The sequence below is a fragment of the Gopherus flavomarginatus genome, chromosome 4 (genome assembly GCF_025201925.1).
Source record: "Gopherus flavomarginatus isolate rGopFla2 chromosome 4, rGopFla2.mat.asm, whole genome shotgun sequence".
Lineage (NCBI taxonomy): Eukaryota > Metazoa > Chordata > Testudines > Testudinidae > Gopherus > Gopherus flavomarginatus.
In genome coordinates, this window is record NC_066620.1 from 138,268,580 (window position 1) to 138,556,937 (window position 288,358).

Sequence of the window (288,358 nt, forward strand, 5' to 3'; positions counted from 1 at the left end):
TTCAGTAAGATTGGAGAAATCTAGTTACATATCTGGCTTCTCTTAATCCCAAGAGAGAATAACAAACAGGACAAAAAGCACAAAACAAAGACTTCCCTCCACCAAGATTTGAAAGTATCTTGTCTCCCGATTGGTCCTTTGGTCAGGTGTCAGCCAGGTTCACTGAGCTTGTTAACCCTTTACAGGTAAAAGAGACATTAACCCTTAACTATCTGTTTATGACAGGTGCACAGTACAGGTACAGTATATCCGAATCCCTATACATTTTTCCACTTAAAACTTACATACATGGAGAAAAGTAAACAGGATGGCAGTCATTTTAAACTTGATTCTCACTAAGAGAAAGGAATTGGTGGCAAATCTGAAAGTAGAAGGCAATTTGGGTGAAAGTGACCAGGAAATGCAGATTCTAAGGAAAAGGAGGGATGAGAGCAGCAGAATAAGGATGGTAGACTTCAACAAAGCAGACTTTACCAAAGTCAGATAATCTGTAGGTAAAGTCCCATGGAAATAAAATTTAAGGGAAAAACAAGTTTAGGAAAGCTGCCAGTTTTTCAGAGACAAAATTAAAGAAGTAACAGCAAAGAAAAGATAGGAAGAACAGTAAGAGGCCAATATGACTCCACTAGGAGCTCTTTAATTACCTGAAAATCAAAAAGGAATCATATGAAAATTGGGAACATGGACTGAGTGCCAAGGATGAGTACAGAAGTAGAGCACAAACACGTAGGAACAAAATCAGAAAGGCTAAGACACAAAATGCATTACATCTTGTAAGAGATATAAGAGGCAATAAAAAAGGTTCTGTAAATACTTTAGGAACAGGAGAATGATGAAGGTCCTTTAGTTAGTAGGGAAGGAGAACTAATAACAGACAACATCAAGAAGGCTGAAGTATCGAATGCCTATTCAGCTTCAATCTTCACTAAAAAAGTAATTGGAACCACAATTATTACAATTGCTTAACACAATTAATATTAACAACAAGGGGGAAGGACTGTAATCTAGAATAGGGAACAACAGGTTAAAGAATATTTAGATAAGTTAGATGTATTCAAGTGAAAGGGCCTGATGAAACTGACCCTGGGGCCCTTAAGGAACTAGCTGAAGCAATCTTGGACTCATTAACAATTATCTTTGAGAACTCATAGAGGATGGGTGAGGTCCCAGAGGACTGCAGAAAGGCCAGCATATTACCAATCTTTAAAAAGGGGAACAAAGAGGTCTCAGAGAATTATAGACCAATCATCCTACCTTTAATGCCTGGAAAGATATTAGAACAAATTCTTAAGCAATCAATTTGTAAGCACCTTCACAATAATAGGATGATATGTAATAGTCACCGTGTATTCATCAAGAAAAAAAATCATGCCAAGCCAATCTTATTTCTTTCTTTGACAGGGTTACTGGCCTACCAGATAGAGTGCAGCAGTAAAAATTACATAGCTTGACTTTTGGTAAGATTTTTAACATAGTCACATATGACATTCTTATAAGTAAAGTAGGGAAATTTGGTCTAGATGAAATTACTATAAAGTGGGTGCATAACTGGTTGCAAGACAAAACTCATGGTTTGCTGTCAAACTAGGGGGACGTAGCTAGTTGGGTCTGCAGGTGTCTGTCTTTGAACTAGTACTGTTCATTATTTTCATTAATGACTTGGATAAGGGAGTAGAGAGTAAGTTCATAAAATGTGTGGTTGATGTCAAGCTAAAAAGGTGTTCCAAATAATCTGAAGGACAGGGTTAGCATTCAAAAGGAACTTTACAGATTGGAGAATTGGTCTGAAATAATGAAAATGAAATTCAGTGAAGACAAGTGTAAAGTAGTAGATGTCAGAAGGAAAAATCAAATGCACAAAAATACAAACTGGGGAATAACTGGCTAGGTGGTAGCATTGCTGGAAAGGATATGGCGGTCCTAATAGATCACAAATTGAATATGAGCCATCAATGTGATGGAGTTACAAAAAAAGTGTATGCGTGGGGCCGAGGAGCAAGAGATAGAGATTTGAATGGGAAGTAAGAGGTTACTCTGCAGGGAGATGAAGCGACAGAGTTCCTGTCTCAGCATAGTTGGAGAAGAAATGACATCCAATCTCCTGACCACTGCTTCTCCCTGCAGGGCAGATGCTTGGTCACTGCTCTGCTTTCTGGCCCCCCTACCCTCCTTGGGATCGCGTGTGCAGAGGTACCCAGGTAGCATGTATTGTCAGAGTAGGGAGTGGGAACCAGCCCCAAAAGTTCTCTGAATCCTCCCACAGTGGCAGCTCCAGCTCCTCCTTGTTGCTGTGCAGAGATTGCCTGGAGCAGGGAGCAAAGCTCCCAGGTGGGAGGCAGTTTCAGGCTGCCAGGTTGTTGGGGGTCATCCCTCCCCCAGCTGCACTGATCCAGGAGCTCTGCAACTCCCCCTCGCTGCAGGGTAGCCATTTGGTCTCTCTCCACTCTCTGTCCATTGCTCCCGGGCTCCTGTTGCCCTTCTTGGGGCTGCATGCGTAGAGGCAGCACTCACTGTGAAGTCGGTGCGTGGGAGTCAGCCCCAAAATTTCCCCACAGCCTCCAGAGGATCCTTTATCCCTGCCTCCTCGGGTCAGGGATGAGAGAGCCACAGGGGGTGCTGGAGCACTTCAGTGTTCCATAGCTGGCAGTAGCCAGACTGGGGTGTGTGTTTTTCCTCCGAAACCTACATTTTATGTCAAATTTGAAAACAAACAGACAAAAATTAATAAACAAACAAAAAAACCTTCATTGAACAGCCTATTAAAAAAAAAAGAATTCTGATGTTTCATTTTCCTAGTTTGACAGCCCTGGAATCTGATGACCTAATTATCCTCAGAACAGGTCCACTTAGGCATTTTCCTGCCAATGTGACTCAGTCTAGAGGTGGAGAGCCTGCTTCCCAGATTAGATGGCAGTTCAGTTTAAAGCCTTCTCAAACTGCAGTCTTTCTACTGAGACAGTCACCAGAGGAGCTAATTATGCAGTTTAGCACTCAAGTCCCATCTCTTTCATAGTCACAGTTAGTAAACAGAGTGGGTAGTAGAGTTTTCCCACAGTGCAACACATTCATTGGGCTCGAGTGTCGACACAGGGGGCGGAGGGTGCTAGACACTCTGGGCTAGGGCTACTTTGACTCAGGTCTGGGTTAAAATGCAATGTAGATGCTCAAGGCCAGGCTTTCCTGACACATCAGCTCATTCAAGTCCCGCTACCCCAGGCTTACATTGCTATCTAGACATACTGCTAGAGGCTCAGTCCAGCATTTCAGAAGCTGATAGACTCGCATGGGGGATTTCACACACTGTGGTGATATATGTTAAAGATTTTTTTTAGAAATATTTCAGAGATAAAAATATGTGTATCTTGCTCTTATTTTCATAGCCTTCCCCATATAAAGCCAGGCTTCTCTTGTAAATCCAAATTCTGTTGTCAAAGACACAAAGGGCACTGCTTTCATAGCAATATGAAACAATTTTGCTATACATGTGACATTTTGTTTTGTAACTAAACTGCAGATTCTTGTGATACATTTAGCTGCCATGCAAATGATCATTAAATTAACACTCCTGCTTTGCTCAACATCTATGGCAGAGGCAGGGTATGATAAGATAGTTCATTCTGTGCTTCCATGCATCACGTGGGGTGAAACTGTCCCAATGGAGCTGTATTTTAATACGTACATAGTCTGAAATCAGGGTTTATTTTAGTCTTTTGAGGGTATTGGTTCTGATTGTCTGATAATCCCATTAATTAGCTATAGCATGGTGGAGCTGTAAACAAAAAAGAAAAAAGATCAGGATTAACAGCTATTTAAAACTCCAAAAAGGTCAAAATTGTATTGTATTGTATTAGAATTGTTAGACTGTAATCTTCCTTTGTTCCTCAAGTGCTGTAGCAACTGTAACCTTATAGATGGATTGGTGATTCATTGATTAATTAATATTGATTGATTGATTACTCTTTTAGATCATAATGGAACGGTCAATACAGGTTTGGTCTCCTGAGGGTACAGCATCAGGAATATTTTCCTCAGTTTCACTAGAATAAGAGACCCTAGAATCACACAAGAAACAATTGCAATTTATCACAAATCCTTTTAATTAATAAATCCACCAAGCAGATAAACAACCCCACAAACACTGAAATACAATAGCATATAGAGAGATAAGACTAAATGCTTTGCACTATGACTGGCATCATTCATATTTCGCATCTCCTGCTGGGGGACCTCGAAGTGTCAGTCATTATCTTCCTCATCATTATCTTCCTCATCATCATCTTCACCATCACCCATGGTTATCATTATGGTATCTCCCTGTGTGCGTGTCCCTAAGCCATACACACATGCAGACCGAACAACACTTTTTTATCCTGAGTTATGCTTATGCCTCCTAAAGTTCACACATATCCAAAAGGCCCATAAAACTTCTTTTTCTTTATCCATCCTTCCACACGCACTAATTTAGGCTGTCTATCACATTATCTCACTGGCTGTCCCCTGAGTTTCCCTTATTCTCACTAACGTCTACATCAATAAGTTACCATAGTTATTACAGAATCCCCTGAATTATTCTATTGGGCATCGTGTATTAGTTGTTGGTATATTGTGGCATATTTTCCAATGTATTATTGCACAGTTTCCAGAGCAACAGCATGTAACCCATCTTTTATTGTAATTTTACACTTTACTAGAACAAGATTTTCTTTTGGTCAGCTAGTCATGCTAGTCTATTTCAGGCCTAAAGCAGTGTGTGCCGAAACAGAATATCTTACAGGCCTGAAGAATGTAGACCCTGTGTTACTACATCAATTAATACTAATATTTCACCTCTATATTCTAAATAAAGAACCTAATATTGTTTGTGCTTTGCTTCTAGGGGGATGTCATAAACAGATAAGGAAGAGTTAATAGAACAGAAGTAATTCATATCTCTTTTGCCTGTGAAGGGTTAACAAGATCAGTGAGCCTGGCTGTCACCTGACCAGAGGACCAATCAGGGGACAGGATACTTTCAAATCTTGAGGGAGGGAAGTTTTTGTGTGTGCTGTTAGTTTTTGGTTGTTGTTCTCTCTAGGTTCTGAGAGTGACCAGACGTGCAACCAGGTTTCTCTCCAATCTCCCTGATACAGATTCTTATAGATTCAAAATAGTAAGTACTAGGTGATAAGGTGAGTTAGGCTTATGTTTGTTTTCTTTATTTGCAAATGTGTATTTGGCAGGGAGGAGTTCAAATGTGTATTTGGCTGGAAGGAATTCAAATTTGTATTTTGCTGAAAGGATTTTAATTTGTACTTGTATACTTAGGCTGGGAGGCTAAAAAGACCCTGTACCTATTCCATTTTAAATTTACAAAGATAATTTTTACTGTTTTTTCTTTTTTTAATTAAAAGCTTTTCTTGTTTAAGAACCTGATTGTTTTTTTTTTCTGGTGTGAGACCCCAGGGGACGGGGTCTGGATTCACCAGGGAATAGGTGGGGAGAAAGGAGGGAAGGGGGAGAGAAAGGTTAATTTCTCTCTGTGTTAGGATTACTGTCTGTCTCAGGGATAGTCTGGGAGGGGGATTGAGAAGGAGGGGGGAAGGTGAATTTTCTTCTCTGTTTAAGATTCAAGGAGTTTGAATCACAGTAATCTTTCAGGGTAACCCGGGGAGGGGAAACCTGGGAGAGGCAACGAGGGAAAGGGTTTACTTTCCTTGTGTTAAGATCCAGAGGGTCTGGGTCTTGGGTGTCCCCGGGCAAGGTTTTGAGGGGACCAGAGTTTACCAGGCACTGGAATTCCTGGTTGGTGGCAGCGCTACAAGTACTAAGCTGGCAATTGAGCTTAGAGGAATTCATGCTGGTACCCCATCTTTTGGACTCTAAGGTTCAGAGTGGGGAATTATACCATGACAGAGGAAATAAAGTTATATTGCGTAGTTACATTTATCTTAACTGACCTATGTACCCTACTTTGTCAGTATATTTTTGGTTGATATATTAACTGGTATGGAAACATCTCAAAATGACAACAATATTATACAGTTATAGTACGCACAAAAAGCTATGTTAACTGAATAGAATTAATGTTACAAAGTCAAGCACTCAAAAGTTGCCTGTGCAACTTTAATTCAGCCCCCTGGTGCTTATGCATTATTATATAGTCTTCAATTATATGATCACTTATTTCCACAGGACTGCTGCTTCATTCTGTGCACAGAATGGATGATGCTCACTCAATGAGCAGCCAATTCAATATTTTCCCTCCTTATTGTTCAATATATGGCCTCCTGCTTTATTTATAACACACTATTCATCTTTGCTCTGAAGACAGAATTATTAATTTCCTTATGAACATCACTACTGTATTTGAGTGCTTCACACTGCACAGAGGAGAGTATATTCTAGTGGAAACAGATTTTTCTGGTTATTCCCCACTTGATCCCTCCTATCCTGTCCCGTCCAACCTGTCTCTATCCCAGTCCTGACTCATGCCCACCCATGCCTCTTTGTCCATCCTAGTCTTATTCTTTTTACCTACCCAGTCTCTGTCTCCACTCTTCAGGCTTATCATACCAGTCCCAGTCTTCTTGCCCAGCCAGTACTTTTCTCTCCCTCCAAGCCCCAATGTCTCCTTCCCTCCAGTCTCTCACCCTCTCCATGCCCCATCCCAGTCTTTTTGCCCATATAGTTCTAGTTCCCCCATCTAATCTGCTCTGTCTCTTCCTTCCCCCTCACTGGCTCTCAGTTCTAATCTCCCTCCCCAGGCATCTCATGCAGTCTCAGTCTGTCTTTCACACCTGCCTGGCTCATTGCCCTAATCTCTTTTCCCATCCAGTCCCATTCTCCCGCCTCCCCACAAATCCTTCTCAGATCCTCCATCCCCAGCCATCCTGCACATTTCCGTGTCTGATCTCAGTGTTCACTCTTCCCAGCCAACTGTTTTTCAGTCCTGTCCCATCACCATTTCCCTCCATGGTCCCCAATCCCAGTCTCCTGCCCCAACTAGTCTCAAACTCTCGTTCACTCTGCTAGGAATCCTACTATCCCTGCCCAACCAGGCTCAACCAGTCATCCCACAACAGCTCCCAGTATTAGCCTCCCCTCCCCTCCCTCTACTCCAGTGCTCTCTAGACTGCTTAATCTAATCTACTCCTGTTCCTCCCCTCTGGTCTAGCTTTTTGTCAGGCTGCTTCCTCCACATTGCCTGAGTGCCAACCAGTGTGTTTGTCTGGAGGAGAGGGGTGTCACTGAGAGTACAGAAGATAGAGGTTCCCTATTCTCAGTTCTGATGCTCAGTCACACACCACCCTACAGCAGCTGGAAGGAAGCTAAAACGGTCATCTAGTTCATATCATAGAAATGTCTACAACTATGTTACGGACTGTTACAAAGAGGACAATGTTCGATTGTTCTCCATGTCCACTGAAGATATGACAAGAAGTAATAGGTTAAATCTGCAGCAATGAAGATTTAGGTTAAATATTAGGAAACGCTTTCTAACTGTAAGGATAATTAAGTACTGGAATATATCTCCAAAGGAGGTTGAGGAATCCCCATCATTGATAGTTTTTAAGAATAGGTTAGACAAGCACCTGCTAGGGATGGTTTAGGTATACTTGGTCCTGGCTCAGTGCAGATGGCTGAACTAGATGACTGTTTTAGCTCCCTTCCAGATATATATTTATATGATTTGATGTTCCATAAAGGATACATTTTTCTGGAACTATCCTCTTGTATTCCATCAAAGTCCAATTTGTTGATGCTCAGGGCACAGTACAAGCCTCATTCTGGGGTGGACTGACTTTAAAAACATGTACATGGATCTAAAGCTGATAAGAACAGGTGAGACTGGGATTACATTACTATGTAGACATCATAGGAGTCCTACCCTATTAATGTAAAGGATGTTGGCTCCCGAGTTATCATTCCCCAGTTTGCTTAGAGTCCAGGGAGGGAACATCAAAGACTGGAAATTCCCACAAAAGCTGATAGAGAGGTTTCTGATGTGGTAATTTATACAAACAGTTTTCTGGGCCAATAAGGATCCAGGACTGTTCAGTTCCTCAGTGGGTGGGGACAACCTGTTTCAGAGACAAAGAGCCTAGTTTTAGTTTCATTTTGGGGCTTTAGAGTTGGGAACAGAACGGAAAGAGAATCAGAACCGCTCAGGGAGTCTCTGATTAATGCCCTCTTCCCTCTCCACAAAGGGAGTCTTTGAAGTTCAAAGTAATGCATATTGGAAAAAAATCATAAATATATATACCAAATGATGGGGTCTAAATTAGCTGTTATCACTCAGGAAAGAAATTTTGGAGTCATCATGGATAGTTCTCTGAGAATATCTGCTCAATGTGCAGCAGCAGGCAAAAAAGCTAACAGAATGTTAGGTACCATTAGTAAAGTGAAGATAATAAGATAGAAAATTATCCTAATGTCACTATATACACCTATGGTATGCCCACACCTTGAATACTACATGCAGTTCTGGTTGCACCATCTAAATACACACATTAGATTGGAAAGCTTACAGAGAAGGGCAACAACAATGATTTGGGGTATGGAACACCTTCTGCATGTGGAGAGATTAAAAAGACTGGGACTGTTCAGCTAAGAAGAGAAACTAGTAAGGGGAGATATGATAGATGTTTATAAAATCATGACTGGTATGGAGAAAATGAATAAAGAAGTGTTATTTACTCCCTTCAAAATTACACTAAAAGCGGGGCTTACCCAAAGAAATTAATAGACCGCAAGTTTAAAACAAACATAAGGAAGTACTTATGCACACATCACACAGTCAAACTCGCTGCCACAAAATGTTGTGAAGGCCAAAAGTTTAACTGGTTTCAGAAAATAATTAGATATATTCATGGAGGATAGGTCCATCAATGGCTATTAGTCAAGATGGTCAGGGAGTCAACCTCATGCTCTGGATGTCTCTAAACCTATCAGAAGCTGGGACTGGATGACAAGGGATGAATTATTCAATAATTGACCTGTTCTGTTCACTCCTTCTGAAGCATCTGGCACTGGGTGCTGTCAGAAGACAGTATGCTGGGCTAGATGGACCATTGGTCTGACCCAGTATGGCCATCTGTATATTCTTAACTGCTGTTGGATCTAGGTTGTGGTTGAACTGTTCCAACCCTGCAGAGACCAGAGAACTAACGTGGTGCCAGCTACCTAGAGCCAGCCAAGGCCTCCATAAGACTCCAGACCAGGGAGCCAGGAGAAGACCCTGGCCCACCTGGGATTGAAAAAACTGTAATAGGGCCTTGTTTGTTTTTCTGAACCTGCCAACATTTGCAGTGCTGCTACTCTTGTCTCTGGACTCATCCTAGGTATTCCATGTGCCCAGAAAGATGTCAGGGAGGGAACACAGTGCTGCAGTACAATTGTGAATGGTGAGAGGTGGGGAATTTTATGTGCTATTAATGTTTAAGTATGTATTATTTAACCTTAACCTTTTACTTCCCTACAGCCTCTATTTCCTACTCCAAGAAAGTCCTGTCTATCCCCCCATGTTTACATTGCTATTTTCAGTAGTGGCATTTAATTGGTTGGAATTTGTAATAGTGCATTTTGTTTCTTGTGTACTGGATCAAACAGCCTGTTCAGGCTAGCAATATTGATTACTTTTCCAACGGACAGCACTCCTTGTGTCCCACACACAGAGTGGAAGGAGGAACTAGGCATCATAGCAAAGAACTCAGGATCCAACCCATGTGGGAAAGGGAAGAAACCACTCCAGTTAGCAAGGACTAGGGAGAAGGCTTGAGCGACACCTTGGGAGAGGGGCTACATGTTTATTTCTTCTGTCACCTTCATTTTGCCTCCCATTCCTTCTTAGGTAATTTAATCTATATAGTTGCAAATATGAGGACAAAACTTTCTTTGGTGTCAGTGGAGCTTTGTGAATTTAGCCTGCTTGATGTTCAAGACCCAAATATACATTGCAAATTTGCATAGTGTTTGGCCTATGTGCTTAGTCAAACTGGCCCCAGTTCAGGGTAGCTACAAATTTATGAATTGCTTGGCTAATCTATGATCTCGTTGCCTGGAAAATAAAACCAAATACTTATTATGAAGGCAAAATATACTAGAAAGTGTGCTTTCTGAGATATGGAAGGAATGAAAAGAAAAATCATTTCTATTTAATCTATTCAGAATCAGTTTTTGTTCTACTATGTTATTAAAATTGCCTTTTCTGCCTTAGAATCTAAGCCACTAGAGCTATGAACAGCATAACTATGGTATAAATGGATACCAATAAACTATGTGCTTTCCAAATTCAGTACCATGGCTAAAAACAACAGACCACCTACTGTATTGTCCTTACTGTTGTAATGACAGCATATGAATTTATGCAGCTACTTAAGAAATCTACTTCAGGGCATTCTATCTCTCTTCCTTTACTAATCAAAAGAAGCTTGTATCGTTTCAAACAAATGATTGAAAAATAGTAGCAACCTCGTCTTTGTTGCTGAAGGAATCAAATCTTGTAGGGACAGTAAAATTTCAACATGATCAAATATCTAAATGAAGAAATATTGATGACCTAAAATATAGTATAGATGAAGTATCCCTTCATGTACCATTGTTTCTGAGCTCTCTCTCTCTCTGTCATTCTGTAATTTCTCATCTCTGTCAGATCTATAAAACCATGATCTTAGGCTAACCTTCTGTTCCAGTTTACAAGAATATGAAACTGGGTTTGATTTGATGGTTTGGTTTGATGTCACTGCCTTTATTTATAGTTAAAAAGGTTTACAAAGAGTTCATGCCACTGAAACAGATTATTGCATAGAATCATAGAATATCAGGGTTGGAAGGGACCTCAGAAGGTCATCTAGTCCAACCCCCTGCTCAAAGCAGGACCAGCCCCAACTAAATCATCCCAGACAGGGCTTTGTCAAGCCTGACCTTAAAAACCTCTAAGGAAGGAGATTCTACCACATCCCCAGGTAACTCATTCCAGTGCTTCACCATCCTCCTAGTGAAAAAGTATTTCCTAATATCCAACCTAAACCTCCCCCACTGTAACTTTAGACCATTACTCCATGTTCTGTCATCCAGTACCACTGAGAACAGTCTAGATCCATCCTCTTTGGAAACCCCTTTCAAGTAGTTGAAAGCAGCTACCAAATCCCCCCTCATTCTTCTCTTCTGCAGACTAAACAATCCTAGTTCCCACAGTATCTCCTCATAAGTCATGTGCTCCAGCTCGTTAATCATTTTTGTGGTCCTCCGCTGGACTCATTCCAATTTTTCTACATTCTTCTTGTACTGTGGGGGCCAAAACTGGACACAGTACTCCAGATGAGGCCTCACCAATGCTGAATAGAGGGGAAAGATCACGTCCCTCAAACTGTTGGCAATGCCACTACCTATACAGCCCCAAATACTGTTAGACTTCTTGGCAACAAGGGCACACTGTTGACTCATATCCAGCTTCTCATCCACTGTAACCCCTAGGTCCTTTTCTGCAGAACTGCTGCCTAGCCATTCGGTCCCTAGTGTAGCTGTGCATGGGATTCTTCTGTACTAAGTGCAGGACTCTGCACTTGTCCTTGTTGAACCTCATCAGATTTCTTTTGGCCCAATCCTCTAATTTGTCTAGGTCCCTCTGTATCACAGGTCCCTCCAGTGTATCTACCTCTCCTCCCAGTTTAATGTCATCTGCAAACTTGCTGAGAGTGCAGTCCACGCCATCCTCCAGATCATTAATGAAGATATTGAACACAGCTGGCCTCAGGACCAACCCTTGGGGCACTCCGCTTGATACTGGCTGCCAAATAGACATGGAGCCATCGATCACTACCCATTGAGCCTGACGATCTAGCCAGATTTCTGTCCATCTTATAGTCCATACATCCAGCTCATACTTCTTCAACTTGCTGGCAAGAATACTGTGGGAGACCATATCAAAAGCTTTGCTAAAGTCAAAAAATAACACATACACTGCTTTCCCGTCATCTACAGACCCAGTTATCTCATCATTGAAGGCAATTTGGTTAGTCAGGCATGATTTGCCCTTGGTGAATTAATGCTGACTGTTCCTGATCACTTTCCTCTCCTCGAAGTGCTTCAAAATTGATTCCTTGAGGACCTGCTCCATGATTTTTCCAGGGACTGAGGTGAGGCTGACTGGCCTGTAGTTCACCAGATCCTCTTTCTTCCCTTTTTTAAAGATGGGCACTACATTAGCCTTTTTCCAGTCATCCAGGACCTCCTCTGATCACCATGAGTTTTCAAAGATAATGGCCAATGGCTTTGCAATTACATACACCAACTCCTTTAGCACCCTCGGATGCAGCGCCATGGACTTCTGCTCATCCAGCTTTTCTAATTAGCCCTGAACTACTTCTTTCTCCACAGAGGGCTGGTCACCTCCTCCCCATGCTGTTCTGCCCAGTTCAGTAGTCTGGGAGCTGACCTTGTTTGTGAAGATAGAGGCAAGAAAAGCATTGAGTACATTAGCTTTTTGCACATCCTCTGTCATTAGGTTGCCTCCCTCATTCAGTAAGGGGCCCACACTTTCCTTGACTTTCTTCTTGTTGCTAACATACCTGAAGAAACCCGTCTTGTTTCTCTTAACATCCCTTGCTAGCTGCAACTCCAAGTGTGATTTGGCCTTTCTGATTTCATTCCGGCATGTGTGAGCAATATTTTTAAACTCCCTGGTCATTTGTCCATACTTCCACTTCTTGTAAGCTTCCTTTTTTGGATTTAAGTTCAGCAAGGATTGCACTCTTAAGCCAAGCTGGTTGCCTGCCATATTTACTATTCTTTCTGCACATCGGGATAGTTTTTTCCTGCAACCTCAATAAGGATTCTTTAAAATACAGCCAGCTCTTCTGGACTCCTTTCCCGCTCATGTTATTGTCCCAGTGGATTCTGCCCATTAGTTCTCTGAGGGAGTGAAAGTCTGCTTTTCTGAAGTCCAGGGTCCGTATTCTGCTATTCTCCTTTCTTTCTTGCATCAGGATCCTGAACTCGACCATCTCATGGTCACTGTCTCCCAGGTTCCCTTCCACTTTTGCTTCTCCTACTATTTCTTCACTATTTGTGAGCAGCAGGTCAAGAAGAGCTCTGCCCCTATTTGGTTCCTCCAGCACTTGCACTAGGAAATTGTCCCCTACACTTTCCAAAATCTTCCTGGATTGTCTGTGCACTGCTATATTGCTCTCCCAGCAGATATCAGGATGACTGAAAACTCCCATGAGAACCAGGGCTGGTGATCTAGTAACTTCTGTTAGTAGCCTGAAGAAAGCCTTGTCCTCCTCATCTCCCTGGTCTGGTGGTCTATAGCAGACTCCTACCACGACATCACTCTTGTTGCTCACACTTTTAAACTTAATCCAGAGACACTCATGTTTTTCTGCAGTTTCACATTGGAGCTCTGAGCAGTCATATTGCTCTCTTACATACAGTGCAACTCCCCCACCTTTTCTGCCCTGCCTGTCCTTCCTGAACAGCTTATATCCATCCATGACAGTACTCCAGTCATGTGAGTTATCCCACCAAGTCTCTGTTATTCCAATCACATCATAATTCCCTGATTGTGCCAGGACTTCTATTTCTCCCTGCTTGTTTCCCAGGCTTCTTGCATTTGTGTATAAGCACTTAAGATAACTTGCTGATCATCCTGCTTTCTCAGTATGAGGCAGGAGTTCTCCCCTCTAGTGCTCTCCTGCTCATGCTTCCCCTCTGTATCCCACTTCCCCACTTACCTCAGGGCTTTGGTCTCCTTCCCCCGGTGAACCTAGTTTAAAGCCATCCTCAGTAGGTTAGCCAGCCTGCTTGTAAAAATGCTCTTCCCTCTCTTTTTTAGGTGGACTCCATCTCTGCCTAGCACTCCTCCTTCTTGGAACACCATCCCATGGTCAAAGAATCCAAAGCCGCCTCTCCTACACCACCTGTGTATTCATTCATTGACTTCCACGATACAACGGTCTCTACCCGGGGCTTTTCCTTCCACAGGGAGGAAGGACGAGAATATGACTTGTGCCTCAAACTCCTTTATCTTTCTTCCCAGAGCCACATAGTCTGCAGTGATCCACTCAACATCATTCTCGGAGGTATCATTGGTTCCCACTTGGAGAAGCAGGAAGAGGTAACGATCCAAGGGCTTGATGAGTCTCAGCAGTCTCTCCATCATATTGTGAATCTTAGCTCCTCGCAAGCAGCACAATTCTCCGTTTTTCTAGTTGAGATGGAAGATAGATGACTCCAGGGGTGGCTCTATGTATTTTGCCGCCCCTTTGGCAGCTTGCCTGCAGGAGATCTCCTGTCCCACATATTCAGTGGCAAGCCTGCGGGAGGTCCGCCGAAGCCACAGGACCAGCGGACCCTCCACAGGCATGCCACCAAAGGCAACCTGCCTGCTACCCTAGTGGCAACCAGCAGATTGCCCCCCGTGGCTTCCCGCCCCCAGCACACGCTTGGTGTGCTGGTGCCTGGAGCCGCCCCTGGATGACTCGGCCCCCCTGAAAAGGGAGTCCTTGACCACCACCACCCACTTCCTTCTCTTGGGAGTGGTGGTCGTGGAACCTCCATCCCTAGGACAGTGCATCTCATGCCTTCCAATCTGTGGAGTCTCCTTCTGCTCCCTTTCCTCGGATGTATCATCTAGTCCACTCTCCTCATTAGTACCTGTGGAAACAACATGAAAACAGTTGCTCACCTGTATCTGCATTGCTGGTACATGGATGCTCCTATTTCTTCTTCTGCAGAACACATGCTGCCAAATTTCTTCATCGTCCTTCTGACCCTGCTGCACAGCCTGCTCTGATTCTTCAGAATGTTGTGCCCGTAGAAGCATATCCTTTCGTCTGTCCAGGAAATCTTCATTTTCTCTTATGCAACGCAGGACTGATATTTGTTTCTTCAGACCCTGAACCTTCTCTTCCAATATGGAGACCAGCTTGCACTTCGTACAAAGTCGCTTCTGTCCTGTGGGAGAAAGACAAACATGGCACATCCTGTGCAGGTCACAACAGCTGATCACTCATCATCCATATTACCTTCCTTCTGAGAGCTTCCTCAGCAACTACTCAGAGAAGTCTGCAAGATGAAAGCCTCAGTGGGCTTTCCCCAGGTAAACTGTCAGTCAAACTCCCTCTGTTAGCCTCTCCGCTGTTTACTCTTCTCTACAAGTATAGTGAGGTATACATTTGCTGAGGATTTTAAAAGATGACTACAACCATGGGGTGTATTTGCCAAAGTTTACAAATGGCTGGAGTAGGAAAGTGGCTTGGAAAATGTAGCCACTACAAACTTTCTAAATGACTGCATGTGAGCAGAAGTGGGAATCAAACTGTCTGTGCTATTACTTTAACCTACAGAAGTCAGACAGGGTGAGCACCTCTAGTCTATCCAGATTCTTATACTATGACCATCTCTATAGTATCAGATTTTCACCCTACCCACCTCCTGCCACCAGCTGTGGTGATGAAAAGGGGATTTTCCAGGATAGGAGAGAATTCCCCCTGAGGGCAGGAGCAGCATAGATCAGATGTAAGTGGGCCTATGCTTCCACCCTTCACATTCCCTGCTCTGACCTATGCCTGGGCCTGGACAGGTAGAATCCACATGGTTTAAAATTGGCAAAATACCTTTGTCCTCTTTCCTTTTGAGCTATACCTTCTGTACAACATGTATCAGGAGATGCAGCACTGAATCTGTCCCACAAAATATAATTTATCTCTTGGGCACAATGATTTTTTGCCTCCTGAAGCCTTTTTTCCATGAGTCTTGTGTAACTGAAATATGACAGGTGGGGATGGGCCCACAAGACCTCCCCTGTTACTTTGTAGAAGCCACAAGCAGTATGGATGGCCATACTAATGAGGGGATTAGATAGGCTTTTTTTTTGGCCTATTCTGCAGAGAACTGTGCTGCTTACAGATGAAAATGATGACACCTTTTACACTTGTTGGAACGAGCATATAGTTTGCTTACACCCAGTTTACCTAATGATATAGAGTGCTCTGAATCACACTTTCAATTTTTGTGTCATCTGCAGACTTCATCAGTGGTGAATATATGTTTTCCTCCAGGTCACTGCTAAAAATGCTAAATAGCTTAGTTCTAAGAAGTGATTTCTGCATGGTCTCACTGAAAACATGTAAGCTTGGTGATAAGCTGTTTGTAACTACATTTTGAGACTTATTAGCTAGCCAGTTTTTAATCCATTTAATGTGTGCCATGTTATTTTTTATATTGTTCTGTTTTTTTGTAACGAAATTGTCTTGTGGTTCCAAGTCAAATGCCTTAGAGAAGTCTAAGTATATTACATCAACGCTATTACCTTTATCAACCAAACCTGTAATCTCAAAAAAAGATGCCAAGTTAATTTGACAGCATCTATTTTCCATAAAATTATGTTGATTTGTATTAATTACATTACCCTCCTCTAATGCTTTATTAATTGAGTCCTGTATCAGCAGCTCCATTATCTTGCCAGGGATCAATGTCAAGCTGACAAGCCTATAATTATCCAGGTCATCCTGTTTACCCTTTTTAAATATTGGCACACCATTATTTTTCTTCCAGTCTTCTGGAACTTCCCCACTGCTCCAAGACTTATTGAAAATGAACATTAACAGGCCAGCATGCTCCACAGCCAGCTCTTTTAAAACTCTTGATTCAAGTTATCTGGAACTGCTGATTTAAAATGTCTAATTTTAGTACCTTCTGTTTACCATTCTCCAAAGATACTAGTAGAATGGAAAGAGTGTTATCACCATATGATGAAAATTATCATCTGTTTTCCCCCAAATACAGAACAGAAATATTTTTAAACACTTCTGCCTATTCTGCATTATTAATGATAATTCTACAACTTCCATCTAGTAATGGATCAATACTGTTGTCAAGATTCTCTTCCTATTATTCAGAAAGCAAACAAACAAACAAACAAAAAACACTCCTTCTTATAGTACTTAACCCTGCCAGCCATACTTTTCATTTAGTGTTCCTTTGCATCCCTTATCAATTTTCTACAAATTCTAACTTCTGATTTTTATTCCTTGCTGTCAAAGTCACCTTTATTCCCTGTATATAATATCCCCTTATATAATATTTGTGTGTGTTTGTCTGTGTCTGTGTCTAGACCTGCCTTCACTTCCCATCTAAACCAGGTCAGATTTTAACCAACATAGCCTTCTTCCTCAGTTTTGGGTATCTATTAAGATGTCCATAAATGATTTCCCCGTGGATTTGGCTCATAGTTGTTCTAAGTTTTGTTAAATTGGCTCTATTAAGGCACCAAGTGTATATATTTATTCTGCTTGCACATTATAAATGTGATAAAGTCATGATTACTTGAACTCAGGTTAAACAACACCTTTTTGAAAACAGCAGTGTAGATAATACTGGGGAAAAAAAGCCTGTCCTTGACATTAACAAAGTAGCAAACTCAGACATTTTTCAACTATGAGAAAATTTGTGCTCACTAAACTGCTCTGCGCATCTACAGAGCAGAAACATAGTAATCATGACATATATGTACTCAAACTCTTGACATTAAATGTCTATCTTAGGTACTTCTACAGCCCCCCTCCATGGGTGTGACACAATCTTTAATGTATTTATTCCCATATCAGCAAGGACTTGAACCCAGATCTTAGTTCCATGTTTAGAGTAGAAAACTATCCTTCCACTCTGGCCAATAGGAGAGGTGACACTGTCAATGTAGATTAATGTTTGTGTATAGTTTACAGTAAAACTGGGGTGAATCTGTTGAAACACTAGGGCATCCTTCAGATGTAGTGGGGATCAACATCCACTATGAGATGTGCACATGTCCACAGCTGAACCTGTTCTTGAAGAATTTGCTTCATTAGGCAATAGAATAACCGCAGTGATCAAAATCCCCTGTACTACTCATAAGCAGGTGCCAGGAACAGTGCCATTCTGTTCACAGCTGTCATCTAAGAACATAACTCTTGAGGATGATGTTATTGGACTGTCACACAGAAGAATTTACAGCTCCTGTTTATCACAGATTCCTTTGAAGGCTACTCCTTTCCTTGGTGGTAAAAGAGCAGTTACACCTGGTCTACATTAAATAGGTTCTGAAAAACACACACAAGCAAGTTTTGAGTCTAACTCACAGAAGGCTCATGATACCAGAAGGCACTTCTCTTGTTGGAATCCTGAGAAGTATTTCATTTTTCTCTAATGACACAGAGGTTAGGTTTCAGCACTTATAGGAACTAAGTCAATTTTGGATTACTCTTTTTCCAGTCAGTGTCTGCTAGATAAGTACAGTTTTCTCAAACCCACGTCTCAAACAGTGCTACTATGTTTCTATGTAGAGCTGGGTTTTAGACAGTTCCATGGCTGGAGTTTAGGCAGAGCATAGCATTCATCAACCCACTTTAAACAAAGGCTTATCTAGTCTACCCACTGTTGCACCTTTCTTTTTCTTAATTCACCATATGTGTGTGGCCTTCCTCCTGACTATGAACAGGAGGATATGAGCCAGATTATCTGATTTGTCCTGCCCTCATACAAAATCCCATATATTTGAAATCCCTTTTGGTTATCTTAAAATTAAAAAAAAGGACCATCAGTATACACACAAATGTTAGCCTACGCATACCTGTCTCCAAATGCAGTTTGGGATTTCTGAAATTTGAGCTCAGCTAATTGCTACCTTTAATGCCTCAACAATGAAGTACAAGATATGCAACACGTGTTTTTCATCTTGGTCTTCATCACAGACCCATTAAAGAAACTCATTCGACTGATGGTAAAGAGCCAGTACGCTCACAAAGGATGTTGTCAAAGGGGGCAGATGGTTTGCTGTACTTCAAATTATGACCCTTATCACTAAATACAAGAAGTCTGACTTTGTTCTCTGAAGTGGGACATAAGATCTAGGCTAATGAAAAATGCATTAAAGGAATCAAAAGTAGATAAACACATCATTTCAGTTATAGTTATCAATTTCCCTAACTATTCACGTCTCTGAGGTAATGATTATGTATAGAATAAGAAAGTTTCAAACTAGTAATCACCACAACTTATTATCTAAGGAACCCATAAACATAAATGACAAGCAAACGTAGTTTTTAATCACTTAAATGTCTTTAAATTGCAAATAATTTATGATTCCTGAAACAAAGTTATCCTGAGAAGAAAAAATTACTGAACTTGACTATGCACAACTTGTCTCCTCAAGGCATTTTTGCTTAAACACTCTCCTACTGAATGCATTGAAATATGCAACTTTAATAAACAGAAATGTGACATTTATTTAAAATGTAGTTACTGAGGATAAATAGCCATCAGACTTGCAGAAAATTATACATTTAGGGTGAAATACAAATGTGATGTAGAACAGTGTAATTCATATAACTTACATGCTATGGGGTTAGTAGGACCAAAGTATCAATTAACACTCACACTTTATACTATGCCTTCTTTACCTCCTTCTCTGATTATTTTTTCCTGTCTACTGCTTTCTATCATATTGTCATCTCAATGCAAGATCCTTAAACCCTTCCTCACATTGCGTAGTGCCTTAGTCCCCAAAAGGTCCCAGTGAAACAAGCGAGACTTCTCATGGAGTGAGTTTCTACTCAGTGTGACCATGGGTATCAGAATCCAGTGCTCTTTGTGCAAGTTACACTTGAGTAAGTGGGTTTTCATATCAATTCTGAATTTAGCCCTTAGCCTCTCTTCTAGTCCTCATTATTATCCTCTGCTGTGGCTTGGAGTTGTGATCTTCCCATGAGAGGAAACCATACCAAACCATTTCCTTTATAATTATCTATATCCATCAAGGTCATACATGGTTGGAAACATGAGAAACGATGGGACTTTATGTTGTCCTGGTTCCTGAGGTGCATGAAATCCTAACATTACAGATATGGGAGTCATCATGTGCTACCTCATTACAGGAAATATAGTAAAAACAGCAGATATATCAACTACAGGTGAATAAAATCTGAATGGACATTCTAGGTCATTCCTCATTTCCCACTAGGCAACTAGAATGAGAAGAAATATTTAAGGAAGATCTCAATAATGTTTTTTTTTTAATAATTCTACTGTGTGCGTCAAATGTCAGTGAAAGACTCCTCACTCGATGACTTTTTTTTTTTAGAAGGCAAATGGGAGATTCTAATTTTTTAGACCCATTAAGAACTGTCAGAAGTCTCTGAAAATGAGCTTGACCTTATGGGTAGTAAGGTCAGTTTCAATACCTGCTATCAGAGTATTTAAAAAAGGAGGTACAATGTCAGAAGCCCTTGGTAGATAGCATATCTTTAAGGAAAATAACTGATTGATGACTTATTCAGCATTGAAATATAAAATTGCAGCCGTACAGTACATACAGGGAAAAGACTGATTAAAATATGCCCCACCAAGCTTTATTTTTTTTATGCTGATGAAAGGTAGCTTCATCTTCCTAACCACTGATTGCTGAATTTTAAGATCTAATGATTTATTCTCCACCAGCTGAGTAAATAATTTAGTCCTGGAAGGGTGGGGAGTATACGACACAAACTCATTGACCCTTTTACCCTGGTCCTCCACTGCACCTGCTGTGTTACCAGAGTCCTGTTAACATTTTAAAAAATCAATTATATGTTAAAATGTATCAGTCACATGCAGCAGAGGCAGCAGAGACTTTTTACTTGGACATACTTCAAAGGTTTGGAACAGTAAGTCTATCCATTAGTGCTTGTTATAATATAGTTGTGATGAGGTGTTCACCCTACACTTGCCCTGAAAGGGTTAATGCAGACTGAGAAGGGGGCTAATTAACCTAACAGGTCACAGATAAGGTAAATCAGGAAACCAAGTAATCATCTGACTGAATGAGGGGGCCCAACTGAGAAGGAAAGAGCTAGGCTGGTAGGGTTGCTAACCCTCCAGGATTGTCCTGGAGTCTCCAGGAATATGTCCAACCAAAACTGGCAACCCTATTGGCTGGGTCTATAAAGACAGGAAATTGGAAGCAGAAGGAGGTTTCTGGGAATGTCTGCAGTAACTCCCTGGGAGAAGGGAGGTGCGTTTCAGCTGGCAAACCCAGAGCAGGGAAGCCAGAAAGATAGGACAAGACTCAGGGAAAGGCAGTAAAGTCTAGAAGGGAACAGGGCTTGACTGCTGGCTAGAAGGTCCCTGAACTGGAACCTGGAGTAGAGGGTAGCTTGGATTCCCCTGGTTGCCACTGAGGGAGTGGCACTACAAAGCAGTGAATGGGAAGACTGCCTAGGACTGCAGAAGACTTTGGCGTAGTGACCTGGTTGGAGAGCTGAGTCATGAAGAGACAGCAGCCGCTCACGGAGCAAGAGAGGAACCCTAGACCTAGAGAGAGTGTTGGAATATATCGAGCAGCCATGGGAAAGAGCATTGACCTCATGAGCTACTTCCTAGAACAAGCAGGAGGAGATGCCATGTCACGGTAAGTGAAGCACCCTGTCACAATCGTATAGACACAGATTATGCATGGTTTTTGCATGAGAGGTGACAGATATGCAGAGGAATCTTCTTGTTCATTGAGTCCCCACAAACAAATACAAATGAAAATTGCAACCTATGCACTTTCCTGAATGCAGGTGCTTTTCCTTGCTAGCATCCCCAAGATGCCCTAGGGGGCTCATGCTGTACTTTCCTATGGGGTGGGGTTGTGCATCTATTGTGGCAAAGAGCTCTGGAGGGAAGCTGTAGAAGGCATGATGCCTTCTTCAGGGCCAGCTCCAGGGTTTTTGCTGCCCCAAGCGGTGATGGGGGGGCAGCTTTCTTCTTCGGCGGCATTTCGGCAGCAGGTCCTTCCCTCCTAGAGAGACCGAGGGACCCGCCGCTGAATTGCCGCCGAAGAGGCCGACCTGCCGCCCCTTTTCCTTGGCCGCCCCAAGCACCTTCTTGCTGAGCTGTCACCTTCAGCCAGCCCTGCTCTTGGGACTGAGGGGCTATTGTGCCAACCCAGTTGCAGGCCTTTGCCATAAAGGCAAAACATGACCCATACAATGCCACTCAGGGTGATTTCAATCACAGACTTTAATGTAGCAGCTATGAACTTGTGAACGGCTCATCAGTTAATGCAAATGACCCTTGAAATCAATGGAACTATGACTACTTGCACCTATGTTTCTAGTTAGAGTTTCTTGGTATGGCAACACCCTCCCTGCTGCAACTGTAGTGGCAATCTTTATCCATTCAATATCTTCTCAATAGTAAAAAATGTAGAACTCCATGAAGAATGATGTTTTTAAAGAATGCTTAGCATACCTGCACCTTCCTTAAATACAATCAAAACTTCCCCTCACATTTGTTGCTTTTTGTTTCCTCTCATTATATTGTATACTGTAGGTTAAAATACACTTACCATAAAATGCTGGCCTTGTGCACTAAGGCCTAGATTGTTATCGTATTTAGGTCTTGGTGTGCAGTGCCTAACTGATTTAGGATCCTAAATCTAACTTTCAAAAGGGATTTAGGCTCTTAGGAGCTACAATCTCATTGACAGTTATTGGTATTTAGACTAAGCCTTTTTGAAAATTAAAATTAGGCTCCAAATCAGTTAAGCATTGCAAGGCTTAGCACAGTCAATCCTAAATACCTTAACAAAGTGGGCCAAATTATGTTAACTTTAATTTCTCTGAGCACTTCAGCTTCATCATATTTCTGGTAAATAATTTCATTCTTAGCTAACCTGTCTGTTTATATTATTTATTTTAACTTTCAATTTTTTTCAAAGTGAATTTAGCACTTGTGAGAGCTACCACTGCACAGCTTCTGTCCCCAGAATAGGGGGAGGCAGAAATGCAAGCTTCTTCAAACTGACCTGCCGTTAATGTCAGCCATGACTAGGAGGGACCTCCTAGAAGAGTACCAGAACTATATCACCATTTGGCCTGCTGAGATTGCTGGCAAAGGTGCCATTTCTGAGAGTGATTTGGCATGTGGATGCTAAGCCCACCAACAAATTTTATGTTGCCCACAGTACATTCTTCAGCCAACTGACTTTCAGTCACTTGGTATTTGAACAAGTGATATAGATGGTATCACCTTAATCAACAATTTTCCTCCTGGCTCTGCATCGATATATTTTAAAATAGCACAATCATTACTCAGATCTTGTGTGTGTCCTTGCTAGATAGTCATTCTGCAGATATCTTATTCCTAACCTGCTGCTTTCAAATTCATTATGCAGCTGAGAGTCTCCACAGCTTGGAACTTTCCAATCAGAATTACAACACAGACAATACTTTGTAAAACAGGATATAATTTGCCATAAGGCTTTATTAATGTAACTAGTCAGCTGATGTAGCTCATCTTCTTGCTGTTAACCATGGTTTTATATTTGATGCTGTAAAACTTGTGCTCCAGCTATCTGTGAATAAGCCTAGTATATCCAGCAGATATCCATTCCCAATTGCTTTAAATTATTAGTCTCAATGGGTTTCTTTTGGTTTGTTTTCCCAAATTTTAAGCTGTCTCTTACTTCGACCCTTTTAAGCTGACTCTTACTTCTTTTTTGACAAAGGGACAGATGGGGCACAGAAGAGCTCTGGCTGCTCCCCTTTCCATTAGTATTCTTGTCCTGAAGGAGGGGCTAGGGGAATGAGCTGCTATTCCAGCTCCATATCGTTTGGAGTTGGCATAAGGGGAATTTCTTGGCAGTTAGGCCCAGAACCACAAAGGTATTTAGGCACCTAAGTTCCAGTTTTAAACACCACTGCAATCCACAAAAGTCCCCCTCAATTGCTGCCTAACCCCAGAGATGCCTACACTCACTGGTCACCTATATTTCCTTGGTAAAAACTCCCTTGGTGCCTAAGTTTTTCCTGTGGGAATGCATTCTGCAGCCTCATTCTAGGCATCTGGATGACTAGGCATCTCCTGCTTAAGCTCCAGTGTGATTCATGAACTAGGGGAAGACAGGCTAAGCCGCATCTATGTCACCTCTTGGGACTGATCTAGTAGGTGTGCTCAGAGCCCATCTCTCAGGTCAGTTCCCATTCAAAACCTGGCTGGAGGATGATAAGATGATGGTAGCGGCTCCCTCCTGTTGAAGTTGTTACACTTTGGATAATAATTAAAAATAGTCACTGGCTCTGGGTCTCTCACTTGCTAAGTGGGTGTCTTAACCATCCACACTCTCTCTTTCTCTCTCTCTCTCTCTATGGCCCAATGACTCTTTAAGTATTTCAAGAGAGACTATATCCCTATCAAAATATCCCATAGCTCAGTGGTTAGAGCACCCTCCTGAGAGGGGTGAGAGAGCCCTGTTCCAATTCTTTTGCACCATCAGGCAAAAGGAGAAGTGGAACCAATGTCTCCCATGTCCCAGGTGAATGCTGTAATCACTTGGCTAAAAATTATAAGATGAGCACCTCTATCTGCCCTTGCCATTTTGTGTGAAGAAAGGCAGGCACCTGATTCACAAGAATCAGCCTTGGCACTTAAGTCTAAGAAAGGGGCTCCTGCTGGAAGATTGCTAGCAGAGATAGGCACTTCATTGCAGCTTGGATTTAGATGACTATCTTCATGAGAGGGCTGAGCCTAGGACACAGCTCTCTGGTAGGCATCTCCTATTGGCTAGTTAGGCAGTTTTCCTCCTAGTATGCTAGCTTTGTGGACCTTATTCTTAGGTTCCTACTTCTCCTCATCCATTGTATAGAGAGCTTAGACACCTATTCAGGCTTTGTGGATTGTATTGTTATTGTGATTTTTTTTCTTTTAAAGGCACAAACATTTAGTTCAGGGATCGTCAACCTTTGCCCCACGGTCTGCCAGGGTAAGTACCCTGGCAGGCTGGGCCGGTTTGTTTACCTGCTGCATCCACAGGTTTGTCCGATCGTGGCTCTCACTGGCCACAGTTCTCTGCTCCAGGCCAATGGGGGCTGCAGGAAGCAGCAGCCAGCATATCCCTCGGCCTGCACCGCTTCCTGCAGCCTGGAGCAGCGAACTGCAGCCAGTGGGAGCTATGATCAGCCAAACCTGCGGATGCTGCAGGTAAACAAACCAGCCCGGCTCACCAGGGGCTTACCCTGGCCGGCCACGTGACAAAGGTTGCCTACCCCTGATTTAGTTCAATGCTTAAGTTTTTTGTGAATCTGGGCCTTAATTAAGAAATACGGCTTTCTGGCTGTCTGGTGCTGCTGTATCAGGAGAATGAATATCAGCTTTATAGTGAAGCCCAGTAACCCTAACTATGGAGACAATATGGGTTGAGTTTCCAAAGCCTAGTAGTGGACTCTGTTACACAATTGCCATTGGGAATTCTGTAGCAAAATCATCCATTTAGATTTAAAAAAAACCTCTAGTCCTTGATATCTCAATAATATTGACTAATTATGATCTAAACTGGGTAAAATGCAACCCACTGCGGTGATGAGCACATTTGTAAAAGCTTGTGGTAATAATAACATACACTTGTTCAGGCAAGTTTTTTGATGACTTTCAATGGCACTATTGAGATACTCATCAATTGGTGATCAGGTGAAATCCTATTTTATGGTACTTTGTTTCATATAATGTACTCTATTTTGATGCTGTGGGTGCAATATTTGAATATACATCTTTAAAATTGTCATTATTTATATCCCTTGAGTAAGAGAGAAGAGAAAAAATTTGATATCAACTTTTTTTAAAAATCTAGAACAAGATTTCAGTAAATGGTAAGTAGGCATAGACAACATCTAAAATAAAAACCTCTCCCAATCTAAAGTCAACTATGTTGCCGACAGGGAAATAATAAAAGATGTACAGGAACAGTTTGTACTTTGTACTATCAAACAGTCCTATCACAAAACCATGCTGTTAGCTGTAGACTGCCTGAAATGCCCTCCAGCATAACACAAAAAGACAAGAAGAATAGAAAATATAACTTGGTCCACTATTAGACTTAATGGGAAGTCTTCCTCTTTTATATTTAGTGGAAAAATGAAGCTGAAAGGAGCAGACATACAAAGTAAGTGTCTAAGAAGAGTAGTGCCCAAGAAAGGTCCTGTGGTGCTAAAGAAACTTAACGTCTGAATCTCTCTAGAGGACATTGTTCTGAATAAGCAGCCATGGAGGAAAGATAACCTCAAAATGTAAAGAGTCTGACCATTTGCTCTACAAGTAGATGTTTTCTTGTGAGTAAGAATGTCCCATTTATGTCATCAGAATGTTTTTCAGACACTAAATCCCATATTTTCTAAAAGTATGTGCACAACTTTGTTGCAATTGATTATATAAAACGTGATTACCCCCCTCCCATCCGGGATTAAAAAGAGGTAAAAGCATGAGCAGCTACAATTTGAGCTAGCGAGCCAAGGCTTTATAGCTGGGAACTGTAATAACTCATAGCCCCTATGGATAAGCTCGAGATATCTGTGGGGGAAGATTTGTAACACATCTCGCCAATGGGTTACATAAACTCGGTGGGGGAGGGGTGTCTTCAGGCTTGCATGTGTGCATAGAAATATGGAGGCTGGTTTGAGACCCTTTTGAAAATTCAGCACTAATTGTCTTCAGTAAAAAGCTTTTATAAAATCTCTCTTCCTTTGAATGTAGCTGATGGTTGTCTCTATAGAGAGAAGTAAAAATATCATCAGGTGGCCTGATCCAGTATTTGACATTGATTTGATGGATGCACGGTCAGATCCAAGGTGGTGTCAGAGAAGCAACTTCTAATTCAGCATGTAAAAGATAACCTTCAGTCTTTTTGGTTTGGTTTGGGTTTTCTATTCTGAGTGGAATGTTGTGAAAAGGACACACAAACTACACAATTCTGTTTCTATTACACCAGACAAGCATTTCTTTACTGATTGTTTACAACTTGCTGCCTTGATTCAAAAGTCCTAATACATTAACCTTGTCCAATAATCCATGAACATAAACACAGGGCTTGAATCTTTTTGATTGGCTACTTGTACTGTTTTGCATACCCAACTGAGTTCCTACTGTACCTGTGCACTCTTGGATGTGTATGCACAAAGCAAGTATTTTTAAACGTGTCTAAATATATATCTGTCCATGTGTTAACACAAGCACTTGATTTCCACATGTACATCCAGCACTGAGTATGATAGATCTCAAAATTTTCCATGCCTCGGATCATGATTTAATACATGGTGAATGAAGGAACAGGTGGTTCACCGATGTGCACATACATCTCTGTGATAACCATAGCAATTTCTTCCATGGAAATGTAATGCTGGGAAACTATTTAGGTTGACAGGTTTCAGAAGGGTAGCCATGTTAGTCTGTATCAACAAAAAGGAGTACTTGTGGCACCTTAGAAACTAACAAATTTATTTGGGCATAAGCTTTTGTTGGCTAAAACCCACTTCATCGGATGCATGCTTTATTTAGGCATAAGCTTTCATGGGCTGAAACCACAAGTACTCCTCTTTCTTTTTATTTAGGTTGAGATTTTCAATACTGCTAGAATATGGAGGCCAAAATTCCCATTAAAATCAATGCAAATTGAGCATCCAAATACATAAGCACCTTTGAAAATCTTAATCTTGCTTTATTTCAGATTGTTTGTAATGCAATTTAGCATCTGAAAATGAGGAGGAGGCACCAATACCATGTAATTTATTAGCTATCTGCAAACCATTAAAGCTGCTTTACAGACCTCAATTTATGAACCTCTGTTTATGTGAATGGAGAACTGAGAGTATTCTGAACTTTAGACCTATAATTCAAAAAGTTTAAAATGCTGGATGATTTCTTTTCTTATTTATCAGAACCAAATGATTTATATTTTTAAATGTTGTAATTTAACATTTTTAAAGGAAAATATTTGCACTCCATGGAGTTAACCATTTTCAGGAACTGGTTACAATTAGACAGACACTTATTGTGCCTAGAAAACAATGAGAGAAGCAGGCAGATTTGTATGGTACATTTAGGTTCCATTATCCAATTTAATTTACACTTCTCATGTGGTGGAGGTAAATGTGGTTTTGTTTATAACTTGCTTACTTTATATGTGGTTTGGGAGTTGTATATTAAATTAGATAATCTGCAGCTGCTGGAAACATGTTTCTCTGAACTTCTCTGTCCTTGAATGCTTTACTCTGGATTCTGTGCTGGCTTTGCTGTGAATTTATAGATCTTGGTAAAATATTCCTTACTCATAGTGTCAAACCTTGAAGGCACTTTCAATGATTTTCACATTTAGTTAATTTTAACTATGATGTTTTTGTTTTGGAATGGTAAGGTTCAAAATTTATATATATACACACACACACAGATTACACAAACTAGTTAGAAACAAAACAAGTATTAGAAACTATAGAAATGAACTGCTGTTAAAGATACAATTCTCAATCCAATCTTAAGATACCCACACATGGAAACATTTTTCTGCAATCTTAATTCTGGTCTTTGTAATTATGCCAGTTTCCAATCTTCACATCTTTGTTCCTTTCATATCTAAAGTGATCCTGACAGCTCTTACCCTGAATACCGAGGGGTGATATTGTAAGATGTCTCTTCTGAATCAGTCTCTTTGAATTCATACTTGCACATATTTTTCTGACTCACTGAGTTCTGACTGTGCATATGCATTCTTGGATGAGTATGCACAAAGCACATGTGGCTAAATATATAACCGTGTATCCATGTGGATACACAAATATTTGATTTGCACAATAATTTAAAACTAGAACTGGATGAAAAATTTCAGCTGGAACTTTTGCTAAGAGCTTTAAGAGTTTAAGGTTGGAGCAATTCATATCTTGTAGTGATGAAAACTGCTGGCATTTTGACCACATGGCCATCTTTTAGTCTTTTCTTCACATTTTGTTGAATAACAGGTTTAAGAAATTTGCAGCCAGTGGCTACAGAATTCTTACATTTGGACAAGACACTGCATTTGTTTAGCTAGATGTAAAAACTTAATACATATGTAAATGTATGATTTGTCAGCACACTAACAATGGCTATCCATGTCAAAGGAACAGTATAATTGTCTGGGCCTAAGAGGCTTTTTATAATTATCTCTTAATATTTGGGGTAACAGCTATTCTATCGGCACTTAGATCCAGTACTACAGTGATAAATGACTTATAAAACCCTAAGATAACTGAACACGTTGTCTTAATAGAAGAATAGAGAAATATGGCCTTCAGTATGTTGTTTAATTAGTATTATGTGTAATATTTCTTTTCATGTGGATTGTTTGTACTATAAATCAGGGATTGACAACCTTTGGCATGTGGCCTGCCAGGTTAAGCCCCCTGGTGGGCCGGGCCGGTTTGTTTACCTGTCGCATCCAAAGGTTTGGCCAATCGCGACTCCCACTGGCCATGGTTCGCCGCTCCAGGCCAATGGGGGCTGAGAAAAGCAGTGTGGGCCAAGGGATATGCTGGTCGCTGCAGATGTGGCAGGTAAATGCGGATGCAGCAGGTAAACAAACTAATCCGGCCTGCCAGAGGACTTACCCTGGCAGGCCGCAAGCCAAAGTTTGCCAATCCCTGCTGTAAATACTTCTGGACTTTGCACAGCAACTGAACGACACAGATGAGGGAATTCTAGTGATGTTGGCAATGATGGGATCAGAATATTATAGGAATAATCATACTGAAAAAGGCAAATGGTTCATGTAGTCCATTATCCTGCTTCTGACAGTGGTCCATACCAGTTGTGTCTGAAGACGAAACCTTACAGTGAGCAGTTACAAGATAACCTACCCATAAAGTTGCTGTTTAACTCCCAATAGTTGGAACAGGGTTTATGCTCCAAAAACTGAAGGATTATGTTCCTTTGAAAGCTCTTGTGTTTTGTAATATTGACTAATATAACACTGCATATACTTACCTATATTCCCTTCTCAATCCCCCTAAGCTCTTGACTGAAATGATTTTCTTCCTGATGAGTTCCACGTGCTCTAATGAAATGAGATGAAACAGTTATGGATGGATAAAGTTTCTGCACTTCCCCTCACCCCCGCTTTAAATCTTTGAAGGAGCTCCCAGTAAACCTCTTGTCCCACCCTGAGAAGTTTCTGAGGCCTTGTCTGTAGGGGCGATGAACATTGTTTTTAAGCACAGACAGCTAATATAGAACTCAAACTTTTGAATGTCTGTTAGTGTAAATGTAGTTTACTTTGTTATTGTGAGAACTGGATGGAATGTCAGGACTCTATTTTTCAGTGTCCTGTCTCTTTAAGGCAGGTGTTCTCAAACTGAGAGTCAGGATCTTCAGGGGGTTGTGAGGTTTTTACATGGGGGGGTTGTGAGCTATCAGCCTCCACCCCAAACCCTGTTTGCATCCAGCATTTATAATAGTGTTAAATATATTTAAAAGTGTTCTTAATTTATAAGGGGGGGGTCACACTCAGAGGCTTGCTGTGTGAAAGCGGTCACTAGTTCAAACATTTGAGAACCGCTGCTTTAAGGTGTGGACCTCTATTGGGGAGGGCAGAAGGACACAGCTCTAGTGCTCAGAGTGTGCTTGAAGCAAAGTGAGGTACTCCTGGAAGGTGTTCAAGTTGTGGGTTTTTGCATGCTGTGTTTGTTTGTTTGGATTCTTGCCAAAAAACAAAATAACTCCGCACCAACCCCCCCCACCCCCCGCAAAACCTACTATACTCCAGTGAGACACTTCCCTGGTCTGATTACACATTAACATTAACACATTTTTAAATGCAACCGCCCTTGTCCTCCCAAAGGGAAAAATCATGTTTAACATCACGTTAGCTAATGTACTTTTTTAATACAATGCTTTTCCCAGTATAGAGAGACCTTGTAGCATAGGAGGGCTCCTGTCTTCCAGCAATAAGGACAAGACAGCTTCCTGTTGCTACCAACTCTTGACCTGTGCTGGCTTGAGGCAGCCCAGGGTCCACTACGCACAGTAACTAGGAAAGCACTGTATTTTCCTTAGATCCTGCTCAAGGCTTCAGAGCAGTGGCTAGTAGAATTTTTCCCGGAACAGCATGCAAAGGAGAGAGGGGAAGCTTAAAGCCCCAGCCACAAAATGGAATGATTAGTTGGGAAATATTTTGATTTTTCCAAATAGCAAATATATATATATGTTATTCAGCAACTCTACTACTCAGTTTATCCATCACCATAGCAAGAAGGGAGAGCAGGAAAACAACTTGACATAGTCTGTCTATATAACTGCCCACTACTTAGGGGAAACAGAGGCAGTAACATGACACAAATTGCCCTTGTCTTTGTTCAGTAGTGATTCCTTACAAAACACCTTACTGCCAAATGACTACTAAGCTCAAAGCCCTGTGCCTTAAAGTCCTTTATTTGATCTAGAAGTTTATTTGCAGAAGATGAGTCCCAGAATATGTAAGCTTGCATCACTCAGTTCCCTTAGTATAATACTATTTTCCCCTTTGCCAGATTCAAGGCATTGCACAAGCTCATTTTCCAGCTTCCAAAGAAACTAATGACAGACTCAAGGTATTTTCTTTTAACCTGTTTAAACAAGATGGACTCAAGTTCAGAACAGATATGTACACGTTATTAATCCCATTAGCAGAAGCCCAGATAAAGATGACTTTGTCTAGTTCCTGTAGCTAGAAAGCAATCCACTTTCTGATTGTTGGTCTCTCTATTTTACTCTAACCATAATATTTCTGTGTCCTAAGAAAACACTTAGCCCAAAGTTGAATGGCATAAATACATGGGCTATTGCATGTGGACCTAAGCATTAACTCCTTTTACCCTCTCTTTTTTTAGCTAACTGCTTTGCCAACCAACTGCTTTGCTTAACTGGCCTAATACCCTTAGCAACAGCTCATGTATTGTTCCTATAGCCACCCTTTGGGATAAGTTCATCTATACTTACCTCCTCCTATATAGTTTTATATTAAGTATTAATTATATTAAGCATTTCATTATCATCTTTGCCATCAAAGTACAATGACTTTTCTTCCAAGGTATATGAACATTTCCTACATCATTATGGCTGGCTGTATGAAAACCTGAAAGGGCAGGATAATGTATCTTTCAAATATAACATCCCTGATTATCAAAGATATAGTCAAATATTCTAGTCCTGATTTACCTCTTGCTTACACTAGAATAAACCTGGATTAACTCCACTGAAAGCCAGGGAATTCCATGTAAAAAAAACTGGTGTAAGTGAGATAAGTATCAGATCCTTAATAGTCTAATGATTAGTATTTTACTCTCCTGTTTTCCTGTGCTTTGGGGTTTCCTGACCAGGGTTCTGAATGCTTTATCTATCTGAAACAAAGACTGAGCACTTTGGGAATCATGGTATACATATAATAATATATAATACAGGGTTACTAGAGTCTTCTGAGACCCCAGGACTCAAGTTTTATATCTATGTTGTTTTGATAAATTTTCAATATGCCAGGCTGCCCTTAATAAACTTTTGTAAGCAAACACTCAGCAGTTCATTTCTTCACAGTTCAAGTGCATCTCCCTTATATTTAGAAAGGTTTTTTTTCCCTTCATTTATATTCCAGTTTATTGCATCATGAAGAAACCTTCATTCTTGTTTTCCATCAAGGAAAGTGTCTCCTGAACTTGATTTGATTTTTCTACAATACTGCTTCAAACACTTTTTCCCTCAACCATCTCTTGCTGTGATAAGAGAATATAGGACAGAGAAGTGCATGCTTCAACATCAAAGAATCCTGTGGCACCTTATAGACTAACAGACATTTTGGAGCATGAACTTTCGTGGGTGAATACCCACTTCGTCAGATGCATGTAGTGGAAATTTCCAGGGGCAGGTATATATATGCAGGCAAGCTAGAGATAATGAGGTTAGTTCAATCAGGGAGGATGAGGCCCTGTTCTAGCAGTTGAGGTGTGAAAACCAAGGGAGGAGAAACTGGTTTTGTAGTTGGCAAGCCATTCACAGGATTAAACAAAGATTAAACCAAAGGCTGAAGGAACTAGGTATGCTTAGTCTGGAAAAGAGGACATTGGGGGGGAGATGATAGGGGTCGTCAAATACTTGAAAAGCTGCCATAAATAAAATGGAGAAATATGCTCTCTCATGCCACAGAGGGCAGGACAACAGGCAGTGGGTACAAACTATGGCAGAGCAGATTTAGATTAAATCTGAGGAAAAACTTCCTATCTGTGAGAATAGTAGGACAATGGAACAGACTGCCTTGGGAGGTTGTGGAAGGTCCTTCACTGACGGTTTTCAATAGTAGGCTGGATCGCCATCTGTCTTGGATGGCTAGAAACAACAAATCTTGCATCTTGGCAGGGGGTTAGACTTAGAGCTTTCGGTCCCTTCTAACCCTATGCTTCTATGAAGTTCAATGTTATCTGACTGAGCAGAACTCCTGACAGGACTGGGACCTATCACAGGGCTAGAGTTCTTTCATAAATTATATGGTCTTCCATGCAGACCATCTCTATCTCTTGTTTGGTGTTTTGTTTCTTAAAAAGGTAATTATTTGCAATCCTCTAGGAAAACTGGGTAAGAGTTTACTACAGATATTTTAGTGTTTGCTGTTAATTAGTTTTGAATCTAAATAAGACATAGGAATAATCTGTAAATACTGTCAGTGCATCTGAAAATATGAAGAATAAAACTCTTAAAAATACTACTTTTAGATAGCAACTGACATGCCATCATCATAAATAATCATCTCCTCAAAGTAATGTGACATGTTCTCCAGCTCATTTTAAATGCAGATGAGCAAAACCAGTGGTGAACAGTCATTCTTAAAGATGATGCTTGAATTAATGGGACTGTTTGGTTGGGAGATGGCATCTGAGATATAGTCTTTGACCAGAAAAAGCACACAGAGAAGCAATAATAAGACACACAAAGGTCAGTGGTTAGCGTTCTGAAAAATGGTTTTCCTTACTTGGATTATGACAGTGATATTTCCAGACCCTTGTTTAAAATGCAGCAGTAGAAGACGAGGGGAAATATTTGTGATGTCAGAGAAACGTAAATAATGTGTGTGTGTGTGTAAGGAGGGGGAACCATTGAAAATGTTTTATAATATCCTCTATAATCCTACAAAACATATATTAGCTTTCTGAAAATCCAAAGAGCACTTCTAGCTAGTGATACTTGCTAACTTTTGATTTATAAACCGTGACATATTTATGGTTTATTCTTTGAAAGATACTGTAATTAAAGCAGATTTAATATAAAACGTACCAAAATGGCTTTAAATTTTATAGCCCTTTTGTGAAGTCAAAGAGCACTTTTAAATCCTGCTTTTATCTTTTTTACAATGTCTTTCAAATGTAGTGGAAAGGTTTCTCTGTCTTCCACAAAACTTTCTTTCTGAAGCTAGAGTGATAAGAATTAAAAATGAACAGAAGCCATCGTGAAACAAGGCTCTGGAGACATAGAAGCCAGAAGGAATCAATGGCAGATAATAAGCATATACAATTATACATGATTTGTTTTGGGTAAGGAATAGTGTCCCTAGCGTCTGTTTGTCAGAGGGTGGAGATGGATGGCAGGAGAGAGATCATTTGATCATTACCTGTTAAGTGCCCCAGAGGGAGTGAACCTGGCATTGGCCACTGTCTGTAGACAGGATACTTGGCTAGATGGACCTTTGGTCTGATCCAGTACGGCCGTTCTTATGTTGTTTGTTGAAGTAAATTGTTGCATTCCCAAAACAGAATCAAAATGAAATATAACAGGAAAAGTTCAAGAAATAAATAAACAGAGCTTCAGATTTCACTGCTACAGTAAGTCAGTGCAGCTCAAATAACTACTTTCACATGCTTAATCAGACACAAATGATGTCAGAATCTTTACTAAAATATTAGGTCAGTTAGCTCATTGATTTTAACAAGTTCTTATTGGTTTAGCCTCCACCATTTGCCTTCCCCTCCCCCCCCTTTTTTTTTTGCTGTCTCTGTTGTCTGAATTATGGTTTTCTGTTTTTATTTCTATATTTTAATCTTAATGTTATTTGTATTACACTTGTGTCTAGCAACCCCATCTGATATCATGGCCCCTTGTGCTATGCACTGTACAAATGCAGAGTGCAGTACAATCCTTCTCCCTGTGAGTTTACAATCTGACTAAATACACACATTGTTGGAAGAGAAACAGAGACACTGAAAGATGAAGGGACTTGCTCAACATCTCACAATAGTCAGTGGCAGAGTTGAGAATAGAAACCAGGATGCTAGAGTCCCAGTCCAGTTCCCTATCCACTGTACCCTACTGCTTCTCTTAGGAACTGTAAGAAATTTCAGTCTGCATTTATAATAGCTTGTGACTTGTCTGCACTGTGAAAGGTGTTAAGTGCATCATTGTTTATGGAGGATGGGGAGAAGATTGTATAAATCACAGCATGTGAAATTGTTTTGAAGATAATTTAAGTTTGATATGCTAATTTTTATTTCCAATTCAAATAACTTGTAGTTAAAGTTTTGTCAATTTTTTCTGATATTTGATATCCTTCCATTCTTAACAGCCTTCCCCTCCTCACACCCCTGAGTTCTTCCCTGTGTATTTCTGAGATTGTTTGTTTGCTAGGACAGTCTGACTAAACATACACAATTTTTTGAAGAGTATATGAAATAGATAAGCCAAAAAAGAATGTTGTTGTTACTTTTCAGTCCATTTTTTTTCCTGTTATGGCTGTAAAGCTTTAACCCTCACATTTTATATATATTTTATTTAACTCCACTTCATATACATAGTCAGTTTCACTTATTTTTCAACAAAAATCATGCCACAAAAGAGAACACTCCTGCTGACAATGAGAGCGCCACTCTTTGGGGGTAAAAGTTTTTTTTTTTTCAGCAGGAGAGCTGACTTTTAGCAGCACAGCTGTGGCAACCCAGCCATGTCACTAAAAGCTGTGTAGCGTATACAGAGCCTTAGACTAGTTTTCTCCCCACACACTCTCATTTTTTCTTTATGAGGAAAAACATTCAATGCATTAGAAACTGGTGGAGCAGGGATAGTTTATAACCTGCTACTGGGTCAACCTTATGCCACAGTGTACTCTAAGACAACAGCTATCCTGAGCTGTTCACCAGAGAAGGTTCTCTTAATTATTGAGTTGTATCATTATTATACAGATAACTGTGAGGGTGATTGAGGCATTTATCATGGATTTTCAGTGGGCAGAAAAGATCTGCTATAACTATTCATTTTGTAATACAAAGAAAAGTACAGTACATTAGATCACAAGCACTTATAAAAGATGAGAAAAAAAACACCTCACAAAACCTAGTAACTGAAAGTGACAGTTTATTCCTTCCTGTTGTAAACATGTGAGCACTTATACTTTTTCTTGGTAATATGGTAGATTTGTGACTATAAACAAGCCTTCCTATTTCTGAAATCAAATTCAGTACTGCATTGTTTATAGGTCACTCTTTAAAAACTCAATTGTATGACTATTACAAAAGAGAACTGATTCTAAAACTTTGTTATATATTTTAAAAATCTACAGAAGTCCGGGGGGGGGGGGGAGAAGCCTTATTTGCACTTAATTTTTTACACCTCTAATAATTTACAGCATAACAGGTAAAATAAACTGTGCACCTTTCAGTTAATATTAAGTACTTACATGGTTGCCAGTTTTTAGACAGCAGCAGTGAGAAAATAACCTATTCTAGCACTCTTACAAATTGTGGGAGAACTAACCTGAATGGGCTAGAACAGTATTGTCAGGAGATGCCTAATTATTCTTTTTTTTTTTTTTTTTTAGGCCTCGACCCTAGAGTGTTCTGACATGTATGTACTCCTGATATTTTACCTACACTAAATCTGCCTTGGTGAGCACAGAAATACAACAACAGTATCTTTTGTGATAAGACTTCAGCAGTGAGGGGAGGATTCTTTTCATATTGAGCTGGAGGGATGGTTTGCAATGTCCAGCTTTGCTGCTCTTTGGAGCAGGAGTGAAGTATGACACACCCACGCAGCTAGTACTTACTGCTCAGGATGCATTAGTCAGCGTGTGGAGAGCTAGACATTGTCTTTGCACCATCACCAATAGACCACTTAAGGTATGTCTACACTACAGTAAAACACCCACAGCTGACCCAGGTCAGCTGACTCAGGCTGGGGATGTGGGACTATAAAATCACAGTATAGACATTCAGGCAGGAGCCTGGGCTCTGGGACCCATCCCACCTAGTGGGGTCTCAGAGCCCAGGCTCCAGACCGAGCCTAAATGTCTACATTGCAATTTTATAGCCCTACATCCTGAGCTCTGAGTGTGAGTCAGCTGACCTGGGACAGCCACAGGTGTTTCACTGCAGTGTAGACATACTCTCTTATGACGTGGGACAGTATTATGCTACCTTTCTGTCTCCAGAGTTCTCATGAGTATACAGAGAAATCCTTCTCTTTTCAAGATTGTGGGTGTAGGAGGGAAGAATGGGAAAGTCGCTCTCTTTTTATCCTTCAACACAAGCAGATTAAAGCTATGTAGCATTAGTCAAAGCAGTGGGTTATTGGTAAGACTGACAGTTCATATAGTGCTGTGTAGCATTAGTCATGGGAGTAGGTTATTGCTAGTAAATCTGCTACTGCCATTTATTCTGTTTGGCTTCAAGTTCAGCTATGTCTGAACAATTCTTTTTTTCTGGAAGAAAAGTTGTGGGTCTTAGTTGACAATTTTCTTCACTCATCTTTCACTGGACCATTATTTTTCTTTCTTCCTTTGCTCTCAGCCACGACTTAGTTCGGAAAATTTATCTCCAAAAGCAGCAAAGACAATTTGTAGAATCGTACGTATTTGGGATAGAAAAGACTTCTTGCTCTAGACATAGTTGTACCATATTTTTGTTCTGAACCTTCCTTGTTTAGGGTTTGTATGCAGTAACTAAACCTAGTGCATTTGATAGCAGCTTTCAGGCCTATGAGCCCTCCCTGTGAAAGGGGAGGTGCATTTTTTTTTGCATCAGCTAGATAAGCATAAATATTTGAATCTGAATTTTTAGTTTTGTTTTGAGTTCTCTGAAAAACAATCTCATGGTATAAGTCACAGGATTGCTCTAATGATATGTCTACACTACAATTAAATACCCACAGCTGGCCGATGTCAGTGGACTCTGGTTCGCATGGCTTGGGCAGCGGGGCAGTGTAACTGCAGTGTAGATGTTACAGATTGGGCTGCAGTCTGAGCTCTGGGACCCTCCCACCTGACATGGTCCAAAAGCCCATTCCAGTCTAAGTCCAGAAATCTCCACTGCAAATAACCTGATCCGCCCCCCAGCCCCGCAGTCTGAGTCAGCTATCACAGTCCAGTCATCGGTTTTTAATTGCAGTGTAAACATACCCTAAATTGCTGATTAGATGACCCCTTCCCAGGTGAACAAGCAAACCAACCACATGCTATTTCTGGTCAGGTGTTCACAGAGGAAAGCTGTGCCTAACTGAATTCTGCAAGTACAGTTTCCGATAGTATAACAGGTAAAGTAGTATTTACTTTTTGCATTTTCATACACATACTTACTAGGAATGCAAGATTGCAAACACTTACTACTGTATTGTAGACCAGGAACCTCTGTTCTCACATATCATAAAACAAGAATAAAGGGACAGACAAGAAAATCAAAAGGTGGAAAATTCAAAACAGATAAAAGGAATATATGCTGTGTAATTAGACTGTGGAGCTCCTTTCCACAGGCCATAGCTGAAGCCAAGAATTAAGCAAGATTCAAAGCAGGACTGCACACATATAATAGGAAGACTATCCAGAATTAGAATTGTGTTGCCCCTTTTTGATCCTAGTAGCTAGTCAAAATTTGGGGGTCTGTGCATGTTCTAGCTGGGAGTAGAAACTCGTGGTGGCCAGGTTTTTCTTTGCTGAAATCTTGTTTGTTTACAAGGAACCAAGAACAAAAGGGGAACAGGTTCTTAGCTTGCCAGTTCTTCAAACTCCTTTTAGCCAACACCAGACCCACCTGTGCTTTCTTTACCTGTTTCCAGGGTGCCACTGTGCTTGCAACCTGCCGCTTGATTTTTCTTGCTTTCCCCAACATCCATACACACGTAGTTACAATACCCAGTTGAAGTGTATGCCCCCATGGTGCTAGTTTATGGGCAGACTATATTAGGCTTTGTTGTAGGTGTGGCCCTTAACTGTCTCTTACCACTATCTTAAATGGACAACGCATTCATGAATTAGCTTGAACAAAGTTTTAACTCAGCCCGTAATAAGGTGTCATCCAGCTTGTTACAATAGTTGTTACTGACAAAAGGATATTAAACCTCATTTTCCAGGGTTTAAGTCAATCTCTGTAAGTAGGCTGGCAAGGATTACATTTTTATTAAGTGTCAGTAAACATTAATTTCACTGTACACACAACAGAAAAATTTCCATTGATGGAAATTTAGAGATATAAAGAAAAGTACTGGTTGAGAACTTGTTAGTTTGATTTAAGGAAATTTACTTTGTCAGCATCACATCAAAATATGTTTTAAAGTTTTAATTTTTTGAAATTCAACTGTCATGAAAAAACTATTGACTGATCCCTCACCCCTCATTACATTACCCCCATAATTTCCAGTAACTGGCACAATTTAAATTGATAAAAATAAAGCTTAAAAATAATCAATTATCCTTTAAAATTTATTTAAAAAAATTAAATTCTAACAAGCCTAACTAAATAAGGGATTAGAATGAGACCTTTCTGGAAAATGGATTATACCACAGCTGTTTTCTGCAGGATTTTCTGAACCTCATGTTGGCTACTGTCAAAGCTAAAATGCTGGGCTGCATGGACCATTTGATTGTTTTGAGGGTTTTTAGTTGAACATTAATGTTTCTCTGATATTAATACGTAGAAGGGTCTTCTGATCAGGGGTTGGACTCCTTCTCCTCCTCCCCCATCTCTTTTAACTCTGTGCACACTCCTGCCTCCTTCTTTGATTTCAATTTTATCTTTGCTGCTACTGTCACTAGTAAATACCCTCTTGGACAGTTGTGTTCTATTAACAGAAGAGTGAAACTCACTATGCACAGTGTCAAATATACAATTAGATATACAATATAAATTTAGAGAATGTTTATACATTTCAAATCTTGTTTTATATTAAATATTAGGAATTGTTTGTAACAGTAGGTACAAAATTTTCAGGTGGAAATGTGTCTTTGAAAAATGGCATTGATTCTTTAAGAAATTTTGTAGTGTAACCTTATACAAAACAAACTATACTCAGAAGGATTAAAGAAAACACTTTGTAATATATCACTCTTTTTTGAATACATGGAACAATTACAGCTGGTCAATGAAAACTAAGTCATCCTAGCAAATTAGTACAATACCACTTCATGGAAATTTTTAAAATCAAGTACCATCACATCTATAAGACATCTCATTGAGGATCTTCCTGTATAGTCCCATCTCCAAATTAGATTAACTTCAGAGAACAATCTCACTCTTTTCTATGCCATATGAACCTCTAACACTTGTTCCATCTTTATTAAAGAAACAGACAAACAAAAAACAGGAAACATGAATTGTCAGAAAAGAAATACCCTTATTACAAGGTGACAACTTTATACAAGCAAGAGTATGCACAAAGAATAACAAAAAAGATTTTTAAAAAATGTCAGATCCTTCTGTATTAATCTATATTTCTAATATCCATATTCTATTTTTATTCCTAAAATTAAAATTTTTCTTCAACCAAAAATTTCCACTTATTCTAGATACAAGTTGTACCTCAGTTTTGACAGATGAATAAAATTAATGCACCAATTCCATACACAAGCAAAATAAACAGGACAAATAGATACTTAGATATTTGGATACCATTTATTCAATACTCAAAGTACATTCCCCTGTGAGAATGCCAGCCCACCAGTCCAATTTTTTGAATAATAATATTTAATGGACATGCCTGATCTGTTAAATGTATAATCAGAATTTACTCACTAGAAATTACATTATGGATATACTAATGATGGTAACTCTGTAATATGGTAATATCCCATTAAATAGAGATATCTGATAACTATATTGTATGATGTCTCTTGCTAAACAAAAGCTCATTGTTGTAATGATTGTTTCATTTTTAATAATTACATGAAATGGATCTTAAAAACTTCGTAAAATTTCCTAAATAAATAAGTAAAGATTTTCTAATAAAATCATTTTCAAAAGGTTTTATTCTAAGGTCTATACCATGAATACTAGCAGAGTCAAACTGGAAGGCATATCAAGTGAGGTCCTTCATGGATCAGTTCTGAGTCCAGTTCTGTTCTATATCTTCATGGATGATTTACATACCAACATAGAAAGTACAGTCATAAAGCTTGTGGATGATACCAGGCCGGGAGGAGCTGCAAGTGCTTTGGAGGATACAATCTGGACAAATTGTAGGAATGGTCTGAAGTAAATAGGATGATATTCAGTAAGGATAAATAGAAAGTGTTCCACTTAAGAAGGCACAATCAGTTGCACCCATACAAAATGGGAAATGACTGCCTAGGAAGGAGTACTGCAGAAAGGTATCTGAGGATCATAGTGGATCATAAGCTAAATGAGTCAACAGTGTAACAGTACAGGAGTGTCATAAACAAGACACGAGAAGTAATTCTACTCCACTCCTTACTGATTATGTCTCAACTGGAGTATTGTCCAGTTCTGGGCACAACATTTCAGGAAAGATGTGGACAAACTGGAGAAAGTCCAGAGAAGAGCAACAGAAATGATTAAAAGTCTAGAAAACGCGAAGATTGAAAAAAAACTGGGTTTGTTTAGTCTGGAGAAGAGAAGACTGAAAGGGGACATGACAACAGTTTTCAAGTACACGTTACAAGGAGGAGGGAGAAAAATTGTTATTCTTAACCTCTGAGGATAGGACAGGAAGCAATGGGCTTACATTGCAGCAAAGGCAGTTTAGATTGGATATTAGGTAAAAATTCCTAATTGTCAGGGTAGTTAAGAACTGGAATAAATTGTCTAAGGAAGTTGTGTAATCTCCATCATTGGAGATTTAAGAGCAGTTTAGAGACACACCTGTGAGGGACAGTCTAGACCAGTGATGGGCAACCTGCGGCCTGCAGGCCACATGCGGCCCATCAGGGTAATCTGATTGCAGGCTCTGAGACATTTTGCTGACCTTGTGGTCGCGATTTGCCACACCTATTGGGTTTTTAGTCCCACAATTCTATTTTCCCTTGAGTTTCTTATTTAGCTGTGTTCAGTTTTCTTATTTTAGAGCTTTCATTTTATCTAATTATTGTCCACTGTTTATTTTCCTTTATCTTATCTGTTCTCTTCTTCCTCTGTTCCGCTAAGCCTCTTTCTTCATCCACACAGGAGGGAAAGAGTTCTGGATGAACTCCTGCTTAAAAATACTTCTCTCCTTTAGTTTGGAATACTAAAAACATTTAGTTTTGCCTTGTTCATGCATTTTCCATATTGAGTTGAGCACTATTTTAATGAAGGACTTGGTTAAAATGCTTTATTTATAATGTGGATGTACACTTTTCTTCTCCTTTCCCTTTGTCCTTCCCACTTCCCTCTTCTCTTTTCCTATGTTCCCTCTTATCTCTAGAGATAACTAGAAAACTTTTTTCTCCCACAGATCTAATCTTCAATTTTCCTCCAAGAATTATTTGGTTGCCTCTGGATCCTCTAACCTCACTTCCCTTTTACCACACACAAAGAAATGTAGTGTTCTCTAAATTTGCCCATGATGTTACCATATTCCCCTTCCCAAGGCATTTCCCCCAGCCTCAGAATTGGCATTGTTTAGATTTCCCCCTCAATAAGGCTTACCACACTAACCCAGAATTACTCTATCCTTTTGCTACTGGCATTGAGGCGTTGCTCCACCAATTCTTCAGACCAACTGCACATTGCTTCTGTAGACCATACTGTGTAGCACCTAAGGGCTGATTGGACTGGAAGCAGCAATGTGCTTGGTCCTAGGCAGGCAGAAGCAGCCAGTTAAGCTGCTGGCTGCATGCACCTGCAAAAGAGAATCTGATAATGACAGCTCCCATGCAGAAATCAAGAATTGCCTGGGGAAGGGTGGGGGGAGCGAAACAAAAAACCTCAAATACATAAAACTAGAAGGCAGAACTTGCTTCCCAAGGATTTTATGTAGGGTAGGGACATGCAGGTAAAGATAAGAAAATAAGTCTGAGTGATTATTCTAAATTTAGCCTTTCAGCTAATGCTTTTTTCTGCTCACTGCTTGACTTGCTTGAATTTATTGGTTAGACCAAACTTCATAAATTATTTTATTTTAAATTTTCTCACAGCAACCCATTCACAGTAGTGTTTGATACTTAGCGTTCAAAATTAGAATTGTGCTGTTTTCGTTATGCTCAGTCACATAGTGATTATTTCTGTTCCCAGATGGAAGGCTTGAAGAAGCCATGGGGCTTTGAATGTCTCATGGAGAGGCAGCATGTACACAGGATTAGGGAATTTCACATTTAGGAAGGTTTAAAATTTCTTCATCCTTTTACTTTCTGGACTACACATGACTTGATTTGTGCAAAGCATCCTTCCTAGAAAAAACTAGGTCACCATAAAATGTATTGGCTGTGTGCAATGTTTAAATTTAATTCTTTCATCATATTCATTCATAATCACTGTATGTCTCTCCATGGTCCTCAGTCATGAAGTATATGCTGAGATTCTTGTCTGTCTTGTTTAAATGGCTCTGTATGTCTATTGATCCAACTTCAGTGATGAGCAGGGCACCATTCCATATATAATATGACTTAGGGTTCAGACAGCAAAGGAAAGTTGAGTCATGGGACTTGCTGGAGGACTGAATATGGTGGAAGTTAAGTGCCAAAAATATCAAGAAGCTTCTCTTACAGACACAAGGATTTCAGATAACATAGTTAAAGCCCAGATAAATTTTACTATCCAAACAAGAGCTGGTTTTGGGGGGAAATGGGACCTCAAAGAAAAAATTGTGAAAAACTTTGATTTTGTAGGAAACTTTTCAATTTACTAATGAAACATCAAAACAGAGTATTTACTTTCAAATACAATGTTTTACAGTTCATCTCAGTTTTTCGTTTTTCTTGTTTTTTTTTCTCACTAGGAAAAAAAAATTCCCTGGAGAAATCTTACATTTTTGACCAGCCCTGACCAGACCAAATGCTTGCCCAGACCAAGCTTTTTGTTCATCACTACTCAGAAATCTATAGGACATTGCTACTGTTCTAAAGTCTTGTTTCTTCCTAATGACTAACTTCCAGCATCAGCGTTCTATAATATCTCTCCATACCTGTACATGAAATAAAACATTGCAATGGTCAGTTTCAAGATGTCTGAACTAGTGGGACACAACACGAAGCAATGTTCTTGCTTTAATTAGATCAAGAATGATTCCCAGCATGTTTCTGAGAAAAGATAATAAAGATAAATACAGTAGCAAGTCATAGTATGTGAACAAATACATATAGGGTTTTTTAATGCTTTTGCCCCAAGGTTTCACTGGACTGCACATACCCATCTGAAACACAAACTAAATAGTTCCCTTTGCTTCTTTGATTTTCATGACACATGTTTCTGCACATTGTTCAAATAATGTAAACTGCACAACTGTCCTTAGGAATGTTTTTCTTAGGTTAGCAGATGATTACTTTTTGTTCTGAGTTTTATTTCACAAAGAACATTGGAGTACCAGAGTACAGCTAGACTTAGCAGTGATCTGATGTTTGAGGAACTAAAGGTAAACACAAAAGTGACCTCCAATATCAATTCCTTATTTGAATGCTACTACTAGAAGGTGGGAGGTTCTGTGTTCAAAACAAAACAAACAAACAAAAAACAATGACATCACAGAGTACGGTGAAATCAATTACATCAGATTTGACAATAGCTACTTTTAACTAAAGGATAAGACAGATATATGAGCAATTGTATGTGGCACGGTATCTCTTTTCCTTTTTTGTAAAGTGCAGTTGAGTACCTTATATAACACAGTATACACTACAGGACATAGTACAATACTATCCGTGAAACAACCATTTTATTTCTATTTTATATATTAAAGCTTAATATAGTTGACATTGAAATTCAATACATGTGCGAGCACAGTATATAAATTTCAAAAACAATGTTTCCTAATTACCCAAGAGTGCAAAGTGGACTGCTTACTTAATTTACTTTCTGTCTCTTTATTTTGTATTTTGTCTGTCATCTATGCAAATGACACAAGACACACAATGTCACCTCTACTATAGAAGTGTGTGAAAGAAGGAAAACAATTAATTGATCTTTAGGCAGAAATGAATTCCCCAAAGCAGCAGGCATTAATTTGAGTTTATAAGGGGAAATAAAAAATAAAATGCATCTGAGCCTCTAACACTGAGGAGTCGCAAATGCAGATGAGAGTAGTAAAAGATAATTGCATCCTCTAGACTATAGCAATAAAAACTGTGTAATAGATGGGAAACCTGAAGACACATTTTAGTATTAAAGGTGAAATATAAATAAACATAATGAATTGAAACAAGGTCTAAAGAAAGATCTACTAAGTTTTGGTGAGGCTATCTAATGAAAATATGGCTTGTAGCACCAAATAAATATGATCATGTCAAAGTATGGATCCATCTTTCATGTAGGAAGAGAAGAAAGATCCTGTCTAACAAAATAAAAAAAAGCTACCATACTTGAATTTTTGACAGGGTTACATGTTGAATGCACATGACTGTACCCATTTGTTTTCAAGAAGAAATATTTTATTTAAGGATAATAGGTTCCCCCACATCCACTTTTACCTTTGTGTGTTCTGCAGATTAGGAAAATACTAAATTTCTTCTTTGAGTGCTGGTCCTGATATGTAGTTTCTGTGTAAGTACACATCTGCTTTATGCACTTGAGGCTGGTAAATCTTGCAAATAATGTCCTGTGGTGCAGGTGCACCATAAGTTTCCTCTTTCTCCGGTTTCTTCTTACCACCGCATGGCCTGAGTAGGAATCCCCTGTGGCTGGAGCTATCCTCACATCATTTTCATCTCTGTAATTATAATTATATATACTCTGATAGTGTTTTTTATAGATAGTGTTAGTCTAACTTACTTTTCCCCACCCTTTGAGCTCTCTATGTCCTTCCTTTCAGGCGTAGACTATACCCAGAGCTGTGGGATTTAAAAACTCCATGTTCTGTCCTCACTCCTTCGCAGTCAGCTTCTATCACCAGTGCTGCCTTTACTGCCTTGGGAAGCCACATAAGTTCACCAAGGGCAGTATCTGTCACTCCTTCCCACCTGGGATCTGAGAGGGACAAGAGCTCTGACTGAGGAAGTACCTCATGGAGTGAGTGATGAGACACCCTCCCCCCACCTGCCCCACACACACTGGCCTCAGTCCTTGAGCAGCACACCTCTGAGCAAGAGCTCCAGAACAAAGATTGAATCAGATAACTGTGAAGACCCATTATCTTGAGCTTCTTATAACAGTAAGGGGCACTCTCACAGACATAAAAACAGAGCCACCTCTAAGTCCACTTCCGGGAGAAGGGATCCTTCTCTTACCCCTTCAATGTTGGGTGAGTCTCCACGTGCAGGTCCCTAGCACAGCTCCAATGGTACTGAGCCCAATACTGACACCAGTGCAGACTGTGACCACTAGCAAGCCAAAGGACCAACATCCTCCATAGCTCAAGACAGGAGTATATTGGTACCAGCCCAGCCTCATAAGAATCCACTTACCACTAAGTTTGTCATTGCACCAAAGCTAGTGGAACCAATACCTGAGACCCCTCATGCTCTGGGACTGATACATATATATAACATACACACACTACCCCAAAGGATATCTTCACCCATGCAGATTCACAATCACTTCTACTTTCAGTCTTAGTCCTTCTGAGGGACATTTTGATCCCAGAAGAGAATGCCACCTCGAGGAGAAGTTCTTCCCCTAGTCTAAGAGCTTCCTCCCCCTGGCATCAATGGTATCACTGACGGAGCCAGATCCAGCATTCTTATTGGGTGAATCTGATGTCCAGGATATACCATCACTTCCCCTACCCAGGGAGGTTAGCTCAGATATGGCTTTGAATGTGTCTTGGACCCATCTCCACTCAAGGGTTACCTTCCAAGAGAGCACTAGTACCTAATGCCTTGTCCCCCTGTGCTCCCTAAACCACTGGAGATTTTTAAGAGAAGGTTAGAAAAAACACCTGTCAGAGAGTGTCTAGATAATACTTAGTCCTGCCATGAGTGCAAGGGACTAGACTAGATGACCTCTCAGGGTTCCTTCCAGGTAAGTAGCCTACATTTTTGGCAGGGCTTTGTCTGCTTTGCCAGCATCCTGGTCAGCTACAACTGTTGCTCTTGTATGAGGAATTTCTGCCTTTTTTTTTAAAGATACACTGAAAGTGGCCTTCTATTATGAGTTTTTTTTAAAAACTTACTACAGTTTATTAAGTGTGCCTATATGTCTTTTAAGCCACATTCAAAAGATATTCTATCTTGACTGCAGCAATGTCAAGACCACTTGGTTGAGCCCATGATAACGTGTTATAGTTCACCTAGTCTGCCAATCAGTAAGCAAGTGCAGAGACTTGCCATTAATCTAAATCTGCATTCTTCCATCATTGCTATCATCTTCTGCTGTGAAACACTAACACTCATTGTATGATATTAACTTCCCTCCCTGGTTCTATCGTTTGGAGGTCTTTGGCTACTCATCTTTAGTCTTATGTTTACTAACCGCTATAAAATGTCCAGTTCTCTTACATTGCTGCACTCTTGAGCATTGTGCCCCCCTTTTCCCCATTCTGATAAAGTGATGGTGTTTGTCTGTTCCCCTATGTGATGATCTAACTTCACTTTTAGTTTATATTAATAATCATGCTGCTGTTTCAGGGGATGGACAGCACCAGATATTGTTCTTGTTGCAGATTTCGTCTAGGCCTCAATTTTAGATTTTCTTGCAATCATCTACACTTTCCATCATGACGATGACAAATTATCTACAACCTCATCTCTGTTTATATCAGTTGTGACATCTCCATATTCACACATTTGTACAAGGCCAGTTTCAGTGCATTGCATTCCATTGAAGCAATAACTATGAAAAAAAACAATTTTTCCCCATGTGTCTTAGACTAGTCTGAACCCTGAAACTACAAAGGTTTCCATTGATAGTAAATTAACTGACAAACATCTTCAGGGCCAAAATGATACTATTCCTCTAATACTGTAGTTAGCACAAACACAGGAATCCACACACCCTTTCCGTCTACATCAAACTAGTTTCCAATCTTCTTGTTTACTAGTAAAGTATGTCTTTCTAAGTGTTGTTCATACAATTCACTGCATAGTGCAGATATTTGTTTCTGACAAACAAAATACTTTGTTTTTTTCTTCCTTTGTAAATTGTGGCTGTGTTGGCACGCTAACCAATTATCCTGGTTTTTTCCCACTATCCTGGTGCCTTTCAAAAGAATGCTAAATACATTTCACAAATTGTTGTGCATAGCACCATCCAGTAAATAACCCACATTTAAAATTGTAGATCTAGCTCTTTGTTCCATAAGATTCGCTTTGGATGCAGTACACAGCCTACAACTGCACTGGTCTCTTCTGCAGCAGTATTGCACTGTTCAAACTCAGATTGTCTAATTTGCCATCCATTTTCACCACTGGATCTAGTTCAGCATAGCTATTTCCAAGTTTCTCCTTACCCTTGATAATGGTTATTTCAGATTACTTTCCCCCACATATATGTTTGCATGTTTTGAGGATGAATGTTACTGATATTTTCATTGCTGTACTCTGTAAATGGTAACTTATTCCACTGCTTCTCAGAACATTTGAAATGTGAGGTTTTGTAAATCTGGCCAAGTTGGAGGCTGCCCAAAACTCTTGTTTTGGAAGTGTCTTGATACTTTCACAATATTTCCCTACTGTTCAGATGTGTGCTTAGTATCATAAGAAATTAGTGATTTTTGATTGCTTATGCATAGGTGTAAAATTCTATCTGCAATGAGGTACAGAATTCCCAAGATTGGTCCATCTAAAGCTATGAAGGATTCACTGCAGTTTATTTATTTATATTGGCTTTTGTTAAATCTTCATTATATTTGTTCAGGCTATTTACCTTCAGGCATTCAACTGACCCTTTAAGGGTCTGGGGCAAGAGATCCAATCAAATATAAATGATTTGCATAAATATTTATATTTGCAAAACTTATAACATTTATATTGTAAATGAGCATAACTTTATCTGATACACAGTCTAATAATCATTAATTGGCTGATTTTTTGGGGGAATCATGATGACAAAGTGGTGTGGCACTGTATAAAGGAATGATAACCAGGTATATACTAATTTATCATCACCACTGTATCACTCCTATTACAATCATAATGTATTACCAGTGTTACACAATTGCACTAAATTGGATACAAAGTAGGTCATGTAAGGTATTGATGTAAAAGTTTTAATCTGCTAAATATGGCAATCCTGTTTATATGCATGTATCAATTTTGTATCTACAGCTATGAAGATTGACTGTATATTTGTATATCAAACATGTTTTCTTGGATGATGCCCCAAGAAAGATTTACATCTAGATGAGTTATCCCATTGATTGGCCATCTGAGATCTTTAGCACTGACTCATAAAATTCCCATTATAAAATGGAATTAGGATGTCACAGGATGACTGGCCCCTTTAAGAGAATTGGGTTCCAATTCCTCTGTGATGGAATAGATGATGCTTCCCAGCTGATGAGGGATACCTAATACTAATAAAATCAGGAAGAGTGGTTAAGAGAGGTTCCAAAACCATTCCAAAATGGACCAGTGAAGAGACTCACTTCACCCAGTGGGCCCCTCTTGGGGATGTTTCAGAAAGAACTGAGAGGCAATGGCTGCCTTGAGAGTCAGCATAGCATGTAAGTACATGTGATAAGGACATGTGACTAAAAACTCTATTTTTCACCAGTAACTTTCCATGCTCATGTGACCCTGCATTTCATGTTGGCCAGTAACTTTCCATGCACATGGGCTGAGCTATTAATTGCAAGCTGTGCCATCACTGCTTTGTCTTCCATTCTGCTCCACATCTCCGGATATCATTTCTAACTAACAGCTTTAAACAAGTAACTGAATGAACTCCAATCTGCTTGTGTAAACCTGCGGGCTCTCTGGGATGATCACTTCACACAAGCACATTCTACCACCATTCTGCACTTGCTCAGCCTATAGTTGAACTGCTCCTTACTACTGTCCAGAGTCCCTGTGTACAGCTTCATGAGCCATGGCATTAAGGGATAGGCTGGGTCCACGAGGATAACTATAGGCATTTCAACATCCCGAATAGTAACTTTCTGGTCTGGGAAGTAAGTCCCTTCCTACAGCTGTTCAAACAGACCAGAGTTGAAGATGCGAGCATCATGCACCTTTCCTGGCCATCCCACATTGATGTCAGTGAAATGTTCTTGTGATCCACCAGTGCTTGCAGCACCATGGAAAAGTACCCCTTGCGGTTTATGTACTGGCCACCCCGGTGTGCTGGGGCCAAGATAGGGATATGCGTGCCATTTATCACCCAGCCGCAGTTAGGGAACCCCAGTGCATTAAAACCATCCACAATAGTCTGCACATTTCCCAGAGTCACTACCCTTGATAACAGCTGGTCAATGATTGCGTTGGCTACTTGCTGCACAGTAGCCCCTATAGTAGATTTTCCCATTCAAACTGATTTGCGACTGGCAGGTAGCTTTCGGGCATTGCAAGCTTCCACAGTGCTATGGCCTTCATTTCACAACTGTGAGGGTTGCTCTCATTTTGGAGTCTTTGCGCTTCAGTCTGTGTCCATGTCCTCATCAGTGTAGTAATTGCATTGTAGTTGCTTCCTCACCCGGTTTTGCAAGTACTGCACATACTGCTGGATAATGTGCGAGGTATTTACAATGGTCAAAACTGCAGCAGAGATCTGAGCAGGCTCCATGCTTGCTGCGCTATGGCACCTGGAAAAAGGGCACGAAACAAGATGTTTGGTTCAAGATGGCCTATAAAAGGCGATAAATGGTTGTCTTCTGTAGCTTTCATGGAGTTGGGAAGCTCATTAGAGCTGCAAAAGCGGGATAGCAGAGTTTGCGGCTGAAGCTGTATGACTCTGTTCACAATGGCCAAGAAACGGAGGGGAATTTTTGCCTTCTGTAGCTTCCACGGGAGCCCAGGAGAGACAACATAGAAAAAGCAGCGGAAGCTGTGCAGCTCTATTCATGGTAGCTGAAAACAGGTGGGAAATGGTTAGATGAGAGAGTAGATAGAAAGATGAGAGGACATGCTAGGTGGATTCACAGTGCCAGCAGACAGGCGGTGCACTGTGCTGCACTGTCTACTGGTAGTATAGCATCTGTCATAGCTTTCATGGAGGGAAGAGTGAGTGACGGCACACACCCAGAAACACCAGTGAGAATAGAATGTTTTTGCCCCATCATGCGCAGGAAGCTTAACCCACAATTCCAATTGTTGCTTATAGGACTAACCTGCTTGCATATGTATATGTATATGTATGTGTATATATATGTATATGTGTATATCTTTTTATTTGATGTATTGTATTAATTTTATAAATTTATATTAAAGTAAGTTTGGCTGTAATGCAAGAGACCTACAGGCCATATCCTGCATGTTAAGCTAAAGCAAACTTATCATATCTATATTAAGACCTTTTACTCAAAAAAACAAAGTTGACCTATATCTTGTTACCTAAATAGATGAGTAGCCACACCTATGTCTATGAACTTTAATTTAGACCAATAGACAGTGACAAATGGCATAGGGGTTTTTCCCACAGGCTTAACAAGTACACCACAAGAAACTGATGTGCATACATACCTGTCATCAATACGCACATACATATTAGCCTATGGGGTAAGTGTACCCTAACATTTCTGTGGGTGAGGATTAAAATTTGGGCATAAGAGGAAGGAGGTCCGGCAATTGCCCTATAAAAGAAGTAACCCACATCAGTAGAGTATGTCCATTTATCATCTTCTTCATTCTCTCCATTTCTCTCTATCTCCATTTCTCACTTACTTCTTCCACTCTATGTATCTATGATGACTGCTACTATTTGTAGGCTACACTTGTTCTTCTTAAACTTTTTAAGTTTCAAGGGAACTAGGTTAAGCTTGGTTTCCCTAAGTTTTATTCTTAGTTTGTTTATTAGGTTTTGATTTAAGTTTAAGATATTCAAATAAAACCTAGTCAGCTTTAACAGCTCTTAGCATTTTCTAAGCACTGCATCCCTCACTCAAGAATTGAGAAATTTGAACTGCAAGGCTGGTCCTGTGTCTCTTACCACCAAGTTATCAAGGAAGGGTGTAAGTATATTAACCAAAGCTTCATTGCATATAATACTTTATTCTCATATATATCTTTTGAATAGCATTAATACAATTGTAACTTTGTAACTCTTGAGTATTTTACCATTTACTTACTATTATTGATTTTAATAAAAAATCTTTAATGCTATATCTGTCTCAGTGTGAGCTTCCTGTCATACCCCAAAGGGTCCTTTATAAATTCTGTGGAGCCTGATTCAGGACAAGAACTTTTATCTTCTGATCATGGAGCCTAAACCCATACTAATTAATATTAATAATAATAATAATTATTATTAAAAACAAAATTACATTAATAAACTAAATTCCCGTATTATCCACATTAATATTATCAGTACACCCTAAATCAGGCTACACAATGGGCTGCAGAGACTGCGGGAACTGTGGGATAGCTACCACAGTGCAAAGCTCCGCCATTCGATGCTAGCCTCAGTACTGCGGACACACTCTGCCAAATTCACGTGCTTTAGTGGGAACATACAACACTGAATGTATAAAATCGCATCAGAAATTTTGAATAAAATAAGTTCGAATTAATTTCATACTGTAGACAAACCCAAAAGGTCAATAGAAGTAATAATGATTTGGAAAGCTTTATAAGAGAAAAAAATTCTAAAACCAGTCCAACATTTATTTAAAAACTTAAGAACTAATTCCAGAATGGAAAATGTCATACTCTTGGGAATATGATGGAAATTATGCCCAGGAGGCTTATATGTCTCGAACAGGGGTTCACAAACTTCATTGCAACAATGACAACAAAAATTGCTACACAACCCCAGGAGGGGTACCAAAGCCTGAGCCCACCCAAGCCCCACCACCCTGGGCAGTGGTTGGGGGCAAAGCCAAAGCCCAAGGGCTCCTTTAGCTCCAGGCAAGGGGCCTGTAACCTGAGCCCCACCATCCAGGTCTGAAGCCCTCAGGCTTTACCTTTGGCCCCAGGTGGTGGGGCTCAGGCTGCTGCTTCCACCCCAGACCTCAGCAAGTCTAAGCTAGCTCTGGCAACCCCACTTCGGGGTCCCAACCCACAGTTTTAGAACCATTGGTCTAGAAGGAGACAGATCCCTAATCATGTTTCTTAAATATGGGACTTGGGGGACAAATATCTTTCCAATTTGAGGAATTATATATACTAAAATTAACTTTTAATGAGAATTGTTGCCCACTAAACTAGAAAGGAACTATGTCCCTACAGGAATTAAATAAAAACTACAAGCTGTATTGTTCTTTTGTGTCCAATCCACTTCAATAATATCATTTCACTAATGGAGTCCCATGAACTAATATATGTAAGGGAGAGGGACCTTGGAAAAATCACAGGTTTAGAGATATGCCTTTCAAAAGGAGCTCTTTAATCGGAGATTCACCTACAAGCAAAAAAATGTGAATCTGCAAGCTGATGGTGCTAGGAGGGTAATAAAGAGCCAATGATATTTGGAGTCTTAGGCTTTCATTCATTTCAATCACTCTTCAATTGATTAAATGAATTATTGGGTTTTTAGCCTGTCTTTTGAACCATTAGGTATTGGCTATTGTTGAAAGCAGAATGCCAGACTCAATGGACAAATGGTCTCATCAGGTATGAGAAATCTTATGCTACTAATTATATTGATCTTCACAGTTCTTCTGTGTGAGTTCTTTTCTTTGTATTAATATGCCTTTTTAAAACTGTAGTATTTGTGAGGCAAGTTCGTGCTTGGTGAAATGCACCAAGAGCTTTTCTTGATCAAACCTAGTCTACACGGTTTGAAAATTAGAACAAATGGTACAAGAAGAAAGAGAAACTCTCCATCACTTTTTAAAATGAAAAAAGCATAGTTGGAAGGAAAACTAATACTTTAACTATATTACTTAAAATAGCTGGATCAGATTCCATCATAACCTTTATTTCCACTATTGAAAGGAACTCAACAGAGGGTTTGATGTTTTCTACAAAAAGACAAACATTTTTAGGACACTAAACTCAAATATATGGCCTTGTGGCTAGATGATTGACAGATAACAGGAGATTAGTAAATTCAGCAAAAACATTTGGGAATTTACAGGCATAAAAATGGCTAAATGAAAATAATAAATTGTTTACAACAAATAATTTGACCAAGGGTAGGAAGAGCCTCAGGAGTTGACCCTTTAAGAGAAAAATAACCTCTGCCGAACGCCTGTAACTGGTTCCAGCTGAGAAGCAAACTGACTAGTCAACATTCATATTTGGGGATATGTAAAGGAAGCAGGGGAATCCAGTGAGGATTTCACACTTTTCATAGAGCCGGATCCTCAATTAGTGCAAATATACTCAGGTCCATTGAAATTTGCCCATGATTTTTAAGGTTTATTTCCAACAAAAAATGTTGTAATTATGTTACCTTTATCATTTTTTGTTTAAGAAAAAAAAACTACTAATCATCTTTGGATCTCAAAAGCATCACTGTGTTCAACTTGTCTATATTTGCAGCAGTACCTAGTCTAATAATCAGGCCACATATGAATAGAACTGAGGAGCTTTATTGCCCCCATGCTTTGGAGCAAGGGCTTCAAATTTCTTAGAGGGTGACATTTTGTCAGAGATAAACCTTCTACTGTACTGTGAAAAAGATTGCAAATTTGGCCTAGTTATGTGCCTTTGAAAAAAATCTCAGCTCACATACATAGAATCATAGAACCATAGAATATTAGGTTTGGAAGGGACCTCAGGAGGACCTCAGGGGGTCATCTAGTCCAACCCCCTGTGCAAGGGAGGACCAGTTCCCAACTACATCATCCCAGACAGGGCTTTGTAAAGCCTGATCTTAAAAACCTCTAAAGAAGGAGATTCCACCACCTACCTAGGTAACCTCACCACCCTCCTAATGAAAAAGTTGGCCCACTCATGTGTACATGTTAGGATACACTCATTAATTACATGATTATATATTTGTCCAAACCATGGAGGTGCTAGTGCTTCTCAATGAAACAAGTGTAAGTTTTTTTGTTTTTTTTTTTAAACATGGGCAAAATAATGTGTTCCTTGAAAATTTCCTTCTCAGAAACGTCTGAATTGGCTCCAATGAGCCTGAGGCAGACACTCAGCATGGAAAATTTCAGCCTAAAGAATAAACATTTGGCATATTTATAAGGAGCTGAAATCAGGTTTTTATAATGGAAAATATCAGGGCGTAGCTGTGTTAGTCTGTATCCACAAAAACAACAAGGAGTCCTCTGGCACCTTAAAGGCTAACAGATTTGGGCATAAGCTTTCATGGGTAAAAAACCTCACTTCTTCAAATGCAATGCATGAAAGCTTATGCCCAAATAAATCTGTCAGTCTTTAAGGTGCCATCGGACTCCTTGTTGTTATAATGGAATATGTAAATCATCCTAGACTAGAAGCAGTGTTAACAGCTCTACCTTTAATAATCAAAATAGCAATATGGTCAAAATCTGAGATCTTTACCTCTGACTCATAAAATTCCCATTATAAAATGGAATTAGGATGTCACTGGATGACTGGCCCTTTTAAGAGAATTGGGTTCCAATTCCTCTGTGATGGAATAGATGCTTCCCAGCTGATGAGGGACACCTGATACTAATAAAATAGGGAAGGGTGGTTAAGAAAGGTTCCAAAACCATTCCAAAAAGGATCTCTGTTTGTTTATATGTGGGATTTAGATTTAGTTGGAGACAATAGCACAGTGGGGTCATCATTTCTGCTGTGCACTGTATAAAAGGCTTTCAAAGCCTCTTTAGCTGCTTATTACATTTTTTTTCACATGTTGACATTCGCTCAGATGTGCTTTGAAATGTTTAGGTCAGATGTGTGCTAGAGAAGGAAGGAGCTACAGAAGGCACAAAGCTGTACAGGCCCTGTCTGAAAATAGAGAGGGAGTTGCCCAGTACAATGAGATTCAGGCAAGAGCCCTACAACGGGCTGGTGCAAGGAGACTGCAGGAAGGCCACAGACTCTTGTGGGGATCCCTAAATCTAGTGATAGAACATGAAAGGAACTTTAATCAGTCTGGACAAAGTTATGGTATGTGTCGACAAAGAGAAATAACCTACGGACAAAGGAAGTCCTGGCTTAAGGCCCTGGATAAAAGGGGAATAGTTCAGAAAGGTCTGTATCTCGGAGCGTGAGCTGACAAGGTATGCTGAATAACCAGTTTTACCGCAGGCCCTGAATGGAAGGGAACTTCAGGGTTAAGATAAAAAGTCTATGGAAGACAGCAGAACTTTGAGTATTATTGCTAATAACAAATAAAATGATAGCCTGATTTCTAATAGTCACACTCAATTTGAGGCTGTTGTCTGTCCTGTGTCTGTGGTAAGAATAGAAACTGTTGCAGGATGAACTTGTAGCATCTTGACCAGCAAGGAGCATGCCCCATCCTCGCTCCTCCTAGTTCCTCCCACAGCCTCCTGCACACTACAAAACAGCTGATTGTGGCAGGTGGTAGGCTCTGGGAGGGAGGAGGAGGAGTTGATTGGCAGGGCCACTGGCTGGAGGCGCTAGGAAGAGCTGGCTGCCATTGGGTGCTAAGCACCCGCTATTTTTTTTTCCGTGGCTGCTCCAGAGCTGGAGCACTCATGGAGTTGGCGCCTATGTTCAGCCCATCAGTGGAGATATCTAACTGCCAGCACAGCAGAGGCATGTAAGATCCTGCATTGCTTTCCCTTCCCCTGTTGTGTGCTTTTCTGCCCCCCTCCACCAATTTTCTTTTCTTCTGTCATATCTCTTACACTCTTGGCTTTTTACTGAATCCTGATGTCAGTTGTGCTGTATTGATCCAAGCCTGCCTTGTCTAAGAAAAAAAGATCCAACCAGATGATGTCTTTGACCAGATTGTAGACTAGTGTCCAAGCAGCAGGTGTCATGCTCAACTTGCCAGCAAAAAGCATCCACTCATAACTAACCAGTGGTCCACAATCATCAACAAAAGCTGTGTTTCACCAGCTTTTCTGTCCTGATTCTCCTCCACCTTGTGTCTGACGGTTTGCTAAGAATAGAATAAGTAAATGCTCTTTACTCATCCTGATAGGAAAATTAACCTATTCCTTTTCAGCAAAGAAAGGTTCCTCTGAAAATAACAGACTCCAAAAGGCTTTTAAAGTTTTGACTCTGTTTTGCACAATCGCTCAATCATAGTTTCATAAAAATGACGTTTTAATTTCTTGGTCCTTCTTGTGTTTCAGTCAATATGTTTTTAATTTACAAGAATGCTTTTGGGTGTTTGCAAAGTAACAGAGTCCCGAACCTACCTATCACTGCTTAACAAAAGAGTTTATAAACACTTTTAACTCTGTGGGCCCTTGAGGTCAATATCTATACACTAGAGATGAGTGGGCACAAGTTGGGGAACCTGTATGCTGGCCGCAGGACCTTTGTGTGCCATGGAGCCTAGCTGTATAACTCTGTACATTCTCAAAATAGCCATCAGATATTTTGTTTAGCCTGATCAACAGAATCATGGTTAATCTGTGCATTTGCTTAAGATAGTAAATAAATAATGTGACCTAATTCCCAGGGTTAGCCACGTTCCACTCCAGGAAGAACACTGGTGGGGGCAAAAGTGTCTCAGGGAAGTGGAAGGTGCTGATTCAGACTCTGGCATTAATTAGAGCAGCTTTATGGATTCTAATATAGCTCTCAAATGCTCTTACACTGAGAATTGGGAGGGACTGACTAGAGCCAGCTATGCTAGAGCTACACCAGCCAAGAATCTCCCTGTAACCAGAGAATCCCCGACTGCCTGGTTTAAGGCTGCTTTGTACCTCCAGAGCATTTCCAAGTAGCGTTATCTGTGACCAGGACCTCACCCCAAAACACTACTGATGGAGTAAGGTACTACCCAGTGTGAATAAAGCTGGCAGAAGTGGATCTCTTGTTACAGAAACTTCTTTGCTAGGAGAACCTGACTCTTGGCATTGTTCATCCATTCTACTGCCTTGCAGCTACAGAGATACCGTATTTAAATACCCCACATGGCAACATGATGCCTTCAGTTATGCTAAAAACAAATCACAGTTTCATGTCAAGAGAAGCTCTAAAAGCATTGCTGCTAAAACATGCTGCCAACTGCGAACACTTTGGGATTAAAACAGTTCCAAAAAGAATCTTGCTTTATTTGTTTGTTTACATGTGGGATTTAGATTTAGTTGGTGACAGTAGCAGAGTGGGGTCATCATTTCTGCTGTGTACTCTATAAGAGACCTTCCAAGCCTCTTAAAACTTCCTTCCCCTGCCCCCACATGTTGACATTAGCTGAGATGTCTTAGCCTTGTCTTAAAGAAACACTTTTAAAATTCATAAGGATTTTCCCCAGGGTTCAAAGTAACAGTTATATTTGTATGTGTTATATTTCATATTATATCTAATTTGCATAATCATCCATTAATTTTAAAATGGCTAAAGAAAATAATCATAATACTCCATAAACAGGGAAAATATGTTCTGCTTCACATTTCTTCACTATATGGATGTCATGGAGGGCAGGAGAACTAATTAGCTTGAGGTTAGTTCAGGTTTCCACAAGAAAGCTTTACTTTAATCTCCTGCAAATGCTCAATATGCAGTCAGATTATTCAATGAAAAGAGTAAAAATGGGTTGTCTTCAAATTCTAGTAGTCTAGGTTCTTGAGATAATTGTTATGATAATAAGCATGTTATTAATCACTATATGGTCCTCATTGTATCATTGTTTATAGAACCAAACTGTTTGAAGATTAATGAAAAAATATATAATTTAAAATGGTTAAAGACACTAATTTATCAAGGATGATTTCATGGGGACATTCCAGGAGCTGAAGTTGAGAATAAAAGCTTAAACATGCCATTGGAGATCTATTATCAAAGTTTGTAAATTGTTATATAGTTCTTCTCATTTTGAAGTATTAAGGCTTTTAAATACCTTCAAGAAAGGTGAAAGGCTCAATCAAATTTGATGGACCTAGAGAAGCAATTTCTTTAATTTAATATTTCCATGCTTTTGAGAAAAAGGCAAAGAGAAATTGTACACTGTCATTTCTTAAATTCATTTTTTTAAATAGTTGTGTGCCACCTTTATGTTTTATTAGGAATTGGCTTAACTCTGCATAGATTGAAAGTAGCATAAATGAGATTATATAGTTGTCACAATATTTCTGCTGTCTTTGCAGTATATTTAGGGCAAAATTGTATAGCCAAGTTGACCACCACTTTTGCATCAAATCTTGCACTCCTTTATCAGTGTATAGTTCCAACTAAGCAACTGACCTCCAAATTACACTTATTCTTCTATAAAACAGGATTCACTTTAGTGAGATGTATGTAGCTATGTAATCACTCCTTCAGCATGTCCTTAGCAGAATATTCCTCATCCCGCTTCTAACTTTCTATGGGAGTTCCATAGGTCTCTGTCCTTTGTCTCTTTTTTTTTCTCCTCTACACCTTATCTTTGGGTAGTCTCATCCAGAAACACAAATTCAGCCACCATCTCTATGCTGAGGACTCACAGATCCCCTCTTCTCTAGAACTGTCTTTCTCTTCAAACTAAAATCTTGCCTTGTCTCTAATATCTCCTCATGGATGTTGAGCTGTCAGCTCAAGCTCAACATGGCTAAAACAGAGCTCTTTATCTTCCCCTCCAAGTCTCCCAATAACTTTTTCGATCATTGTGGACAACACCACTATCCTAGCCTGCCTGTCACTCAGCCCTATAACTTAGGCATGATTTTTTTACTTGGACCTCTGTGATGTTATCTGATTAAAATATGACCATATATTTCCTCGTTGCAACAACTGTTATATATTTGCAACAAATCTTGTACAAAATGTGGCATATAAGATGTCTATAGAAAGATTATGATTTGCTGAATATGATTATGCTATTTGTATGCATGTATCATATTTTTGTATTTGAAGTTATGAATATTGGCTCCATACCTAGGGGGAACGAACACAAGGTAGTTAGCTAGCACATCTTGGAGACACTATTCAAACTGACATGCATCCGACGAATTGGGTATTCACCCATGAAAGCTCAAACTCCAATACATCTGTTAGTCTATAGGGTGCCACAGGACTCTGCTGCTTTTACAGATCCAGACTAACATGGCTACCCTTCTGTTACTATTCAAACTGAATGGCTGATCAAAAGAACATTTAACTCACAATGGGAGATGACCACCTACCCTGAAGGGACTTTCCTGTGAACATGCTGTTTGAGGTATAGGTAACGATTTCCTGCTGTGACAGGGCAAAATCATGCATGGCATGTGACTTGTCCATGTGACCCCAAACACCATCTTATTACTGTAATTTTCCACAGTAAGAACAATGGGATTCCCTCCATATAGCAGAAGATATAAAAAGCCCTTGAATCACTTCCGTTTTGCCTCTTTCCTGCTCAAACCCCTGGACTATGGATTTATACTAATGGGAGCATTGTAACCAAGGGACTGAGGTCCTTCCAATGATTTGGAAGCAGCCAGAGACTTACCAAGCCAGCAATTTATTCCATCACTGCTACAAGCATGAACCAAAAACTTTGCAATTACTGTATGTATTTGATTTCTTTAACCAATTTTCTCTTACCACCTTTCTTTCTTTCTTTGAACAAAACTTTAGATTTTAGATACCAAAGCATTGGCAACAGTGTGATTTTTTTGTTAAAATCTGAGTTGTATATTGACCTGGGTGTGTGGCTGGTCCTTTGGGATCAGAAGAACCTTTTATTTGAGGAGATTGGTTTTAAAGAATTATTCATTTGTAAGTCTAGTGTTTTTGGTGGTGATACAAGGACTGGAATGCCTAAGGAAACTGCTTTAATGACTTCTTGTTAGCCAGTGTGATGAGACCAGGAGAATAACCACTAGTTTTGGAGTGTGTCCGCCCTACTTCTCAGCAGTTTGTCCTGAGATTGGTATTCTCAGTTATGACCCACAGAGGCATGGTTACAACATCTCTCTAGTTTCTTGCAGCCAGGCTATGTCTAAGTTTTGGCAATTCTTCTACATAAAGCCTCTAAGATACGGCCTTTCTTAGAGAGACAGCTAAAACACTTTTCTAGTCTCTCTTCATATCACATTTAAGTTACTGCAACATCCTTTTCTCTGGGGCTGACAATTGCAAACTTGTCCCAGTCATTCCATTCAGAATACTGTTGCAAAGATCATTTGCCTCACCCATCACTCTGACCAAATCACCTCCTCTCTTTGCATCCCTTCACTGGCTCCCCCTCCTCTACTCAATCAAACATAAACTACTTATAGACTCATAGACTCATAGACTCTAGGACTGGAAGAGACCTCGAGAGGTCATAGAGTCCAGTCCCCTGCCCTCATGGCAGGACCAAATACTATCTAGACCATCCCTAATAGACATTTATCTAACCTACTCTTAAATATCTCCAGAGATGGAGATTCCACAACTTCCCTAGGCAATCTATTCCAGTGTTTAACTACCCTGACAGTTAGGAACTTTTTCCTAATGTCCAACCTAAATCTCCCTTGCTGCAGTTTAAGCCCATTGCTTCTTGTTCTATCATTGGAGGCTAAGGTGAACAAGTTTTCTCCCTCCTCCTGATGACACCCTTTTAGATACCTGAAAACTGCTATCATGTCCCCTCTCAGTCTTCTCTTTTCCAAACTAAACAAACCCAGTTGTTTCAGCCTTCCTTCATAGGTCATGTTCTCAAGACCTTTAATCATTCTTGTTGCTCTTCTCTGGACCCTCTCCAACTTGTATTCATATTCAAGGCTCTTCACAGCGTATCCCCATCTTACTAATCATCTTTAGTTCACTATTGACTCCCATCTCCTATTGACCAATGATCCCAGCCTCCATTGCCCACTTGTTCAAAATTTCAAAGAAGCATCTTCATGATTTATCCTATGCTTTCCCTCATGCTTGGGAGAAACTCCCCATAAACATATCTAAAGCTATCTTATCCTCCTTAAAAATTCTTCTTTGCCATGATCCATACAAAAAAATTGACAGTAGGTTGGTCTTAGCATACCAACGGCCTATGTCTATTGTTATGACCAACAGTGTCTCTTATTTTTTTGTACTCCACCCTCTCTGTCTGTGCCCACCTATTGTTGCTTGTCTTACACTTAGATTCTAAGCTCTTAGATGTAATGTGATGCTAGGGAGGTATTTCGTACTCTGGTGCATCCCCTTTGGGCCAGATGTGGCATCACAGGTAAACCCTCCCTCGGTTTCCCTTCATTTGGGTTATATGAAAGCACCCCTTTCTAAGAGTCTGACTTATTAATACTACTCAGCAGATACAGCCAAGGCATTTGTCCTCTCTGGCTCAGTCCAACTAGCAATCTCTGGCTGCTTCCTTCAGGATACTTTACTTTCCCGCATCTTGAAACAGTCTCTCTTTCTGAAACGCTCCTGTTTGGAACTGGGCTGTACTAATTAGTCTCTCATTTTTAGTCCTTACACAAGAGCCCTTTTGATCACGTTCCATTAGTTAATTTGTGAAGTCAGATTCTGGATGGGTCCTATTTACATCCAGATTTTTCAAATTCTTCAATCACTGCCACTAAAATGTTAACCTTTGTGGTGATGGACTCTGAATTCAGGCATCAATCAACATCAGTGGCAATTGGTTTTAGTGCTTGGATGACCTCTCAAAGTGCCTTCCAGACGTACATTTATATGATTCAATATAACTTGATGGATATGGATGACTGATTATTTTTCATTATCCAGCACTTACAATAAAATCTTTAGCATTAGGACTTCTTTTGAATCTTAGTTGAGGAGTGAGAAATTTTGTTCCAGGTATAAACTACCATAAATAGACATATTCCTAAGCCATTCTGTGAAATTTTATCTTGAAACTGTCTCCTTTCATAAACTCTTTGTCCAACAGTTGTTTTCAACTTCTTATTCTCAACAACATGCTTCCAAATTTCTGCTTAAATTCAAGAGGAAAAATCTCACATTATATAATCCCTCATGACATTTTTCATTGTGCTCTTTATTTGCCATAGCAAACAATCCATTCAAGTAAGTGTAAGAAAAGAGGTAGAGAAAAGAAGGTACACAAAGACTAATATAACCCTTTATCTCTGATTATAGTCCAAGAGTGGCCAAACTCTGGCTCCTGAGCCACATGCAGCTCTTTTATAGTTAAATTGCAGTTCTCAGAGCCCTCCCAGGCTCCTCCCTGTGGTGGGGTGGTGGGGTTAGCGGCTTCTGCCCTGCAGGGAAGGAGGTCTCAGGTTTTCAGCAGTGAGCCCCGGCAGGCATACCCTGTGGGACTGAAGCCCCGACTTCTCCTGACCCTGCAGGGTAGAAGCCCTTAGCCCCACCACCCTTCTGCAGGTCTGAAGCCCTGAGTCCTGGCAGGCTTGTCCTGGCTCTCAAACTTTTGAAGATTGTCATATGCTGCTTGGAGGGTTAGTAAATTTGGCCATCTGTGCGATAGCCCATTTCATCCTGGGATTAATTGGCATTATCCCAGTGGATCACAACTATTTTAACATCTTGTGGATGTTGAGGTGGTTGTTAGCTTGGGCCTGATCTTGTGATGACTTTGGAGATTGGGGTAAAGGCCTTGAACTGGGCACCGGGGCGAGGGGGAGGGATTAGTAGATGGTGGAAAGGGAAAAACCCAGAATTGATGTGCCTGAACCCTTGAGAATGAGCACCACCATATTTTGCACAAGATGAAGGCAGCACCTCTGTATTGTTTCCAGGCTCAAACCCAGGTAGAGAGAATCACAAATGAATTACAGTAGCTAGATCCTTGCTCAAGAGAGACATGCAAAATTTCCTAACCAGCTAAGGTCTGCGTTTTCTGCTATCTGGTCATCTAGAATTAGTGCTATTGCCAGAAGGACTTACAGGCTTCAGCTGCTTTGACATGGAAGGAAGATACTACTGAGAGAAGAAGAGATGGGTGTCTCAGATAGTTCTTGAAATGCTTCTACCTTCCCACTAATTTTTCCACAATCTAACCTTGTCATAGGCTGGTTGGCCTTTTAAGGGGTGTCACATTCAGTCTTGCCTACCAAGGAAACCTTATCCTGACCCTAGCTAATTTTGGTTGGCTAATTATCCTAGCTAATTTTGGTTGGCTAGGGATCAGATGGAATGGATCAGTTAGTAGACCCAACTGCAAAGGAGTCAGATGATTTTCATATCAGGCTGGGAGAGCTAAACTGGGGAGGAAGGGTGCAGGAGTGAGGTAGTCTCATGTGACTAGCCCTGAGAGAAGAAGAAGGTGGTTGGAGAGGAGAATCCTGTAGTGGGCCCTGGAGAAGACCAATCTTCAAACAGTGAGCCTGCAGATAAACTGGGAATAACAATCCAACCTGTGGAGAACGAGATTGAGGGAAGGACTCAGACAGGAAGCCCTGAGGGTAAGCAGCTTGGGTAGGAGCTGGATCTCTGGGGAGAAACTCCAGAGAGTCAGTGATCTATGAGCCATTAAGCTGTAAACGTTGCTCAGGTAGAAGGAAACCACTTTTATTTTGTTTCTTTTGGGACTATCGTTTAAATTCATTTTCAGCACCTTGCCTGACAACTCCTCTCTTTTGGAACAATGGAATTGCTACCTGCAAAGGTGAAGTTCAACTTTTCATGAGACAGGATTCTTGGAACTCCCATTCTTCAGTCCCAGATAGTTTGCTTTTTTTTTGTGAAGGAAAAGTCAAAGAATGGTGCTATTTGGGCTGGACAGTGGAGAGATTTGAGATAGTTATATAAGTGGGAGTGAATTTACCAGTCCAGGACACAATCAAATAGCACATCAACTTTAAAAAACAACCAAAAAAACCCTCTTACTATCCCCTCCCTTCCAACTCCCTACACACACACCAAATTTCTCTATTCCTCTGACCAGCGAGAATAAACTATATGTGACTGCTGCTAATTACTTTCTTTTATTTAGTCTTTGGAAGGAGATCAGACGTTACATTTCAGGCATGGATAAAATCTGAACTGAATAAAGCATCAACGAGAGCAGCTGTGAGCTGATATCCTGCTCCTCAGAGTGAGCAATGCCCTGCTCTCCCCTCTAGTCATTGCTGTGCAGGTGCTTGGATGGGGTATGGAAAAAGCCTAGGGCATCCTGAGAAGATGATTTCTTAACTACTGTGTAGATCAGAAGAACCTGATGGCTACTCTGCAACTGGGTTGTCAGTTTGACTCATGAAGAGACAGCTCTTCATGTTGATCTAACAGAGGGACAGGGATTCCAACATTCTGGAACCTTCTAAACACTGGTTGTCTCAAGATTTCTGAGGCAAAGGACTCAAAGCATCATCCATGAGGCCAGTGCCTCAGAAGCAGGTAGAGAAAGCTTTCGAGAAGCAGGAATGGACATCAGCGGAACATAACCTGGAAGGCACTTTGATCTAATTCTACTGTTATTGAGTTCAGCAAAACAAAAACCAAAAATATATTAGCTATAAGTTCTTTTTGCTACTGAGTGCAATACAATTTGTGAGTTGAGTTACTCTGGAGGGAGAGGAGGGCTTAAGTGTTAGATGATTTATCTTCAATCAAATCAGGTAACTGTTTGACATAAGATCTTCACTTTTGTGCCTATGAAATCAAAAGGGGTTTGTTCAAAAAAGCTTCTTGAATTCCAAGTACTTTAATTTGATACCAAGCTGTCACACAACTCTCAACAAAACTGGATTAAATGATTTTCTGGGGCAATTGGGGCAGAGGTGCCTTTCTTCACTAGCTGTCTTTTCTCTTGTACATGTATTGAAAATATGGATGTTGAAAGATATTTTTTATCTCTTAAAAAAGAAATCCATTTAGACTAATGAAATAAAAAGAGGCCTATTATTGGAAAAAGGTAAATTATTAAACAATTACAGAGGGAATGTGTAGGTTGACAAGTAAATAGCAGTTTAAAAGACTAAAAGATCTTTTCCAACAGGGCATTTTTAACTATTTAGCACCATGTTTTTATTATTAAGTTATGGTAAAAATGTTACACTGTACATTAGAATGCAGATGAAAATGCTTTTCATTTTTAGAGGGGAAAAAGAAAATTTATGAGGTTAAAAATTAAAGAGCTCTTTCTGCAATTTTCCCTAAAGTAATTATTGTGTCTGTTCTCCCATTGACAGAATGCATGCATTATTCCTTTAACATTAATGGAGTTAGATGCACACATCAAGGGAGAATAGGTCCTGTCAGTTACCAACATAACATGGGTTTCATATGGTATAAGTCAATTTTGTTCAAAGAAGAATAAAAAAAAGTGAGCAGGCCGTTATTTGACAGAGGGGTTATTTCTTTTTAAATTTAAAACAACATATTTTAAAAACACTTATTTAGATTTAAACTATAACTAAAAAGTGCCTATACAAAGAGCTCTAGGTCCTGTGACTGATTAACTTTGGAGCAATATAATAGTGATTCTCCCAGCAGCATTTAGAAATGGATTCATTTTTTTTACATAACTTCAGATAACAAAAGCCAGGTAGCATTACTGAGAATTGTTACCCATTCCTAAGGATCTCATTTTAGTGGAGTAGTTTGGCCTGAATTTATGAACTAAAGACCAATTTTATAGGACTTTTTGGCTTCACCTTCCAGTTCTGGTTTTAAACTGTTCCACGCTCAACTCACCTATGCCTTCCCACAAAGCTATTAATGTATAATTTGTTTAACAATTAAAATAAAAATAAAAATCCCAGGTTCATTTGTCTAAGGAGAAATAAAGGCAACCAACACCAACTATCCAGCAACATACAGAAAAATAAATTAAAACAGATGAGCCACCCAAAAAACCCTTTGGCATTCCCCATGGACCATAGAAGGAACTCATTCTGCCAAGATAGCTTTTTCCTGAGCATGCCTCAGCACGGATCAGGACAATGACTGCCTGTGTGAGTCATCAGGTTATGTAAGGACATGTGATATGCTCATGTGACACTGGACTCCATCTTGTGCTAGTAACTTTCCACAAATTTAGCTGTGAGCTCATTTTGAAACAGTAAATTTCCAGGCACATGGCAAAGGATATAAAAGACCCCTGAGATGACTCAATCTTGCCTCTTTCCTGTTCTTGCTCTTTGAACTGTGATTTACAACTAAAAGGAGCATATTGAATTATGGACCGAGGACCTTCCAATCTGTTGGAATTTGTGAGAGAGACTTTATAAACCAGCAGTCTGTTCCATCACTGCTGCAACCTTGATATAAGGACTTTGCCACTATTTGACTGTGTATGCTTTTTTAACCATTATTAACTCTCTTCTTCCTTTATTTTAACAATAAATGTTTAATTTTAGTCACTAAAGGATTGGTATTAGCATAATTATTGGGTAAGATCTGAGTTATATATTGACCTGGCTATGTGGCTGATATCTTGGGATTAGAAGGACTCTATATGTCAGTGATGGGCAACCTGTGGGCCACAAACGGTCCATCAGTTTAATCCACTGGCAGGCTGCCAGACATTTTGCTTATATTTTCATGGCTGCCTGCAGCTCCCAGTGACCACGGTTCACCATTCCCAGCAAATGGGAGCTGTGGAAAGTGGTGCGGGTCTCAGGGCCGTGCTGGCCGCTACTTCCCGCAGCTCCCATTGGCTGAGAATGGTGAACCATGGCCACTGGGAGCTGTGGGCAACTGTACAAATGTAAATAAACTGTCTGGTGGCCTGCCAGTGGATTACCCTGATGGGCCACATGTGGCCCGCAGGCTGCAGGTTGCCCACTACTGCTATATGTGATGAAACTAGTTTTCAGAAGCCACTCATCGTACAGTTCAGTGTCTGGGTGGTGGTGAAATAAGGGCTGGAATGCCTAGGAGACTGCCTCTTTGACTTCTTGTTAACTAATGTGGTAAGACAGAAGTTTAGATTATACCAAGCCAGGAACAAAATAAATGATAGAATAATCACCAGTTTGTGGTAAGTCTGCCTTCCTTCTTAGCAGTATGTCTTGAATCTGGCATTTTCAGCAGTGACCCACTGAAACACGCTGACAAGTACATATAAAAAATTAAAGGTAAAATTAGAGTTGGTTTGAAGAACTTCAATTGAATAATAACAATAGTCCTGCCTTGAGTGCAGGTGACTGATTAGTTGACCTCTTGAGGTACCTTTCAGTTTTATGTGTGCATGAACCATTTGGTGTTTGGAGAATGCAGTTTTGTCAAAGTGTTTTGCAAAATCATGTCTATTTTGCCAAAAAATCATTTCATTTTCACAAAATCTGAGGGAAAAAAAAAACAAAAACACGTCCAACAATATCCATACATCCCATTTCAACAATTTTGGAACAAAAACTTTGATTTTTGTTTTGAAATGAATGTTTCAAAGTTTTAAATTCTGTAATTTAAAATCTTAAAGGGCACAATCAAAATGAAACTTGTCAATGCTGTTGAAACAAAACTGTTTGACTGAAAACATTTTTTTTCAATATGTTTTTGTGGATAATTTTAAAATATAGAGGTTTCAGTCCTCTTTTAACAAATATTAAAATCCTTCATGAAACAGAATTTCCATCATCACTACAGCTCTGAGTAAATCTATATTATAGGGCTATTGTCATTATCTCTGAAAATTAGATGTATAAACTCAGGAAATTCACAGTTAACATTACATTTAAAAGAAATCCACACAATTTAGGAATTAATGCACAGTAGGGCACCCAAGCCAACTTAATGTTGACCCATAGTGACAGTATTAAAGCATATGATTGTTAAAACATTTTAATATTTTTGATCCCAGATTATAGTAAATTGACTTTTAAAGGCACTTCCTTTTTTTCTTCTTCTTTTCCCTTTCTACTGATATCGCTAAAGGGCAGAGTTAAGGTTATTTGGATGCCGTAGCAGTGCATTTCTCATACCTTTACATGTCTGGATTTCTTTGAAGAGTTTGTCTTAACAGCTTCTCTGAACCATTTTTCTTAGATAAAATAATTATAGGGAGTAATATTAGCTGACTATATATTGACCTCAGTCTGTCTGTGGATTTTATTTTGCTGCTTGTCTGATAATTGTCTGGTTTACTTGTGAAAAATAAATTTTGGTCAGTTTACATACTTTCCATAAACAGCTAGTGATCTTGAGGTTGGTGGAGAAGGGAAAGCCACACTCTGGGCCAAATACCTCTGCAAAGGTTGAATAAATGACCATTGACTGGAGAGTCTGTGTGGAGCCTGGGGGATTTTAATCTTCCCAGAAACTTTGGGACACATGGTAGAATGCCCATACAGCCTCTTCCATGGTTGCTAGTAGCATCTGCAGCCTTTATGAGCACCTTGGAATTGATCTCTTTGCTAGTGGTGAGCTGAGCATAGAGACAGAGAGGAAAGACAATCACCAATCCTGAAGCAGCCTTAGCTGTAACTTGCACCAGGCATTCCTGCAACTGGGCATATCTGTGCCACAGGAATACCTGAAGGTGATTGTCCTTCAGCCCACTTCCTGCACTGAGACTCCTGCAGAAAGTTGTGCAGAGCCTTGAGGCAGGATCAACACTGGTTTGAATGTTTATGCTCCTCAGGTTTTCAAGCACATTATTCTAAACTATCTGTTCTCACTCCATGACATTCATACCAATCTCTCGTCACTGCTATATTAATACAGCACCCACTCTTGCACCTTCCAGAAAGTGCTGCCTTCCACTACTGCCCCATCTCCAGCTAGAAATGGAGCACAACAGAAAAGAGTAAAGCAAATTTAAGCACCTTAACAATCAGTGTTATATCCTCACTTCAAAACTTCATGAAAGAATAACACTGAGATCATGTCTTACACAATCCTTAGGCAGACGTTTATTGGGGAAATATATTTTTCCCCTAGTTTAGAGGAAAATGATTGTTGTAATTTGTAGTATAAAGCCAACACAGAATCAACTGAGTTCCAAAATAATGGAAAATATTAAGGGAACATTTTGTCTTTCTAAGTGCTTTTTTATTTCAGTGGAACCATAGAGAGGTCAGATGAAGGCAAATGCAAGGTAATTTTCAGTTTACTAAGATGAATAAGATTTGCTTGATCATAAAACCATGTGAGTGATTATCAGTGTTTTGCACTCAATACATTTTTCGTTGACCAATGAAAGGCTGAAATGATTTGCATTTTTATACAAGTAATCAGTCTTAAGTTAGCAGTTTGAACACCTGAAAATAATATTCCTACAGCAACATAGAATTATAGAACTGGAAGGGACCTCGAGAGGTCATCTAGTCCAGTCCCCTGCACTAATGGCAGGACTAAGTATTATCTAGACCATCCCTGAGAGGAGTTTGTCTAACTTGCTCTTAAAAATCTTCAGTGATGGAGATTTCACAACTTCCCTAGGCAATTTATTCCAGTGCTTAACCACCCTAACAGGTAGGAAGTTTTTCCTAATGTCCAACCTAAACCTCCCTTGCTGCAATTTAAACATGTAGCAGGCTAATTGTTAAAGGCATCCGAGTGCCAATTCATAACAATGATAAGCTTTGATACGTGTCTTGATTTTGCAGGACAAACGTGAATGATATGAATATAATTGTTTTTTTTCATGTTGACTTGACTTGCAGTGGGCTTCGAAAGATAATACGGTTTATCAAACCTGACTTGTAAATTTCATATAAAACGGCAAAGATGTTATGTAGTCAAACTAATTTAGAGATTAGATTACCTGTACTGCCTTTTTTTTAATGATACTGAAGGAACAAACTTCAAAATGAACAAATTTTATAGGTTGAAAGACATGACATGTCATGAATCTTGAATATTAAAGTGGAAGGACCCATGTTAAGTAATAAATGTTCATTTATATAAAAGTACATATACAGTGAGAAATGTGTATTATACATGCATATTATGGTATGGAATGAAATCTCTACAGCGGAAAATTGGCTGTATGTATTCAGTGAAGTATTTGCATTTAGGGACTTGAATGAAATGTGTGTCTGCAAATATCTTTATTCTGGCTATCCAATGGTGTAAGTGTGTCCTAATGTTTATTAACTAGATATAACATAATCCGCCATAGAGGGTGTGCATATTATACAAAAAGTTAATATTCTGGCAAAACAGTACAGAACAAGTATATTTTCTTCTATCTGTATGAACAAGAAAATACTACACTGTAAAATAATAGCTGATGGATATAGCAAGAGCTCTGCCTAAGACTTCTTGGGTGTTTCCAATTTAAATTGCCTCTTTCAGTTACTACAAACTGTTGAGAACATTTCTCTTTGGAGTGAAATTTGAAAGCAATGGTTTGTGGAAGCTTGAATCACGTGCAGTAAATAAATCTGAGCGAGCCCTCTTAAGCCTATATTTGGCCTATCTGTTCTTTACCTGATTAGGGTACCCATCTCCTTAGACAATAACTATATACAGGTTGGTCTGGGTTGGCTCATTCTCCTTCTGTGAACCTATCACAGGTAGGGTGGGTGCCTGACCCTTCAGAGGGCAAGTCCTTGTGACATCCAGTCCTGCCCCCGCCCATCCCTTCACCAACACACATTCACAGCTCCCAGTTCCAGGCTGGCTCCTTGTCCTCATATATTTCTTTTCTTCCTCTCCCGTCTGGCCCTTTTATTCACTGTATTTGGGTCAAGTGGCTTCCTCTTCCATGCTGCCTGGGTGACAGCAAAGGGGTCAGAGAGACAACGTGACCTGAAGAAGAGCTTTGAGTGGCTCAAAAGCTTGTCTCTCTCATCAACAGAAGTTGGTCCAATAAAAATATATTACCTCACCCAGCTTGTGTTGCTAATATCCTTTGGCTGACATGGCTACAACAACACTGCTTCCAGTAGAGAGGTCAGTGAGAATGCAGGAGAGCCAGGTTCCTGCTCTCAGTGATAGTAGCTGGCCCTACCTTGGCCTGCAGCAGCCAGGAAATACAGTCTTGGTCAAGAGCATGCAGTCACTGCGTGGGGATGGCAACTGTGCAGTCCAGTCTCATCTAAGAGCTGAGAGGGGGATGGGAGTAAGCTCAGTGCTCTGGGGATGGTGCATGTGGGCTGTCTGGTGGGCCCTAGAAGCTGTGAGAGGCTTGAGCATACTCTGCAACACTGGAATCTTCAGAGACTTTAGCTATTAAAATCTCTCTCTCTCTACGGAGTATGTGTGAAATGGGATTTTTTGTAGGTTTACAACATGGCCAAATTTGGGCATATTTTCAAAGGAACAGCAAAAGGCATATCCCTAACAAAAAGGCTACTCCCTGGCAAATTCCAGTTCCCTGCTCCAAAGCACTGGGGCACTGAAGCATCTCAAAAGTTCATCAGAGTGGTTTGTTTGTTTTTTGAATGACAAAAGTAATTATTTTTTTCCATACCCTAATTTTCAGAAATGGCTGAACTGTTTTGGCTGTAATTCTCTCAACAAATATTTAGCCTGAGGCAGTCAGCATAGAAAATTTCATCCCAAATGGTTAAATTATTGGAAAATATCAACTAGTTTTGGAAAATAAGCAACTGAACAAATGTTTTATAATAAACGGTGAACAATCTTAATAGTGCTACCACGCCTGCCTAAAGTAAGCATTTGTTCCCAGTTGTAATATCCTTATAATAGTGGCAATCACAAAATATACATAATGTCTCCTTTCTATTTAATTTCTTTCACAAATCCCAGGAATAACACTCAGGTTTTCCCTTGCAAAGACCATCACAATCAAAATCAAATCCAAGAAGGGTGATAAAGCATGTGGTTGGGGAAACTCATCACTAATAGTAAAAAGTCAAACGTTCATTTGGACGAATTGGGTGGAAAATGGTTTTCTAAAGCCTTCAAACCTGCACCATAAGGGGATGTCCAAAAGTTTTGGAAACTTAATAGACTAAGCAAATTGATGTTGGACTGAAAACTGTCAATATTTAGTGCTGATACAATGCCAATAAAAATTGTGGAAATTTTATTTAAAATAATTAATCAACAGTTAACAAATGAACACAAATAAAAGATCCAAAATAATGTATACAAATTAGGTGACATCTAATATTTTTTAAATATGTGAAAAAATATTTATTCTTTCCAGGTCAAAGTTTCAGAATGTGACGTCTCTGTATGCGTTGTTTTGGGGGCTGTCCCTTGCATACACAAATAAGTTTTATTTGCACATGCAGTTTTGGTAACTGAATGCACAAAGAAAGCCCAAGTGCATTTGCAAAACTGGCCCAGGTCTAGGGCCTCAACATTCCAAAAATCAGGGCTTTAAAAAGGGTAAGAAAAAAATATACCTAAAATGTCATTAAAGAATGAAGTATAACTATTTAACAATGACAAAATAAATATTTCCACATAATAGAATTTCCACATAATATACAATGAGACTGTGGAACTCATTGCCATAGAATATCATTAAGACAATGCATTTAGCAGGATTAAAAATGAGATTAGACAGTAATATGAATAACAAAAATGTTATGGAGTTATAATAGTAAAGGTATAAACACTATTTTTAGAAGAGATATTATCTCTTTCAGGGTTTAAAGCAACATGTAACTGTTGAAGATTAAGAAAAAAATATTCCCTACAGGCAGGTTATCCCATAATTGCCAACCACGGGGTTACTTGCACCTTCCTCTGAAGCATGTGGTGCTGAACCCTGTTGGTGAGAGTGTACTGAACCCGATGTGGAAATTTTGTGACTTACTGAACTTTCTCCTGCCCCCTATTAATTAACTATGGGGGGGGGTGTGGAGGAAATCTCAGGGGCAGACTGTATTTGCATAAACACACTTACTTTGTCTAGGTGATCAGCAAACATATCTGCTTTACCAAAGTGACCAATTTTGGCTGTTTGGGGCTAAAATTCACTTATGTCTTTGATGCAGGGGTAATAAAATATCATCCTTATTGTATAAGTAAAAGCCAGCACATTGTAATTAATATGCCGTAATTGACGGACTCACCCTAAATTGAACCTCCCTCACAAATTAATTAATGCTGTGTGCATTCACCTCTTAAAATAAATTTTCTTTTGTTATATACAGACTCAGTGCTTGTTAGTATTGTGTCTCAGAGGCACGTAGGGTTGGTGTTTAGTTTTCACAGATTTCTGGGGAAGCACTCAAGCAGGTTCTATTTAATAATGCTAAGAAAAACCTATAGATCTGTTCTAGTACAGGATGGAAAATACTGGCAAGTCATATATGATGTGCAGGAGTTGCTATCAGTCATTCCATTGCCTAACAGAGACTCACAGTGTGCACCAGAATCGAATTTGGTTCTTGATGATCTACTCTCCAAGACATGCTCATGTTTTTTTTCCCCTTTGCTAATAATAAGAATTATGTATAAAATAATTATTCAGAATTTTCTTGTGAAAGAATTTTTCAACATACAAGTTCAATGGCCTACTTTCCTTCATCTCATCAAATAAATACATCAGCCCCTTTGTTCTCTTCACTTCTAAATCTATGGCCATTGGGTCTGATTTTTGTAAGATGCCAAATGCCGTCAATTCCTATTGTCTTTAAATTGAGCATCAACTTGGACCTATTCCTAGAATCATAGAAGATTAGGGTTGGAAAAGACCTCAGAAGGTCATCTAGTCCAACCTCCTGCTCAAGGCAAGACCAACACCAACAAAATCATCCCAGCCAGGGCTCTGACAAGCCCAGCCTTAAAAACCTCTAAGAATGGAGATTCCAGCACCTACCTAGGTAATCCATTCCAGTGCTTTACTATCCTCCTAGTGAAATAATGTTTCCTAATATTCAACCTAGATCCCCTCCACTGCAACTTGAGACCATTTCTCATTGTTCTGTCTTTTACTACAGTGTATTCAGCATTTTGTCAGTAACGTATTGTAGGATTAATTAACATTAAGCTCCAATAGTGGCTCTATGCAATAATTGCCTTTCTCTTCTGGGTAATACTTGTTCATTTTTAAAAACAAATACAGAGCAATCTGTTGAAAGTAAAGTAGGGTTTTTTATTTAAAAAAAAATCAAATTCTAGAACAATTGGCAACAAATTATTGCTTTCCAATTTTAAGATCATCCCACTGATTACATGTTTCAGATAGTTCCATTAGGATTCTGATTCTTTCATACAGCTGAAGCTGCTGTGGTTAAAATTGGCAGCAATCTACCTCTCACTTTAGATTATTGCTAACCATAATTGCTTTTGATTTTGGATCTCACAACAATACTAACCATAATTGACACTACGAGTCCTTCAGATCACCGTGAACACTTTCTGTTGACCTACCTGATACAGTAGTTTACTAGCACAAATCTTCTTTTCCCATGAGCACAATCAATTGGTTACAAACAGAGGCACTCAATCCCTCCTCATATTAATTAAATGTTAGGTCTATCCTTGTCCAATCTTAAATCACAAAGTTATCTCCTGTCTGTACGTTGCCTTTGGGTAAGCAGTGTTTGAAGGTTAGTGTGTGTGCATGAGTGCAGTTTTCTTCATACAAAAATAACATTCTATAATGTTATCAACAGATGGGTAAATCTGATAATTATTTCAGAAAGTTTTGTTGTTGTTTCACTTGAGTGCTTGTTGATGGGGACTATTAATACATCAGTCCATGAGGGCAACATGGTGATCAATTCAATGACTCTCTAAAGATGCATATCCCTCCACATATTTAGAAGTTCAATTAGTGCCTACTATTATTGCTGCTTACAATTTGTAATCTATTAGCACCTAGTGGCCCCAATCAGGATTGTGAACCCACTGGGCTGGCTGCTGCACAAATGGATAAAAGAAAACAGCCCCAATCTGAAAAGCTTGCAATCAGAATAAACATAGCAGACTCATGGTAGCAGTCAACAAATAAATCATGGAAAAGCATCTAAGGGGGCTAATCAGGAGCTTGGCAGGTATGAATGGTCTACTCCCTCAGCAGCCTCAGCTGCTACTGGCCAAGTCTGACTCTTCTCAAGGCAGCTGGGACCCTCTTGCAAGGAAAGGCGATGGGTCCTAACCCTAAATTCTGGAGGGTGGTGGTGTCATTTTTCCTTTCTTATCTTCAATAGATAGATGTTTTTACTAATCTGTATAAAAAATAAATAAAAAACACCAAAAAACTACAACCAAACACCCACTTACTTTTGGACATGCAGCAGGTTTTGCACTGAGAAATTGCTCATGTTAGCACTGCACAAATTTGCCTGTGTTGTGCTCACAACTGTAGTTTGCACAAAGACTTTATGCTGATCATTTTACTGTTGCTGCCACAAAATCATAAACCTGCTGCCAATCTTTGATTTCAAGGACAATAGAAGCATTGCTTGTCCTCTTTAATTTAAAATGCTGCTTTTTAGGGCGGGTGAGAGGAGAGACTAGAAAATTATATCTATATATAGTTAGTCAGCATTAGCTTTGGGGTATTGGTAAGTGTTTAACCATTAGTAGACGAATCCAGCTGTTTTTAACATGCTGTACAATTGTGCAACTACCTGCTTATTTTGTCTGAAAATCTGAATGCACTCATCATTCAATGCACCTTTACTTACATGTTAATATGAAAATGAGAAGTCATTTAAAATGGAAATCTCATTCATGATTATATATCTCTCTTCCGCATGTCCACAGAGACCTGCACTCCTGCTGATACAGTCACACTCATGGTCACAGATTTCACGCAAACACTCAAAGTCTCTTACACTGATTGAAAAAAAATGCTGGTTTTGTTCATTGATGTACTGCAAAACTGTATTGGAGGTTTTCTGTGATCATAAGTTCATATATTTGATCATTTTAAATAAGAGTTCAGGGAATAGCCAGCAAGCAGTCTAATTTGTGCTGTTTGGAAAGAATCTGAACAGCAGAAAGAAGTGTTTCTAATTCTACCTTTTGATTCAGTGTAGCAACAGAACTTTAAAAGTATCTGCTCAGGCTTCTGCATCATTTTGATTATGGAGACGTCTCTGTTCATATTATGATCTAACAAAGTTATTTCTTGTGTTACTATAATGATAACCTGAGGATGCTTTCTGCTCACAAGGTAATAACCATAACCTGGAATGAATAATCACTGAGGCTGAAGGCAAAGGATTTTATTAGCCAAGGATATGGCTGTTACCAAGTTTACATGAAGGATCCTCAAGTTATTATCTTACTGAATTTTTAAATAAAAGTTAACTAAAAGAAGAGAGACACTAAAAGAAAAAAATGTCAAATTGCTGAAAAGTAAATTATTACAGAAAAAGTTGAAACATTACTGTACCATTGTATTTCCTCTTCCAACTCCTGCAATTGTCTGCCTCTTCTCTTTTATTTTCCTTTCTTCTCTCTAATTTCCACTCTCCACCTGCCCTTGCTTCCTGAAGACCATAATGGAACAGTAGCCTTCTGACAGCAACACAGGTCTGGAACTCAAGAGCTCTGATTTCAATTCCCAGCCTTACTGCAGATTTCCTGTGTGATCTTGGACATGTCACTTAATTTTACTTAAATTCAATGTCTGTAAAAGGGGACAATATTTCCTTTCCTTCTCCCCTTACAATCTATCTTGTCTGTTTAGATAGTCAAACAGTTCTGCCCCTAAGGTTTTATAATGTGTTTGTACAATGCTTGTGGAGACTAGATCTTATTTGCAGCCTATAGGTGCTACTGTCATCCTAGTAATAATAATAATTAATATAATAAAGTTCTTGCTCACATAATTACTGTAATATACTTTTGCATTGTATTCCAGACTGAATTTACGGGAATTGGTTGTGATTCTCCAAATGTGAACACAAATATATAACAGTTACTGTGAGGACAAAAGCCTTAATAATTTGTAAGGAATTATAATGCATGGTTGAAGGAAGGGATGCAGAAAATGAGTCCATGTGCTTAACTCTTTTTAAATTCTCTCTTTACTGTCATCTTTGCTTGGCAGGATTTCCCCTCTTCTCCTTCACATAAAGATTTAATTTTTCCTATTCCTCAAACAGGATTGAAAAGCTGAAGTAGGGGTTTGGTGATTGGCAAAGAGCTTGAAAAATTCAAATGTAGAAACCAGAGTAGAGTTATTTGTATATTTGGCATACAGTTATCAAGAGGTGACCATGCAGATAATGCAAATCCTTGCACTCAGACTAGCTAATAATGGCCATCGGCAAAACAAGATATAGAAATTCACGTCCGATATAGTTACTAAGATATAGCCATATGTAAATTGGTCACAGAGTGAAGTAAATCCATAACTAGGGGAACATATTTCCTTATGTATCACAGACTGCGTAGCCTCCTTGCAGTTTGATTGGGTGAGACAATTTCATGTTCATCTTAATGTGAAGCGATGAAGACTTTCTAGACTTTGTAGATTCCTAATCCATGTATCCCTTCTTTATAATGTTTGTCACTTTTATTTTGCGGTGAGTATGTTTTCCTGTCTTTGTGTTGCCTTCTAATATTTCTTGCCCAAAGCAGTTTTTTATTTTTAAGGAGACCATAAAAGAGATATCACACTGTAAACAAAATGTAGCTGCAGCTTGAACAATAGAATCCACACTGGGCATTTTATAAATGTCATCCTAGAACTATATTATATACAAATATGTGGGCTATATGACACAATTGCTCCAATAATGCAAAGCAGCAATAAACCCAGTTTAATTAACTGGCTAAGAGAGGTTTGCAATTGCTCTGTGTCACGGGCATAACACAAAGAAGCTAAGCATACGGATGAATCTGGCCCGTGTGTGTCCCTCTTAAAATGCAAACAATTATACTAATTTGTTTTCACTATATGTGTAATATATTACTTTAAACTCTGTTAACATATGGCATATTGAAATATCATGTTTAAATTGATATGGACAATGTAGATTTAAATCCATTCACACTTTAAAACAATGTCAGGGCTTTACAGTGCCATATTTATTTTCTGATTGCTCTATTGCCAACTCCAGATCAGGAGATTATTTTAAAAATCAAGAAATTTTAAAACTAATAAATGCTAGCCTGATTATTAAATGCCTTCTGGTGAGGTTTTTGTTTGGTTGGTTTTGTTTTTTTTGTTTGTTTTGTAGTCTCTAGGGTTCACCTTTTCAAGCTTTTCTCTGAAACCAAGAGAGCTAGATTCTCCCTGCCCCCCAAAAAATTAAAATGGAGCGTCTCATGTGATCACATTACTCCAGGAGGCAAGGACTTTCAGAAAATCACCACATATCATGCGTCTCATGATAAAATTGAAAGTGTTGGCAACATTACATTTGTTCTAAGACTGTGTTGGGAATACTTCTGCTGTAGCTGCAGATGTTTGAGGAAAAGCAAAACATAATATCGTACCTCTTTAAAGCTCTTGTATCAATTTTTGAAAGAGATGCGGAAATAGTCTCATTGTTGGACAAAGGCCAATTGAGGCGATTGTGTAACAATGACAGACCTCAGTCATCAGCAGGCAGAATCGAACTGGGGCTCTCTGGAGCTTAGTTCATGAGTCTCTACCACATAAAGCCAAAAGCCAGCTGACTATATACTTTAACTTTAAGTGGTCTCAGTGCCACTAGATGGGAAAGAACACCACACCTGGAAGGTGTGTTGGTTACAATTGCAGTACATTGTATCTTTTCAAATTCACCTTTATTCCAATTGATCATGGAACAGTGCAATATATTCTTGTCATAACATTTCTTCCCAGATCTGGATCTTAGCGTCCAAAATATGGGTGTTAGCATGAAAACCTCCAAGCTTAGTTACCAGCTTGGACCTGGTAATTGCTGCCACCAGCCAGGAATTATACAGTGCCTAGCTCACTGTGGTCCCCCAAAACCTTCCCAGGGGACCCCAAGACCCAGATTCCTTGAGTCTCACCACAAAGGGAAATAACCCACTTCCCTTCTCCCTCTTTCCCTCCAGGTGTTCCCTCCCTGGGTTCCTGGAGAGATATACAGATTCAAGCTCCGTGAATCTAAACAAAGGGATTCCACCTTGCCTGCTTCAAGTCCTTGAAACACAAGTACCGAGAGATCTAACCTCTCTCCCCCCTCACCCAGAGGGTATGCAAAGTCAGGCTTAATAAATCTAACACAAAGAGACTTTCCCCCTCCCTTCGTTTCTTAGCCTTAACCAGTGAAAAACACTCAAACAGGTCTTAAAAAGAAAGCTTCATATAAAAAGAAAGAAAAAGGACATAAAATGGTCTCTGTATTAAGGTGACAATATACAGGGTCAATTGCTTAAAGGAAAAAAAATGAATAAACAGCCTTATCCAAAAAGAATACAATTTAACACATTCCAGCAACTACACACATGTAAATACAAAAAAACAATATAAACCTATGGTCTTACTATCCTTGTACTTACAACTTGGAAACAGAAGATTAGAAAGACTGGAGATAGAAAAATCACTCTCAGAGCCGAGAGGGCACAGACACAAGACAAAGAACAACGAACTCACACCCAAAACTTCCCTCCACCCAGATTTGAAAAAGTCTTGTTTCCTGATTGGTCCTCTGGTCAGGTGTTTCAGGTTACTGTTTGTTAACCCTTTTATAGGTGAAAGAGACGTTAACCTTTAGCTATCTGTTTCTGACAATTCTTCATTTCCTTTCCTAACTTGTCATGATGTCTTTATTTATTCCTAGAAAATGTTAAATTGTTTCTGCATTCTATCTCAGAACAGTTGCATTTCACTGGTGGTTGAAGTGATTGCTTGATTCCTGTTTCCATGTACATGTGCGCATGCACATATATGCTTAGGAGATATTTAGGATAAAGCAGTGTTATATGAAGACTCAGTCTTCTGCCATTAAAATCAATGGGAGCAGGAATAGGCACTGACTATAATTGTGTTATAAATTATCACAATTTTAATAGATATTGTTATTAGCATCACTTCAGCTATTATGGAGCAGTAAAAACCCTCAAAGGACACTCACTACTTGTGATTTCATATATTCCCCTGTGGTCATAAAGATTGGCCTTTACTGAATCTATCACTACCACTCCTTAGCCACAAAGAGAATCCAAAACAAAAAGATCTTCACAGGTTCAGTTAGGAAGATATATACAGCAGTACATGAAAAGATGGGAGTTGCCTTACCAAGTGGGGGATTGAGACAATTCAATTTAAGTGGGCTATTATCAACAGGATGAAAAATCACTTTTGTAGTGGTAATCAGGGTGGCTCATTTCAAACAATTAACGAGGAGGTATGAGTAACAGTAAGGACAAATTAGCATGGGGATTTTTTTTTAATTTTATTTCTTGTAGTAACCCATCCACTCCCAGTCTTTATTCAGGCCTAATTTGATGGTGTCCACTTTGCAAATTAATTCCAGTTCTGCAGTTTTCTCATTGCAGTCTGTTTTTGAAGCGTTTTTTTTTGTTGAGTGTTTATTGGGTGTCCAGGGAGGTTGAAGTGTTCTACGACTGGTTTTGAATGTTATAATTCTTGACATCTGGTTTGTGTCCATTTACTCTTTTGCATGGAGACTGTCTGGTTTGGCCAATGTGCATGGCAGATGGGCATTGCTGGCACATGATGGCATATACCACACTGGTAGATGTGCAAATGAACGAGCCCCTGATGGTGTGGCTGATGTGGTTAGGGCGTATGAAGGTGTCACTTGAATAGATATGTGGACAGAGTTGGCAACAGGGTTTGTTGCAGGGATAGGTTCTTGGGTTAGTGTTTTTTTGTGTGTGGTGTGTAGTTGCTGGTGAGTATTTGCTTGCGGTTGGGGGGCTGTCTCCCAAGGTCTGTGACAGTAAGGGATTATCCCTAAGGATAGGTTGTAGATCCTTGATGATGAGCTGGACAGGTTTTAGTTGGTGGTTGAAGGTGACGGCTAGTGGCATTTTGTTACTTTCTTTGTTGGGCCTGCCCTGTAGTAGGTGACTACTGGGTACCCTTCTGGCTTTGTTAATATGTTTCATCATTTCAGCAGGAGGATACTGTAGTTTTAAGAATGCTGGATAGAGATCCTGTAGGTGTTTGTCTCTGTCTGAGGAATTGGAGCAAATGCAGTTGTTTCTTAGAGCTTGGCTGTAGACAATGGATCGTGTGATGTGGTCTGGGTGAAAGCTGGAGGCATGTAGGTAAGTATAGTGGTCAGCAGGTTTCCGGTATAGGGTCGTGTTTATGTGACCATCGCTTATTTGCACTGTAGTGTCTAGGAAGTGGATCTCTTGTGTGGACTGGTCGAGGCTGAAGTTGATGGTGAGGTGGAAATTGTCGAAATCCTGGTGGAATTCCTCAAGGGCCTCTTTCCCATGGGTCCAGATGAAGATGTCATCAACGTAGCTCAAGTAGGATAGGGGTGTGAGGGGACAAGAGCTGAGGAAGTGTTGTTCTAAGTCAGCCATAAAAGTGTTGGCATGCTGTGGGGCCAAGCGGGTACCCATAGCAGCGCCACTGACTTGAAGGTAGACATTGTCCCCAAATGTGAAATAATTGTGGGTGAGGACAAAGTCACCAGGACCGGCTCCAGGCCCCAGAGCGCAAAGCGCGTGCTTGGGGCGGCAAGCGGGGGGGGGGTGCTGTGCTGGTTGCTGGGAGGGCGGCAGGCGGCTCCGGTGGACCTCCAGCAGGCGTGCCTGTGGAGGGTTCGCTGCTCCCGTGGCTCTGGTGGAGCTTCCGCAGGCACGCTTGCAGGAGGTCCACCGAAGCAGCAGGACCAGCGGATCCTCCGCACAGACTCCTGCAGGAGATCCGGAGCCGCGGGACCGGCAAGCGGCAAAGTGCCCCCCGCAGCGTGCCGCTGTGCTTGGGGTGGCGAAATGGCTAGAGCAGGCCCTGAAAGTCACACAGTTCAACCACAAGATTTGCCATGACATTATCGGGGATACTGTTTCTGACAGCTTGTAGTCCATCTTTGTGTGGAATGTTCATGTGGAGAGCTTCAACATCCATGGTGGCTAAGATGGTGTTTTCTGGAAGGTCACCAATTGATTGTAAAAAGAAAAGTAGTACTTGTGGCACCTTAGAGAGTAACAAATAAGGTGACACATGTACTCCTGTTCTTTTTGCGGATACAGACTAACACGACTGCTACTCTGAAACTTGTCATTATGCAAAGCAATTGATTGTAGTTTCCTCAGGAAGTCAATAGTGTCTCAAAGATAGCTGGGAGTGTAGGGTCTGAGGAGAGAGTCTATACAGCCAGACAATCTTGCTGCCAGGTTGCCAATGCCTGAGATGATGGGATGTTCAGGATTCCCAGGTTTATGGATCTTGAGTAGCAGATAGAATACCCCTGCTCAGAGTTCTAGGGGTATGTCTGTGTAGATTTGTTCCTATGCTTTTTCATGAAGTTTCTTGAGCAGATGGTGTAGTTTCTTTTGGTAACCCTCAGTGGGATCAGAGGACAATGGCCTGTAGAATGTGGTGTCAGAGAGTTGCCTAGCATGCAACTGCATAACCTCTGCTCCCTTTCTCTCTCGATATTTATATGAAGGACCTCGTGTGTTATGTGGTTGCATAATTTGCTGTAGTATCCACCCAAGGGTGCAAAATTGTGCTCCAGAATCCAAACTTCCATTTAATAACATATTAGGTTCTTTATGGCAGTATGGAAAACCTTGAAAATATTAGTTTAATTGTAAACCATTGTAAATTGTTGTCTTACTGAGTTAAGAATCAGAGAGGTAGCCATGTTAGTCTGGATCTGTAAAAGCAGCAAAGAATCCTGTGGCACCTAACAGACGTTTTGGAGCATGAGTTTTCGTGGGTGAAAGCTCATGTTCCAAAAAGTCTGTTAGTCTGTAAGGTGCCACAGGATTCTTTGCTGCTTTTACTGAGTTAATATTCTATCTTCATAAAATATCTCCTAAAAGTGCATGATTCTAGTAATTGAAGGTTAGCATGAGACTTTTTTCCTAGCTTAATTTTTTTTGCTTAAACAACAGAGGTTAGACAATAGGTGGTATCTGAAAAAGTAATCAGCACTGAGCAATGGTTTCTTTAATGCTGGTCAGACACTTTGTGTTCTGGTCTACATGGGGATCTAGCTCAACTATTGCAGCACTGAGATCAGTGTGCTGCAGTAAATGAATTTTCTGACTCTGGCTGTAAACACACCAGGTACTGTGACTCTCTAATCCCAGATGTTTGGGTAGCATACTTTTAATTGGCACTTACTCTGTTTTTTTTTCCTGATAAAAATGATTTTGTTATTTCTCTTATGGCATTTTACCTGACAGTCACTTCCTGTCTAGTCTCTACTCATGGTAATATTTTTTTGAATAAATACTCCTTTGTTTAAATAACTTTGAATTACATATATATATATATATATATATATATATATATATATATATATATATATATATAAATTTCCGTTCAGGATGTGCATGCACTATTGTTTACCGTTATACTCTTGATAAATGGTCTGATATTAAAAAAGTAATCTGCCTACTTATTCAGGGCACACATGCATCTCCACGCATCTTGTCCTTTCCTTCTGCAAATAAACATAAACCATTGGGTATTCTTTGTATTTAGAGTCAGTGGATAATCTCTTGGTGCAGTTCTTATCACAAACATTCATGAACTGCTGTAAATGGCTTGAGGGGAGGGGAGAATTTCATTTCCACCCCATCAGTGAAGTGGAAATGCATGCTAACAGTAGTGGGCTGACACATCTTTCCTTCAGTTGTAATGGCACTAGCAAGAGCAAATCACCTGAAGATGATTGTCTCCATCTCTGAGTGCAGCTTGCAGAGCTGACTTTATTTTAACAAAGAGGTTTTCAGCTATTGGACTGTCAATTCATGAAATAAGAGGAATGTGCATGTGTGTATAAGCAGTATTTTGATTTATAAAGCACTCATCCAGTAATAAAGGTGCTGCAGAGTAAATTAAAGATATATATGATATATATATCTTAGGAAAAAATCCCAATTATCGTTAAATACAAACTGCTCATTCAGGATTTACCAAAGTCATAATCACTCAAGGAAAGGGGTTTCGTATGCATGCCTGAAGATTTAGGATTTATTGATGAAAATTAATTTTAACTTTACAAGAACTGCTCCAATCCCTGGCATATTATTAGAACTTATGGGCTTTTCAAAAGCAGCCTGTAAAGTCAAAGTTCTCCTGAGATAATGGCTCATTGGGCTAATATGATTAAGGAATGTCAGTTTCATTGCTAATAGTACACAAGGGAGTGATGTGGCCATCATCACGTGTGACTGCCTTGGGCTGCCCTAACCCAATGCATCAGATACACATTTTGCAGCAGAGAGAACTGGAGAGGGCCTTTCAGCATATATACCTCTACCCCAATATAACACCGTCCTCGGAAGCCCAAAAATCTTACCGTGTTATAAGTGAAACCACGTTATATCGAACTTGCTTTGATCTGCCAGAGTGAACAGCTCCCCCAGAACACTTCTTCACTGTATTATATCCAAATTAGTGTTATATTGGGTTGCGTTATATCAGAGTAGAGGTATAATTGAACAAGACTCGAAAGCATAATCTTCAGTAATATAGTTGACCTTATTAACCACTCAGTCACCACACCTGGTTCTAGGGGGAATAGCCAACCTCCTGGATTATTAATCCAGTGATGTGAGTTGAAATAGCCTCCAGAACGTTGCCTGTAATATTGCAAAGCTTAGGAGTGAAATCATGCCCCATTGAAGTCAAGGACAAAAGTTAATGGGATCAGGATTTCATCCTATGGGTTTTCAATGCAGAGGACAGAGAGAGGAGCAGGACTTCTGTGTTTTAAATTGCATTGCATATGTGGATCAGGTGGTTACAATTAGTTTGACCAGAAGTCCCAATTTTATCGGGATTGTCTTGATATTTACTTCTTTGTCCCACATCCCAATCCATGTTTGGTTGGGATGCAAATTGTCCCAATATTTTGCCCTCCGGTGCACAGATGGAGGGGCTCGCACCCCGCTGCCTCTCCACCCTGGCCCCACCTCGATTCCGTCCCTCTCTCATTGGATTCCTCCCCCAATCCCCGGGTTGGCCCTGCCTCTTCCCCAAGCACGCCCATTCCTCCTCTTCACCCCTCCCTCCCAGGCTTGCATTAATCAGATGTATGGCGGTGCAAGCGCTGGAGAAAGGGGGGAGAAGCAGGATGTAGCAGCCAGCTCAGGGGAGTGGAGGCAGAGTGAAGGCAAGCTGGTGTGGGGGGTGAGGCATGGAGCTGACGGTATGTGCTCAGCCCCACCGATTTTTCCTATGTTCCGAGGGCTCTTTTTTTTCTCCCCTCCGCCGCCTGCTCTTGGGTTTGTTTTTTTTGTTGTTGATGCTCCGTCGGCACCCTCCCTTCCCCTTCACTGCATCCCGATATTTCACGTCTCTCATCTGGTCACCCTAGTTACAATTCCCTGAAATGTATTCATGTGTGAATTTGAGTTTTGCATGTCAAAATCATTGGTATGAAACATTGCAGGTACAGTTTTAGAGGCCACATTGAAGTCTCTTTACAAACTGGGCTTTGTAGATTAATTCAATTCATATCTAATCTAAAATTTCTCGCAACATGCATTGCTGTTCTCTTCTCTGCAGTGTACATCTTATTGGCTATGCTTGTATCAAATGGTTAGCATCAGTAAAAGATTATTTTGTGGAGCACATATAGAATACATACGGCAATGTGAGTCAGGAAGAAGAATTTGGTCCATTAAGTGTGGGTAAGGCATACATTTTAGACAATAAATCAAAAATATCTTAAAATGAAGGAAAATAATTGGAAGACTAAACATAATTGAATTGCCAATATTGCAAGAAATCATAAATAGGGTAATATTGAGGGCCCTTTTCTCACTAGGCAAATTATATTCAGGGAAATTATTTTCTTCTATCATATCTTTCAGGAATAAAATTCCTAAGTAATGTAAAATTAAGTGCATCATCATAAATTCAGAGATTGTAGTACAAATGGAAGGTCTGATATAGGAAAGATGTTTAGAGAATGAGAATAAGAAGGATGTTTCTAGGTGAATGTTTGAATATTTGTGAGCTCAGAAAGGCTTCTTTACCCCTGTAGTGAAAATAATTTGGGTCTCAGTCCAGCAAGGTACTTAAGCATATGCCTAATTCTAAGACCATGAGTAGTTCCTTAGATTCACTGATGTCACTTACATGTTAAAGTGCCTCACTGAACTGGTGCCTAAATCTCATGAGTCTGATTTAGCAAATGTGAAAACCTTATGGGTACTCCTTATGAATGTTAGTATCCAGAGTATACTGACAACTATGACCTATGGCTTCAATCTTGCAATGAGAGGAAGGTTTATCCAGTTAGGATTCCTTGCTCTGCTACAGACTTCCTATATGACTTTTGACAAGTCACTCCATATATCAGTTTCTCCATTTGTATAATGGGGACAATAGTACTTCCCTACCTCCCAAAGATGCGAGGATAAATGTGTTGTTCAGATACTATGGTAATGGGGGCTATATAAGTATAGCGGAGGGCAACAAAAAAAAGTCCAGCAGAGAACAACAAAAATGATTAGGGGGCTGCAGCACATGACTTATGAGGAGAGCCTGAGTCAATTGGGATTGTTTAGTCTGCAGAAGAGAAGAATGAGGGGTGATTTGATAGCTGCTTTCAACTACCTGAAAGAGTATGGATCTAGACTGTTCTCAATGGTACCAGATGACAGAACAAGGAATAATGGTCTCAAGTTGCAGTGGGGGAGGTCTAGGTTGAATATTAGGAAACACTTTTTCAGTAGGAGGGTGGCAAAGCACTGGAATGGGTTACCTAGGGAGGTGGTGGAATCTCCTTCCTTGGAGGTTTTTATGGTCAGGCTTGACAAAGCCCAGTCTGGGATGATTTAATTGGGAATTGGTCCTGCTTTGAGCAAGGGGTTGGACCAGATGACCTCCTGAGGTCCCTTCCAACCCTGATATTCTATGATTCTATGATAGCTCTCTGCAGGCAGCTATCCATGCACATATTAATTCTTTCAGTATATTCCATGCTGATTAGGCCTCAACTGGAGCATTGTGTCCAGTTCTAGACAACACATTTCAGGAAAGTTGTGGACAAATTGGAAAGAGTCCAGAGAAGAGCAACAAACATGATTTAATGTCTAAAAAACATGACCTATGAAAGAAGAATGAAAAAAATAGGGTTTTTTTTAGTCTGGAGAAGAGAAGACTCAGAGGGGACATAACAGTTTTCAAGTACATAAAAAATTGGTACAAACAGGAGAGAGAAAAATTGTTTTCCTCAACCACTGAGGACAGGACAAGAAGCAATGGGCTGAAATTGCAGCAAGGGCAGTTTAGGTTGGATATTAGGAAAAACTTTCTAACTGTCAGGGTGGTTAAGCACTGGAATAAATTGTCTAGGGAGGTTGTGGAATCTCAGTCATTGGAGATTTTTAAGAGCGATGGTCTAGATCAGTGCTTTTCAAAGCCAGTCTGCCGCTTGTTCAGGGAAAGCCCCTGGCGGTCCAGGCCAGTTTGTTTACCTGCCGTGTCCACAGGCTTGGCTGATGGCGGCTCACACTGGCTGTGGTTCTCCGCTCCAGGCCAATGGGGACTTCAGAAAGGATGGCCAGTACATTTCTTGGCCCGCGCCACTTCCTGCAGCCCCCATTGTCCTGTAGTGGTGAACTACAGCCAGCAGGAGCCGCAATCAGCCAATCCTGCAGACGCGGCAGGTAAACAAACCGGCCTGGTCCACCAGGGGCTTTCCCTGAACAAGTGGCAGACCGGTTTTGAGAAGCACTGGCCTAGGTAATACTTAGTCCTGCCATGAGTGGCATGAGATGACCTTCCAGTCGTATGATTCTATCTGTAGATCCATTCACTTCCGTGGGGCTGTGCTCAGATGAAGTATTCTCCTGGGATGGAACTTATAGCAATATAGTAAATCACTGTTTCCAGCATGTTTACTCCTAAAAAAACATCCTTGATCCTTAGAGATTTACTAGAAAAGGGCCATATTTATTTGTTGGACTAAATATGTGTTCATCATAATAGAAGTTTTAGGTCAACATTACATTGAAAGATCATTTTCATCAACCCAACCTCTCTTTTCACAACAAAGTGCAAAATAACAGAAAAACACCTTGCAACCATATGCTCATAATTTGGCCATAATGATCCATTTAATGCTAATCTAATTTACATTCTCTAAAGAATGCATATGGCACCAATCATTTATAATGAGATTGATTTAATTAATATTAAATTAGCTTTTGTATATCTGAATTCAAATAAACAATGTTCTTTGTAAATTACCATCAAGATGATTGAGGTCAAAATAGAGCCCACTGGTTTCTCTGGCACAGGTAATGTTCCAGTATTATTAATCAAGAAGATGGTCTAGGGAATGTTCTTTTTCTCTGCTTTTCTGGTAGCTGATCTAGTAGCTGTTTAATGAAAGGTACAATTTCACTGTAAACTGAGGAAACACTTCACATTCCATTCAAATGTTAAGTTCCTTTGTGACAGATGTGTCATGTTGCAGGGAAAAATAATACTTAGTCATTAATTTCCCCTCTAATTAAGCAAAAGGGGTGTAATATGTGCATTAAGAAGATGCCATGTGCAAAAGTGCCTGCCTCAGTTGTGTTATGCTACTCCCAAGCACATGTTAAATTTTTTGTGAACCATATGGAATGATTTCAGGTTCACTGCTCAAAAACAAGGGGTCACGAAAGAGTAATAAATGGTACTTAAACTATGAATATGAATAATTAGGTAGAAATCAAATTAACTGGAGTGATTTGCCTGAAAGGCTTATGTACCCATTAGAAATATTGAAAACTTTTAAGATTATTTACTACTGAACATTATCTCCTACACTACAATTTCTTTAATACTTGGAAAAATATGCCTCTTGAATTTCTCTCTTTCCTCTTCTGATAAGTGTCTGGGTTTAGGAGCCAAATACTGGGCCCATTTAAGTCAAAATCCAGTAAGAAGCTAGCTAAATGTAAGATATCCTGTAAGGTAAATGTGAAATTGTTTTTGATCTGATTCTGCAGCCAGCTACATAGAATCCTCCCTGAGAATGTTGGGAGCTTTTTATGTGGAATAACTGCAGAATTAGTCCTCTAAAGTAGAAATCTCTTGATCCAAAGATAGGCAGCTAGGAAAAGCCAGCTCTCAGATCAACTATATTTTATAGTTTCATAATTTCTACTGAGGCACTCACACAGGACTTTCCCTTCTGATCTTCTCCCCACAGAGCAGGAATGGCTAAATGGAGTTCTTGTGGGTGAGCCTGGACAATCTGCTGAATTCCTGCACCGTGTGGCTCACTGAACCCCTAGGATGTCCTTCTCTGTGTCTGAAGTTAGAGCCCAGCAACACATTCATTTTGAAGTGTTGTGTACTCCATGTCTGCAGCACCCTCGCATCCAATAAAAGATGAAGTGCTGAGCATGGACACATCACAGACCCAGCTGGGATCAAAGTTCAAATTTTAAGGTAGGTAGATATTTCTAGGGCATTGCTGCAGGGAAAATAACTTCTTGGTGAGCAAGAGATACAAGAAACTCTTGGAAAACTAGGCATGAACCTCCCTTTGACAAACACTCCAGCTCTACTTTGCTGTCAGAAGCCTCTTTCATCGTTTTAAGAATCTTATTTAACTTAATGTTGGCCTTTGACTGGAGCTGGTAAAATTTTTCTGAATATTAATTTTTTTCAATGAAAGCTAAAGACGGATCTTGGCAATATTTATTGTGAAAAACATTCCCATTTATCAATCTGCTCCTCCATTGATGATATTATAACAGAGACATTTGGCTCCTCAATAGGACGCTACTGGTATTCTTGCTGCAGACAATCTGAATACTGCTAGAAACACATGGGTAATCTTCAGTTCATAAAAAGCCTCATCATAAAGAAGGGGGAGACTGGTTTTGTCATTTTAAATGTTGATAAAATGCCTGATTCTATCTAACATTTTCCCCTTACTCCCTTGTTTTCAAAACATTTTAACCGATTGTATAAAAGAGAGAATTTTAACTGCACTACATATACATACTCTGTGCGTGTGTGTGTGTATAAACTTATCCATGGTTCAATATTTGTACTTGCAATGAATTTGAGCAGCAAAAACTCTCTTTGGGCCTGATCTTGCACAATTAACTTTGCCCACTTGAGTAATTCCATTTCCCTGTGATATTTCATATGTGAAAGGGGGCTTAGCATATAAAGACATAGTGTATTTATCAACCGAAGAACTTCAGCTGGTGTCACCTGGTGCCATCTGGGACAGAATGTGCTGTGCCCTCAGGCTTCTGGGATGGTTGGCAGCATGGACAAGATAGAAAGCTATTGATGTTTAAAGCTGAAGAAGAAAGGGTTAAAGAGATATGAGTCAGCTGAGGCTCATTAGCAATCTGGAAATCCAGCCTGAAGCAATTATAAATTAAAGGAAAGAGGCTGGTAGGAGTGTATCAACATCCAAGCCGCTATCCGAGGGAAAGGAGTACCTTTATGAGTTGTGTTCTCTTCAAGGATTGTTTGGGTTTTTTTTTCCCTTCTAGAGGAAAAGAAAACAATTTAACACCTATATTTTCTTGCCTTTTTGGATCAAGCAGGCTGATTTGCAGATTATATTTTGATTCTCTTCTGATTTTTAATCTCACTTGAGAGACAAGATGATCATGGTTCCTCTTGGCTTTCACTCAAAGGAAGAGATCCAGAGATTGTGTCTACTTTCCACTCCATGAATCGCTCATGGATGAATTGAATCCCTTCTAAAGGGAAAGAAACCAGGAGTCATGGTTATGAAGAACTATTGAAAATGTAGCTGTACTCTGGGTTTTTTCTAGAGGAAAAATGATGATTCTGGGAGTTAGGAGGTGAAGCAATCTCTGGAGGAAAGGAGCATGTACTATTGTCTTAGTACAGGGCATGATATTGGAACTGAAAGGTTAGGAGCAGACTTAGCCTTTTTTGTCCTGTACTGAAGAATGGAATGTTTGTATTAGCAGCAGAGAGTGCCTGTATCCTCATTGCATTAACTCAAGCATTATCAGCACACAAGCATCAACCCTGACAGACCAGGTAACTCGAGTTTAAAGCACCACTTAACTCCAGCTAGAGACTTGGTTATGAACAGGAGTCTGGGGAGGTGCAGCACTTGAGTTATACCTCTACCTAACATGACAGCGAAGACCAGACCTTAATATAAAAGATAGCACCGGATTTGGGGCTTGCTGCATACCAGATGGTTAACTTTGATTAATGGTAACCATGGAGTAAACTATGCAGATTCCCCCTACATGGTGATGCTAGATTAATCAATTTGCATTCTTAGTTTAGTACGCACTTAAAAAGAGAACAGCAATTTTTTTCTGCATTTTCTTTTCTCAAATAGGGGATGAAGTGTGAACAAATAAAACAGGGCTAGAGGAAGAGATTAAAGTGATTGATTCAGTAGCATATCCCCAGTAATTCTCTAGAAAGGTCCAAAACATTGTGGTAGATAAAGCTTAAGTAACCTTTAGTGGCACAGGATCTGGCTGTCCTCTGTGTGATATAATTTTCAACTGCCATTACTAGTACGTTAAGGTCCAAAATAAGAGCTTCATTAAATCTGAATCACTGGACACATTCATTACAAATCATTACAAATTATTGATCTTGCTGTCATTTCTAGAAATAGAAGAAACTGGAAAATACATATAATAATTTCACAAGCCCTGAAAGCCCGAGACATGTTTTCAAGATATTGTAATTTAGTCATTTGAATCACAAAATGTTAAAATTTGAAAAGCACAGCAGATTGAACACTTTTAAAACATAAATAGATTATTGTGAAATTCAAGAAGATGTAAATATACTGCCAAAGTGTTTTGCAAAGTATCATATAGCATTTTTTTAAGGAATAGAGTTTAAAATATTGTAAATTTTTAATGAAGACATTAACCATGGTAAAAGCCACAATAATTGTATATGTATTTTCAATATATTTACTAGAGTCCTTGATATTTTTTTCATCAAAATATTTTAACAATAAAAAATGGCTTTTGACCACAGGGATGATCTTCATATAATTTTCCTTCTGGTTAAAATTTTCCAATTTTTTTTTAACTCAAAACACAGAAACTGAAAAATGTTCAGCTTTGGACATATATATGTGAAAAATTGATATTTTTACAAATAAAGATTTTAAAAAATCCTTATCAAATGTAACAGTCAACACTACAATAGGGTGTGTGTGTGTGTTTGTGTACAAAATTTGTCAAACACTATTTTAAAAAATATAAAATCAAAACTATTTTTAAAATATTTTGGTTTTAAATTTCTCACAAAATTATTTGATATTTTTCTACCATCTATAACATTTGAGGTCCCTTGTTAATGTATCTCTATAACTCAGGGATCAGCAACCTTTGGCCCACGGCCTGCCAGGTTTGTTTACCTGCCGCATCCGCAGGTTCTGCCAATCGCAGCTCCCACTGGCCGCAGTTCATCATCACAGGCCAATGGGGCCAGTGGGAAGTGGCAGCCAGCACATCTCTCAGCCCAGGCCACTTCCCATAGCCCCTATTGGCCCGGAACAGCTAACCGTGGCCAGTGGGAGCCATGATCAGCCAAACCTGCGGATGCTGTAGGTAACAAATCGGCCCAGCCCACCAGAGGGCTCACCCTGGTGAGCCACATGCCAAAGGTTGCCGATCCCTGCTATAACTCATCTTTCCACTATAAAATATCCTGCATTATATTTTCTTGTGATTAATGAGAAAATCCAAGTTTATCAAAGATAGGAGACTTATTATTACTATCAAGACAAATTTTATGCAGCTTTAGAGAGTCATTCCCGAGTCTGTGTGACCTACAGTACTCATGTGCCATTGCTATCCTAAAACCACATCCTGAGAACTGTGAGTATTGACACAGAGGTCAAAAGGGACCATTCTGTGATCATCTAGTCTGACCTCCTGCATATTGCAGGCCACAGAACTTTACCTACTCCTGAAACTTCCCCCTAACCTCTGGCTGAGTTACCAAAGTCATCAAATCATGGTGCAAAGACTTCAACTTACAGAAAATACACCATTTATGCTAGTTTAAACTTGCAAGTGACCTGTGTCCCATGCTACTGAGGAAGGCAACCCCCCCACCCCCCAAGTTTCCTGCCTATCTGATTCTAGGGGAAATTCCTTGCTGACCCCAAATATGGTGATCAGTTAGACCCTATGCAGGTGGGCAAGATCCACTAGGCACATACCTGGGAAAGAACTATCTGTAGTAACTCAGGGTTTGGCTACACTTGCAGCTGTACAGTGCTGGGAGTTAAAGCTGTCTTCCTACAGCTGTGTAGGGAAAGCGCTGCAGTGTGGCCACACTGACAGCTACCAGCTCTGTAGTGTGGCCATATTTACAGCATTTGCAGTGGTGTTGGGAGTGGTGCATTATGGGCAGCTATCCCAGCGTTCAAGTGGCTGCAATGTGCTTTTCAAAAGAGGGGGTAGGGTGGAGTGTGACAGGGAGCCTGGGGGAGAGAGAGAGAGTGGATTTTTGGAGCCCACACTGTTTCAGCAGCTGCCTTGCAAATTCCGACCACTTCCCCCACCACTCTCTCATTCACTCTTAAATGCAAATAGCCTTCAGACCAGATAAGCAGCTGCTCTGAGGGACTCCCTCTCCCCCCAGCCCCCCGTGCTGTTTCTCTCCTCAAGCAAACACTAGCTGTGGACATTCCCTGCCTGCCTCTGCTCAAGCAAACAATTGCTGTGTTTGTTTTTTAGATAAGCAGCTCCAGGAGCCCAGAGTTCACAACAAAACAAAGAGAGATATCATAATAAAACAAAGAGAGTTCTTTAGTTAAAAGCATTATGGGAAAATTCCAGAGCTCAGTTACCGCGTAGTAAGATTAATCACTGTTTACACTGGCACTCCAGCGCTCCAGCACCAGCACTGTTCTCTTTATTCCTCTTGTCCGTGTGGAGTACAACCAGCGCTGTAGACAGGGAGATACAGCACTGTTTGTGCCTTACCAGTGTGGACGGGGAGTAAGTTGCAGGGCTGTAAAGCCACTACCAGCGCTGCAACTTTCCAGTGTAGCCAAGGCCTCAGAGCCCTCCCCATCTAGTGTCCCGTCTCCAGCAGTTGGCAGTAGCCAATGGGCCACATGCCATTGTAGGCAAACTCACCATACCATCCCCTCCATAAACATATCAAGGTCAGTCTTGAAGCCAGTAAGGATTTTTGCACCTACTGTTCCCCTTGGAAGGCTGTTCCAGAACTTCATTCTTCTGATAGTTAGAAACCTTGGTCTAATGTCAAGCCTAAACTTGTTGATGGCCAGTTTACACATATTTGTTCTTATGTCCACATTGGCACTTAACTTAAATAACTCTTCTTCCCTGGTATTTATCCCTGTGATCCATTTATGGAAAGCAATCATATCTTCCCCTCCACCTTCTTTTGGTTAGGCTAAACAAGCCAATCTCTGAGTGTCCTCTCATACGGTAGCTTTTCCGTTCCTGAGCTCATTTTAGTAACCCCTCTCTGCACCAGTTTCAGATTGAATTCTTCTTACTTAAACATGGGAGACCAGAATTGCACAGAGTATTCCAGATGAGGTCTCACTAGTGCCTTGTACAATGGTACTAACAGTTCCCTATCTCTACTGGAAATACCTCGCCTGATGTATCCTAGGACTGCGTTAGCCTTTTTCAAGGCTGCATCACATTGGCACTTCATAGTCACCCTGTGATCAATCAATATACCCACATCTTTCTCCTCCTCTGTTGCTTTCTGCTGATATATCCCCAGCTTATAGCAAAAATTCTTATTAGTTCCTGAGTGCATGACTTTGCACTATTAAATTCCATCCTATTTCTATTACTCCAGTTTTCAAGGTCATGCAAAGTAATCTGCTGTTTGTTTGTTTTTGGTATTCTAGTTATTTTGACATGCCAAGCCCATTAGCGCTCATGATCATGCTCAGCTTCTAAAGGTCCAGTACAGTGTCAGAGTGGATAGAGGCACACAGACCAGATTGGTGAGTTACAGGTGATGATCTAAATGGATAAATTATTTGCAGAAAGGGTTGATTCAGGAGATGATACAAGCTTTTTGACCTGACTTCAAGTAAGCTGGTAAATTAGGAGTACTACCAACAAAAGGAAAACAGAAAGCCCCCATCTCACTAGCCTGGCTTGTCTGGAAACTGAGTTGGGTTAGAGGCAGCTATTTCTACTCACTGCTACTAAACTGGCAGAATTGTAGACTAATAGGGATGGGGAATCCAAGTTTATTTTGCATGAACTACAAGCCTGGCCATTTTCGATTTCATACTCAGGATGATATCCTTTGGATGAGTATTTTGCACTTGGCATTCAGTTGTCTCCTCAGTCATAGCCAGACTCAGTCCTGGTCTAAACTTTAAACTTATACCAGCATCGCTAGTTTGGTTAGTGGGTTTTTTTTTTTTGGTTTTGTTTACTGACTTTGCTATGCCAGTACGAATCCTAGTGAATACACAATTATACTGTCATAGAAGTGTTTTGCTGCTATAGGTTGGGGAGGAGGTGTAAACTATTCTGGCAGAAGCACTTTTATGCCAGCATATGCTACATCTACACTTGGAGGGTTTACTGGTATAACAATACTGGTATTGTTTCGTCAACAAAATTTTTCTAGTATAGACAAGGCCTCAACTTATTATTAAGGAAAATCAATAAATCATGGTATGGTATTGCCACCCTTACTTCTGTACTGCACTTCTGCTGCCCGCAGAGCTGAGCCCTCAATTAGCAGCTGCCACTGTCCAGCTGCCCAGCTCTGAAGGCAGCAGCACAGAAGTAAGGGTGGCATGTTATGGTATTCCCACCCTTACTTCTATGCTGCTGCTGAAAGGGTGCTGCCTTTAGAGCTGGCTTCCCAGCTAACAGCAGCCGCTCTCTGGCCACCCAGATCTGAAGGCAGTAAAGATATAAAGGCGACAATACCATAATCTCCCTAAAATAACCTTGTGACACCCTCTCCCCCCCACATCTCACCTTTGGGTCAGGAACCCCAATCTGAGAAATGCTGGCCTCCCCTGTGAAATCTGGATAACATAGGGTAAAAGCACACAAGATCAGATTTCATGGGGGAAGACCAGATTTCATGGTCCTTGACTCGTTTTTCATGGCTATGAATTTGGTAGGGCCCTATTTATAGAACAGCACACCTTGCAGGAGGATACCAGGTTATCAGAATTCCAGGAGGTATTGGTTAGGCTATTGGAGGGGTAATCTTAATCAGCGTTATTAACGGGTGATCAAGAGAAGATTCAAATAGGACTTTGGAGTTTAGGGATCAGGAAACGTATTGTTTAATAGACCTATTGCTTGGTTAAACCACATTCCTTGCAGTGCCAGTGGGGTAATCTATACATGTTTATCATGTGTGTGTATGCACACATGTAAAATGGCAATATTCTTATTCTAAAAATCTATGTTGTGGAAAATAACTATATATAAAATGTTCCGCTTTTTGCAAACTAGGATCTTTCTCTGGTTGCAAGTATTTCTATTTCACACAGCTCTAGTAGCTCTATTAACATGTGCTCAGCGTTATGCAAAAGTTTCAGAACCGCAGCCATAGGCCTAATCTTGCTCTCCTTGAAATGATAAAACTCCAATGGCAAAAGAATAAAATCCCACATTAGTGCTGTTATTTAACTTTTGATAGATTACTATTCATTTGCATGGTGCATTAGAAAGGGAGGAAAGATATTAAGTGCATTGAGCAACACTTTACACCGCCTAAAGGTTTGGCTCAGTCATGTCCCATGGTACTACCAAATTTTCTCAGTGAAGATCATATTAACATTTTCCAAAGACCAGATTCTGCTATCATCATACTCGGTAGTACTTTACTAAATGAAATTAATCTATGTGTATAAAGTAGTACTCAATTGAGAAAAGGTGGTAGAATTTGACCATAAATGAGTAAGAGATCTTTGAAGTCAGCACCCCAATGGTCTACTCTTTCTTTCAGTCTGGAATAAGAGACTGAACTTCTTTTGTTCTCTTTTTGTGTTTTTAGATCTGAGCTGAGTCCAGGACTGTCCAAAAATATACACATTGTCAATTGCTTCATTGAGATCAATATTGAAAACAAGCAATGCCAGTTTCCTTCTCTTCAGATGATTAAGGCAATCTCATGTCACAGAAACTGAAGCCAAGCTGTTGTTGTTTGAAAAAAAAAGTATGTCTAATGAAATCAAACTCAATCATTTTTTAATATTAAAGCACACACTAAGATGATGTGGGGAGAAAGGAAAAAAGTATACTCAAAGTAAACAGAAATGAGTATTGCACAACTGGTTCCATGTCAAAACTTTTTGAAAAGAATACATTTTCTTCAGGAGAGAAATGTCCACTTAATATTTTAAAGACTCAGTAAAGTGATGGGTCACTGCTTTTACCAGGCATTCTGCCAATTTCTTGATGCATGCATTCAGTCAGTCTTGCTAATCAACTCTTCAGCCCCCTCAGTGGTTCATCACTAACTTAGCCATCTGTTACCGCGGACTGAAAAATCCCAGAGTGGCTAATCTTTCACTCTAATCACTATTTAGAAAAAAAAATGGTTTTATTCCTAGCTCAATTTTAGCTGTATCTCAACTTTTGCCACTGCTCTGTGGGCTTTGGCCTGCATTCTGTTGTAAAAAAAAGTTAATCAAATCAGCATTGATTGAATATTACAAGACCTAATATTTTGACCTCCATAGTAAAGTCACAAGGTATACAGTTCATGCTTTTTATTAGAGGTGTTCTTTCCTCAGTAGTTGTATATGTACTGATTCCAGCAAACTCAGCATTCTGGAAAGCTTTTTCTGAAAAAATAATAGCATCTATCTAAAACATTTATGAATAAATATAACTAATTATGCCTTACATTAGATTTTAATAATTTATGCAACACTTGTTCCTGGTGCTTCTTTTAAGAGAATTTTCCATGTTTGTTAAAGTTAATAGGGTGAGATTTGCAAAAAGGATTTTTAAATGGAAGTTTGGTGCCTAATTTCCTTAGGCACTTTATTAAATCCCAGCCCAGATTTTTTTACTTGGAGACTAAAGTTGTTTGTCCAGAGAAGAAATACAGGATGCCCAATGTCAAAGAAGCTTCCCTGTGTAACTGTATCTTCCAAACCTGTCCTGGAGGAGCCTGATAGGGTAATTCTGTCTCCAAGTCTGTTCAGTCCTGGCCTCTTTGGTGAGACTACAAATAAGGGTGCCAATTAGTGTTAATTGTGATGAAGGTTTTGTGTTGTGGTCAGCAGTCCAGCAGGAAATGGACTGAGATCATCAATTAAATTCATGCAGTCTACAGAATAGCCATCAGACACATGTGGATAACTTTTGGTTACATAATTATTACCAGCCTGGGATGGATTTCCATTGGCAATTTAGAAGTGAAATGTTCAGTATACTGAGGCCCAGATCCACAAAGGGTCTTAGGCAATGCAATGATGAGCTTTGCAGTGCCTAACATTTAGGCACCTAAAAAATCATGGAGACAACAGTGGAATCCACAAAGCCTCAACTAGGCACCTAAGCTTCCTATCCAAGAAATAGACGACTTAGAATGTGATCCACAAAGCAAACACACTAGCAGGGAAGCCACCCAAGCGAGCCAATGAGAGATGCTGACCAGAGGGGTGTGTACTCCCCTCTCCTCCAGGCTGCAGGGAGGTACCTATCTCAGCTTAGTGAAGGAAGACAGGTGTTCGGTCACATTTGGGACCTGATCTGGTAGGCCTGCTCTAAGATGATCTAATTTCAAAAAACAAGCTAGTATTTAGGATACTTACCAGACAGATGGCAGATCCCTGTTCAACTTGAACCAGTAATCTCCCCCTTCTATAAATACTCTACTTGTTAAGCTAAGGTTCTAGTGGAGAGCCATCTTCTCAACCCATGCCCCTGCCCACTCTTTTGTGTGAACTCACTGTAAGGGCAGAATCCACTAGGCAGTTCTGAGCATGCCCACAAGATCACAATTTAGGTGACCAGATGCCTATCCTTCCCAGTTTGTGAATCATTCTGTGGTTCAGGCAAGATACAGGTCCCTCTAGTAAGGCTACTGTGCACATGCCCAGTGTCAAAAACTTAGATGCTGAGTTTAGGTACCTACAGGATTAGAAGACAACTAATCAGGAATTTTGTGGATTGCAGTGACATCTAAAAATGAGTCCTAGGTGCCTAAAAACAGGGCTTATGTTCCTAAATACCTTTGTGGCTGGTACCCTACCTTAGTACTGCAAAAACAATGATCCACACATTCATTCATGTTCTAAATAGCTGATTGGTTTGACCATGTTCATATCTTATTTATTAATTATGAAAATGTATTTCAAAATGTTTCTATTTGCATGATTGTCCGTTCTTCAGAAGAAAACAACAACTATATTTATTTGTCAACATCAGTAATCCTGCATAAATGGGAGTAGTTGTTATTAATTATTTATTACTTAATTATCCTGTTTGAAAAGTTTCAGTTGTTCAGTTGGGGGACAGAAATAATACCCACACAGGAACCTCTATGCCTTCACATGTTTTTGGGTTAGGGATGTGGTTTTGTGAGAACCACTACAAAAATGTTGATTCCTGGAAACTTTGGAGGTAGATTCTGCTAATACAATTACTTTTTGCACTTAACTTACTATGACAAGTATAGGCCTGATGGTGAGTCACACTTTATGCTCACACAGGGGGGCATATGTTGGGTGGAAAGTAATGCAAGGAGATGGGAAAAAGCTTCTTCAGAACCACTGCTCCCTCTTCAAAGCAAGTTGGTAGGTAGAAATGGGAAGGGAGTAGAGCCTTGGATCTAAACGCAGTGCAGCTGTGAGATATGTTATTCCAGGTATAGAGCTAGTGCAGGGTATGTTCTAGCCCACGTCACCCAGCAGCAAGAAATTGGGAGGCAGATTGTGATTTGCTGAGCTATCGCTGAGGTAGTCTAACAATGCACTCCCAGATACTGGGGGCTTGTGTCAAAGTCACAATTTAGCCCATAATTGTCGGAATAATTATTACATCAGTCCTATCATGGTAGAGGAACATATGTATTTCTTGAGGTAATTGACTGGATGCTGAGTGACTGGGATTTCTGGTGCAGGTTAAATCCTACACTCGTCTACTTAAAAAAAATAGACGATAGGAGAAAAAAAGAAAGAACTTAAATAAATTGATGTGTGCTGTCACTTGAGCCTACTAAAAGATTTGAGCACATTTAGCTAATGTCTGTTTTAGATACGATCTTTCTGCTCAATGTACAGCACTGAAAAGGCCCCATAATGCTCTAACACTGAAAGGAGGACTGTCATTAGCCACGGCTGAAGTGATGTGGGTATAGGGGGTAGAGGTTCCCCTGGGATAGGGAAACCCAGTAAGACTGTGGGGTACTGCAGAAGGCAGAACCCTGAGATAAGGGCACTGGGGTTCTGAAGGGGACACAGGGACCAACGGCAAGCAGATCACTGGCCTGAAGAGGGCGCTCCTAGGTCAAAGAGCTAATTCCTGAGGAGGACCAGCAGGAGGCACCACAGAGTTGAGTCTGCACTGTGATTAAAAAAATTGTGATTAATTGCACTATTAAATAAATAGTATTCTATTATAGTTTAAATATTTTGGATATTTTCTATATTTTCAAATATATTTGTTTGAATTATAACAGAATACAAAGTGCTCACTTTATTTTATTACAAATATTCGCACTATAAAAACCAAAAATTCTATTTTTGAATTCACCTAATACAAATACTGTAATGCACTCTCTCTATCTTGGAAGTTGAACTTGCAAATGTAGAATTATGTACATAAAAATCTTTGTTAAAAATAAAACAATGTAAAAACTTTAGAGCCTACAAGTCCACTCAGTCCTATTTCTTGTTTTGCCAATCACTCAGACAAACAAATTTGTTTACATTTGCAGGAGATAATGCTACCTGCATCTTGTTTACAATGTCACCTGAAAGTGAGAACAGGCATTCACATAGCACTGTTGTAGCCAGCTTTGCAAGATATTTACATGCCAGATGTGCTGAAGATTTATATGTCCCTTCATGCTTCAACCACCATTCCAGAGGACATGCATCCATGCTGATAAGGGGTTCTGCTTGATAACAATCCAAAGCAGTGCCGTCTGACACGTGTACATTTTCATAATCTGAGTCAGATACCACCGGAAGGTTGATTTCATTTTTCAGTGGGTCAGTTCTGTAGTTTCTGCATCAGAGTGTTGTTCTTTTAAGACTTCTGAAAGCTTCTCTCTCAGATTTTGGAAGGCACTTCCGATTCTTTAACCTCAGGTTAAGTGCTGTAGCTATCTTTAGAAATCTCACATTGGTACCTTCTTTGTGTTTTGTCAAATCTCCAGTGAAAGTGTTCTTAAAATGAACATGTGCCGAGTCGTCATCCAAAACTACTATAACATGAAATATATGGCAGAATGTGGGTAAAACAGGCCAGGAGACATACAATTCTTCCCCCTAAGGACTTCAGTCAAAAATGTAATTGGTGCATTATTGTTTTTAATGAGCATCATCAGCATGGAAGCATGTCCTCTGCAATGGTGGTCAAAGCATGAAGGGGCATATGAATGTTTAGCATATCTGACATGTAAATACCTTGTAATGCTGGCTACAAAAGTCCTATGTGAACACCTGTTTCACTTTCTGATGACTTGTAAATAAGAAGGGGGCAGCATTCTCTCTCATAAATATAAACAAATTGGTTTGTCTTAGTGATTGGCTGAACAAGAAGTAGGACTGAGTGGACTTGTAGGCTCTGAAGTTTCACATTGTTTTGTTTTTGAGTGCAGTTACATAACAAAAAAAATCTACATTTGTAAGCGGCACTTTCATGAAAAAGAGATTGCACTACAGTACTTGTATGAGGTGAATTGAAAAATACTGTTTATTTTATCATTTTACAGTGCAAATATTTGTAATCAAATATAATAATATGAAGTGAGCCATGTAAGCTTTGTTTTCTGTGTTGTAATTGAAATAAATATATTTTAAAATATAGAAAAAAAATCAAAAAATAATTAATAAATAGAATAAATTGGTATTCTAATATTTAACAATGTGATTTAAACTGCGATTAATTGTGATTAATTTTTTTGAGTTATTTGCACAAAATAACTGCAATTAATCGACAGCCCTAGTTTGAATGTTTCTTGGTATTGAAAACTGGTACAATCCCAATGATTTCACTGTGATGGAGCTGAACTGAAAGTAATTGTTTGGCGTAGGTATTGGGAAGGGTGGGGAAAATTTATCCAAAACGTTTTTTATCGAAGTAATTAATCTGAAGAATTGAGAATTGTCAATCTCATAGCTTTAAGGGAAGCCTGAAGAATAACAGTCACTGTATTGAGCCTTAGATTCACTCTTGTTCGACTCCCATCATTGCATAATGATTTTTCATATATTATGCCATCTTAAAATGCAGCATTTAAACGATTTTCAATAGCCTTATCATCTTTTCAATGTCTCTATTTGCATTGCGACCACTAAAATGTTTCCTACTGATGCATCCTCCCAATGTAAAAGCATTAGTAGATAATATCTATAGCCTATTAGTATATCAAGGGTACTTATATATAACTTCACATTTGTCACTTTAAGTGTGCCAAAGTAGTCAATTTGTTTCTCTTTCTTAAAGGGTTTTTTTTCTGCTTAGCTAAAACATATTTTTTCCAAAGCAAATGCAAGAATTTACTGTAAAACTCACAATAATCCTAAGACATTTTCTAGTGCAAAATTCTCACTCATAGAAGTAGAGAGTTTTTTTTCTTTTGGGCAAAGGCAGAAATCAGCCAATACTTTGTGTGTCAGCATTTAAAGTTCTCTTGTTAACACGGTAATTTAAAAGTAACTAAATATTGTAAAATAAATGAGAAACTACACTGCTTTGACAAATAACACATTCCATACAGATATGATGAACTCATGATTGTTGAAATCAATAAAAGTTTTGCTGTTGACTTCAATGAAACCAGGATTTCACCTACACAGTGATGGTCTGCCATTTAATCAAGTACTTAGGAAGCACAATAAAACCGAATTATTCCACAAAGCTCTATAATAAGGCCCTGATCCAGCAAACTTTAAGGACATACATAGTTGCATAAGTGTTTGCAGGAACAAGATCTTTATACACCAAAGCTGCATGGAATTCTACCTTAAACTGGGAAACGAATGTTGATTAGTTACAAAATCATTCTATAACCTTCAATTTTATTGAAACAATTACAAAAAGGCACCTACACATCAAAATTATAACTAATGGGTAGAGATGGTTGATTTGTTTTTGTTTTGTTTTTTTGTCAAGGTGTTTTCAGTGAAAAATAGCTTTTGGGTTTTTTTTTTGGTAATTTCTTCATTCATTTTGTCACAATGAAACAAAACAAACATTTTGTGTTTTCATTCCATTTATAAGGATTTGGAGGATGGGGGCGGGGAGGAGGGATCACCCTTTCTTTCCCTTTTTTTCCTTTAGGAAAATAAGGTAAGAACTCCATTGAATAAACATTTTTCATTTCAAATGGAATCAAAGTGATATTTTTCATTTTGATGAAAAATCAAACATTTTCATATAATTTTGTGGGGGGAAACAGAAGGTTTTGTTTCAGTCAAAAACTTTTCTGAAATTTAAGGGGTAAAATGCATGGCATTTTTTTATATTTTCATAGTGGACAAACTGTCCCGTCCCCCACTCTTCTCCTCCTCAACCAGCCCAAACACAGTTTTTCTTCATAGCTTTGGCTATGACTTCAACCAAAACTTTGCTTCACAAGCTAACGTCTGGTTGAGACAATTGGAGCATACCTTGAAATGTTCACATGCTAGTGGGATGAGGAGAGCAGTGAATTCAAGTTTGCACCTACTAGCTTCTGAAATATTTTTCAGTCATGTAAAGTTGGGGATGTGTTCTAGCCAGGGAAAAGTAGCTCCAGATGGGCTTAAGAGCTCCACCCTATGACTGCTTCCTCCTGCAAGTCTCCTCCTAGCCCCCTAAATACTGCTTCCCCTCTTGCTTTGCTAACTCTGCTCCTCCTTTTTCTCATTTGTCTTGCAGGGTACTAAGAAGCATGGAAGCTCATGCATGGTCCTTTCATCTCAGCTCGTATAATAAAGCACAATGTATGACACCATCTCTCACTTCTGATTGAATATCCTGATGGGTTGGCAATGGTTATTGACATCAATGTTGTCCTCAGTCTGGAAGTATTTCTCTCTTGCTGTCTTTGATTCTATCCAGTGTTAGAGGGATTTCCCTTCACCCTCCCACTTCCCTGGTTCTTGTCAGTGCAGACAGCAAGCAGCAAAAGACCAGAAGTTCAAAGCGTAGACAATGCAATGTTTATTGGGGTTAGTTCCAAGAAAACACATTCATAGCTCTACATGCCGGCAGAAGCTGTTTCCCAGTGTTCCGTTCCCAGCTCTGACGCCTCAGAGCATTTACCCCACATGCCCCGTCCCAGCTCTGACACCACAGAGCCTTGCCTATATCTCCATTTCCCATTCCCATTCCCCATATTCCCACCTCCTCCTTCTTAGCAGGCCCAAATATACCTGTAATACATGCCCACAGTCCCACCCCTTACAACTTATTAGCATGTTCCATTTTGCGTCTGGGGTCTTCATCCCACCCCTTTTGTACCCCATGGGAGGGGTAAGGAGTGAGGTTGTGCTCTGTTCAGCATTTCTTTGGTCTTTTAGTGTTTTGTGCCTCCCCCGAAAATCCCTTTGCCCCTCCCAACTGGTTGCTTGATTTTGCCTTGAGATAGGGGTTGAGGCAATCTTAAAGTGCGGTCTCTAGTAACACTAACTGCTCTTATCTGTTCCCATTATACTAACAAATCCAGCTGACTAGGCAGAAGCAACATTACAGTATCTTTGTCCCTTGTTTACACATATTAGTATAATAGTATCAAAAAGTCAAACCCAAAATTCTATCCCAGATTAACAAACAAACCTATATACCAGGGTGGAAGTAAGTCAGGACACTTACCGGTATGGGATGGAGGCTCTCTGGCCCCTGGAAGGGGTGGGGTCGGGGTGGTCAGCATCCTCCAACCAGACCTTCCAGGCTGCCTGACCTGTGCTGGCTGGGGCTCCCATGTTGATTTAAACGGCCCAGGGCTCCAGACGCTACTGTTGCACTAGCGAAAGCAATGTCCAGAGCCCTTTTAAATTGCCAGCCCCAGGGCAAATGCTCCTTTTGCCCCCCACAATTGGTGGCTGCAGGGGGGCAAAAGGAGCAAGAACAATAAATCGCTGCAGGGTCCTTTGCCATGGCAGCATATTAATGTTGCTGTATCCCTTCTCCCCTGCTGATGGGCTGTGTGTGCAGGAATGTTAAAACACTGCTGTGGCAAAGGACTGTCTTAAAAGCACTGCAGCAGCAGCACTTTAATGTCCCTACCCCTTTTGCCTCCCCTGTCAGTGGTCCTGCTGGTACAGTCCCTGCTGGCAGGGCCACTGATGGGGGGGAAAGGGGCAGTGACGTTAAAGTGGCGACATGACCTTCATACTATGCAAACATATGTTGGTTCATGGCCTACAAGTTATTCTCCTTTTGACAGTGGAGCAGCTTTGTGGAAGTCATGCAGCTGGGAATAGGTATAGAGGCCACAAGAAACAAAGCTCTAATTTACCCATTCAGACAGGGGCAGCTCTGTGTTTTTTGCTGCCCCAAGCACGGCAGTGAGGCGGCCTTCGGCGGCACGCCTGCAGGCAGTCCACTGGTCACGCGGATTCGTCGGTGTTTCTGTGGGTGATCTGCCGGTCCCATGCCTTTGGCATACCTGCCGCCAAATTGCTGCAAAAACTGGGAGACCGCTGGACCTCCTGCAGAAATGCTGCCGAAGGCTGCCTCACTACCGCCCTCACAGAGACCGGCATGCCACCACCCGAGGCTTGCTGCCTCAGGCATGCGCTTGCTGCGCTGGTGCCTGGAGCCACCCTTGCACTCAATTACCATGATTGCTCACACAAGTCAGCTGATGCTGTGTGCAAATGGCCAGTTATGTATTTTCCTGTATATTTCTGCATACAAATTATCCATTTAGTTGTGCAATCATATGGAAATATAAGTTAGGAATACAATTACACATGCAAAATGGGTACATATTCAGAATTCAGAATATCCTCAAGGGAGCAATGCATTCATTTTCAACTACTTTGATGAACATCCTATCTTCACCACCTTGAACTCCCATATTTTCCAAGGAGAGAGAGAATGAATTCTTCCATCAGTTATGCTGACTCTAGTTGTTCTTCTAAAATGTTCTCCTGGTGGTGTAAAATTTTTAACACATAAAAACAAACATGTTCTCAGTATAAATAGAGGACATCAGTGCATATCTGTTGCCTTTTGTGAATGCTAAATACACTCCACACTCCCAACATTCTAGACTGATCAGTAACCCCTCCTAACAAACAATAGGTTGTCTTTACTTGTTTAGGCCATCATTGAATTTTGTTTTAAAGAAATGAGGAAAGAGACAAATGACTTAGGTTTAAAAAAAAATGACCTCCCCACACACTCCAGTTTCCATGGCAGCCAATCTAAACTAATAGAAGCCTACAGAACATCATGTTCAGGATACAGAACAGTAATACAAAAGGTTCAATTTGTAGTTCAAAATGAAAGGCAAATTGCAGTGTGTTAAGCTTAGTCTTACACATGCTGGTTTAAAATTCAAAAGTTTAGGTTGAGAACTTCAGTGTTTTATAGATTACACGTGAAGAAATACATCCGATAGAGAAGCCCTATAAAATTTAACAGAAAATGTTGATCTTTTTATAGAATTTTTAAACTTCTCTATAGTATTCAGAGCAGAATATTGTTCTGTATTAAATTAGTGATATTTTGAAATATTTTCTGTTCCCCTATTGGTTTCATTGGTTACAATATGTAAGATTTTTCTTTAAGGATTTGCAAGGGAAAATTTGGATGATCTCTGGACACAGAGCACTCTGATGATCTAATGAAAAGCTGTTGTTTTTTTTTAAAATAAAAATAAATCTTCATTTGAAACTGACATTTCTCATGTAAAAGGTATAGGGAAGGTTTCCTACACTTCTGAAGGATCTTCAAGTGGTATTATGGTACAGATCTGTAACTGGTTAAAGTCAAAAGAATTACACTCATCTATTCCAGCTGAAGATCAGGAAGAACATGTAAGCTTTTGCTGAAAGTAAATTTAGATAAATGGAAGAGCCTTAAATGTCATTGGGATAATTTCGTACAGTTAAAACAAGAAGCCAATTCTTTCAGTAATGGAAGTAATAGAAGTTATTAGAGTCAGAATGCAGGCATAATAAATGAAATAATCTTTGAAATCAGTTGAAAAATATGCCCAAGTATTGACAGTATTATTACATTGTCTTACAAAGCCAATAAGGCCCAGATTTGCAAAGGGATTTAGGCACCACAATCCCAATTTGGGGCATCACAAATCCACAAAACCCCCTTTCAGCTTCTGCCTAACCTTGTAGGAGCCTAGACTCACTTGTATCCTAAATGTCTGCTGTAAAAATTCCCTGAGTACCTAAATTTCTGCCTCTGAGCATGCAAACTTCTGGCTCACTCTAGGTATTTGGACATCTAAGCCCCAGCAGTATCCATGGGAACGTGGAGTGGAGGAGGGGAGAAGAATACCTATGTTATCTCAGTTCCCAATCCAGTAGGTGTCTCTGAGGACACCCACAGAATCAGGCCCCCTTTAGAATCCAGTTGGAAGAGGTGGAGATATTAGCTCCCTTATAGCCATCAGCCTAGTGGTTAGAATACTCACCTGGGATATGAAGACAACGGTTCAATTCTTTTCTCTGCCAGCTGGGGAGAAAGACATTGAACGGGATCTCTCCCCTCTTATGTAGATGTCCTAAACGATGGGATGTTGCCTTCTTAATCTCTCCTGTTGAAGCTGTTTCATTTTGGATAATCAGTCATTGGAGCAAAAGGACGTGACCTAGGCAGACATACCAAACCCATGGAAAAAACACAGAAGTTGGGCTTGTTTTTGGCTTAATCGGCTTGTGAGTTGCTTGTTAGCTAGTTTTTGGCTTGTAGCTTGTTGCGTCTTTTTTTTTATCAGCACCCCAGGCAAGAGTCAGGGGTGCACAGCAGGCTCACCAAAGTCCCAGTCTGTATGACGGGGGGCAAGGGGGATGCAGTGACAGAGTGTTGGGGTTCTTAGGGATTGGCTTGTTTCGGCCTTGTTTTGGAATGGGATTTGCTTGTTTTTTGGCTTATTATGAAAGCCGGGTGCTTATTTACAGCGTGAAAGTTGGCAGCTATGGACCAAGGTCCACAGCTGCCAACTTTCACGCTGTAAATAAGCACCTCCCACCTCCCAGGTGGCTGCCCTAACCAGTAGGCTATAGAATCACCCATTCTCTCTCTCTCTTTCTCTCTGTACTGCTCCTAATTTCCTTCTCTTAACTCACCTCTTTGTATAGTTTATAACATCATTGGATATTTTATAATGTGGTACATTCCATTGATTTTTCCAGGAGCTTTCTGAAGACTAGACTGAATTTACAAAGGGAAGATTTGAAAAGATTGGTACTGGCATAGCTTTGCTAATTAATAGCACACCATTGACTGGAACAGGAGTGCACAAGAGAGATTTATGGAAGCATGGCACAGGCCATGGATCTGAAGTGACCAAAACACACATTACTAGTTAAGTAATAGCAATCAAGAAGTAGGACATTTTCTTGCAGTTTATGACCTTCTAAAAGGAGTTAGCCTGACGTGCAGCCAATGGCTATTAACCCCATTCCATCATTGATCCCCAGGAAAGAGCCTGATCTGTGCTCCGGTGAAAATTCACACATGTACTATGGTTGTTGCAGTGGTTATGTATGGAACATTTCTTAAGAATTAATTCAGAGAATATTAGCATGATTGTCTGACTCATCTTTTGACATTCCACTCCATTTCACATGCTAACCAATGCACTATAGCTAATCTGTAGTAGCAAATGTAATGGAGGAAGAGAAAGAAAGGAGATGATTCCTGTAATTTAAGGCAATGTCTAGTTAGGTCCATATTTGTTTGACATGTTTTTCTGGGATATCTACCATGATTAAAGCTAATGATTATCATTTACAACCAGGCAAGAAACACAAATATGGGCTTTTCCTGTGACTTTCACAACTTATTAATTATACTGTTCCTAAGAAGTCTTCTATCCATGTGATACTATTTTAGCCTTCATTAGTAAACACTTTAAATCCATCCCCCGTACAGTAAAATCCTACACCAGATCTGTTTGCTTAGTTTAAACAGACTTTGATAACTCCTTTGAGGAAAAGAAGAAGACACCATCAGATGAAGTCTGCACGTATCCTACACATCTATTATAATGTGCTAAGAGGCTCTCTAGCTAATGTACTCGTAACCATCTACAGTAGTTAGGTCTTTTAATGAGTATTTATGGAGCCGTAGTACCAGTCCTAGTTCTGAGTGCTGATAGCTGCACAGTGGCTATAATGTTTCATTTTTCTTCACTAACTCAGAGAAGAATTTTTTTCTCACAGTGAATCCATGCTTTGACAGGTCTTATTTTCTGGTACCAATTGCAAATCTAGCATTAAAAATAAACTACAGCATAACATATGCACAACTAATTGGGCTGACAAATAAATAAATGAGTACAGCAGTGATGCAACTCTTTATATTAGCCACAAGTAAGAGCATGAAAATATGAGTGAAACTTGTTTCATGTTTACTTGCCATTGTTGTCTTAGGAAGCTACAAAGGAAATATTGGTATCCCCAGAGACAGTGGAACCAGGGTGGCACAAGTGCCCCCTCAGTGGAAATACTGGGGGTGGGATGGGTCAGATTGATGTTTTACATGCAGGGAAGGAGACTAATCTGGCACCTGCAGGAGGGCCACCATGGCACATGAGATGGGGTTGGCTGCTGGGGAGCAAGTAGGGGGACCAGAACAGGTCATAATAGAGACACCAGTCCCAGGGGAAGGATAGGAGCATGAAAACCAGCTGCCAAGGGGCGGCACTGAGGAGGAAGTGTGCAGGAACTGCCATAGGAATGACCATAGGAACTACCAGGACACCTCTTCCCAACCAGGAGCTGTCTGGCCCATCCCCACAAGTCCCAGTAGATTCCCCCATTCCACCTCCCATTCAGAGGGAGGGTCCCTACCCTCTCACCCCCTCAGGGTAGCCCACACAAGAAATCTTTATAATATACTAATACAGTGAACTTAGGAGGATATTTTTAAAGAAATAACATAAGAGGGATTAACAGGGGTCTAGAGAGCATAAGTAATGTAAAGGAAGTTTGTTTTTTTTGCCATGTGACTAACTACATTCTGCTGCTCTAGGTAGGCTCCTGTGCCTGTGAACAGCTCCATTAGCTTTAAGAGGGTTCTGCACTAGCATAGGGGTCAGCGTACATGTAGAATCATGCAGGATAGCACATATACAGGTACACAGTAAGCATGGATCATAATAAGCATCAAATGGAAGGTTCTCTAAACCCATAATAATACCACTAATCAATGTTGCATAAACTTCCCATGCAACTCCACACACATTGTTCTCAAATAGCAATTTTTCAATACTGATATTTTCTCCTCTGCAATCTATATTTGATCAATTCATAACTGATTGTATTTTAAAATAAATAGAGCCTTTTAGAAGAAAATATTTAGTAAAATCAAAATTAAACTAAAAATATCCACAGTAACCCATGAAGGAGAGAGAAAGAAATGTGAACATTTCTGTAGAGAAATGTGAACTTTGTTCAGAATCTTACTTCTCCCCAGGCCAAATGTGGGATTTGGAGTGTAACAAAGCCCAAAAGGAGAGATACAAACAATTATTCATGCAGGACAATTAAAATGATAACCTCAATTTCATGGCTTTTTATTAAAATAATTTTCAACATGAAAAATTAGTGGACATCATATTTGTGTGGAATGTACATAACCTTGGGACAACAATGAGTATCATTCTTCAAAACTAAGTTCAATTGGGTCTAAATTTTCAAATTTGTGTGCCTTGAAGTTCAGTTCTTAACTCTATATTTTGAAACCTAATAAAAGTGGTCTGATTTTCAGAGGTGTTAAGCACCAATACCATCCATTTTGCCTGATCACAGAGCGCTACACCTGTGACTTCCTGAAATTAGCCACAGTTGAGCTGGCTGTAGCCTAATACAACCAATTATTTGAAAGTTGGTGAATTCAGGTTAATTCTTCTTCTTTTTTTCTTTTTTGGCTAAGTTAAACTCCAATGAATGAGCAGCTGTTGACACTTCCTTTTCAGGTAAGAATCTTTGTGACAGTTTTTTTTTCTTCCAGCTCTATTGTAGAAATAACTCAATTAACAAGGGAAGTCCTTAATAAGGGAAATAAAAAGAAAGTCTCTTTCCTCTCTGCTCTGGAGAAGAGTTGAAAAGATGCTTTCATTTATACCCACATATCACAAGGAAAAGAAATTTCAAGCAAGAGAAGGAACCAAACGATAAGATCTTGGAGAGGACAGGGAATGATGGTTTGTTTGTTTTTTTCCCCTTTCTCCCACTTCTTTAAAGCAGCTCTGTTCTCAAGGACTCCTTAACAAAAAACAAAAGGGTATGGGTAAGAAATCCTAATAGCCATTAATAGACTCTCCATGAATTTATCTAATACTTTTCTTGAAGCTAGTTATACTCTTGGCGTTCACAACATGCCCCACCAAGAAGTTAGACAGGTTACTGTGAAGAAGTCCTTCCTTATGTTTGTTTTGAAATTAATAGGCAGCAGGTTTAAGAGTGAGCCCCTTGGATCTTGTGTTATGTGAAGGGGTAAATAACACTTTCCTATTCACTTTCTCCACATCATTCATGACTTTATAGACTTCTATAATATCCTCTCCCTTAGTCATCTCTTTTCCCACTCTTTTTAATCTTACCTTGTATGGAAGCTGTTCTATGCCTCTAATCATCTGTTAGCATAACAGGTTTTCAACCTGGAAGTTGTGACTACATCCCAGTTACGACCACCCTCTTTCTTTTTTGTGTAGATCGAAAGATATCCTGAAGTTTGTTGTTGTTTTGTTTTTTGTCTTGGTAACGTGGAGGTTCTGGTACGAAAAAGTTTGAGGACCATTGTGTTAGCATATGTTGTCTTGCTTTCTTTGATTTAGGGAGGCAGTGTTGCCTAGCAAATAGAGTGCTGGACTGGGATTCAGGAGACATAGGTTCTCTTCCTGGTTGTGACACTGGCTTGCTTGGTGACCTTGGGGAAGTCACCTTACCTCCCTCTTTCTCAGCCTCATCATTTCTAATATGCAGATAATGATAGGTGCCTAAATACCTTTTGAAGATCTGAATCAAAGTGCTTAACAAAGAAGATCACTAACTCCCTTTGATCTGCGCCTTTGAGATCTACTAATGAAAAATGCTATGGAAGAGCCGGGTATTACTTATTACTTCCTGTTGGGAAATTTAGAATCTTTTCGTATATTCCAAGCTTCCTACTCCCTCATAAATCAGTGAATGCAGTATCTAATTATAAGGAATATCTTTCATTCAGGGGTTACATTCACATTGCATTCTTGCACAAAATAAAGAAAGGATGCTGAGGAGTGCAATTTTAGCTTTAACCAGTTCGTGTTATTTAGTGTATTTGCAAACACTTAAGCACATGCTTAACTTCATTCTCTGTGAGTAGTCCCATTCAAAAGGCTGCTCACAGGTTGTATTGGCTTTGCAGGATTGTGGCCTTCAAGAGCAAGATGTTACTGCATATGTATAAGTGTTTTTATTCAACTCCAGATAGAATTGCATATTTCTCCAAATTCAGAATAAGCTGTTTGTACTGTATATTTATGTATATAGTATATTTCATCTCTCAGAGGGGTAACCGTGTTAGTCTGGATCTGTAAAAGCAGCAAAGAATCCTGTGGCATCTTATAGACTAACAGATGTTTTGGAGCATGAGCTTTTGTGGGTGAATACCCACTTCGTCAGATGCATGTAGTGGAAATGTCCAGGGGCAGGTATATATATGCAGGCAAGCTAGAGATAATGAGGTAAGTTCAATCAGGGAGGATGAGGCCCTGTCTAGCAATAGAGGTGTGAAAACCAAGGGAAGAGAAACTGGTTTTGTAGTTGGCAAGCCATTCCCCGTCTTTGTTTAATCCTGAGCTGATGGTGTCAAATTTGCAGATGAACTGAAGCACAGCAGTTTCTCTTTGAAGTCTGGTCCTGAAGTTTTTTTGTTGCAGGATGACCACCTTAAGGTCTGCTATAGTGTGGCCAGGGAGGTTGAAGTGTTCTCCTACAGGTTTTTGTATATTGCCATTCCTAATATCTGATTTGTGTCCATTTATCCTTTTCCGTAGCGACTGTCCAGTTTGGCAGATGTACATAGCAGAGGGGCATTGCTGGCATATGATGGCATATATTACATTGGTGGACGTGCAGGTGAATGAACCAGTGATGGTATGGCTGATCTGGTTAGGTCCTGTGATGGTGTCGCTGGTGTAGATATGTGGACAGAGTTGGCATCGAGGTTTGTTGCATGGATTGGTTCCTGAGCTAGAATTACTATGGTGCGGTGTGCAGTTACTGGTGAGAATATGTTTCAGGTTGGCAGGTTGCCTGTGGGCGAGGACTGGCCTGCCACCCAAGGCCTGTGAAAGTGTGGGATCGTTGTCCAGGATGGGTTGTATATCCCTGATGATGCATTGGAGGGGTTTTAGCTGGGGACCGTATGTGATGGCCAGTGGAATCCTGTTGGTTTCTTTCTTGGGTTTGTCTTGCACTAGGAGGCTTTTGGGTACACATCTGGCTCTGTTGATCTGTTTCCTTATTTCCTCGTGCGAGTATTGTAGTTTTGAGAATGCTTGATGGAGATTTTGTAAGTGTTGGTATCTGTCTGAGGGGTTAGAGCAGATGCGATTGTACCTCAGTGCTTGGTTGTAGGCAAGGGATCGTGTGATGTGCCCAGGATGGAAGCTGGAGGCATGAAGGTAGGCATAGCGGTTGGTAGGTTTTCGGTATAGGGTGGTGTTAATGTGACCATCACCTATTTTGCACCGTGGTGTCCAGGAAGTGGACCTCCCGTGTAGAGGGAGCTAAAACCCCTGCAACGCATTTCATTTCTGTTCTCTTCACTTATTATGACTGAAGCAAGAGAAATAGTTCTCTGTTTCTTAAGGATTCATCTGCTCGTGTTCCTTATTCTTCACCTCAAATCATAATTCCCTGTTGTGACCCGATTATTTCTATAACAACCAATTATGATATCAAATATGGAGCATTTTGATTTCAAGTAAGGAATAAGTATCAGGATGCGATTAATTCTTAACATGCATGGCTATCTGAAAATTGACTATAAAATAGTGTTGTTGCGTTCAGTGGTTATTTTTCTCAATAATTTCCCAATCACAAGTAGTTTACAAATAGAGATGGCTTTTTTATCTGCCAGACCTGAAAATTCAGGCTGGGATCTGAAAGTTCAGCTGTCTTCTATCAGACTCATGTATTACTAGTAATAAAGATTCTGCAGGTCAAGTATTGCCTTCAGATACAGTTCTGCAACTGTATTACTTTCAGTGGGGTTGAATAAGTGTAACTGAGAGCAAAATGGAGAAACTAATGGGACTGTAAAGTAGCTTTGCAATTGAGGTTATGTCTACAATGCGCAAAAAAAAAAAAAACGACCAGCAGTGAATCTCAGAACCCAGGTCAATTTGGCTACTTGGTAAAAAAATCTGAGGCAGAGAATGGGGTTTAGGTATACACCCAAGTTCTGAGATCTCCCCTCCCCTCCCTCAGATTTGATAACCCATGCTTCAGCCTGAGGCTGAATGTCTACACTTCTGGGTTTTTTAGCCCTGTCGAGTAAGCCCAAGTCAGCTGACCTATGCTCTGACACTCACTACTGCAGGTCTCTTTTTGCAGTGTAGGCATACCCTGAAACTCTGAGTTATGCAACTGTACTGATGATTAAGGTGACCAGACAGCAAATGTGAAAAATCAGGAGGGGGGTAATAGGAGCCTATATAAGAAAAAGACCCAAAAATCAGGATTGTCTCTATAAAATTGGAACATCTGGTCACCCTACCGATGTACAAGACACAAAAGTATCCAGTTCACTCTGCCAGAATTGTATTTGTTCTTCCTGACTGACATTCTTTTCGATTTATTACTCTTTATTTTTGACAGATACGAGTCTGACTATACAAAGGTAACAAGATTGAATAAGAAGGTGCTATCTTTTATGTAGCCTAGTTTCAAAGTAAAACTGCACTTTAAAAACAAGCCACATTTAGGAGTTATGTTGGGAGGGATAGCTCAGTGGTTTGTGCATTAGTCTGCTAAACTCAGACTTGTGAGTTCAATTCTTGAAATGGCCACTTAGGGGTCTGGGGCAAAAATCAGTACTTGGCCTTGTTAGTGAAGGCAGGAGGCTGGACTCAATTACCTTTCAAGGTCTCTTCCAGTTCTAGGAGACAGGTATGTATAGTACTTTAAAAAGCAGCCTTTTTCCTCTTTTCTATTATCTCCTTCTTCAAGAATATTTTCAGGTAAATGATTCTCATTTGTCATATCTGTTTTCTCTGTGCCGCAAGAATGTTTTGTTTGGAGTAGGTGGAAGCTTATGTTCTTGTATTATGAACCTGGATGCTACTCTGATCTCTTGGCACTGTACCATTCTGTGAAATGCAATGCAATGTCTTTTTTTCACACATTTGACGTGTTTGCTTTTTAGCTAAACAATGTTATTTTTATGACTGGTGCAATTGCATAGCAGTAATCATATATATTGACTTTATTTGGCTTGCCTGCATCATCCACTGAATTTGTAAACATTTTTCTGATAATAAGGGAATGCTAAAAGTGCAAGACAGAAGGATAGGATTAATGCCTGGTATAAATGGTGGACTATCCTGAGCAGCTATATAGAGGCGGGTATTGACTGTAGTAAGTGAAGGCCCTGACAAAGGCCCAGTATGAGGCCTGAGGCCTGATCTAAAGTAATGCCAAGACTTTGCTAACATAAAGCAAAGTGAAGCTGTGAGCCAGAGGCAGGCCCTGCTCGCAGAAGCTGGCAAGGAAAGGGCTGATGCTGCAAGAAGATACGTACCTAAAAGGTACTGAACACTAGAGATCAGAACATTCACATACTTGCACATTCCACACAGATAACAAGGAACAGGCCGACCCATCCCAATAACAGGGGCAAAAGGGTAATATGATGGATAGAGTTGTTTTGATCGAACCAACATGTACAAGGTGAGAGGCGGCACTTTACTACGTAGAAGGGTTGTACCTTACTGCGTAGAGGGGCTGCACCTCAATACGTCAGGAGTGATGTGTAACTTGTTTGTACCTGTGTATAAAAATGTATCCCTGGGGCGATGTCTTTGTCCGGCCTAGGGGGCAGTGGAAGGTCCCACCACTGACTGAGCCGGGTCCATTGCCAAGAGGCACTTTCTCGTAGTATGCCCTGTAGAGTAACAATCTGGAGGGAACTGCAATTGTGTCCGAGGTCGCAATAAACCTGGCCGACGTGCCTTCGTACCTTACTAGACTCTGTGGTCATTGGGGGTTCTCTTCGGGTCTGCTATGTCAGCTATCTGCGCAGAGCTGGGGCAGCACACAGAGGGAACACACGCACGCAGCCGAGTGATACCAACAGAGAGAGAGCGGAGCACCACACCGGTAGCATCTGACAACACACCTCTGACAACATTGACCTCCGGAATGCAGACTTTGTACTTCATTCATGACTGCAAGAAATCATGATTGTCAGGTTGGGGATTTTTGCCTCTGTTTTGCCAAAATTAAGAAAATGTAATAGATATGTGAGTTAGTCCTTGCCACTCAAACATCCCATCAGAGAACGATGTAATTGTTTGTTGTATATTTAAATACCTCAAAAATTAAGCCAATTCAAGGAGATTGATAAATTGGAGAGGGGTTAGGAATGACCCATGAGACTGATTAAAACATGCCTTTTAGTGATAGACCTCAGGAGCTCAATGTATTCAGTTTAACAAAGAGAAGGCTAAGTGGTGACTTCATCAGTCAATAAGTACGTACATGGGTGATACAATACTTTTTGTGATGAGCTCTTCAGTTTAGCAAACAAAAAGTGAAGATAACTAACCATTGGATCAGTTTACCAAGGGTTGTGGGAGGTGTTTTTTGTTTGGTTGGTTGTTTTTTTTCATTTTTCTAGAAGATATTCTCTAGTTCAGACAGGAATGAATTAATGGAATTTCTTATTTTATACAGTAGTGCAGACTAGATAATCACAGTGGTCCCTTCTGGTCTTGAAATCTATGACTAGATAGTGTAGGATCCACTTTTAAAATTTTTTTATAGTTATGGATACAATTTTCTTAAATAATGTACACATTCTATATAATACATATACAGAAACACAATAATTTTAAGCAATATTTTCCATGAGAAAGGATGGCGTGGTTAAGGCACTGAACTGGGACTTAGATCAGTGTTCAATGTTTTCTGTGCCACAAACTTCTTGTGTGAACGTGGGAAAGTCATTTAACTTTTCAGTTCCCAGCTGTAAAATGAGGAAACTAAATATTATAGTTAAATTATATACTTTGTCTTACTATGTATTTCTTCAGTGCATAACACAGTGAGGCCCCATTTTTGTTGAGACCTTTAGGTGCTACTTCAGTACTAATAGTAAATAACTGTGGTAAAATGATTTTTAATTTTTCTTTTGCTACTATACATACAATTCATTTAAATAACAGTGAGGTTTTAGCTTAAATCTAATAAAGCAAGGAAAGCTACAATTAATAATGTCTCAGTTTTCAGTAGTTTATATCGTGCCTGTGGATAATAGGATAGATAAGACACTCTTCTCAAACTCATGAATTAGGCATTTCCAAATACATTTCCAAATTTGTTTTTAATTTTCTTTGACATGTGAGTGTTGCAAAAGATGGTAGTTGGAAAAAATTAATCTGTTTTCCAGCAATCTTAATGGCAATATATGAGACACTTCTCCATACATAACCTATAAATCATTGGCATCATATGATGGAATGTGATTCCTCTTACTGAGCTATTATGATCTGTCTTGTCAATGTGTCCTCCTGGAGACCCTTAATCCATGTATTACTGACACAATGCCCTGTAACAGCTCTTTAATAGCCAGTTCTTTCTATAACGTCACTGCATTCTCATGGAGTCATAAATATATGCATCAGTGACATGACAGACTCTAATAGCGCCTTTCCAGCAATTAATTAGTCTATAGTTAAAACTAGAGAATTCTCATCCTACTAGCACTGTTAGAGGCATGTAAAATTGTCCAGTGGCTTTGTTCTAGTACCTTACAGAGCAAAAGATGCTTTTGTATATGTTTTTTTTTTATGGTTACATTTGTTATGACATTCTGTCTGAGTTTCAATATTGAATTTTACAAATACATTATTCCCTGAATAATGTGATCATGTAAAATAAAACTGTCTGAAACTGTGATGGGGATGGTCATCCTTAATAGCGGGTGCTGGTTGATTGGTTGATCTCCTTATAAAAGGTGGTGCAGAGGAGAGGAAGTAAAGGTTGATTACAAAATTGCAGAATTGTTCAGATAATATAGTATCAGGACTGTGTGTGAAGGCTGATGGTCATATTGATTGGTATATTAATTCATACAATTAGTTCAAATGTGAAGGTATGTATTTGAATTGTAATAATTATAACTATCAGTTCTACAAACGGAACACACTATAAACGGTACATCTGCTTGCTCACTTTAATATTCTTCTCTACCTCCTTCCCAGATGCACAGATATACTTCAACAACTGTATCCATGAAATGTTACTAAACAGTTCACTAGAGCTAGGCAAAAATTTTCTGACAAATAATGTATTCTCTAAAAAATGCAGTATTGGACAACCCTAAAACTGCCTGCAAATTCAACATGAATGGCCTAATACAAAACATTTTTCAGGACTTTAGATGCCATTCATAAACAGGTGGAAATGCTATGACCAGCCTTCTTATAACTTTAAGCCCAGGGTTTAGAGTAGGAGACCCAGGTCCAATTCCTCCCCCCACACCCTCCCCTAGATATAGAGCAGGGATTTGAATTTGGGTTTCACTTGTTGTGAGCAGCCTTGTAACTGGGCTATGGGATACTGTACTATGGGGGCTCTTTCAGCCTCTGGTTTTGAAGCTGTTCCAGGTTGTTTAAATAATTAGTAGGGCTGTCAATTAATTGGAGTTAAATCACATGATTAACTCAACAGTTAATCACGATTAATCACAGTTTTAATCACATTATTAAACAATATAATACCAGTTGAAAATGTAGAAAAACATCCAAAACTATTTAATAAAATATATTGATTTCTGTTACAACACAGAATACAAAATGTACAATGCTCACTTTATAGTATTTTGTTACAAATATTTGCACTGTAAAAATTATAAACAAAAGAAATGGTATTTTTCAATTCAATTCATACAAGTACCATAGTGCAATCTCTTTATCATGAAAGTGCAACTTACAAATGTAGATTTTTGTTGTTGTTGTTATATAACTGCACTTAAAAATAAAACAAGGCAAAACTTTAGAGTCTACAAGTCTACTTGATCCTACTTCTTTTTCAGCCAATCGTTAAGACAAACCATTTTGTTTACATTTACAGGAGACAATGCTGCCCACTTCTTATTTACAATGTCACCAGAAAGTGAGAAAAGAAGTTTGCATGGGACTTTTGTAGCCAGCATTGCAAGGTATTTACATGCCAGATATGCTAAATATTCATATACCCCTTCATGCTTCAGCCACCATTCCAGAGGACATGATTCCATGCTGAAGATGCTCATTTAAAAAAAATGCATTAATTACATTTGTGATTGAACAATTTGGGGAGAATTGTATGTCTCCGGCTCTGTTTTACCCGCATTCTGCCAAATATTTCATGTTATAGTAGTCTCGGATGATGACTCAGCACATCTTAATTTTAAGAACAGATTCGATAAAACGGAAAGAAGATACAAATGCGAGATTTCTAAAGATAGCTACAGTACTCCACCCAAGGCTTAAGAATCTGAAGTGCCTTCCAAAATCTGAGAAGGATGAGGTGTGGAGCACGCTTCCAGCAGTCTTAAAAGAGCAACACTCCAATGTGTAAACTACAGAACCTGAACCACCAGAAAAGAAAATTAACCTTTTGCTCATGGCATCTGACTCAGATGATGAAAATGAACATGTGTTGGTCTGCACTGCTTTGGGTTGTTATCAAGCAGTACCCATCATCAGCATGGACATGTTCTCTTGAATGATGGTTGAAACATGAAGGGACATATGAATCTTTAGCACATCTGGCATGTAAATATCTTGTGACGCTGGCTACAACAGTGTCATGTGAATGCCTGTTCTCACTTTCAGATGACACTGTAAACCAGAGGGCAGCATTATCTACTGAAAATGTAAACAAATGCGTCTAAGTGTTTGATTGGCTAAACAAGAAGAAGGACTGAGTGGACTTGTAGGCTCTAAAGTTTTACATTGGTTCTATTTTAAGGCAGTTTTTTTTAGTTCGTAATTCTAGATTTGTAAGCTAAACTTTCATGATAAAGAGATTGCACTACAGTACTTGTATTAGGTGAATTGAAAAATACTATTGTATTTTTTACAGTGAAAATATTTGTAACAAGAATAAAGTGATGACTGTACACTTTGTATTCTTTGCTGTAATTGAAATCAATATATTTGAAGAAATACAAAAATATTTAAATTGTATTCTATTATTGTTTAACAGTGCAATTAATTGTGATTTTTTTAATCACTTGATAGCCCTAATAATTAATCACTGGAACAGGGAGTCTAACTGGGGTCTCCACATCCAAGGTAAGTGCCTTAACTACCCTGCCATAAAGCCATTCTCACGCTGACTATTTATTTTCATTTGTAGTGGAAATTTGTAGTCTGTCATAATGACAATGAACATTCATAGGGCTGGGAGTGCTTAATTGATTAATAAATGATCAGAAATCACAAAAAGGCAGGTAAGAGTTGTTTATCTCCATTCACTAGTAACTGGGCTGAAGGCACTAAAAATCCAATAGGACCTGGAAAGAAAAGATACCTCTCGTACCACAGGCTATAGAGAAGCAGTACTGTTGTTCTCTGGCTTCTACTGCAGTAATTGCTGTGGGTGTTGAACTTCCCCTCCCACTTTGCAAGGAAAAATGGCCAGTGGACCTGCATTGTTAAGGATCCACTTACTCTCCCCATATTCCCTTCCAAGCTTGACCTCCTATTCTGTGACTATATTTGGAAACTCCTTCTGACTTGGGTTCCACAGTGTGTAGGTGGTGCATTCCCCTTTCTTGTGCTCCCAGGATGCTCTGTGGTGCAACAGACCAAATGAATGATACTTTGGCTGTAATCAGGGCTCTGTGACCCTGGATGACTGGGGTGGTAGTATTTGTAATCATGTGACTTGCTTATGACCCCATAGTGAATCAAGGTTGGGCTTGGGGAGTAGCCGGTGGTCATGGTACATGTAGGTACCAATGACATAGGGGAAGGATAGGAGAGAGGTCCTGGAGGCTAAATTTAGGCTGCTAGGTAAGAGATTGAAGTCCAGGAACTCCATGGTAGCATTCTCTGAGATGCTCCCAGTTCCACGCACAGGGCCAGTTAGACAGGCAGAACTGCAGAGTCTCAATGTGAGGATGAGACAATGGTGTACAGAGGAGGGGTTTAGATTTATTAGGAACTGGGGAAACTTTTGAGGAAGGATGGGCTCCACCTAAACCAAAATGGAACCAGCTTGCTGGCACTTAACATTAAAAAGTTCATAAACAGTTTTTACATCAAGGGCTGATGGAAAGCCAACAGGTACGGAGGAGCACAAGGTTTGGACATCCCTTAGGGAATCTCCATTTATAGATCCTCCCTTGTGTCCTAATTAGGAGGAGAGGATGGTAGATGATAAAATACAGGTAGGATCTGATGAGAAACAGTCAAGAGATAAAAAGACCCATTTAACTACATCATGTAATGGCAGACAGCTAAAAAGTGAAAAGTTTTTAAAGTGCTTATATACCGGTTTTAGAAGTCTAAATAACAAGATGGATGTACTAAAGTGTCTCGTATTAAATGGCGATATTGATATAATAGGCATCACAGAAACTTGGTGGAATGCTGATAATCAATAAGACACGGTAATACCAGTTTACATAATATATATGAAGGACAGAGCCGGTAGTGCTGTAGGAGAGTGGCACTATATGTGAAAGAAAATGTAGAATCAAATGAAGTAAACTTCTTAAATGAACCAAACTGTACCATAGAATCTCTATGGATAGTAATTCCATGCTCGAATAACAAGAATATAGCAGTACGTATTTATTACTGACCACCTGACCAGGATGGTGATAGTGACTGAAATGTTCAGGGAGATTAGAGAGGCTATTAAAATAAAAAACTCAGTAATAATGGGAGATTTCAACTATCTCTATATTGACTGGGTATATATCACCTCCGGAAGGGTTGCAGAGATAAAATTTCTTGACACCTTAAATGACTGCTTCTTGTAGCAGCTACTCCTGGAACCCACAAAACGAGAGGCAATTCTTGATTTCGTCCTGAGTGGAGCACATAATAGGGTCCAAGAGGTGAATATAGCTGAACTGCTTGGTAATAGTGACCATAATATAATTAAAGTTGACATACCTGTGGTGAGGAAAACACCACAGTGGCCCAACAGTGTAGAATTTAATTTCAGAAAAAGGGAACTACACAAAAATGAGGTTAGTTAAACAGAAATTAAAAGGTACAGTACCAAAAGTAAAATTCCTGCAAGCTGCATGGAAACTTTTTAAAGACACCATAATAGAGGCTCAACTTAAATGTATACCTCAAATTAAAAAGCATAGTAAGAGAGCCAAAAAAGTGCCACCATGGCTAAACAACAAAGTAAAAGAATCAGTGAGAGGCAAGAAGGCATCCTTTAAAAAGTGGAAGTTAAATCCTAATAAGGTAAATAGAAAGGAGCATAAACTCTGGCAAATGAAGAAGTGTAGAAATATAATTACGAAGGCCAAAAAAGAATTTGAAGAACAGCTAGCCAAAGACTCAAAAAGTAATAGATTTTTTTTTAAATACATCAGGATCAGGAAGCCTGCTAAACAACCAGTGAGGCCATTGGATGATCAAGATCCTAACAGAACACTCAAGAATGATGCAGAACAAAGAGCTCAAGGATGATAAGGACATGTGCAAATCTTTTTAATCCTAGAACACCAGGGTTGGAAGGGACCTCAGGAGATCATCTAGTACAACCCCCTGCTCAAAGCAGGATTAATCCCCAGATTACTTTTTTTGCCCCAGCTCCCTAAATGGCCCTCTCAAGGACTGAATTCACAGGCCTGGGTTTAGCAGGCCAATGCTCAAACCATTGAGCTCCCCTGTTTTAGGCCATTCTATGTTTTTGCTAAGTTATGTCATCCTGAATTGCTAATAACACATACAGCTATCATAGGGCTGGCTCTCTTTGACTTCAGTAGGAGCAGCTTCTGAATGACCCGGGATGGATTTGGCCTCATGGATGTTTACACATATCTATTACAAACGTTTTTTGAAATGTTGGTTTATTTATGAATATTTAAATTTTCTGAAGGAAAGTGCCTCTCAACCAATCTCTTACCTTTCTCATTGTCCTGCTGTGCCATAACTGCATAACATTGCCATAATGTCCTTCTCTAGGACAATGTCCCGAAGTAGGATTCCTCGGTCCTTTTAATATTTAGCTTTCAGCTCTTTCGATATCTTTGATAAACAAGGTAACATAGGCCACCTTTATCACCATCATGAAAACATGTCTATTCCTACCACAGTAGGCTGTGACTTATCACTGTAAGATTTTCATTGCAATGCAGGGCACTTCACTAGCAATGTAACAGACAGAAGCAGGAGGATGGCTGATTAACAGACAAGAGGCAAGATTTTGGAAAACATGGCTGCCTATAATTTGGCCTGATTTTCAAAAGTGATGAATCTTTAGACTTCAGTGAGAAATGCTGGATGCTCATGCTTTCGAAAAGCAGGTCCCTTGTTTAAGTGCCTAAATGTGGATTTAGAAGGTTATCTTCCGGCTCTCCAATTTGGGAAAGCAATCTAGAAAGGAATTATATCTTGCAGAAGAAAATAGTGTTTTGGGCGTGACATCATGGCTATGGGATAGAAAATATTAGAGAAATTGGCCGTTGAAAACTTCTTTTATGAAGGGGATTGGTTGAGTGTATATGAAGAGCTGATGGGAAAAGTAACCTTAATTTCGATTAGGGGTAGGCATCCTATGGTATACATTCCAAAGGCGGCACGTGAGCTGATTTTCAGTGACACTCACACTGCCCAGGTCCTGGCCACCGGTCCGAGGGGCTCTGCATTTTAATTTAATTTTAAATGAAGCTTCTTAAACATTTTAAAAACCTTATTTACTTTACATACAACAATAGTTTAGTTATATATTATAGACTTATAGAAAGAGACCTTCTAAAAATGTTAAAATATATTACTAGCGTGCAAAACCTTAAATCAGAGTGAATAAATGAAGATTCGGCACACCATTTCTGAAAGGTTGCTGATCCCTGATTTAAATACTAAAGAAGAGGAAGGATAGAAAATTAATATAAAATGCAGGTTTGGATACAATTCTATTGTATACTTTTCTTAACCTTCAAATCCTGTAGACTTTACCATTGATAAATAATTATCTGCTAATTAATGTGTACAGTAATTATATGATCATCAATTGCTATGCAATTATGTAATGTCTTTGTTACAGGAGTATTTGTCTTGCAAGATAGTGATCCCACATTTGTCTTGGCCTCACTTGAGGTATCTCTATCTAATATAATTTCAACAAGTTATTTTTTCATCAGTTTATCTAACATATGAACTTTATAAATCAAGGTTCAAGGTTTCTGGTGTGTGTGTGTTTTATAATGTTATGAAGGGTTCTGAGTTATTTTGACCACTCTGTTGTAGGAAATTTTAAATCATATCTGAAATCCTTTCCTTTATGCTTACTGAGTATCTCTAAGAGGATAACTCATTGATATCAAAATACATGATTGCATTCAGTGCTACACTTTTCTTTAGCATAACATATACAGAATTGGTAGCTTCACAGACAATTTGACTCCGTTGTTTGACTGATAAAATAATTTAGGAATTGTATTTACATTTGTTTTAATATTAATTTACATTATTCATGGCCTCTTGAAAATGAGGTTCATCACCTATAAAGAAACAATAGAAGTTTACCTATCTTCCATATGTAGTATTATGTTAGTTAGGAAGCCTTGTCTGGATCCAAACTGGAGTGTCACAGTGCTTAGAAAATCAGTGGAATCCACAGATTCTGAGTTAAGTTACATGCGGAGACTGAGATAGAGGTGCTTGATGGTGAGTGCCACAACAGCCACATGCTAGAGAAGGAGCTGGCTAAGCTAGCCAATGGGACATACCGATAAGAGGCATGTGTCCTATGCCCACTTATGTCTTGAAGATAGGTGCCTTAGATGAATCTGCAGGGAGGTGATCTACAGCTGGAAAACCCTCTCTTGGTCTCTGGAACCTTAGGTGCCTAAACTGGTATTTTCAAGAACAAGTTTAAGCACCTGTTTAACTTCACACAAAATGGCTTGGTTGGGTGGGGGTTGGGACTGAATCTGGGACATTCTCATGTGGGTGTCTCTCTTGTGTTGACCTTGTGCCACTTGGTATTAAATATTCAGGTACTAATTGGGCCAGAGACTGAGTGACAATCACTCTGTAGTCCAGTGCAGGGAACGGAAACTGGCAGTACGCCTAGGTAAGCATGCTGGTGGGCCGAGCCAGTTTGTTTACCTGCCGCGTCCACAGGTACGGCTGATCGCGGCTCCCACTGGCTGCGGTTCGTCACTCCAGGCCAATGGGGGCTGCAGGAAGCAGCGCAGGCCGAGGGATGTTCTGGCTGCCACTTCCTGCAACCCTATTGGCCTGGAGCATCAAACCATGGCCAGTGGGAGCCGCAGTCAGCTGAACCTGCAAGTAAACAAACCTGCCCAGCCTCCCAGGGTGCTTACCCTTGTGGGCTGCGTCCCAAATGTTGCCGATCCCTGGTCCAGTGGCTAGGTCACTCATCTCAGAGGTGGAAGATTGAGGGTTCAGTCCTCCTGCTCCAATGACTTTAATTATTTATCCCAAGCAAGACAGCTGTTACCTGTCAGCTCTTTGTTCTTGGGGAACCAAGGCACATCAGCCTGTCTGACTCATGACAGACCTCCCCTCAGCCCCTGCTTGAACCAAAGCCAGTCAGAAGAAAAACTTACAAAAAGCAATGAAAAGGCAGTGGAAGACCTACCTAAACCCCTTGGGCAAGGGTGATAGGATTAAAGAAATTCCCCTAGTCTCATTTCCATTGAAGATGGGACAGGGAGGCATCTCCATTAGCATACAGAATGGAGAACAGAGATTCCAAGGTAAGTACCACACTGAACTCTGGGACCAGGAAAGCGCTGCATGATGGGGGATCTCTGCTCCAGATGTTAATGAACCCACACCTGCACATATCCAACTCAGTAGTTATCAGATCAAATCTAGTAATAAATCCTTTATTGGTATCCAAAATACTGAAGCTGCCTAATTGTATTGTGAGCTCTGTGGAAGGAACACCACCTATAGCCAGGAATATTAAGCTCCTATTGTCTAACCTGAACAAAACAGCTTTGGTAAACTCCCCTGAGCCATCAGTTTGCTTATAAACAAATCAAATGTTCTCCCTTGAACCATTGTTCTTTCCCTACAAAAAACACTTTCCACGCTCAAGTAAGTGTTCTGATGCCTGTATCCAACATCTCCTTCAGTTCCATTGGGACTTCATTTTCTCCTGGTATTGAAGCTTCACCTTGGTTCCCTCTAATAACTGATCATGCTGGGGGCTCTGACTGTATCCAGTACTCTGGACCCTCAGCTACCACCCCCACCTGGAACTCCTGCTCCATTCAAGCTTCACAGAGTGGTGAGAACCCATTCTCTCTCTCTCTCTTCCCCTCAGTATAGCCTTCTAACATGTCCTATTCCCTAATTATGTTTTCTAAACCTGACTTTTATAATCAAATTTAAGCTAGATTTAATATTATAACTGTCTTGTTTGTTTGGCTCCCCTTGTATGGTTATTACCTGGCAATAAATAACTTTCATGGTTAAGCTGGTTTCTTCTCTCTCTCTCTCTCCCCTTCCCTTGCCTCCCTCCCACCCCTCGTGGTGTTTTTTTGGCTTCCCCATTCACCTCATTCCTCATACCTAAGCTAAAGATCCCTGCAGTGCCCAAAAATCCTGTGAGGTTTGCTCATTGACCCAGCCTGCTGAGTCCAAGGGCATATGAAGGTGACAGCTTGGAAATGCTGCTCAACCCAGCCTACTGAGTACATCTCATCTGACATGTTAATATCCAACAATGGTGCACAGCAGTTTGTTTATGTGGAGTGTAAGCATCAACCAAGTATTTTATTTCTGGCACTATTTTCTTTCCTGTCTAGTAATTTTCAGCAATTGTAGGAAAGTAATTGGCTGTGGCCCTGATCCAACAAATTACTCTGTGGGGGTAAATCCATGTGGAGTCCTTTTGAAGTCAATGGGGCTTTACCTAAACACAGAGAACTATCCTATGGAATAATTGGAAGGACTGAGACCTGAAAGACCTATGGCTCTGTTTCAAAATTACATTGCCCCGTTCTAAGACTAGTTTTCTTAGGATAGATACTCATAGTATCTACCACTCACTGTACATAGTATTTTGCGAACACAATAATTATGCAGTCTGAATTGTATGCCAGTGGTGAATCTAGAACTCCTACTCATAAGTATTAATATCTGTTTCATTGTGAAGTCCTGAATCCCAATGCAAAAGTAATTAACAGCATAAGCTGCTTTTGCTTTTCACACTTATTTCTTCACAAAAAGTCCTAGAGGTTCCCAGTCTTTCGGTAGATTTTTTCCCCATTTTTTTATGTCTTTCACAATTCACAGCAAATGCATTTACTAATAGTGCGTCTGATACAGAACATTGATCTGCTTGTAGTATTTTTAGCTAATATTTGTATATTGCAACATAGACGTGCATGGAACTATACAGAAAGAAAATAAACATCCATTACCTTGTGGATATGGAGGGGAAAAATCACTGTATTATACAAAAACTACAGGACATGAACTTCTGCATCCCAGATTGACATAAGCTTAAGCGATTAAACACCTAATATTTCCTTAAATAGAACATTTATCAAATAAATAATAACTCAAAATCCATAGAGTTTCAAGAAATAATGAAGAACTACAACCTTTGAATATATATATATATATATGATAAAATCAGGTTATTAAATACAAAGCTTGTTCACTTTTTTATCAAAATTAATCAGATAGACTCACAAAAGGAAAAATAACTGAGGAGTGTTAATGAAAGTAAATATTGATGTGTTCTAGCATTTTCTTATGCCACTTTCTGTCAGTGTATGACAGCTACAAATATAATTCCCAAAAATGTGCTGGTCTTCTGAATTAAAAATAAAACAAATCAATTTTAAAAAGTCTCAGAACTTCTTATGGTTTTACTTTTCCAGTGTAGTCATTTGCAAAAAGACTAGTGGTACAATATAAAACATGTAAGGATACTAATTGAAAGCATCTAGAAGAACTTTTAATACTTACCTATATTTAGTTATCATGGTGTATTATCCTTCATTCACACTACATTTATCTATATTTTCCATCTCTCTGCAAAAAGTTGGAAAGGACCAAACTGAACTTTGAAATGGGATTCATATAGAGACTGGAGGAGGAGCTTAAAAGGGAGCAGAGCAGCTAATTTGTTGGCAGACCAGGGAAAGCAGCTGAGGAAAGGGGTGACTGAAGATAGGAGCTTCCCAAACAACTGTGCTCAATGGTCCCTCCCTGGGGGAAAGGAGTGCCAGATTCTGACGCACTTTGAGAGGGTCATTCCCCTCTATTTCCTCTGAACTCAGTTTATTTGCATTAATTCCCCTTGCTTTTATGCATGAAATACCCTGGAAGAGCAGAGACTTTAAAGTGACCTGGCTGCGTGGGGCGGGCGGGCGGGTGCAATTCACAGGAAAAGGCAGGCCACTACAGAAGCAGAGTCAGCAGCAGCAGGTACCTGATGGGAAAACAGCCTCTATGACATGTTCAGCACCGAGGAGTTGCTAGCAGTGAGTCATCTTTTTCCTAAGTCTCTTTAATGGATTTCAAGGTCAAAAGAGACCGCTATCATTATTCAGTCTGTTCTTCAGTGTAACACAGGTCATAGATCTCACTCAAGTTATTCTTGCAGTTTTCTTCCCCTAACAATGAACTGGAGTGTTATGAAGTTAGGGGAGATTTGAAGGACAGAGAGAAACACTGACACCAATTGCATGTATCATGGATATTAGCACTGGGACAAAACAATGGCAGACAGTGCTTGGTTGTCTCTAAAATAACCATATTTAGGGATTCTCAAACATTTTCATTATGTGGATGACATCTTAAAAGTATTGTTTTGTGGACTACTGCTATTCCATCCATTCTTTTGTGGACCTCCTCCTCTCTGACACACAATTATTTAACTTGTATTTCGTAGTTTTCATTTAAATGTAATTTCAGGAAAGAATTTTAGGATTTTTTTCCCCAATCAATCTTTAATGAAACAGTATCAACTAGAAACCAGGAGAGTCAACCAGCCAGCTCATCACAAACCACCAGCAAATGCTTGATGGGCTATATTTTGTGTGTGCTCACTAGGGCTGGTCAAAAAAAAATGAACACTTGAAAACTGATTTTCTTTTTTCTTTTTCAGATGAAAACTAAAACTGTTACTTTGGAAATGTTGACACTAGGACTGTTAATTAATCACCATTAGGGCAAATAATTAACAAAAACCAAATTAATTAGAATAAAAAAATCACACTTAATCACAGTTTTAATCACACTGTTAAGCAATAATAGAATAGCAATTTATATTTATTAAAAATATTTTGGATACTTTCCTGCATTTTCAAACATATTGCTATCAATTACAAAACAAAATACAAAGTGTACAGTGATCACTTTATATTATATTTGATTATCAATATTTGCACTGTAAAAAAGATAATTAAAAGAAATAGTATTTAGTTCACCTCATACAAGTACTACAGTGCAATCTCTATCATAAAAGTGCAATTTACAAATGTAGATTATGTTTGTTTACATAACTGCTTTAGTTCTGAGTCCAATGTAAAACTCAGTCCTACTTCTTGTTCAGCCAATCGCTAACACAGACAGGTTTGTTTAGATTTATGGGAGATGCCGCTGCCCACTTCTTATTTACAGTGTCACCTGAAAGGGAGAACAGGTGTTCACATGGCACGGTTGTATTTATTTACCAGCTAAGCTAAACATTTGTATATCTCTATATGCTTCTGACCCACACTACTACCCACTATCATCTCACAAATTATGGGCTTTGAAAGAGACAGTGTTTGAAAATATAGACCAATACACTGTAGTTTGTAAAACTGTATGTACCAAAAAGATTATCTCCATGTTAGTCCTGTGCTCAGTTTCATTAAAAAGTCTCTTTCTTCTCTCTCATAGTTCATATATTATACAATAAGGATTCAATCTTGCCAGCGTGTGCCAGTCCAGTAGCTGTTTTTATCAGTGTGTCAATGATTTTTGAGTACTGAAGAGCCTTTAATCTTCCATAGGGGGGAAATGAATAACTGAGAAGTCTCTGAGGTTGAAAATGACTAAGGATAAGAAAGTTGTAGTCGGGAGTTCATTCCAAATTCACATTTCTTCTTCTCATGGGGGCAATTATTCAAAAAGCTTGGGGTATTTATTTACTCTGTTAGGACTAGGGTTTGGGATTCATCTCAAACAAAGGTCCTCTACAAAACACTAACATTCAGAGTACAATAGAAATGTAAAGGAAAATCTCACTTTAAGTATTGAAACCACAAAGTTATGGGAATCAGGCTAAATTCTTGGGCTCTTATTTTACTATTGCTCTATTCATTAATCAAAACTACATAACCTTAAATAATTTTCTACTTAAGTATCTCATTCAGGTCCCAATTTAGGAAATCACTTAATAACATGCTAATGAAAATGTTTTCCTGAAAGCGAATGCCATTGTCTTCTATGAATGTTCAAAGTGACTATCATTCTACACTGCATGTCCTTAGGTTAGACATCATAAGTGGGCTTTTAAAAAAAAACATATGTGTTGAAAATCAGTATTTTAGGCACATGAATTTCTTCCTTGCATTTGAAAATCCCATCATATTTGTGTTTCAGAGACTATTCACCCAGTATAATTGGAGCAGAATGAAAATATGTGGCCCCTAAACTCATACTTTATGCAATATGCTGACGTTTAAAATTCGATGAGAATGGAAAACTCCATCTGGCCAGCAAGTTTTTAATAAAGCTCTCCAATGCTTCTGAGTCTAGGGAGCACTTAATTAATGTCAATGAAGAAATCTCTAAGAAAAAAATAAACACTTAAATGTTCAAATCTCTAGTGACGGTTCACTGTAGCTTCAGATTAGAGATCCTTAATGAGTGTTGTGAAGAATATTGGCCCGAGACTAGTTTGAATCTTAAACTCATTCGTTATTTCAATTTTTATTTTCTCTTACTGATGTTACATTATAAATTAATAGGCCCCCCAACAAATGATCACAAAGGAAACAGTGTGAGCCAGCTTTCTGTTGTTTTGCTATTAAAATACTGTGCTCTTAAGACATAATAATTCATTGTGCTGACTAATATGAATTACAAGCATGTCAAATGTCTTGATACATAACCAGTTATATAATACTAAAAATAATATCTTTTGAGCAAGAGTCTGTCACCATTACTAATTTTTGAGTATGATCTTACTCTGAAAAAACACTGTGTTGAAAGAAGTGTGAGATAAGATAATGAATGTGAATAAGGGTGGCAAAATCTGTCCCTTTAAAATGTGTTAAATATGTATATATTTGTAAATATTTGAAAAATTACCTAGATTATTCTCTAAACCAGAATTTACTAACGTTGTCATAACCAGAATAACTACATTTGAGGGGAAAAAATTAGTATGTTTTTGTATTTAAATCTAGAGATGGATGCAAGCTGCGCAGTTGAGTTCCAGACGTGAATTTCAAACACCCCAAACCTCAGGATGTTTGAGGTATTGGACTGGGATTTAGATCCATGTTCAATTTCCATCTCTGCCACAGGTTTCTTGTGTGAATTTAGCTGAGTCACATAACTTTTTTAATCCATGATTTACTAGCTGGAAAATAGAGATAATGATATTTCTGTACCTCATAGCTTATTGTAAAGATGAATTAAGTGTAATCTCTCAAAGGAAATTGTGTTTTACAGTACCTAGCGAACTGAGGCCCCAATCCTGTTTCTGTGGCCGTTCAACATGAATATAATATGCATGAATAATAATTTGCTGAGGTACTGCGCTGATCAGAGCCATAAAAGTAGATGGGAAGGTTTGGACCAATCACTTAAGGTATATTTTTAAGTGTTTTAAAAAGAAATTTTAAAAAAATGACATTCTTTCCAGGCTAAATTTTCAGCTCAGTGCAATGGGAACATAACACAAATGATATCTATTCCCTGTAATAAAGTAGGAGAATTGTTTTTGTAGCTTCTCTCACTCTGAACTGAACATGGGTCCCTTTTGTATTTCTAGAATGAAATGCTGATGAGATGAATTGTTAATGGGTATGTAGACCACAAAGAAAATATCTGTTCAATGAAAAATAAGCTTTTGAAAAATGAAACTTCTCAAAAATGCAGTGCATTGGAATGAATGAAATTTAAGGCTGGTTTATATCCTGGGATTATAAAGGGAAAATATAAATCTTAAATAACATACTATGAGAAAAGTTGTTATTGCGGGATCTCTAAATTCACTGTTGAGCAGTAACTACCTCTGTTTGTTCAAAGTTTAGTATTGTAGGACCCCCATCTGGCTGGAGCCCCTAAATTCAACCATAATATAAAGATATCTTTTTGGCGAGCCAAACTAAATAGTACTAGAAAGCACATTCAAGAGCCTTAACTTTTGATTTCCAGTTAACGTATGTTTCAAAACTACATCTTAACAGCTCATATGACCAGAATTTCCAGTAGTCTAAGGTTTCCTGTTACTTGCCTTTTGCCTAGATTTTGGACTGAAGCCATATTCGATGAACAAAATACCGTGCTCTGTTATTCATGGTTCAGTTTTAAAGTATTGTATTATAAATACCTTTTGCACTGGCAGAAATCCTAGATCTATCTTTGCCTTCCTTCTCCATCTTCTTTCATTAATTCATTAATTAAAGTTTTTCTTTTCATTGCTGGCTTATTCTCAGTGCCTCCTTTTTTTTTTCTTACTGTTTTTCTCTTCCTTTATTTGAAAACATAGTGCAAATAAAATATGTTTTTAAAAACATACAAATTAAAGGAAATATATATAAGTATTTACAGAGTGGCCTTTACAGGATAAGCTTCATAATCATTGTCTTTTGGAAAATTAAGTTAGAAATAGGTTAATTACATCAAGATATGGCTTTTGCCTATCTGACTTGTATATCAAAAATGCTCAATATAAAAAGAAGGTATTCTTATAATGTGCAGAGTGGCAAATTAAGGCCCTGATTCTGCTATATATTTCTGTTTAGTAATAAATAAGAATCAGCAACCATAACATAGTTAGCACTTAGCATTTCTGTTGCTGATGTAGGAGATACAATAGCATCCCTCTCATGAACTCTTAGGTGTAATGGATCTTCTGGGCTAACGAGAGTAAATTAAGAAATATATAAAGTAGATCTAACTTTGGAATCACATAAGTAGTAGAGCTGTTAAGTAAAAATAATACAATTTTTACAGTCACTTTTCTGACTAAATACGCTAATCTCTTGGCTGCCATGAAGGCAGTAGCAGATCTGATTTTGCAAAGTGAGGGCATGGGAAAAGTTTGCAAATCAGTAACATTTTTCAGAAGACAGCTGAGCAAATTAAATGCATCTTTATGAAAGTGTAGATTGCATGATATCTAATGCATTACATAAACCATTTTTTGAGATCCTGGGTATTTTAAAGAGGATAGAGTTATATTCCCTATCTGTCTGTAGAGTATATCCACACTGCAATCAGGAGTGTGACTGCTGCAGCTCATGTTGATGTACTCAAGCTAAGTTTGATCTAACTAGCTCAAACAGTAGCAGTGAAGCCATGTCAGCTTGGGCTGGCCACTTGAGTACAAACCCAACTCCCAGGCAAGCTGATGCAGCCTATGCTACTGTGGCTTCATCTGATTTTTCTTTTTTTATATTTGGAGGGCGGGGTAACTAGTTTAATGCTCATTTAAGTATGTTTCACATGCTGCCATAACATCTCCTAATTGTTTTGCATACATGTCCTTAGTGTCCTGGGTCACCCTCCATGAATAGACATCAAAGTTAGTGCAATAAGGCAATGGGACTAATCATGTCTGATTCATTGTAAGTCAGAAAAGAGATTGGCTGAGGTAAGCACTAATTCCAGAGGCACTTAAATGAAGTCTTTCTAAAACTTTCCTGTCATTATAACTGCATCTACACTAGGGCTTTTTGCTGGCATAAAAAATGTTGTTATAAATAATTCTCCCCCTCTCCCATGAGGCAAAGGTTTTTAGTGTAAACCTGGCCTGAATTTCTGAAATTTCCATGGGTTTCCCTTTCTCGGGTCACCTGGGATTAGAAAAAGAGGCTCAAGTCCTTCCCCCAGCCTTCATCCCAATGCATCCTGCTTGTAAAATACATTTCAAAATGTTGAAGTTCAACTTCTCCTGCAAAAACAGTCCTCTGTGTTAATACCCTGTTGAGATGAATCAAGAGAGTTCACATGGCATCCTTTGCACTCAGTTCATATTGACGTGGTCTTTTCCATAACCATAGATACTTTTTGTTCTAAACAAATAATTAATATTTTTAAAAGCTTTGATTCTGCGGATGTTGCTGAACCTTATGAAAAAGGAACTACCCCAGATTTGCCACTTCAAGTGCTGTTTATAAATGTAAATTGTTGTTCGGCAGTAAAACAATTTATCTCCTTTGTTCTCCATTACAAATGTTGGGCAAAGAACTGTGTTGGATCCCTCTATATCTAAGAATGTTGGTTTAGGTTTTTGCAGTCAATCTTTGTATTTAGGCTTTTGTCTGAGTATTGTGGTGCAGCTGGGATTGGGGAATTCTATCAATAGACAAGGTGACTGTAGGTAGGGTTGCTTTTAATTTCTTTGCCCATTACATGTATGTGCCTGCATTGTTTATTGATGTGCATTGTGCTCAAATGTTATGACTACTGCAAAAAATTAACTATTTATTTTTTCATAAATTTCTAATACCTACTGTAAGCATTACTCAATGACTAAAATTTCAAAAGTGTAAAAACTGAAATATAGGTATAAGGATAAAACTTGCAAGACTCTCAGGAACTTAGGGGTCTGTCTCATTGAAAGTCAATGGGTCTTAGGAGCCTAAGTCACAAAAGACAAGATCCAGTCAGACCGAGGTGCCTAAGTCCCAATTTTAGGCACAACTGCAATCCACAAACCCCAGGCTTGGCTGTCACCTAACCTTGTAAGCACTAACCTCATTCAGAGCTAAATTTTTGCTATCAAAGTTCCCTAGGTGCCTAAAATTCTGCCTTTGGGCATTTACTCTGCTGCCTCACTCTGTCTCTGAATGCCTGACTCACACCTAAGCCCCAGCAAAATCCGCAAACTGGGGAATGATAGGCATTTCTCTGCCTATCTTGGATGCAGGTGTGTTCAGAGCACACTTACCTCACACAATATCTGGGTATTTGGAGAAGGGGAGGAGAAGGTGGTGGCCTCCCTTATCACTTTTAGCCCAGCGTTCAGGATAGTCTCTTAGCAGATTTGGTGTGGCAGACCCTGGTTCAATTTCCCCCTTGCCTGGTGAAAAGAGATTTAAACAATGATTCCACACCTCTCTGAGGGCTCTAACCAATGGACTATGGAGTAATTCTTATTAATGCAGCAGAGAAAGTATTTAATTGTTATTTAATAAAAGATGGAACAATTTAGAGATCAAGAGAGACCCACATCTGTCGCATAGTCCAGTGGCTCAGAGGTGTGGAACCCTATTCAAATCCTTTCTCCTCATCAGGTAAATTGGAGAAGTGAACTGAGATTTGTTACATCCCAAATGAATACCCAAACCACTGGGCTGAAGGTTATAAGGTTCCACCTTCTTCCTCAGCCTTTTTGGGTGGAGTTAGGCCACTGCTCCTGTTTCCAGCTGGATTGCAAGCAGAGCTAGGCACCGAACTCTGTGAGAAGATTGAAGCTTGGGACATACCTCTCCGGTAAGCAACCTCCATTGGCTGGTTTAGGTGGCTCCCCATGTAGCATGCTGGCTTGTATAGATTACAGTCTTAGGCATCTATCTCTCCCCATTCATTGTACAAGTAACCTAAATAACTCAGGCTTTATGGATCCCATTGTTGTTCCAGTGATTTTTCTAGCAACATAAATGTTAGGCATTGCAATGCTTAAGTTCTTTTGTATATCTAGGGGGAAGGTGTGTTTAAAAATAGTATCCATATTCATGTGATACTCCAATGAAAATCAAAATTGGATTTTGAAGGATTTTTTTTAAAGTTCCTGTCAGATATATTACTGTACACATCTAACAGAACTCTTTGATCAGAAAAATATTCTAATTAGTCAAATATGACCTTGAGCTAAGCATAGAGATGTAGAATAGTCCATATCATGCAGCCCAGTGCCTTTTAAATTTAGTGCACGGTGAACTAATCCATCTGTTTGTAGATTCTTTTTTTTTTTTTTTGGTCCCAGGATAACACTTGGTTAAAAGACACACAGTTTGTCCTTCAAGATAAATTATCCTTTCACTTCTTAATGCTGTAAGTGATAAAAATCCAAGAGCAAATCAGTCCATGCATTAAAATTTAGGACCTCTGCTTTAGTTTTATTCAACAATTACATGGGTATCCAGAGGTTAAAAAATAGAGAATAAACAGCTTGATGTGGCAGTCCTTACACAGGCAAAATTCCCATTAACCTCAGTCGTATTTCTTAGTATGCAAAGAGCATGCCATCTGCGCCTTTTGGTGTATTTTCTGTAAACACATTTATGTTATAAATGGAATAGAATCAAATCCTGGGTCCAAACAGCTCTAGATTTTGATAGTCCTGTATCTTTCACTTTATATAAAAGTGACATCCTTTGCAAGGAATTAATACTACTTTAGATTTCATTGTAATAAATACATATGGGAATTGCGGACCTGATCCAAAGCCCATTGTCATCGATGCCAAGACTCATATTTACTTCACTAAGTGTTGGAACAGGCTAGGAGCAGTAACACTACCAAGTTTATTTATTCAGATTTATTTTTGTTTGTGCCTATCAGTTCTTGACACAGTACTACAGTTAAAATCATGACATTTACAAATGGTGACCACTGTAAGACTTCGGTTAGAATTAAATCAGGTCTCTAATGCCCCCACTAGCTCCCTTTTTACACAAAATTCCAGACATTTTGCCCTGACTTTCAAGCCCATTTGAAGCTCCACTGCTCTCTTCCTATTCCCAACATTCTTCACTCTGCCAATGACAATAGACTTGTACATTTCATTCACAGCCTGCTTTGTGCCTTTTCTATGCTGCCCCCTATGTTTGGGCTGCCTTCACAGAAGTGAGCTCTTCCTTCAAATCCATCCTCCAAACCATTTTTTCCCCATTATGCCTAGAAGTAATTTAAAGCTATGTTTATGGTCAGAATTTATCTTCTGCAGAAAATTTTGACTTTTAATTGAAAACTGAAATAAGTGGGGGAGGGTTTGAATTTCCAGTTTTTCAGGAAAAAAAACTGAAATTGTTTTTAGGAAAGCAAACTTTGCACAAATGATTTCATTTAGTTAAAAACCCAATTTTCCATCAAAATAAGTTTAGATAGGAAATTTTCTACTGGGCCTAGCTGAGGCTCAGTTGGGCATAACAGTACAGAAGTAGATTGTAGCCCTTTCCCCTATCCTGCTAGTATTAACTGCCTTCTTTGGCTGTTAATTCATAAACTCATAGACTTTAGGGTCAGAAGGGACCAATATGATCATCTAGCCTGACCTCCTGCACAAAGCAGGCCATAGAATCCTACCCATCCACTTCTATAACAAACCCCTAACCTATGTCTGATTTATGGAAGTCTTCAAATTGTGGTTTGAAGACCTCAAGCTGCAGAGAATCCACCAGCAAGTGACCCATGACCCACGTTGCAGAGGAAGGCAAAAAACCTCCAGGGCCTCTGCCAATCTGCCCCAGAGAAAAATTCCTTCCCGACTCCAAATAAGGCCATCAGCTAAACCCTGAGCATGTGGGCAAGACTCACCAGCCAGCACTCAGGAAAGAATTCTCTGCAGTAACTCAGATCGCATCCCATCTAACATCCCATCACAGACCACTGGGCATACTTACCTGCTGATGATCAAAGATCAATTGCCAACATTAAGCTATCCCATCATACCATTCCTTCCATAAACTTATCAAGCTTAGTCTTAAAGCCAGATATGTCTTTTGCCCCCACTATTCCCCTTGGAAGGCTGTTCCAGACCTTCACTCCTCTAATGGTTAGAAACCTTCATCTAATTTCAAGTCTAAACTTCCTAGTGTCCAGTTTATACCCATTTGTTCTTGTATCTACATTGGTACTAAGCTTAAATAATTCCTCTCCCTTCCTAATATTAATCCCTCTGATATATTTATAAAGAGCAAGCATATCCCCCCTCAGCCTTCTTTTGGTTAGGCTAAACAAGCCAAGCTCTTTGAGTCTCCTTTCATAAGACAGGTTTTCCGTTCCTCGGATCATCCTAGTAGCCCGTCTCTGAACCTATTCCACTGGACAAGGGACCATGTCTTATGTGTTTGCATGGGTTGTAACAAAATAGAACTTCTGGGCCCTACATTAGAATAAATAATTTGTTGATGGTCAAATCACTGACCAGAAATAACACTGCTTTAAACCAATAGCACAGGTTGGTTTTCTAATTGTGAATATGATATACTTGAGTGAATACTAGCAGCTGACACTTTGTGCACACTTCATAGGCTGAGATTTGTTTGCACAAAACCTGAAACAATTCTGAAAATAAACAAACCTGTAATCTATTCAGACATTTTCTGAAGAGGGAAAAGGGCTAATTTTAGCAAATAGATTGCTGATAGTCAGCTGTTCACCCAGCTCTAATATAAACATTATGCAAGAACTAATTGCTAAACATGTAAATATAAACCACAATCATGCAAATACTTACAGTGGAATGTTCAAAAACACTTAGCACTGGACTAATTGCTGCCACTGATGTCAATGGGAACAGAATTAGGTAAACACAGTACTTTTGAAATTTTGCCCTTTCACCCTGCATAGCTTCTTTTTTTTTCCCCCCATGAGAATATCCCATTGTCTACTCTTAATAGTTAGGGCAATAATCTACCTAAGTGTTTGCAATATTGACCCATAACTGCCTAATCATGCAATAATGGAAGCTTTAATATATTGCAATTATTAAACGTATGTCGGTAATTTTGTCTGTAAGTTATCGATGGATTTTAATAAACATGAAAATGGCAATGAAGTTGATCCAATTCAGACATGATCTTTGCTGTCTCTAAAAATGTTATGTTCTGTGTTGTTGGTTTTATAGACCTCTATTTAAGGGAGTAACTTGAGGCAGATGCACATTTGTTTGATAGTAATAAAAAACTATCAGGTTATGAAATCTTATTAACCTTGTAAAAGTTATTTTATCAGTCTAATAATTAAACACATTTGCAAACAAAGCCTTCAGATTATCAGCAATAGTTAATGGTTTGTAGCATTGTTAACACATTCACTATATAGCCACATAAATATTAATAAGTTAATAAACAGTTGTCAAGCATATTAATGAGCTGATTTCTTTGTGAATACTTCAGTGCTAAAGAACTGAACATGCAAAATGTGATAATACCACCAATATACAGTAGTTTTTCCCTTACCCCCATTCATCTGTACTAAGACTGTAGATTGCAACTCCTGCCCTCTCCACCCACATGAGAGATACCAGTAGAAGCAGCTGTCATCACACTCAAGTCTCAAAGCCAGGTCTGCAGGGTTCATGGGAGTAGCCAGGCTCCAACCCTCCACCTGCTAGCCTACTGAGAACTACTTACCGAGGACCCATGAAGCCCAGCCCAAGGTATAATAGGCCAGGGGAGGATCTGCCTCGGGGAGGAGCCAGGGCTACCATCCCCAAAGGAAGGCTACACCTCGGGTTCTGTATTGGAGGAGTAACAGAGCAGCTGATTGACCTGCTGGCCCTACTTAATCCAGCAGCAGAACAGGAAGCTGTCTGAATAATTAATCTCCACCCTACTCTTGACTATGTGCCCCCCAGCTTGATTTCCAGGCATCCTGCCCTGGCTTGACTACTGACATCTGATGTGTAGTTCCTGACCCCCATCTGTCTCCTGCTTCTGAGCCTTTGGTGTCCTGAGCCAGTTTGGTTGTGGGACCTGACTAATGGAACCAGAACTCAAGTTTGTCTCCTGCTTCTGATCGCCTGACCCAATTGCTTCTTGACTCAAATTGTGTGATTGTGGATTCTAGTCTGACCTCCAAGTCTGACTGTCCAAAACCCAGCCATGACAGCTTGTTCAGACAGCTTCCTGTTTCTTCTGCTGGATTAAGGAGGGCCAGCAGGCCAATCAGCTGCTCTGTGACTCTGCCAGTAGGGCCTCAGGTGGATCTTCAAACTGGGGCTGGACTTTATGGGCCCTTAGTAAGCAATTGACAGTAGGCTTAGCAGGTGGAGGGTGGGAGTGTGGCCACCTCATGGACCATGAGTTTGAGACAACAGTTTTCAGAGTGGCATATAAATGGACCTTGCCTCCCCTCTCCCAAAGCAGCATACACACATGTTGCAACAGAAGCTAGAACTGATGGTAGCCAGAGTGAATATACAACCTGCGAGCCACTTCTCTACTCTTCACACCACATGAGATCACACCTGATTTGGGGCACATAGGATTTCCAAATCCTCCTTTTTATTTCCCAAACACAAATCCACGCCAGGAGAAACACTGGTATATATCACTATTTCAAGTATTTTAAGCTCTAAGACATGAAAAAAATCTCATAATTGCTCTGCAAAGTGCCTAGTGTAGTGTGGGAGTTCAGTAATTGTTAAATAATCACCAGTGTGGCCCTGTAACATTTTCTGCTGCCTTGCTATTTATGAGCATAATTAATCCACTACAGGTGAGCTACACCTCACCTTTGACTGGATAGTTTTTCTTTTCATTTCTAGTTCACTGCCCTGGACCATAAATTCTCCAAACATATTGCTACTACATTTTCCTCCCTCTCTCTGCATCATGGACTGATTATGAAATGATACACAGCTTTCCTTGCATAATATGGCTCATTAATCTGATACATGGGTAGCAAGTCACAAGAGAGATTTTTAAAGTGTCATTGCTTTCAAAGGAGGGGCAGCTAGCTGGATGCTAGTAAAACAACAACAAAAACAGACTATTAAGTAAATACACTGATGTGGCAATGTAAATTTCCAAGGATGTTCCAGCAATGACAAATATTTATGGAGAATTATATACATAGGCTGAAAAGGATTTCAAGCTAATGCAGTTGAGAAGTTGTGACCTGATCCAAACTCTACTGAAGTTAATGGAAATAGTCGCATTCACTTAAATGATCTTTGGATCTGGCACATTCTCAGCCAACTTTGTAAAGGAAATTTATTTTTGGAAAGAGAAGGGAATTGAAATACTCATGCAATTGAATTGCTTCAAACAACATGACAATACCAATTCATCCCAGTAAACTCAACCCTTTAATTATTCTATCTGAAAACTGTCACATTTCCCTCGCTCCCTCCAGCTAGGAATTTGATTCACCCTTTTTTGTGTGTGTGTGTGTGTGTGTGTGTGAAGAAATGCCACAAATTTTCATACTGTGCCTGAACCCTCACAAGTTATACATTGGCTAAGTCTTTCTGCTATTTCTCCTTGCTTCCATCTGTTAGGATAGTAGTGCACCACAGGCTGTTTAGATCTCTGTGTGAGATGGTAGACTATGTGCAGCGAATGACTGGTAATCTTGTAAATCAGTGGAAGCACAATCTTTTGGGTGGGGAAATCTGAAAGAAGAGACTAAACTTTATCGCACATGCTGAAAGATACAATGTTTTCTGAGGAGAAACCCTTGAGCAGCAGAGGCAATGGAATACATGGGAGGTAACTTTTCAGAACCATGTTCATTGGACTAGATGTTCATGGTTCATTGTATTAACATGAACTGTGTGCTGTGCATGGTGCTTGCAGTTTAACTAATTGATTTTACAGTCAATTTTAAACTATTGATAAGAACGTTGAATTGTAAAGGGAATCAGGGGACTCTCATGAAAACTGTTCTGAAATTGTAAAAATGCATTTGTCAGGGAAATACTAGTCAAAACAAGTGCATATTAAGACAGTCTGATGGCTCTGTCAGTCACAGAGAAGGATAGTTATAGATGTTGTGGAGGAGTTTGTTTGGGACCATGTCTGGGGTTTTCTCAATGGAGGGATGGAAACAATGAATTTGGAAGGGATCAGGAGAAGATGAAAGAGTCTATCAGGAGTAGGAATGGCTAACATGATATCCGAGAGAGTGCATGTCTCTTGATAGAAGAGTTTATTCCACTGGGAGCAGCACATTGCAGGGTTCTAAGACACTTCCTTTGAACTTTATCCTATTTTCTGCTGAAATTTCTAAGATAATTAACAAACAGAAGCAAATTTGTCTCCAGATTATCTATCACTAATGTGGTTTCCCTCATTTAAAAAATGCTAAAAAGAAATATTTATAAAGAAATTCAAACTTTTTCCAACAACTTTTCAAGACACAACTTGTAGAAGCCAGCTTCATTTTTGACAAATCAGCATTTTGCTATAGAAATCTCAACCAATTTCAGTGAGTACAAATAACCATGAAAATGTGTAGAAAGCTAGCAAGTAAAATCTTGCGTTGCTTTGTAAATGCTAGATTTTGCATGCACAAATGAGCATGCCTGCAATGGTAGCAGAGACATTTTTTTAGAGGTCATCCAAAAAACAGGTGCTGAAAATCCTTTAGTTTGTTCCCGAGGATTACTTGGAAGGACATGAGACTCACTGTAATATGTATTTTTAGTTTCCTTCTTGAGACCAATGTTCTTATCTGAAGTCTGCTTTAAAAATGAGAAAAATTGTACAGCCAATGGAAGAACTTTATAGCAAATCTAAAAAAATATACACACCTTTCTGGGAAAACATGGCAATTATTCTTTTGGTTTTAGAGACAAAAAGTATTTTTCCTTGGCACCTTAAAAAAAGAAAGATAGAGTTTTCAATGTATTCCAAAAGAAAAACAACTGTGCATTAGAGAAGCGATCTAACAGGATAAACATAATTCACTTTATCCATTGGGCTTTTTTGTACAGCAAGAATAACCTTTTGATTTTAATCCAAATGAATTGTGTAGAGTGTCTATGAGGTTGACTACATATATGTGAGACTATCCAAAATGCCATGATCTAATGTAACTTGAACTCCTGCAATGCATAAATCATGTAAGAGGTAGTACAACACTACCATTTTTCCAAAGGTAAAAAATCCTGGCTGTGGAATACACACCCTTCCAGAAGAGTGTCAGATATTTTAGTTTCTGGTCTCATTCATTTTGATTTATAAATACTAAGCTTATTATTAATGTGATAACTTTCCATTAAAACTGAAACTGGCTCAAATTCAAGTATAGAAGCCAACAAAGTAACATGAATTACACTCTTCCAAGTCAAAGCCATTCATTATTTGCTTTAGAATAGAATAATTACTGGTAATATCAATTCATTTCAGGGTTATTTTTACCACTGGCCATCAGCATAGTATCTGAATGGCTTCCGTGTAAAATAGATAAGCAACAGTGATTCGTGACGTTGACTTGACATGAGTCTTGTCCCTTTTCAAGTGATAAAGGGGTTGGGTATTTTCTTCTGGGAGAAAGGAGGCACGAGGAGCTGATTTTGCAAATGTCATTGTAGTTAGCATGGCAAAGGCTTAGCAAATAAAGGTTTCGGAGGATTTCCTAAAAGTGGTCATATTCTAGATTAATCTGATCTCCTCCAAAACATTCTTCCAGACATCATACTCAAAACTTCTCAACTGAGGCTGTGTTGTCCCTGGCTGTCACACACTTTGTAATGGCCTGGACACATTATGCAGAGCTGGATGGAAAAAGGTAACTCCCTTTCACAGAGGATTTTGTTATTTTGAAATTTGAGTTTGTTCAGACTTTGAACAACTCCCCCTCCCAACATTTCAAATGAAAATGGAGCCCTAGCTCCAGGTTAGTCTGCCTGGTAGGCTGCCCCAGAGCTGGAAACCCTGGGATCCTGACTCTGGGATAGTCTGCCAACCAGTCTCCCAAAGAACCAAAGAACTGCAGGTCTGGGAACCAGGGATGATGAGGACCCATAAGCCAAAGATCCAGGGCTTCCAGTCTCTTGGCTCCCCATCAGCCCACCAGGTGTACTGCTGAGGAGCTGGAAAACTACAAGATCCATGCTTCTGAAGATCCAAGCAGGTAGGTAAACTAGCGGGAACCAAGGCAGGTTTGGAGTTCCATAGGAACTTCACTAAAACCTAAGCATCTCCACAAAACATTGTTGATTTGTCAAAATCTAAAACTTTGAATGGGATTGAGAGCTTTGTCAGAGTTCCTCTGTGCAGCTAATATTATGAATGATATTCTAAATTGGATTCACAATTATGTATGCTGAAGGTGTACTCTCAAGTAGGCCTGGGTGGATGATTGAAATACAAAATCAAGTCACCTGAAGCAGTTTCATTTCGGTCAAACCCAGGCATACATGCACTTATACCAACCTGTGCTGTGATCTGATAATCAAAAAAGTGTATGACAGGGTGTGACACAGACATACCCCAGTAAGTTCATTACCCCTGTGTCCCACCATCTTAATATCTCACCAAAGGTGGTCACGTGTGGTTTCTGTCAAAAACTAAGTGCTAGCTGACTGTCATGGCTATTGTGAGAGATGTAGAATATTAGGTTCAATATTGTTGAAGTGAGACTGGTTACCCGAGGCAAAGTGGGGTCTCAGGCTCATTCATCATTGAGAACAATGGGCATCAGTGGAGACAGTCCGTTTTCTCTCTGGATCAGGTCCAGGCTTGAGGATTTACAAGAAAAATCTCTGAAAAAGGGAAGTCCTGGGGTAAGAGAGAATAGTCTGCAATTGTGAAAGAGAAAAGGAAAGGCTACATGATTTTTATCTATTACAGAGGAGAAACTCTTCTGGTGTGCATGGCTTGACGAGCCCAGAGTGAAGCACTTGTGTTGCCCACACACAGTAAGAAAGTTTGGGTTAATTTTATGCAGGTGTGAAAAAGTGTGTTCCTTAGACTGGGCCTATTCATATTCATAATAGTGTGATAATTGTGGAGAGACATCACTTGCAGTAGGAGATCACAGCAAAACGTTAATTTGCAATTTTTTCCTAAAATACTAAGTGTGGTTCTGCCATTCATGATAATCTTTGTCTACTAACCTGAGTCCTACATAATTTACAACCTTTTGCAACACACCACCTGCAACATGGGCAGCACATAAAGCAGTTCCTGAAGGTAAACGTTGGACATGTACCCTGATCTCAGCAGATACTTCTACCTCACTGTGAGGCAATGTCAAACTGTATAATTCCTCAATACTATGAAAAGCTTCTTTAGAGCCAGCAGTGGTGACCATTGTTGTGATATCCCTCTATCGAAGGATCAAAGAATTTTCTATTCAAATAGTTACCCTTGTAATCAGATACTGAGAAGTGATGTTCAAACATCTTCATCTCTGCAATTATATTTTCTTTTCTCCATTCTCTTCCCCAAATTCTTAAATTGTTTCTTTTGCCTTAGTTAGTTATGCATTAGCGGATACTGAAGGACATTCACTAAAACATCAACAATTTGTTTTCTTTATAAATGCTTTAGTATAATTGAGATTTTAAAGTAAAAGTTATCACTAAAGTAAGATACTTTGGAACAGCTTGTTTCTTTCAATTTAGGCCTTTGAAGCACAATTCCTTTATGAGGCACTCATCTTTATCAAATATCCTTAATACACTCAAAGTTTAGTCATTTCAGCTGTGCCTTCTTGGGGTTAAAAAAGGAATGCATGTATAATACTTTATTGCTATATTGCTCTGCCATGACTTCATTCAGCCATGGAAAAAGGGTAACATGGATCTGCACTTATGTGTCTGCTGCCTCAGGCAACATGCATAGGAGGTTATTTCAGAGACAGTTTTGGTGATGTTCTTAAAGGTAGCAGAGGTCAAACTGAATTGGGCCTGTCAACACTGGTTCTCCACTTGTGAGTGTCATAGTATAATTCCCAATTCTGAACCTTAGCGTCCAAAATATGGGTACTAGCATGAATTTCCCTAAGCTTAATTACCAGCTTAGATCCTGTAGCGCTGCCACCAATCAGGACTTAGAGTAGACCTGATAAACTCTGGTCTCCCCCAAAACCTTCCCTGGGGACCCCCAAGACCCAAATTCCTTGAGTTTCACAACAAAGGGGAATAAACCATTTCCCTTCCCCCTTCTCCCCTCCAGGTGTTCCCTCCCTGGGCTCCTGGAGAGATATACAGATTCAAGCTCCTTGAATCTAAACAAAGGGATTCCCCCTTCTCCTTTCTTCCTCCCAGATCTTTCCCGCCCTGGGTACACTAGGAGATCACCGTGATTCAAACTGCTTGAATCACAACACAGAGAAACCAGGTGGGTTCCCCACCGTTTCTCTCCCCCTCCCTTCTCCTTCCCTGTTAAGTACAGACTCAATTCCCTTGAGCCTCAACAAGGGGAAAAATCAGACAGGTCTTCAAAGCAAAACCTTTAATAAAAGAAAAAAAAAGAATAAAGAAAATCACTGTAAATTCAAGATGGAATATTACAGGGTCTGTCAGCTTATAGAAACTGGAGAAAAAGCCTCCTCCAGCAGAAATACAATTTAAAATACTTCCAGCCAAATACACATTTGCAAATAAAGAAAAACAAATAAAAAGACTATACCGCCTTTCTACCTTTGTACTTACAAAATTGGAATAGAAGATTAGAGAGCCTGTAGGTACATGTGGTCACTCTCAGAGCCCAGAGAGAACAAAGCCAAACCCAAAAACACAAACAAAGGCTTCCCTCCACTGAGATTTGAAAGTATCTTGTCTCCTGATTGGTCCCCTGGTCAGGTGTTTGTTTCCCTGTTTGTTAACCCATTACAGGTAAAAGAGACATTAACCCTTAACTATCTGTTTATGACAGTGAGGTACTCCCTTCTCTTCACGTGTCACTATATAATGCCTGCATCTGTAACTTTCACTCCATGCATCTGAAGCAGTGAGATTTTTTACCCATGAAAGCTTATGCTCAAATTAATCTGTTAGTCTTTAAGGTACAACCAGACTTCTTGTTGTTTTTGTGGATACAGATTAACATGGATACCTTCGATACTTAATAGAATAGGAAAAGTTCATAAGGGCTTTGTACTGATTTAAACTGTGGTCATTGTTTCTTCATGCTGAGGCTTTGATATTAGAAACTGATCTTTTGGTTAAATAGTATCTTTTGTTCATAACTTTTACATTTGTCGAATTTTATGGGGTTCTTATGACATGTAGTTACTTCTAGTTACCTTGGTGTTAGCCAGATATTGCTTAATGCAACTGTTCTATAAGAATAATTTGGGGTGTACATTTCTGGAATCAAGAAGCCTTTAGTCTTCTCAATATTGAGTGAGAGTCCTAGGCTTCGGTAAGCTTGTGCAAGAAAATCCAGTATGGACTGAAGGTCATTTTCAGTGTGCATGAGGATGACACAGTTATCAGCATACTGAAGATCAGTAATGGAGAAGTACTGTAAGTGTGGATGTGGAGCGTATAAGCCTACACTTTTCTGTTACTAGTTAGTTAGATCTTCTCACTGTTATTTTTGTGGTGCTCACTTTGAACAAATATTAATTTTGTATACTTTTTTGTCTTGATATTTTGTGCAAATGTACAAAAAAATACAATTTACTCTCCATGGGAATCTTACAATTCTTGAACATCAGACTGAATTAGTCTTAAGGAAACTGCCATGCCAGGATTAAGTTGAGGGACCTAAAGGATCCCAGTGCACCTGTGGAATATTTTCCCTAGGATAAAGGAATTTATATACATGAGTGGCTGCGTGCATGTACACACACTCTGAGTGAGTTCTTATCTTTAGTGATTTCAGTATCCTGATAGGAATGGAGTCAAGCAACTTTTGGGAATATTTCTGAGTAAGTTTTCCTCTTAAACGTAAAATTTATTGGGAAAATAGCAGGCAGCTCTGAACTGTTTTGCTAGATATTACTATTCTATTCTTGAGTTTCTTCTTATTGATTGTGTATTCTGGCTGCATATTTAGAGCTATATTTGACAGTGTTGGTAATGAAAGACCCTTTCTTAAAGATGCTGAGCATGTCATTTTCCTGAAAATTAATTTACAAAACTTCCTGAGATCTCCTTGTGCATCTTCTCCCCACCCCTGAAGCTGAAGTAAAAGATGCAATACTAATGAGAAACTCAAAATCACTCTGACTTATAGATTAGCAATTGTCAGGAGGTTCAGATAATGGTATTGCAAATAACAGTTAAGTGCTCAGAACCAGATAAGAAAATTTTAGATTTGTGTGTCTCTGTGTGTGTGTCTCCCTTATGGACAGTTACTAATAAATATTTTATTCAAAACTTATATCCATTACTTTGTCTTTCTCTTCAACTTATTCCTGTGGCCCTGTCCTGGAAAACTGACAGATGGCAAGCTGTCGAGGGATTTACTAAGTCTCAAACCTCTTCATTTGCTGTTTTCTAGTTTGATTATTGTCTCCCATCTGATTTTTCCAAGGTTCTGCAGACCTATTAATTAGTAGTTATAGCAAAATAATTTGACTATCCAATAAGAGAACAACAATACTTTTAAGTTACGAAGTGAGCTGGTTATCTGAAATAAATAGGTACTTTTAAAAATCTGTAGAGAATTCATTCTGGCAGCTGTTATTAGCATAGCCTGACTTATCTTGTACAGATGAGCAGAATCAATCAGACAATCACTTCACTTCATACAGCTCCCGTAATGCAATCACTCCAAAGCACTTCATAACAATAAAACTAAAACAGACATGAAATGAATAGCAGATGCCAGACATGGCTGGGTTTCTAAGGACAACCATAATCCCCAAATATTACTCAACACTCCAAATTGTCTGGGCTGTTATGTTAGCTCATCATCACTGTGCTGGGCAGTCAGCTCCATCTGATACGTTGGTACCATTCTTGGTAGTACATCACATACATTTAAACAAGTGAAATTACATATTACAATTTACCTCCTCTGTCAGTGATCTATTGTCTATATCTCTAGGAGGAAGTGTAATTATTTGGAGGAGCCTTTCAAAGGTGTCTTGGTACATGATAGGGAAATATAATTTTAGGTGAAGTATGAATGTTGAAATGAGATTTTCTGTTATTGATCTCTTCATGCAAGTTAAATCCTGGCTATAATTTGTCATCTGGAAAGAAATAGTGTATGTGCAAGACTAGGCAGGCCTTGGAGTCTGTAGAGATTTCATAGCCAGTAGGGTATCTGTAAGCATAGGAAATTATGGGCAAATCCATGGCTTTGTATAACCCTGTCCACAGTATAGTTCCACGGAACAGAGGCAGGATGCCAGGAGCATGCATAGATCAGGGTCAGGGTTTGTTGAGGTTTGCTATGTTTTTCCCCTAATGCCCTTTTTGCTCTCTATGAAGGGGCCTCAAGAACCACTGAGACTACAGTAACCTCTTTGTCATGACCAGTGGAACTGGAGTCAAAGAACCCATGTCCCCTAAATAACAGTCCTTTCAGGGAACAACAATGGAATTGGGAGCAAAGAAGCCACGTGTTTTAATGAAGCAGAGCATTCCACCGTGTTTTAATGAAGTTCCACTTATTCAGCTGACCTGGCGGTCAGCCTCACTCTTTTCTATTATAACATAGTGGCAGTGTCTGAGCTATAAGTTCTCTGCAATGTAGCAGCTGGGAGCATGAACCATGGAGCTCAGTCTGAAGCTGCCACAGTCTGGATTTTGCAGACACAAACCTAGCCCAGTAATGGCCCTGGTGTAAACTGTACATAGACCTGGCTGTGCAAGAAGGGGACAACAGCAGGAAAGTAAAAAGGAGACCTCCCTTGTAACCTTTAGCCCAGCAGTTAGTTTACTTGCCTAGGGTGTGGGAAACCAATGATTCAAATCCCCCTGCCAACTTAGAAGAGCAAGGGATTTGAAGTGGGATCTGCTACCTTTCTGATGCATGCTCTACCCATTGAGCTATGGAGGAGGGGTTCCCTCACTCTCTCCCATTGAAGTTGTCCACTGTGGATAAACAAGAAATCATTGCACATGCAAAAGAGTGTACATGAGTGACTTGTAGCCCGATGGTTAGAGCCCTCATGTGAGGAGACCCAGGATCCTGTCCCTCTGCTCTAATGACTTTTTAAGTTGTTTATCCACAGTGGAAGATCTTCCACAGGAGACACTGAGAAAGCTCCATGTCAGAATATCCAATAGCCCAGTGATTCCTCCTCACAGGTGGAAGAAGGACTTGAACCAGGAGTCTTTTGGGTTGCCAAGTTTCTAATCGCTGAAAAGTGAACACCCTTGCCCCTCCCCCTGCCCTGCCTCTTCCCCGAAGGCCCTACCCCCTGCACACTCCTCTCCCCCCCCCTCCATTGCTCGCTCTACACCCACACCCACACCCACTCACCCCCCCCCCCCCTCGGGACTCACCTGCTGCCTTCCAAGCCAGGCTGGGAGGATCTGATGTGGAGCCTACCTGCTTGCCCAATTGGGGCACAGCAGGGCTGAGGGGAGCGCGGGGAAGGGCACAGTTGGACATGGTAGGGTCGGTCCCTGTAGTGAGGCACTGGGGCAATAGGAGCACAAAGGGTGAGTGGACAGAATTACTCCTCTCCCTCCCTCCCCCACCCCCGTGGCGGCACCTACCTCTTAAAGCTCAATCCAGAAGCCAGCCACTGCTCTCTGTCAGGCTCCAACAGCTGAGCAGAGAGCAGCACCTCAACGTGGCTCCAGCTGCAGCTGCTGCTCTTCCCACTCTGCAGTGGCAAAGGCCTGTTACTTTTAGTGTCTAGTCAGCTATGCTGACTGGACACTGACAGGTTCCCTTTTTGACTGAATGTTCCAGTCAAAAACTAGACATGTGGCAACCCTAGGTCTTACACATTGTATCTGAGCACCACTGGGCCACAAAATTTGAAAGATGGCCACCTTCCTTCCCACTACCGTTGTTTTGTACAAACTCACCTATCCGGACCTATGACAGAGCACTGAGAGTCAGTAGGTGACGAAACACTGTAATCACATAAACATTAATTAGCCCTACCAGGAAAGGCCAGATGGAGAAGGAGAGTACGTAATTCCTGAAGCAGAATGGAGGTTGATGAGCTAAGGAGCTAATTATCCCACTGGCTGGGGAGGCTAGTTAAAAGCACAGGAAGGAAGTGCAAAAGGGAGGGAAGACTAGCACAGCCAGAGGAAGAAAGGTCTCAGGGTGGCAAGGGTTCTTCCTTGAGAAAGGTGTGAGGATTAGGAAAAGCTATAAATAGTTTTGCTGCAGGGGATTGTGATGGTGGTTTGGTGAAGATAAGAAATAAAACTCAGAGAGATGATAACCAATCAAAAAGCATCCAAGGCTGTTTATGAGGTCTCTCAGAACAGGAGAGGGGCCTGTACACATTTATCAGATCAGGCCCAAGAGGCAGCTTAGGTGAATAAATGCCTATCTTTTTCCAGATTGTGCATCGCAATGGGGCTTAGGGATCTGGATGCCTGGAGGAACTAATTATCCCACTGGCTGAGGAGTGGGTTGGGACTGCCATGCATGTGGTTAGAGGCAGAAGTATAGGTGCCTAGGGAACCTGTACTGCAAAAATTTAGGCACCAACCAAGTTTAGGTGCTTTCTGGTTCCACAGCAGTATGAGGCGTGATTCTAGGATTTAGGTGCCTAAAGTGGCAATTAGGCACTGAAGTCTTTTGTGAATCTAGCCCCAAATGTTCATAGGGGCTGGGATTTACACACAAATGAACTGGTTGGTTCCACTCAGAAAATTCTTAGGGAACTGGAATTATACAGAAAAAATGTAATAGAATAATTTCAATTCATATAGTGACGGGCTTAATTAGCATAAATGTTGCTACTATTTTGATGTGGAATTGAGACAACAGAAAAAGTTGAAGGATATTTTTTATCACTTAGCTACTGGCAGGGCTAGAAAAAAATACTCTCTGATACAAAATAAGATGCAGTATTTGATCATATCATGTAAGCTTTTCCTGTTTCACTACTGTGGAGCTTGGGCCCACAAGGTGCTGAACATCTGATACTTTCAGTAATTTCTGTAGGGAACTAGACTGCTCATCTTTTTACAGGATCAAACCCTTAAAATGTATTTCTATTGTTTATGCATATAATCTTTGATACACTTTAAATACAAATACCTTTAACGATTCTCATACAAATTCTGTAGATTTTTGGAGAGTGTTGAATCAGCAATGTTTATGTGAGTGGGTTGGGTTATATTCATGTGGTCATTTGAAGGCAATTAATACTGTTATCATAGAGACTGGAGAACACAGTCAGAGCAACTAATGGCAAAGGGCCTTATACTTAGTTCAGAAAGTCTTCATTGCTTTTCTGATTTCTTACACACAACTTGCATATTGTGCCTTTCAAAATTCAGCTCATTTGTCTGACAGACCTAGCCCAGTCTTCTGTTACTCAGCTAATTATAGGGATTGGTTTTGGAGTAGAGTATCGCTGCTAGCTAAAAGTAGCTGGCAGCTGTGTACTTTTCAGAGCTATCCCAGAATGATTATCAATCAGTAGAATAATGGATTGATAGAGCCAAATTCTCCTTTCATTTACACCAATGTAAATATGAAGCTATTTCTGGCACAGATTCTGAAGAGCAGTGTAGTCACTCATGGCAGGTGGTACAACGGTGGCTTTAAGTTATATTTGCATTTTCCTGACCTGGTTGACAGCGAAAACTAGAGCTGAGTTCTATTTGATGCTGGCAACAGGGGGGCCATTCTGGCAGCCAAATGCTGCAAGGGCATAAGGAAAATCATGTCCTCTTTGCCACTCTGTATAGACCACAGGCCTGAGAAGGATGTTATGTAGGAGCTGGGACAGCATCCCTGTGATAACAGGTTAGTCCTCTACTAACTGCTAAATGTCTTGGGAGTAGCATAAAGCAGTGTTAATAGACAATAGGCTCTAGTCTTTGTAACCGCATTTCCACTAATTCCCGACTGTTATGATAAAATCCTGAACTGAAGGGCAACTTCAATTTAAATTTCTTTTGAAAAATAAAAAGAGCAGTTCCAAGATGGAGCGTTGATGACCTGTTGCAAATTTTAAGTGTTATTAACAACTTTTCAACTTGAAAAGCCATTTTGTTTTTTATCTTTAAAAAAAAATTCTGTTTTGGAGCTGTTTTTTTTTTCCAGTTGAAATAGTGTGGTGAACCTGCACAGATGAAAAGTTTTCTAATGACTAAATTCCCTCCTGCTGTTTTCACAAAAAGAATGAAAAGAAAGGAAGTTTAAATCATATGAAAAGATATCTTATCTCCAGCACATCAGTCTTTCTGATGATCTAGTTTAACAGACTATTAGTATATTAAGCTATGTAAATTTTGAAATATAAAGATTTTCTAAAGCACAGCTAAAATGTTGTTTTCATTGTACTTTTGCACATACCCACTAATATATTTGTATTTTTTTTTTGCAAAGTCAAGACAGGTTCAAGTGTTAAGTTTAAGCTCCAGCAATATTGAAAGGATAATCACTGAATTAATTAGCATCAACTTAAATCTTAAAGTAAAATTACACCCTGCAGCTATTTATTATTTTTATATTTATTTCCACACATAATTACTTTTCTCTCATCAAACATAACAAAATCAAAATTAGATCAAGACGTACCAAGAGTGCTTTTTTTTTTTAAACCTTCATATAACTAGGTTACAGCATCTTTTGCCATTGCATTTGAACATTTGGAGACTTTTTTAAACTTTATCTATAAATCTAAAGCCCACTATAAATGGGACCGGATTGAAGCAAGAACCTGATTAGTCATTTTGTGATGGCATTAAGTGCAATGCTGGTAGCGCTTAGTGATGCAAGCACAGCATTGTAGTCACTATAGAAGCAAGTGCTGATTGTTTTTTTTACTACATTCAGCATCTCAAATTGTGTTAATAAAGTATCAGAGGGGTAGCCGTGTTAGTCTGGATCTGTAAAAGCAGCAAAGAATCCTGTGGCACCTTATAGACTAACAGATGTTTTGGAGCATGAGCTTTTGTGGGTGAATACCCACTTCGTCAGATGCATGTAGTGGAAATGTCCAGGGGCAGGTATATATATGCAGGCAAGCTAGAGATAATGAGGTAGTTCAATCAGGGAGGATGAGGCCCTGTTCTAGCAGTTGAGGTGTGAAAACCAAGGGAGGAGAAACTGGTTTTGTAAATGGAAAGCCATTCTCAGTCTTTGTTTAATCCTGAGCTGATGGTGTCAAATTTGCAGATGAACTGAAGCACAGCAGTTTCTCTTTGAAGTCTGGTCCTGAAGTTTTTTTGCTGCAGGATGGCCACCTTAAGGTCTGCTATAGTGTGGCCAGGGAGGTTGAAGTGTTCTCCTACAGGTTTTTGTATATTGCCATTCCTAATATCTGATTTGTGTCCATTTATCCTTTTCCGTAGCGACTGTCCAGTCTGGCCGATGTACATAGCAGAGGGGCATTGCTGGCATATGATAGCATATATTACATTGGTGGACATGCAGGTAAATGAACCGGTGATGGTATGGGTGATCTGGTTAGGTCCTGTTATGATGTCGCTGATGTAGATATGTGGACAGAGTTGGCATTGAGGTTTGTTGCATGGATTGGTTCCTGAGCTAGAGTTCCTATGGTGCGGTGTGCAGTTACTGGTGAGAATATGTTTCAGGTTGGCAGGTTGCCTGTGGGCGAGGACTGGCCTGTCACCCAAGGCCTGTGAAAGTGTGGGATCATTGTCCAGGATGGGTTGTAGATCCCTGATGATGCATTGAAGGAGTTTTGGCTGGGGACTGTAGGTGATGGCCAGTGGAGTCCTGTTGGTTTCTTTCTTGGGTTTATCTTACAGTAGGAGGCTTCTGGGTACACGTCTGGCTCTGTTGATCTGTTTACTTATTTCCTCGTGCGGGTATTGTAGTTTTGAGAATGCTTGGTGGAAATTTTGTAGGTGTTGGTCTCTGTCTGAGGGGTTAGAGCAGATGCGATTGTACCTCAGTGCTTGGCTGTAGACAATGGATCGTGTGGTGTGCCCGGGATGGAAGCTGGAAGCATGAAGGTAGGCATAGCGGTCGGTAGGTTTTCGGTATAAGGTGGTGGTAATGTGACCATCACTTATTTGCACCGTGGTGTCTAGGAAGTGGACCTCCTTCCTGTGTTAATAAAATGTTTCCTGATTACTGAGTATACAATAGCAATGGGTTCTGTCAATGCAACAAAACCACTATCTGAAAGAATTAGAGAAAACTACACCCACCATAAAGCAACACTCAACTTAATAACTGAGTCTGAAGAAAATTGAAAGTCAATGCTGTATTTGTGTTCATTTGCTTGTCCTAAAGGTCACTGTTTTCACTCGTTTCCCACACTTAAATTAATACAGTCTTCCCCAAGATATAGTGATCAACTGAAGTGCTTTAATTTTATTTGTCAATGATGCACAGATTAAAATTACCACGAAGAGTCCTTTTTGCTTCCTCTGATATGTCTGCTTGTCTGGGTAATTTCAAAGTCATGATGGATGTCTAAAAATTTCCTATACCATAATGTGATCCAGACATCACATATCTCTTCTGGTAATCTTTTGAGGTCTCCTTTTGCAGTAGAACTGAGCAAATATTTATAAAAATACCTTATTCAACAACTTGAGCATTTTTTTTCACTTGAAGAATTTATCAACCACTCAGTTATTACTGTGATGGATACTAATACAGAAACCCAGAGAGGAGCTACAAGCAGCTCATGATTATCTCAAGTGTATTTGTTTGTTTGCAAATAGTGATCTCTTTGGCTTCCTATTCAGTACTGAATGCTTGAAATTTTAGGTGCACTGTGTAGGTAAGTAGCCACACAAGTCACAAAGTAGTTTTTTGATCCTTGGATTGGGTAAGTGTAACACTTTTGCAATGATGTTTGGGGTGTGAATGCTTATGAAAGAACAGTTTTAAATCCACTTTCTCTGAGTATTTAAGTATAGAAGCTTATTAGTATTGTATGATCAAAGCAAACTTGAATTTAAATTGGAATAAATATTCATAAACAGTTGCCTGCACAATCTGCTCAACTGTTATATGATCATTTCACCCACGGTTAGGTGCTTGGGTGTTCAGATGTTGTTTCCATCGTTTGAATCATTTGCCAGTGTAATCATAGAAGATTAGATTTGGAAGAGACCTCAGAAGGTCATCTAGTCCAACCCCCTGCTCAAAGCAGGACCAACCCCAGCTAAATCATCTCAGACAGGGCTTTGTCAAGCCAGGCCTTAAAAACCTCTAAGGACAGAGATTCCACCACCTCCCTAGGTAACGCATTCCAGTGCTTCATTGCCCTCCTAGTGAAATAGTGTTTCCTAATATCCAACCAAAACCTCCCCCACTACAACTTGAGACCATAGCTTTTTGTTCTGTCATCTGCCACCACTGAGAACAGCCGAGTTCCATCCTCTTTGGAACCCCCCTTCAGGTAGTTGAAGGCTGCTATCAAATCCCCCCTCACTTTTTCTCTTCTGCAGACTAAATAAGCCCAGTTCCCTCAGCTTCTCCTTGTAAGTCATGTGCCCAAAGTCATTTTTGTTGCCCTCCTTTGGACTCTCTCCAATTTGCCCACATCCTTTCTGTAGTGGGGGGCCAAAAACTGAAATGGACTATGCCTTCAAATTCTTCAAAAATGTTGCTAATGTAAATCCCCATCTTTCTTTTACAAGGTCTTTGTTCATGCCTTTTTTTAATCTCAGATAAACCATATTACAGTCATTACTGCTAAAATATCAGTACTTGCCAACAGTCACCTCTCCACTTGTTAATATGTGAGATGGCACATCACTTTTTCTATACCTAAAATAGGAAATAATTGTAGGAATGGTGCAGAATCTGTTGGCAAGTGTTTGAATTGACAGCATTAACTTTTAGCAGTGATCATTCTAGCTAATAATGCCCTTCTGAGATGGTGTCTATGCATTCAAAGTTAATAAACTTTCTTTGGTACATAATGATGTTGCTAGTTACATGATATGGAATCTGATGTTAGCAGGGGAATGATGAGACTAAGAGAAAAGACATTTTAAATTGTGTGTGTGTGTGTGTGTGTGTGTGTGTGTGTGCGCGCACACAGGACGGGAACAAATACAAGAAAAGTAAGCTTCTGACTCAGCACACTATATACCAGTCAAAATCCAGTCTGATAATAGGACCCATTACAATTAAATAAGTGTGCTATCTACAAAGTTCAGATCTAGATTTTAACTTCCCCAAAGCTAAGTGCTGTTCAAGATCTAGGATCTTATTTTGATCCTATTTCTAAGAAAGTGGATTTATGAGTGTTTAAACAATCATCTGCTTTTCATCCTTTTGGCACTGAGGTATTTAGGGATGCCTTCTTGTGAGATTATCAGTTGTTAGAATATCCTAGTAAAAATAATGAAGAAAATAAGTAAATTCTTCTAGAATTTGGGAATAATAGAAAATTCCACACCAACTAAACTGTTTTCTCTGGGTGACTGTCACTTTAGATAACAAATGAGTCTGATAATATATAAAGTGTTTCTCTTAAGGTATATTATTGTGCTGATTTTAAAATTTGCTCTAGCTAAATCTCCCTAATCCCAGCAATAAACCCTGCCTGTGCCTCGGTTTACCTACTTGCATGTCATCTGGCAGGGCATTCACTGGTCAATACATCAGTGAAACTCCCAATAGTGTCATTATTTAATCTTCTTTTCACCGGCATTGACTAGTTATTCAAACAGTTCACCATCAGTCAAAACAGGTAAGACAGGTCTTGCTGCCTGGCTCCTCTTAAGGCCTGTATCTCAGAGGGCTTCTGCTACTCCCAGGACAGCAGGTATCCCCAGTCAGCTCTCATCTACCTAGTTTGGTGAGCCTCCTTCCTGGTCCTTGCCCTGATCCAGAGTCTCCTACAAAAGCTTCCATACTTCTGCAGTTCCCACTGAATGGAACTATTTGCTGGCTTTCATGAGGACCTGTGATCTTCGAGCTGCTAATGCCTGGTCAGCTGCCTCTCACCTGATGCTGTGAGGTGCTTGATTATTCACTGGTGAGGCTGGGCATAGCTCCCCTTAAAAGGGCCAATCATTCTATGACACTTGCAGTCTATTTGTGTAGATATAAATAAACCTACAGTTTTGCACTTGCAATTAATGGTAGAACTTAAATATGTAACTATCCTAATTATGCTGGATACAATTAGGAAAAAAAAATGCACTCACAAATATGGAACCCAAGTGGATGGTCATTTATAAGAGTGTATTTGTGTTGTATATACTGGAATATGTCATATTTTGGGGAAATGATTTTAAATACTCTTGAAACAAGTAACATAGTGTTGCTGATGTATATGGGTTTTGGAAATATATTATATTTAAACAGCAGATTATTCTAATGGGTATTGCGTGTTGATGGTGATTTGTAATTTAACTTTTAAATATTCCATGAGATTTTAAACCAAAATCTTTTAGACATCCAGCTAAATCAAATGTCTGAGAGCATGTATGATGGACATGTAACTTGTTTATCTTATCAGCGCTACTACAGCTCCTAAGTTTATAGCTTAGTTTTGACTAAGATAAATAGAAATAAAGAATGCACTTTTCATATGGTAATAAAATTGGCATGTGTAAATTTTTCAGGATAATTATGCTATGTTTTGGGATTATATTGTTGGCAGAAAAGCCATAAATCTGGCGCCAAAAACTGTCAAGGTTTGTAATTGTTTCTCTATCATATAACTTGAGTTAATATTCAAAGTTATTGTTCCTGTCAGTGGTTTGCACCAAAGGCAACAACGAATAGTATTAGTAGAAGTCCTTTGAAAATTGGCTAGGCATTCTCATAGTTCCTCATGGAACAAAGTTAAGACTAAAATCTGTCTGACTTTGAACTCTTCTAAATTAAAATTACAGCTACAACTGGCTTCTGTGAAATAATAAGATACAGAAAAGATTCATATTTTGTGCTTTCATATGTCAATACTATTTATGATCTAGTCCAATCCATCTTTAGATTGTGACCTAACTTTAGACCAGCATTAAACCTTTTCTTTTGTTGAGTGCATTCTTCTGTTGCCAAACCCAAGTAAAGATGGGCAGCAAGATATAAGGTGTTAAATTTTTATTTTCATATAATAGTTTACAGTTGTTGCCAGCACCTTAGTATACAGGTACTGTAGAAAAATCATATTCATTTTCTTTTCTGTAATCCACAAGCCTGATAGTTCTCTCAAACTACACCCTACTTCTGAGCAAAATTTTAAACCCAAATATCTCACAAGACTCAATCAGCCTAATAACTGAACTCAACGCATAGGTAATTTTTTCCCGTCCCTTTCCCTGTTCTTGGGAGAGTTATCTGGATTAGTGCATAGAATTACTTTGTGTGTATGATTTTGTTTTTTGTGACTGTGTGTGTGGAGGGGGGAAGGGAATGAAAGGAAGGTGAATTGAATACATTATTTTTGCATTTCGTTCCAGAAGGAATGGTCTTGTCTCTTGCTGGAGTGATTTTGATAATCTAGGTCCAAATCTGGTCTAGAGCTTTTTGAAATTCAGAATTTCCATCCCACAGGCAATTCTGATATTTCAACATTGTTTTCATTTAAAATTGAGATAAAAAGTTTGTTCTGCAAAAAATTTTTATTAATTATGAAAAAAATAAAGGTGGACATGTCAAAGTACTTTGTTTAGATATTTTCAATTTAAATGCATCATTTAGATATTCCCAATCTCTCTCTTTTTGGTTTACTGAACTGCATTTTTCTGTAGTGACACATTGCTTCATGGGAATTGTAGTTCTGAAGCTTGATTCTCTGTGGGTCAGCCTCCCTGTCTGGATTACATTTCCCATAATGCACCCAGAGCTATTTTATACAACTGCCAGCATGGACTTGGTCAGTTAAATCCTCTTTGTATTATAGGAGATGTCATCCTCTAGGGAGCTTGGCCCATAGGAGAGAATAGGGACCTGAAGTGCAACTTCCATTAGGCAGGATTTATAAGGAAATGCAGTTTAATGTTTTGTTGAACTGAGTCAAAATGTTTCATGGAGAGCTCTGTTCAGATGGAGATCTCTGTTGTTCATGACTTGGTTCTTCAGGCAAGTGGCTTCTTTCTTAGCTAGCTAAAAAGTAAATAATAATTAAAAACAGAACAATAAAACACCTGGAAGATCATGATAGTATAGTCTAACCAGCATGATTTCTGCAAAGAGAAGTCATATCTTGTTAGTCTATTGGAGTTCTGTGAACACATTAACAAACCCCAACAAGAACAAGGGGACACTCAGTGAAAATGAGAGCTGGAAAATTCAAAACGGATAATGTTTTCATATAATGAACAATTAGATTGGGGAAGTCGCTAGGGCCAAGACTCAGCAAAATTTTAAAAAGGATATCCAAAGTTGTTCTTGCTAACAAAAATTTTGAAAGCGTTATTAAACCTCAAGTGTTTGGTTTAAACCAATCTCTAACTGTTAGAAGTTAGGAGGACAACTAATGTGTATAGGTGATGGGTAGATGAAGAGTGCAGACTAACACACTCCAGCTGCCGAATTTATACTTCCTTTGAAGCATCTGGTGCTGACCATTGTCAGAGATGCGATATTAGATTAGATGGACCTTAGTTTTGATCCAGTATGATGGTATTTCATGGTGGTGTAATTGTAGGGGTCCTGACTCAACAAGGAGTTGTGGGAGGGTCTCAAAGTTATTGTGTGGGGGTTGTGGTACTGCTGATCTTACTTCTGCTCTGCTGCTGGTGGGGTGCTGCCTTCAGAGCTGAGCGCCAAGTCAACAGCTGCTGCTCTCTAGCCGCCAGCTCCAAAGACAGCACAGAAATAAGGGTGGCTATATTGTAATCCCTCTAAAATAATCTTGTGGTCTCCGCTGCAACTCCCTTTTGGGCCAGTACCCCCAATTTGAGAAACACTGGTGTCTCCTGTGAAATCTGTATAGTATAGGGTAAAAGCACGCAAAAGACCAGATTTCACAGGGGGAGACCAGATTTCACTGTCTGTGATATGTTTTTCATGGCTGTGTATTTTGTAGGGCCCTAATTATGAGGCTAAATGCAAGCTAGTCTGGATTTCGAAACAATTGGCATTATGGAAAAGTTCAGTGGGGAATGAATTTGCTGCCTCAGGGGTGGAGGAACAAAAGTCTTTTTGCCTCCTTCATGACAATGGCATAACTCTGTAGGAATTTTCTGGTTTTGAATGTTTGAACAATGTCTAGCACAATAAGGCCCTGGTTCTGATTGAGTGAATTTCATGAGGCCCACAAAATAAATTATTCCTTTCGCTGTTGTTATTTTCAAGTATATTGGGCTTTGTATTCGTCTTCTAGATGCTTTTCCTGGAGTTGATTTGAGTTGGGATGGAAGCATGAGATTTTTCTCCCCCACCCGCAAGATCTTCAAATCACTATACTCATTGTCTCCGATATTTTTCTTATTTGTTTTATCCAGTTACCTGAAATAGACTCATCAATAACACTCCAATCTGCTTTAAAGAATGACTTGCCAACACTAATATGACTACTTTCTTGGCTCAAAGTTTGTTTGTTTCAAACCACAGACTCCTCAATGATTAGGTGATCAGTCACATATGTTTGTTGCTTCATTTCATACTTGATGATTGTCTGTAAAGCTTTTATTCTTAAGGGATCATTTATTAGTAGCATCTTTGATTTTACTTTTTTACCTTGCTGACATTTGGTTGTCACTTGATGATACTTCTATGGGAAAGGCAATTAATCCTGTGGGTGACCTTATCTGTGTCTCATATCTATTTAGGCAGCTCTAGAACAGCTGTCATCACAATGTGCAGTGTGAAACTTTTTGAGTGGAATTCCATGCACTAACACTTTATTATATGTATTGTATTTCCTGTAGCCATGTCACAAGTGCTGAAGCTTCATCCATCACCTTCAAACACAAGTGTCTCCACAATGTCTCATGCCAACTCTCATGCCTGGAATATCCCCTTTGAACCTATGAACAACAAATCATACTCTGTTAAATCCCTCCAAAAGGATCACTTGTTTTGTCTCTGTCTTCATTCCCAGCCTTAACTCTAACCTTCAAAATATGTGTGTGTATAATATTAAACACTCTGTGACCCTCATTCTTCTATCTATCCCCTCTAGGCAGGGACCTGGCATTTATTTGATTGAGAGCTTGTCTTCATGGTGCATAGTCCACACTAGAGGGTTGTAAATTCCAGGGTGCACTAGTGTTGCACACTAACTGGTGTGTAATGAGTGCAGCAGGGCCCATACATTAGTGCTCACTAATATAGTCCAAATTCAAGCTGCACTACACTAACATGTACTAGGGAACTTTTATGCCCACAGGCCCATACACACCAGTAAGAGTGCAACACATTAGTGTGCACTGGAATTTACACCCCTCTGCTGCAGACAAGTGCATTATGTAGATAAGCCCTGATCCTTCAGGCATGCCTGAAGTACTATATTGGAAACATTATTTATAATTTCTTATGATAAACTAATCATACACTTATCTGTCTTAAATCTTTCAGATTTTTTTATTTAAATTTAGATTTTGGAATCTAGTCTTTTCTGTAGGTCCAGTACCATCAAGAACTGCCTCCTCTCCCCATCCATTTAATTCTACTGATATTATACATTAGCTCATCTTTTAGATTAATCTTACCACACTGTAGTTGTCAATTTTTTTGTATCCACATTCTCCATGGTTTTATTTATATATATATAATATATGAAAAATGTGAATGTGGTATTACAGAGGAAAGAAGGAATAGTCAAGGCTATAGGTGAATCACCAAATGTTATGCAACTAATTATCTCACAGAAAAACTATGTAAATATGGGAATTTTATTCTTCATGCAATTGGTATTGAGACATTAACTCAAACATGAAATACTTACGTTTTGATTTGAAATACGATGGCAAATGAATCTGTTGATAGCGCAATGAGACCAGCCAAAGAAGGCACAGTGGCTCACAGCCAAGAAAGCAAGAATAAAATAATTCCAATGAGTTATAGAAGGGCACGGAAAGTCTTGTATACAATTACCAGAATTTTAAAGTTGATGCTGGAACTCACATAAAATCAATGGAGAAATTCAGCAATTGGATTGAAATGATTTATTATTTTGATTTGGCTTACATCAGAGAGAAAAAATCAGACTGTGTAAACTCTTTCCAGTCTTTAACTTAATTTCTTTGGAAGACCAACAAAAAGAATATTGTCAAATGATGCTAATGGTCAAACACATAAATGTTTATATTCTGAAGTTTAGCTGTGCTGCCTCAGTGATGGAATGCACATTCAATAACACTGTGGGGCATACTGTAGAGTGTGTCCTTTATATCTGATCATTAAAAGATGCATTGGGATCAAAAAGGACTTTGAGTTTCTTGATAGATATTGCATGCAATTTTTTGGCATTATAACTAGGAATGCTATATATATTTCTCTGTGTGAAAATTTATTTTTTTAAGTTATTGAAGACCATCCTCCAAATAAAATAAAGTAAAAATGAGTGATGGAAACATTTTAGTAGATGACCAGCGTTAAGGACTTATTGGCCCATTCCAAGATTTTCAGAATGAAGGTAGTGTTGTGGAGTGTAAGAACACACAGCATTAAGAATTTGGGGGAAACCACAGTGACGTAGCTGGAGTTCAATTAACTGTGCTTATTAACTATGTACAAATATACAAGACCTAGCTACCTATGTACACTGCTTCTCTGGCAGGGTTCTAAATAGAGCTGATAGAGAAATTTTCAATGAAATATTTTATCACTAGAAAATACTGATTTATAGAAACTTTTCACAGGAATGTATCATTTCAACAAACATTCTTCAAGAAATTGTTTCTCAGGTCCAGCATGGAATTTCTGCTCAAAAGATGAGGCATGCTCTAGAATAGTCAGTAGCCTGGTGATTAGGGGATACATGTGGGATGTGGCCGACCCAAATGTTCCAGACCCTGGTCTGAAGCAGGCTGAATAGGGACTTGACACTGGCTTTCCCACATTCCAGATGAGTACCCTAAAAACCATATATTGGATAGTCTGGTTTGGGTCACTTATTTTTTATGAAAAAGTATATATGGCCTTGGTTTCCTCCAGAAATGGAAAAACTTCCTGAAATCTCAAGAAATTTAATGGGATGGGAAAACTGTTTACACCTTGTTCTAGTTTTGGATGGCTTCGAAGGCATTAGAGGGTTCTCAAACTAATTAAAGGGATGTTACCTATTTCCTGTACACCACAGGAAGCCTGAGAGAATAGAGATTCTAGAGAGGAAGAAGCCATTGGAGAAACTACCTGAACAAATGAATGAAAAAGGCTCATTAGGAAGACTGAGGTGGCTTTGTGTAAAAGAGGCATTAAAACCTAAGACTTGGGGATGCAGAGAGGCCTGTCTGGTGATGGGAGAATTTCGAAAAGCTTAAAAAAAAAAAACCATGAGGGGAGTGGACAGATCTTTACACATTGGCAATTTACAGTTGTGGTTTATCCCTGGAATGCTGTTTAGTCTTAAATCATAAAGAACAGCAGACCCTGTGGTCAGAATCCTGGGGATAAAGGGATCATGTTGTTTGGCTTGGAAATAAACTAGGTAGAGGGGAGTAGGGCTTGGTGAGTGCCCCTAAAGCATATGGATTGTTTGGAAAATAAACATTAACACTGAACATTCTTATCCAATTTTAATGAAATCCCTTAAGGCCTGAGTCTTCCACCATTATTCAGGTTTAGTAGTATCTTTGAAATCTTTACTTGAGACCCTAAGGGCTTAGAGCCCTACTGTATCCAGAGGGACCGTACAAACTACTTTTGTCCTCCAGAATTTAGAAAATGCTCAATAACTGAACAGACAAATAAGAAGGAAGGGGCAGAAGGACATCATAACAATATAATGAACATTGGGCCTGATTGTATAGTAATGTGCTATTCAGCATGAGAAGGGTCAAGAAAGCTAACCAATAACTATTTAAGATCTTCCCACTAGTGCTTATAGGGCTCTAAGAGATAATTATATTCAATCAGCTGCAAAATGTGGTGGTTGGGTTTTTTTTATTTGTTTTTGTGTAAAAAAATTCTTTATTGCATGTGAATGTTAATTAGAGTTGATAAATTACATTTGTGTATGGAATTTTGGAGTCTTTTGTTTTCTGTTAATGCTTAACTTAAGCACATCAATAAAATGGAGACTCATGTTTAGGAATTTGCTCATTAATGCTTAAAGGAATAATATGTGATCAGCATATTTGTACCATACAAGAGGATGCAAAATAATTTTTCATGTGCTCTAGCATTTGTCAGAAGAAAATTACTTTATCCTTTAATGCTATATGCATTAGAGAATAGAATAGCTGACATGATAAATAGTACAGTATACAAAGCTTTAGTGCATACTATGCACATATGTTGTAAATAGTCTATTAATCCTTTTTATTAAATGCAGGTGTCCCTAAAAACCAGAATTGGTTCACCATAGATTTACCTAGCACGTGGAGCTCTTGGCTATTTCTAAATGACAGCTGGGTATGTTAAAGAGCTCCATCATTGTACATCACGGATGGAAAGCAGGAATATGAACTAACATGAGAACATACAATTTACTACAGGGAAGCAGCTCTGTAGTCTATCTAGACTGGCAGAGAGCCTGTGCAACTTTCTAATGACCTCCTCCAACTACTTCAGTTATGGGTCTCTACATCTTCACCTCATGGCACAATCTTGTCATGCTTTGTGATGCACCATTCTCCTTATTCCCCTGCTACATCCCTGCCCTTTCCTTCTGCATCTCTTTTGGAAGGTCTTTCTTTTCTCTCTCATTTTACATGGGGTTCTGTCCCTCTATTTCTTCTTGAATAAACTTTTTTTGGGTGTTCTCATAAGTGTGAAATACTATCTCTGTGCTGCTAGCTTACAGATCTCCTACCCCACTCCCAGGAGGTGAGCCTCTGGTGCACCATAGGAGATGTAGTCTGGCCAGGGAGCCTGGCACATAGGGGTGGATGGGAATATGAGGGATCTGAACTACACTCCCAGGATGCACCCTGGTAACACAGGAAGATGTAGTTTAATGTGGAACTGACCCAAAACTGAAATATGTTGTTTCTATTTGCTCAAAGGAAACTTTTGCTCTTGGACTGAAAGTATTCAGCTACTCAACTTGAAAAGTCAATGGCAGGGATAAGAAAGACTCACTTTCCAACCAGCTCTACTACTAAGTTATCTGTCAGTTATCCACAGGACCACTTAACTTCTACCTTTTATTCCTTCTTGTCACCCTGTCCACACTTCTTTAGCTAATATAGTGTACTTGGACTTTCAGAAAGCTTTTTACAAGGGCCCTCAGCAAAGGCTCTTAAGCGAAGTTAGCAGTCATGGGATAAGAAGAAAGGTCCTCTCATGGATCAGTAACTGGTTCCCACAGTGGAGAGGGTTAAATAGTGGGATCCTCCTAGGATCTGTAGTGGGACCAGTGCTTTTCAACATATTCATAAATGATCTAGAAAAAGGAGAAAACAGTAAGATAGCAAAGTTTGCCGATGATCGAAAATTACTTAAGACAGTTAAGGCCAGAGCTGGCTATGAAGAGTTACAAAGGGATCTCATAAAACTGAGTGACTGGGCATCACAATGGCAGATGAAATTCTGTGTTGATAAATGAAAATTAATGCATATTGGAAAACATAATCCCAACTATACATACAAAATCATGGGGTCTAAATCAGCTGTTACCACACAAGAAAGAGATTTTGGTGTCAGCATGGCTAGTTTTCTAAAAAATATCTGCTCAATGTACTTCAGCAGTAAAAGAAAGCTAACAGTGTTGGGCGCCATTAGGAAAGGGATATAAAATGTTACTGCTGACCCCCTCAAAAAGGAGATGCACAAAAAATTATTAGGGCTGTGGAACAGCTTCCATCTGAGGAGAGATTCAAAAGACTTAGACAGTTCTGCTTAGAAAAGAAACAACTAAGGGGGTTTCGGGTCTATAAAATCATTAATGGTGTGGAGAAAGTGAATAGGGAAGCATTTTTTATCCCTTCATAAAACAAGAACCAGGGGTTACCCAATGAAATTAATAGACAGCAGGTTTAAAAGAAAAATAAGGAAGTACTTCTTCACATAACCCACAGTCAACCTGTGGAATTCATTGCCAGGGAATGCTGTGAAGGCCAAAAGTATAACTGGATTAAAAAAATAATTAGATAAGTTCATGGAGAATAGATCCATCAATGCTATTAGCCAAGGTGGTTAGGGATGGAACCCCATTCTCTGGGTGTTCCTAAATCTCTGACTGCCAGAAACTGGAAGTTGATGACCAGGCTGGATCCTTCAATAACTGCCCTGTTCACTTCCCCTAACCATCTAGCATCGGCTGATATTGGACAACAGTATACTGGACTAGACAGATCATTGGTCTGACCCAGTATGGCCATTCATTAGTAATTATGTTCTTATCTAGTCACAAACACAGATCCTTGTCCTTTGTGATTTGCAGATAGTAATTCTCCAAAATCACCCTAGAACATACACTATGTACAATATTACCAATTCTTTAATATGGGTATCAGGAAAAGCAATTAACTGAATCTATAGCAAAGTCACTAACAGGAAACTATTTCTCTGGAGATATCATGTCTTTTTTTCTATTCCAACATAGAATACTATGAATACATTTGTGTAAATGACTGTCATTAAGCAGTTGGGCTATCCTTCTGCCACAAGAAAAATACATCATTCAAAATGGTCTACCATATAATCATTTATATTCAATTAACTATTAGAAAATTAAGCAGGTTGTTTCTAGTATTGGTTATAGTGTTCTTCAGAGACATTGTAGGCTGCTGGTTATGGTGGTTATTCAAAGCTATTCTTTGTCTTACCTCTGCAGTGTGACATACTGGACTTTTGACAGAGTAGACACAGAGGAGATATGTACATTGCCATGTTTTATTTCTGTCAGAAACCTATCGACACAGCTCCAGCTGCCTGGTACTGTCAGCTACCCTGAAGTCTGCTGCCAGTTTACTGAAAAGTGACATGTAGAGATATTTTGTGTCCCCAGGTCACATTCTTATGCTGTCATTGGTGTGCCACATATAAAGTTAGAGACATTTCTTACCAAAAAAAAAAAAAGAAAGAAAGAAATTCATGGTAACTGGCTTCTCTATTTCAGGTATTGCCATCCCAGATGCTATTAGCATATTTGTTTTCATATTTTAACCCCCAAATGCAGCTGTTGCATCCTTGAAATTAAAAATTACTTTTGAGTGAGTCACATCTCTGCATACAGGGGTTGCCCCACCTTTACAAATCTGTTACCTAGCATAACCCCTGGATAAGACAACACAGTTTGTCTCTGCTCTCCCGCTCATTAGGTCTCCTAGAATCCTTGTATCATAATCCTAAAACTATTTGTTAGAATATAGGATCAGAGGTAACATGAGGTAGGATTGTGGGAACAATTACAATCTTAATATTGATAATATGCTGGCATTTATAGATGAAGATTAAAAAATCAAAAGATGTTACTGGATTGCTCAATGTATATTTTTCCCTCCACCACCTATGAGGTGAGTTATACCAGTGATAACTAAATACTTTCTGACTTAGAACCACACTTTTGTAGGAGAATGAGTGCTACACTTCAATATGGCGCAAAGTGCAGCTGCTGTTGTTTTTTAAACAGCTAGAAAAGGCCCACAAAGACTACAAAATCCAGCACAGAATGTTCCATCTTGATCAGTCAGCCTTTCACTCAATTGGTTTTCCAGTTAGTTGGTCTTCTGAACTGCCTATTAGAAAGCTGCCTATGTCTTGACACTCTTTCTCCCATCCCACCCCAGTTAACAAGCTGTTCAGAGCCTTTGCTCATACCAAAGTCCTGGTGGGTTTTTCCAAACTAGGCCTTCCCCTGCCTATCTCCCCTGAGAGGCTCAACCTTGTTGAAGTTCTCAGATCACACGTACTGGATCAGGCCTGATACAAAAGGCAGCTGGGGTAAGCATGCCTGGAAGCTTTGGGGCTTGGAGTGTGCATATCCAATAACTTAGTAATTAGCCCTGCTTGGGATGTGGGAGACCTAGATTCAAATCCTACCTTTGCCTGATTTGGAGTAGAGACTTGCACCCAGATTGCCCCTATTTCAGGGGAGTGCCTAACCAGCCAGATATTTTAGTGTGGGAGAGTCTCATTCTTCCTCTGAGCTTTGCCATTTTGTATAAATAATTAAATATTCATTAGGCCAGAAAAAGAGAGAGAGAGAGTCCATTACCCAGGGGCTAGGGAACTAGTGGTGTTCAAGTCCTTATTCCAAACCGATGGATTTGTATCTGGGTCTCCCACATCCCACATGAGTGCCCTAATCAATGGGCTATTGGCTATAGTGCAGGGAGGGGATCTCTACTTCTGGCTTACCAGGCTTAGGTACTGAACTTCAAGAGGGTTCATGGCTGAGAATGCTAAGAAGCCAGAGGAGCCCCTCTGCAGCCCATCAGTCAGGGTACTAAGGCCCAAATCAACTGAAGCTAGGCACCTAAGTACCTTTATTTTGTATTATCTCCTGGCTAGCTTAGACGGCTCCCTGCTCAGCTTTCTGGCTTCTTAGAAGCCTAGTTCTCCCCTTATATTATGTGGGGTGCCTGGATGCCTAAATTGAGGCTGAGGATTCCACAAGATGGCAGGGTTCCAACCAGTAAGGCATTGCAATGCCCTAGTCCCTTCGTGGAGCTAACCCAAAGACTTTTCTTAAAATTGGGGTGCTGCTCTGAGTGGGGAGCCAGCTATTGCTATATGCAAGAAGCATTTGCATGAGGATGAAAACATAGGCTGAAACACTGACAAACTCAAATATTCATGTGATGGGAAAACCATATCCTGCCCAGCTCTACTCTCCAGTGCTATAAGAGCAAAGTTTCTGTGGTTAAGAAATTCCTTTGCTAAGCCTGTGTTCCTTGTTTGCCTGCCACAATGTCCCAAAGGGGCATTCAACTAAAAGGCCAGAATGCCCATAGATTAGGTAGAGCTCTTAGGGGGCTCCAGAGGCCTCAGACTTTGATTTCCATATTTAGGGCAACTGAATGCAGCACCTCACCACCCAAAGAAGGGGGTCAGACAGGAGATTTGAGCCTGGGATTGTACCCTGTACCCAGAGCTGGAAACAGTAACTAGTCTTTCCCTAAACCCATTTCGCTTGAAATCTTCTGGGACACAGCATGTGGGTCCACTCGCAACTGACAAATGACCAAACTGAATGGTATGTAGCCAGGTTGTAACACTAAGCATCTTTCAATTCCCTTTGACTTCAATGGTAATTGTGGGTGATCAGCACTTCTGAAAACTTGGCCCAAGGTTTCTCAGAATTGTAATGTATTTTTTTTTATCATTGCTACTGTCTTTACCGCAAACTGTACTGACAAGCCTATATTATCATTCACATTGATAAAGCATGACTCAGGAACTCATACCTACCTGAGATTAAACATATCATACACAGGGTTATGACATTAGCTCACTTTTTAAGCTATAAAATAGGTTCATAAAGTTCAGTTTAAAAAAATGACAAGAACATATTTTGAATGAGAGCCTGCAGTTTGTTATAGCTGCTAATAATTAGGCTATGTTGCCTGGGTCACATTCTTATTTGACTTTGCAAATTTTCTTTTGAACACCAACTGTTACAAAGCGTATGGACTGCCATAGTAATCCCATATGCCAGATGATAGCTGGCAGTTATCTGTGCAGGATTCAGACAATGATGAGATTACAGAATTATTTGACTGTGCAGTACACATTTTTAAATTGTACATCTGCTTTAATGGGCATCTTAGATGTGGTTGCTTTTTAAATCTCCATTGCTTCCTTTCCTTCTTGTGTTTCTTAACTTTAGGACTGTACACATACAAATTCCTGCCTCAGTAGAACTCTCTGAATGATATGTGCAAATGCATCTCATCAAGTATAAATTACTGCAATGTTCATCTGCGTTTTTCTGAATAAATACTAATGTCACTTTTTATTATAAATCTCACATTTTATATTGGAATCCAGATGTTTTAGGGCAGGCTACAAATTAACTTAAGCATCTTAACGCTTGCAAATTACAGGGCCTTACAATAAATTAATGGAAAACTGTCCTATCTAACAAGTTTTACAAATGTACTGTGCACTCTGCACAAGGCTGTTTTCCATGCTTTGCCAAGGAAATGTGCTTGAAAGGAGCCTAACTAGCAATAGGAAACTGATGTAGAAAATTAACACCTGGTTCCTGCCTACCAAAGCTTTTCCAGTCCCTTGAAATGAACTCAAAAGAAATGTTCTTAAGTTTTGAGAATGTTCAATAATTGATCCTCAAACCCAACTATTCTCTAATTTTTGTTTTCTAAATTTAGCATTAGTGTGGGCAGTGAGTGCACTGCGGTATTGTGAATCCCAGAAAGTTTGAAAACCTTCCATTTTTCAAAAGGACTGGTGGGAATGAAGGAGATATCTCAGAATGGCAAGGCATACTGGGATTTAAATCCAAAAGTATCTTTTGCAATTTAGATAAAAATATCAGCAGAAAGCTACTGAAGGGGGACAGCACAGACGTCTTCTAAAACTCAGACAGGAATGAGATGCCAGAAGAGTGCTGGTCCATGAAATTCCCCTGAAGAACAAATGTGAGGCATGTGAAATTATGATGGGAAACTGGTCAGCTTTTAGGCTAATCAGCAGATATCCACCACACCAAGCCTTCACAGGTTCTGGAAACTATGTTGCTGATCAAAAGAAACAGTGAATACTTAAGTCAAAAAACGAAACAGTGTTAAACTGTTAAAAAACAAACAGTGTTCCAGTTGAGTCACTTGTTATGGGTGGATTATAGAAGCAGTTCTATGGACTATCACCAGGTAGCTGTGGCTCTGTACCTCAAAGTATCACCTGGAACCCCCATATTCACCATTGACATAATTATGGTATGTTTTGTACGAGGTATGCCTCGTGAGGTATTATTTTAAAAGTCTTGATCTGTTGAACATTAATATCCTATTAGGTTGTATGTGCTATCATTATATGTGAAGTTATGAAGTATTGCTACATTTGTTATTGAAATATGTTGTGGGGTTGAACACCCACAACCAGCATTTCAGTTACAATAAAGAAGTAGCCATCAATAGCCAAATGACATTAATGGCTCATCACACACAATTCACTATCCCAGAAATTTCTAAGAGAAGGCACATACAGAGTGGAGACTGCTTGACCGATGGGGACTGCCTGATCCCCATGTCACAGCAAGGATCTTTCTAGCAGCTGGAAGAAGGTATAAGAAGAGTGACATCATCACTTGACCTCTCTCCCACCTCCCCCCATCTCAATACCTGGAAGTACATATGGAGAACAAAGACTTTGAACTAGGGAAGTTTTGTATTGAGGAACTGTAACCTGCTTGTACCATCTGTCAGGGTGATAAAAGCTGATTCAACTCTTGCTTATACTAAAAGTTTAGGATTTAGAATGAGTGTTTACTTTTTATTTTCTTAAGATAACTATCGCTTAACTTTTATTCCTACCACTTATAATCATTTAAAATATCTTTCTGTAGTTAATAACCTTATTTTAATGTGTTATACTTACTAGTGCTTCGGAAATCTGCTCAGGTTACAAAAACAGTTGCATGTCCCCTCTCCTATGAAGAAATGGCAAATTAGGTAATGCACTTACACTGGCCAGAATTTTGATGAGTGCAAGATAGTACAGTTCTGAGGTGCAAGACCTGGGAGCTGGGGGAATTGGCTGGAACCCCTGTATTGATGATGGTTCATGAGTGACTGGGAGTTCATTCATGTAACTCATTTGGGTGTGTCTCTACCTGTGGATGGTTGTGTCTATGCAAGCCTGTCAGAGGCTTGGAGTTTGATATCAGCATCACAGTGTGAGAGGCATCCTAGGTTGGTGTGTTTGGAGGGCTCAGCAGTCCCACAGTCCAAGTTGCACCCCTGGATCCCTGTCACAGTGGATCACAGGGTTACATTCCCTCTTAGTTACCCCATGGATTGCTCAGCATCGGAGCCCTGATGTCCATAGAGGAAATGTCCACACAACTTTCATTTTATGTTTTATTAACTAAATTAAATAGCAAAGCATTTGTGTGTGTGTGTGTGTGTGTGTGTATACACATAATTATTAAAGTGGGTTATATCAAATTAACCTAATCCACCAGATAATTAAAACATATGAACTAAGCCAACAATTCCTTATAAACTCTAGGTAATAATCTGGTAAGGCACAGTCTTGTTAAACTATCAGTCCTCAAAATATTAGGGCATTATCAGTGTCAATGCCAATCAATAGGTTTCAGACAAATAGCCAATGCAGGAAAGGTCAGATCACTCTGAGGTTGAAGCTAATGGTGAGACTGCAGCTCTGATGCCAGTTAAGGCAGTTTGTCCAAATTACTGGTGGTTAGGCAATAGCCATTTCTTCTCTCTCCATTCCCTAACATACTATTACAATGAAACCTAGAACGCAAGGTGACACAACTTGTCCTATTTTAATATTGATGTAAGCAGAGTCAGGATGAGCTCTACCCTGACATCTGGTGGTGAAATGTGGCGAGTTGTGGAAAAGAATTTCAGGAGCGGAGCTTGTTTGCATAGGCACACCCACCCTGCCTAGCATGATCCCACAGCAGCCCAAATGGTCACTTTGGCTGCTATGGGATCCCCAGTTTCTCTGTTATTGGGACAGGAAAAATAAAGTGGTGTTACCTTGATTATGTGACTCAAGTACAGTGGAACTGTTTTTATGACAGAGGGACTTGCCATCAACTAAGTAGTGTTTGCTAGACAAGGGATATTTTAGACAGCAAAGAAACCAAGTAGTCTACACTGGGGTGGTGGTTTGATCAAGGATATACAACTTCAGCTTCAAGAATAGCATAGCTGAAGTCAACGTATCTTAGATCCACTTACTTCACATCCTCGCAGTGCGGGATCAATGGCCGCCACTGCCTCATCGACTCCGCTTCCACCTCTCACCCTGGTGGAGTTCCGGAGTCAACGGGGAGCGTGTTTGGGGATCAATGTATCACTTCTAGACAAAATGCGATACATCAATCCCCAACAGATCAATCACTACCTGCTGATCCGGCGGATAGTGTAGACATACCCTTACTCTCTAATTTCTTTTCTTTTTTGGAGGGGGGGAGGGAGAAGGTAATTGAAAAGGTGGTGACTACTTAGTTCCAGGTTCATGTAGATGCCAGCCACACCTTAGGTTGCTGCCAGTCTATATTCCATATTTTAAGGATCATGAATGAGCTCTTGCTAGTTTAGTGTTAGATGGACATATCAAGCTTGCTGGATGTATTAGCAGCTTTTAAGTTGCACCTTGAGTTATTGCTTTATAGATAATGGATAATATTGTGTTTTCCAGAAATGTATTGAATCATTGAGGAGCCTATGTGGGATTTTCGGGGACTAATTATACATTTTCAATTAAACTAAACTGAGTCTTCCCTGAAGAGTTGTTAGCCCTTGGAGTGTAAATTTCTCTCAATTTGAACTAATCCACCACACTTCTATGCTGTTGGTATTGAGTAGCTTCTTGTGTATAACTCTAAAATCAGTCTTTGGGAGCCAAACTAGGAATTGTTAAAAAGTATAAATTAAATATATATTTTATCTTTTTTTTAAAAAAAAGCCTAGTGGTTTTAAGATATAAGAACCAGACATTCTATATATCTGAGAATATTGAATAAGGCAGAGAAAATTTGAGTGGACTTTTAAAGGCATTTGTGCGTGCTCATTTAATTCAAGAGACATCCAGAAAGACTGGAAGGTGGCCAGCATAATACCATTATTTAAGAAAAAGCCTAAGGACAGGCTAAGAAATTATAGTCTGGTTAGTTAAACTTCAGTGACTGATGAAGTAATAGAAATTTCAAGACATCAAATGAGTGAACATTTAGAAAACCACATCTTGATAAAACACAGCTAATATGGTTTCAGAAATTAAAGGTCACATCTCACTAATTTGTTGAAGTTACTTGAGGATACTACTGCCAACATGGAAAAAGGATATAACACACCTCATAAACTTGTATCCTAACAAAACATTTACCAAAGTACTGCATCCAAAGCTTTAATCTCTAAGGTACATGATTCTTGATATACTTTAGGTGGGGAACATTTTATATTGCTTTGAAAATCTCTGATGTTGGAAACAATGGGTAACTAAAACTAACTATAAGTGGAATTGCTCCAGGCTTGGAGGCACTAGTGGCACTAGAATTTTATTGGTTTTCTTAAAGTAATTGCCATATTAAATATTAAAGTGGTAATAAGTTTCAAGAGATGCATCAGGTATCTGTAACCAAACCGAGCTTTGTTTGTATTTTTGTAGTACAATAGAACCTGCAAGTTACGAGCATGAGAGTTACGAGCTGATAAGTCAACCACACACCTCATTTGCAACCGGAAATATACAATCAGGCAGCAGAGTGACAAAAGCAAATATACTAGAGTTCTGTGTTAAACATAAATTACTAAAAAAAGAGGTGGGGAGGGAAGCAGCATTTTTCTTCTGCATAGTAAAGTTTCAAAGCTGTATTAAGTCAACATTGGCTGTAAATTTTTGAAAGAACAGCCATAATATTTTGTTCAGAGTTACAAACATTTCAGAGTTACAAACAACCTCCCACTCTAAGGCGGTATTGTGGATGATGTTCATGTGATCACAGTTTAGGTACTGACACAGCTAATGATGATTTAAATACGCAGACTAAGTTCTTTAGCTAACAAACAGAAATTGTGATCCAGTGTCTGGAAATAAATAGTTCCTTTGGGAGGAAATAATGAAATCAGGGTAACCCTCTGCAGCACACTTAGTAGGTAGCCTGCATAGGAGCTATTTATAGTTGACGACTGGAAAGTTTCCAGTTTTATGAAGTAATACTGATATCCTAAGCTAAATAAATGTTGAGGCCAAAGAGGTTCTTTTTTAGCTATTACCAAATTAAGAGGAAGGACCCTGAAGTTTTTTTAAACTTGGATAAAAATTGCTGCTGCTATCCCAGAGTGCTCCATTGTGACCGCACTGAACAGAGCTCTCAACTCAGATGCAGTGGCCAGATAGATAGGAAAAGTCCCGTGAACTTTTGAATTTCATTTCATGTTTGGCCAGCATGGCAATCTGCAGGTGAGTGCAGATCTCATCAGCAAAGATGACCATGATGGAGTCCCAGAATCGCAAAAGAGCCCCAGCATGGACCCAACAGGAGGTATGGGATCTGATCGCTGTATGGGGAGATGAATCCATGCTATCAGAGCTCCATTCCAATAGACGAAATGCCCAAACAGAGGCTATAACAGGGACCTGCAGCAGTACTGCGTGAAACTTAAGGAACTGAGGCAAGCTTACCAAAAAACCAAAGAGGCAAACAGCCACTCTGGGTCAGAGCCCCAGACATGCCACTTCTATGATGAGCTGCATGGCCTTCTAGGAGGTGCCTCAACTACCCCACCCCTGTGCTTTGACTTCATCAATGGAGTAGCACACAACAGAGATGCGGGTTTTGGTAGCACATAGTCTGGAATCATTGCATAACACAGCGTATGGTCCCAGTGTTTGCTGGCATTCAGACAACATCCATTCTTTATCTCGCTGTATAATCCTCAGGAGAGTGATATCATTCATGGTCACCTGGTTGAAATAGGGTGATTTTATTAAGGGGATGTTCAGAGGTGCCCGTTCCTGCTGGGCTGTTTGCCTGTGGCTGAACAGAAATGTTCCCTGCTATTAGCCACGCGGTAGGGGGAGGGGTGAAGCGATCATCCCAGAGAATTGTGGGGGGGAAGATGGTTAGTTGGGTTTGTGCTACATGTTAACCCAAAAACCGCAGCCCCTCCTTTTAAATTGCCAACCCATTTTAAATAAACAGTCTACCCACTGGTCTCTAAAATGTATCTTTTTAACTACCACTCTCCCCTTTTTTCCTCCACCAGATGCAAATGTTTCAATGCTCACATTATCTTTTCCTTCCCAGAGGCTAGCAAAGATTAGAAGGTGAAAAAAACGCAGTCACAATGAAATGTTATCTGAGCTCATGCAGTTCTCCCACACTGAAAGAACCCAGCAGAATGCGTGGAGGCAGACAATGTCAGAGTCCAGGAAAGCATAATATGAATGTGAGGACAGGTGGTGGGCTGAAGATAATAAGTTGCGGGCTGAAGATGATAGGTGGTGTCAGCTTGGTGACAGAAGGCAAGAGGCAATGCTGAGGCTACTGGAAGAACAAACTGATATGCTCCAGCATATGGCTGAGGTTCAGGAAAGGCAGCATGAGCACAGACTGCTGCTACAGCCCCTGTGTAACCAACCGCCCTCCTCCCCAAGTTCCATAGCCTCCTCACCCAGACACCCAAGAACGTGGGGGGAGCCCCCTCCGGGCACCCAACCACTCTATCCCAGAGGACTGCCCAAGCAATAGAAAACTGGCATTCAATAAGTTTTAAAGTGCAGTGTGGCCTTGTCCTTCTCTCCTCCCTCACCCCACCCAGTGCTTCCCCCACCTCTCCCGGGCTACCTTGGCAGTTATTGCCCTGTTTGTGTGATGAATTAATACATAATGCATGAATGTGAAGCAACAATGACTTTATTGCCTCTGCAAGTGGTGATCAAATGGGGGAGGGGAGGGTGGTTAGCTTACAGGGAAGTAGAGTGAACCAAGGTGCGGGGAAGGAGGTTTCATCAAGGAGAAACAAACAGAACTTTCACACCGTAGCCTGGCCAGTCCTGAAACTGGTGCACCAAACCCTCCTGTACTCTGCTAACCGCCCTGGTTTCTGGCTGCACATAATCAGTGGCCAGGTGATTTGCCTCAGCCTCCTACCCTGCCATAAATGTCTCCCCCTTATTCTCACAGATATTGGGAAGTGCACAGCAAGTAGTAATAACAATGGGAATATTGGTTTTGCTGAGGTCTATCTGAGTCAGTAAACTGTGCCAGTGCACTTTTAAACATCCAAATGCACATTCCACCACCATTCTGCACTTGCTCAGCCTATAGTTGAATAGCTCCTGACCATTGTCCAGGCTGCTTGTGTACGTCTTCATGAGCCATGGCATTAAGGGGTAGGCTGGGTCCCCAAGAATAACTATAGGCATTTCAACATCCTCAACGGTTGTTTTCTGGTCTGGGAAGAAGGTATCTTGCTGCAGCTTTTGAAACAGACCAGAGTTCCTGAAGATGTGAGCGTCATGTACCTTTCCCGGCCATCACATGTCGATGTTGGTGAAACGTCCCCTGTGATCCACCAGTGCTTGCAGCACCATTGAAAAGTACCCCTTGTGGTTTATGTACTTGCTGCTCTGGTGCCAAGATAGGGATATGGGTTCCATCTATTGCCCCACCACAGTTAGGGTATACCATTGCAGCAAAGCCATCCACTATGACCTGCAAATTTCCCAGAGTCACTTGACGGCAGCAGCTCTTTGTTTGCGTTGGCTACTTGGACCAGAGCAGCCCCCACAGTAGATTTGCCCACTCCAAACTAATGCCCGACTAACTGGTAGCTGTCGCGTTGCAAGCTTCCACAGGGCTATTGCCACTCTCTTGTGAACTGTGCGGGCTGCTCTCATCTTGGTATTCTGGTGCTCCAAGGTAGGGGAAAGCAAGTAACAAAATTCCATGAAACTGCTCTTATGCATGCAAAAGTTTCGCAGACCTGCAACACGATGTGGTCCCACCAGTCTGTGCTTGTTTCTCGGGCCCAGAATCGGCGTTCCACAGCATGAACCTGCCTCATTAATGCCATGATGTCCACATAGCTGAGGCCCGTACTTTGAGAGACATCTGTGTCCATGTCTGTGTCCTCATCACTCTCATCATCGTGCTGCTGTCGCCTCCTTGCCTGGTTTTGCTTTTGCAGGTTCTGGTTCTGCATATACTGCAGCATAATGTGGGTGATGTTTACAGTGCTCATAATTGCGGCAATCTGAGCGGGCTCCATGCTTGCCGTGCTATGGCATCTGCACTGAAAAAAGGCACAAAATGATTGTCAGCCGTTGCTCTGATGGAGAGAGGGGCAACTTGCCTTTGTCATAAACAGATAGCTAAGGGTTAATGTCTCTTTCACCTGAAGCACCTGACCAGAGGACCAATCAGGAAACCGGATTTTTTCAACTCTGGGTGGAGGGAAGTTTGTGTCTGAGTTTTTTTTTCTGTCTGCCTGCTTTCTCTGAGCTTTGGAGAAGTAGTTTTTGCTTTCTAATCTTCTGTTTCTAAGTGTAAGGACAAAGAGATCAGATAGTAAGTTATATGGTTTCTTTTCTTTGGTATTTGCATGAATATAAGTGCTGGAGTGCTTTGATTTGTATTCTTTTTGAATAAGGCTGTTTATTCAATATTCTTTTAAGCAATTGACCCTGTATTTTGTCACCTTAATACAGAGAGACCATTTGTATGTATTTTTTCTTTCTTTTTTATATAAAGCTTTCTTTTAAGACCTGTTGGAGTTTAGCTCTCCAAGATTTTGATTTTGAAATTCAGCACATCACAGGAGCTTCTAACAAAGTAGCTGATGCACTCTCCCGTGAGAGTTTCCCAGAATTCAGTAGTTAAACAGTGTTCTTAAAATGTAGAAGTCTGTTAGTTATATACTTAGTGGTATATGTAAAGGTACATGTGTTGTAGTAATCTGTTTATTTTAAAGTTCTAGATGGAAATCGCCGCCAGTGAGCTTCCCCACTGTCTGCACTTTGGGGGGCGTGTCATAAACAGATAGCTAAGGATTAATGTCTCTTTCACCTGAAGCACCTGACCAGAGGACCAATCAGGAAACCGGATTTTTTCAACTCTGGGTGGAGGGAAGTTTGTGTCTGAGTTTTTTTTTCTGTCTGCCTGCTTTCTCTGAGCTTTGGAGAAGTAGTTTTTGCTTTCTAATCTTCTGTTTCTAAGTGTAAGGACAAAGAGATCAGATAGTAAGGTATATGGTTTCTTTTCTTTGGTATTTGCATGAATATAAGTGCTGGAGTGCTTTGATTTGTATTCTTTTTGAATAAGGCTGTTTATTCAATATTCTTTTAAGCAATTGACCCTGTATTTTGTCACCTTAATACAGAGAGACCATTTGTATGTATTTTTTCTTTCTTTTTTATATAAAGCTTTCTTTTAAGACCTGTTGGAGTTTTCTTTTCTGGGAAATTTCAGGGAATTGGTGGGAGGAAGAAATCAGGGGGAGATCTGTGTGTGTTGGATTTGCTAGCCTGATTTTGCATTCCCTCTGAGTGAAGAGGAAAGTGCTTTTGTTTCCAGGACTGGGAACGGAGAGGGGGAGTCACTCTGTTTGGATTCACAGAGCTTGTGTCTGTGTATCTCTCCAGGAGCACCTGGAGGGGGGAAGGGAAAAAGGATTATTTCCCTTTGTTGTGAGACTCAAGGGATTTGGGTCTTGGGGTCCCCAGGGAAGGTTTTTCAGGGGGACCAGAGTGCTCCAAAACACTCTAATTTTTTGGGTGGTGGCAGCAAGTACCAGGTCCAAGCTGGTAACTAAGCTTGGAGGTTTTCATGCTAACCCCCATATTTTGGACGCTAAGGTCCAAATCTGGGACTTAAGGTTATGATAGCGTTACAGGGAATTAAAATCAGCAAAGGAGGTGGATTTGCATCAAGGAGAAACACACACATATATCACATGGAATGGCCCCCTCAAGGACTGAACTCAAAGCTCTGGGTTTAGTAGGCCAAAGCTCAAACCACTGAGCTATTCCCAAAGGGAAGAAGGGGGGGGGGAGCAAATGAATACAAATGAATGCAAAATAAACCTGGTCTTTTTCTTGTTTTGATCCACTCTATCTCTCTCATACATCTTTGGCTGGCAGCAAACACTGCAGTATGACTGCTCGCGATCCTTGTCTCCTGGCTACTTGCCAGAAGATGGTGCAGTACGACTGCAGGCAGGACTGAATCTCCATGAGACAAAACTTAAAAAGATAATGTCCTGGAGTCACTCCCATTTATGTCCAGGTGCCCCTGACAGATCTCATCGAGGTTGGCTAAAAGAGCACCCAGGAAATGACAATGATGTTTACCAGTTGTAATACACCATCTGCTGCCAAAAGGCAATGAGCTGCTGCTGTGTAGCAATGCTGTGCAACCTCTGCCAGCACCCAGGAGACGTACGGTGATGGTGAGCTGAGCGGGCTCCATGCTTGCCATGGTATGACGTCTGCATGGGTAACCCAGGAAATAAGGCTCAAAACGATATCTGCCATTGCTTTCATGAGGGGGCTGACGACATGTACCCAGAACCACCCGCGACAATGTTTTTGACTCATCAGGCATTTCTAAGCTCAGAAACAAGCACCTCACAGACCAGGACACACCAACTCAAAGCAGCACCAGACCCTACCGGAACAACAGATGCAAAATCTGCTGACATATCTGTCATTAACAGATAGTTAAGGGTTAATAGAACAGAAGTACTTCATGTCTCTTTTGACTGTAAAGGGTTAACAAGTTCAGTGAGCCTGGCTGTCACCTGATCAGAGGACCAATCAGGGGACAGGATATTTTCAAATCTTGGGAGGGAAGTTTTTGTGTGTGCTGTTACTGTTTGGTTGTTGTTCTCTCTGGGTTCTGAGAGTGACCAGACGTGCAACCAGGTTTCTCTCCAATCTCTCTTATACAGTCTCTTATGTGCTCAGAATTGTAAGTACTAGGTAGGTAAGGCGAGTTAGGCTTATGTTTGTTTTCTTTATTTGCAAATATGTATTTGGCTGGGAGGAGTTCAAGTTTATATTTTGCTGAAAGGATTTTAATTTGGTATTTGTATACTTAGGCTAGAGGGTATTCCCAGTGTCTATAGCTGAAAGACCCTGTACCTATTCCATCTTAAATTTAAAAAGATAATTTTTACCTTTGTTCTTTCTTTAATTAAAAGCTTTTCTTGTTTAAGAACCTGATTGTTTTTTTAGTCTGGTGAGACCCCAGGGGACTGGGTCTGGATTCACCAGGGAATTGGTGGGGAGAAAGGAGGGAAGGGGGAGAGAGAGGTTAATTTCTCTCTGTGTTAGGATTACTTTCTCTCTCAGAGAGAATCTGGGAGGAGGAGAGAGGAGGAGGGGGGAAGGTGAATTTTCCTCTGTGTTTTAAGATTCAAGGAGTTTGAATCACAGTAATCTTCCAGGGTAACCCAGGGAGGGGAAGCCTGGGAGAGGCAATGGTGAGGGAAAGGGTTTACTTTCCTTGTGTTAAAATCCAGAGGGACTGGGTCTTGGGGGTCCCCGGGCAAGGTTTTGTGGGGACCAGAGTGTACCAGGCACTGGAATTCTTGGTTGGTGGCAGCGCTACAAGTACTAAGCTGGTAATTGAGCTTAGAGGAATTCATGCTGGTACCCCATCTTTTGGACGCTAAGGTTCAGAGTGGGGAATTATACCATGACAGAGGGGTAACCGTGTTAGTCTGGATCTGTAAAAGCAGCAAAGAATCCTGTGGCACCTTATAGACTAACAGACGTTTTGGAGCATGAGCTTTCGTGGGTGAATATTCACTTCGTCAGATGCCGACATGGGTATTCACCCACGAAAGTTCATGCTCCAAAACGTCTATTAGCCTATAAGGTGCCACAGGATTCTTTGCTGCTTCTATAGGGGTTGATTTCAGGGAGGGGAACAGCAGGACTATAGGTACATAATATAAAATGCATTCTGAGTCATTATTCATGTGAATAGCATATATTGAGAAAATAAATATTGAAAGGAGTAAAAGCAAACATACTGGAAAGAATGCACAGCTTGCAGTCTGACTCCTGTTGCCTACTTGCATTGGTAATGGTTTCAAGGTCATACCCTAAACCTGCATGTGGAAGGGATATAGGAAAGTTTAATTTCTTCTTTTCCCCAGTTCAAATATTGTGGGAATAATATGAAATCTGATGAGATAGTTGCAACGTTGGGTTCAGGGAATGGAATTTCAAAAGCACTGGGCTGACTCATTTTCTGTTGATATTGATGGTAAAACTCCCAGAGCTGAGACCAGCAATGAGCACTTTACCATAAATCTAACCAGTATAGATGGAAAGCAAGAAAGGGTTCCTACTGAAGAACAAAACAAACACTATCTCTACCAAATGCCAATGCTACTACTTAAAAGTTGTCTGAGATACTTGTAATTCCAGAGTTTTCCTTTTTTCATTATTATTATTTATATAAATAGTACAGGTATTATATTCCTGCATAGGATTTCTCTTGACTTTAAAAAAAAATAAAAGATTCTCACTGCTATTATTCCATGAAGATTTACTCTGCTGTAGAAGGAACCTTTATATCTAGAGATGAAATGATATAAGAGGTCTGAGCATATTGTGAAAACCAAATGTAAGTAGAACTTTTGTAGAAAACTTTCCAGAATTATGACTTATGCAGATGTTTAATGATAACCAAGGAAGAAATCTCCTAGACAAATGAGGAATAAGCTCTCTTGGTCCATTTTACTTCTTAACTGAAAGAGATTATTTCCCCCTTTTCCCCAACTGGTCTTATACTTAGAGAAAAACACCTGATGCAAACAAAATATATTGGCAGCTTTTACACCAGTTTTTTATCTCAAGTCTCAGCAGTTAATAGTAATGAGTTTGTTACTTTTCCTAAGGAGCCTGGAGGGCTCTGTAGCAGAATTCAACTCCCCTTTGAACAGCTTGTTGCAGCTCTAATGAGTATTTCTATGCTCAATGCTGTAATTACCTGATTTCCATGGTGAGTCCTTTTTATGGATTGTAACTTTTCTGGCTGGAAAAAAACAAGAATCACAAAACTTTCCATTTTAATTTGATTTTTAAGATACATTTATGGAATAAAATAAAATAAAATGATTGCTTCACAGCTGACTGTGGTAATACCTTCCATATAGGAGTCTGTGAATTAAATGTAAAGCCCAGGTGCTTTCCAAAAAATTGTTTATTTGTGTTTTTGCTGCTATTAAGTATGGACTGATTTATTTATCCATTGTCATAAATTTATCAGACAATGAAAGCTACAATGCAGTTTTCAAATAACTACGTTTGTTCTGCCATATTTATTACATGTAACTGTATTTAAACACAGCCATATGCATATATGTCTGTGTATGTCTGAGTCCCTCTCAGTATTACAGTAGTGCCTGATAAGTATCAGGACCCCACTGGGCTGGACTCTTCAGTCTTTACAAATCCAGAGTTAAAGTCCAAACCCTTAAGAACTCACTGTCAAAGACCTGGGGGTTGTAATGACATCTTCATGGGTAGACTCTTGCTCTTGTGCAGAGCTCTTTTGTCTTCAAGGAGTTGCAGCACAGACTTAGGTGTCACAAAGAGGCTGAGGCAGAGAGGAAGAATGAAGGTAATAGCCATAGGATTGTGTGGCCACACATACTATCTCTGTGCCTATTTTGATATAGATGTAAATACACAAGATATATCAATCATACTGATAATTTTTACTATAATCTCATCTGCCTAGCCCTCTGTAGTTATATAACATCCTCAACCTCTCCCCACTACACACATGGTCACAGGGTGAAACCCTGACCCCCTTGAAATCAGAGGGAATTTTACCATTGATTGCAATGGAATCAGAATTTCACACCCCTCACCCTCCACCTGCCTGACTGTTAATAACGTTTTGGCTAAAGCCCAAGCCTGTAAAGAAGGAGACTTGTGTTTTGCTCCTTGCTCTTCCACAGATTTCATGTGTAACCATGGACAAGTCACTTTAGTCTCACTGTGCCTCAATTTCCTCATTTTTTAAAAAAAATGGCATATCATTCCAGGGTACTGAGATCTTCTGATGGGAAACACTACTATTATGATTGAGTATTGTGGTATACCTGTCTTTCTGTCTTATTGGTTTCTACCTGAGCCCATCTCCATAGCATGTAAGAGTTTCTGATGTAGAAAAGTAAGTTTAAATGATGAACTGGAAAAGGAAGATGTATACTATTATATTGTATGGGGATTAATCCTGCTAAATCATTTGTGCAGAGAATGCTGACTGGAATCCTGTGTGTAGAATACAGGTTTAGACTAGGAATATTGTCTTTTCTATTTCAGCAATTATCTCTCCGTATGTGTATCTGTTTCTATAATCTACATAGATGTTTACATATATATATTCTTTTCCTACCAAACTTCTGCTTAACACATTGGTATCTAGATATCCTGAGCATGTGAAAGCAGTATCTGAAGCTAGAGTGAAAATAATTCAAATGAATATAGATTTTCAAAATTATTTACAGAAACATTATAGTGAGAAACTATTTCACATTCTTATTGATACTCTCTGACTGTCACTGACACTAATGATGCCTGTTAAAAAATGAAAAAAAAATACGACTTGATGGGTGGCATGAGAGGAAATGAGTGGCAGAGGGCATAGATAGGGACACAGTTTTGCTTCAACCTTTAAACTGAAACATTTCTGTGAGATAAGGATTTACATCTATTTAAAAAACAGAACAACAACCCACACTGTGGTTCTTATTCAATTCTGACTGACATAAATGGTACTGTCTTCAGTAGACTAAACCTAGTTTACATTGGGGTAAGTTCAAAGAGAACCAGGTCTTTTGTTTTGATTTAAAGATTTGCTGAGATTTAAAGATTTGCATTTTTTGACAACTTGCTTCCTCTTTCCTACCTCCACCCACCCTTTCTCTCAGGGTGTGTCTACATTGCAATGTAGGCCCAGGGTTAGTGGGACTCAAGTCAGCTGACCCAGATTAGGGGACCCTGGACTTCAGCATACACACTGTATTTTAACTCTACGTTAAGATTTTTCTAGCCTGTGTTCAAAGCTAAGTGTGATGGAGTGTGACTTACCACTGTGGTGCCACCTACTGGATGTCCTGGGGATCAGATCTGCTAGCCAGTGCGCCCTCTTCTGTTAGTGTCTCACTACCATCACTTCTGGTTCAAGGACCCATGTCTATCTCAGGACCGTGGCATCCTCTTCATGACACCGCCCTCTGCTGTGCCACACTCTGTGCTCCTGCCTTCCATGGCACCTGCAGTCCACTGTCCAGCCACTTCCTCAGTGGTGAGTGGGGAAGGAGGGGACCCAGGCCCACCCACTACTCAGGGTCCCAGCTCAGTGACCCTCTAGATGGCCACTACTTACGGCACCCCCTCAGACTCCTATAATAATAATTAATAATAAAAATAAATAATTCAAATAGATAATGCACTGTCCCCTCTTTCTTTTTTTTCTATCTTATATTTATACTATAACAGTAACAAATAAAAGTCCGAACCCTATCATTTTTCCTAAGCATAATAGTGACAAAAACGGTTCTGTATGTTAACTGAAAACAAGTTTCTCAGAATGGTTACTATGTAATGGTGATATGTAAAATGTATATCAGAATAATGACAAGACTAGCAAATGATGGTTTATGTGCTAGAGCAGAGACAAGACTAAAATAATAGAAATCAGTATTTCCTCTATTTCTTGTTTTTTGTGTAAGACAGTGATTTTTGCCATCTGTGTATCTTGTGCTGTTTAGTGCAATAGAAATGAAAAGTGTGCCTATTGAGCCTGCTTAACATTACCCTTTTAACTATTTTAGGTTAAGGACGTTGTTGAATAATCATGGTAGTGTGTAAATAATAAACTAAATATAAAAACCACTGCCTCATGCACAGTGAAACTGCAGACATTGTATTGTAATTACTGAGTTAATGTGCTCTTTGCTACATGCCAGATACATACATGCAATGTGCAGCTAGAATCCTGTGCTGCCTAAGAAAAGCTTTCCAAAAGTGAAAGTCTAACTTCTGAATATGTATCCAGCATTTAGTTGGTGATTGGTGCTATAGGAAAGCCTAAGAGAGAAGATATTTGTGACAAATATTTTCCTGTTTTGTATTCTTCTCTGAACTCTCATTATAGTCTCACTCTCAGCAGAAAACTAGCCAGTGCTAGGAGGAACATAAGGCAAAAATCAGTTCTTGCTGTTACAAGTATTGTACTTATATAATATTTTTATTGTGTTGTGCTAGCCTGTGAGAGATCACAAGTCTCATCCCCAGTCCCAAGGCTCCTCAGGCAGTGCTCAGACAGCAGTTGCAACCTGGCAGCTCACTGGAACATCTGGAGAAGGGAGCTAGCAAAGTTCTAACTGACCAAGGGCTGAGCCCATGAAGCTCCTGACTGGGGGAGATGTGGCCCCACCGGATGGTTTGGATACACTATTTATGCCAGAAGAAGGCACAGGAAGTCACAACCACACATACCCAGAACTGCCCGAGAGAGAAACCCAGCAGGCACAGCAAAATTCACACTATGGGAAGGCACAACTCAAGGAGAAGTGCACATTATTCTGAGTCATCATTACATTGGATTTTCAAAGCCTCCCTGAGATGCAGTGCTCTATGCTGCACTCTTCTAATTGTCCTGGTATCTGGCTGCTCAAGATCAGCAGACAGCCTATCTGCCTCCACACCCCACTCCTATGGAAATTTCTGACTCACCAATGTAACCCTTCTGCCCCTCTAGTTGGCAGCAACAAGGGCCGGGTTCAGTATCCAGGGGTTCCGTTTCAGTAACACAATGCATAACCGGCTCGAGCCCCCACCCAGTGACCTGGGACACTCACATACCACACCCCCCTGGGCGCCTCTAGGAGGCAATACTTCCCCTCTCGCAAGCACGGAGTCTGAGTGTAGCAAAATCTTTTTTTAATAAAGGAAGGAATCAATGCGGCATCCCATTGGAGAAACACCACAAACAGTGTTATAACACAAACCATAAACAAAAAACCCACCTCCAAGTACGTTTGGCACTGTCCTTTTTCCGCTTAGGGTTTTAAGTCCAATCACCCCAAAGTCCAACAACCCAAAAGTCTCTGGTCAATGCCACCCCAGAGTTCGAGAGTCTATCTGTAGAGGTCCCTCCCCCCAGCCTGGGTAGAAAGGGGCACCTTACGTGGTCCAGGGCCAACTGCCCTGCCTCTCCGTGGGTTCTGCTTCCGCCTTCTCCACGAACTGCTCCGCTTCACCAGCCGCTCCACTCTGCTCCTCCAGCCGTCCTCAGGAACTGCTCCGCTCCACCAGCTGCTCTGCTCCATGAGCTGCTCTGCAAAACTGCTCGGCTCCGCTCACTCTGTGGGCCGCTCCACCCGTCCCACAGCTACTCCGCTCTGCCAGCCGCTCTGCTGCCACCAGCTGTCCCGTGATCCGCTCCAGCCGTCCCCGCAACTGCTCCACTCCGCCAGCTGCTCTGTTCCACAGCATATCTTCAGGCTCCCCCACTAGCTAGCACAATGCTCAGTGCTCTCAGCTCAGTCATTTCAGCTTTTTTGTGATTTCAACTCTTAGTGATCTCAGCTCTTAGTAGGGGAGCCCCAGTGCTAGTGCACCATTAGCCCAAAGTGAGTTCAGCTCAGTCACCTGTATTTAGATTCTTGAGGGAATAAAAAAAAATCAACTCTGACATTCCACAGTGGAGAGAGGAGGGGGTGCAACTGGTGCTTCTGGTTCCACAAGGAGCCTGCACCACCAGGCACAGATACCTGTCCCCAACCTCTCTACTTCACTGGGTTTTGGAACCCATGACCCTTGTCTAGCAAGTACCACCCAACTGAGGGTGAGTCATTTGTCACCAAGCAGTCCCACCGCTCAGCAATCTGGGATAGGGTAGGCGTGTCTATGCAAATAAACTCTCTGACATTCTTTCCACCAGATGTCAGGGTAGAGCTTATCCTGACTCTGCTTACATCCTTCCCCCAGCCAAGAATTTGTCGTCCCGACAAATCACATTCCCTACTATACCAACTTATTGGTCCCCTCCAAAAGGCATTAGATAGCCCACTTTAGCTTTCACAAACCTGTGTGCTAAATATATAGGCTCCTCACTAATCACCCCAGGTGCATCGTAAGTTAACCGTTTCACTAGTCTTATTACCCTGTCTCGCCTATTAAGAATCTCTGTTGCTATGGTAGGGGGGACATCCTCTTGAGTGCCAGATGGGGAGGTTTCCTGTGAGTTCCCCTCAGATACTGGCATAGGCTCCTGCATTTCTAGTTCTAACAGTGGAGGGTCGCAGGTGCTCTGGACATCCTCCATCTGTATGTCACCATTGTCCAATAGCCTGTGTAAGTCATTACACGGGGGTCCCACCAGTGGCTCAGGGATGTCAGGAATGGGCCTAAATACTTCTGCCATAGGGTTTAGGGCGGAAGAGGATGTGCTGTCTTCTGATTCAGCGGATCGAGACTGAAATCTTGTCTTCATCCCAGGATACACCATGGTTGTGTCTTCCTCCTCAGACTCACTGTCAGATGTGCCGAGTAGGGGTAGGTTAGCTGCAGGAGGCCGGCTGTCCACATTGGAAGGCGGCTTTGGTACAGCACCTTTGTTCTGCCCAGTTGCCCTGTTGTGGCCCATCTCATAAGGGCTGCTTACCAATTCTCCCACAGGGAGCAAAAGGTTTCTATGCACGGTTTTGGTCTGCCCTGGACCCTCTTCAGGTTTTATCTTGTAGACCGGCAGGTCTCCTAGCTTTTCCATCACTACGTAAGGTATTGCCTTCCATCTGTCAGCTATCTTGTGTTTGCCAGCAATACCCAAATTTCTCAGCAGGACTCTGTCCCCTGGCTGGAGCTCTTGCAGACGTACCCTAGCATCATATCGATGTTTGTTGCAGCCTGCATTCTTCTGAGCTGCAGATGTAGCTAAGTGATAAGCATCCCGCAGCTTTTCTCGTAGACGGGATAGATATTGCTGGTGAGTTTCATAGCTATCTCCATCCTCGGATACACCAAAGCACAGGTCTATGGGTAATCTTGGTTCTCGCCCAAACATTAAGAGATATGGGGTGACTCCCGTAGCGTCGTTCTTTGTGGCGTTGTAGGCGTGCACTAGAAATGCGACATGTTGGCTCCAGGTTGCCTTCTGCTCTGACCGCAAAGTCCCTAACATATCTAACAGGGTTCGGTTGAACCTCTCTGGCTGAGGGTCACCCTGTGGGTGATAAGGCGTTGTCCTTGACTTTTTAATTCCTGCTATCCTCAGCACCTCCTTCAGAAGTTGACTCTCAAAGTCTCGTCCCTGATCCGAGTGTATCCGGGCTGGGAATCCATAAACTGAGAAATATTTTTCCCACAGTACTCGAGCGACGGTAGTGGCCTTCTGATCACGTGTGGGATATGCCTGCGCATATCGCGTGTAATGGTCGGTCACTACTAGGATGTTCCCAATATTCCTCTTGTCCACTTCTAAAGACAAGAAATCAATGCAAACCAGCTCCAGAGGTTTGTTGCTGATGATGTTCTTCAGATATGCAGCCCTCGTGGGCAGAGTTTTCCTTTGCACACATCGCGCGCAGGTCTCACATTTCCGGCGAACATCTTCAGCCATCCGTGGCCAATAGAATCTACTGCGGATAAGTTCCAGGGTCCTCTCCATCCCTAAATGTCCAAAGTCATCATGCAGGGCCCTCATGGCCAGGGCTCTGTAATCTTTTGGCAGCACTAGTTGATTCCGTTGCTTTTGTAGAGGGTCTGTGGTCGTGCGGTGTAGCATTCCCTGAATCAGTTTTAGTTTGGTCCATTCTCTCAATAGTAGTTTGCCCTCTGGGGTAGGTGGGACAACCTCAGCTGGGCCTCGCCCCCCTCTTTTGGCAAGTAGTGTATCACGAATGTCAGCATCTTGTAGTTGGGCCTCTTGCCAGTCAGCCGTATTGAGCATGGGCAAGGGAGATTGGTCCAAAGCAATATAGTTCACTGAAGCAGAAGGCACGCCTTCAGGGGGTAGGCCCAAAGCTTCAGCAACACATCCATGAAGGCTCTCAGGGGCCTCCGGCTCTCGGCGACTCACACTGCAAATAGCTCTCACGCCATCCGTGGGTATCACAGCAACATCAGGTGCCTGCGGACGTCTGGACAAGGCATCTGCATCTACATTGCTCTTCCCTGATCGGTATTGAATGCTGAAGTCATAGCTAGCCAAGGCGGCCACCCATCTCTGGCCTGTAGCATCCAATTTAGCACTTGTTAACACATAGGTCAGTGGGTTGTTGTCTGTCCACACCTGGAACTGAGCACCGTACAAGTAGTCTCGGAATTTCTCAGTGATGGCCCATTTCAAGGCCAAGAACTCCAGCTTGTGGATGGGGTAGCGAGTTTCACTGTCAGACAGTCCTCGGCTGGCAAAGGCTACCGGTTTGCGTTTGCCTTCCACTTCCTGATACAGTACTGCTCCCAGACCCTCCAAACTGGCATCAGTATGCAGGATAAACGGTTTGCTTGGGTCAGCAAAGACTAGGACGGGAGCATGAGTTAAGCGAGTAATGATTTCCCGAAAAGCTCTCTCACATCTTTCATCCCACCGCGGCCCAAATGGTTCGAAGGGGCCATAGTGTCTCTGCAAAGGCGGCTTTGGAGGCCTCCGCTTATTCTGGGTCTTAGATTTGTTCTTGTTGGACTGGTATCCCCTGGTAAGATCATTCAGAGGTTTTACAATCGTAGCATAGTTCTTCACAAATCTGCGGTAGTAACCACTAAATCCAAGAAACGTCTTGAGTTCTCTGTAGTTAATGGGACGTGGCCAGGTAGTGAGTGCTTCTATTTTATCGGGGTCAGTACTCACACCCTCTTGGGACACGATGTGACCTACATACTTCACTGAGGTTTGGCAGAACTGGCATTTATCAATTGAAAGCTTCAAACCGTATGCCTCCAACCTGTCGAGCACTTTAAGAAGTCTTTCTTCATGTTCCTCCAGGGTTCTTCCAAACACAATCAGGTCATCCAAGTAAACTAACACCTGCAGTAAATTCATGTCTCCCACGACTTTTTCCATAAGACGTTGAAATGTGGCAGGTGCTCCAGAAATCCCTTGGGGCATGCGTTCGAACTGATAAAACCCTAATGGGCAGATGAAGGCTGTCTTCTCCTTATCTTCTTCACCCAGAGGGATCTGGTAGTATCCACTCCGAAGATCCAACACAGAGAACCACTGACTACCCAACAAACAGTCCAAGGCATCTTGTACTCGAGGCATGGTGTACTGATCAACTGTAGTGCGCCTGTTTAGGGTGCGGTAGTCAATACACATCCGGATTTTTCCACTCTTCTTACGAACGACCACAATGGGTGAGGCATAGGGGCTTCGTGACTCTGTGATGATACCATTCGCGATCAGCTCTTGAAGATGATGGCGCACGTCTTCCATCTCAGAGAGGGCAATCCTCCTAGACCTCTCCCTGAAGGGTCGGGGATCTTGTAGCCTGATATGGTGTTCCACTCCCTTTGCACATCCCACGTCCCACTCATGTAGTGAGAACACCTTGGATCTCTCGCAAAGCTTCTTCCTCAGGCTATCCTTCCACTCCTCAGACAGCGGTGAGTCCCCGAAGTCAAACTTCGCAGGATCTATCATTGGAACTTCAGCTTCACACTGGGGTCTCACAACGCTTTCAGGCTCAAAAATGTCTGCAATCTTCTGCCCTGGTTTTACAAACACATCACGGCGTGTTTCATTAGCAACCAGTATCGTCACCTCCTCCTGGGCTTCAGCAGGTAGGGTTATGACTCCGCTGAGAACCAGCACTCCTTCTGGGAGCCCTCCCTTGGTTGGCTGCTCTACCACAGCTAATGTTCCCTTACTGCCTTTTAGGCAGGTACTCCTGACAATCACCTCCTTTTCTGACATGGCAGGCACCACTAAAGGGACTGGGCCCGCATACCTCAGTGCTCCGACTGGCAAATCAGGCATCACTTTTCTCGTGTCCTCAATTTTTCTGTAAGCCTCGGCACAGTGTGTGTGTATCACCAAGGTATTCAGATATTGGTCTCCTGCTTGCTGTCTGCAGTAATCGGCCAGTATCCTAAAGAGGCTGGAGTTGGTCCCTATTAGCACAGACACATCAGAGGCTCCTTTGGGGTCAGGGCATATTAAAGCAGCAGTGTCCACCTCCTCTCTTACTCCAGCAATCTCTTCTGGGAATTCCAGGTGTACTATGACATAGCCCTGATAAGGGTATTCATCCATGCTGAGGCCACACAGACCAATGCCAGTCAGTGGCTGTATGGGCAGGTGCCTAAGCATCTGTTGGTAGAATGACTGAAATATAATAGTCACTTGAGATCCAGTGTCAAGCACAGCTTTACACTCCGCCCCTTCAATCCTCACCATGACCTCTGCTCGAGGCCCTATCAGTCCTGCAGGGATCCCAGCTGGTTGGTCTCTTCTGGGGGAATCTTCAAATCCTCTAGGCCTAGATGGTCTCCGTCCCCGGACCTTCTGGCAGCTACTGGATCTCTCCCAACTGATCCTCAGCTTTTCATACACTAAGGAGGGGTTCTCTTCCTTATGGCAGTTAGCAGCACTGTGCCCATCCTGACCACACCGGTAGCAAAAGAAGTGTCCTTTCCCCATTCGGCGAGGTGGGACGGCGACTCTAGATACTGACTTCTCTATCGTCACAGTCTGAGGCTCCTTATTCCGGGAAGTCTTAGCTTGGTCAATGATGCTTTGCAGCTCAGCTATCCGTTCTGTCAGGACCTGCATTTGTTGGGCAAGTTCCTCTGTGGTGCTCACCATCAGTACACTGGCCATTGGCGGTGGTGTCGTACTGGCTCGTTCCAACGTTTGGGCTTCGCAACACTTGCTGGCTGCCTGCCTTTCTTCTTCTTCCCTGACCTCCTTTATCAGCTGGGAGTAACTTGGGGGATGTTCCTGCCGTTCTCTTAGTCGGAGATGAAGTAGGATTGGGTTCCGATACTGAGTCCCTCTTACAACTTGAGCCAGTCTGGTCTGATCCATCTGCTCAGCAGTCACTGCTCCCCTCATAACAGCTCTCTGAAGTAGTCTCTCCAGCCTCTGTATATAGGCTGAAATTTTCTCACCCCTTTGCTGTCGGGAATTAATGAATTTACAGTAACTGTCCTCAGGGCCCACTACGCTCCCAAAGGTATTATCAAGGGCCTCTAGGCAGTCCTTCACACTGACCTCAGGGTCAATGAGCTTCAGGGTGCGAATTACATCTAATGCTGGGCCACTAAGGCTCTCTATTAGACATCGTCGCTTTTCTACATCGGGTACAGCCCACTCCCGCAGCATTTCAGTAGTATGCTCCGACCAGAGTTCAAACTCCTCTTCCCCATCAAATAACCTTAACTTACGACAAGAGTTTGACGTAGCATAGACCAACACAATCTTTTCCAATATATGCCCCAGTGCTTTTGCCCAATCATAGGCTGAGTCTGCCGCCCCTGAGCTAGAGGCTGCAGGACTGGGGCCCAACAAACCCGACATATTAGCCATTATACAAACAGTAGTTTCCTCAAAATATAAACATAATTATTTCCCAATACAGTGGAACACTCAACAAGTGCTTGCGAGGGGTACTGACCCAGGGATCCCGGACGAGCCCCCAAAAATGTAACCCTTCTGCCCCTCTAGTTGGCAGCAACAAGGGCCGGGTTCAGTATCCAGGGGTTCCGTTTCAGTAACACAATGCATAACCGGCTCGAGCCCCCACCCAGTGACCTGGGACACTCACATACCACACCCCCCTGGGCGCCTCTAGGAGGCAATACTTCCCCTCTCGCAAGCACGGAGTCTGAGTGTAGCAAAATCTTTTTTTAATAAAGGAAGGAATCAATGCGGCATCCCATTGGAGAAACACCACAAACAGTGTTATAACACAAACCATAAACAAAAAACCCACCTCCAAGTACGTTTGGCACTGTCCTTTTTCTGCTTAGGGTTTTAAGTCCAATCACCCCAAAGTCCAACAACCCAAAAGTCTCTGGTCAATGCCACCCCAGAGTTCGAGAGTCTATCTGTAGAGGTCCCTCCCCCCAGCCTGGGTAGAAAGGGGTACCTTACGTGGTCCAGGGCCAACTGCCCTGCCTCTCCGTGGGTTCTGCTTCCGCCTTCTCCACGAACTGCTCCGCTTCACCAGCCGCTCCACTCTGCTCCTCCAGCCGTCCTCAGGAACTGCTCCGCTCCACCAGCTGCTCTGCTCCACCAGCTGCTCTGCAAAACTGCTCGGCTCCGCTCACTCTGTGGGCCGCTCCACCCGTCCCACAGCTACTCCGCTCTGCCAGCCGCTCTGCTGCCACCAGCTGTCCCGTGATCCGCTCCAGCCGTCCCCGCAACTGCTCCACTCCGCCAGCTGCTCTGTTCCACAGCATATCTTCAGGCTCCCCCACTAGCTAGCACAATGCTCAGTGCTCTCAGCTCAGTCATTTCAGCTTTTTTGTGATTTCAACTCTTAGTGATCTCAGCTCTTAGTGGGGGAGCCCCAGTGCGAGTGCACCATTAGCCCAAAGTGAGTTCAGCTCAGTCACCTGTATTTAGATTCTTGAGGGAATAAAAAAAAATCAACTCTGACATTCCACAGTGGAGAGAGGAGGGGGTGCAACTGGTGCTTCTGGTTCCACAAGGAGCCTGCACCACCAGGCACAGATACCTGTCCCCAACCTCTCTACTTCACTGGGTTTTGGAACCCATGACCCTTGTCTAGCAAGTACCACCCAACTGAGGGTGAGTCATTTGTCACCAAGCAGTCCCACCGCTCAGCAATCTGGGATAGGGTAGGCGTGTCTATGCAAATAAACTCTCTGACATTCTTTCCACCAGATGTCAGGGTAGAGCTTATCCTGACTCTGCTTACACCAATATTATGGAGCATAAAGCAGGCAGCTTTCACTGAGCTCTAACCTGGTAAGCAAACTGCACCAGCAAACCTTTAAATGGACAAAGACACATTCAACCAACATTCTGTACCTGCTCAGTCTGTTGCTGAGCCATTCCTTGCTGCTGTCCAGGCGTTTGGTGTACGGCTTCATGAGCCATGGGAGTGATGGGTAGGCTTGGTCTCCTTGGGTCACTACTGGCATTTAAACATCACCAATGCTTGTTTTGCATTCTGAAAAGAAAATCTCCACTTTCAGCTTTCTGAACAGGCTTGTATTCTTAAAGATGCAAGTGTCATGCACCTTCCCTGACCATCCCACATGGATGTTAGTAAAATGCCCCAGGGATCCACCAGCTCCTGTAACACACTGAAAAGTATCCCTTTCTGTTTATGTACTGTTAGGCAAGGTGGTCTGGTGCCAAGATAGGGATACGCGTGCCATCTATCTCCTCACTGCAGTCTGGGAACCCCGTTGTGGCAAAACCATGTCCGGCCTCTTGCCAGTAGTCGCTAACCTTCTTAGCAAAAGGTGATCTATGGTCCTGCATACTTGGATCTCAAAAGCCCACAGTGGATTTACCAATTACAACTTGATTCCTCACTGACCAGTAGCAGTCTCAAGTTTCAAGCTTCCACACAGCAATCCCTATTTGCTTCTCCAATGTCAGAGCAGAATGTTATTGTGCTGCAGGGCTTGAGAGAGCTCTCCATACAGTTCTTGGAAAGTGGCCTTGTGCATATGAAAGTTCTGCAGCCACTATTCATCATCCCATAACTGCATAATGATGCAATCCCACCAGTCAGTGCTTGTTTCTTGGGGCTAGAAACGGCACTCCACCGTGTTCATCTGCTGTGTTACTGTCAGCAGCAACTGGGAATTGTTTCTCTCTATGGCTTTCAACAGGGTTGCTTGAAGGATATTGCCATGTTCCATGCAGCAGCTCCTCTTGTGGCTCTGGAAATACTGCATGGTGCATGGAAAAGTGCATGGTGTTTATAATGCTCACCACAATAGTGCACAGCTGAGCATGATTCATGCTTGTCAGAAGATGGCATATGTGTGGCTAAGCCAGCCTTTTGAAAAAAGGCTTGAAATATTATGGGTTGCAGTTGAGCTCAGGGGAGAGGGTGGGCGAAAAGCATCATGGGATGTTGACGCCATGTTCCCAATCCCCCCATGAAAATGTTTTGGTCCCATGAGGCATTGGAAGCCCTTCTCAAGTCCCCCTGTGGCAAGTTGCAATGTAGGATAGCTACCCACAGTGCACTTCTCTCAGCATTGATGCAAGCGCTGATAGTGAGGACATGCTCCAGCGACACAAGGAGTGTGGTGTGGACAGGTACTACTGACTTAATTACTGTGGTGGCTGGATATCTGTAGTGCAGACATCCTCTGACTTGGCTTGACCCTTGGCTTGACTCCAGACTTTGGCTTCAACCCTGGGCTTGACCCCTGGCTCATCCCCTAAGTCTAACTTCACCTTTGAACCTTGGATTGACACCTGACTCTGTCTCCAGCTCAGACAGTCAGCTCCAGTTCCTGGCATCCAACTCTAACCACAAGGCCTGACCTCCTATGCCCCAATGTTTACATAGCCTCTATACAGACACACAGGAATACAGGAATATCTCAAGCAACTTACATTTTTAAATTTGTTTTCATTCTTAAACAAATAGCCAAAATTTTGAAATTCCATGCAAAAATGAAATCTAAGAAAAATTTCTATTCAGAATCATCACTTTTGTTGATAATGTAAAATAGCTTTTCTTTTGATAATGTCAAAACACTGTAATATCGTATTAAATTAACTAATGTAAAATAAATACATTAATGAATACATGGAACGGTGAACTGCAGCCACTGGGAGCTGCAGGTGGCCGTGCCTGCAGATGATCAATGTAAACAAACTGTCTGGTGGCCCGCCAGTGGATTAACCTGACGGGCCGTGTATGGCCCATGGGCCGCAGGTTGCCCACCACTGCCATACATTCATAAAAGGTAATTTAACTGTTTATACCTTCCTGACTATTAAGCAAAGACTATGTTCTCCTTGCATTCAGTACAAGAAGATGAAAGATAAAACAGCTGGATATTTGTTTAGAATTGAGTCCATCCTATGTTCAGTAAAAGGCTCCTAAACGTTCAGATATATAAAACATAGCTTTGTGCATGTACACATTTTCCACAGACAGCACTTTATTTGCCTGCAGCTCAATCCTATTAGATTAGAAAACTTAAATGGGTATATTCTAAATCACTACTCTTCTCATGGAAGAAGTTGGTTCTGTTTTACTTCAAGAATCAAGCACTGATATTTCTCCTGCTTTCTGGGTACTGACTGTACTCCATCTGGTTGCTACGCATGATAAAGTAGCATGACTTGGTATCCTACAAACTCTGGAGAGTTTGTATCTTTTCCACTGCTTTCATATTTACAATACTCTGTAATATCAAATTAAATGTGAAAGATTATTTGCTGAATCATAGGTGGAATCAGTGTATCTACAAAGTTTGAATTTCATATATTCACTGATTTTTAAAGCCAGAAGAACCAGTAGATCCTCCAGTGAGATCTCCTGTATAACACAGGCTATAGAATTTTACCTGGTTACCTCTATATTGAGCCAAATAACTAGTGCAATTTTTGTTCCTTCTCTGCCCATTTAGATCAAGTTGGATGCCTGAAGCTTGGCTCTTAAATGTTTATTTATATCTAAATAAGTGGTCTGATTTTCCACAAGTGCTGAGCACTCAGCAGCTCCTATTAACTTCAGTGGGACCTATTGAGTGCTTTGCCCTTATAGAAAATCAGGCTACTTATTTAGGTAAATACATAGACATTTAAGAGCTTAACTCTGTAGCAGAGGCCTGACCTGACATGGGTAATTAACACATGGGGAGAAGAGAGGGTTAGGGAGGTAAACAAATTATTTTTCTAAAAACTGGAAAATTGTGCTAAATAAAGTAAATAAATAGATCAGCAGGCTAAAAAGAAAGAATGTCTGAGACAGCTAAAATAAGAAGGAGAACATCCAGGGAACTATTTACTATGAACTAGATAACAAGGGACAAAATAAGTTAGGAATAGGTTAGAGATAAGATAAAGAGGAGCTGAAACATTGACAGTGCGAGGCCAGCGCATATGGTACAGGGATTGGTTCCTGCTAAGTCAGGAGTGGGCAAACTACGGCCATGGGCCACATCTTGCCTGCGGGACCATCCTGCCCTGCCCCCGAGCTCCTCTCCCGGGAGGCTAGCCCCCACCCTCCCTACTGTCCCCAACTCCCACAGCCTCAGCTCGCCCCACCGCTGATGCAATGCTCTGGGCAGCAGGGCTGTGAGTTCCTGGGGCAGTGCAGCTGCAAAGCCCAGCCTGACCTGGTGCTCTGTGAGGTGTGGCATGGCTTTAGTGCTGCCAGCCACCAGTGCTTCTGGTAGCTTGGTAAGGGGACAGGGAGTAGGGGGGGTTGGGTAGAGGGCAGGGAAGTTTGGTCAGGGGGCGGAGGTGTGGATGATGACTGGGGGGGGAAACCAGGGGTTGAATGAGAACAGGAGTCCTGGGGGGGGCAGTTAGGAAGGAGGGGGGTTGGATGGGGCTGCAGGGGGCAGTCAGGGGCAGGGTTCTGAGGGCAGTCAGGGGACAGGGAGAAGGGGTGGTTGAATGGAACAGGGTTCTGGGGGAGCTGTCAGGAATGAGAAGAAGGGTTGGATGGGGCAGTGGGGGTCCAAGGGCAGTCAGAGGACAGGGAGCAGGAGTGAGTGGATGGGGCAGGGGTCCTAGAGGGGCCATCAGGGAAAGGGGGCCAATGGTTGGATCGGGCAGGAGTCCCGGCAGAAGGCAGATAAGAGGTGGGGGCTGGGCCACAACCCCCTCCCCTAACCGGCCCTCCATACAATTTATGAAACCTGATGCGGCCCTCAGGCCAAAAAGTTTGCCCACTCACTGCTAAGTAATAAGACAATCCAAAAATGTATTAAACAATGCATAGTAAATGTAACAAGATGTGAAATATATAAGTGAGAGAAAGTTTCTGTGAAACTTTGGAGCTGTGATGTACCCTGTATCCACCCATCTGTGCTTGAGTCCAATCAACTTAGTGCGGTGTTGCTATATGCCAAATAAAGATACCCAAGTGATGAAGTCTGGAGTCAAACTGTGTTCTTGGGGACCAGAGTGGAAAGAAGTCTCAGAAGGCATCCCAACATACTTTAGGTACCCTTTTTCAGTCAGATGCCTTATTTCACTAGAGACATCTCCCTTTCGCTGGAATATTCTAAAAAGTCAATGTTAACAAGTCTATTGATATGGAGAGAACCATCTTGGTCCTTATTCAGTTGATACAATGTGCCTGATTGCAGCAGTACCACGGACAGCAGAGTGACCGTGGTAAAGTGAGAAAAAGTATCATCAAGCTGATGTATTCCATTATGTATCATAAATAATTGTTGCAGCAGAGTACAAAAAATGGAAGTTTCAATAATAGAGAGAACATTATTTCATAAAACACAGGTATGATTTATTGTACAATGGATTTGGAGTTGGAAAGCTTATTCCATTTACTTTTAGCTGCAGATATTTGAAGCAACTACAACAAGAAAGAAACAATTATATTGTATTAACTGAAAGTTTCAACGTGAGAGAATAGAAACTAAGCAAAGTTTACTAACAAGGGGTTGAATGAGAACAGGGGTCCTGGGGGGCAGTTAGGAAGGAGGGGGGTTGGATGGGGCTGCAGGGGGCAGTCAGGGGCAGGGGCTCTGAGGGCAGTCAGGGGACAGGGAGAAGGGGTGGTTGAATGGGACAGGGTTCTGGGGGAGCCTTATTAGGATGCAAAGAAAAGGTCTATGATCATCTCAAAGAACTCTTTGACAGCTGATGGCCAGACATGAGAATGGACTTATTTAATTAGCCGTCTTCCCTGCCCAGTGATTATATTCACAGGGCTTTCAGCCTTATTAGGATGCAAAGAAAAGGTCTATGATCATCTCAAAGAACTCTTTGACAGCTGGTGGCCAGACATGAGAATGGACTTATTTAATTAGCCGTCTTCCCTGCCCAGTGATTATATTCACAGGGCAAGAATTGCTTTGTTTATAATCAATCTGATTCTGTTGATTTAAAATACAGTAGTGGAGTTATTCTTTTAGTAGACTTAATGTGGATTTACAGTGGTATAACTGAGATCAGAATTCGCACTGCTTTCTGTGTGTATTCTTTTTATTGATTGAATGAAGACTCAAATCAGGACCGGCATACCTAGGTGAACACTTTTTCACATTTAACAACTGGGATACTCTTCCAGGTTGATGGATAAAGGGAGCAGGATGTTGGACAGGGTCAGGAGACAACAAAAAGGGTGTGTTCAAATATGTCAGACAAAAAAGAAAGATCAAGGATAGTGTGGATCCACTGCTCAGTGGGGAAGGTTACCTGGTAATGGAAGATGATAGGAAGGCATAGCTGTTCAATGCCTACTTTGCTTCAGTCTTCTCACAAAATATAACATGTGACCGAATGACTAGTGAATTTCCCGTAGACAATAAAGGTGAAGTGATGCAGATTAGGATAGGTAAAGAAGATGTCAGAGAACTTCTGTCCAATGTGAATGAATTCAAATCAGCAGAGCTGGATGCTATTCACCCGAGGGTACTGAAGGAATTAGCTGAAGAAATCTCAGAGCCACTGGCAATAATATTTACAAACTCATGGATGGCAGGAGAGGAAGACTGGAGAAGGGTTAACATAGTGCCTGTCTTTAAAAAGGGGGGAAAGGAGAAGCCAGGGAACTATAGACAAGTCAGCCTGACTTTGATACCTGGGAAGCTATTAGATCAATATATAAAACATTAAATTTGTGAATAGCTGGGGAATGAAGGGGAAATCATTAGAGACAGCATGGATTTACCAAAAATAAATCCTGCCAAACCAGCTTGATTTCCTTCTTTGACAGGGTAACTGATTTGCTGAATAGGGGGAAGGTGATGGGCATAATATACCTGGACTTCAGCAAGGCTTTTGACACAATCCCTCATGACATTCTGATAAGTAAGATGGAGAAATGCAAGCTTGACAGAACTACCATTAAGTGGATACAGAATTGGTTAATCAACCACAAAGAGTAACTGTTAATATAATGATGTCAGATTGCAGAGAAGTCTTAAGTAGGGTTCCACAGGGGTCAGTTCTGGGTCCAGTGTTGTTTAACATTTTTATTAATGACCTAGATGTAGGAATAGAGAGCATCCTGCTCAAGTTTACAGATGACATAAAGGTTGGGGGTGCTAATACTTGGAAGGATTCAGCTAAAATTCAGAGGGATCTTAATAAATTGGGGAAATGGGCCATAGACAACAAAATGAAATTCAACAAAGACAAATGTAATATGCTACACTTAGGAAAGAAAAAACAAATGCCAAAATACAGAGTGGGGAAAAACTGGCTTGGCAGGATTATTGCTGAGAAGGATCTGGGAATTGTTGTGGATTACAGCCTCAACATCAGTCATCAATTTGATGCCGTTCTAAACAAAACAAATGCAATTGTAGGTGGTATTAACAGAGGCATAGCATGCAAGTCACTGGAGATGATAGTGCCACTCTACTTAGTGCTGGTTAGGTCTCAGCTGGTGGTCTCAGCTGAAGTACTGTGTCCAGTTTTGGTCACCAATGTATAGAAAGGATATGGGGACACTTGAAAGAATCCAGACATGCACAACAAAGATTATCAAAGGGATGGAATGTAAGCCACGTGAGCGAAGACTGCAGGAACTGGTTATATTTAGTTTGCAAAAGAGGAGGTTAAGGGGGATATGATAGCAGACTTCAGATATCTGAAAGGCTGTCACAAAAAAAAGATGAAGAAAAGTTGCTCTCTTTTGCCACAGAAGGCAAGACAAGAGGCAATGGGTTCAAACTACAGCAAATCAGATTTAGATTAAATTTCAGGAAAAACTTCCTAACTGTAAGAACAGTAGGACAATGGAACAGACTGCCTCAGGAAGTCATGGAAGTTTTTTCACTGCTGACTTTCAAAGGAATCTGGAAAGCCATCTGTCTTGGGTGATTTAAACAAACAAATCTTGGCAGGGGGGTAGCCTAAATGAACCTTGAAGTCTTGTCTAAACCTATGATTCTCTGAGTCAAAGAAGGTATACATTGGACTGATTTTTTGGTCTTCCCTTACCAAACCTTTTCCCTCATCCTCTCCTACTTTTTCCCTCTCTATTCTCTCCCCTATACTTTGGCTAGTCCTCCTTTTCTACTCATCTTTACATGCATTCTTCTACATTTATTTATTTTCTTCTCTCTCTTTTGTCTCCCCACTTACTCGCCTTTCCTCCTAGCCCACCACATGTCTTGCAAGAATCAGGTTTTTACTCTGGTACAGGATGTGAGCTGTAGCACAGGTTGCAACTCAGTAATCTGTATAAGGTGGTGATGGGAACGAATTGCCTGCAAGCTCATCACCAGTGGTACCAACCAGAGACTGACTGTACTTATGTGTGAGAACTCACTTAAAGGCTGGTGTTCTGTGGATGAGGGATATGGTGACTAGTCCTTGAGTCTTATATACATTCATCCAGCCTGCAGTCAGTCTCATCAGCTGAGCTGGCTTCCAACAAGATGAATTTGTCCCAACACAATGGAGAAATGTAATGCCACCAACACTTGGTTGGATTTCCTGCAGTGAGTTCCCAAATAAAACCTGCTATTTCGCTGCTGGAAGCTATGTGAGTGCAAGATAAACCAAGGAAATTGCAATATAGCAAAAGCAAATATAATACTTTTGCAATAAGCTCTATAAATAAATTTCACACAGAGATAAGTTTTGTTATTTGAGAATTTGCTTGAGACACTGGGGGGGATACTTTCTCTTTACTTTACCTTGTATTGCAGCAAACCTGTTGTGAATATCACTCATTTGGTGACACCTGGAAGAACAACAGGTGATTTTATTTGGAAATGCACTAGATTAATATTCTTTCTAATGTAGGATACCATCATTTTTTCACAAGTAAACGTGTCCAGTGAAAAAACCCTGGTAACTTTGAAAACAATAATTTTTTTGAAAACAAAATGTCTGAGGTTGGCAAATTTTTGCATCACTTCCCATATTTCAAGCTGAGTAGATTGGTTGTATTTGATCACATAAGTTACACTGTATTTGCTTTCTGGCCCCCATCCCCAACTGCCTAAGTTTACCTCATGCACTCCGGAAAGATAGTTGAAGACATTTTTATTAATTCATTCAGAGCAGGTGGCTCTTTGGGCTATCTGAACCAGTCAGAAAAAATGTTGCTAATGACAGGATTGAGTCAGTCTGTTCTATTCCTTGCTATATTGTGTGAAGGGCTGCTTTTTATCTTTCTCAAAAGTTATTCACAAATTGAAGGGGTAGTGGCATTGCCTATCGGCCAGAAGACTCAGGGTTTCTAATGGTCCATACCAGAGGGACATAATTGTCCATCAGTCTTTCCTGCAAGATTGTTTGGGGAGGCTGTAGGTTGTGAGGCTGCATGAAGGCCCCACAATGCCAGGTATTTTGGATGAACATCTAAATATGGAACCAACTGAGGTTTTCCACAACTCAGGATTAATGCAGATTTACCCTGAGGCTACTTTGTAGCATGTATTTTGGTAATAGTTTATAGCATCTGTTTATGTTTAATTTGATGGTTTAGTGCTAGGGTTTATATGGTATTTGTTATTTTAGTGGACAGATAGCAGGTAATGTTTTAGGTATACTGTGGGATTGTGGTGGGAAACAAGCTGTCTCAGAGTTTTTCTTTCTACCCAAAGCCATGTCTCTTTGATGGAATCTCTTCTCATGAGTTCTCTGCATTCCCATAAACTCTGTAGGGAGAGAGCCAAGAAGATGACTAGTAGGGTCTAAGGAGAAGCCAAGTACCAGGGGTAAACCAGAAGAGGTACATTTCTTGACTGCCTCCAACCTTGTGGTTATTCCAGCCATTTTTCCAATGGGATCTTCTTACCTCTCCTAATGAGTGGCCAGAGTTCCTGGTCATCCATTTGCTGCTTGGTCATAGATGGGGGCAGTCCAAAGTTACAGGACATGTTTGGAGCACAACTGGCTCCTATTTTTTCCAGGGCCTCAGTTTGGTTTCATACTTTGTCAGGACAAGAGGGAGGCATTCTTAATGTCATGTGACCCTTATACCTCCCCGGGATCCTTCTGGAGGTGGAACTGTAGTGCATGCATGTATCCTGGCTACTTCTCATAAATGACCTGTTGTGTGAATACATGACATGCATATGACTGTCTGTGCTTTCTTCTGTCTCCTGGTCTTTTTTTCAGAAGCCAGTATTGACAAAGACAGATGCCACGATACTTTGGGGATAAGCTTCAAATGAGTACAGTTTTTAAAAAGTTGAACTATATAGCTAGTTTTGCATTGCATAAGCCAATCTCTAGCAATTCAGCCCCCCCAGCCAAATATGGTATAAAAAAGGTCATCAGTTTTGCCCAGTCCAGTCCTTTGTTTGACCAATCTGCCAGACCTTTCAAAAGCTAAGCAGTGAGTGTCAGAAATTTTTTCAAATAAAACCCAGGGCAATGTATGCTAATTCACACCATTTCATGCCTACATTTGTGTGCAATTTGCGTGATCGGACACTCAATTCAATTGCGTTGCAGCCAAACTCGTTAGTTGAACAAATACATGTAGTGTTGGAATCACAACACTTTGCATAAACAAATGTGCCTCTTTTAAGTAAATTTGGTCCTGAAATAAATATTGAGGGTGGGAGATGGTGGGGGTGGTGGAAGGAATCGGCAAACTGCTTCCCTCTTTGGTTGCAAAATTGCATTTCACCAAAAACAGTTCTCCTCCACTTGTTGTTTTAACAACAGAGCCTTTATTAGATTTGTTGTGATCAAAGAGGAGGAATTGCCATGAATATCACATCTTCAGAACATGTGTCCGGTCCCACTAGTGCAAACATATGTCAGATTTCCTCAAAGAATCCCAGTGTCAGGCACCAGTGCTTCGTGTGCCAGCTGAATGACAGCACGTTTCAGATTTTTTGAGTAGTGTGTGCTGTATCTTATGGCCACTGGCAGGAATGATAAGGGTATTAAAGCAGTCACTGCACCCCAGGGAAACCATCTAACAGGCTTTTTAGGAAGGTACATCTCTCTACCCTACTAGCTGTCAGGATATACCCCTCCCCCTAACTCAATGTCATCTTTTCAAGACTAGAAATCATGGCTGTTCTTAATCCTAACCTTGATCCCTATTTTAAGCTCTCTCTATTCAACAGAAATACACCTCTTCTAGTTTTGTTTTCTTTGGAATAAAATATATGGCGTGTCTTACAAATGCATATTTCAGCATTTTTAGGAAGTGCACACTGTAGGAGGAAAAAGGCACAGGCAGCTCTTCTCCCTTGTGCTGCTTGTACAGGGACCAATCACAGCCTGCTCTGTCTGCTCTCTTAGCAAACAGGAGAGGTGGGGTTAGTGCCTGCAGCAGGCTTATGTACCTCAAAGTGATCAGGGCAGAGGAAAGGGCATGGCCCTTCTTGCACACTATGTAGAAGATGGGATGCAGGATGCAGCATATTGGAGGATTTAGCAGTGGTCAGTGCTCTGTATTTACTTCCCAGCACACCCAGAGACAGTCTACCTGGCCTCTGGAAGCAGAATGCCTCCAGGAACTGCTGCTTGTGTGTTGCCCTTCATCCACTAGAATTGAAGCAGTTTTAATATCCACAATCTGGCTTTTATTGACAGGGAGGATGATTCAGTGGTTTGAACACTAAGCTAGGATTTAGGAGAACTGGCTTCAGGTGCCTGCTCTGCAAGACTTTCTGTGTTACCTTAGCCAAATCACATGATCTTTCTGTGCCCTACCTCACAGAAGACCTAGATGCCTTGGCAATAAGGGGCCAAATAAGCATCTAAAATAGATATAAAACAAAGGTAATATAACAGATAGCACATCTTAATGGAAATGTACACATCAGACATATTACAGCTAATGAGAGAAAGTGAGTTTGTGAATGCCCAATAGTGGATCTATTTACACTTTAGTATTCCTAGCTAGCAAATGTAATTCTCACTTAATTTGATGTGTGCTGATTGTCGTTCTTTTTAAGAGTCAGACACCTGCATTAATATCTCGGATGCTCCCAACTTTTACTCCCTAAATCTGTTTCTAAAACCCTTTTTAACATATCTATTTAATATGTCATGTGGCAGGACATTGTGACTCACACAGATCTGTAGCATGTTGTCATCTACAAAATTACCATAGCAAAGTATTTCTTTGTCTATTGTTTCTCCTGTTGTCCTAAACAAGTTATGCCTTTGCATGTTGTTATATTACATGTACATTGATACTTCAAACATTTGAATTTACTTTACATAGTGATACCACTGTGTACCATGTAATCAATAATACATTTCAGCCTCTATGCTTTAAGGAAGCAATAGACATTCAATGGGTTATTTTTCTTTTGAGAGAATAATGAATAAACTCAGGATTAATAAATTATTCCACATTATTTTACTTATAAATAATTTTAATTTTACCAACCACCGTACATGTGCCTGGTGTAGTACAGAACAAGGGGTCTTTCCCTCAAGTAGCTCACAATATAAAGGTCAAATAAAGAGGGTGGTGTATTTTCTTGTGTAAAGTGCATTGCTAAATCATCTTGCGTTTAAATTGGTGTTAGGTTCTGCTTCATACTATTCCTCCTTACTCCCACTTTGGTTGCCTTTTCTACTATAACTTTGCCTCTCATTGTTTAAATTTACATCAACTCTAAATTTATCCCTAAGTATTTATAGTTCCTGACGAATATTAATTTATACAGAGATGTTAAATAGCATAAAAACATAGATGAGGCCTGCCTACTCACAAACTGTGTTGATCAAACCTCTACGCACCCACACTCTCCTCAGATCAGCTCTGCTTGACCCCAGCCTGCTTGCAACTGCTGGTGTTCTTCAGATTTTCAACTGTAAAAGTTTTGTTACCAAAAGCTTACACATCTAACAATGGCCTGGCTTTTTTGGTTCTGCTGGCCATATTGCTTCTAATCCCAGGTCTATCACTATGTTGCAATTCCAAAGGAAACAATTCTAATTCAGACAGTGACCTCCCTTTTAAAGATGATGGTGTGCTGAATATCTCAACTGCTCACTAGTCATACCAGCTTGATTTCCAGTTGGACCTGTCTATAATGGAGTTAACTTATTGCTGAGAGATTGCTGTTGTAAAGTTAATTTTATTAAACATCTAAAAACCATATTCTGTTCTAAAGTATGAAGCAGTTTTAGTTCTATTACCAACAGTCTTATGGCACTTTCACAATGATAGAAGGGAACAAGTAAAGTCTATAGGCATTTTTATAAGGCTTTATAAAAGAAAGCTTGCAAAATAAGTCAAAATCTCCTTGTAAAGTAGTCTTTGTAAAGACTTCAGTGCAAATGTAAATGATGTTGTGCTTTTGATGATTTATGCCTGGAATTTGCAGCAGTTCTGGAATGAGCTATATGGCTAAAAGGATGTGCAGTTTAATGAAAGACTGTATACTTCACATAAGATCATCAGGAATGAAGAACTGGAAGAGAGTTTCTTGATGAGTGTATTTTCATCTCTCAAAGTAACAGGGAAATGTTAATGTCTTCTACCTGGCTAATGGATTTTCCTTTTTATTTCTATAACGGAAAGTTAGAATCAAAGGGGAATTTTCTTCTGGGACTTTTTTTCATTCTTGTGGTGTTATGTTTGGTTCGGTTTTTTATCCCTTGACACCTTAAATTAAAAAATGATATCCTGATGTGTCATAATTTTACTGTCATGATTCAGAAGAAAATATCTATATCCTTGTGGGCTAGCCAAGCCTCAAAAGGGTGTGGATTTGTATTGAGCCAATATAGCCAGGGCAAAGGTCAATTACAGTGTGATGGTAAAAAGTACACAGCTTTATTTATTTAATCAAGTCAGTGGCAGATACGTGGCATGGTTTCCTGTCTCCTCAGGAGTTCAGCAAGGCTGCGTTTGTCACCATCATTGTTCAATATCAGCATTGCTTGTTTGGTTGATGAATAAGCTTGAGGAGGCAGCTGTTGATGGCATTAAGCTAATCACCATTCTGCTTTCAGCTTTAAGATCTTGAATATGCCAATTTGCTCAGTTTGGTGAATTGCTGCAGCAATTGGTTGGACAAGAAACAGCACACATTTGGTCTGATTATTAATCCAGATAAAACAAAGTCCCTGGACATTACTGTCAAACAGCGTCCAACTCTATATGATTACCAGCTCAATATTAACTTGTCAGAATGGGACATCTAGCAGATGGTAATCAAAAGTCAAATATTTGGATAGCATCACAGGGTACCTGAAAAAAAACCAACCCAAAACAAAAACCACAGCAGCAAGTTTCAGGGCCCAGGTCAACTGACTTGAGTTTGCAGAGCTTACACTATGGGGCTAAAAATAGCAGTGCAGATGTTCCTGCTTGGGCTCTGAAACCCTGCGAGGAGGAAGGATCTGAGCCTAGACTCCAGCCCAAGCAGGAATGTCTCCACAGCTATTTTTAGCCCCATAGCTAAAGCCTGATGTCAGTTGGCCCAGGTTCTGAGACTCACAGCCATGGTTTTTTGTTTTGCAATGTAGATGTTCCCATAGACAGGGATAGTGGACACTCAAAAGGTGTGGATACACCTATAGCAGCAACTGCTGCCATGCTTTGGCCCTTTCAGCAGCTGGATGTCGTGATGTAAGCCAGATACGAAGCTGCAGATCTGTAGAACAAAAGTCATACTAACTCTGTCAGATGGAAGTGAAATGTTGGTGCTAAGAAAGGCTGAAGAACATCAACATGATTGTTTTGATTCTCAGGATCTTTGTCAATTGCTCCGTATCAATTGCCAAGAAAAGATCAGAAATGAGGATATCCAAAGCCAAACCCAGCAACCTTATCCATCAACATTTTGGCATCTTTCTTGCTATGGCTATATTATTAGAATGGAAGATCAATAAATTCCAAAGTGTGTGTACCAAGGAATGCTGCTATATGGCTAGCAGTCACATGGGTGCCAAAAGCTTCCCTGGTGAGACCAGATTGCCAGTGATAGATATAAACTAATATGAAATCAGAACACCTAAGTACCTTGCCAGAGATCCATCTGGGTGGTACTTGATTTGCAAGGAGGCCACATCACTATGCTATTTGCCATGATGATGATGATTTATTTATTTATTAAATGGACAATTGTAGCACAGCCAGAGAATGATAGCAGAACTGAAGCATGGGAGGGGATATCTGAATGAGCTTCCTGCTTTATTTTTTATTCCAAAATTTTAGGTCACTATTTCAGTCCATGGGGACAACATAGTCTTTAGGATTTATGGCACTATTACAGCAACCCAAGCAAGGGGTGGGAAATATATAAACAAAATATTTAAAGTCATCATCTGGGGAGACAAACTGACTGGTTCCTGTCTCCCACTCCTCAGTTCCTCTTATGGGGTAGTAAAGAATCAATTCTTTTTCTGACACTTGGTTTTATAAGTGATGGTTGTGATTGCCTTCTATGATGAGATAACTGGCTCTGCGGATGAGGGGAAAGCAGTGGACATATTACTCCTTGACTTTAGCAAATCTTTTGATACAGTCTCCCACAGTATTCTTGCTGGCAAGTTAAAGAAGTATGGGCTTAATGAATGGACTAAAAGATGGATAGAAAAGTCGTTAGATCATCAGGCTCAATGGGTAGTGATCAATGGCTCCATGTCTAGTTGGCAGCTGATAGCAAGAGGAGTGCCTCAAGGGTCGGTCCTGGGGCTGTTTTGTTCAATATTTTCATTAATGATCTGGAGGATGGCATGAACTGCACCCTCAGCAAGTTTGCAGATGACACTAAACTGGGAGGAGTGGTAGATATGCTGGAGGGTAGGGATAGGATACAGAGGGACCTAGATAAATTAGAGGACTGGGCCAAAAGAAATCTGATGAGGTTCAACAAGGACAAGTGCAGAATCCTACACTTAGTACAGAAGAATCCCATGCACTGCTACAGACTAGGGACCAAATGGCTAGGCAACAGTTCTGCTAAAAAGGACATAGGGATTACAGGGGACAAGAAGCTGGATATGAGTCAACAGTGTGCCCTTGTTGCTGAGAAGGTTAATAGCATTTTGGGCTGTATAAGTAGGGGCATTGCAAGCAGACTGAGGGACGTGATCAATCCTCTCTATTTGGCATTGGTGAGGCCTCATCTGGAGTACTGTGTCCAGTTTTTGGCCCCACACTACAAGAAGGATGTGGAAAAATTAGAAACAGTCCAGAAAAGGATAACAAAAATGATTAAGGGTCTGGAGCACATGATTTATGAGGAGAATCTGAGGGAACTGGGATTGTTTAGTCTGCAGAAGAGAAGAATGAGGGGGGATTTGATAGCTGCTTTCAACTACCTGGAAGGGGGTTTCAAAGAGGATGGATTTAGACTGTTCTCAGTGGTAGCAGATGATAGAAGAAGGAGTAATGGTCTCAAGTTGCAGTAGGGGAAGTTTAGGCTGGATATGAGGAAAAACTATGTCACTAAGAGGGTGGTGAAGCACTGGAATGGGTTACCTAGGGAGGTGGTGGAATCTCCTTCCTTAGAGGTTTTTAAGGTCAGACTTGACAAAGCCCTGGCTGGGATGATTTAGTTGGGGGATTGGTCCTGCTTTGAGCAGGGGATTGGACTAGATGACCTCCTGAGTTCCCTTCCAACCCTGATATTCTATGATTCTGGCAGACCAGATGCCAGTTCATGTCAAGGCCCATAGACCTCAACTAAATACAGAACAATACACACCTGGAAACCAGTCTATCTCACCTGTGTGTCAGTATTTTCAAAATAGATATTAAGTCTATAAGAATATAACCTTATAACATGGGGTACAGATGTTATAAGTGAGATTGCAGAAATTCCAGAGACCAGCATTCACAGAGTATATAGTTAATCAGAAGAGGTTCAGCTATCGTTATTACAATGCATTTTGAAGGAGATTTTAAACGGTATTTAAGTATCTAATTCCCACAGAAGTGAGTTTAAACCTTTGTAAATCCTTCCTTGTATACAGCACCATCATTTTTAAATGGTGTTATACACACATAAATAGAGACACATTCCCATTCCTGAAGAGTTGAAGAAAGATAAGACAAATAGAAGAGACAATACAGGCCAGCAGTTCAGAAGGAGGAGGAGAGAATATTAACGATGAAAAATAAGGGAGGGATTGCTAAGAGGTTCGATTTGAAGGAGGAGTATGAGGACACTTACCTGATAAGTAATAAGGAGACTATTTCAGGGTCAGATTATGACACCTTTACCCACATTGAGTATAGTCCTATTTCAGATGCAATTCCAATTAAGAAAATGGGACTGAACACAGAGTACAACTTAATATTAAGTTGACAGTATCGGACCTCAATAATTAACAGTGTAAAAATTGTGAATGTCAATCATATTACTCACCATTATTCTGTGGTACTGTAATAAATATGACATTTAGATTGAATACTATTGCAAAACACAGAACCCTGTCTGAATTTTCAGCATGAATGTTTCCAGTTCTCAGAAAGCATATTTACAAAATGGTTTTAATTCCTTCCAACCCAGAACTTTATTTTATTTTTGGCAGAACAGACAACAATAGAAATTAAAATGTGTTTTTCAGGCTGACAAGACAAACATGTTTAAATTGCCTGAGTTTTTACAAAACAAAAAAATACATATCTGCATTGCTATTAATTCTGTCTGAACCCAAATTATCTATGCACTATCCTGACAACTCATTGGAAAACATTTAACTGCTTGAAACACCACTTGTTGTACCTTTTTAAAATTTCATTATTGTAAAGTAAAGGAAAATTGGTCATTTGATGTGTCAAAGTTAAGGTTCTTTGCAGTTCTTCTGAATTCCCATAAGATATAATGCTGAATGGTTAAACAAAAACAACATTTTTGCAGATCTGATTGGCACCTGTCAGCTGTCTCTCAAGGGAAATTGCTAGACTAATTTGCCACCAGGATAGATCATTTCAGGCTAATATTTACTGTTTTGAAAGCTGAGAGAATTGAATCAGCTAACATCTCATTTCTCCTGGAGAGTTGATTAATGTCCTTATTCAAAAAGTCAAGCATTGAGCTGATTTAAAACAAGACACCACTAAAGACTAAAATAGGTTTGATGAAGCCAGTCAATGTAATCTGACATAAACATCAGGCACTTATAAATTAAATATAAAAACATAGCCAAGGTACTGATGCTTACCAGAACCTAAAACTCTTATATGAATATTGCAGTGTAAAAATAATGTTGAAAAATTAAGATTATGTCCTTTTTCAGGTAATTACTAGTACTGAAAAATGTTTTCCCTCTGTTTGCTTAATATTATTATATACTTTATTTTTATTCCATAACTAATCATTTTAATTGGACGTGTGGGGTGAGCTCAGCAGATAGCTCCCTCTGCATAGTGGCAGCCACACTTGTAAGGGTGGTTTGCTTGCAACTGATCCTAGCAAATCTCTCAATCCTCAGTAGTGTCTCCAGGTAGCTGCATGTGCCCCACAGTGCCACACCCCAGGACCTTACCTCAGCTGGCATGCTAAACCTAAGGAAAGTAGCCTGTGGTGGCAAGCAGTAATAAAGGGCAAGCAGAGCACACCAAAGAGTCATTGCTGAACACTTGGTGTATATTAGACCGCAAAAAACAAATAAAGAATGGAAAATTACTTCATTTGGCTCCATTGCCATTGGTAACCTGTTTGATGTGAATTGAAGAAGAATTTTTATTCTAATGATCTTCATATGGCTAGGTAGAGTTTTTGTTTGTTTTTGTTTTGTTTTCTTTACAAAAAGGAGGAATCAAAGTTGAATCAATTTATAAAAATGAAAGGTTAAAATCTATTTCAGGTTACACAAAATGGAACCTTACTGAATTTTGTGGTGTATCACTTTGTGCAGCCAAGAGTAGAAATTGACTGTATGTGGGCTTAATAATAGAACCATGTACAATAGTAAGTATGAATCTGACAGCGCCTGCCTTGAACTGCCTGTGACTATTGCCTTGATCTGAAAGGATCAGTCCCTACAGAGTTCATGTGAAATGTGGCCTCCATCCTCTATATCCTTCCTGAATATAAATTCACTATTGTGCTAAATTATTTGTGGAAGGTGTGTGTGTGTGTGTGTAGTTTATAATGTCACTAGAGACAGAATTAGGCATCCCTGATAATTCTAGTTAGGAATTTAGGTTAAGACTTGATTTTTAGTCTCTGAGAAAAAACAAAGAAAGCTGTTTTTGTGATAAAACATTTAATTTTCATGCAGAATTTTGTTTACAGATTTTTCGAAAATGGAGCTAATAAGCAAATAGTCTGAAATGAACTCTGAATCCATACTGATGAATGCATTGTGCAGGATGCATACTGGGTACTTTGAATGTTCACTTTCTTATAAGCCTCAAAAAGGGACTGTGCACTCCAGTTGTATTATCATATGTTGCATAACATTCTAATGGTCATGTTGAATATAAATCAGTTTCCCCAATATCTTCTGCTAGTGATACCACTAGGACAACTCAGTGGGGCATCTTGCAGAGTCAGGTACTTCTGAGTGTGAGTATGGGTGGCAGGATTTAGTCTATAGCAGCAAAATCATACATAATCTTGATTTCTAAACAAACATCCCAGGAAAACTCTCTGGAATGAAGGCAAATAAGTCAAGGACTCTTGACTCCAATCTTGTTTATGTGCTGTCTGCAATAAACTGGAAAAATTAAAGATCTAACTCTATACCATTTTGGTAAGTGCACCGAATGTAAATTTCATGAATGAAATCACTTAAATAAAAAGAGTTGTGATAATAAAATAAAAAGATATGCACTAGATTTTCTCTCTCCTTTTTTCAGAACCTTTTACAGCAGCTAGTTCTGCTTCTGTATCCTGAATTTTTGCTCCAGAGATAATTTAAAAACATTTAAAACTTTGTTTAGAAGTTCTGATTAATGTTAGTCATAGGAAATCATTTTGCACATCTTTACTATGATGTCCATGGAAGAGCTAAAGATGCAGATCAACAGAGGATTAGCATCACACTTAGCATTAAGAGGGAATAGAATAAGTAAACCTCAAATGTAGAAGCTTCATACTGCTCTTCTTCCTCCCTATCAACTGTGTCTCATATTGAGATGTCTACAGCCTATTGTCTATTGCTAGTCTTCAGACTATCTTTCTTCTTAATTTAAGGTGAGTCAGAGAGATGCACCTTTGTCTAATACATTTGACTTGAAGAATCTAAAACCAGTTCCTGGACTGATGTGAATATGTGAAAATTTCAGGTTTTAACATTTAAAAAGTAAGTTTCTGTCTCTTGTGCTTTCAGAGAAACACTTGAAAATATGACCTGAGTGTAACCTAACGAGTCAAATCCCAGAAGGTAAATAAAAAGTATCTAAAATGTATTTTAACCTGATTATTTTGGAGGGGGAAGATTCTCCTGATTTCTGAGCACTTGGGGTTGGCAAAACTGAAGACTTCAATGAAGATCAAGGCCCATTGTGCTAAACACTATTCAAACACACTGTTCTTTGCCCTGTAGAGCTTACAGTCTAAATAACAATTAAAAACCCCTTACTTATTGTTCTACCTATATCACAGACTGCTGTGAAGATTCACTATATAGTATGGCTTATGTGGCCCCTCATGGCTTCAGACACCATCCGATGGTCCAGGGACATCTACATTGAACACATTATCAGCCACTGACAGTACCAGGAGGTGTGAGCTGGAGTGACATCGCTCTTTGACTACGAGAAAGGGAGTAAGAGACTTTGTCCATTGGACCATATGAACTGGAACCATAAACTCACTGAACATTAAATCTCACCAAATCATGGTCAACCCATCCTCATCATCATATCCACTCATTCTACTCCACACCCGAACATAGCCATTATATGAACAACATACCCTCATATCTCAATCTCTGTACTTTGACCCATCAACCTTTTACCCCCAATCAGGGATATTGCAGATTATGTATTCCTTTGCCACCCGATCTTAAACCAAGCTTTGCACCTCTTGATAATCTGTATGTTATTCCCGGATAACCAGAAACTTCTACGCTTAAATTCTGTACTATTCACTTTTTTTTTTAAACATCATCTTGATACAATTTTTAGAACTGGTTGGAAATTTTCTATCCGAATGATTTTTGATGTAAAATGGCCTTTTTCCAAAATCGAAATTTCCACTTTTAACTTTAGCATTAAAAGGAGTATGAGTAGAACATAGGTAATTTGCAAATCCATGTGTTATAATATTTTGGCATTTGCATATTTATACTGTGGAAATAGTTTCTGTTTTAAAAGATTTCTTCATTGTCTACTGCTCACAGAATAGGTCCAGGAATAGAGTCATGTTCCTAAGATATTTGGGAATAGAGGCATATCATAGTCTATGACTTTCTTTTGATTATGTGTCCTTGGAACACAGTGAATGCTGGTATAGTTTTCAGCATAATATTTGTGGATTGTATGAGGCATGCAAGACACTGATAATTGAATTATTTGAGCTACTGTATATGCACTGTAACCTTTTGAGGAGACCTCATAACTAAAACACAGGCACAAAGTATTTTCTGAAGTTCAGGACTCACTCTACTTTTCAGCAGTCTATGGAGTTGATCACAGAAGTCAAAGATAGATCTTGTATTTGAACTAAAGTGTAGGATGTTGTCCATCTGTTTGCTGTAAGGAAAGCATACTGGATCGTCTTCCTGGGTTGTCTTCCTAACTATTTTATCCCATTGGTCCTCCAAACTGTTTAAGTAGCCAAGGAACAAAAACATCAAGGAAAGTTTTCTGTGCAGACTTACAGATGTATCTATTGTATATACTGTTAATATTATTTTTTATTATTCAGACAGCACCATAACTGTGTGATGGTTTATAAATTATTTTGATGAATAGCCCAATGACTTTATAATTTAATAGGCCATCCTTCCAAAGATCATGTACACAGGGACCTACTTTTACATAATAAAGAATATACAGAATAAAACACAACATAGGTTATTGTTGTCAGAGGTGTGTTGTCAGATGCTACCGGTGTGGTGCTCTGCTCTCTCCTTGTTGGTATCACTCAGCTGCGTGCGTGTGTTCCCTCTGTGTGCTGCCCCAGCTCTGCTCAGATAGCTCACACAGCTGACTCGAAGAGAACCCCCAATGATCACAGAGTCTAGTAAGGTACGAAGGCACGTCAGCCAGATCTATTGCCGTATTGGACACAATGATAGGCATGCTACTAATATGTGCCCACGGTCAATGGACTCGGCTCAGTTAGTGGCGGGACTTTCCACTGCCCCCTCGGCCAGACAAAGACACCACCTCAGGGATGCATTCTTATACCTGGGTACAAACAAGTTACACATCACTCCTGATGTATTGAGGTGCAACCTCTTTACGTAGTAAGGGGCCGCCTCTCACCTTGTACAACTTGATTTGATTAAAACAACTCTATCCGTCATTTTACCCTTTTGCCCCTGTCATTGGGATGGGTCGGCCTGTACTTTCTTATCTGTGGAATGTTCCAGTATAAGGTGTTCTGGTACCATGTTTATACTTCAGTATGCTAGGTGAATATATGTTTATGCAGCATCAGACCTTTCCGTGCCAGCTTCTGTGAACCGAGCCGGCTTTCAGCTCACAGCCTGACTTTGCTTTTTAGCTAAGTCTTGACCATTACTTTAGTTCAGGCCTCAGGCCTCATACTGGGCCTTTATCAGGGCCTTCACTTACTACAGTTATAACAGGTTATTTATTACAATGAGAGAACAGACAAAAAGAGGAACAGAGTAATTAAAACAAAAACAAAAAAAAGAAAGACATAAAATGATGAATGGTAGAGCACTCCATTACTGTTCATTTTGTAAGGTTTTCATTCTTTACAGATGAATCTTGGGTTCTCTGAAATCCTGGACACCTCATCATCTCAGACATTGGTACCCTAACAACAGCATTGTCTGGCTATGTGGACTGTCCTCAGGCCCTATGCTACCAGCACTGCCAGCTATCTTTGAGACACCACTGACTTCCTGAGGAAACTACAATCCATCAGTGATCTTCCAGAAAACACCATCCTGACCACTATGGATGTAGAAGCCCTCTACACCAACATTCCACACAAAGACGGACTACAAGCCATCAGCAACAGTATCCCTGACAATGTCACAGCAAATCTGGTGGCTGAACTTTGTGAGTTTGTCCTCACCCACAACTATTTCACATTTGGGGACAATATATACCTTCACGTCAGCGGCACTGCTATGGGTACCTGCATGGCCCCACAGCATGCCAACATTTTTTTGGCTGACATAGAACAAAGTTCCTTAGCTCTCATTCCCTAATTATCCTTCTCTACTTGTGCTACATTGATGACATCTTCATCATCTGGACCCATGGGAAGGATGCCCTTGAGAAATTCCACCATGATTTCAACAATTTCCATCCCACCATCAACCTCGGCCTGGACCAATCCACACAAGTGGTCCATTTCCTGGACACTACTGTGCTAATAAGCAATGGTCACATGAACACCACCCTATACTGGAAACCTACTGACCACTATACTTACCTACATGCCTCCAGCTTCCATTCAGGACACACCACACGATCCATTGTCTACAGCCAAGCTCTAAGATACAACCGCATTTGCTCCAATCCTTCAGACAGAGACAAACACCTACAAAATCTCTATCAAGCATTCTTAAAACTACAGTACCCAACTGCTGACGTGAAAAAATAGATTGACAGAGCCAGAAGAGTACCGAGAAGTCACCTACTACGGGACAGGCCCAACAAAGAAAATAACAGAACGCCACTAGCCGTCACCTTCAGCCCCCAACTAAAACCTCTCCAGCGCATCATTAAAGACCTACAACCTATCCTGGAAGATGATCCCTCGTTCTCACAGATCTTGGGAGACAGACCAGTCCTTGCTTACAGACAGCCCCCTAACCTGAAGCAAATACTCACCATCAGCCACACACCACACAACAAAAACACTAACCCAGGAACCTATCCTTACAACAAAGTCTGATGCCAACTCTGTCCACATATCTATTCAAGTGACACCATCATAGGACCTAATCACATCAGCCACACCATCAGGGGCTCGTTCACTTGCACATCTACCAATATGATATATGCCATCGTGTGCCAGCAATGCCCCTCTGCCATATACATTGGCCAAACCTTACAGTCTCTATGCAAAAGAATAAATGGAAACAAATCTGACATAAGGAATCATAACATTCAAACACCAGTAGGAGAACACTTCAACCTTTCTGGTCACTCAGTAACAGACTTAAAGGTAACAATTTTGCAACAGAAAAGCTTCAAAAACAGACTACAATGAGAAACTGCTGAACTGGGATTAATTTGCAAACTAGATAACATTAACTTGGGCTTGAATAGAGACTGGGAGTGGCTGGGTCATTACACAAATTGAATATATTTCCCCATGTTAAGTATCGTCAAACCTTCTTGCAACTGTCTGAAATGGGCCATCTTGATTATCACTACAAAAGTTTTTTTTCCCCTCCCACTGATAATAGCTCATCTTAATTAATTAGTCTCTTACAGTTGGTATGGCAACTTCCACCTTTTCATGTTCTCTGTATGTATATACATCTTCTTACTATATGTTCCATTCTATGCATCTGATGAAGTGAGCTGTAGCCCACAAAAGCTTATGCTCAAATACATTTGTTAGTCTCTAAGGTGCCACAAGTACTCCTGTTCTTTTTGTGAAATTTATGGATGATTTCTGTGACAAATATGGGGGAGCGCTTTAATAATTATTCATATTGATTTTGGATCTGCTATTGGCATGGTATGTCTGTACAATACATGTGCCTGTATATTTCACCCTAGGGGGTTGTTTGGGTAGTATAGCCTACCCACCTAGAGAGGCGGAATCCCTTTCTAAGGGCTGGTATACACTGAAGAGTTGCATTGGCATAGCTATGTCTTGCAGAGTTGTGGAAAATTCACAGTCAGGAGAGACCAAGTTAAGCCAACCTAACCTCCACTGTACATAGTGCTAGATCCAAAAAAATAAAAAAAGAAGTGGATTAATGATGAGAGAACCCATCCAGCTCTGTAGGAAGTATCTACACTGATCCTATAGTAGCACAGCTGCAGCTATCAGCATATTCTACTAGTGGCCTAACAGCTTTCACCTAAGGGTCATTAAGAGACAATGCCAGAGCCATTAACCCTAATGGCTTGAGCCTTCTCTCCTGGTCCACACACAAACTGGTTTGACCAGGGTGGGATGCGGAGAGAAAAAGAGGGGTAGGACCAACATGAGAACATAGGACTGGAAGGTATCTCCTGGATCATTGAGTCCACTGCCCCGTTATCACAAGCAGTCAAAAGCAGTTATAAGTTGTTTTAAACTTATCATGATAAATTTAATACATAATCCAGGAGGACAAAAAGAGGGTCAAGTTGTTGATAAAAGGTTGCAGACTCATTCTAGAAGTGTCAGAGAACCAGACTGTGTGAGACATACAGCCACAGGAACCGGCCAGGGTGTGTGAAGAAGTTTTGGCTGTCTATGTCATCACTACAGGAAAGGTAGTATCTTTGGCAAGGTAGGAATGCATATAGGTCCATCATTTTGAAATCCATTTTCTCTAACGCTTTCTTCCAACTGCTACATGAAAATACTTCAAAAAGGCTCTTGTCAACATCACTGGTCACAAGTTCCCAAAGGGAGGATCAAGCAGTGTTGGAAACCCAGTTAGCTTGATAACATTTTGATGAATACAGGTAGGGGAGTGTACCTAGATCCCGATCTAGGAGTGGAAGAATCATGAGATTCCATTCCTAGACAGGCAAGAGCAGAAGGCCTAACACCTGTGAGGATGCAATCAGAACAAACAGAAAGGGGACAAAGGTTCGGCTAATTCTGTAACTATGAGGAGTAGAGGTAAGGCCCCAGAAGAGTGCAAGCGGAGCATACATTGTCTTCAGCAGATGATGGAGATTTTATAGCTTCTAAGTCATATTTCATAAATGGAAGTTGCTTAATAGATAAATTAGAAGGGAAATGTGTGGAAAGCAAGAGCTTTGGAATCAGGCAATGACAACTAATTTATTGATTTAAAATTTAATCTGAGACCTTAAATATTGTCTAATTTTTAAAAAAATAGTAAAAGTAGACGTGTCACAGTCATTTCTGATTTTTGGCAGAGAAGAAATTATTACATTTGAATATCCAATAGAAAGCTGCCAGTGGCTTCACAGTTCTTCCTAAACTGCTTGTTCTAGAAGGGGCCTTGCTGAGTCATAGTAGCTCTCAGTCATTGCATGTCCCCTCTTCCCCACTTCAAGCTTCTGCCATGACAGGAATAGGCAGGGTAAAGGGACTTGAGTCTTTTCATTCCACATGGCCCTGGCTCAAGGTCCTAAAGGGTTATGGCAGAGTATGAATTACTCATTGGTTCACCCAAGTTACACTCCCCCCAAGTCACTTCCTATTAAGCTGTGGCTCCTCCAATTGGGGCATGGTCACAATCTTAGTAGCATCAGCTTTGGTTGTCAGGAGACAGTGTCCTGTTCATTGAGGCCTCCTGTGGGTACCCAGCTGCAAAAGTGGGGGCAGTACAGATCAGCACTCCTGGAGTAACCATACCACAGCCGCATCCACGCTGCCCACAGCTCCAGGTGTCAGCATCACTTCCTTGTACAGCCTGTAAGTCATTTTTCCCATCGTCACTGCCCTTTTAAACAGTTCATCCACCTGGAGCATGCCCTGTTGAGAGGTGAGCAAGGTTGCCAACTTTCTACTTGCATAAAAAAACAACACCCTTGCCTCACCCCTTCCTTACCACTCCTCCAAGAACCTACCCTTCCTTGCTCCTTCTCTGAGGCCTCACCCACCCACTCACTGCATGCCCCCCTCCTTCTGTTCTTCACTCTCCCACTCTCACTCATTTGCTCATTTTCACTGGACTAGGGGTTCGGGTGGGGGTGAGGGCTCTGGCTGGGAGTGTGTGCTTGGTATGGGGCCAGGGATGATGGATTTGGGGTGGAGGAGGGGGCTGCAGGCTGGTGCTGGGGAGATCAGAATATAGGAGGGTGCTCTGGATTTAGGCAGAGGGCTAGGGTGCCAGGGGATGTGAGGGCTCTGGCTGGGGGTACAGACTCTGGGGTGGCGCTGGGGATGAGAGGTTTGGGGTGTATGCAAGTGCTCTTGGCTGGGACCGAGGGGTGCAGAGGGTGGGATGGGGATCATGGCTGGGGCGGGGGATTGAGGTGCAGGGGGTGAGGGCTCTAACTAGGGGTGTGGGCTCCGGGGTGGGGCTGGGAAAGAAGGGTCTGGTTGTGCAGGAGGGTGCTTCAGGCTGGGACTGAGGAGGTTTGGAGTGCAGGAAGGGGATCTGGGCTGGGGGAAGGGGTTGGGGCATGGGAGAGGGTCAGGGGTGCAGGCTCCGGGGGACACTGACCTCAAGCAGCTCCCAGAAGCAGCAGCATGTCCCACCTCTGGCTCTGGAGGCACGGAGGCACGGCCAAGTGGCTCTGCATGCTACCCCGTCTGCAGGCGCCACCCCTGCAGCTCCCATTGGCCACGGTTCCCAGCCAATGGGAGTTTCAGAGCTGGCACTTGGGGCAGAAAGTGAAGAGGAGTGTCATGGTTATAGGGCCACATGAAAAATCATCTCAGAGAACAATTATGATTGTAGGTTGACTTTTTGTCCTTTTGAGGCTTGTCCATATGCATTCTTACTCTTGGGAGAATACAAAAAATAAAGGCTTTTCATGAGGTGATTCTGAGGAGTATTAATTACAAGTGACTGCAAGATTTCTCCTCTGAGATGTAATGATCAAGTTATATCTTGGCAGTTGGTGTAATAATACATCATTGTGGTTTTATTTGTCAGTATTTGTACAGGAATTGATGAGAGGGAGAAAACCTTGCAGTGCACACAGATAGCTCTCATTTGTAGCACAGAGGATGTGAGGCATCATTTCCTGCAGAGTCCATAAACTGTCAGTACTGTGGTGATCTAGATAAGCATTTCTGCCCACTCCGAAACTTATTTCTGCAAAAGTTGAGGCTGGTGAGAAAGGAACTACCTGACAGACATGTTTCTCCTTTTTCCCTCAACAATGAGTCTTGAATGTCCTGAGGCATTGTAACTCAAGCTTCCATGCTGTCAAGATGCAGTTAGTTTGCTTTCTGACATAGACAGCCCTGCAGAGGCCTCAAGCATAGTTTGGCTAATGATGTCACATAGATGCATGAAGCCATGGGGATCCAACATCTGTAAGAAGAATCACACGTGTCTCTGAGGCTGAGGTCTAATGACCTGGATGAATCTTTTTGTCCAAAACATTTTTTCAGTGAAAAATGCAGATTTGGGTTGGTTGAAACATTTTATGAATGTGTTGAGTTCAGTGAATTGTGTCAGTTGAAACTAAAGAAAGCAAACAATGGACATACTGAAATAAAGAGTTTCAATTTTTCAGGCTAGATTTCCAAGAGGATTTAGGCATCATCCACAAAAGTGCTGGAGGCAGCATCTACGTTCTCTTTTTATTATCCAGTGGCCCATCTGGAGCAGGATATTAAATCCAGATCTCCCAGCTGAGGACCCTAGCCACCAGGATCCACCTTATTCTGGGGATGGTCTCACTATACCTCTCTCACAGAGGCTGTTTCACTTTGTCTGAATAATTAAATATGAATTGAGAGCAGGGACTGGAATCTCAGTGTCCCTCTGTGATGAGGTGTACAAACCCCACACTAGGTAACAAGGGATTGAGGGATTATTTTGGGCTCAGCCAGCCCCACCCTGCCACACCTGCAGCAAAAGCTCCATCTGCTGTAGCAATTAGAAGGCAGGAAATTAGCTCATTTGAGTGGTAGAGCTGGAGGTGAGAAGATCTACAGCCCCAAAAGAGCAGAAGGAAGCCTGAGACTGATACATCTGTCCAAAGGGGCTCTCCATCAGGGAAGGGGGGGAACCCACCCTGGAGATAACCAGAGAGGGAAGTACCCTGTGGACCTGGGATTTTGGTAACCCCCTCTTACCTTGTGGTTTGGGTTTTCCAACCAGGGGAAAACCGTGGACTGGGCTGATCCCCTGGGCTGGGGTGAGGAGGGGGAAGAGGCCCAGGGAAGACAGCCTTGGTTGCCAGACTACTGGTAGCCCAAAGGGCCCTGAGTGAGAGCCCAGTGGAGCGGGAGGCCTGGGCTCCTCTTCCAACAACCCCATTGGACATGCTTCTCAGTTGGGAACCGTTACACCCTCTAGCAGAGATGTGCCCTAACTACCATTCTATAGAGTCATTCTCACGCTCTCTCTCTGGCCAATGAATACTTAAGTATATAAAGTAGAACAACTTTAACAGGAGACATTCCCATTTCAGACTATCCTTTTATAGCCTAGTGGAGAGGGGAGACCCAGGTTCAAATCCCTGCTCCAAATCAGATAGAACAGAGGCTTGAACATGGGTCTTCCACCTCCTAGATGAGTGCTACCACTGGGCTACAAGGAATGAGAGAGTTGCGGGTAGGTACCATCACAATCACATCATTTTTGTGAGTTTGACATGCTCAGAGCATGCCTATCTGATCAGGTCCCACAGGTGAGATGGGCAAGGAAGGAGAACACCCAGTATGAGGATCCTGCAAGAGCTGGGTGTGAGCCAGATGCTGAGCAGTTCAGCAGCACCAGTACTTAGGTAGCTTTGCTTATGCTCACCAGCAGAAATGTAGGTGGCATGGGGATTTTACCATTGGAAAGACACCTAATAAAGTTAAGCAGCAGCTGAACAGGGATTTTGAGGATTTAAATTTTGGACATAGGCACCAAAAGTGGCAATTAGGCACTTAAATATATTTGTGGATCTAGCACTTTACCCTGCATGAAGCATATTTAATGAGACAGATAAATCAAAATATGAAAGTTGGAATCTTACAAGACTGTCCCATCAAATGTGCCCCCTCGTTGTTAAATGTGACAACTGCTATACTCTGAGGCAGAAGAAAAAATATCCCTGGGAAGGTAACTCTCCTGTTTGAGGTCAGGAAGCACATTGCCTGTGAAAATGGAGATGAACTGATGTACTTTTTTTCTGCTTCTCTGGGAGCTAACCTAAGCAAGATAATAGCTTGTCCCTGTGAGGAAGTCATGTTATCTACACTATTTGATAGTTGGCAATCTTTATCTGCAGTATGGCTAAGGAAAAGCTAAGAATAATACAAAAAATCAACAGTGACTTCAATGAATATGGTTAGTCAAACATGAAAAATGTCCTGATAATGGCTACAAGAATCCATACAGGGAAAATGCATTCCTCCTTAATCGTAGTGATTTTACATCTGTAAAGTAACACAGAATATTATATCCAAGTTGCTGAAGATACTATCCAAGGACACGGGGGAGAATGAAAAGGAGGCCTTTGCCATTTTTTCAGACAACAAATAACATGAAAAAGGCAAGAGGACATCCCAGGTATAATCATCCTAAATTTATGGACATTTGGAAGACTCTTTAAATTGAGAAAGCAGAATTACCTCACACAGTCCTAACTCACACTGTGGAGGCTAAATTCTTCTACAGCCATGAGCTTCATAGCTTGTTGATTGAAAAAGTAGAATTGGTGCTCCAGCTGCCAAAAAAAATATTTAGTGGCACTCTCCAGAAGATCATGGACGAGATCCTAGCCCTATCTATAGCCCTTCTTAACTGCTCCAGATGCACTAAGGGGCTTTAAACAATGCTTTCCCAGTCAGCAGAAGATTCCATGGGATTCCTTGGGTAACATACAGGCAGCTTTTCTGGCTGTATCTCACAACCCTCAGCAAAAGGGACATGGTGAAAGGAAGAAGGTCTAGCAAATCCAGCATGACTTAGTAGAACACTGGGGGCTGTCATCAACTGGAACTATTTAGATCATCCCAGAGGCTGCTTTAACTTGTACTACTAGATGAAGCTGGCCGCCAGATTAATTGGATTGTAAAGAGAGCATACACCAAACTTTCTCTATGTCTGACCTCAAGTTCTGCATTCAGTTCATCTTGGCTAGATGACAGGATTGAGTCCTCTGCCTGTACATTTCCATCCAACTAACATAAGTGTGTTGAGTGCTGTGCTGGATACAGCACAGACTTTGATACAAACATGGCAAGTAATTTACACAGCAAGGGATTCTGAAGATGGTTTCAGAGGGACATGACAAATTATGGGAAATAACACTATTACTGCAGTCTCAAGGGAAATCTTACTTGAGCTAAGCAACAACAAAGAACTGGAACAACACAAGAAAAACTCTGCTCATAGAAGTGTTAAGCCCAGTGGCCTCAAGACCTAGAGACTACAAGACTTTCTGGTCCCATCTGTTGAACAGAGCGGAAGAATGATCACAGATCTTCATCCATCTTCTTAACCTCTGAGGATAGGACAAGAAGCAATGGGCTTAAATTGCAGCAAGGGAGGTTTAGGTTAGACATTAGGAAAAACTTCCTATCTGTCAGGGTGGTTAAGCACGGGAAAAAATTTGCCTAGGGAGGTTGTGAAATCTCCATCATTGGAGATTTTAAAGAGCAGGTTAGACAAACACCTGTCAGGAATGGTCTAGATAATATAGTCCTGCCATTAGTGCAGGGGATTGATATAGATGACCTCTCAAAGTCCCTTCCAGTCCTATGATTCATCTGCATAAACTATTTAGCTAGAAATTCCAGAGGTGAAGCAGCTCTTCTTCCTCTTGTTAACCAATGGATGGGATAGAGCTACAAGGGAGGGGGATTGTTTGTATAAGTTTTCTACACAGAATTTCTCCAGTGGCACTTTGAGTGTCACCATAACTGTACACAAACTCAGAATTGGTTGAATAGTGGAATCAAAGGGAGATGGGCAGGGGGAGAGGCTTCTATGTTGTGACAATGACTCTGCTCAAGGGTCTTATATGTTCTTAGATTCTACACCATTGAGGGACTCTTTGATGACACAGAGGCTACTTTTTCCTGAAGCCATAGAGGACAATGGCAGAGCTGAGTGAATTCTGCTGAGATCCTTCCAACTCTGCTACTAAATAAAGCTGAAATCACTACAGTTGAGTTAGATGGCGAGGCTTTGGGACTATGCAGCACTTCCCAAGGGACCTGCCCAAGTGCATTTTAGGACTCTGGGATTATACTACCAACTGACATCAGACTGTGATTTGAGTTTAGCAGATGGAGGAGAGAGAAGTAACATGGTATAGGGGAAATTTACCTATTGGATATACCCCCAAATGAGTGGGAAACCAATTTAACAGACTCCTAGCAAAGCTACCATGTAGTGCAGGTATCTTATTTATCATCCACATAGATTGTTACTGTTTTTCCCAAGTTGTTGTTAAGTTCCCTTTCCCCCTAATAAAATTTTCCTTTTTACATACATGAACCCAATGCTTGCAACTGAGAAAGTATTGCCTGTTACAGATGCCCAGAGGAGGTATTTCATGAACCCAAAAATTCTTAGTGGGGTCTTGAGCTGCTGCTGTTTGCTACTTTTAAGAGGGATCTTAGATATATTGAAGTTGATCTTTTTTCTTGCCATTAGTGACATGGCAGAGGGATTATAGAAGCAAGGGAACTTTTCCATTACTCAGCCAAAATGACTGACATCCATGCAAGGGTCATAGGTTGTGCTCAGAACAGAAAGAAAAGGCTGAAATGTTGCTAATGGGAGATAATCCCAAATTACTTCCTTCTCTTTCAGCATTTAAAATCCAAATACCTACCTTTAATTTAAAAAAAAAAAGCTGTTCTTCATTATATCAGAAATAGTAGGAAATGAAAGATGGGATGGCTGTATTTAGAACATTGCTAATTTTTAAAAGATTTCTACTCCTGTCCAGTCAGATCAGAACCAGTTATGTTTACTTTTAGCACATTCAGATTGATTTGGACACAACTTCATAACAGAGTAAGTATTGGAAAAGCAAATATGCAGGTAAGAGATTATTGTTATTGAAAAATAGCTTTTAAAATACGAAGAGGCCAAAATTAGTTAATAGACTGGGGACTCTACTGTGATTTAATTTTACTTTTCATTTTGGATAAAGTGTGTGCCTTTTTTCATTTGAAGAGTAAATATGATTACAGAGTAAATAATTTTGTATGTGTTATGTTTCATTTCATAAAACATTATAGGTATATTTTAGTGTTTTTTTTCTTGGAAAATAAAAATGGATTTTTTTCATGCAAGAGAAAAATCTCAAAACCATTATAAACAATCTGGTTTGTTCCTCCTACATCTCCTCAGGGAATGTTGCTTGGAGTTATAGCTAGCTGGAATGGGAATGTCTGGGGAATTCCAAAATTCTGATTTTTTTTAATCATTCAGAATCAGGGTGAAGTGTGTAAATATATAACTTTTTTTGCTGAACAGAAAGCTTTGAAAAAATTTAGTTTAGAAGGAAATATACAAATATTTAGTTTTGGATTGTTGAACCACATCAAAATGTGTTGATTTTGGTTTGGCATTGTTCAGCTTCATTTTTGGTTAGCATTTAACTGTGTCTACCTAATCTCCTGTAGTGCCTCATGGGAAGTGTAGTTTGGATGCTCAGGTCCTTAAGTCTCCTCTATGAGGTGGGTTGCCTAGATACATTCTCACAGACAATTTCAATTTTTAGAAACTGCCTTTTCTATTTTGGGAGGGAATAAAAACTTTTTGACAGAAAATTCCCAACCAATTCTATTTGCATTACATCACCTATTATGCTTTTGATTGATGCTTTCCTTCTGTGGAAGTCTCACTAATTTGGGGAAAGAGTTTTCAGTACTGTAATTGGTCGGCGGATCTCGTCTCCTGATCTGTTACTGGTGGAGACGTACCATTAATAGCTGAGGCAGTTGCCCAACAAGATAAGGGAAGAGAAGACTGAATTAAAGAAGATTCCTGGTGAATAATCTTCCCTTCTTGTAAGATCTCAGCTTATGACAGAAGAAACTGTTGGCAATCAATCCTTACCAAAATAAATCATAAAATTTTCATGCTATCTAATCAAATCCTAACTCCTAGTCTAGAGGGCCATTTCTAATTATTATTAACATATGTACATATAATTACTCTGTGCATTAACAAAAGAAAACATGATTTCTATATTAATTTGTAGGATGAAGATGATGTGATGTAATATTTTTGGACTTTCAATTCATTTATCTAGACTTGCCTGATCTGAAAGGCTCATGCACACACACATTTCCTTTTGAAGATTTGACTTCTGTTCTTATTTGGCTCTACAATGCCGAAATTCTGTAAGGCATCCTGGTCTTTAGCAGTAAGAGGACACACATAAGTATGTGATGATGTGATATGCACTGCACAGCTAGAGTAGATCTTTACATGGGAACCTGAAAACGGTCTTATACACTTAATTGATGGGGCACATGAGGGAGATTTAAAAGGCCTGAATACCAGATAGGTGCTTACCCCCATCTGTACTTTTGAAAATCTCCCTAACGATGTGCAAGAGACATACAGGACTTTGAAGAGCTAATCAATGAAATCTAAAAACTGCATGGGTTGTCCTGTCACTAAAGATTTTGTTTTATTTTAAAACCTAAAAATAGAAATCAAGCGAAATGATTTCTTTTAACCAATTGTTCTAACCCAGGGGTCGGCAACCTCTGGCACGCGGCTCCAGGTCGGGCCAATTTGTTTACCTGCCACATCGGCAGGTTCAGCCAATCGCGGCTCCCACTAGCCGCGGTTCACCACTCCAGGCCAATGGGGGCTGCAGGAAGCAGTGCGGGCCAAGGGATGTGCTGGTGGCTGCTTACCCTGGTGAGCCATATGTCAGAGGTTGCCGCCCCTGTGTTAGACTAAGCAACACATAAGTATGATTTAGCTCCATCTAGGAAAATCCCAATGTAACTTAACTTCATCATGCAACCTTTTACAAATCAGGGTTTCTTTAGTTAACAACCAGTAATATCGGGCCAATATTTATTATTACCACTTCCACTAGCAAGGAACTTTACAGAAAAATGCAAAGACATGATCCTGTCTCCAAAGAGATTATGATCTAATTTGAGAAGTGACAGAACACCATTTACCATCAACCAATAGGGAGGGTGGAAAGGCAAAGCTTAAACAGTAAAAAGACCATATTGTTAATAAGTTATACTATGAAGTATATGTCCTTCTCGAGGGACAGTGAAATGTTGTTTTTGTCAGCACTAGCAATGCAGACTGATACTGATGTTCTCTCAAGTATCCCCAATCAGAGTTGCATCTGAATTTTCTGTTAAAACAAAATTTACTTGCTGTTTCACGTTCATTGATAAAGCTCTAGTTTTCAGAAACTGAAAATATTTCAGGAAAAGTCCCTGGAACTGCAAACTATTGTGAAAGCAAAGCTGAAAATATATTATATCTGTAATTCCTTTCCTATTGCTTTTGATCTACAGGAAAAAATACATTTAAAAATGTGTCTTATTATGGCCCCACAACTAAAAACACTTTTAAAAAATGTTCTCTAGTCCTTTTAGTGGGAGGTTCACTAACTATATTGGTCTGATGAGTTTATTTTTATGCCCAATTCTCCTTGTTTGACTAGTGAACTCTGCTATAGCAGTTCTCCAAGGAGTGGTACAGCCAGGGCAGCTGTGTTCTGCAATTATTACCCTCTTCTCTTGGCTTGGCAAACATTTCTGACTCAGAATATAAAGAGGTGCGTATCACATATTGGTTTAACTGACCCTGCTTCTTAGAGACTTTGTAACAGTTTCCCCACCCCAATATTAGCAACTCTGTATATGTGCTGATGCTGCATTTTTTATTAAGTCTTTCAAATCTTGTTTTCATTTAGAACACCCTTTACCATCAAGCACTGTGAAACCTGAGTAAATGAGTACCAGCTTCATTTCATTTACATAGTATCAGGGGCATAATACAATTTTTATGTGGAAATTACATACAAATTGAGTATTAAAGGGCCCAAATTACTTATGGATAAAGCCCTTAAAGTTTCAATATGATGCAAATTTTCAAATCATAAAGCCCTGCGTTGGACAAAAGTGATGACTGTGACAGAATAAATGTTATTAGCTAGCAGTAACAATTAGGTTTAATATTTACAACTGAGTTAATGCAAGATTTGTAATTTTCCAGTAATGTATTTGTTATCAAGTTAGTAAGGCAATGCTGTGAACATCTCATTTTCTGCTGGGTTAAATGAATAAAATACATTAAATGGTAGTGGAAAATAAATGGAAGATGAGATATAACCAGATTTTTTTTAATATACTATGATTATGTGAACAAAGGGCAATTCAGAAAAACTAACATACACGGTAGTTAATTTATATTCCAAAATTGAATCAGGTCTCTTCTTTCTACTAAACTATGGACACATAAATTTTGAAGGAAGCTTGTTCTTTACAGAATTGTATTTACCTTGTGTACACTATTAGACCTGTTTGACTGCCCCTAGAAAATATGGAACTTCAGAATTAAAGGATTTTGTAGTGTTCGTGTTTTTTGTGAGAATCTGAATATTAGTTGGTAATGGTAAGAATTCTTGGTGAAATGTTGTTCATATTCAATCTTCTTATGCTATGGCAGCTAAATCAGCTCAGTTTTACAATGTATTTATTAGCCCTGAAAAAGGGTTTGTCTTTTTTTTTTATATTTTTTCTATTTCAATTAATCTTTGTATCCCACCTTTGTACAACCACTGACAAAAATAAACTGGGAGCTGGATTAACACTGCCAATCATTTCTGGAAATCAGGAGATGGAGCCTATTGGGGAATTTTAGGTGATAGAATTCACTCTGAGCTCACCAAGTTGATTTCATCTCTAAGCTTTTGGCCTGCTAGTACATGCATACAAAGTATCTTTAACACTCCAGCTGCTTTGAATTGGCCACCCTAATGGGGAGAGAGAGAGAAACGAACAAAAAAGACACTTCAATGTATTTTCATCCCCATTTTTCCCATTACAGGGATCATTTGCTCCCATTGGGAGCAATGCATTTCATAATTCAATTCATTAAGATGCATTAACTAATTGTCTTCATTCTCCTGCAGTTAATTAAACCAAATTAAGTTAATTATACTTTTCTATCTCTGACTTTTCTTTTGCCTAATCTAAATTGGAAAAAGTGAGACTTAGATGGAAAAGGAGAAAAAAAAAGAAAACATTCCCTGCAGCAAAAGTAGAATTGTAATATTGCACTGTGAAGATAGTTAAAAGTCAAAGTGACACAAAATGACTTTTAGCCTAATTTTCTTACTACAAAGATTGATTAGCTGGTGATTTATTTATTTATTTATTTTTTAAGAGCACAATGACATTGCTCTAAGAAATGGACATTGATGTATGCTACATTTAGGAATTTCAGCTGAAGATAGCCTTGGGTATATAGCTGTCATGATATAGCTCTGATTTCAGTGGCAAAAAGATTATTTCTGAACTCAAAGTAATCATTGGATTTGTGTTCAAATAAAAAAAAAGCTGTGCTGAAAGATAAAGTTCAAAGATCAGCTGTTATTAAAGAATAGTAAGTATATGATTCTAATTTTAATCAAGCATAAGGAAATGAAATGGTCTCTCTCAAGTTCTTGTGTTATTTATTTTGTGGATGGGGAGTTGTATTCATTGCTTAATCATCTCTTCATTGATGGAATCTTTATTATCCTGCTTGTGCCTTAATCTCAAACTATTTTTTTCAGAAAGGAGTACAGTAAGTGGCAACAAAATGGACCATTTTTCCAATGATATATAAAACATGAAAAATCAAAAGCTTTAATATGTAGATGAAACAATGTCTGACCTGCAGAAAAGGTGAGGACCATAATAGAAAGTATAAAACCTTTAAGAGTTCTGTTAAAAGCTAATGTAAACTGGCTTTAAAGCCAGTCTGCCCCAGAGGGTGTCTACACTGCAGATAGACACCTGCAGCTGGCCCATCCCAGCTGACTCGGGCTGAGGGGGCTCAGACTGCAGGACTGTTTCATTGCAATGCAGACGTCTGGGCTCAGGCTGGAGCTCTGGGACCCTTCCACTTTGGAGGTTGCTAGAGCCCCAGCTCTAGCCCTAGCCTGGAAGTCTACAGTTAAACAGCTTGGCATTTCAAGCCCTGTGAGTCCGACTCAGCTGAACTAGGCCAGCCACGGCTTTTTAATTGCAGTGTAGACATAGTTACAGAGCCCATAGATGCCCAGTGCATATTAACACTGAGCAGCACACATATTACTTCATAAGCAGGGCAGGCTCAAACTAATGCATTGGCCCTCAGTTTTCTTTGTGCTTATTTTCCCAATGCAGGTCAAGATTAAAGGACAAATTCTGAATGATGCAGAACACTTCATGTGAGTCACTTTATTCAGTACAGCATCCTCAACTTCTCCAGAAACAGTTTGCAGTATCATGCGTTAATCTGGTCATGCAGCCACTTGGTGCACTGTGAACAGCTCACAGATCAAAGGTTTGCTGTTTTATCATCACTCTACCACCCTTTTGCTCCCCTGCGGTCTAGACAGCTCTTCTCAACTAGTTCTGTGTACCCCTTTGCCCTATTCCCCTTCTCCTCCCCCCTTCCCCCTCCCTCCCTGCCCCATCCTCACCAGACAGCAGGCAATTCCTCTGCTATGTACAGCTATACACTTCACCACTGTTCCTCTGCTAATTTGACAGCACACATCTACTGCTTCTAAATATATACTGGCCAGCCATAATTCTTCAAGGCCCTCCTAGTTAGCATCCTTTACTCTTGCTCCCATACTTATATCTTTTCCTCACTGCATCTCCAAAATGGTGGTCCCCAACTCACTACTCCTTAGGCACCAGCCTCAAAGGCCTTTTGATTAATATAGAGCTTCCATTATGGACACACTGTACGGTCTTCTTTCCCTGTCCATCCAGATTAGCTAAATTAACCCCTGGATAAGCATTATGTGTTGAGATGTTAAGAGTTTAATTAACAGGTCTGGCATAAATTATACCCTTGTTTCCACAAAACCAAATTACTGTCAGCTGCATTCTCATCTTCAACCTACCAGGGATGTGATTTCTCTCACTCTCATCAGATTTGCATTATTACATAGTAAGATCTTGTACTCAGATTTCCACTTTCTATTTTAAGATACTTGGATGTGTCTATCACCCTACCTAACTACAGCAAAGCTCCACACCAGTCGGATCTTCCTTATTTCTGACAGGTTTCAGAGTAGCAGCCATGTAAGTCTGTATCTGCAAAAAGAACAGGAGTACTTGTGGCACCTTAGAAACTAACAAATTTATTTGAGCATAAGCTTTTGTGGGCTACAGTCCACTTCATCAGATGCATAGAATGGAACATATAGTAAGAATATATAGATATACATACAGATAACATGAAAAAGTGGAAGTAGCCATACCAACTGTAAGAGACTAATTAATTAAGATGAGCTATTATCAGCGGGAGGGGAAAAAAACAACTTTTGTAGTGATTATCAAGATGGCCCATTTACACAGTTGACAAGAAGGTGTGATGATACTTAACATGGGAAATAGATTCAATATGTGTAATGACCCATCTACTCCCAGTTTCTATTCAAACCCAAGTTAATGGTATCTAGTTTGTGTATTAATTCAAGCTTAGCAGTTTCTCGTTGGAGTCTCTTTCTGAAGCTTTTCAGTTGCAAAATTGTCACCTTTAAGTCTGTTACTGAGTTACCAGAGAGGCTGAAGTGTTCTCCTACTGTTTTTTTCAACGTTATGATTCCTGATGTCAGATTTGTGTCCATTTATTCTTTTGCACAGAGACTGTCTGGTTTGGAAAATGTACATTGCAGAGGGGCATTGCTGGCACATGATGGCATATATTACATGTGCAGGTAGATGGCGTGGCAAATGTGATTAGGTCCTATGATGGTGTCATTTGAATAGATATATGGACAGAGTTGATATCGGGCTTTGTTGCAAGGATAGGTTCCTGGGTTAGTGTTTTTGCTGTGTGGTGTGTGGTTGCTGGTGAGTATTTGCTTCAGGTTGGGGGGCTGTCTGTAAGAGAGGACTGGTCTGTCTCTCGAGATTATTTCTGAGGATGTTTCTCTTGAATTGGAGCTGATCTGAATATGAGTGTGGGGAGGACTCTGCTTCTCTGGTCTCAGGCTCTAATTTCTGCTTACTTTAAGCAGTCCTCTATTAGCTCAGTGGTTTGAACAGGGGCCTACTAAACCTAGGGTTGTGAGTTCAATACTTGAGGAGGCCATTTAGAGAACCAGGGTAAAAATGTGTCTGGGGATTGGCCCTGCTTTGAGTAGGGGGTTGGATTAGAAGACCTCCTGAGGTCCCTTCTAACCCTATAATTCTGTGCAGAAAGTATTTTAGGAAACAGAGTTTGGATGCAGGTAAGCACCCCCAAAGTTCAAATTACTTTCTGAATATTACCTATTCTGTCTGAACCCCTTTGCTCTGCAATCAAAAATTAGATCTCATTGCTGCAGATGTTCTTGCAAGTATTTCTTGCTTTTGTTCAGGCCAGAAATGACAGCCTCATTGGTGAAATATATACATTGCAGGTCTCCCTTTGTAAGGAATTATTTTAAAATCAAAAGCTGGCTTATATGAAACAGCATTCATCATTGGAGAAAGATGCATTTTATACAAGTGTAAATTTGGGGATCTAGAGAACATAAAGCTCCTTCTGGCAATGGATGCAGCAATGTTGTAGGGAAAAGAGGTTGGGATTCATGGCAGGAGGGAATTTTTTGAATTAGCTTCTGCTTAAATAGATAGTACACCAACCACCTGCATCCAGACCATCAGAGCTTGTTAGACTGGCTTAAAACTATTCAGGAAGTAAGGATATGGAAAATTATATCTTCATATTAAAATAATATGGCAAAATAAAACAGAGCAAAGAGTTCTTCTGAAAAGAGAAGAGGAGAAAACAATAAGAGTACATACATACCAAAATATCTGTACACAAATAAAAAAAGTATTCAAAACAAACCAAAAGAGAGGAAGGTGGTACTGAAAGATGAAGGTTATAATGAAATGAGCATAACAGATATCTGGTAGAAAACATAAGCTACCTTAATGCAAGCCTTTCCTAACTTTTCAACGCAACCTTAACCGTCTTTTAATGTAGGGTGTTTTTTTTCAGATGCAATTATTGTATAGACTAGTCAAAAAAGTAAGAAGTGAGGAACTGGCATGTGCCAACAGTATTTTCAGTATCAAAGGAAATTCTGAAAGGCAGAGTGTGGTGATGAAATATTTTTTTTGGCAATGGGGGAGGGGGGATTGGTTGAATTATTCTTTGAAAACATGACAGATGCACTTTATAAATTTCTCATTGTTGGAGAGGTATCACCAGTGCTGCTAGTATTCACACATTACTGTTTCAGCTCCTGTGATGGAGTATACAAACCTCACACTGGAGAAAGCGTTAGGGAGCTGCTTTGGTGCCAGCCGCACCTGCACAAGCTGAAGGCAGAGCTTAAAAAGGGAAGCAAAGCAGCTCAGAGGAGGCAGATAGTGGGAGGGAGAAGACCTGTGCTCTGGAAAAGAAATACTGCAGGAGATTTTGTTGCTGGAGGCCTGGTGACGCTGACCTGACCAAACCAGCAAAGGAGGGACTGGTGATTGTTTTTGAAGGTCAGAACCTTTATTTTGTGTTCAATTCTTTAGTTTACCTTATGGGGAATGAGGAGTCGAAGTGATCCAGGGAGGCAGCTACTTAGCACCCCAAGGTGCAGGATTTAGCTGCCCAGCACTGGGCCCTGAAGAGGAGCCAAGTGGAGAGGGTAGGCCCAGGGTCTTCTACCTGCCCCTAAAGAGGGAACAATGTTAGGTGCCTGTCACTTAGTAGGGAACCTAAATGGGTTAGGCCTTGAATACACAAGGGTCAAGACCCCCAATTCCCCAACCTAAAGAGAAGGCACTGAGGCATATGAAGATAGACTCTTTACTGGTCTTTTTGGTGTATGTGTACCTAGAAAGAGGTGTACTGCAATGTGTGACCCGAGTGGAGGGCTGAGTCACAAAACAGAGAGAGATCACCACAGAGAGGCTCTACAGTGAATTAAGGGAACATCCAGAAGGTAGACAGCTGAACCCTCACCTGACCACTAGGTAACAATAGCAGTGAATGTTCCCTATCACACCTTACTGATTGGACAGCTGAAATTTTGGTACAGGAGAATAATGAACAGTGGAAAACACCTCATCAGTATATATTTTCAAACTAATAACATTTATGCTACACATTGTGATTAAAGGGGAAGAGATAGGGCTCTTCAACAGAAGCAACAAAAATTTTGATCTAGGCATGGAGCACCCAGGAGCTTCACAGTAGTTAATGAGAACTGTTATCAATATCCTTAGAGAGAGAGAACAAAGGGTAGAGAAATATAACCAATAACCAACATAGGTTTATAAAGAATAAAGCTTGCCAGGTGAGCAATTTTTATTTTGTTTGTTGTTTTTTTTTTTTGGAGGGACAGCATTATGAAATTAGGTCCTGAGGCTGAACTATGTCAAGAGAATCTTGTGCCCATTGTAACTTTCTATTGAAGTCAATGTGACTCCATGCACATCCATGAGTTTCCCAGCGTCAATCCAATTGCTATTTTGGTGAATGAATGCAGTAGAAATAATATATTTTTTTTTTTAGTAAAACATTTGATAGAGCTCATGAGAGTTTTTTTTTTCTATAAATTTAATTCAGATTGCTATCTAAGCATGGCAACATGAACTGAAAATTGACTGATGGATTCTAAATCAAGACTAATAAAAACAGAGATTTGTGCTAGTTTTGACTATCTCAAATATCTTTATAAGTAATCTGGAAAAAGGGAACATAGGTTAACAAAATTAATAGATACCAGCAAGGACAGAGAAATATTACTGAAGAACCTAGAGAAGTTAAAAACATGGTCAGAAAGCATGACAATATGGGCTTGTATGGAGGAACAGTTAGTACACAGCAAGCTGGGGTGTAAATCTACTGCTCACTAGCATGCCATGCAGTAATTGTCGATGTGGGCCTTCCTAGTGTGCACTAAAAGTTCCTCAATGTTCTCTGATCCACTTCCATTTCAAAGCAGAGTAGATTAAAGTGCACTAGGGAACTTTTAGTATGCTGTAGCAGAATCCACACGAATAGTGAGTGCACGGTAATGTAGTGTGTTGTAGATTTACAATCCAGCTTGCCATACACTGTTTGTCTAGACAAACACTAAGATTTAAATTAAAAAATTGAAGTTTGTGGAAAATGAAATGGGTTATAAAGAGTTTAATCTCACTTGTCTGAATGTTAAATCTGACCAGTTAAAAAAATCCTCTAAAATAGACAGCACGTCTGTGTTCATAGTTACACTGAACTGATGGGTACTATAAAGGTCTGATATTATATGTGGAAGTACTTCGCCATAACGAGTATAAGGGACAAGGGTCTTCTGGGAGCTACAGTTTGTTCTAAAGAGATTTGATTGAAGGAATGTAGGAACACCCAAGCCTAGGAAAAAAGGCTTAAGATGGGCTTAATGGAATGTTATTTTGAAATTACCTTTTTGTTCATAAAATTAAACTAGAAGTAATGGGGTTGGTTTTTGTTTGCGTTTGTTTACTCTTCGTAGAGCGTGTCTCTGCCATCTCACTGAATCTGTTAGTTAAAAGAAAGATTACCTTGAGGATGTGGAGAGCCTGTTGCCCTGGATTTGAGGGGTGTGTATACCCCAGAATGTGATCAAGCTAACTGAAACTATGTTATAGGCATTCAGTGACCTTGAAGTAATGAAATAGAACACCATATAGTTAAAAGTTAATTTGGAGACAGGCTTTTAGAAGCAGGGGCATGTCTAGCTGGCAGTTTCTGCGAATCAGAATGGGAGGAGGGGTCAAACAAGTAAACAACTGAGACTGAAAACCTTGGTGGTTGGAAAACCTTGAGTTTAAACACCTTTGATATTTAGTTTATTGCAAGTTAGAAAAATGATGATACAGTAAGGGTCATGATGACCTATGTGTTTTATAGAGGTTAGTTATAAAAGATTAGCTAATAGAATATATTTGTAGCAGTCCTCTGAAGCCATCTTGAGAGACTTTTTCCTGACACTCTTTCTCCCCGGTGGATGAGCAACTGGCCACTGCAAACCTATTTTTAATTACTCAATATCATTCTAGATGTTAAGTAAATATCTGGAATGTTCTAAACCTATTGTTTATGTTTGTGTGTGCTTATATCTAATGAGCTGCAGTGTTAGATAGACCACACTTACTTGCATCAGTCTTACCAGATGTAAGTGCTGTGTTCTGGTTGATTTATTCCTTACACTGCCTTGAGTGGAATAGTTAAATTGTCCCTTATGAGGGTTCTGACAAACCTGGGTAACAAGCCTGTCTTGCTGCTTCTGAATGTCCCAGATTCTTACATATCAAAATCAGATGAACCAGTTTATCCTTTACCTAAATAATATGTCTCTCAAACTATGTTTACTATAATAAATTATTGGATGACAAAAAATTACAAAAAAATCTGTAAAATTAGTGCTGTTCAGCACCATTAATTTAGCAGATTAGTGACATGGAAATAGCCCCAGATCAGAAATAAAGAGCAATCACAAGACACTGCTAAATTAGTCTTTTGGTAACTGTTCCAAAATCAAAAATGAAATTGTGTGTTCATGCAGAACATACAGAAACAGACAGTAGTAAATAGTAATGAAGAAGGGTAGAATAATCAACAGCAAAATATGCTTCTTAATCATCTTTGTTGCCAAAGAGATCTGCAAAGAAAGAGACTACATGCTGCTACAAAGGTTGCACCTGAATACATTTCCAATATTAATATAATTTGCTGTCTCTCAACTATGTTTGGACGTGCTGGGACACAGTGGATGCAATCACAGAATTTTGACCATTATCCTGGGTAAGGTGGTTTTCTCTGTGGTTTAGCAATTTGCTCATAACTTTAATACTTGTAATTTACAGCAGTCTTCTAATGAATACTGTGGCCATGTAAAATGCTGAGGACCTGAACACTTTTGGTCATTAGAGATTCCATGGCTTTTTTCAAAGTCTCTGGGCTGTGGTCTCATAAGAGTGTAAGCAACTTTGCCAAATTCTAAATTAGGTAATCACATTTCTCTGTAATTTCAGTTAATTTAATTTACTGTCCGGTGATACAGGGCAGAATTTCAGTGTCCCATGTACCACCTTAAAGGTGGATGGATGCATTTCATGCCCACTGTTAAATATTTGTTACTTGTTTTCTAATATGAATTTGTCCAGCTTAACCTCCAGTTATTGGTTCTTGCTATGCCTTTCTCCCTTTGGTTAAAGAACTCTTTGGTACCTAGTATTTTCTGCTGGTGAGAGTACTAATACACTCTAATCAAGTTACTTTTCAATCTGCTTTTTAATGAGGTAAACAGTCTTTATCTTTCTCACTGTAAGGACTTTTCTTCAGCTCTCTAATTATTTTGTGGCTTTTTGCTGCACCTTCTTTCATTTTTCAATATCCTTTAGAAAATGTAAACAAAAAAATTCTGCTAAACCACTGCACAGATACAGAACCAGCAACCACAGGTTGCCCTGTTTAAGACCGTAACCTACAAAGATTAATCCTGATCCAGATATGCAGCCAAATTTTCGAAAGTAGCTGCTAGTGGTCCTTCAGTCTGCGTTTTTGAGTAGTTGCAGCTTCCATTGACTTCAGTTGAATTTGTGGGTGCTCCCAGTTTAAAATTCAGATCTCAAGGTATTAGCAGCTGGGCAGCCAAAATCAGTGGCCACTTTTGAAACTTTTGGCCTTGACATTTTTGAGTTTGTCCCATGTCTAAAAAAAAAAATGTATATTAATCTTCAAGCTAACAAACGTGCAAACGTTTTGGCTGGCTTCATACTAGATAACCATTTCAATACCATAATCTAAGTTAGTTATTTGTGCAGAACACACAGAGAAGAGAAATAAATCCAAACACACAGAGGTTGTAGGTTCATCAAAGCATGTTGTTCCAAGTTTTAACATTGAAGGTGGTTTTCTATTTCCATTCATTCAAACTTTCTTATTAGTCCTTTGTTCATATTATAAAAGCAGTGAAGTGGATCAATTTTGGGAATTTCCAAGGCAAAATGCTTCTGAGTTTCTCAACCAAATGCAAAGTCTGAATAGTCTGAATAGTGTTGTTAAAAAGGTGAGGGCCCTTTAATGTTTTAAATGGTTGACTAATTTAAAATTGAACAAATGGAAGTTTACTAAATTTCAAGAATATAACTTCACATTCAGACTAGGAACAAGTATAAGAAATTTCAGCTCAAAGGGTAATTTTTTCACAAAGATATAAGTGTCTGAAAACAGGAGTTTATAATAGAAGTACTTTCTCAACCATAACTATAGTGTTACTACTGTGGTGCTATAATAAATTGAAATTACTGAACCATATTTGAAATGTGATGGAGATATGGTGATGTATAACATTTGAATTACAGCTGGGAAAACTTAGGGAAACCTACTTGTAAAAGACGGTATCCTTTCAATTTAAAAAAAAAGTTTCACAGTCTGCAATGGTGGCAAATCCTTAAAATATCATTGGAACATGAGCATTGAAATGGGAAGTCAGCAGAAAAAAATAGTGACATATCTACATATCAAAAAAAAAAGAGATTTTTCATTCTTTTTTTCCTGCCCCTTGTTTTACTCTTCCTCCACCTTGGCCTTATAGATTTAATGCCTCTATCCAATTAAAAAGTGAATGCCATTAAATGCAAATGTTCTCATCTCTTACATGCAGCTAGCAAATTGATGGACCCCTCCATGTTCTGGTACACTAAGCTGATGTACATTATAATAGTGATCTTCCTTTCCTCTCACTCCTCAGTTGCAAAATTGTATACCACCCCTTCCCAAGCCACAGTAGTATTAGTAACAAATTTATTTATTATTCAATTATTTTGCAGCATTGCCAAGAAGCCAGGGACTTATAGTGCTAGGGACTTGTCACAATTCAGGGCAACTACACTTATATGCACCATCTGTGGTCCAACCATGGCACCTACTCTAGTGCTCTTGATGTCTTGGCACCTACTCTAGTGCTCTTGGGTAGTGACCTGTATCTCTATCTCCCTCATGAGTGGGATTTTTCCAGACTGCACAGTTCCCTGCCTTCACTGTGAGGTGTCCAGAAGCCATGCTGCCTAAACAGGCTTGCATCTGCCCTTTGCTTTTTTCTCAGGAGCTATGAATGGTTGTAATTGCCAGCAGTTATAAGCTACCAAACAGCTCTTTCTAAGAAAGCACATTTATTCTTAAAGTTAAAGCATTACAGGGAAAAGTATTAAAACAATAAATGAACATATACACATGCTAATAAGCTTACCAGAGATCACTCACACTCTCCTCCCTGTTCTACCTCTCCCTCCTAACTCCAACAGAGTCTCTGGTATGAGTCAGTCCTTCAAACCCCACCAATGAGTTTATATGGTTACAATTTCATAATAGCCTCAGATGAAAACAAGCACAAAAATCATGCAAATCAGCCTGTTTCCTTATAGACAGAAAAATAATTTTCCAATAAGCACTAGTATATTATAATTTTAAACAAGAACATTAGGGTTACAAGTCTTATTTCGTGTATCAGTCATACTTGGCAAAGTCTCTTGCCACAACAAATAAATTTACACCTCCTTGAGACACTATTTACAACAGTTCCATCTCCTCAGAGAAGTGGGGGTGTGAGGCCAAGTCATACCCTAAGGTCTCATAATAAATATGGGCTAAAATCCTGGCCCCACTGAAGTCAATGGCAAAATTCCTATTGTTTTCAATGGACCAGGATATAATCCATGATATAGATTAGTCCTTGCACTTACAGTAAGCCATAATTGACAAGAAATAAACTAGATTTCAAATGATCAGTTTAAGATGTGGGTAATGTGAAGCAACCTGCAAATAATTTGAAATCACACACAGAAAATGATGCACAGAACACATAAATGTATAGTTTCATGACTTTTACAAAAAGTTCAATGGATCATTTATCTAATTTGCATGTTGTTGTAATTGAATTTGACATTTTTGAAGCTATAATTTACAAAGTGTCATGTTTAATAGTTTCCCTTTAAATGTTATATCAGCTACCAGGAAATCAACATTTGCATGAAGAAATGATCCAATTTGTGCATCTTTGTTTCAAATTAATATTCCCATAGTTATCTCTAATTTTACTCCATTTCTTAATTTGATCAGTGAATTGCCCCTTTAAAAATATTATCCAGCTAAGACCCTTATCCTACAATGCATTCTGTTTGAATGGACCTTTGCGTCCATGTGCAGCCCCATTGAAATCAAGGACGCAGACCTTAAGCAAGGTAATAGGATAGACAGATTCATTTACCCCTCTACTACAAATATTTGATTTTTTTGTTTATAGAAGGTATCATGCTGCCTGCAGTTGCTCAAGACTGCAAGTGCCTACCTCAGGGCAGACTATCTGAAAACAGGGCAGACACCCCAATCTGGTGATGTGTTCTATAATTAGATTTCGCCAAACCAGTAACAAATGTAAACTCCTAGATCACTATACCAGTCTTACCTTGGAGTCACAGACAGTCCCCTTAGACTCAGCAATCTATCTTTCAGCCCAGACAAACTGGACTTAGTGATAATGTTCACTTATACCAAAGATCACATCACATTTAGGTTGCTTTCAGTCCCAAGAGACCAGTCACTTACCCCAAATCAACTGGTTTCCTAGATCTTACTTGAAAGACAAATTGATAGCCAAGTCCAGAGTATTCTAACTGAAAGCTTATTAGCTAAGAAAAGGAAATGAGAGTTTGAGAAGTTAAATATATGTACAGATGAGGCACAGTTTGTAATTCCCAATGGTGGCAGTGACGTAATAAACTACCAGTTTCCGAAAAGTCTTTTGAGGGTACCCAGATTGTCTCTGGGGATCTCCACTTTGCATCTGGTACACTTCCGTATAAGAGTCCAAACAATTCAGAGATGAAGGATCTTTCCCTGAATCCACACGTATAGCTTCTTCTCATCATCACACACAATGACCCACTTGCTTTGAAATTAGCATTTTTGTATTAAAGTTATTCATTTGCATACAAGACTTCTTTCTCACTTGATGGATTCTTTAGTTACAGGGGTATACACAATGTAAATATTTGCTATTACATTATAATGTGGTACAGATAAGAGAAAACAATGCAAGTAATAGCTCATTTATTTTCTTGAAGTTTATACACCAAATACACTGTTATGCATTTAACAAACACTTTGATTTATACTAATAAACAAGTGAATTGGCCTGGGGCTTTGGCATGAGCTGGCCCCGGTCTGCCAGCATCATAGAAGTGAGCAAATATCTAAGTTAGGGCGATGATTAATTGCAGTTAACTCATGCAAGTAACTCAAAAAATAATCATGATTAAAAAAAATTATCGTGATTAATTACAGTTTTAATTGCAGTGTTAAACAATAGAATACCAATTGAAATTTGTTGAATATTTTGGATTTTTTTTAACATTTTCTTATATATTGATTTCAATTACAACACAAAATATAAAGTGTACAATGTTCACTTTATATTTTTATTACAAATACTTGCGCTGTAAAAATGATAAAAGTAGTATTTTTTAATTCCTCATACAAGTCTATAGTGTAATCTCTTTATCATGAAAGTGCAACTTACAATCATAGATTTTTTTTGTTACATAACTGTACTCAAAACCAAAACATTGTAAAGCTTTAGAGCCTACAAGTCCACTCAGTCTTACTTCTTGTTCAGCCAATCGCTAAGACAAGCAAGTGTGTTTACATTTATGAGAGATAATGTTGCCCACTTCTTATTTACAATAAAGTGAGAACAGGCATTCACATGGGATTTTTGTAACTGGCATTGTAAGTATTTACATGCCAGATATGCTAAACATTTGTATGTCCTTTCATGCTTCAGCCACCATTCCGGAGTACGTGCTTCCATGCTGATGACACTTGTTAAAAAAATAATGTGTTGTTTAAATTTGTGACTGAACTCCTTGGAGGAGAATTGTACGTCTCTAGCTCTGTCTGTAAGAATTTAGGGCTTGAATACACATTCCTTTCCCAAGACATGCAATTTCTAGCCCCAAGAGAATAACAGACGCATCAGGAATTAAATAACATGAATTTATAAAGGGGGGAGGGAATGGTGCCAGACAAACCTGGTGAATATTAATCAGAAACAGAGGGCTAAATTCGGCGGTGATATAAGATTGAATTTGTCACACAATAGGTGTAAGTGGTAAAGTAGTGTTACTTATTGTAACACATTTAAAGTGTGATATTTAATGACTGGCTGCACTAATGCAACTTTAACTAGAAGGGGATAGACTGGGGCTGTAGGAGGAAGAACAATAAACAGGCTTCTTCCATTTTGTCTGACACCATTTTCTGTTGCTTTCCTAATTCTCCCCTTTCTTGAACTTCAGTCACAAATTTGGAGTCACACAGGTAGATCTCTGTGATTCTCATGAGCACATTCAGCATTGCATGGCTGCAGGGGTCCACCCAGGCAGATCTGATTGGCAGGTTTGGCCCTGATCCTACTGCATTCTCCACCTGGGCACTGGGGTGTGTCTACCTGAAACTCATTGCAGGACTGGGCCTTAGAACGTAAGCTACTTCCGTGTGAAATAATCTTCCTAGGAAATGGTGGATGCTGCAATGCTTGAGCTGCTTAAAGTTATACTAGAAAAATACTCTAGAATGTTTTATAATGTATCAATCAATCAATCCTTTATTATTAGAATGATGGGTGAGAAAATTGGATATGTTTTCTCTATCTCCCATTTCCATTTTTCTGTGATTTTAGGTTTCCCTTTAGTTTATAAAAATATTTAGCATCTTATGTGTCTCTCTTTAAAACTGTATATTTTGACCATCAAATGTCAAATTACAGGAAACATACTTACTTGTACATCACTGAACATCATCTGAACTTTGTATTACCAGAAGGTTAACTAATGTCCTTCTGAAATGCCAGAGTCCTAGCAGCTAACTACCATTATTCAGCCGAGAAATGTGAACAGGTTGTGCATGGGTTTGATCTGCTTAAACAACAAGTGGGTGGGTGAGACTTTTTTGTTAGTTTGTTTTTAAACTTCTTCAGGACTCTTCGTCAAGTAAGGCTTTTTTTGAATTAACTGCTAGAACACTAGAATTTTAGCAGAGCATTGTAACATTCTTCTACTAATGCTATTCATTCTTAGGGTATGTTTACACTGCAGTTGGAGGTGTAATTGCAGCACATATCAACATACCAGAGCTAGGTTTAATGTAGCTAGCTTGGGTATTAATATTAGTGAAGTCACTAAAAGGTCAGCCAGGACTCTTGAGTTCTTATGCCTTTACAGCTTCACTGCTATTAGTGCTTCCACTACATATTTTTCAGCTAGCTTGGCTATGTCTACACATGATGCATTCACCCCTCCAATTGCAGTGTAGACATACCCTTAGTAAGCTGATCTGGGCTATTTCAGGTTTTTGAAAAAGGTTCCTAGGAAGTCCCCTCTCTATTTGAAAACACAATTGAAGTAGTACAAACAAAATCACATCTATACAGAATCATACATATGCCAGACTATGGGTGTGAAAACTAGGTAAGGTCCAGACTAGAACCTTGTCTTCTAGCCCCCTTTGAATTTCAAGGATATGGGAATTCAGGCTACAATTCTAAGTGATGAACTCACTCCTACCCCATCCATTCCAGGTCAGATTTAAAATTATTTTATATCCTAGTTTCTCTGGATGCAGCCAAATCCTGTGAAAATGACTATTCACCTGATGCTTTGGACATGGCTATGTGGGTATCTAATAGCATTAAGGAGTCCAGAATCATTCCAAGGCTGTGCATCAACTTAAGACTGTAAAGACTGAGGCTCTTGATAGTTTGGAAGGTTATAGAGGAGGCAAAAAGTCTGAAGTGCTTCCCTTTTCCTTTGCTTTAATACATTTATCTTTCCGGAAAGCAAGCCTCTGTCTCAAAAGTATGGGACATCTATGTCTGGATATTGCTAATAAGCCTTTGACACCTAAGTCATCAATGTGAATCCAGCCCACTTCAATAAGGATTAAAAGTTGTTCTCATATAATGAGGTATATAATATATATCTATTAGAATGGGAAAAGGTACAGAGAAGGGCAAGAAAAAAGATTGGGAGTATGGAACTGCCATATGAGGAGAAATTAAAAAGACTGGGACAGTTCATACTAGAAAATAGATGACTAAGGAGGGATATGATTGAGATCTATAATGTCATGAAAATCGTATGGAGAAAGTGAATAAGGAACTGTTATTTACCCCTTCAAATAACCCATGATCCAAAGGTCATCCAATTAAATTAATAGGCAGCAGGTTTAAAACAAACATAAGGATGTAGCTCTTCACACAACACGCTGTCAAACTGCGGAACTTGTTGCCCAGGGCTGTTGTGAAGGTCAAAAGTATAATTTGGTTCAAAAAAGAATTAGATAAGATCATAGAGGATAGGTCCATGAAAGGCTATTAGCCAAGATGGTCAGGGATGCAACCCGATGCTCTGGATGTCCATAATCCTCTGACTGCCAGAAGCTGTGACTGGACATCAGGGCATGGATCATATGATGGATTACTTTGTTACATTCATTTTCCCTGAAGCATTTGGCACAGGCCACTGTCATAAGAAAGGATATTGGGTAACATGGACCATTGACTCTGACCCAGAATGGTGATTTGTATGTTCTTTTGTTATGTCCTTATGTAAGATTTTTGTAACAACAGTCCTTATTCACTTTCCCTTTAGCTGTATAGAGACCTTAGAAGGAACAGTCGTGGATTAGGCAATGGGCCCACAGTATGGGGCAAGCCCCAGTGCTCGGACCCCAGCTGTGGCCTGGGACTGGGGGAACTCTGCCTCCCTGCTGCAGCCTCAGGGACCTCTCACTCCCTGCTGTGGTCCCAAGGACCTGGCTGGTGGGAGGGGACAAAGCTTCTCTGATCTTGGGGCCACAGTGGAGGGGGAAGAAAGGAGCAAAGGGGACCACAGTGGGGTGTGGGCGGAATGTGTCAGGACCATGGGTGAAACAAGGGGGGGTGTGGGTGAGGGAAGAATGGTGTGAGGCCATGGGAAGGGCCACAGGCAGAAGGGGTGGTACGGGGAGGGACCACAAGTGGAATGGGTAGAGAGGGCCTCTCCCTGACTTGCTCTGGCCCAGAGACCCACAAAACTTTAATCCACATTTGAGAAGGAAAAATCCTGTGTTTTGATATTTTGTTAAACAGTACTAACTGTCCTTCTTGGGGAAAAGAGAAAAAGTTAGTTGAGATGGGTAGGAACTGCTATTAACTTCCCATCCCATTTTCTAGAAGACAAAATAAGAGCTACACACACACAAACACACACACACACACAAAGAACAACAAAGATGGACAAGGCAGCTTCTCCCTCTGGAGTTGAAGCTCACTTGCAGTACTGCTGCTGGAAAAATATAGGCACAGCACATTGTCTTATTGAACAACCTGATGACCTGGCAACTTGTACCAACATTGGGCTATTTAGGGCAATGCATTTAGCTGATGCTCTCTGGTGACAGGCTTAGAGCAGTGTTGAGAAATATATAGTCATGGCTGGTTAAGCCATACTTTTATTAAACAGAAGGCTAAAGAGAGGACTAGGAAGGAGAAGAAATCAGGTGGCGGTTGGGATTTAGCAGGAACAGATGGAGGTAGTGGTGTCACCTGGGTGCATCTCTCTGGATCAGGAGGACAACGGTCCAAGGATGTCACAGTGGATTCTGGGAGTCCCAGCAGATGATGGAGTTGACAGGAAGGGAAGAAGCGAACTTCGCCACCGTGGCTGTCATCTTTCAGTCAACCATTGTTCACCTCTGCTTTGGTTGTTCCTTTATCCCCTCAAAGTCCCTTTTTGAGGACCTCAAAAAGGGAGTGATGGGTGGAATAGCCCAACATCTCATTTTGTTTACCAGTTAGGCCTTATTTTCAGCACACCAAGTTTAGTGCGTTGATTTCCAGTCGCACACTTCTTTTGTTCACCTAGTGTGATCTTAGCACAGTCATTGAGTTATATCAGTGGGCCTTCTTCTTTGGACTAATTCTGTTCTTCTGTCTCCTTTTCACACCTTTTCCCATCAACATTTATTATTATAGGTTATTGTGACATTTAGTTGAGCTTCCAATTAAGATAATTTTGCACACCCAATTATTACAATAAAGGGGTACCCATAGATATTGAAACCGTAAAAATATGGCAGTGCAGATCTTAAAATAGTCAATTATTTAACTTACACTGCTCTTCTCATACACACATGTAAAGTGGATACAAAATTCCCACTTACAAAGTGGAAAAGAGAGATTGGCCCCATGACTTGTGTCAAAAGTTAAAATACAGTCCTCTATGCTTCTTTTTCAAGCTTGTTTTCTTAGGATCTTTCATACACAGCATAACAAAAGGCTTTAACACATCAAGGTATTGCTTACAGGAATGCCAGTTAAGTGTAACACATTATTTTCTTTTCCTTTTAATGCCATCCATTTCAAATGTACTGTCTGAGCTTTCACATTGCTGAAGTCAATACCAAATATAACTTGTGCTTTTAATTGGAGATATTTCTGATTTCTAGGTTATGGTAGTCAGAGCTACTGCACTATGGGATGAAATGTTTTCTAAGTGAGCTGGATGTCTCTATAACTACAGCAGTTGTCATTGACAGTCTATTGCTACATTTAGTGTTGAATGTCGGACAGTGGCATATTATAGCACCTTTGTTTCTTGTTCTTTGCAAGAACTTCTTTAAATGCACAGTGTAATATTTTGGTATATTCCCTGTAGAGGGGGAAGAAAAAGAGTCATAACATTTGTAAACTGCTGCACTTTTCCCTCAAAACTCCATTGAAAGATTGTCCAACAAGTTGCAGCCTTTCAAAACCACAGTGAGAGCAAGATGTAGCATGAAATAATCCATATTTTTGGGTGGGATGGGCATTGTGCATCCCCCCCCATCCTAAACTGGGGAAGCATCCAGAAATATTATTAAAACATAAATTCAAAGGACTTCTGTTCTATATAGGTTCTTCTACAATGCTCATCATTGTAGTATCTGCCATTACAGATACTGATCTATATAGGGATGATCTAGGTATACTTTAATCCTGCTTCAGCAGAGAGGTGGAAGGAATGGACTAGACAACCTCTCGAGTACCTTCTAACCCTACATTTCTATATTCTAAATGACAGTAGCACTCAAAAGGCCCAATCAGTGGCACATGTTTTGGCTCTGTGCATGTTCTGGCTCTGTGCATTCTGCTATTCCATTGTCTTCCTATGTATCTGTGCATCCCTGTCAGAGCAACAAGCCTTGCAATCATTGAGCAAGAACTACACAGCTAGTAATGGGAAGGTTCCCCGCAAAAGTAACAAGCAAATTTAGTGACACATAATTTACATAACCCCTTTGGAGGGGATGCTCCTGAAGTACCACACTGAGACTCTAGAAGACTCTCTCCTGGTCTACAACATTAATGGTGGCAGAGACGCAGGTCTGTGTTTCCTTTGTAACCTCAAGTCCCGTGCAGAGTTGGAACAAGCTGGAAGCTGCTGCAAGAACCAATCATAAAGCCAGAACTCAGAGAGAAAGGGTTTGGTTTTACTTTTGGTATTGCCTGTAGTGGAGTGGATCCTAGTAGTCCACCAGCTGGGCAGTCAGGGAGCTGGGAAGCCTGGAGGCTAGTCCAAATATCCTTCTGTTCTGTCAGAATTTTTTTAACCAGTTCTGGGGAATACCTCAATACCCCTAATATATACCTGCATTTTCATGATGCTAGATGCTTTGCACTAAAACAAATCTGATCAATAACCAAGATTCCAGAGCTCTAACAGCACCTAAAGGGGCCTCTCATTGGAACCCAGCACCAAGTATCAAATTCTGTCCACCTCACATTCAGAGTGACTTTGAAGCACTAGTACATGGATTGGCAACCTTTGGCATGTGGCCCACCAGGGTAAGCACCCTGGTGGGCCGGGCTGGTTTGTTTACTTGCTGCATCTGCAGGTTCGGCCAATTGCGGCTCCCATTGGCCACAGTTTGCCATCCCAGGCCAATGGGGGCTGCAGAAATGGGCCGCTCTGCTTCCTGCCACCCCCTTTGGCCTGGAGCGGCGAATTGTGGATTCCAGGGGATTGGCTGAACCTGAGGAGCCGGCAGGTAAACAAACCGGCCCGGCCCGGTCCAGCAATTGAAAGGTGACAGTTGATTAGAGAAGCTGGGGATAACGGCTATGTGGGGTAATAAAGAAGTGGTTGCACCTCCAGTCAGGGGGCAGCTCTGTGCACAAACTTTGAGGAATGCGTCCAAATGGCAACACTGCGCACTGTAACCCAGCACATGGAAACAAGAGCCCGTTTTCAGCTTGTCTACACACATAACTTTATGAATTACACCCTGGTGACAGTATGGAATTTCAGCTACTAATTCTCAAAGTAAAATGTCAGGGAAAATAAAACCATAAAAATAAAAATATGCTATTGCTTAGACAGACTATCTGATGTAGATTGTAGATGCATTATTTAATTCTACTTGTTATTGATGACCTTTAGTAACTCGTGGTGGTTCCTATTTGCTCTGATATTCATGAGTTGTAGGTCATCATCAATACCTCCCGGAAATATTTAATGTATCATAGTCACTCCTCCTCCCTTGTATAGCATTTATACTTTACTGCTGGGATTTTCAAATGAGCGTAATAGAGTTAGGCACCCAAATACCATTCAAGAGGAATTGGCATCTAATTCCCATAGGCTCATTTGAAAAGTCCAGACTCCATGGTGTGCAAGTATATATCCATTGTGAATAGCAGATGATATCACACATTTATCCACGCTAAGGCTATATAGATTTCTACTGTATTTTATCTTCTGTCATATTTCAGGAGTAAATGGCTTAGTGAAAAGAGAATATGAGACTACTAATGAACAAGAAAGACTCAATCTTTAAAAATTCTATAAATAAATACACATTCATAATGTGTATCTTAAACATGAAAAGGGAAAAACATAATATTCTCCACAGATCAACAATTTGTTATTGTGTAAAGCTTCTGTGCATGACATTGTCCAGGGATATGTATTGAGAGACAGATAAATAGGATAAAACAAAGAGTTTTATAAGCCTGAATACAATGTTTGGTTGATGTAATAATAAAGCAGTTGATAGACATCTAAAAATGTAATAGTCTAAGAATTACTGGGTAACTACTGCATATTTATGTTTCTTCTGTTTCTTAAAATCACTGACAACTTGAAGGTGAAAATCCCATTGATTGCAGGGTTTTTGATGGGTTTTGTTTAATCAGTTGCTTTGGGAATAAGAATTAGTTTTAAATATAAGCTAAGCATTAGGTTAATATTACTGTGGAGTTCTCCATCATATTTCAAAACAGTTAGTATTCCAACTAATTATGAGCTATTGCAAGCATGATATCAATTTCTATAGGAATTAGAACATTTGGGTTACTCCAGAGAAACTTGTAAGTTTTCATTACTTTCGGTGTGTATGAGCAAGTCGAAGGTTGCGTCTGATTTTAACTTCTTCATTAATGAACTGGAAAAGAATGAAAGACAATCATTAATTACACTCACAGCCAATATTAAACCAGGACATATTGCAAGCACTTAGGAAAATACTGATTAAATAAATATTGATTTATACACATTAGAAAATGGAGAAATTGATTTTTTAAATGTCATTTCTATCGGAATAAAAACCCATTTTGAGAACACTTATCCAAAACACAAACTTACTGTCTAAGGCAAGGGTAGCACATGGAAAGCAATAATGCCCAGAAAGATTGGTGTTGGTAGTGGACAGCAAAGTAGATATACCAGGACTGATAGTGGCCTCTGTATTGAGGTTTCCTAAACATTTTTCATTATATCAAAAAATTCTATTTTGATCTTTTCCCCTGACCACCATTCCTCCTGTGACTGAATGCAAATAATAATAATAATTAATAATAAATATAATAGCGTGCAATTATATAACCAAAGACTACATCATACTGCATTCATACAAGGGAGTAGAATTAAGGTTGCACAGAAAAATCCTGTCATGTCCTGTCTTTAGAGTTCCTGACTTTGTAAACAAAAAATGATGTTCTTTTAATGCAGGGGTGGGCAAACTACGACCCGTGGGCCAGATCCATGATCCATTTTAAGCCGGCCCACGAGCTACACCATGCATCTTAGCCCCGCTCCAGTGCTCTGGCCAGGATGCTGGATCAAGGGTTGCACCAGGTGGCTTGGCCTCTCTCTGGCGCTCCGGCTGGGGCGCAGGATTGAGGGCCGCACCACACAGCTCCCAGAATCCTGGGCATGGACCCACTCTGACTCCTATGTGCTCCAATGGCCCCCTACATCACTCCAATGGGAGCTATAGAGGCAGTGCCTGCGGATGGGGCAGCATGCCAAACCGCCTGGCCACTCCTCCACATAGGAGCCAGAGATGAGACATGCCACTGCTTCCAGGAGCTGCTTGAGGTAAGCACTGCTTGGAGCCTGCACCCTTGAACCTCTCCCCACACCCCAACCCCCTGCCCCAGCCCTGATCCCCCTCCTGCTCTCCAAACCCCTCGATCTCAGCCCAGAGCACTCTCCTGCACCCGAAACCTCTCATCCCCAGCCCTACCCCAAAGCTTACATCCCCAGGTGGAACCTGCACCCCTTCCTGAACCCATGCCCCAGCCCTGATCTTCCTCCCACCCTCCAAACTCCTTGGACCCAGCCGAGAGCACCCTCTTACACCCCAAACTCCTCATCCCCAGTCCCACCCCAGAGCCCGTATCCCCTCCAGCACCCCAACCCCAATTTTGTGAGCATTCATAGCCCACCATACAATTTCTATTCTCTGATGTGACCCTCAGGCCAAAAAGTTTACCCACTCCTGTTTTAATGTATGTTATTTTTAACCTGTGAATTAACTTTGGATGCAGCAAGGGGCTTAGGCTTGGTCTACACTACATACTTACTTCAGTTTAACTACTTCTCTCACAGGTGTGAAAAATCTACACCCCTGAGCGATGTAGTCATACTGACCTTAACCCACAGTGTAGAAAGTGCTACATTAGTGGGAGAGCTTCTGCAACATAGCTATGGCTTCTCACAGAAGTAGAGTTATTAAGCCAACAGGAGAGCTCTCTCCCATCAACTTAAAGCATCTTAAACAAACATGCTACAGCACAGCTGCACCGGTATATATTTGTACTGTAGACCTGCCCTTATTTTCCATACCATGGATTGGAGTAGCTCCTATGGATTTCAATAGAGCCCCTGGAATTTTGAGGTCACCAATACAAAGAAGACATTGATAAAATGGAAGGAATACAGAGAAGATCAACTGAAATTATAAAGTTCTGAGGAAGATCATGACCATAAGAAAAGACTAAAGCAGGGATCGGCAACCTTTGGCACACAGCCCACCAGGGTAAGCGCCCTGGTGGGCTAGTCTGTTTACCTGCTGCATCCACAGGTTCGGCTGATCGTGGCTCCCTCTGGCCATGGTTCCCCGCTTCAGGCCAATGGAGGTGGCGGAAAGTGGCGTGGGCTGAGGGATGTGCTGACTGCCGCTTCCTGCAGCCCCCATTGGCCTGGAGCGACAAACTACAGCCAGTGGGAGCTGCGACTGGCCGAACCTGCGGACACGGCAGGTAAAGAAACCAGCCCAGCCCTCCAGGGTCTTTAACCTGGCGGGCTAAGTGCCAAAGGTTGCCGATCCCTGGGCTAAAATATGTACAGGTTGGTTAACAAATTACAAAGAGCTAATTGATTACCAGACACATGATAGGCACCAATGTTAAGAAATGAGAGGAACTGTACAGTGTCTCTTGGAAGAAATAGCGAGATGAAGATGAGCAGAGGAAGCTTTAACGTAATATGAACACTTTCCTAATAATAAAGTCAGTTAATCTATGGAGTGCTCTCCAAGTCTCCCAAGGAATATACTGTAATGGTGGTTCCGTCACTGAAGTTATTAAAAACATATTTAAATAGAACAACCCTGCGTTTGAAGATGATAGATTCATTAGGGCTCATAGGGCTTTCTGTCTCAGAAGTCAGATGCATATGTTGTTAATCAGAGTTCTGCATGAATAAGGACTTCAGGATTGTCCCCACAGTTATCATATTTCCATTGGCCAAAGCATCAGAACTACTTCACTTTCTGAAATTGCCATTTCCCATAGAAAATGAAACAACAGGGGAAAGGATGGAATTACTTTCATCAACATCTACCTTCCTTTCTTTTAGAGTTTTGGGCTTGGGTTATTCCAGTGTCATTTGATTTCCTTCTGTGTTTGTAAAGGAACTATCCCAAACAATTTGTTTATAAAGTGAAATAATTGATTGCATTAAATTGTCTTTCCACATTATGCTGCTGTCAAAGAATGATGATAAATATAAACCATCAAACATGACAAATTTGTTTTCATTAAGAAGCCTTTCAATTGTGTCTGAATGTTGTTTCCTAAGCTTCTTATATGTAACCTCTAGGAATTGCAGGGAGATGAGAGGCACACAGATTGCCTGCCTGCTTTTTATTTCCTCTCCTGAGATTTCACTACTGCTTCTAGCAAGCTTAAAATAATCTTTACACAAACAAATCTATTCTTTTGTCTTACTTAGCCTTATCTATCAAGCCCATTTCAAGAGTGTGGTTATGAGCAAAATAATTATATGCATTTCAAGATGTTGTAAGCTACATGCAGGACTAGAATACTAATGTGTTTTAGTGCACTGGAATAGGAAGCAGACAGCAGGGCAGTGCCATATTGATATTCCTTATACAGTTACAAGGTCTTTTATTGATTTCACTAAAACTTATGTATATATTCTCTTGAAACCTAAACCATCCCAGGAATCATGCTATATTAGAAATGTTTATTTTTAGCTAATCTGAAACATTATTTGAAAAAAGAAAAATAAAGTCAGTGCTAATAGGGCTACCATCAACAGTGGATGCACAAATGTTACCATGTTTTCAGTGTTATTGCTCTACAGCTATATTAATGGATGTTTTGTCATTTCACAAATCCCTCAATATACATAACAGTAAGAGGAGTCCCATTTCTCTTACTGTACTAGAAAGTTCAAACTACAAATGAAACAATAATTGTCTCATGATAATAATAGTATAATTGTAATAATAGTAATCACAAAAATAAAAAGAAACAGTTTAATAAACATAACAAGTTTATATTTTGCATATGTCCCTCCTTCACAAACTAATAGAAACACAACTGTTATGGTAGAGGTCATGATTCTAAGGAATGGTAGGAGGGAGAACAGCACAATGAAGACAATGGATTTCAAGAAGGCAGACTTCAGCAAACTCAGGGAGTTGGTAGATAAAATCCCATGGGAAGCAGCTCTAAGGGGAAAAACAATTGAAGACAGTTGGCAGTTTTTCAAAGAGACATTATTAAGGGCACAAGAGTAAACTGTCCCACTGCATAGGCAAGATAGGAAGTATGGCAAGAGACCACCCTGGTTTAACCAAGAGATCTTCAGTGATCTAAAACTAAAAAAAGAGTCCTACAAAAAGTGGAAACTTGGTCAAATTACAAAGGATGAATATGAACAAATAACACAAGTAGATAGGGACAAAATTAGAAAGGCCAAGGCACAAACCAGGATCAAACTAGCCAGAGTCATAAAGGGTAACAAGAAAACATTCTAAAAATACATTAGAAGCAAGAGAAAGACCAAGGAAAGAGTATGACCATTACTCAATGGTGGGGGAGACAATAACAGAAAATGTGGAAATGGCAGAGAGGCTTCATGACTTCTTTGTTTTGGTTTTCATCAAAAAGGTTGGTGTGACTGGACGTCTAACATAGTGAATACCAATGAAAATGAGATAGCATCAGAGTCTAAAATAGGGAAAGAACAAGTTAAAAATCATTAGACAAGTTAGATGTCTTCAAGTCAGCAGGGCCTGATAAAATGGTCAAGGAGCTGAGTGAGGAGCTATCTGAGCCATTAGCAATTATCTTTGAAAAGTCATGGAAGACAAGAGACATTCCAGAAGACTGGAAAAGGGCAAATATAGTGCCCATCTATAAAAAGGGAAATAAGAACAACCCGAGGAATTACAGACCAGTCAGCTTAACTTCTTTACCTGAAAAAATAATGGAGCAAATTATTAAGAAATCAATTTGTAAACACCTAGAAGATAATGAGGTGATAAGTAACAGTAAGTATGATTTGTCAAGAACAAATCATGTCAAACCAACCTGATAGCTTTCTCTGATAAGGTAACAAGCCTTGTGGATGGGCGAAGCAGTAGATGTGGTATAACTTGACTTTAATAAGGCTTTTGTTACTGTCTTGCATGACCTTCTAACACACAAATTAGGGAAATATGACCTACATGGATCAGCTATAAGGTGGGTGCATAACTGGTTGAAAAATCATCCCCAGACAATAGTTATCAGCGGTTCACAATCATGCTGGAAAGGCATAACGAGTGGGGTCCCTCAGGGATCGGTTCTGGGTCAGGTTCTGTTCAATATCTTCATCAATAATTTAGATAATGGCATAAAGTGTACACTTATAAAGTTTGTGGATGATACCAAGCTGGGAGGGGTTGCAAGTGCTTTGGAGGATAGAATTATAATTCAAAATGATCCGGAAAAATGGGACAAATGGTCTGAAGTAAATAGGATGAAATTCAATAAGGACAAATGCAAAGTACTCCACTTAGGAAGGAACAATAAGTTGCACACATACAAAATGGAAAATGACTGCCTAGGAAGGAGTAATGCGGAAAGGGATCTGGGGGTTATAGTGTATCACAAGATAAATATGAGTCAGTGTAACACTGTTGCAAAAAAAGCAAACATCATGCTGGAATGTATTAGCAGGAGTATTGTAAGCAAGACACAAGAAGTAATTCTTCCGCTCTACTTTGCACTGATTAGGCCTCAACTGGAGTATTGTGTCCAGTTCTGTGTGCCACATTTCAGGAAAGATGTGGACAAATTGGAGAAACTCCAGGTAAGAGCAATAAGAATGATTAAAAGTCTAGAAAACCTGATCCATGAGGGAAGATTGTCTTTGTTTAGTCTAGAGAAGAGAAGACTGAGAGGGGACATAACAGTTTTCAAGTTTCAAGTACATAAAAGGTTGTTACAAGGAGAAGGGAGAAAAATAGTCCTTCTTAACCTCTGAGGATAGGACAAGAAGTAATGGGCTTAAATTGAAGCAAGGGAGGTTTAGGTTGGACATTAGGAAAAACTTCCTAACTGTCAGGGTGGTTAAGCACTGGAATAAATTGCCAAGGGAGGTTGTGGAATCTCCATCATTGGGGATTTTTAAGAGCAGGTTGGACAGACACCTGTCAGGGATGGTCTAGATATGACTTAGTCCTGCCTTGACTACAGGGGACTGGACTAGATGAGTTCTCGAGGTCTCTTCCAGTTCTATTATTCTATGTCTATGTCCAGGCCTGAAATTCCATTGTACCTGCTATGGCTCTCTAATGAGTGTACAGTAAACTTGAAAATGCCCTGTTCTGAGATGTACTTACTCCATACAAGATATTAGTTCATGCTGGGGAGCATCAAGAAAAGATCAAAGATATTCAGAACGAACACACTATATTTCAAGGGACTTAGAAAATGGTTTATGTTTGTGTTTAAGTTTTTTTTTCCAAAGGGACATTGCATATATTCTAGCTCCCATTTACACAGCTCTTGACAGCACACTAGATTTAAGGTAGGTTGCAAAGAAGCACATGTTTATTCATAAAAAAATAAACTGTTTTCAGGCCTGGGAAAACACTTTTTATTGCATTTATTTTTCTTTGTGAGTTTGGTGGATTTTAGTGTTCATGGAAATGGGAGATTTATAGCATTGGCTGGTGCAAGGCACAGTGCTGATAGGAGCTGTGCATTAACATCTCATACATCTCTGCAAAGGCACTTCAGTCCTGACTTACAGCATTGGCTAACTATGCATCCCCTGAGCACAGGTTGTTATGATCGTGTTGAATTGTATGGTGGTTTTGTGAGCTATACATTGTTGCACGGGGGACTGTAATGAAACCACCACATCCCACAAGGTAAAACTAATGGTTGAAAGGTATGAAGCAAGCACATTAGTCCACTAGACTCTCAAGGTAGTGTGACAAAGTTCCTCCTCTACCTTGGTGGTCCTGCGCTTATTGGCAGATTTGCTCACCTCAGTGATCATCCCCACAGTCTGGATCAACTCCTCCAGTGCCTGATCAGGAGTTGGGAGGTTTGGGGGGAACCCAGGCCCACCCTCTACTCCAGGTTCCAGTCCAGGGCCCTGTGGATTGCAGCTGCCTATAGTACCTCTTGTAACAGCTGCATGACAGTTACAACTCCCTGGGCTACTTCCCCATGGCCTCCTCCAAAACCTTCTTTATCCTCACTACAAGATCTTCCTCCTGGTGTCTGATAACACTTGTACTCCTTAGTCCTCCAGCAGCACAGCCTCTCACTCTCACTCTCAGCTCCTTGTGCCTCTTGCTCCCAGCTCCTCACACACACTTCCTCTCCTCTAGCTCCCCCACTCCCTGACTGGGGTGAGCTCCTTTTTTTAACCCAGGTGCCCTGATTAGCCTGCCTTGATTGGCTGCAGGTGTTCTAATCAGCCTGTCTGCCTTAATTGGTAGCAGGTTCCTGATTAGTCCAGTGCAGCCCCTGCTCTAGTCACTCAGGGAACAGAAAACTACTCAGCCAGTGACTACTATAATTGCCCTCTACCAGACTCCTGTACCACACTGGCCTGGGTCTGTCACAGTAGCTTACTAGCCTCAGCATCAATGACTCTATGCCCCCTTCACCTGCAGAGCAAAGCCTATGTCCACAGAATGGGAGCCTTCCACAGCTGCAGCCTGCTCCTCCATTCTACCATCATGGAAGCCCCCTTTGAGTGGAGTAGCTATTCTTGTTGTGTAAGGATGCAGCGTGTTGTTTCCCAGACCAAAGTTCATCCTCCACTTTGGAAGCTGTATCTCTAGGCTATAGGGGCAGAACAGACTGGTAGGATGAGGCTTACAGTGGGATATCATTGCTCTGTTATGTAATGGTTAAATCAAAATAATTTAGTTGCTTATATGCAAGCCTTGATAGTAAAACCACTTCCGTGTGAAGTATCAGAGGGGTAGCCGTGTTAGTCTGGATCTGTAAAAGCAGCAAAGAGTCCTGTGGCATGCATGCATCCAATGAAGTGGTTATTCACCCACGAAAGCTCATGCTCCAATACATCTTTTAGTCTATAAGGTGCCACAGGACTCTTTGCTACCTTCCATGTGGGCTCCTTGTGGTTCAATCTGCACCAAGTTGGGGGGAGGGGAAGGATAGGTTTGGGGAACTGTAACGGGATAAAGACTAGTATTCTTCTGGTGTCAGAGACCTGCAGCTGGCTAATTAGCCCCACCTGCTTCACCTGGGGAAAGCCAGGCAACATAATTGACTGATTCTTATAAAGAGAGGAGCAGGAACTAAAAAAGAGGGCTGCAATACTTGCCAGAGGCTAGAGTAACTACTGGGAGAAGAAGTAGGTCTAAGAAACTGATGGATAGCAGAGAGGCTGGGGAAATCCATGTTATCACAAAAAAGGCTCTGAGGTAAGAACCAGGAACTTTAGGGTTGATGAGATCATGGGGTGAGGGACAGACTTAGGGGATAGGAACTTAAACCTGTACAGACTTTGGTGGGAGAGACTGTGAAGCTGTGATGTAGGTTTTCTTTAAGAAGGCTTGAAATAAAACCCACACTAATTAATCTAACTGGAAACTGTCCTGCCTGGATTCTGAGATAGGGCCCCAGGCAGGATTTTCTGAGGGAGGGAGCTGGATCTGCAGGTACAAGCCTGGGAGCAGCCAGAAGAGGGTGCTATAAGGTAGTCCTTTACAAGCAGCAAGAAAGGCTCTTTCAAATTCTTCTCCACATACACCCATACACAAATTGAAAAATGATGGAAAGTGGCTCACACTAATAGAGCCTGAAACAGTAGACACTGGATACTGACCTCTGCCTTGACACAGAGAGTGAAGCCATCAAGTTCAGTTTCATCCTGAGTAGAAAAAGCATATACTAGGCACAGCAAGCAGACTTGCCTAAGGACATACAGCATAGTGGTGGCAAACTTTCTCCAATAGTTTAACCCTTTCCTTGTATTGAAAGACCAAATGTACCTGTGTATCATACCTTTATGTGACAATGGACTTTGGAACAGCCCAGAAGCTGAGTTTCAGGCTTCCGGAACAGAAGCATTTTTGAATTTCTGAACCACCCACCCATAGCATTGGAAATTGACTCTATAAAAGAACACTCTGAATCCTTGCTGCCTCCCTAAATTGACTAACTTGGAAACTGTGCTGCACATACATGGAAAGAAGGTTGGTCATTTGGAAGATACATGAGCAGTACTTCCAGAGCTAAGCCCTCCACATTCTCACAAGAGAAACAAACATAGAGGCTGTACTATATGCTAAAAATAACAGATTCCCCCTACTTATAATCTACAGCAGGGCAGGCTGCAACTTTATTTAATTAGCTGGCAATATTTAATAGACAATTGCTTTCTTAATTTATTTTTATGGTCACCAAAGAATTCTTATAGTTTATGGTTTCCTTTAATATTGTGGCACAGCGGATTACCTTTCCAGATTCATCTTATTTTGAAAGCGTTAAATATAGCCATTGGCAGCATTCCTGCTCAATCTTTTCATTCCAGCCCTTGGACTTAGTCAACATTGTTTAACTCTACCAACTCCTGAGACGCTTTCTCTGAACTTGGCAATTTCATCTAGCTTCATTCTTCTCAACTCAGCTGATCAAATCACCCATTTATTTTCACTTTCACTTGGTGGATCAGATGGTGAATCAATGTTCTTCATTTCTATCTCATCAGTCTCTCACTCCGAGTAAACTTTCCCTCTGGGGGGGGACCCAGCAGATTTTCTATATAAGTTTTCTGCAATTTGTAAAAAGTATTGAGCATATACATAAATAAAATACAACGTTAAATACCTGAAATATAGCGAGAAAACATGCAACTGGCCAACTCAGAATATCAGTTGAGCTCAGAATATCAGTCAGGTTAGCTCCTTTTTATTCTTGGCTGTCAGTCTCGATCTCAGATCCAAGGAAAAGGGGTTGTGAAGCCCATCATGTTTGTTTCACTGTGTTTAAACAAAAGCCCTGTGACTACAAGGGTTTTTTTTCCCCCCATCTGTTTTTCCTGTCTGCGACAGGTAAGGTTCGAGTAGTGTTTTAATGGGGGAGGAACAACGGGACACAATAGGATTGGATTTAAAGCCAAATGGCTGTGTTTATTTTAGTAACGGGGAGACGTTACACTTTGGGTCAGGGAAAGTAATTTATTAACAATAGCTCTTATCTACTTAAACGGTGCACTCTATCATACAAAAAGGGGAAGCAAGGCAAAAGAACAGGCTGTGAAAGCAAAACTAACCATTTCCCTTATACACAGAGTGAAACAGCAGGCAGGAAACAGAAGAAGGGGGGTAGAGGCAGGGGTGGATTAGCAAAAGCAGGATGCTTGCAGATGTTGTAAAATACATACCACACTTCAGATGTAACTGACCAGCAGTATAGACATCAAACACATAGCAAATTAGGGGACGTGGTTTTGTTTATACGACACAACACAAGCCGGCAAAATTCGGAGGGGTTCTCTGGCTGACAGGGTGATCAGGCCTCTCAGCTGACACGCGGGGACTCCTGATCTTGCGCAGGCTACAGTTTTGTATGGGGGCTCTTACTCGTGTTGATTTCAGGTTGGTTTTCCTTTACATATGTCAGCATTGGATTGGTTCCTAGCTTCTTCGCCTTCCGAGTTCCGAGCTGGAGCCCCTTACGTCAGCAGAGGCTGCACTCAGCATACTGCTTCTTTGTCCGAGACAGGCTTGCCTATCTATATATGGCTCACAGGAGTGGCACCCAGCATACTACTCCTTTTTTCATAATATGCTTGCATTACTGCATACAGCTCTGGTTTATACGGCTCTTGCCTTATTTAGGCACGGCTTTGCTTTGACCGATAATTGGCCAGTCCGACGACTTGAGCAAAGGTTTAGGGTTGCGACATTTCCTTGTCTGTTTGAACTTAACGTGATTCACTTGATATCTGTATCCATATTTACTATCTTTCCATCAAGCTGCAGTGTATCAGGAAGCAACTTTCACAGAAAATTACATAATGGCATCAGTGAAATCAGTATGCAGGGACTTACACAGTATTCTGTTACATTTATTCAGTGTGTTTGTCTCTGTATAATAATTTACTATTATCGTCTGGATTCCTACTGGTGTGTGAATCATGCAGGGTTTATGTTTCATTCTCAGTGGTTTCTGGTTCTCTGATATTTGCCATCATTCTAAAGCTTTGGAACAGGTAAGAGATTAAAACCTGACGATCTCAAATATTCTCCTATTATAGCTACCTGTGCAGACTCTTCCTTGCCACTGCCTTTGAGACTCAACATGCTGAAGTACTTCTAACTGCTCCCTGGAATCTTTCTTATCAGTGTCCAAAGTACTTGCATGTAGGGATCAGTTCCCATGCAATTTAATAGAATGTCAGAAGCATCAATATTGCAAGAATGATCCCCCCCGCACCTCAGCACCTGCTGGCATCCCCTGTGGAGTTTAGAGTTACTAATGGGGGGAGATCATTACCCATAAGTTCAGAACCTTTAGCAAGGAAAAGAGCTAAACATGAACCTGTCATCTTCTCTTATTTCATTTATTTTCACCTGTCTAATATTAAATGGAACAATTCCTAATGTAAAGGTACATAAAATACAGAGGTTTAGTATGTCCTTCTCAGTCCTGACTCTTGGAGATATTATATAACAAAGTGAAGTATTTAATAATTAGTTGATGAACAGGTTGAAAAATCCCATTGTAGTAGCACATTTGTATGTGAAAACAGAACAAAATGCTTTTAAATATAGGTGAATTTGAAAAATACCAAATATGGCTTCCTTCTCAGAGGTGGATTAAGGTTCCCTCGGCCAGAGCAAGTGGGAGGGGCTCCCCACAGCTTCCACCTGCGATCTTGCCCACAACCCCACCCCTTTCTGCCCCTTCCCAGCCCACCGCTATTCCAGCCAGGATCCCCCCTAGATTACTCTTCCATCATAGCCCCCGCAACCCATTTGCTCCTTTCTGCCCCCTCCCACTGCAGCCCCGAGAATGAAGAAGCTCTATCCCGACGCCATCACTGGGGCCGCAGTAGGGAGTGAGAACTCCTCCAGTCCCAGGGCTGCAATGGAGTCTGGGTGCTGGGGCTTCCCCCCCACGCTTCTGTGGGGAACCAGGATCGGGACACTGGGGCTTCTCCTGCCCTGCCAGCCTGGTGCTTCTGCTGGAGAATGGGATTGAGTGTGGGGGCTTCCCCTCCTGCTTCTGCCAGGGATGGGTCAGACAGTGCTGGGGGCTTTCCCTGCCCGCACAGCAGCCAGGGCTCTGTGATTCTGCTGCTCAGCGGCAAATTTTGTCCCAGCTCCTGAATTCTGTCCATCTGAAAATGACACCATGCATCTGCTATGTCATTATTGACCCCGAGCACATGTTTGGAAGAGAAACAGTTATTGAAGTTTAAACATTGTAGTACAAATGCCCTCACAAAATTTATGACCTGCATGATCTGGAGGGCTGGAGATAAAGAACAAGTACTGCTGCCAAGTCACACCAGAAACACCCATTTTATTAGTGAACTTCATTCTCCAAATGACCTCTGCAACTACAATTGGTGGGGGAAAAAAATCCAGAAATGCTATATCCTTCACTATCCTCTTTTGTATCCAGGTGGAGGGCCTTTTCTGAGCATACCACGTGCCTTGGTAAAATTCTCCAAAACACATACCTTGTGAAGCATCTGAATGGATCTTTAAATCAGCCTCAAGTATCCATTCCTCCCTCTACAATTAGGCTTCTTTAGCATGGCTCAAACTGTTACACTCCAAAATCTTCCTTCATATCTCTAGTAACTCTCATAAAATGAAGTCTGGCTATGTCTGCAGTGGCCACTGCAAGCCAGGCACAGAATGCCCATCCTGAGGCCACAACCCAGCAGGTAAAATTAAGATGCCCAATAATAGATTGCATCTCATGGAGCATAACTTTCCTGGCCTCCTAATCAAGCCAGGTAGCTCCTGAGGCTTATCCTGAGGAAGTTGCAATGTACCCACCAGTGTGTCCAGCTCAATGGCCAGGTAGGTCAACATAGTGGAAGGCCTCTCAATATTTCCTCCACTAGGGATACCCCTATTTATTTAGTCAGGGCATGAAAGGTGTCCATCAGGCTAACACACTTGTATGAATATGCCCTGCCCATGAATAAAAAGTAATCTAAGTATTGCACTATCTGCCGTAAATCAGCTTCCCGCATCACTACCCAGTACAGCATTGTGTTAAATTTCTCAAATGCTAACATGATACTGCTTATCCCATGGGCATAGCTTATCAAAATAAAACTTTCCTTCAAAAGAGAAACCTGAAAGGTTAAAGTCAGAAGGATGCTTCAGCGTCAGTCAAAAAGCCGACTTGATATCACACTTGGCCATCAGTGCCCCTTGGCCATAAAACCTAACCATGCACACAGTCTCATCAATGGAGGCATAACACATGGAACACAAGGCCTGATGTATTCTGTCATTAACTGACCTACCCCACGAGTATGACAGGTGGTGAATTAAGCTGCCCTTGTGGCAGCAATTCTATACCACAAATTCACGTACTCATAAATCACCTCCATCCCATAAAGAGCTCCTGGCCCCTGTCTGACTATTGCCTGATCTTTCAGACTTAAGCCCATGCTGGGTTTCCATTATTACCCCTCCAGTCTCTGCACCCTTGGAAGCTCCCAGCTGCTGCAACAACTGAAGGTTAGCTTGCAATACCTGTGTAACGCCACCACCTTCTGTAGATTGTGTGTGTACCTCAGACATCCCCAACATAACTCCTCAGACACCAGATTCCTCCCCATCCCCATAGCCTATTTGCTAGTTCTGCTACCCTGCTAGGTTCAGTGTGTCCTGACTTCTTGAGGGGATAAGGCAGGAGAGGGAAAGGGGAAGCTGGGGTGGAGGCTTAGTGACCACTCTCCCCTTCCCCCCCTTAGGTCCCCTGAGAGGAAAAGTGGGAAAGTTTCCTGAAACCTACCATGGTCCTCACTATGGACATCTATTGCAGCACTGGATAGAAGGCACTTGCTTTCACACTCTGTATCTACAACCTCCATCTAGTGCTGGTTGCTCTTCTCTCTTGAAATCCCTTTGTTCAAATTGCCCTGGCTATGGGCACTCCAGTACTTGCAAGCCGTGTAATGCTGTGGATACAATTTCAAAAGCTACTGACGAGACTACCTGGCTCCCCCATCCTCAAATGCCCTTATATAAATCTATGGTACGCCCACATCTCGAATACTGTGTACAGAAGTGGTCTCCTCATCTCAAAAAAGATATACTGGAACTAGAAAAGGTTCAGAAAAGGGCAACTAAAATGATTAGGGGTTTGGAGAGGGTCCCATATGAGAAAAGATTAAAGAGGCTAAGACTCTTCAGCTTGGAAAAGAGGAGACTAAGGGGGGATATGATAGAGGTATATAAAATCATGAGTGATGCGGAGAAAGTGGATAAGGAAAAGTTATTTACTTATTCCCATAATACAAGAACTAGGGATCACCAAATGAAATTAATAGGCAGCAGGTTTTAAAAAAATAAAAGGAAGTTCTTCTTCACACAGCGCACAGTCAGCTTGTGGAACTCCTTACCTGAGGAGGTTGTGAAGGCTGGGACTATAACAGCGTTTAAAAGGGAACTGGATAAATTCATTGTGGTTAAGTCCATAAATGGCTATTAGCCAGGATGGGTAAGGAGTGGTGTCCCTAGCCTCTGTTTGTCAGAGGATGGAGATGGATGACAGGAGAGAGATCACTTGATCATTGCCTGTTAGGTTCACTCCCTCTGAGGCACCTGGCATTGGCCACTGTCGGTAGATGGACCTTTGTTCTTATTTTCTTATGTTCTTATGTTATGTAGTTCACCACTGGGAGGGTTTGCTTCCCCATAATTCCTCTTATTTCTAGTAGAGGGCAATCTATTTGGAAGACAGACCACCCTGGGATTCACCCACTCTCCAACTTCTTGCCCACCTACCAGTCTCCCATGCCCCTTCAAATCCCACTCTGTCTGCCCTGAACTGGGGAGGGAGGAGCACCCTCCCACCATCTGCTCTAACACACCTGCTATGGCTGGCTGGAGACTGGGGGATGTGGCTCTTCTATTTTCACTGGTCTGCTATGGCCCTGCACTAATGAGTTTGAAATTTCCTCCTCTTCCTCTTCTGCTATAAAAGGCCTGCTTCTGTCACTAAAGGTGGAAAGTGGAGTGCTTCTCTTCCAGTCCAGATAAAAGAAGGCTTTTCCTGCACCCTGGTCAATCTAAACAGTTTCCCCTCTATTCCAGTCACCTGGGGGCACAGGGATGGGTCAGCTGCTGACCTGGTCTGAAGCTGCCATGGCTAGTCACTCTCTATCTAGTCCTTTAAGGGTTGCACACCTTTTCCTGCAAGCCGAACAGTGGTCCTCACTACTTAATGTATGGTGCAGTTGAAAGGCATTCAGTTTAGTCAATTAAGCATCAGAAAACAGATTTCATTGATTGTAAAAACTCTTGACACCATCTAAAAGCTTTGTAGAGTATAATGTGCTCCAACGAATTTGCATATAAAACATTCAGTAGCATTATGTTAAGTAAATGCTCCATTATGTTTTTCCTAATTGAAAGTTTGATCCTCAGTTCAGACAGGACTTTTAAAATTATTTTTTCTATAAAACATACAAATTATATATCTTGGAAAAGGTGGATGAGGGTTGAAATTTTAATATTAAATTACTATATTCTACCGTGTCAATGCTACAGGTTATTTGAAGGTATCTAATAAATAAGAAATAAGTCTATTGACATTCAATAGAAATTTGTCTTTTGAAACTTTTCCTATTATTAATATAGCAGTCACATAACTTCAACAAAGCATTTTATGCTTTTCTTTAAAATAGCTACCTGGTCAGAAATAACTCAGCTTGTGCTGTTTCTGCAACAAATGAATTATCCACTACTTGAGGGACCTATCCTAGCTTGTTCTATACAAAAAAGGTATTGAGAAGTTTGCAAATGCTCCAATTACAGGGAGATGGAGCTCGTGCTGGGTTCAAGTGTTATAATAACTCAGAAAGAGGTAGATTGAAAGAGAGGGGCTCCCTGGTGTGCTACAGACAGTACTTTTTGTTATCACTTCTTGAAAGGACAGACCCCTGCTAGGGTAGAAAAGTTTTATTGTTGAGACAGGCTAGTCAATTAGTTTGAAAGGATCACTATATAATCTTTAAAATTCTGTCACTTAGTAAACACTAACTAAATAATTTGCAGCCCTGGTGAAAATGAAAAAATAAGAATATAGTTTATATACAAGAATTCCTCCGTTAAGCTAAAATTGTCTGCTCTCAGAGATATAGATACACCTCTGCCCTAATATAACACGACCCGATGTAACACAAATTTGGATATAACTCGGTAAAGCAGCGCTCCCTAGGGGGTGGGGGCTGCGCACTATGGTGGATCAAAGCAAGTTCGATATAATGCAGTTTCACCTATAGCACGGTAAGATTTTTTGGCTCCCGAGGACAGCGTTATATCGGGGTGAAGGTGTATGTGTGTGTGTGTGTGTGTGTGTGTGTGTGTGTGTGTGTGTGTGTGTGTATATAAATTTGATTGAAAGTGTATGTTATGCTGATTTGGGATGACTTTCTGTGAGGTGATTGAAGCACATTGGAAGGAGTGGGGGGACTATGTGGCTTTCAACCACTCCTCTACCTTCTTGACCCTGAGCTACTGGAGAGGCCCTCAGCATAATTTAGCCCTGTGGTGCCTTTATACTATTACAGGAGCCTCCACAGGCTGCCCTATGGCCTACAGCAAAGCATGGAATCACTGCTGTGCTGTATGTGGTGGGCCCTCCCTCCCCAGGTACACCCCCGTACCAGTGCTTGTGCAGGAATTCTTGGAGGAAGTCTTAGGACTGTTTACTGCAGTGCATAAGGTAGGAAGATTTCCCAGAACCAGATATGGGACTTTGAGAGACCCTTTTCAACATTCCTGCCCTCTTACTTGAGGTAAGGGAGTGGAGTGTGTGGGTGGGAAGTGTAAGGATTTTACCCTTTGTCTTTAAAGACAGAATGAGGAGATTATTTCCCTTTCATGTGTGTTCCCCAGCCAAAACAAAAGACCAGCTGGTTGTTTCTTTTAGTAGAAATGCAGTGTTTCTACCAGTATGATCTTGTTAGGTTTGCAAAAGTGTCTGGAATCTGACTAAAGGGCTAGTTTACAATTTGAGTGGACTTTGATCTCTGGATAAGATGAGTTTTGCCACTTAAAGCAATTTAATTTCTGTTGTAAATGCTTCCTCTGACTCATGCTACAGCACTGGCAGATTTTGTCATAATATATGAATCACTTAACAGAATAAAACTAATTCAACACGTCAAGATATAATCTTCACTCATCTTCTTGGAGAACTCATGGCATTTAAACACTTTGACTGTGTATTATCTGCATTGGTTGTAGTTCCGGTAAGTGTAGAGACAGAAAGCATTTGAGGCTAGATCCACAAAGTTACTTAGGCATTGCAATGCCTAGCCCACAGGCACTCTGCCAACAAGGGTGTAATGAGGGTGGTGGGGGAAGAAGTGGCGACCCAGCAGATGCTGCCTCCCCTCCCAACCATTCCTGAGACAGCAGCACAGGGCAGCATTGTATCTGGAACCTGCCACCCAGACAGGAAGAAACATGCTCGGCCCTGCATCCCCTCCCTGCTAGATCCTGGCCCTGTGGGCTGATAAAGGAAGCCTGGCACTTCCCTGAGCCTCCTTTCCTGTTCAGAGCAGCAACAGGGAGTGAGAGGGACTTCAGTCTGGATGCTGAGGCTTTCCATGGGGAACTGGGATGCTGGGAGCCCATGGGAGCTGCACAGTACCCCACTCCCTGCACTCTCTGGGCTGAGCCTGTCCAAAGCTTAGCACATCCCAGCACTTCCTTTCCTGGAACCAGCCCTGCAAACTTGCCTGCAACTGGCTCTGTCCTCTGCAAGCCATGAGCCAACCCATATCCACATGGCACCCTGTGCCCCACTATCTTGTCCACTGAGGGACAGAGAAGGGTCCTTTTCCTGGGCCTACTTATTAGGAAAATTCTGGATTGCTCCTGGTGATGGAATCCTCATCCCTGAAATAAGTGCTCAGGTTCCTATGCATTACATGGGGGAGAGTTAAGGTGACTAGATGCTCCTATTTTATAGGGACAGCCCCGATTTTTGGGACATTTTCTTCTATAGGCGCCTATTACCCCCCACCCCATCCCGATTTTTCACACTTGCTGTCTGGTCACCCTAGGGACAGTTAGTTGCTTAAGGAAGGTGTCACTTGATGATTATCCATTCTGCTCATTCCTTCTGAGGCACCTGGCATTGGCCACTGTCAGAAAACAGGATACTGGGCTAGATAGACCATTGTTCTGACCCAGTATGGCCGTTTTTATGTTCTTATGATCCTCAGAAACTATGTAGGAATCTACATAAGCTATCCAGGAGTGAAAGGCAGAACAAAGGAGTAGGGCTTAGGCCCATCTCCTCACAGGTATTTAGGCACCTAAGTCCCATTGATAGGCACCTCCAGCCATTTGGGATCCTGAGCTGTGGAGTTGAGATAAAGAATAGCCAATAGCCCAGTGGTTAGGGCACTCCTCTGGCACATAGGAGACCTGGATTCAACTCTCTGTTCCAAATCAGGGATTTGAACTTAGGCCTCCCACATTCTAGGGGAATGCCCTAACCCTTCACACATCTGTACACAAATTCCTGACCTGCTTACACCCTGATGCCTTTTTTGACAGGTCTGAGATGTGCTCTGAGGACACTTATGGGGCTGGGCCCCACTGGTGAGGTAGGCATTCCCCAGCCTAGTGTGAGAATCTCACTTCAGGGTATCCAGTGTTTGGCTTGAACTAGGGCTCTGAGTAGCTTGTTAGCTGTAGGGCAATGGCAGCACTTAGGTAGCTTTGCAAATGCATACATATGGAAACTTGGGTGCTTAAGGGACTTAAACAGTTATGAGTGGCAGTTGAACAGTGGTTTTGAGAACAGCAGTAGCATCTTAATAGTGGACTGTGGGTATGGCTACACTTGAAATTTCAAAGCGCTGCCTCGGCAGCGCTTTGAAGAGTGAGTGTGGTCGGAGCGCCAGCACTGGGAGAGAGCTCTCCCAGCACTGCATGTAAACCACATCCTCTACGGGTGTAGCTTGCAGCACTGGGAGCCGCGCTCCCAGTGCTGCGGCACTGATTACACTGAGGCTTTACAGCGCTGTATCTTGTAGCGCTCAGAGGAGTGTTTTTTCACACCCCTGAGACGAAAGTTGCAGCGATAAGTGTCTAAATATCTTTGCAGATCTGGCCAATAAGAAAACTTACAATGCTGATCCCACAACCTTTTTGTAGCTAGTACATAGTAAGACTAAAACTGTAACACACTTTGTGCCAAAAAAATCTGTATCTATAGTTTCCTATTTGATACCAGTTATTTCAGGAGTAAAGATATCAAAATGCAATGACAAAATAGATCAGTGACATAATCAGGCATGCTAGGGATGGAAATGATAGGTCAGTGCAAGTGCTTGAATTGGTGGGGTGGAGGGAGAGCATCCTTGGGCCATGATCAGAAATAAGTTAATGACCTATTTTACCTGCCTCTACCCCTAAGTCCTACAGTCAGATGCGCAGTGATCTCCTTGCATAAAACCAATATTGAACGCTCACCTAACATTGCTAAGGCTCCAGATTTGACTTCTGCTTTGTAGGGTATAAGAACTGGGTAGTATCACTTTAAAAATTGTGTGAGCCCTCTAGTGGCCCTTATTGTCTGCTGTTTTAGAACCCTACTGCAGCAGCAGTGTACATATGTAGCTAGATCTTCTGTATTGTGTAGAGTTAGTAAATGTGGTTCTTTGAACTACACAGGCACAGTAGGGTCCATTCATATAACTTTTGTGTAAAGAGCATAAGATACAATATGTTGTTTGCAATGTTGTTGTAGCTGTTTTGGTCTCAGGCTATTGTAGAGACAAGGTGGGTGAGGCGGCATCTTTAATAAGTCTCAGGAAGACTGTGTAATCTTGAAAGTTTCTCTTTCACCAACAGAAGTTTGTCTGATAACTGAGAACCTCACCCACCTTTTCTCTCTAAAAGATAGAATACACTGTTTTCTTCACCACATTTTCTGCCAGAGCAATGTACTGAGATGAAAGTATTCAATAAATAACTGATTTTATCCATATATTGTCTTAATTTGCTTTTTCTCTCTTACCTTCCTGTTTCCTTGTTTTGTTTCCATTTATATTTTAACTTTTAGGTAATTAGATCTTTTTCCTTTGTCTTTTTCCCTTTTCTCTTTCTATGACTCTTCCATCTCAATTCCCAGATTCCCTTTCTCTGTCTCCTTCTACCTTCCCACTGTGCATCACAATCTCTCTCCTGCCTCTTCCTCTGCAGTGTCTCTTAGCCACATACCCCATCTGTCCCATATCACTGATATCCTTGGACAAGGTTACTGTGAGGCTGTTAAATAATTGGTTAAATCTTAAAATCATTGACAAGGATGGTCACCCTGAGCCCAGAAATCAAAAGAACAAAATGTTTCAGTTCCTAGCAAATTGAACATAAGCCAACAATGTGATAGTTGCAAAAAAGGCTAATGTCATTCTCGGTTGTATTAACAGAAGTGTTGTATCTAAGACATGGGAGGTAATTGTTTCACTCCACTTAGCACTGATGAGGACTCAGATGGAGTACTATGGCCAGTTCTGGGTGCTGCTATTTAAGAATGATGTGGACAAATGTGAGAGAGTCCTGAGGACAACAACAAAAATGATAAAAAGCTTAGAAAACCTGATCTACGAGGAAAGAGTTTTTTTTAAAGTGTATGTTTAGTTTTGAAGAAAGACTGAGGGGGAACCTGGTAACAGCCATTAAATATGTTAAGGGCTGTTATAAAGATGGTGGTGATCTCTGGTCTCCATTTTCACTGAAGGAAAAACTTTCTAACTATAAGGATAGTTCAACAACGGAATAGGCTTCCAAGGTAGGTTATGGAATCTCTGTTATTGGAGGTTTTTAAGAACAGGTTAGACAAACACCTGTTGGGAATGGCTAGGTGTGCTTAATCCTGCCTCAGTGCCCGGGGATAAACTAGATGATTTTTTGACGTCCCTTCCAGAACTCCATTTCTATGATTCTGTAAACAGCCTGTGACTTGCACTACAGCGTGCAGGTAGAAGGTAATCAGTTTTCGGCTACTGGCTTAAAATATCAATATTATTTATTCACAGTTGATTAGAGGCACATCATGTGCAATCACTATCAGAGGTATTGAGCCTGTCCTTCTGAAAAAAAATACTGAGAAAGGCAAGGAGTTTAGTGTGTTTTATTCATTGTGTGCTCTACCTAGATGAGCTAAAAGATTGTGTATTTCAATCATGTTAGCTCAATCAACTTAGACTGAAAAGTCCTTCACTGTGTTAAGACACAGGCTAACTCATTTGAAAATGGGTTACCTGTCCGTTTTGGAGGAACACATTTGAAAAACACATCCTTTTTGACCATCAGGAGAGGGCCATAAGAGTGAAAATATATTTTATTTCCAACATTCTCAAACTTAGACAGAGATACGTGCCTGGGTCTAAAGGTGGTGAATCAGGTGGGTTAGAGCCATGTATTTAAGAAGTGGTGACAAATGTAAACACCACAGGGCTGTAAGTAAGCACTACAAGACAATGAAATAGGAGATTTCATGCTCACTTTTAAAGGACAGAATGGTTAAGTGGATAGATTCCCTATAATCTAAAATGGCTAATCCTTTAGATCCTCCCAGTTAGTGTATCCTTAAGTCTTCCTTTGCAATGTAAATGAAATGCAAGGCTCATCTATTTGGAATGTATGCTTTACACCAGCTGAGTAGCTGGCCTTAGTGTCAATAGGCGTAGTTTCATTGACTTCAATAGTGCTACACCATTTTACACTAATTGAGACTCTTGCTCTGAATGCCTGAACCAGAACTGGTGAGAAATTTTTTTCTTCAGAAAACGTTGACAATTAAAAAAAAATCATTTTCACTGACATTTTCTGCAGAAAACATGATTTTGTTTGTCTTTTTAAAAAAATGAAACCCAAAATATTTTATATGAATCTGTAAGATTTTCATTTGAAAATGCTTCCATGGTACTTCATGGTAGGCACTGTTTGGATACCTCATGTTCTCATTCTCCTCCGTCAGCTGAGATCTCTGGTCAGATGACATCTGTCATAGTGCACCACAGTCTTGCTTGGTGGTGAGAATAATCACTATTGGAGCCCCATGGTCATGGTGCATAACGGGAGATCAAGTCTCGTTTGGAACCCTGGCTCACAGAGGTTAATGGAGAACATGAGTATCAGAGGGGTAGCCGTGTTAGTCTGGATCTGTAAAAGCAGCAAAGAATCCTGTGGCACCTTATAGACTAACAGACGTTTTGGAGCATGAGCTTTCGTGGGTGAATACCCACTTCGTCAGATGCATGTAGTGGAAATTTCCAAGGGCAAGTATATATATGCAGGCAAGCTAGAGATAATGAGGTTAATTCAATCAGGGAGGATGAGGCCCTGTTCTAGCAGTTGAGGTGTGAAAACCAAGGGAGGAGAAACTGGTTTTGTAGTTGGCAAGCCATTCACAGTCTTTGTTTAATCCTGAGCTGATTGTGTCAAATTTGCAGATGAACTGAAGCTCAGCAGTTTTTCTTTGAAGTCTGGTCCTGAAGTCTTTTTGCTGCAGGATGGCCACCTTAAGGTCTGCTATAGTGTGGCCAGGGAGGTTGAAGTGTTCTCCTACAGGTTTTTGTATATTGCCATTCCTAATATCTGATTTGTATCCGTTTATCCTTTTCCGTAGCGACTGTCCAGTTTGGCCGATGTACATAGCAGAGGGGCATTGCTGGCATATGATGGTGTATATTACATTGGTGGATGTGCAGGTGAATGAACCGGTGATGGTGTGGCTGATCTGGTTAGGTCCTGTGATGGTGTCGCTGGTGTAGATATGTGGGCAGAGTTGGCATCGAGGTTTGTTGCATGGATTGGTTCCTGAGCTAGAGTTCCTATGGTGTAGTGTGCAGTTACTTGTGAGAATATGTTTCAGGTTGGCAGGTTACCTGTGGGCGAGGACTGGCCTGCCACCCATGGCCTGTGAAAATGTGGAATCATTGTCCAGGATGGGTTGTAGATCCCTGATGATGCGTTGGAGAGGTTTTAGCTGGGGACTGTATGTGATGGCCAGTGGAGTCCTGTTGGTTTCTTTCTTGGGTTTGTCTTGCAGTAGGAGGCTTCTGGGTACACGTCTGGCTCTGTTGATCTGTTTCCTTATTTCCTCATGTGGGTATTGTAGTTTTGAGAATGCTTGGTGGAGATTTTGTAGGTGTTGGTCTCTGTCTGAGGGGTTAGAGCAGATGCGGTTGTACCTCAGTGCCTGGCTGTAGACAATAGATAGTGTGATGTGCTCGGGATGGAAGCTGGAGGCATGAAGGTAGGCATAGCAGTCAGTAAGTTTCTGGTATAGGGTGGTGGTAATGTGACCATCACTTATTTGCACCGTGGTGTCTAGGAAGTGGACCTCCCGTGTAGATTGGTCCAGGCTGAGGCTGATGGTGGGGTGGAAGCTGTAGAAATCGTGATGGAATTTTTCCAGAATCTCCTTCCCATGGGTCCAGATGATGAAGATGTCATCAACGTAGCGTAGGTAGAGAAGGGGCGTGAATGGACGAGAGCTGAGGAAGCGTTGTTCCAGGTCAGCCATAAAAATATTGGCATATTGTGGGGCCATGCGGGTGCCCATAGCAGTGCCATTGATCTGGAGATATATATTGTCATCAAATTTGAAATAGTTGTATGTGAGGATAAAGGCACAGAGCTCAGCAACCAGTTGTGCTGTGGCATCATCAGGGATACTGTTCCTGACAGCTTGTATTCCATCTGTGTGTGGGATGTTCGTTTAGAGAGCCTCTACGTCCATGGTGGCTAGGATGGTGTTTTCTGGAAGGTCATCAATGCATTGTAGTTTCCCCAGGAAATCAGTGGTGTCACGGAGATAGCTGGGAGTGCTGGTGGCATAGGGTCTGAGTAGGGAGTCCACTTATCCAGACAGTCCTTCAGTGAGAGTGCCAATGCCCGAGATGATGGGGCATCCAGGATTTCCAGGTTTGTGGATCTTGGGTAGTAGATAGAATAACCCTGGTCGGGGCTCTAAGGGTATGTTGATTTGTTCCGGTGTTAGTGTAGGGAGTGTCCTGAGTAGATGTTGCAGTTTCTTAGTGTATTCCTCAATGGGATCTGAGGGAAGTGGCCTGTAGAATTTGGTGTTGGAGAGTTGTCTGGCGGCCTCCTTTTGGTAGTCAGACCTGTTCATGATGATGAGGCAACCAGACTACATTGATGGGGCATTGTGATGGCATATCTTAATCAAAATATTTAAGTTTTCATCCAAAGATCTGGCAAGACCCCTGCATTGCTAGTATTATTAACAGGTTCCACATACTCCATGATTGTGGAATTAGTCACACAGCTTGTCCTTTGCCACAAAATTGTGTTCTAGAATCTCAGCTTTTCATTTAAAAATAATTGTCTAGTCTTTACGTATGGAGAGATAATTTAGGGTTTGTCTATATAAAGAGTTAATTAATGGTAAGCTAAGGTGAAAATCTACAGATCACCAGCCTGCTCAGTGCTAACTGTCCATGTGGACTGTGCTCCCAGGCACTGGAATTTCCACAGAGTGCTTTGATCTACTGCTGAACACAGACAGTTAGTGTATAGCAAGCTAAGTTCAATGTAGGTTTACACTGCAGCTTGCCAGATACTCTCTGTACGGACAAGCCCTTAGAAAATGTGAACAGAGTGTAAAGTTATACCCAGCTAAGATTGCAAAGAGCCTGAAACAGTGGCTCTGAATGGTGTGAACTGCCACAATATCTCACTTAGGGCTGCATGGATGCTGTGATTACATACCATGGCTATGGCATTTTCACACAGTGCCAGAATTCAGCACTTTTACGACAGAATGAATATTTTTAATGGCAGACTGTAAGGGTGTTTGCCACAGATTTGGATCCCATTGTGCTGTGGTGACAATTCTAAAGCTCGTGGCCCATCCTATGCAATATGGGTAAACAGTGACAAGAATATAATGAGGCACACGTACTTTCCTCAAGATGAATTACTTATTTCTCATGTTTTCTTATTTGAGTATCCTATTTCTATTCCTGTTCCTTTATTGCTGAGTCACCGGAGTGTTAGATGCCATTTGTCACGAAAGAATTGTTGTTCTAAGCCCTATTTCAGCAAGACACTTTTGCATTACAAAATTATGTACAAAATGCCTAACATTAATTATCTTGAAGTCATTTGGACTATTCAAGTACATAAAGTTAGGCACATGCTTAATGCCTACTATTAAATCAGGGCCTTAATCATTCCTTGTATCCACAGATGTGACCAGTTTTAGATTTAGATGAAAAGTGGGAAAATATTAGCCCATCATTGTTTACTTACATAAAAGATAACCTCACTTGTTTCTGATTGTGGAAGGCTGCCTTGTTTTTTTCTCTATTTTAAAAAGGAAATAAATTAGAGCTTGACATTTACTGTGCAATTAGTGTATTAGAGGTTGTAAAATGTATGTGCATCTAAAATGTATATGCATTATCTTATAAAAAAGGTCTAATGAGCGTTCCCTGTTTGCTGAAAAGCAAACAGGTCTCTGGACAAATTGTACCAAACTGGGTAATTTTAGATGCACTTTTAGATGTTGTAGGTATGTTGTAGAATCAGGAAATCAAAGATGCATGCAGCCTTCACTGATGTAAAGGTTATGTTTTCGTGCTCTAAACAGAATTAAATTATAAACTAAACTACTCCATGACTGATAATATTCCTAATTACATTTGTCCGTAACTGATAATCTTAATTAAATTGTACAAAAATATTTGGGCAGGGTCTGAATAAACAAGATAGGTGAAATTTCAGGAACAAAAGCTGAAGTTATATCCTTTAATGTGTATGTAAATATTTAAAGAGGTGGATCATGAATTTTTTTTCATGCTCCAATCACAAAAAATAATTCTAATGAATGCACTGTTTCAGGTAGATAATGTTTGCTTCCTCAGGCCCTCATCCTGCAAACACTTGTAAATATGTTTAATTTCACTACTATTAGTGGTTCCATTGAATTCAGTGGGACTACTGAAAGTAGTAAAGTTAACACGTGCCTGCAGGATGAGGACCCAAATATGCTGCAAAGGTTTCCCTGTCTTATATGCAGAAAAATATTTTTATTACTGGAAATGGTTTAAACAAAGAAATACGTTAAAAATTTAAATATTTTTTTCTGAAATAAAATACTTCCACAAATAATATTTTGTGAAACATTTTCTGAAGAAATTTTTTTTTTACAGTATTTCATTTTTTTTGGTCGTCTCTGTTCTTCAACATTTTGTCCCTTCCCTTTTATCATTTTTCCATTTGCCTCTGAATGCTATAGAATGATGTCAGGATTTGGGTGAGTCTGTCTGTCATGCTTTTGCAACTTTTCAAAACCTCTTCATCCTTTGAAATGGTACAAAGTGGAAAAAGGGAAAAATGAAAGGAGGAGAGAAATATGATGCAGTCAGGGGAAAATAAAACTTGGACTTTGCTCATTCTATTTCAATCAATAGCAAAATGGATGGGGATTGGAGGAGGAGGAAGAGAAGGAAGGAGGAGAAAGCAAAATAAATTATAGAACTATCAAACTATTGAAATTTGATGAGAAGCTAGAAAGTTGAGGGAGAAGAATAGATACCTTTCACCAAAGTTTCCAGCTGTGGAAAAAATGCCTCTTTTCATTTTAAAATGTTAAAAATGAAAAATGTTGACCTGTCCTAATTATTATTGACTAGCTACTTGAATGATTTCATGATTCAAAGTTAGTTTGTCGAAGACTAAGAGAATACCTTCACTAGAAACTCTTTCCAACACCAATCAGAGCAGCGCAAAGCTGCTATATTGTTGTGCACATGCATTCTTGGCTCCTTGCATTGGTGCTGCACATACTCACCATGAGAGCTTGTTTTGATGCATAATGTGGTTCACCATGGGCAGGTAGCCAAGGGTGCAACTCTCATCATCTGGCATCTTGCATTTTCACTACCAAGAGTGACTGGACTGTGGTGGAGTCTCAGAAGGTCCTGGCTCATGGCATAGGTGGACTCATGTCTCCCTCCCCCACAGTTGCATGTCATCCTACTCTGTGTTCACACCGGGACCTATACTTCTGGCTTCTCAAAGGTATCCACAGTGACGTCTGAGTGGGGTCTCTGCCAAGTATAGCAGGCAGCTCTTTGTAAAAGCAGCAGGTCTGTGGCTCAGCATCAGATCACTGTCGGCCTCCGTAGTCTTCTGATATGCTTGCCACAGCTCCTTTGCTTTCTTGTGGCACTGCTACTGATCCTTGTCATACCCTTTCACCAGCATCCCCCATGCAATCTCCACATTTCTACAGTTACTCCATAGTTGTGCTTCCACAACCTTGTCTCCTCATGGGCCGAGGAGATCTAATATCTCCTGTCTACTCCAGGTCAGAGCATACCAGCAGCATGTAGCTGGCATGGTCATCCGGGGAGTTGCATGCAACAGTGGAGAGCGGCTAGGTGTGCTTGCCAAGATGGACAATCAAGAAATGGTATTTCAAACATTCACAGAGTTTTAAAGGGGATGGAGCTTCTGGTCTCTGTGACCCTGGGGCAGTGGAGTTCACAAGTGTGACCAGCGAGTTCAGTGTTGGGCATTGAGACAGCAGCTAGCAGGGTTGAGATAGGTAATGCAGTGTCTACATTTGAGCTGCAGTGACCTCGATATATTTACCATTGCTCAAAGCCACTCAGGGAGGTGATGTTCCATGTTGCCATAATGGAAGGAAAGCTTATATCACTAGATGACAAATTTTAAGTGTAGATGCATGCACAACTAGTTTGACGCAAAGCAGCTTATGCTGGCCTAACTTTGTAGTATAAATCAGGCCTCAGCTGCACTGGTGGGAGGCCACCAGAGTCTACAGCAGGGGTGGGCAAAATACAGCCCACGGGCCAGTTCTGGCCCATCTAACATTTCTGTCTGGCCCACCATGACTAACATTTCTGTCAGTCCCCCTTTATCCCCTCACAATCTCAGAGTCCAGGCAGCTAAAAGTCCTTAGGCGCAGTGGGGTGCTCAGTCAAGCTGCCTGCCTGCCATGGCCCCACACCCCTCCTAGAAGTGGCTGGCTGCATCTCGGAAACCGGCCAAGGGGAGCTGCAGGGGTAGTACTTGCAGGTGCGGGCAGCGCACGGAGACCTGCTGCCACCGTTCTCCCCCCCAAGGGGCTCACAGATATGTGCTAGTAGCAGACAGCCACAGCTGCTTCTGGGAGTGGCATGGGGCCACGGCATGCAGGCAGCCTGCCTGAGCCCTGCTGTGCCGTCAGCCAGGAGTTGCCTGTGGTAAGTGCCTCCTGGCCAGAGGCTATGCCTTGCACATCCTCCTGCACCTCAACCCCCTGCCCCAGCCCGGAGCCCCCTCCTGCACCCCTCCATTAATATAGTAGATATGTGCAGCCTGTGATGACTTACCAAAATTGGTGGAGTGGCCCCTCTTCGAGAATTATTGCCCACCCCAGTCTACAGCCAACTTGAGAGGCATAAGCCCTTTGCATGGATGGAATTAGTCTCCAACAAATTTCTGAGAAATCCATCGGATTTGTCAACAGCTCCTGTGTCTTATTGCACAGGGAGAAACCTCTCCTCATGGATTGATAGGAGAGGAAATCTGTGAGGGGAAACACTTGAAAACAATTTTTCCATTGGATGAGATAATCTGGTCCCAAGTGTTTAGATTTAGCCTTTAATGCAATAAGCAAAGCATCTCCCATTAAGTGTCTGTGGTTCTGAACACATTATGAATTAGAATTCTCAGTGTTTGGCACTTCAGAGATGTAATTTTAAATCCTTAAGTAAAACAATTGTACTAGCATTGGAGTACACTGATTTTAATGGATTCAAAGATACAGTTCTCTCAAAATAAACAGCTGTCCCACAAATAGGGAACAGAACAGCATCAGTGAAAGCAGTAACAAAGTTAAGTGTAGGAAAAGTTCTTTTATACATGGTTACTAAGATGAATAGCTGGAAGTTAGCCAATGTAATTTAGCACATTTATATATTTTTTAAAAAGGTTCAGATTATGTCCTACTGCCTGTACAGGACAGATGTAAAATATTTTTTTGCTGAAGCCAAAATAGAAATCTTAAAGGATTACTGGCATAAGGAGGTCACTAGGCTCTTAGTTGTCAGTATAGTGACAATATGTTGCCTTACATCAAGATAAAAATAACATCAAAATGAAAAAGACTAATTTCAAGGTACTGCTCTGTAGCCTCTTACTTCTGTTCAATGACATCTTAAGGCAGCTTTTAGGATGAAGTTAAATGACAGCATATGGCAAGACAAGCAGCTAAATAGTCTCATGCTTCTGGTCCCCTACTAGTCATCAGCCATTGGAGATATTGATTATAAGGGAGAATGATGCATGCTGCTAAAAAACTGACAGCAGCATTCTCACGCATCGTTCAGTATTGAATAGCATAGAACTACTTGTCAAAGTAGCAAATGTCTTGTCTAGGCTTCTGTCCACAAGGTCTTGCTATTATCTGTTTAATGAATTTTAATACTTCAAAGAAAAGTGAATATCTGTAAGGTCTGTCAGAAGAACCATTGTGGAAAACAAATCAAGTTTGAGGACAGATTGAAGTAAAAGAAAAGTGTTTTGCACGTACTGTATGAAATTGCTCCTATATTTCATTTCTTCAGTCTTTACTTCACTTGGTGTATGTAAAAGGATATCCTATCATTCAAAAATGTGCCAAACATCTTCTGTACATAACAGCTTTCAGAATACACTGGGGTTGATTTGAAGAAATGTCCCCACTTTGGGAGCTGTACATTGTGACCGTCTGTCTTTTGTAGCTAATCATAAAAAAGAAGTGTTGTGCCATAGAAACAGCCTGACTCTGTAGGGTCCAATGGATTCGTAATCCCGTTAATGGGGGTCCAGAGCAAATAAAAATAGTGATTTCCAGCACAACAAATGACATGTTCCTTCTACATGATTTTTAATACAGGTTTTTAATTGCTATTTACTCTCCCTGCTCTTCTATTACAGGACATTTGAATAGATTGGGCTCTTTTCAACATTCTTTCAGCATCAAGAAAAAGAGAGAAATAAATATTCAAGATTCAGCACGCTGCACTCACTGTAGACTGCAAGCACACCTGACCCTGTCTATTGGCTAAAATTTTTTGTAGACATCATTAAATCAGGGTGAGGACAGAAGGTTAACAATGAATCTGCCCTTGTTTGAATTTTCAGTGAGCTGAAAGATATAGTTATCTCTAACAGCTAATAGACCTCTTTTTTTCCCATTAGTGAAATATTTGAAATCCATGATCACATTAACCATGACAGATACTAAACCAACAAGAAAACAAAACCATCCTTAGCATCTGTGCAGATTTCCAAAGCTTTCTGTTTTTAAGTAAAGTTCCTTTGCCTCTTCTTTAATTACATGGGTCCCTATATGACTCCTCTGAAAAATTAACCCCTCAGCTCTGCATCAAACACATACTAGCATTAAGATCTGTGAGCAAATACATTTTCAATATTTAGTGTTTTTTACAGACTTCTTTCTCAAATTTCTATGACTCTTCCTTTTGGAAGAAGTCTCCCAATTTTTCAAAGGCCATTATATCAGAAATGAGTCATCCTCATGCACTTCATTACCACACATTTGTCCAGAAATCCTATTTATAATGCTAAAGGGCGGGGGGGGGGGGGGAGATGAGGAAGAGTTTCAGGAATCCCGCAAGACTCTCAGTAATGAAAACCGAGTATACAGTAATGTAGTAATTATGTAACTATTTTTTAGCTACTTTCCATCATTAGCTTATGTTCATTAGACCACAATGGATAGCAACAACTTCACAAAGTAGCATGCAATCAGCAAGCTTTTAATTAATCAAATCAACATTGCCAAAATTACAGTTGGGAGGGGCTTTCCTCCACTAGGAGTATGCTATGTGCATTTTGATTTGAGCTGCAGCAACATGTTATGAAAATTACGAAGGCTGGAGTACAAGTGCCTTTACACGTCACATGTTAGCTGCAATTCACCTGATAGCTATGTTCCTTCATGGAATCTAAATATGCATAGCATGCTTGTGATGAAGAGCAAGCATAAAACCTAACTGACCAGACAGACAAATAACAAAGTTTGTCACTTTCCAAACTCCTTAAAATGCAAACTAGAGGTAATGGTAAAGTCTGGGGATTCCCCTATGTCATCAGGGAAAGAGCTACATTGCAGATGCAGAGTTGAGTAAGGATACAAACATTGTCTGCTGAGGTATAACACTTGAAGGGGATAGATTCCCTGCCTGCTCTGCAAGAATTGCCTGTACATTCATAGAGACAGATGTAGGAATTCAGAAAAGAGACAGAGTGACCAGACTGTAAGACTTAGACATCCCCAAACAGACTTCTACTACATTAACTATTTCATTTTTGAGATGTTCATTTAAAAAGAGTAAAAAAAAAAAAGTGATAGTGTGCATGTAAACAGTGGTGAAGCAGACATAAGAGAAGAGCAATAATGGGCCAGACCCTCAGCTGAAGTAAACTGGCATAAACTTCACTGGAGCAGGATCAACTTAGTTAAAGGCTCTAATTCAAAGAGAGAACAAATACTGGTATTGAGGTCTAGGCCATTTGTATCTCAAAGTAATACTGTTAGAGAGTACCTCATCACATCAAAGCCAAAAATTAAAACCCTTGTAATGTTTGGGATGTGCTATTTTTCCCAGCACTTACAAGGCTATTTGTTTCATTTATAGAACAACAACAAACACTTCAGTTTGCATCTCTGGGTTTGATACGTAGCAAGCAACATGTCATTGAGGCTCTAAGAATAAATGTGGTTTACCTCACAAGGAAATTCATTTGTTATAAATCATAATGGAGCCAATATTGCAAGAATAGAGTTGGTCAAGTCCCATGCGTGTAATGTCTGAGTCTTCTGATGCACGATTGTACAAGGTGGTGGTTATGATATATCTTTATCTGGTTTTCTACTCACTAGAGACCACACATGGTTTGTTGGTTGACTCCTACAGATTGGTCTTTAAATCTATTTTTTGAAAAGTACTTTGAAAACAATCAGAGAAGATTCTGCAAGTCTAGAGCCCATTCCAGCTTCAAATGGACAGATATATTTTGTACTGAATTTGGCGGTGGCATGTATCTCTTTACTATTTATTCATGACAGCATGGTCAATGTTTATCAGAAGATGGCTTCATAGATTCATAGATTCTAGGGTCAGAAGGGACCAATGTGATCATCTGCTCTGACCCCCTGCACAAAGCAGGCCACAGAACCCTACCCATCCACTTCTATAACAAACCCCTAACCTATGTCTGAGTTATTGAAGTCTTCAAATTGTGGTTTGAAGACCTCAAGCTGCAGAGAATCCACCAGCAAGTGACCCATGCCCCACGCTGCAGAGGAAGGCGAAAAACCTCCAGGGACTCTGCCAATCTGCCCCGGAAGAAAATTCCTTCCTGACCCCAAATATGGCCATCAGCTAAACCCTGAGCATGTGGGCAAGACTCACCAGCCAGCACTCAGAAAAGAATTCTCTGCAGTAACTCAAATCCCATCCCATCCAACATCCCATCACCGACCACTGGGCATACTTATCTGTTGATAATCAAAGATCAATTGCCAAATTAGGCTATCCCATCATACCATCCCTTCCATAAACTTATCAAGTTTAGTCTTAAAGCCAGATATGTCTTTTGCTCCCACTACTCCCCTTGGAAGGCTGTTCCAGAACTTCACTCCTCTAATGGTTAGAAACCTTCGTCTAATTTCAAGTCTAAACTTCCTAGTGTCCAGTTTATACCCATTTGTTCTTGTATCTACATTGGTACTAAACTTAAATAATTCTTCTCCCTCCCTAATATTAATCCCTCTGATATATTTATAAAGAGTAAGCATATCCCCCCTCAGCCTTCTTTTGGCTAGACTAAACAAGCCAAGCTCTTTGAGTCTCCTTTCATATGACAGGTTTTCCATTCCTCGGATCATCCTAGTAACCCGTCTCTGAACCTGTTCCAGTTTGAATTCATCCTTCTTAAACATGGGAGACCAGAACTGCACACAGTATTCCAGGTGGGGTCTCACCAGTGCCTTATATAACGGTACTAACACCTCCTTATCTTTGCTGGAAAAACCTCGCCTGATCCATCCTAAAACCGCATTAGCTCTTTTAACGGCCATATCACATTGGCGGCTCATAGTCATCCTGTGATCAACCAATACCCCAAGGTCCTTCTCCTCCTCTGTTGCTTCCAACTGATGTGTCCCCAATGTATATCTAAAATTCTTATTATTAATCCCTAAGTGCATGACCTTGCACTTTTCAGTATTAAATTTCATCCTATTACTATTACTCCAGTTTACAAGGTCGTCCAGATCTTCCTGTATGATATCCCAGTCCTTCTCCGTGTTAGCAATACCCCCCAGCTTTGTGTCATCCGCAAACTTTATTAGCACATTCCCGCTTTTTGTGCCAAGGTCAGTAATAAAAAGGTTAAATAAGATTGGTTCCAAACAGATCCTTGAGGAACTCCACTAGTAACTTCCTTCCAGCCTGACAGTTCACCCTTCAGTATGACCCGTTGTAGTCTCCCCTTTAACCAGTTCCTTATCCACCTTTCAATTTTCATATTGATCCCCATCTTTTCCAATTTGACTAATAATTCAGCATGTGGAACCGTGTCAAATGCCTTACTGAAATCGAGGTAAATTAGGTCTACCGCATTTCCTTTGTCTAAATAATCTGTCACCTTCTCAAAGAAGGAGACCAGGTTGGTTTGGCTTCAACATACTAGAATGTCAGATTAAATTGTGTTTAAATAATTGAAGTAATTGCAAAGTTCTGAGGCAGAATCTTTTGGGGCTATGGTTTGAAAGGCACAATCTAGCCCCAAATATTAATGCTGTTGAGTATATCTCTTTCTAGGGAGAATTTTGAAAGCATTTTCAGTTACGCTTATCATTTTACTAGTTATAGGAAAAGGCCATTCCTTATGACGACTATAAAATGATCACATATGGCTAATATGGAATGCTAATATAGATTGGCGCTGGCAATGTGGGAAGCATCATGGAACATTAGGGGAAAGTAATGCTGTGAATATGAATGTTACGGCTTTATATATCAGCAGCACTTAAGAGCCCTAAATTATGTCTTGACTAAAAATAATTAACTAAAGGTCACCTTATTGCTGAATCGTTTTGGAAAAATCCAAGAATTATTAAGGTCCTGATTCTGCCACCAGGATAGAGTAGTCTCATGGACAGCCGTGGGGTGACCTATGGAGTAAGGTACTAATCCAAAATGACTAAAGATGGCAGAATTGGGCCCTAAATACTTTATCATCATTAGATTATGCACATTGTTTAGTAGCGAGTAAGTCTAATTACATGTGGAAGCTCATGACACTGAAAGAAGGGAATGCTATTTGATTTTACTGACAGAAGGGCAAAAGCCAAAAGTAAATGACCAAGCATTTGCTACATCTCTGCTATGTTCCAGGGAGAGCAGAAATGTCTGGAATAACTTAAAGGATAGAGAGCTAGTTCACCAGGAATATTTTTGATGCTTGTTTAGCTTGAAATTTTGATATTCTTCTAG